General features: G+C 39.0%; 11 protein-coding genes, 1 long non-coding RNA gene, 1 other non-coding gene and 2 pseudogenes across 22 annotated transcripts; 8 read left to right on the top strand and 7 right to left on the bottom strand.

Annotated features, from left to right (window-relative positions):
* Positions 1 to 27,973: 27,973 nt before the first annotated feature.
* On the bottom strand, positions 27,974 to 28,981 carry LOC145771753 (uncharacterized). Its single transcript, XM_082583486.1, has one exon. It carries the CDS (start codon positions 28,979 to 28,981, stop codon positions 27,974 to 27,976), a length of 1,008 nt encoding a protein of 335 aa, XP_082439612.1.
* An 8,243-nt stretch (positions 28,982 to 37,224) lies between these two features.
* On the top strand, positions 37,225 to 40,918 carry LOC145772802 (uncharacterized). Of its 5 annotated transcripts, none has more exons than XR_014289330.1 (5): positions 37,225 to 37,361; positions 39,184 to 39,268; positions 39,418 to 39,533; positions 39,657 to 39,831; positions 40,384 to 40,918. It is a non-coding gene; the product is annotated as an uncharacterized LOC145772802 (long non-coding RNA). The 5 variants fall into 3 exon arrangements; XR_014289329.1 differs by having other exon boundaries at positions 37,225 to 37,553; XR_014289331.1 differs by having other exon boundaries at positions 37,225 to 37,553; positions 39,643 to 39,831.
* A 4,463-nt stretch (positions 40,919 to 45,381) lies between these two features.
* Positions 45,382 to 50,265, top strand: LOC145772807 (uncharacterized). Its single transcript, XM_082584688.1, has 10 exons — positions 45,382 to 45,737; positions 45,972 to 46,101; positions 46,394 to 46,640; positions 47,066 to 47,243; positions 47,413 to 47,947; positions 48,208 to 48,394; positions 48,626 to 48,868; positions 49,062 to 49,233; positions 49,376 to 49,524; positions 49,734 to 50,265. The coding sequence occupies exons 1-10, from the start codon at positions 45,511 to 45,513 to the stop codon at positions 49,928 to 49,930; spliced, it is 2,265 nt and encodes a 754-aa protein (XP_082440814.1). The 5' UTR covers positions 45,382 to 45,510; the 3' UTR covers positions 49,931 to 50,265.
* A 48-nt stretch (positions 50,266 to 50,313) lies between these two features.
* Positions 50,314 to 51,676, bottom strand: LOC145772808 (uncharacterized). Its single transcript, XM_082584689.1, has 2 exons — positions 51,185 to 51,676; positions 50,314 to 50,707 (listed from the first exon to the last, which is right to left on the bottom strand). The coding sequence occupies exons 1-2, from the start codon at positions 51,391 to 51,393 to the stop codon at positions 50,314 to 50,316; spliced, it is 603 nt and encodes a 200-aa protein (XP_082440815.1). The 5' UTR covers positions 51,394 to 51,676.
* An 11,187-nt stretch (positions 51,677 to 62,863) lies between these two features.
* LOC145771752 (uncharacterized) lies at positions 62,864 to 67,708 on the top strand. Its single transcript, XM_082583485.1, has 3 exons — positions 62,864 to 63,030; positions 65,409 to 65,524; positions 66,186 to 67,708. Exons 1-3 carry the CDS (start codon positions 62,864 to 62,866, stop codon positions 66,329 to 66,331), a joined length of 429 nt encoding a protein of 142 aa, XP_082439611.1. The 3' UTR covers positions 66,332 to 67,708.
* A 6,628-nt stretch (positions 67,709 to 74,336) lies between these two features.
* LOC145772086 (inter-alpha-trypsin inhibitor heavy chain H3-like) lies at positions 74,337 to 157,114 on the bottom strand. Of its 4 annotated transcripts, XM_082583908.1 has the most exons (26): positions 118,368 to 119,163; positions 113,252 to 113,397; positions 111,453 to 111,534; positions 111,027 to 111,171; positions 108,244 to 108,376; positions 107,681 to 107,855; positions 105,005 to 105,263; positions 102,958 to 103,094; positions 102,423 to 102,579; positions 100,597 to 100,708; positions 99,906 to 100,086; positions 97,806 to 97,940; positions 97,046 to 97,221; positions 96,783 to 96,920; positions 93,229 to 93,379; positions 90,455 to 90,665; positions 87,458 to 87,548; positions 86,764 to 86,938; positions 85,967 to 86,188; positions 85,625 to 85,717; positions 81,628 to 81,758; positions 78,496 to 78,862; positions 78,179 to 78,328; positions 76,559 to 76,723; positions 75,145 to 75,320; positions 74,337 to 74,787 (listed from the first exon to the last, which is right to left on the bottom strand). In XM_082583908.1, exons 2-26 carry the CDS (start codon positions 113,362 to 113,364, stop codon positions 74,628 to 74,630), a joined length of 4,035 nt encoding a protein of 1,344 aa, XP_082440034.1. In that variant the 5' UTR covers positions 113,365 to 113,397; positions 118,368 to 119,163; the 3' UTR covers positions 74,337 to 74,627. The 4 variants fall into 4 exon arrangements, with proteins under 4 accessions (XP_082440034.1, XP_082440036.1, XP_082440033.1 ...); XM_082583910.1 differs by lacking the exons at positions 75,145 to 75,320; positions 76,559 to 76,723; positions 78,179 to 78,328; ... (20 more) ...; positions 113,252 to 113,397; positions 118,368 to 119,163 and adding exons at positions 119,710 to 119,885; positions 121,361 to 121,525; positions 122,266 to 122,415; ... (19 more) ...; positions 156,536 to 156,617; positions 156,977 to 157,114; XM_082583907.1 differs by lacking the exons at positions 100,597 to 100,708; positions 102,423 to 102,579; positions 102,958 to 103,094; ... (5 more) ...; positions 113,252 to 113,397; positions 118,368 to 119,163 and adding exons at positions 145,783 to 145,894; positions 148,100 to 148,256; positions 148,612 to 148,748; ... (4 more) ...; positions 156,536 to 156,617; positions 156,977 to 157,114.
* A 6,126-nt stretch (positions 157,115 to 163,240) lies between these two features.
* LOC145771751 (inter-alpha-trypsin inhibitor heavy chain H3-like) lies at positions 163,241 to 185,560 on the bottom strand. Its single transcript, XM_082583483.1, has 24 exons — positions 185,450 to 185,560; positions 184,978 to 185,116; positions 184,753 to 184,885; positions 183,695 to 183,872; positions 180,287 to 180,545; positions 179,603 to 179,739; positions 179,001 to 179,157; positions 178,440 to 178,551; positions 177,441 to 177,621; positions 175,057 to 175,191; positions 174,333 to 174,508; positions 173,897 to 174,034; positions 172,839 to 172,989; positions 172,075 to 172,291; positions 171,645 to 171,822; positions 170,168 to 170,342; positions 169,165 to 169,404; positions 168,382 to 168,474; positions 167,822 to 167,952; positions 167,079 to 167,475; positions 166,739 to 166,888; positions 165,413 to 165,577; positions 164,809 to 164,981; positions 163,241 to 164,727 (listed from the first exon to the last, which is right to left on the bottom strand). Exons 1-24 carry the CDS (start codon positions 185,558 to 185,560, stop codon positions 164,562 to 164,564), a joined length of 4,092 nt encoding a protein of 1,363 aa, XP_082439609.1. The 3' UTR covers positions 163,241 to 164,561.
* On the bottom strand, positions 183,044 to 183,251 carry LOC145772923 (small nucleolar RNA U3). Its single transcript, XR_014289351.1, has one exon. It is a non-coding gene; the product is annotated as a small nucleolar RNA U3 (small nucleolar RNA).
* Positions 185,561 to 186,267: 707 nt separating the features above from the next.
* On the bottom strand, positions 186,268 to 210,773 carry LOC145772748 (inter-alpha-trypsin inhibitor heavy chain H3-like). Of its 2 annotated transcripts, XM_082584625.1 has the most exons (25): positions 210,635 to 210,773; positions 209,981 to 210,062; positions 209,524 to 209,665; positions 209,299 to 209,431; positions 207,909 to 208,086; positions 202,618 to 202,876; positions 201,807 to 201,943; positions 201,534 to 201,690; positions 200,794 to 200,905; positions 198,762 to 198,942; positions 197,981 to 198,115; positions 197,242 to 197,417; positions 196,813 to 196,950; positions 195,549 to 195,699; positions 194,809 to 195,025; positions 194,404 to 194,560; positions 193,147 to 193,321; positions 192,098 to 192,337; positions 191,295 to 191,387; positions 190,684 to 190,814; positions 189,968 to 190,364; positions 189,604 to 189,753; positions 188,303 to 188,467; positions 187,650 to 187,825; positions 186,268 to 187,568 (listed from the first exon to the last, which is right to left on the bottom strand). In XM_082584625.1, the coding sequence occupies exons 1-25, from the start codon at positions 210,745 to 210,747 to the stop codon at positions 187,403 to 187,405; spliced, it is 4,161 nt and encodes a 1,386-aa protein (XP_082440751.1). In that variant the 5' UTR covers positions 210,748 to 210,773; the 3' UTR covers positions 186,268 to 187,402. The 2 variants fall into 2 exon arrangements, with proteins under 2 accessions (XP_082440751.1, XP_082440752.1); XM_082584626.1 differs by lacking the exons at positions 186,268 to 187,568; positions 187,650 to 187,825 and having other exon boundaries at positions 188,326 to 188,480.
* On the bottom strand, positions 206,833 to 207,059 carry LOC145772925 (small nucleolar RNA U3; annotated as a pseudogene).
* A 21,038-nt stretch (positions 210,774 to 231,811) lies between the features above and the next one.
* LOC145772297 (uncharacterized) lies at positions 231,812 to 233,476 on the top strand. The gene is made up of 2 exons (XM_082584164.1): positions 231,812 to 232,053; positions 232,468 to 233,476. Exons 1-2 carry the CDS (start codon positions 231,899 to 231,901, stop codon positions 232,646 to 232,648), a joined length of 336 nt encoding a protein of 111 aa, XP_082440290.1. The 5' UTR covers positions 231,812 to 231,898; the 3' UTR covers positions 232,649 to 233,476.
* Positions 233,477 to 235,756: 2,280 nt separating this feature from the next.
* Positions 235,757 to 239,220, top strand: LOC145772278 (epithelial membrane protein 1-like). Its single transcript, XM_082584144.1, has 3 exons — positions 235,757 to 235,956; positions 236,902 to 237,048; positions 237,386 to 239,220. The coding sequence occupies exons 1-3, from the start codon at positions 235,770 to 235,772 to the stop codon at positions 237,574 to 237,576; spliced, it is 525 nt and encodes a 174-aa protein (XP_082440270.1). The 5' UTR covers positions 235,757 to 235,769; the 3' UTR covers positions 237,577 to 239,220.
* Positions 239,221 to 259,752: 20,532 nt separating this feature from the next.
* Positions 259,753 to 263,535, top strand: LOC145772727 (zinc transporter ZIP1-like). The gene is made up of 2 exons (XM_082584606.1): positions 259,753 to 260,096; positions 260,868 to 263,535. The coding sequence occupies exons 1-2, from the start codon at positions 259,854 to 259,856 to the stop codon at positions 261,987 to 261,989; spliced, it is 1,365 nt and encodes a 454-aa protein (XP_082440732.1). The 5' UTR covers positions 259,753 to 259,853; the 3' UTR covers positions 261,990 to 263,535.
* Positions 263,536 to 268,040: 4,505 nt separating this feature from the next.
* On the top strand, positions 268,041 to 269,723 carry LOC145771746 (solute carrier family 25 member 3 pseudogene; annotated as a pseudogene).
* Positions 269,724 to 272,892: 3,169 nt separating this feature from the next.
* LOC145771860 (uncharacterized) lies at positions 272,893 to 282,130 on the top strand. Of its 2 annotated transcripts, XM_082583603.1 has the most exons (11): positions 272,893 to 273,115; positions 273,508 to 273,675; positions 274,017 to 274,118; positions 274,505 to 274,767; positions 274,993 to 275,063; positions 276,076 to 276,157; positions 276,420 to 276,494; positions 276,828 to 276,915; positions 278,643 to 278,759; positions 279,711 to 279,842; positions 280,250 to 282,130. In XM_082583603.1, exons 1-11 carry the CDS (start codon positions 272,949 to 272,951, stop codon positions 280,380 to 280,382), a joined length of 1,398 nt encoding a protein of 465 aa, XP_082439729.1. In that variant the 5' UTR covers positions 272,893 to 272,948; the 3' UTR covers positions 280,383 to 282,130. The 2 variants fall into 2 exon arrangements, with proteins under 2 accessions (XP_082439729.1, XP_082439731.1); XM_082583605.1 differs by lacking the exons at positions 278,643 to 278,759; positions 279,711 to 279,842; positions 280,250 to 282,130 and adding an exon at positions 278,308 to 278,629 and having other exon boundaries at positions 276,828 to 276,945.
* The last annotated feature ends 6,228 nt before the right edge of the window (positions 282,131 to 288,358 follow it).

The raw sequence follows: 288,358 nt of genomic DNA, 5'->3' as shown, positions 1-288,358 counted from the left end.
TTCCTCTTCAATTTGTTTGACTTTTTTCCATTTTTTTAGTTCAGGTCTATCATGTCAAATGAAAATTTGTAATTGCAAACGAGCCAGCATTTCCTATTGAGTTTTTTGACTTATTTCCAGTTACTCAGTTCAGGCCTATCATCTCAAGCGAACGTTGTCATTGCAAACTAGCCAACATTTCGTTCTGAATTTTTTCCACTTCTTTCCATTTGTTAACAATCAACAACCCTTAACAGTCGTCATTGTATGTTTGTGTTTTCGTCTGTAACAAATTATGTTCTGTCGACACGAAATTGTCCACAGCACGAGCAAACGTTTTGCAGAGAAAGGAGCTGCTGACATTGGTAAGTGCAGAATCACTTGGTTTCGTTGGATCATTAAAAATAATCAGTTAGGACATATTTTCCTGATGTGAACGACCTTAATCAGGTCAGAGTTTCGCTTTTTGTGATGACTCATGACTACATCTAGTTCAAGATACCTTGGTTTGTTGTGGTGACAGAGAGAAAGTTGAAACTGCAAACAAGCCAATATTTCGTCTTGAATTTTTTCAACTTCTCTCCACTTGATCAGTTTAGTGCTATCATCTCAAGCGAAAGTTGTGATTGCAAGCAAGCCAACGTTTCATTTTCACTCTTTTGTAACTTGTTTCCAGTTGCTTAGTTCAGGTTTGTTATCTGAAGCGAATGTTGTGATTGCAAACAAGCCAACATTTCCTCTTGAGTTTTTTCTACTCCTTTCCTCTTGCTCAGTTCAGCCATATCATCTGAAGCGGAAGTTGTAATTGCAAACAAGCCAACACTTCCTCTTGATATTATTTTAACTCCTCTCCAGTTGCTAAGTTCAAGCTTATCATCTCAAGCTAAAGTTCTCATTACAAACAAGTCGACATTTCGTCTTGAATTTTTTTGGCTTCTTTCCATTTATTTACTTCTGGTTTATGGTCTCAAGCGAAAGTTGTGATTGCAAACAAGCCATCATTTCCTGTTGAATTTTTTTTTTACTCCTTTCCAGTTACTCAGTTCAGACCTGTCATCTCAAGCGATACTTGTCATTGCAAACTAGTCAACATTTTATCTTGAGTTGTTTCGGCTTGTTTTGCGTTTTTCAGTTTAGTCCTATCATCTCAATATGCATAGCCGAGTGGTAGAGCCCTGGAACGGCAATCGAAAGGGCGCTTGTTCGACACCGCTCAAGAGCATGCGGCTGTGTCTTTGACAGGACACTTAAAGGCATGCCTGAAGGTGGACATGAAGATTGGCTTCCTTGCCTTCCCGTCCACTTAATCTAAATCTTCAACCACCAGGTGTAAGCCTGGACACGACAAACAATCTCAAGCGAATGTTGTAATTGCAAACAAGCCAACATTTGCTATTGAAGTTTTTCGACTTCTTTCCATTTGTTTAGTTCAGGCATATATATTCAAATGAAAGTTTGTAATTTCAAACTAGCCAACATTTTTTTTTGAATTTTTTCGACTCATCTCCAGGCACTTAGTCATGCGTATCATTTCACGCGAATGTTGTCATTGCTACCAAGCCAACATTTCCTCTTGAATTTTTCGACTTATTTCCCGTTGCTCAGTTCAGGCCTGTCATCTCAAGCGAAAGTTGTGATTGTAAACAAGCTAACATTTCCTGTTGAGTTTATGTGACTTATTTCCAGTTGCTCAGTTCAAGCCTATCATGTCAAGCTAAAGTTCTCATTTCAAACTAGCCAACCTTTCGTCTTGATAGTTTTAGACTCCTCTCCGTTTGTTCAGTTCAAGCCTGTCATTTCAAGCAAAAGTTTTCATTGCTAACCAGCCAATATTTCCTCTTGAATTTGTTTGACTTTTTTCCATTTTTGTAGTTCAGGCCTATCATTTCAAATAAAAGTTTGTCATTGTAAACAAGCCAACATTTCCTTTTGACATTTTTCAACTCCTTTCCAGTTTGCCCTAAAGCTCAATTGAGTTGTGAACGACCCAAATCGAGTCAGAGTTTCGCCTTTTGTGATGACTGTGTGATGACTTATGACTACATCTAGTTCAAGATACCTTGGTTTGTGCGGTGACAGAGAGAAAGTTGAAACTGCAAACAAGCCAATATTTCCTATCGAATGTTTTCAACTCCACTCCACTTGATCAGTTCAGTCCTATCATCTCAAGCCAAAGTTCTTATTACAAACAAGCCAACATTTCCTGTTGAATTTTTTCGACTCCTCTCCAATTGCTCAGTTCAGGCCTGTTATCTCAAGCAAAAGTTTTCATTAAAAACTAGCCAACATTTCCTCTTGAAATTGTTCAACCCCTTTCCTCTTGCTCAGTTCAGGCCTATCATCTCAAGCGAAAGTTGTAATTGCAAACAAGCCAACATTTTGTTGTGATTCTTCTGATAGTTTGTTGTGATATGTCTTTTCAATTGCGTAGCTACTCTTTATACCACATTATTTTTAGGCGTACGCAATACATACAGAAAAATTAAAAGGATAGGGATCTACTTGCACTAATAGAACATGTTCAGCACAAAAATCACAAAATAACGTACCTGATATTCCAAGATATCACCTTCAACTTTGGCGTATTTCTGAGCCCATTTCAAAAGTTTTCGTCAAAAACAAAACTGTCTGAAGTCATTTGACTTCTATCTACCAATTCGTTTTCAACAAAAACTGTAGCTCAATAGCAACAACAGAACTTATATTTAAAAAAGCAAGTTTTGCAATATCCAAGGGAGCGCTGGAAGAGCCCGAACTTCATGTTGCATATATGATAGAATGGGCCTTATATAGGGTTAAGATTCTTTTAAGTGAACAGATTGTTGTGTCAGAATAGACTGTTTTACATTTTCTTTGTGCAACAATACAGCTTTCGAATTTCTCTTTGAAGAGTTGATGAAAAGTCGCCAGCCCACAACAATTTGTGTTTTGAAACATGTCATTAATGTTGTGACAGTAGCAATGAAACCGTCTACTGTAAATGCTGTTGTCAGGTCAAAGTTTCGCTTTTTGTGATGACTTATGACTACATCTAGTTCAAGATACCTTGGTTTGTTGTGGTGACAGAGAGAAAGTTGAAACTGCAAACAAGCCAATATTTCCTTTTGAATTTTTTCAACTCCTCTCCACTTGCTCAATTCAGGCCTATCATCTCAAGCGAAAGTTTTTGTTGCAAACAAGACAGCATTTCCTTTTGAACTTTTTCGACTTTTTTCCAGTTGGTCAGTTTAAGCTTATCATCTCAACCAAAAGTTGTAATTGCAAACAAGCTAACATTTCCTTTTGAGTTCTTCTACTCCTTTCCTCTTGCTCAGTTCAGGCATATCATCTCAACCAAAAGTTGTAATTGCAAACAAGCTAACATTTCCTCTTGAATTTTTTCTACTCCTTTCCTCTTGCTCAGTTCAGCCATATCATCTGAAGAGAAAGTTGTAATTGTAAACAAGCCAACACTTCCTCTTGATATTATTTCAACTTCTTTCCAGTTGCTAAGTTTAAGCTTATCATCTCAAGCGAAAGCTGTAATTGCAAACAAGCCAATATTTCCTCTTGAATTTGTTTGACTTTTTTCCATTTTTTTGTTCAGGCCTATTGTAGATTTTAAACCTTTGTCTGCAGGTTAAATCCAGGCCAACAAGAGTTGAGTTGCCAAAGTCACGAGTTGCCAACAAGTGGCCAAAGTTTTCGTCTACTGCCTGAAATGAATTGCAGATCACTTCTCAAAGTCTGGTCGCTTAAGTGTTAGTTGCTCTCTATACTCTACTTCAAATACCACTAGGTTAGCGAAAGTATATTGACCAACTAAAGACACAAACACAAACTATGAGAAACAATTACAATAAAAATGGCTGCTCTTACCTCCACAGTAGATAAAGTAAAAAGAAAGAGCGACCAACAAAATGCAAATATCGTGTGCTCAAAAATCAACCGAGCGTGAAACAATTTAAACCATTTAAGACTGATGACTACATCTAGTTCAAGATACTTTGGTTTGTGGTGGTGACAAAGAGTAAGTTGAAACTGCAAACAAGCCAACATTTCCTTTTGATTTTTTTCGACTCCTCTCCAGTTGCTCAGTTTAGGCCTATCGTCTCATGCGAAAGTTGTAATTGCAAACAAGCCAACATTTCCTTTTGAAATTTTTCAACTCCTTTACTCTTGCTCAGTTTAGGCCTGTCATCTCAAGCGAATGTTCTGATTTCAAACAAGCCAACATTTCCTCTTGAATTATTTCAAATCTTCTCCATTTGCTCACTTCAGGCCTATCATGTCAAGTGAATGTTGTGATTACAGACAAGCTAACATTTCCTCTTGGTATTTTTTCTCCTCTTTTCCCGTTGCTCTTGTTCCATTTGTTTAGTTCAGGCATATATCGTTGAGGTAAAACCAAATGGAGTTATGTCCAAAATCATCAAACTGAGATAACCGCAAAAAAATGGTTTGTATGTTTTTGATATCTCAAATGGATCAAACCAACCAGTGCCACAATACTCACAACCTTGTTTTGCAAACCTGGAGTGCTGGAAAGAACTACGCTCAAAAACCGAGACACTGCAATAAAAATAAAAGTGGACATAACCCAGTTTGGTTTTACCTCAACGATATATTCAAATGAAAGTTTGTAATTTCAAACTAGCCAACATTTTTTTTTTTGAATTTTTTCGGACTCATCTCCAGGCACTTAGTCATGCGTATCATCTCACGCGAATGTTGTCATTGCTACCAAGCCAACATTTCCTCTTGAATTTTTCGACTTATTTCCCGTTGCTCAGTTCAGGTCTTTCATCTCAAGCGAAAGTTGTGATTGTAAACAAGCTAACATTTCCTGTTGAGTTTATGTGACTTATTTCCAGTTGCTCAGTTCAAGCCTATCATGTCAAGCTAATGTTCTCATTTCAAACTAGCCAACCTTTCGTCTTGATAGTTTTAGACTCCTCTCCGTTTGTTCAGTTCAAGCCTGTCATTTCAAGCAAAAGTTTTCATTGCAAACCAGCCAACATTTCCTTTTGACATTTTTCAACTCCTTTCCAGTTTGCCCTAAAGCTCAATTGAGTTGTGAACGACCCAAATCGGGTCAGAGTTTCGCCTTTTGTGATAACTTATGACTACATCTAGTTCAAGATACCTTGGTTTGTTGTGGTGACAGAGAGAAAGTTGAAACTGTAAACTAGCCAATATTTCCTATCGAATGTTTTCAACTCCACTCCACTTGATCAGTTCAGTCCTATCATCTCAAGCCAAAGTTCTTATTACAAACAAGCCAACATTTCCTGTTGAATTTTTTCGACTCCTCTCCAATCGCTCAGTTCAGGCCTGTTATCTCAAGCAAAAGTTTTCATTAAAAACTAGCCAACATTTCCTCTTGAAATTGTTCAACCCTTTTCCTCTTGCTCAGTTCAGGCCTATCATCTCAAGCGAAAGTTGTAATTGCAAACAAGCCAACATTTTGTTGTGATTCTTCTGATAGTTTGTTGTGATATGTCTTTTCAATTGCGTAGCTACTCTTTATACCACATTATTTTTAGGCGTACGCAATACATACAGAAAAATTAAAAGGATAGGGATCTACAAAAAGTTTGAGAGCCCTTGCACTAATAGAACATGTTCAGCACAAAAATCACAAAATAACGTACCTGATATTCCAAGATATCACCTTCAACTTTGGCGTATTTCTGAGCCCATTTCAAAAGTTTTCGTCAAAAACAAAACTGTCTGAAGTCATTTGACTTCTATCTACCAATTCGTTTTCAACAAAAACTGTAGCTCAATAGCAACAACAGAACTTATATTTAAAAAAGCAAGTTTTGCAATATCCAAGGGAGCGCTGGAAGAGCCCGAACTTCATGTTGCATATATGATAGAATGGGCCTTATATAGGGTTAAGATTCTTTTAAGTGAACAGATTGTTGTGTCAGAATAGACTGTTTTACATTTTCTTTGTGCAACAATACAGCTTTCGAATTTCTCTTTGAAGAGTTGATGAAAAGTCGCCAGCCCACAACAATTTGTGTTTTGAAACATGTCATTAATGTTGTGACAGTAGCAATGAAACCGTCTACTGTAAATGCTGTTGTCAGGTCAAAGTTTCGCTTTTTGTGATGACTTATGACTACATCTAGTTCAAGATACCTTGGTTTGTTGTGGTGACAGAGAGAAAGTTGAAACTGCAAACAAGCCAATATTTCCTTTTGAATTTTTTCAACTCCTCTCCACTTGCTCAATTCAGGCCTATCATCTCAAGCGAAAGTTTTTGTTGCAAACAAGACAGCATTTCCTTTTGAACTTTTTCGACTTTTTTCCAGTTGGTCAGTTTAAGCTTATCATCTCAACCAAAAGTTGTAATTGCAAACAAGCTAACATTTCCTCTTGAGTTTTTTCTACTCCTTTCCTCTTGCTCAGTTCAGCCATATCATCTGAAGAGAAAGTTGTAATTGTAAACAAGCCAACACTTCCTCTTGATATTATTTCAACTCCTCTCCAGTTGCTAAGTTTAAGCTTATCATCTCAAGCGAAAGCTGTAATTGCAAACAAGCCAATATTTCCTCTTGAATTTGTTTGACTTTTTTCCATTTTTTTGTTCAGGCCTATTGTAGATTTTAAACCTTTGTCTGCAGGTTAAATCCAGGCCAACAAGAGTTGAGTTGCCAAAGTCACGAGTTGCCAACAAGTGGCCAAAGTTTTCGTCTACTGCCTGAAATGAATTGCAGATCACTTCTCAAAGTCTGGTCGCTTAAGTGTTAGTTGCTCTCTATACTCTACTTCAAATACCACTAGGTTAGCGAAAGTATATTGACCAACTAAAGACACAACAAGACACAAACACAAACTATGAGAAACAATTACAATAAAAATGGCTGCTCTTACCTCCACAGTAGACAAAGCAAAAAGAAAGAGCGACCAACAAAATGCAAATATCGTGTGCTCAAAAATCAACTGAGCGTGAAACAATTTAAACCATTTAAGACTGATGACTACATCTAGTTCAAGATACTTTGGTTTGTGGTGGTGACAAAGAGTAAGTTGAAACTGCAAACAAGCCAACATTTCCTTTTGATTTTTTTCGACTCCTCTCCAGTTGCTCAGTTTAGGCCTATCGTCTCATGCGAAAGTTGTAATTGCATACAAGCCAACATTTCCTCTTGAAATTTTTCAACTCCTTTACTCTTGCTCAGTTTAGGCCTGTCATCTCAAGCGAATGTTCTGATTTCAAACAAGCCAACATTTCCTCTTGAATTATTTCTAATCTTCTCCATTTGCTCACTTCAGGCCTATCATGTCAAGTGAATGTTGTGATTACAGACAAGCTAACATTTCCTCTTGGTATTTTTTCTCCTCTTTTCCCGTTGCTCAGTTCAGGCCTATCATCTCAAGGTAAAGTTGTAATTTCAAACAAGCCAACATTTCCTGTTAAGTTTTTTAGCCTTCTTACCATTTGTTTAGTTCAGGCCTATCATCCCAAGCAAAAGTTGTCATTGCAAACCAGCCAACATTTCGTTGTGAATTTTTTTAACTTCTTCCCACTTGCTCAGTTTAGGCCTATCTTCGCAAGTGAAAGTTGTAATTGCAAACAAGCCAACATTTCGTTGTGAATTTGTTTGACTATTTTCCATTTTTTTAGTTAAGGAACTATCATTTCAAATGAATGTTTGTGATTGCAAACAAGCCAATTTTTTTTCTTGAGTTTTTTCGACTCCTTTCCAGTTACTCAGTTCAGGCCTATCATCTCAAGCGAACGTTGTCATTGCAAACAAGTCAACATTTTATCTTGAGTTGTTTCTGCTTGTTCTGTGTTTTTCAGTTCAGTCCTATCATCTCAAGCGAATTTTGCAATTGCAAACAAGGCAACATTTTTTCTTGAGTTGTTTCTGCTTGTGTGGTGGTTTTCAGTTCAGGCCTGTCATGGCAAGCGAAATTTGTCATTTCAAACTAGCCAACATTTCTTTCTGAATTTTTCCACATCTTTCCATTTGTTAACAATCAACAACCCTTAACAGTCGCCATTGCATGTTTTTGTTTTCGTCTGTAAAAAATTATGTTCTGTCGACACGAAATTGTCCACAGCACGAGCGAAAGTTTTGCATTATTACAGAGAAAGGTGCGGCTGACATTGGTAAGAGTGCAGAATCACTTGGTTTCGTTGCATAATTAAAAATAATCAGTTAGGACCATATTTTCCTGATGTGAACGACCTTGATCAGGTCAAAGTTTCGCTTTTTGTGATGACTTATGACTACATCTAGTTCAAGATACCTTGGTTTGTTGTGGTGACAGAGAGAAAGTTGAAACTGCAAACAAGCCAATATTTCCTTTTAAATTATTTTTTCAACTTCTCTCTACTCAAGCTAAAGTTCTTATTACAAACAAACCAATATTTCCTCTTGAATTTTTTTAACTTCTCTCCAGTCGCTCAATTCAGGCCTATCATCTCATGCGAAAGTCGTAATTACAAACAAACAAACATTTCCTCTTCAATTTGTTTGACTTTTTTTCCATTTTTTTAGTTCAGGCCTATCATGTCAAATGAAAATTTGTAATTGCAAACAAGCCAGCATTTCCTATTTAGTTTTTTGACTTATTTCCAGTTACTCAGTTCAGGCGTATCATCTCAAGCGAACGTTGTCATTGCAAACTAGCCAACATTTCGTTCTGAATTTTTTCCACTTCTTTCCATTTGTTAACAATCAACAACCCTTAACACTCGTCATTGTATGTTTTTGTTTTCGTCTGTAAAAATTTTTGTTCTGTTGACACGAAATCGTCCACAGCACGAGCGAAAGTTTTGCATTTTTGCAGAGAAAGGAGCTGCTGACATTGGTAAGTGCAGAATCACTTGGTTTCGTTGGATCATTAAAAATAATCAGTTAGGACATATTTTCCTGATGTGAACGACCTTAATCAGGTCAGAGTTTCGCTTTTTGTGATGACTTATGACTACATCTAGTTCAAGATACCTTGGTTTGTTGTGGTGACAGAGAGAAAGTTGAAACTGCAAACAAGCCAATATTTCCTCTTGAATTTTTTCAACTTCTCTCCACTTTATCAGTTCAGTGCTATCATCTCAAGCGCAAGTTGTCATTGCAAGCAAGCCAACGTTTCATTTTCACTCTTTTGTAACTTGTTTCCAGTTGCTTAGTTCAGGTTTGTTATCTGAAACGAATGTTGTGATTGCAAACAAGCCAACATTTCCTTTTGAGTTTTTTCTACTCCTTTCCTCTTGCTCAGTTCAGCCATATCATCTGAAGCGGAAGTTGTAATTGCAAACAAGCCAACACTTCCTCTTGATATTATTTCAACTCCTCTCCAGTTGCTAAGTTCAAGCTTATCATCTCAAGCTAAAGTTCTCATTACAAACAAGTCGACATTTCGTCTTGAATTTTTTTGGCTTCTTTCCATTTATTTACTTCTGGTTTATGGTCTCAAGCGAAAGTTGTGATTGCAAACAAGCCATCATTTCCTGTTGAATTTTTTTTTTACTCCTTTCCAGTTACTCAGTTCAGACCTGTCATCTCAAGCGATACTTGTCATTGCAAACTAGTCAACATTTTATCTTGAGTTGTTTCGGCTTGTTTTGCGTTTTTCAGTTTAGTCCTATCATCTCAATATGCATAGCCGAGTGGTAGAGCCCTGGAACGGCAATCGAAAGGGCGCTTGTTCGACACCGCTCAAGAGCATGCGGCTGTGTCTTTGACAGGACACTTAAAGGCATGCCTGAAGGTGGACATGAAGATTGGCTTCCTTGCCTTCCCGTCCACTTAATCTAAATCTTCAACCACCAGGTGTAAGCCTGGACACGACAAACAATCTCAAGCGAATGTTGTAATTGCAAACAAGCCAACATTTGCTATTGAAGTTTTTCGACTTCTTTCCATTTGTTTAGTTCAGGCATATATATTCAAATGAAAGTTTGTAATTTCAAACTAGCCAACATTTTTTTCTTGAATTTTTTCGACTCATCTCCAGGCACTTAGTCATGCGTATCATTTTACGCGAATGTTGTCATTGCTACCAAGCCAACATTTCCTCTTGAATTTTTCGACTTATTTCCCGTTGCTCAGTTCAGGTCTTTCATCTCAAGCGAAAGTTGTGATTGTAAACAAGCTAACATTTCCTGTTGAGTTTATGTGACTTATTTCCAGTTGCTCAGTTCAAGCCTATCATGTCAAGCTAAAGTTCTCATTTCAAACTAGCCAACTTTTCGTCTTGATAGTTTTAGACTCCTCTCCGTTTGTTCAGTTCAAGCCTGTCATTTCAAGCAAAAGTATTCATTGCAAACCAGCCAATATTTCCTCTTGAATTTGTTTGACTTTTTTCCATTTTTGTAGTTCAGGCCTATCATTTCAAATAAAAGTTTGTCATTGTAAACAAGCCAACATTTCCTTTTGACATTTTTCAACTCCTTTCCAGTTTGCCCTAAAGCTCAATTGAGTTGTGAACGACCCAAATCGAGTCAGAGTTTCGCCTTTTGTGATGACTTATGACTACATCTAGTTCAAGATACCTTGGTTTGTTGTGGTGACAGAGAGAAAGTTGAAACTGTAAACTAGCCAATATTTCCTATCGAATGTTTTCAACTCCACTCCACTTGATCAGTTCAGTCCTATCATCTCAAGCCAAAGTTCTTATTACAAACAAGCCAACATTTCCTGTTGAATTTTTTCGACTCCTCTCCAATTGCTCAGTTCAGGCCTGTTATCTCAAGCAAAAGTTTTCATTAAAAACTAGCCAACATTTCCTCTTGAAATTGTTCAACCCCTTTCCTCTTGCTCAGTTCAGGCCTATCATCTCAAGCGAAAGTTGTAATTGCAAACAAGCCAACATTTTGTTGTGATTCTTCTGATAGTTTGTTGTGATATGTCTTTTCAATTGCGTAGCTACTCTTTATACCACATTATTTTTAGGCGTACGCAATACATACAGAAAAATTAAAAGGATAGGGATCTACTTGCACTAATAGAACATGTTCAGCACAAAAATCACAAAATAACGTACCTGATATTCCAAGATATCACCTTCAACTTTGGCGTATTTCTGAGCCCATTTCAAAAGTTTTCGTCAAAAACAAAACTGTCTGAAGTCATTTGACTTCTATCTACCAATTCGTTTTCAACAAAAACTGTAGCTCAATAGCAACAACAGAACTTATATTTAAAAAAGCAAGTTTTGCAATATCCAAGGGAGCGCTGGAAGAGCCCGAACTTCATGTTGCATATATGATAGAATGGGCCTTATATAGGGTTAAGATTCTTTTAAGTGAACAGATTGTTGTGTCAGAATAGACTGTTTTACATTTTCTTTGTGCAACAATACAGCTTTCGAATTTCTCTTTGAAGAGTTGATGAAAAGTCGCCAGCCCACAACAATTTGTGTTTTGAAACATGTCATTAATGTTGTGACAGTAGCAATGAAACCGTCTACTGTAAATGCTGTTGTCAGGTCAAAGTTTCGCTTTTTGTGATGACTTATGACTACATCTAGTTCAAGATACCTTGGTTTGTTGTGGTGACAGAGAGAAAGTTGAAACTGCAAACAAGCCAATATTTCCTTTTGAATTTTTTCAACTCCTCTCCACTTGCTCAATTCAGGCCTATCATCTCAAGCGAAAGTTTTTGTTGCAAACAAGACAGCATTTCCTTTTGAACTTTTTCGACTTTTTTCCAGTTGGTCAGTTTAAGCTTATCATCTCAACCAAAAGTTGTAATTGCAAACAAGCTAACATTTCCTTTTGAGTTTTTCTACTCCTTTCCTCTTGCTCAGTTCAGGCCTATCATCTCAACCAAAAGTTGTAATTGCAAACAAGCTAACATTTCCTCTTGAGTTTTTTCTACTCCTTTCCTCTTGCTCAGTTCAGCCATATCATCTGAAGAGAAAGTTGTAATTGTAAACAAGCCAACACTTCCTCTTGATATTATTTCAACTTCTCTCCAGTTGCTAAGTTCAAGCTTATCATCTCAAGCGAAAACTGTAATTGCAAACAAGCCAATATTTCCTCTTGAATTTGTTTGACTTTTTTCCATTTTTTTGTTCAGGCCTATTGTAGATTTTAAACCTTTGTCTGCAGGTTAAATCCAGGCCAACAAGAGTTGAGTTGCCAAAGTCACCAGTTGCCAACAAGTGGCCAAAGTTTTCGTCTACTGCCTGAAATGAATTGCAGATCACTTCTCAAAGTCTGGTCGCTTAAGTGTTAGTTGCTCTCTATACTCTACTTCAAATACCACTAGGTTAGCGAAAGTATATTGACCAACTAAAGACACAACAAGACACAAACACAAACTATGAGAAACAATTACAATAAAAATGGCTGCTCTTACCTCCACAGTAGATAAAGTAAAAAGAAAGAGCGACCAACAAAATGCAAATATCGTGTGCTCAAAAATCAACCGAGCGTGAAACAATTTAAACCATTTAAGACTGATGACTACATCTAGTTCAAGATACTTTGGTTTGTGGTGGTGACAAAGAGTAAGTTGAAACTGCAAACAAGCCAACATTTCCTTTTGATTTTTTTTGACTCCTTTCCAGTTGCTCAGTTCAGACCTGTCATCTCAAGCGATACTTGTCATTGCAAACTAGTCAACATTTTATCTTGAGTTGTTTCGGCTTGTTTTGCGTTTTTCAGTTTAGTCCTATCATCTCAATATGCATAGCCGAGTGGTAGAGCCCTGGAACGGCAATCGAAAGGGCGCTTGTTCGACACCGCTCAAGCGCATGCGGCTGTGTCTTTGACAGGACACTTAACCTCTTAAGTGCGTATAACGACAATTGTCGTCCGAGACAGTCGCTCTTGCTGTGCGTAAGACGACAATTGTCGTTTTCGTGATCGCAGCTATTCATGGCGCTTTTAATTTCGCTTTCCTCTATTCGCTTTGTCTGGAAGGCGCAATTATGACGTGTGAAGAAACATGGATGCATTGTTTACACTACAATAACGATTGCAGCCTGACGGAAATCATTAATCCCTAAATCACTCTATTACAATATTAGGTAGCTTCTGCACTCACCTACAATATAACCACAATTGCAAGAATAAAAAGATTTCATCCTAAATGTTTTTTTTTTCTGAAATGGCTTTCTGCCAGTGTATAAAATTCGAACCACATCATGCGCGTTCAGTCAGTGTGAAGTCATTTTGATGTTATGTTGCAAGCAGTTTCAGAAATATTTTGTTGTGTTCGAAAACATACTTTGTAACATATAGTCAACTAAACAACAGGGTTTTGTGTTGCTGCTAATGTTAGAACAAGTTTCAGAAAATGATACAGTTTGAATATTTCCAAACTAAACTTACGTGTAGCCTATTTTGTTTAGTGTCCTATAAATGTTTAAAAATTATTCTGTTCTGTGAACTGATGTATTTTTTTCTTCATAATAAACAACTAGTTGAATAATTTCACAATGGTGAAAGGTATAATCACTTGAGAGTAATGCGATTACACCAGAAAACAATAGTCCAGCCGGAGACTTCTCCGCAATAGTCGATGAAAATGTAAAGCAATAGACACAAAAGGAAATTGAACAAAAGCGTATTGTGCTGCGTCATGGGGGTTCCCCAACATCCTACCAAGCAATAATGCGACGAAAAATACTGCGAGAGCTCAAATTAAATACGCACAGTAAGGAGAGTTTCGAAAAATTAATTACGCACTTAACGGGTTAAAGGCATGCCTGATGGTGAACATGAAGATTGGCTTCCTTGCCTTCCCGTCCATTTAATCTAAATCTTCAACCACCAGGTGTAAGCCTGGACACGACAAACAATCTCAAGCGAATGTTGTAATTGCAAACAAGCCAACATTTGCTATTGAAGTTTTTCGACTTCTTTCCATTTGTTTAGTTCAGGCATATATATTCAAATGAAAGTTTGTAATTTCAAACTAGCCAAAAATTTTTTTTGAATTTTTTCGACTCATCTCCAGGCACTTAGTCATGCGTATCATTTTACGCGAATGTTGTCATTGCTACCAAGCCAACATTTCCTCTTGAATTTTTCGACTTATTTCCCGTTGCTCAGTTCAGGCCTGTCATCTCAAGCGAAAGTTGTGATTGTAAACAAGCTAACATTTCTTGTTGAGTTCATGTGACTTATTTCCAGTTGCTCAGTTCAAGCCTGTCATTTCAAGCAAAAGTTTTCATTGCAAACCAGCCAATATTTCCTCTTGAATTTGTTTGACTTTTTTCCATTTTTGTAGTTCAGGCCTATCATTTCAAATAAAAGTTTGTCATTGTAAACAAGCCAACATTTCCTTTTGACATTTTTCAACTCCTTTCCAGTTTGCCCTAAAGCTTAATTGAGTTGTGAACGACCCAAATCGGGTCAGAGTTTCGCCTTTTGTGATGACTTATGACTACATCTAGTTCAAGATGCCTTGGTTTGTTGTGGTGACAGAGAGAAAGTTGAAACTGTAAACTAGCCAATATTTCCTATCGAATGTTTTCAACTCCACTCCACTTGATCAGTTCAGTCCTATCATCTCAAGCCAAAGTTCTTATTACAAACAAGCCAACATTTCCTGTTGAATTTTTTCGACTCCTCTCCAATTGCTCAGTTCAGGCCTGTCATCTCAAGCAAAAGTTTTCATTGAAAACTAGCCAACATTTCCTCTTGAAATTGTTCAACTCCTTTCCTCTTGCTCAGTTCAGGCCTATCATCTCAAGCGAAAGTTGTAATTGCAAACAAGCCAACATTTTGTTGTGATTCTTCTGATAGTTTGTTGTGATATGTCTTTTCAATTGCGTAGCTACTCTTTATACCACATTATTTTTAGGCGTACGCAATACATACAGAAAAATTAAAAGGATAGGGATCTACTAAAAGTTTGAGAGCCCTTGCACTAATAGAACATGTTCAGCACAAAAATCACAAAATAACGTACCTGATATTCCAAGATATCATCTTCAACTTTGGCGTATTTCTGAGCCCATTTAAAAAGTTTTCGTCAAAAACAAAACTGTCTGAAGTCATTTGACTTCTATTTACCAATTCGTTTTCAACAAAAACTGTAGCTCAATAGCAACAACAGAACTTATATTTAAAAAAGCAAGTTTTGCAATATCCAAGGGAGCGCTGGAAGAGCCCGAACTTCATGTTGCATATATGATAGAATGGGCCTTATATAGGGTTAAGATTCTTTTAAGTGAACAGATTGTTGTGTCAGAATAGACTGTTTTACATTTTCTTTGTGCAACAATACAGCTTTCGAATTTCTCTTTGAAGAGTTGATGAAAAGTCGCCAGCCCACAACAATGTGTGTTTTGAAACATGTCATTAATGTTGTGACAGTAGCAATGAAACCGTCTACTGTAAATGCTGTTGTCAGGTCAAAGTTTCGCTTTTTGTGATGACTTATGACTACATCTAGTTCAACATACCTTGGTTTGTTGTGGTGACAGAGAGAAAGTTGAAACTGCAAACAAGCCAATATTTCCCTTTGAATTTTTTCAACTCCTCTCCACTTGCTCAATTCAGGCCTATCATCTCAAGCGAAAGTTTTTGTTGCAAACAAGACAGCATTTCCTTTTGAACTTTTTCGACTTTTTTCCAGTTGGTCAGTTTAAGCTTATCATCTCAACCAAAAGTTGTAATTGCAAACAAGCTAACATTTCCTTTTGAGTTTTTCTACTCCTTTCCTCTTGCTCAGTTCAGGCCTATCATCTCAACCAAAAGTTGTAATTGCAAACAAGCTAACATTTCCTCTTGAGTTTTTTCTACTCCTTTCCTCTTGCTCAGTTCAGCCATATCATCTGAAGAGAAAGTTGTAATTGTAAACAAGCCAACACTTCCTCTTGATATTATTTCAACTCCTCTCCAGTTGCTAAGTTTAAGCTTATCATCTCAAGCGAAAGCTGTAATTGCAAACAAGCCAATATTTCCTCTTGAATTTGTTTGACTTTTTTCCATTTTTTTGTTTAGGCCTATTGTAGATTTTAAACCTTTGTCTGCAGGTTAAATCCAGGCCAACAAGAGTTGAGTTGCCAAAGTCACGAGTTGCCAACAAGTGGCCAAAGTTTTCGTCTACTGCCTGAAATGAATTGCAGATCACTTCTCAAAGTCTGGTCGCTTAAGTGTTAGTTGCTCTCTATACTCTACTTCAAATACCACTAGGTTAGCGAAAGTATATTGACCAACTAAAGACACAACAAGACACAAACACAACCTATGAGAAACAATTACAATAAAAATGGCAGCTCTTACCTCCACAGTAGACAAAGCAAAAAGAAAGAGCGACCAACAAAATGCAAATATCGTGTGCTCAAACATCAACCGAGCGTGAAACAATTTAAACCATTTAAGAAAGGGAGTCGAGTTTCTAACATACCGGCCCCGAAAATGCGAATGACATTTTCTACTTTGGTGAAATAGACGAGACTAGACATAATTTCTACTGGGTTATCGTAACATGTTTACATAGCCTGACATCAGAAATTTAGCCTGACCAAAGTGGCTAGCTAACAGAAAAATGCGTATGAATAGAATGAAATGCACAAGGACCCATCTTACAATTCAATACACAATAAGGCTCTAAGGAGTAACGATATCGACGGATTGGAAAGCTGACGCTAGACTTCAATGTCACACTGCACAACTTCAAGGTAAAGTATGCTACATGTAACAAATTTAAGCCACTTGGGCTGACGACATAAAATTGAAAACACGCATAACTTGTCACCATTGTCAGCGGTATCAGAGCATGCGTTGACTTCCAGTACTGCTATTCCAAAGGCGGCACTTAAAGCAGGAATGAAGCACTCTTCGCACTGCTGCGCGTCCGCGCAGTATCCAGAACTGTTTACGAATCGAATTTAGGACATGAGACACTCCACTGTGGCCTTCCTTTTCATGATGGTCCTGAATTATCATGTCAGTTATTCGATGCTTGCTCGGAAGAATGATTGGATGTTTGGTTTGAAAAGGGAGAGCTGAATGTTGTAAACACCCATCCGAACGCATGACCCCATTGAGATCAAAGGGGCTTAGTTGACGCAACTTCTGGAAGTAGCTGGCGTTTCACATTTCTTGGTCGGAGTGTAGTCTTTCTGGTGACGTACAATCGGATACGTTTGGCAACGCACGCATGGCGTCATGAAAGGCGTCCCATTGAACCTGCTGTACGATTGCTATAGTAGCGTTTTTGGTTAAAAGACTTCCTTTCCTGCTGCTTGCGTCACCTGCGCATCCCAAGAATCTGGAGAAGAGCCCTAGTGGTTGCAGTCCCAAAGCCGAAGAAGCCCCCAGGGGATCCGAAGAGCTATCGTCCCATCTCTCTGCTCTGTATCCCCTTCAAGATACTCGAAAGACTTATCTACGCCCGTGTCGAACCGATAATAGATCCTCAGCTCCCTCGGGAACAAGCCGGCTTTCGCCACGGTAGATCAACTGTAGACCAGGTCACCCTGATGACCCAAGACATCGAGGACAGCTTCTCGGCAAAAAAGAAGGCTGGCGCCGTGTTTGTCGATCTCACGGCTGCCTACGACACTGTATGGCACAGCGGCCTTACCTGCAAACTACTTCGTCTCCTTCCTGACAGGCACATGGTCCATATGATTATGGAACTTGTGCAAAACCGCAGCTTTACTCTTTCCACCGGTAGCGGCCGACGAAGTAGACTACGTCGACTCAGGAACGGCGTCCCACAGGGCTCTGTCCTGGCTCCCCTCCTCTTTAACACTTACATCTATGACCTGCCTGACACCATCTCCAGGAAGTATGCTTACGCAGACGATCTGGCTCTCCTGCATCCAGCCGGAGACTGGCAGTCAATGGAGAGGAACCTAAGCCAGGACATGTCAACTATATCAACATATCTCCAGAAATGGAAGCTACAGCTCAGCAAGGCAAAGACAGTGTCGGCGGCCTTCCATCTAAACAACAAGGAAGCAAAACGTGAGATCAACATTACCACCGATGACGAACACCTCCCCTACTGCGCCGAACCCACCTACCTCGGCGTAACCCTGGACAGGTCACTCACGTACCGACGACACCTGGAGTCACTGCGCAAAAAACTATCGGCGCGCGTTGCACTTTTGAGGCGGCTGGCGGGTTCCGGCTGGGGAGCTGATGCGAAAACCCTTCGCACAGCTACCTTGGCCCTCGTCCATTCTACCGCTGAGTACTGCGCACCAGTGTGGTGCCGCAGCTCTCACACCCGCCACATTGACACCGCCATCAATGACGCACTACGCACTGTGACTGGATGCCTGCGTCCCACTCCAACGGACTGCCTTCCCATCCTTGCAGGCATCCAACCTGCTGAGCTTCGCCGTAAAGGAGCCATGATTTCCCTTGCTCGTCGCGCACTGGACCCCGACCACCTCCTCCACAGTGCACTCCAGCGCCTACCTGGAGGACAGCAGCGACTGAAATCAAGACGCCCATTTGTGCCCGCCGCACAACAGCTTCTGAACAACGTTGAAGATCTTGGAATAAGTGCGGCACACTGGACGAACTACACATGGAACATGGAGTGGCAAAACAACACCTCCCGACTCCATGATTTCCTACCCGACGTCGATCCCCACCCTCCGGGAATGTCCCTCGCAAGACTTGCGTGGGTCCGGCTTAACCGCCTGCGAACCGGCGTCGGTCGCTTTCGTTCAGACATGTGCAGATGGGGCCTGGCTCCCTCACCGGGATGCGAGTGTGGCGCCACAGACCAGACAGTAGATCATGTCGTCCATGACTGCCCAATCCATCGACCACCACATGGAACGCTTGGACTGAAGACCCTGGATGACGAGACTGTAGAGTGGCTGATGACATCATGCCCAAACATATAGTCCCGAAGAACAGCTCATACGACGAAGAAGATGAAAGGCGTCCCATTGAACCTGCTGTACGATTGCTATAGTAGCGTTTTTCAGTTCATCCACGGTGAGACGTCCTACAACCAGCGACGAGAAACCTGACAAATACTTCCATTTCATGAATTGCTTCCATTTCAACCACCAGGCGGTTATTCGTTGTGCGGTCTTGTACTTAGAGCAGCGAGCTAGCAGCTCATGCAGATAGCTCACGGGAGATGTGACGATGGCGCAGATGTTTGTCTTTTTCAACTCTGGATCATCCGAGGTAAGGTCCTTGATGCAATTCGGTTGTTGAGGCCAACTAGCCTTGGGTTTAAGTAAAAATGGCGGCCCCTTGAACCACAAGTCAGCAACATCAGCCTTGTCAGGCATTAACCCACGTGATGCAATATCAGCGGGGTTTTCTTCAGTAGGAACATGGCGCCACTGACGGGGTACAGGATGTGCGTGAATTTGTTGCGGGCGGTTGGCCACAAAAGTTTGAAAACGGGTAGAAACATTGTTAATGTACTGAAGCACAATCGTCACGTCTGTCCACAAAACTACGCTATCAAAATTGAAGTCCATTTTGCGACAAATGAACGAACACAACTTTACGACGATGGCGGCGGTCAATTCTAGGCGCGGGATGGTTACCGGCTTGAGAGGGACGACACGTGACTTTCCGATACAAAACATGTTGTCAATGTGACCGTTGGCATATACAACGCGAATGTAGCATGCAACACCGTAGCCAATGACGCTGGCATCACTAAATACGTGCACTCCAACATGGCTGATTACCTGCTCCTGACGTTTGAGGCTTCGATGGATGGAAATACCACCAAACTGAGGAAGTCCATTCAGCCAAGCCTCCCACGTCTGTCTTCGCGACTCATCGAGTGGATCATCCCATGCCGTTCCGCTCTGAGACGCTTCCTGCAAAAGCTTACGGGCTGGCAGGATAAAGGGCTGCACAAACCCGAGGACATCATATACCTGGCTAGCCATAGACAGCAGACCTCTTCTAGTAAATGGTTTTTGTTCAATGAAGGTCATCTACATAAAAATTACGGTTTACAGTTTGGACTACTTGCTCTGTGGCTCCAGTTGCATTATCGTCAGCAGTCTTTTTCAGCGCGAATGCAGCACAACTCCGAGAGCAGGTAGCTCCAAACACCAGCACATTCATCCTATAATCGATGGGTGTCCGACTCATGTCCTCTTGAGGCCACCACAGGAATCGAAGAGCGTTCCTGTCTTTCTCCGATACATGGACCTGGTGGAACATTGCCTTTATATCTGCTGCCACTGCAACTCTTTCTTGCCTGAATCTCAATAAAACACCTGTTGAATTGTTATCGAGGTCAGATCCTTGTAACAGTTTTCCGTTCAAGGAATTATTTTGTAACTTAGCTGCACAGTCAAACACAACACGAAACTTTTTACCAGTGCAGTGATGAGCTAGGTACCAAACGGTATCTGATGACTCTAATTCATCATTGGGGACACAGCTAGCATACCCATTTTCAAGATACTCGTTAATTTTTTCGCAGTATTTACTGTGCAGATCGGGATTTGCCTTTAACTTACCTTTTAGTCCCACAAGACGCTTCTCCGCCACAGATCGATTGTTGGGCAGTGTCGCACCCTTCTTCCATGGTAGCTCCATCTCGTAGTGACCTCCTCGTTTCTGGATGGTCTCATCCATTACCTTAATAGTCCGGCAGAAGTATGACTGAACCTGGAAATTTTATGCAAAGTTTTTTTTTTTATTGATTTTGGTAGCCTAGAGTCTACTCTTTCAGAATCTGCCGGGTGCACTCCGCGCACCCTTGAGCGTTTTGAGAAATTCAAGATGGCGTCCAAAATGGCTGCCGTTTCAGATAACTCCCTATAACTCAGTTAGTATTTGACCTAGGATGATAATTTTGGTCTAACCATATGTTTTGAGGGGCAAGGAATACATTGAAACTATTTATTTGACTGGTTGGGGATTGCATCATGTAGAAATGCAATAATGCCGCCAATAGGGCTGCCATATTACAAAATTCAAACAAAAACAAACAAATTCACTTGTATTTGGTCTAGAATGATAATTTTGGTGTCTATCCGTATGTTTCGTTGACAAGGAATCCATTTAAGGGATTAAAACAGCTGCATATGAATTACATCGCAGGAAAACACCCAGTAAGAGCATGGGCTGGCAGGAGTTCATTCACAAAAGACACATGCTTCTCTACAGCTTTTCCAATGTCAATGACTGTTCGTTCCTTAATTGGTGATTCCATGGTGATACGATTTTTCATGCTTCCAACGTAATAATAATGAAGCAAGAGAATGAAAACGTCAGTGTCATCGGATATCACAGTTATATCACTCTCTTCATTATTTCGAGCAGACAGCATCACCTGTTGGACAATGATATTGTCCACCTCCTCATGACTACTTGAAAGGTCTGTCCTTCTGATCACTACACAACCATGGCTGATCTCAAATGGGGCAACGTCCTCAACAATCACTATCAACTTGTGAGTTTGGGTGTATTCATGGAATGACTCGTCTTCAATCAGAAGTTTGACAATCAGGTTTATCAACTGCTTCTTGTTTTCGGTCACTGTCAATACAGTCTTTTGAGGTGGTAACTTGGTGTTCAACTGCAGCTCGTGGACTCGGCTAACTCCAGTGGCCCTAGCACTTCTGGTGACACTCTTAGTACTGTAATCGTAGTACCGATCGAATACTAGGTGAACGTCCCCAACTTTTAGTCTCTTGGCAATGGCGTGTTTCAAGTTGTTTGCGTAGTCTGTAGTGGTGCCCTCTGCAGGCCAAGAAATCACAAAGAGTAGGGCTGAACCATCAATCACAACTACTGAAGTGTCACTTGTTGTTGTCCGAGCAGATAACTCAACCTGAAGCTGTCGCTTTAAGGAAGACTTTAATCTTGTAGCTCTCATTTCTTCTGTGGGGTCAAACATAAACGTTGGTACTGGGGCCACTTCGTAGGATAGGACATCTTTTATGTCAACATAACGCCCACTAGCCTGTTGGCCTATGACCATGGAGTAGATGACATTCGTGTCGTACACTTTACTACCTCCCACATTCACATGTTTCTTTGTAGCCACCATGGTAGTCACGGTCTTACGAATTGTTTCATGTAAGCCATCAGGTAAATTCTCTCCAAATTCTCACATCTGTTTGAATCCTTTCTGCACAGCCTCCTGCACATTCACTGCCGGGGTTCCATGTTGACCAGTTGCAATGTTCACTAGATCCTCTGGATGTTTCTCGGGATCAAGTGGATCCATACATTTTTGAAGCTTTGTCCTTATGGCTTCTCGGTCCTTGTTGTCATTCTTTATCCGTGCCTTTTTTTCTTTCTTATGCCCACTTCCCTGGTCTCTAGAATCTCCAAGCATTTCGCCCAGAGCAGCCTCCACAGTACTACATGTATGAAGACTCAATGCCCAGATCTTGAGCGTATCCGGCTTCAAGGTTATTCCTATGATGCCATTCGGGGCATGGCCATATCTCATGAAAGTAGTTTCTATAAACATATCACTCCATAGGCCACTCCATAGTCCGCGCAGGTGCCTCATCACATGCTCCCCTTTCATGAACCGGACTAGTACCTCTTCTGGGAGGGCTTCCATTGCCCTTAGGTAGCACATCCTATACCTTGCATAATGCACATGACCAGCGGCAACGAAATAGGAAAACATTTGTTTGCATGCCTCAAGATCCAACAGCCGATCAGAGCCCCGATGCACGCGATGCAGTCTATGAAACTCATCAAAAAGTGCATACCACCCAAGCGCGGGATGACATCTGAAAACCTTTCTGGGTAAGCCCACTTCACATGTAATGCAACTTTATATAGTTGTAAGTCACAGGTAAATAACACAAACTTTTGGTCAGCATTATGTGTCACCTTTTGAGCTTCCACCATTGTTGGCATTATTGTATCTGGGTGGGATGGCACAGGATCAATCAAAGGCAGGTATGCCGTCTTAGGTTGTTCTGTTTGGCCTTGATTGCGTGTAAGAGCTGTGTTGTAGCCATTGTACTCGGGACAATTCTGTTTCTGAACATCCTGAAAGAAGGCGAAGTCAGTTTCGTCCGCTCTTTGTTTTAGAGTAGCCTGTTGCGCAAGTAACTTGAGTGAGAGAACTGTTCTAACAGCAACACTCTCTGACATTTTTGGTTTCTTGGAACCGTCGTAGCTCTGTATAGTGACATCACATTCTATTGCCTCCGACATCTCCTCCTTTGAAATTCGTGGGATTGTCTCTCTATGGTATCGATCGGCATCAGATGGTGATTCAGGATGTGTAACCAGAACAGCTAACGAGTGGGTGGAAAGTTTTCCATTTTGCGACGAGATTTCAGCATCAAAAGTATCGACAACTACTTGTACCAAACCGTCTGATGCATCAGATATGCCAAGACAGGATCGCTCTATTGTTGCAGCTTTCACAGCTGAACGCTTAAAGCGTAATACCTCGTTATAAGTAGGGGGGTGTATTAATTGTCGATTCATACCGTACGCTGCTAAAAATTTGTGGAGCAGTATGAAAATCTAGAATATTTATGAAAATTCGACATACGATCCCCCTAACCCCCATGTACATGCCCCCTGAACATAAGGTACCCTATTTTCAGAAAAATATGAGATGGTTGGCCTTTTCACCATTACACTTGCGTTTTGGTGGTATTTATTTTACTCATATGTGGCTTTTCAGGGTCTGTGTGTTTAAATATGACATTAGAAAATTCATAAGAATTTTCAATATGGCGGTATTTGAATATGGCGGCCAATATGGGGCTTGGAATGGGTACTTTTGCAAATTTTAACCAAACATAGTTGTGTGATATGTCGAATTATAAGTTTTCGAGGGCGTAGAATTCGAATTTGATCCCAAAAGTAGGCTTATTCTTTCCTGGCATGCGCAATGAATATACCTGAGTATTTATTTATGTTCATACTGATGAATTATGCTTGTTATTTTGCATTGTGTTTTGCAATATCCTCAGGATATGCAGAGTATCGACAAATCGCGCCAGACCTCTGTCTTAGAAAAATCATACTTGGAAGAGAAAGCAGAGATAAGTGGCTCCTCCGAACAATCAGCTGAAGAAAACCGAAGCGAGTATGAAGTAAGTGATTCCGAGAAAGTTTTAAGAGGACACAGAAAGAAACGAAAGCTCAATTTTGGTCTCAGTATATCTGATGAACATGATGACATCCCAGCACAGTATCGTCACATCCGTTTAGGTGAACAAAAAGTGCGTCCAGAGATTTACGAGGCAATGGACAAATTAAAAAGCGTCAACCACATGTCAGAAACACAGGCGGCAGCGGCCGTTGTGACCATCTGCAATAAGGTTTTTGGTCGAAAATGAAAACTTCATAATGAGTCTCCCGATGAAATAGACAGAGATACGTTGCCTGATAAGCGCAACGTGAAACAGGTGGGGCGAAGTTTAGAAGCTTTGGCGTTAGATAAAATCGTAAAACAGATGATGGACAGCGATGAAAAATCTGCAGTTACGTACGCAGATGACGGATCAAAAAAGCAAGGAGCTGGGTCCTTCTCAGTTCAGAGTGTAACGGTAAATGGCATGTTTCGACCACTACCAACATTGCCAATTGCATCCGAGACTCGTGAAAACCTAGCAGAACTGAAGATTGCCGTATTAAATGTGTTATCAGCTGCTAGTGGAGTCAGCACCAAACTTCTGTTTGAAAAACTTGACTTCATTCTTACTGATCAGACTTCGCACAATCTAGAGGTAGAGAAGCTTGTAGCTGAAAGACTTGAGACTGGGCACATCCCTGATCACCTCTTCTGTAATGCGCATCCAACATTGATGTTCAATAGAATAATCACGAGGTTATGGGCAGAGATAGAGAACGCTCTTGGAAAGGACAAAATCTATTCCAAATTCTTCGTTGAAGCAAGTAATACACATTCAAGTGTGACCGAGCAAGCACTCGATTGCATAACAAGGCTCGTAAACCACGACTTCAATCATAAGCCTTGGAACAGAGCAGTGGATTTTGATATCTTCATAGCGCCGAAAAAGAATCTTTCCGTATGTTTAAAAGATGAAAGATTTAATCGGTTGACACTCACTTGCGCTGTAGTTGTTCACCATCTTCAAGACGTGAATAGATTTCTACAAAAATTTGAGCAAGTGACAAACCAGCTCGCTTGTATTGTAAGATGTTTTCTAGAACTAGATTTCATGAGAGTAATGTACGTTGTAGGAGCACTGATTCAATTGCATCTGGTAGAACCTTTTTTATCCCTCATTAAGTATTCAAAGGGCAAAAACACTAGGGCAAAAACTACTAAGTATTCAAAGCTAACAGAAGCTTTCCAAACACTGAATAAAAACCTTCGTGAAACCGATGCTCAGGCTTTATTCAATCTCGAACAGCTTGCATTCGACTTCATTTCCCTGGAACGCTTCAACCAGAAGACACACGTCCTGAAGTGATTAAGGTTCTTACTATGTTATTACCAAAACTAGCGGATAATTTCCGACGCCAGAAATGGGACATATTTGGATTTGGACTTTCAGATGAGGTATCGGAGATTGCTCTGTCAAGAATGGATTCGGAAAAACTAGAAAGTGCCCCTATACACAATCTGGATTCAGAACGGGCGGTAGGATTCATAAATTATGAACTCAAACAACGAGGCGCCAAGAACTTAAAGTGTGCGTCGACTGTTCAAGTAAAGGCCAAATCACAGGATTTGATAGAATCCAAATCTTCTGGTTCATTCCGACAATATGGCAACATTGCAAAGTTTACGATTCCCGTCGTAATGAAAGCCTGGGATGAGCAACAGAAGCATTTGCAACAACAGGGCCTCTCCGACAAAGAAAATAGCTAATGTAGCACTTGATAAAAGACGAAATAATGAGTTAAACGAACTGAAAAAAAGGCGGTCTTTTTACGAAGGACTCTGATGTGGATGAGATTTTAAATAGTAATATAACAGAGATTGAGAAACAGAAGCGGTTATACCTCGAGATCAGATACGCCCGTGACACTGCACTCTCAGTTTTAAAACAAAGTGATATTTTTCGTTTATTGAAAGACCATAAAAAGTTGCCATCTTCTGTTTATGGAGCCAATCTGAGAGCTTACCTGAGTAATTTGAGTTGCAAAGCGGATGTTACGATGACTGATTTAAATTCTGTTCTTGACGGCATGAATCTAACAAAGAGCTGAATACTGTGTTTTATACTCAATTACATATTCGTCATAAGTTTGAAAATATGTTGTTATCAGCTTATTTTTCGTTTGAAATAATCATGAATTCGTATTCTACGCCCCCGAAAACCTATAATTCGACATATTACATGACTATCTTTGGTTATACTTTACGAAAGTACCCATTCTAAGCGCCATTTTGGCCGCCATATTGGATTACCATTATATTGGATTATTGGAGGTAATTTCTAATGCCATATTTGAACTCACAGACCCCGAAAACCCCTATAGGAGCACCATAAATACCGCCAAAATACACGTCGTTTGGTGAAAAAGCTTAAAAACTCATATTTTGGTGAATTTATGGATACCCCCTTTTCAGGGGGCATGTACATGGGGGTTAGGGTGGTCCAATATGATAATTGTTTTCATATTCCGGATTTGGATACTACTCCACATATTTTAAGCACCGTACCACGTTGCCATCGTGAAATTCGTCAAATAACACACCCCCCTATTATAAGAACACTTTCTTACTTCTCTACTTACTTTTCTTATACTTATTTCTTTATACTTATTTTACGATATTTCTTACAAGCCTGCTGAGACGCAAGTTCGCGATTATCAGTCAGAAAGCAAAGTGATTACGTAGCATAGTGGGAGTTCGACATTAAGAAATTTACAGTAAGTATTTGGCAAATATATCAGCAGCCATTTTGGATTTTGCTGTGATATAATTTATATGCAAATGTTTTAATCCCTTAAATGGATTCCTTGTCAACGAAACATATGGATAGGCACCAAAATTATCATTCTAGACCAAATACAAGTGAATTTGTTTGTTTTTGTTTGAAATTTGTAATATGGCAGCCCTATTGGCGGCATTATTGCATTTGTACATGATGCAATCCCCAACCAGTCAAATAAATAGTTTCAATGTATTCCTTGCCCCTCAAAACATATGGTTAGACCAAAATTATCATCCTAGGTCAAATACTAACTGAGTTATAGGGAGTTATCTGAAACGGCAGCCATTTTGGACGCCATCTTGAATTTCTCAAAACGCTCAAGGGTGCGCGGAGTGCACCCGGCAGATTCTGAAAGAGTAGACTCTAGGCTACCAAAATCAATAAAAAAAAAACTTTGCATAAAATTTCCAGGTTCAGCCAAAAAATTGGATTTGGCAACCGGACTATAAGAGCCATCTTATCATTAATAGAGGATGCGGCTATCTGTGGTTCATCCAAATCCTGAAAATCCTGATTTAGCACATTAATTAATTGTTTACATGTGTCCTCAGCAGGTGTAGATTTAACAAATAAGCAGGTTGAGCAAACCTCACTTACACTTGCATCCGACTCATAATCAAAACCAAAAATTGTCCAGCCACAATGGTTGCCCAAACTGGCCACACCTTTGCTCAGACATACGAAATACTTCATGGGCATTAGCCCCAAGCAACAACTCTACACGTTTAGATTTCAGCTGCAAAACATCTATATCCGCCAAATGAAGATAGTCCTTCAAAGAATTTGCATTGGGCATGTTTTCCTCCAAATGAGGTAATTCATCCAACACTCGACACAAAGGAATATTGAATGACTGCTTAGTGCTTTTCACTCACACCTTGGACACACAAATTCTCAACACTCACACCGCACCTACTCACACCATTTATACTCTGGATCTTAATCTCATCCCTTTTTGGTTGCAATTTTAATTTACAAACCAGGCTTGTGCTACACAGGCATGTTGTTGAGCCTGTGTCCAACATAGCATATGTGGTAACGAATGATTTTGAGCCATCTTCTCACACTTTTTACGGGGACAATATTAAGCATGGCAGCACCCTTGCGACCTGAGCTTTTATGCGTCATAGCTACAACTTCCCTTTTTGACAAGGCGCCTTGCTTATGTCTTAAATGGAGTAAGGAATTATGCCTTTTATCACAAATTTTGCATGACCTTTTGAATGTACAGTCAGCTACAGTAAAATGTATGACCAGGTTTTAAGCAATTGAAACAGAGTTTGTTTTCTTTTACAAATCTATGACGGCCCTCTACTTTTTCCTCCAGAAAGGAAGCACAAACCCACAGCTGATGTGATCTACTGCAAAATTTACACAATATGGACGGGTTGCTAACCTTAACATCTTCATTTACAGCTAAAGTCTTAAACCTGTAACGCCGATCTTTGCCATCTCTGGTTCGAACGTCTGAGTCATTCCTCTTTTCCTTGAGATCGAAGATTTGCTGTGCCCATTCTGTTTGGGCATATGAGGCTGCATCTTCCACAATATCGATTAGGTCAGAGAAACATAGTCTCATGTTAGCCTTTTCTCTAGCGTGAGACAGAATCGAAAATTGCTCTCGAACCTTTAATGGCAGTCGGGTTAGAATTTTATGGAATAATTCAGAACCATTGAGCTCAGTTAAAATGCCTTTGCTTTCAAATAAGCACCTAAAGTTATTCATTTTAATGGCAAGCTGTCTCAATTGTTCTGAATCACTCTCACGGATGGAAGGGCCCCAGGTAAGTTCATCCTTGGCCCTTTGCATCAAACGCATGTTACTACCATACTTACCATTTAGCAGGCTCCAAGCCTTGCGATAACCATCGCTCTTGTCCATATAAGATGAACAACCCTGTATTAGGTCAAATGCATCCCCTTCCAAATACATTTGAAGGTACATCAACCGATGATGGTCATTTGGACAGTATGGCTCTACAAATGTAAAAAACTCCTGCGTAAAAGAACTATAAAAGGAGACATCTCCATTAAATTTCTTTAACGTGAGTTTGGGTAAATGCATTGGTGGTGCATGCTGGTATGGAGGTGCTTGTTGCAAATGCATTGGATATGCATGCTGAGAGTGAGGTAGCGATGTTCGAGGTGAATGCAATGGTGGCGTAAGCCGAGATAGCGACGCTTGGGGTTGTTGGTAGGGACTGGGCTGAAACATTGACCCCATACGAGTACCTGCCATAGCATTATGCTGGCTAGGCAGACAAAAGATTGCCCTAGAATAAAGCCTGGAGGGGGCGAGGTGACATAGGTCCAAAAAACGGTTTATTGTCATCAACCTCAGACATCTCCTGTTTGGGAGTTTCATCCAAAATCAGATGGTCAGATTGGTGACGACTAAATCGAGTTTCAAACTCAGTTATGCCTATGGGTTTGGAATGAAATGGTTCACTGGGACCTAGGTCCACAACACCTTTCGATGGCAGTAATGAACTGTCTCCCTCCGCACTTCCTAATTTGCTCCTGAGCAGAGACATCAATTGTTCTTGCCTATGATTAGCCTCAGCCTCCCTCACGAGATAGTTTTAATTCTTTCTGCATCTTTACCAAAAGAGCAGCAAGGTCAGGGTTGGAAGCTTCATGATTGGGTTCAACAGCGTTAAAACCACTAGCCGCAGAACTCGTGTCTGTAAAATTACAACTAGTAAACACAATATAATCCACAAGTAGTTTAACCAGCAGCCTATAAACTGACAAGGCTATGGTACTTCAACAATTATCAAGATAACAAAACTACAAGAAATAATGAAAGCTACAAGAGGAATTAGCTTATACAAATGGTTACACTTAAACCAACTTACAAATCAACAAACAAACGACAATGGTATGGACTGACACACAATTGCTTAGTGCAATACAAATACTTAGCACATACAAAACTTACTTTTTACTAACAGACCAGGTGAATGTCATATACCAAGCTAAAATTACTAAAGAAAAGGCCTTGTAATTTTATATCAACGAAATCACTTTATGCAGTACACAAAACCATACAACACCAAAGGGAAAAGCTTCTAATTTTATTGTAATGATGTAGATTTTAAACCTTTGTCTGCAGGTTAAATCCACGAGTTGCCAACAAATGGCCAAAGATTTCGTCTACTGCCTGAAATGAATTGCAGATCACTTCTCAAAGTCTGGTCGCTTAAGTGTTAGTTGCTCTCTATACTCTACTTCAAATACCACTAGGTTAGCGAAAGTATATTGACCCAACCAAAGACACAATAAGACACAAACTATGAGAAACAATTACAATAAAAATGTCTGCTCTTACCTCCACAGTAGACGAACCAAAAAGAAAGAGCCACCAACAAAATGCAAATATCGTGTGCTCGAATATCAACCGAGCGTGAAACAATTTAAACCGTTTAAGAAAGGGAGTCGAGTTTCTAACACCTATCATGTCAAATGAAAATTTGTAATTGCAAACAAGCCAGTATTTCTTATTCAGTTTTTTGACTTATTTCCAGTTACTCAGTTCAGGCGTATCATCTCAAGCGAATGTTGTAATTGCAACAAGTCAACATTTTCTCTAGAGTTGTTACTGCTTGTGTTGTGGTTTTCAGTTCAGTCCTATCATCTCAAGTGAAAGTTGTCATTTCAAACTAGCCAACATTTCGTTCTGAATTGTTTCCACTTCTTTCCATTTGTTAACAATCAACAACCCTTAACAGTCGCCATTGCATGTTTTTGTTTTCGTCTGTAACAAATTATGTTCTGTCGACACGACATCGTCCACAGCACGAGCGAAAGTTTTGCATTATTGCAGAGAAAAGAACTGCTGACATTGGTTAGAGTGCAGAATCACTTGGTTTCGTGCATAATTAAAAATAATCAGTTAGGACATATTTTCCTGATGTGAACGACCTTAATCAGGTCAGAGTTTCGCTTTTTGTGCTGACTTATGACTACATCTAGTTCAAGTTACCTTGGTTTGTGGTGGTGACAGAGAGAAAGTTAAAACTGCAAACAAGCCAATATTTCCTCTTGAACTTTTTCAACTCCTCTCCACTTACTCAGTTCAGGCCTATCATCTCAAGCGAAAGTTGTCAATGCAAACAAGCCCCATTTCCTCTTGAGTTTTTCGACTTATTTCCAGTTGCTCAGTTTAGGCCTATCGTTTCAACCAAAAGTTGTAATTGCTAACTAGACAACGTTTCATTTTGACTATTTTTAAACTTGTTTCCAGTTGCTCAGTTCAGGCCTATCATCTGAACCAAAAGTTGTAATTGCAAACAAATTGACATTTACTTTTGAATGTTTTCGACTTCTTTCCATTTGTTTTTCCAAACGATAACGCGATTATATCATGTAGCATGACTGTTTGCTTTTCCAAAGCTACTTTTATTTTTTGCCAGCTCATCACATTTTATTTTGTGGACATGCCAAGGATAATTGCGACAATGCTTCTATCAGTGGCCCCATTATTCCTTCATTATAAAAATTTTGGCAACGCTTTTTTTTAGCTTGAATGGACTAGTGAAATTGATCATCTTGTTTGTCACCAACTGCATTTATGGAAAGAAATTCAAGTGAGAGTGCAGAAAACGCATTTTGAGAGACATGCGAAAACTGCTAATTCTGTAAGCATCAAGTAGATAGTTAACTCCTGTCTGAGAATAAGGAGATTTGAAATTTAATTAATGTATTACAGTGCATCCACTTGAATTCTTGCCGAGTACGTAATTCCAATTTTGAAAATGTTGATCTTTTAGCACTTTAAACCTTGTCAGAGAAATGCAAACCCATTAAAATTAGAACCCATTAGAATTGCACGTTCCCATTTTTTGAACAAATTCTTCATCTGCCTCAACTCAATATGAAGAGGTGGCAATAGAATTCCATGAGGATCTGTTAAGCAAGACAAGGAAGAACGCTTGGTCAATTATAGTAGACTTAATAGTAGCATGGCTGTTCCACAGGAACCAACAGTGTTTCGTGAATCCTCTTTGCATTCCCATCCAATTCCAAACACTTTGGCGTTTCTGCCAAAACATAATTGATTTAGATCTTCGCATTTAAAGTCGGAGTCTGCAAAATCACTTAGATGTGTTAAAAACCATACCAGTCAGATTTGCATGTTCACAAAAGAATTCACTCGTGTAAAAAGTCATACCAGTGTGATGTATACAACTAGCGATTTTCACACAAACGAAATTTGATAACTCACCAAAGGTTTCCATCACATAGAAAATCATACAAATGTGAAGAGTTGCAAATCAGGCTGAACCTTTAAGTCTGCCTTGGCACGTCAATTGTTTCATGTTCAGTGTTTAATTTGAATATAATTTTTCTGAAACCAAAAGCTTACCTGCAGAATAATTCGGTACATTTTCTCTTTTTTTCGGTTTGTTTTCTATTACACAAAACCTCATTATTATCATTTACTGTCATACTTTGTTGTGTATTTATATTTATACATGTATGCGCGGAACGTTTCAGTTGAAACGCATCCAAATTTGGAATACAGCATACTTCCTTTGATGCTGAAGGATTATCTTCAGTTTAATGCAGAATTTGCAGCGGCGCTTTTCAGTCTTTGTGTTATTGTAGATCCCCTTATTTACTTTCATGTTCGTCACAGAACCCCAACTGATAAAAATTTAGACTAAAACAATAGCGTTCTTGTTAATAGCATAACAAAGAAAAGGTGACACAATAAGTAACAAATTTATAATGACGCACCAATAAACTGAAGCAACAGTTCAATTCCTCTAAAACTGAAGAACCGTCGCGGAACCCTTTTTGAACAGCACTGGTTTAATGTGCTGATAACAAAGTCCAAAAGTCAAACCAACGTATGCTAACTCTTGCATAAATTCGACTTTCTTGAACCAGTGTTGTTCTTGTGTGTAACTTGAATTATAAATGATGATAGTATCTTCACATTTCATCTTTCAATGCATATTGCATACTTATGAATGGACGTGCTTTCATTTATCAAGTACATTATTTATGATTATTGTTATCGAAGTGCGTTTTGTTGTTGACGTGTTATTGCTTTAAGTTGCATTGTAATTTACGTTGTTGCTGATTGCTTCGTTGCTGATTGCTTTGTTACGTTGCCTTAAGTTCCTTTGTCGTTTTTACTGGTGTTTATTTTCAGTCTCAATTCAGTTTGCAGTTTATGTCGTCAGAACAACCTAGTTGCATTTTAGCGTAATAAACTTCTTAATAGAGGAATTGTAGATGGTTTCACTACATTTTATTAAGCTAATAAAGTATGGATCTAAAGACTTGCGCCCTAGACTCTTAGCTGCGGACCCGCAAAGTAAAGACGCTAAACGACAATGGGTGCATTGGTACAAGTCTTTTACAATTTATGTAGAAAAGCTTGGAGAAGTTTCAGCTGAAGACAAGTTGAATTTGCTTATAAATCATATAGACGCTTCAATATATGAACTGGTGTGTGAGACAACAAATTATGATGAAGCTATCGAACAACTGAAGCGCCTTTTTGAAAAGGTTTCTAACCCCATGTTTTCTCGATTTGTTTTAAAAACTAGGAAGCAGAAGCCAGATGAATCACTAGACGAGTACATGCAGACCTTAAAGCGATTGAGCCTCTCCTGTGACTTTCGGGCCGTATCGGCAGTTGCGCATAAAGAGGAAGCTATACGTGACTCGTTTATCGCTGGGATTTCGTCAAATCACATTAAACAACGCTTGCTAGAGGACAAAAATGCTTCGCTACAACAAACTTTTGATAAAGCTCGATCCTTAGATGATGCCCAAACGTTTTGCAATCGTGTCGAAATGACTGCGAGCCAGACTCCGTCTTCACTTGATTGTGGCGCAACAGCTTTTGAAACACGTCCTACCTTTAAAATTGAAGATTCTTCAGCTGAGGAAGAAAGCTCAGATGTTAGCGCCGCGTTGGTTGAAAAGTGTAACTATTGCGGAAATAGGCGACATAGTAGAAGATATTGCCCTGCTCGTGAAGTTATTTGTTTCAAATGTTCTAAAAAAGGTCATTTCTCAAAAGTTTGTCGTCTTTCCAGGGTAAATCGAAAACCTGTTTATTCATCTGCTTCTACTCCACGAGATGTCATTATGAATATGACAACCGAATCTTTCGACACCCACGCAAAGGTCAACGTCCCTGTTACAGTTAACGGAGTTCAAGCCAATGCTCTCATCGACACTGGCTCTACCCTTTGTCACATGAGCGACCGTTTAAGAAAGCGTCTAAAACTAAATCTTGAAGAAAGTGAATGCCGCATTGGTTTAGCCGTGAAAGGATGTTCATCGCAAAGTTTAGGAATCTGTAACGTAAAAGTCGCGCTTTTTGGACAAGAGTATGATAATGTAGGAGTCACTGTTTTGAAAAATTTGCTCACCGACCTAATTATCGGACAAACTTTTATGAAACAGCACAAAAGCGTGAACATTCAATTTGGAGGGCCTATGCCAACGTTACAGATCGGAGCATTAGAAGCTATTAAAACGTCTATTTCAATACAGCTTTTCAAACACTTAAGGAAGGAGTGCCATCCGATTGCTACAAAGCCTAGAAAGTATTCTCAAGCCGATAGAAGGTTTATCTCTTCAGAGGTGCAGCGACTTTATAAGGAAGGTTTAATTGAGCCGAGTCGTTCGCCATGGCGAGCACAACCTCTTGTGGTCACTCAAGAAAATCACAAAAAGCGTATGGTCATCGATTTTAGCCAAACCATAAACAAATTCACTTGTTTGGACGCGTATCCTTTACCTCTTATGTCAGACGTAGTGAACAATGTCGCTAGGAACAGCATCTATACAACGCTAGATTTAAAAAGTGCGTACCACCAGGTAGAAGTTCCTCTGCAAGATCGAAATTACACTGCTTTCGAAGCCGATGGAAGCTTGTGGCAATGGAAGAAAACGCCGTTTGGTCTAACGAATGCAGTACCTGGTTTTCAACGGATAATGGACAACATTATCAAAGACTACGAGTGCAAAGGTACGTACGCTTATCTTGACAATATTACCGTTTGCGGGAAAACCCAAGAAGAGCACGATCAAAATTTCTTGCAGTAGCTCGAGAATGCAATCTAACTTTCAATGAAGCAAAAAGTACTTATTCGGCAGATACAATGGACTTGCTTGGATATAGAATCTCTAAAGGTACTTTAAGTCCTAACCCCGAAAGAGTGGAATCTCTACTAAAAATCCCGCTTCCAGAAAGTAATAAACAACAGCAGAGGATTGTCGGTTTATTTGCTTATTATGCGCAATGGATTTCGCGTTATTCTGACAAGATTCAGCCTCTAATTCGAAACACTACCTTTCCTCTGAATGATGCAGCCCTAAACTCTTTCGCGACGTTGAAAGCTGAATTGGCTCAAGTTACGCTTGGGGTGATAGATGAAGAAATTTCATTTACAGTAGAAACTGATGCATCTGACATTGCCATTTCAGCCACTTTAAATCAGAACGGGCGACCCGTTGCTTTTTTTTCCAGGACACTCAACAAAAATGAAAAAGTTTACTCAAGCATAGAGAAAGAAGCGACGGCAATTATCGAAGCCATTCGAAAATGGAGTCATTTTCTAGCGGGACGCCGATTCAAACTTGTCACAGATCAAAAATCGGTGGCATTCATGTACAACAGCAACAACCATGGCAAGGTAAAAAACGCAAAAATTTTGAGATGGCGACTGGAACTATCACAGTACGATTATGAAATCGTTTATCGAGCAGGGAAGTATAATACTGCTCCCGACACTTTATCTAGAGTGTATTGTGCAACTATGATGGACAATTCGTTGTATGAAATTCATGCGGCCTTATGCCACCTTGGAGTAACTCGCATGCATCATTATGTTAAAACAAAGAATTTGCCTTATTCTATTGATGACATCCGTAAAATGACATCCGCTTGTAAAATTTGTGCTGAGTTGAAACCTAAGTTCTACAAGCCAATTGAAATTCCATTGATAAAAGCTACGCAACCTATGGAGCGCTTAAGCATCGATTTCAAAGGACCTTTACCTTCTGCTACGAATAACAAATACATTCTGACTGTAGTAGATGAGTACTCTCGATTTCCTTTCGCCTTTCCTTGTAGTAAAGTAGACACTGAAACTGTAATCTCGTGCATGTCTAGTCTTTTTGCAATGTTTGGTAAATGTGGTTATGTGCATTCGGATAGAGGTGCATCGTTTATGTCTAAGGATTTTGTGTCTTACATGTACAGTTTGCGTATTCCTACCAGCAGAACCTCTATATACAATCCACGGGCTAATGGCCAATGCGAAAGATACAACGACGTAATTTGGACTTCTGTAAAACTTGCTTTGAAAACTCGAGATCTTCCTATTTCTAAATGGGAGTGTGTTCTACCTGATGTTTTACATTCTATGCGCTCTTTATTATGTACTGCAACAAACGTGACGCCACACGAGCGATTTTTTAATTTTCAGCGTCATTCAAGTCTAGGTCTTTCCATACCTACTTGGGTTAAATGTCCTCAAAAGGTTTTATTGAGACGACACGTTCGTGCTAGCAAGTATGAACCGCTTGTCGAAGAAGTGGAAATGACTCATGCAACTCCGAACTACGCGCACGTTCGTTTCGCGAACGGACGCGAAATCACAGTGTCAATTCGTGACATCGCTCCAACTGCTCGTGGTGGCCTTGACGAGTCGACTCTTAGGTTGCCGGATTCCGGGAGTCCAAACGAAGGGATAAACAATCCATCTGTGGAATTTCCCGAACAAATAACAACTAATAATGAGTCTGTCAATGAAGATGCACCTGCCCCGTCATCGGAAACTCATATACCGACTGATTCCAGCGAGCGCCCCATGCCCCGGCGCTCATCTCGTTCAAGGCGACCGCCAAACAGATTTGTAAATTAATTAAATGTATTTAATGTATTAGCGCCTTTAATTTTTGTTGATCCCTATTGATAATCTATGGAAGGGGTGAATGACGTGTTATTGCTTTAAGTTGCATTGTAATTTACGTTGTTGCTGATTGCTTCGTTGCTGATTGCTTTGTTACGTTGCCTTAAGTTCCTTTGTCGTTTTTACTGGTGTTTATTTTCAGTCTCAATTCAGTTTGCAGTTTATGTCGTCAGAACAACCTAGTTGCATTTTAGCGTAATGAACTTCTTAATAGAGGAATTGTAGATGGTTTCACTACATTTGTAACATGTACATTTATTTGCAATACATGTTCAATACAACTATAAATTGTTGCTTTAGTCTTTGTTACAATGCCAGTACTGAAGTTGCACAGCGTCACGTTGTTATCTGATAGAAATTGGTTCGTTTGTTGTGAATATTGTGAGTGAACTTCCATCACATTATACAGTATTTGTTAATGCACCCTTCACAAAGTTTGATTTGTTGTTTCAGGTTGACATTGTAAATACTTTTTAAATATTTCAACCACATTTTGCTGCTTGAACCTTAGGCTGTTGCGTAGTCCTATGTAATTTTCTTGATATCAAAGTAATTTTCTTAACTTATGGAAAAACTTGAAGGAATTGTTGTGAAGCTTGAAGATGTTGAAGAATATGAAGACTACAGGAATATGAATGCCTGTTCAGTTGTTGCAGATGACATTGCGTTGAGGTTTGATCACAGAGTCAATACTTGCGAATAAGTATATCAGTGTGGAATGTGTGACAAGTAAATTACACAACGAACTGTTTGATAAGTCATCAAATAGTTCATTCAAATGGCAAACCATGCAAATGTGATATATGCAGATATGTGTTTTTGTGACAGATCCACTTTGAACTCTCATGAAAAGAATTCACTCAGGTGAAAAACCCTTACAAATGTGATGCATGCAACAATTGTTTTTCTTGTAAGTCCACGTTAAATGCCCACAAAAGGATTCATTGCGGTAAAAAACCATACCATTGTAATGTAAGTGCTTTTCGCAACAGTCAACGTTGCCTGGTCAGTGGTCACCAACGAATTCACTCTGGTGAAAAACCATACAAATGTGGTGTATGCAACAAGTGTTTTCCGTACAATGCACTCTTGTTCACTCACAAAAAGTTTCATTTAGGTGATAAACCTTACTGTGGCGATGTATTTAGCAAATGTCTTTCATTTAAAATAGTTCTGATAATTCACCAAAGAGCTCACAGGTGAAAAACCACACCAGTGTGATTTATGCAACAAGTGTTTTTTGCAAAAAACACATTTGATTACTAGCCAAATAGTTGATGCAGATGAAAAACCAAGTAAGATTGATGTCTCAGCCATGAATTTATTTTGAGTGCTAAACTTTGAAAATATGGCATGTCCATTTAGGCTTTTATGTAGAGATTTAGTTTTGTGTCGACATAAAAGAGCCTATTTTATCACAAAGTATTATAATTATTTCAAATAGGTTTTTCATGTCCTGCTTTTACTTTACGTCATAGAATTTACTGACAATTTGAAGTATAAATATTTGTTTGAAAGCTGCTTCAAATTTGATCATCAGTAGCCTGACAGGAATTTTATAGATCAAATTCTGAACAAACTTTTGAATACCATTGTACCATTGAAAAGATTTTGTTGAGAAGGAAGTTGCAGTGCTAAGCACTTCTGCCGTGTGAAAAAAGTTTGATTTGAATATGCTTTTTCTAAAATCTAAAGCTTATCTGCCATATAAGCCAATGTACTTTACTTTTGTAATCTGTTTATCGTTTAAAAAATACAAATTGTTAGAACACATTTGCCTTATTTATGGTTGAATTGAGCGATATCCGAACTTTAATTTGAAAATATTCCATTTACAACCAAAAGATTGCCCTCAAAATAATACAATCCGGTTTCTCCTTTGCAACTTCTTTGCTGAGGATAGTGGCTTGACTTAAGAATAAAAAAGGTGACTTGAAAGTTTGTCGGCCGAGAGACAGAGTGGCTTCTTTGCGACGAAGCTCGGCCGATTGGATGCCACTAAATCACGGAGATTGTCCTATTGTGTGAGACGCAGGTATCCGATCACTGCACAGTTTTGAACTGTTGGCAGTTCAAAACTGTGCAGTGATCTCTTTGCATTGCTTTCTACAGCTACAGCCTCGAACATTGCAGCATATCATTCTTTGAACACAGAACTATAGTGTGACTTGATTGTTTAATCACATAAGGTTGATAAATCCTAAGACATTGTCAACCATTGTCAGATAATCTTATATTCCCGTTGAATAAATAAAAAAACTTGACAAATTTATTATATGATTAACCACTGGTCCAAGACGTATTGAGAAAACATGACCCATGTGTTAACATTTAGCAAGACAATAATCTCATGCTTGGTGGTAGACGCAATCATGAGGTTGATTTTGGCTCTGGAGCGGTGTCGAACTGACGTCCTTTCAAATGTCGCGCAGACGTTCTCACCACTCGGCTACGCAGCCATTATTATTACTGATCTTTACTGGTTTATCTTCAGCACACCACCATCTTCATCTCTCTCTTCCACTCACCATGCTCCGCAGACAATCGAACCACATCTCAGCAATCCTACTCGGTACCAGGTGAGCAGTCTTATAGCATGCAGCAACTCATAATGTTGCGTTTTTATAAGACTTGCTTGATTACCAATGACGAGCGGCTATCGGCTGCATATCCAAGTGATGAGGGCACCGGTTCGACACTGCTCAAGAGCATGTGGTTGTGTTTTTAGCATGACACTTATAAAGGTGGACGCGAAGATTGGCTTCCTTGCCTTCCCGTCCACTTAATCAAAACCTTCAACTATTTGGCGTAAGCCTGGACACGACAACAGCGTAACTGAGAAAGGTTAGTGGCTTCAACACGCAACTTTTCTCATTTGTGGTTCATCTGAGCTGTGCGTCTGTAAACGATAACACTGCAGATGTTGGACCAGTATGTGATCGTGTTGTCATAGTGATTCTCTTCCAGCGGAACCGTGGTTGGAAACAACCACCCGTCATCAAAGGAAGATTCCAGCAGAAGCAACTAGAGATTATCCTGAGGAGATACATCAGTAAATGATGGAGGAACTGACCTTTGGCGCTGCTCAAATATCGTATGACCCGGGCACTACACCTTGGCGGTGTGGCTTCAATGATATTAAGTGGGTGTTTGATGGCACGTTTTACTAATGGACATGTAGCGATTTCACATAACAGATCAGTCTACTAACATTCTTGCTAATAACTGAGTATTAATATTTGATCATACATCGGCAACAACGTTAGCTCTGATGATGTGACGCGGTATTTGAACAACCACTACAGGAATGGGGTGAAGCACATACGCTCGTATAATCAAGCTTTTGTTGGAAATTGCTGGTACCACGATCTTGTTATTTTGGAACTTGCAATATGACCCGACCATTTAGGAGGCTACTGAATCATCAACGACTACATTTCTTATGAAATTGATACGAGACAGAATTAAGTTTCGATATCTTGTAGCGTTTCTCACCTTTTTTACCCGTAGACTCCTAAACGTGTAGGATTGAACCCGAGTGCAAAGTTAATCTGTTTTCTAGAAGTCATTGCTTCCAATTCCATACACCCTTGGTTGGAAACCATAAATTTCTTTAAACCGTTAATGTGTTTGAAAGTTGTTATTGCTTGAATTACGTTTGTCCAACAAGTAACTGACTCTTATTCTTCTGCAGGGGAATACGTGACGTGCGACTATATTTTCTTCGATGTCGGGCTTCCAGCCGTCAGCAACAAGAGCTAAGAGGGCGTGGATACGGGATAAGGCCATGGCCTAAACGTACAGTGGCCTCTTCTCTATTTATGCAACCTATGATATTTGTTAATGCTTTCGTGCCAAGCAGGTTGTCTGGTTTATCTTGCTTGGCATGACATCATCCGATGATGACATTATGCGTGGGTGACGTAAATCTCGGACGCAACCACTTTCTGTGGTTGGGGTGGGTTTGTCATAGCGATCTATACAGTGGGTTTGATAATTCTGGCATTACAGAGATGATACCATTTTGTTGCTTGGCTTGAATGTTCCGGCTTATACGTAATAAACATCTCTATGATGACCATGATGGTTCATGGTCAGCCTCGAACTCAATTGGTTAAGCGCCTGACTTTACAAACGAAGAAACCTTTGCGGCGGCGTTGCTAATAATCAACAATAGTGAAGTTGGACTACAAGGCAGACACGCGCTCCTGTGACACCGAGTCCCCAACAGCGGACAATATTCTTGTGTTTACCACTTAACATTGAATGCAGCTTTGCAGCGTATGCTACCATTGAAAAGTGGGACTTTCAATATACAACTTTCTTGCAAATGTGCCAAATTTTGGACCAAAAAATACAGAAGACTAAACTGCAATTGTTTACCTTTCTTGACCACTCGATATTTGGCTTGGAAGGTTAGTTGATGGCGTCTGATTTAGTGGTAGTGAGTTTGATTCCCTGCCAAAGTATACCAAAAACCTTTGGAAACGCAGAAACCCACCGAATCTTCTCATCGTCTGTCTATTAACCTTTGTAACAGAAAGTAACATCACACCGTGTTTCTCATCTTGATTCATCGCCCCAAGTTCTTTATCTTGATTCATCGCCCCGTGTTCCCCATCTTGATTCATTGCCCCATGTTCCTCATCTTGATTCATCACCCCGTGTTTCTCATCTTGATTCATTGCCCCGTGTTCCTCATCTTGATTCATCACCCCGTGTTTCTCATCTTGATTTATCGTCACATGTTCCTCATCTTGATTCATCACCCCGTGTTCCTCATCTTGATTCATCGCTCCGTGTTCCTCATCTTGATTCATCGCCACATGTTCCTCATGTTGATTCATCACCCCGTGTTCCTCATCTTTATTTATCGCCCCGTGTTCCTCATCTTGATTCATCGCCCCGTGTTCCTCATCTTGATTCATCACCTTGTGTTCCTCATCTTGATTCCTCACCCCGTGTTCTTCATCTTGATTCATCGCCCCGTGTTCCTCATCTTGATTCATTGCCCCGTGTTCCTCATCTTGATTCATCACCCCGTGTTCCTCATCTTGATTCATCGCCCCGTGTTTCTCATCTTGATTCATCGCCCCGTATTCCTCATCTTGATTCATCGCCCCGTGTTGACATCACCCGCATTTGCTTTTCACTCAGCACTGAAAATATTGGTTAGTTTCAAGATGGTTTTATCAGTTCAGGCAAACCAATTTTAAAACTGCTAAGTATAAACACTGGACTTTGGATCAGAACCGGTTGTGCAAGCCACTTATATTTAACGACTGAAAACAAACGGTTAAAAACATTTAAGATCTCACTACAAATTGAGAGAATGGATTCAAAAAAATCTTATGCTATATTTTGGCACTACTGCAGTAAACTAAATACATGACTGAAAGAAACCTTTGGTCAAATAATCTCTCCCCTATTGTCTCACCCTCAGTTGACCGATGATGAACTATAGAGGTGAAACCTTTCCACTAACCAAAGGTCAACCCAATGAATTGCCGCTTTGTGACTCACAAAAAGTCATTCATTTGTGACGTTGCGTCTTGTGCTACAGCTCGCCCCGGATTTGCAAACAACCCTAAGCATGTATCCAGCCACCAAATCCGTCTTTTTTACATCAATTTAAAAAAAGGCCTGGCTTGGTTGGTTGGGTAAGATACTGCTTGCAAATGTTTCACTTTCAACTGCAGAAAAATGCGAACAGCAATTATGTCGGCCTGCTCTGTGTAAAATAACTTCAATTTTGTGGAAAAGTTTAAATAACTCAGATTTGGTTAAAAGTTATGTGAAAAACATGATAATGTTACATCGTTTTTGCATTCTAATTTGTTGACCATAGGGCTTTGTTTTGACTTAAAAGCTGCAGTGTGATGATTTGTAGAAGCAGAAGAGACTTCTGAGCAATATGTTCTGCTTCGCTAGCGGAAAAATCCAGTTACGCTAAAAAAAGGTTGTCAGTTTGAAAGCCGCCGCAGTGCATGGTGACGGGATGTTGAAGGACAAAGCGCTTTGCATGGCGGCGCATTTTATGAGTGGACATTTGATCAAAGCAGTCGGGCTGTCTCCATCACCACTGAACAGCGAACAATTGATGCAGATGCATTAGCAACCGCTGCAGGTTGATAGCTTAATTGAAACCGTATTGTCACAGCTTGCGACCCAGTCAGCAAAACCGGTCCTTTTTACATTGATTGATTTGATCTTTATCCTCGGACTGGGAAAGCTTCTTTCAGAGCTTGATCCCAGCAGCTTCGCATGCTCAATTACTAGCGCGTCACTTCTGGAACGAAGAAGCTTCAACATCAAGCGACGCTGGTTCGACTCTCGGGGTGTGCGCTTGAGCAACGCACGTTAAGGACTGCTCTCCATTCAGCGGCATCTAATGAATGGAATAATCCCCTGGCAACAAGACTTCAACAATCGGAAACTTCACTCTGTCAATCTCACTGACCGGGCCTGCGTCAGTGATTCAAAGCCTCCACAAGTATGAGAAACTGCCAGGATTAAGCTCTCAAAGAAAGTTTCCCAGTCCGAGGATAAAGATTCAATCAATGCTTGTGTAGAGGCTTTGAATCACTGACGCAGGCCCTGTCACCGTGGTTGACAGAGTGTAGTTTCCGATTGTTGAAGTGTTGTTGCCAGGGAATAATTCGATCCCCTTGGTGACGCTGAATGGAGAGCAGTCCTTAGAATACGTTTCTCAAGCACACACTTCGAGAGTCGAACCAGCGGCGCTTGATCTTGAGTCTAAAATTGCTTTCGAACTACTGAGTCAGCGGAGCGGACGTTGATTGATTAAACGTCTGCAGACGTTGTCATGGCCAAGACAAGTTTTGCTGGCTGGAAAGTAGTAGGCTACTGTTCGAAATGAGACAATGCAAAATATCAAATATTTTCGGCTTAAACATCTATTCCAGGTTTTAAACATTGGGCGTTTTGGATACCATGTGACCCTCAAGGCCGCTTAACGTTGTCGGAGCATAAGTGCCAGTCATGTCTTCAACTTTAAGGTAACATTTCGGCTTTATTTACCTTGAAAAACTATTTGACGCACATCTTTGAGACGCACTGCTCTACGAAACTATCATGAACCTTTAGGGCAGTGTTGTACCCAAAGTGCGGGCCGCATGCAACCTACGGGAACAATATCTGTGCCCCGTCTGGGCTCAAAGCTCACAATCTTAATGCTTAAGCCAAATTTAAAGAAGCAAATGCGGCTCATGGCTGCAAGTCTCTAGGCATCACTGCTTTAGGCGTTTTATTCAGTTCAGTTTGTTTTTTATTTCTGACCATGACAAAGAAAAACCAATACATGACAAATATTGAAGAGGTTTAGAAAAGGGTAGAAGCGACAAAACGCGGACGTTATAAAGTGCATGATAGCAAAGCAGGACAATCAGTTTAAAAGTATGGCACGGTCGCAACACCTGGTCATCTCATCCATGATTTCCTATTAAACACGAATGAGATGGCGTATGTTGAAAGAATTCAACTGTTGTTTAGTCGACAAACCTTTACAACAGGAAGAGAGTTTGTAAGTTTTATATTCAATAAACTTATCAAGTCAGACAAATGATATTTTGGTTCAAATTAAATTTGATCAAACGACTTGCAAGTGCAAGCATTCCGTAAACGACGAAACAAATGATCAACTATTGCGTCACAGAGTAAACAAACAACCGAGGTCATGTTGGTTTTGTTTTGAACGAAATTTATAGACTTTTGGAATCAGTATAAAGTCAGACAAAAATCCACTTCCATTCATTTTTACGCTGAAATATACCAATCCAAGTAGCAAATTAAGTATTTTTTACGTTGATTCTACGTCTGCTGACGCTCAATCAATGTTAAAGAGATCGGATTTGCTGATTAAAGGATTCGAAGTCAAGCGACCTCTAAAATGCAACGTTTTAGGTTTGAAACGCTCAAGTTAACGCCTTAAAACTTCACTGCTTTAAAACTTACCTCAAACAAACCTACCCACCAATCAAGTGAAACAACGTCATTGAAATCCTCAGACGTGAAGGATTTTTGACTGTTGGTTGCATTTTGAATCAGTTTTAGAAACAAACATATTCCAAGACAAAATTTGTTTTATATGTGAAGAAGATCCTGAAAATTGTGTAAAAACAATAAATTGGTAATACCTGAAAAGACATTAAACTTATGAAAATATATTATTATTAATAATTTAATAATAATATTATTTTGTCATTATAAAAGATACTAGTTTGATATATTTTCAGGTATTGTCGATTTATTGTTTTTAAACATTTTTCTGGACCTTCTGATGATCCCCTTTTAAGGTGAAACAGGCTGTAGAGGTTTTAGAATGTAATAACTATATTTGATATAATTTGCTCTGCTTGGTATTGAGCACTTTTTTGTAATATTAAAGGGCTAGGGACATGATTTTTTTGATTGAGGTTTTTTGGATTATTCTTGTAGGGAATAGTATCATGAACAACTCCTATCAACAAAATTGGTTAAAACAAGCTGAAAGTGTGTGTTTTTATTTTTTGAAATCACGAATCCAACACATAAGGTTTTTGTAGCCCCTTTCCGAAAATGTCTTCGGGAAATTCCCTTTCTACGTCACACCGGTGAATTGATGAACGATTGTAGTTTTTCACTGTTCAGTTCAGTTCAGTTGTTTTTATTTCTAACCTTCACAGCAAAGACAATTACACGACAACATAAAGACATATACTGCATTAAGACAGCTGAAAGCGACGTTTCATTTGCTTAGTTGAGGTTTAGGCTACAAAGTAAACTGTTAATTCATTTGTAAAAGTTATTTGTTGGAGCAAAAATGCCTGGAAGATGTGTTGTTTGGGGATGCAGCAATAATCCGAAGCCTGGGATAAGTGTTCATCAGTTTCCCAAAGATCCAAACCTGTTTAAAAAATGGCAGAAATTTGTTCAACAAAACCGAAAGTATTGGAAGGCTAAAGCAAGCTCACAAATTTGTTCCGTACACTTTGACAGTAACCAATTTGAAGAATCGAGTCTACAAGTACAATTGGGGTTTTCAGGCAGGTAAGTTTCTACAGCCTAGCCTGGGTTAGACTGCATTTCCAATAGTGCTCATTGCTGCATTGCTATACTAAACTACCATAGTGTTATTAAGCTAGACTACCACTGTCACACATTAATTGGGTTAGTCTAATGTCGTTATTTCAAAGTTGATCTTTGATAAGGTTTACAGCAGGACAAGAAAGTTTTTTTTTTAAATAATCTTGAGAGTTAACTGTAAGATAATTAAACTTTCAGTAAAAGGATTCTCAAGAAACGTGCAGTTCCATCAATTCTTAGCCTGCGGCAAAACGTAGCTTGTACGTCTACGGCTGAACCACATGCAAAGACAGAGAGGAGTGCTGTCAGAAAGCGCCGAGTTCAACAAGTAAATTAGCTACCATAGCTAGCCTATAAATTGCAAACCTACTAGTTATATTCTCTCATACTATTCAGGTTTTGTGTTTATACTACGTGAAGGTTAGTAAATTATCTCGTAGCCTACATATAAAGGTGTTAATGATCAATTTTCTTTTCTGCTCATAAGACTGCCTTTAAGTACCGTACTTTTTCTTTAATTAACACATATGTTAAGTTCTATACTGGCATGTCAAGTGCACTGCTGTATTAGTCTACTTAGAGAGTATTTTATGTGGTACTGATGCCAAAAAATATTTCAGCTTTTGCAACATGAAGTAACTACAGTGCATTCGAAAGAAACCCAAAATATTGGTAGCAGCCTTGTAGATCAACAAGTGGTGTCTGTGGAAACAGAGTTAATTGCTGGTCAAAACTCTACTAGTATAACAAAAGAAGCAATTGATGAACAGGAACAGCCTTTGATGATTTATGAAGCCATGTTTATAAATCCACAATGCAAAGTTGCAATGACCCAAACCGTTAATGTTTCCAATACCAGAAGTATAGGTAATAAACTTGTTAAATAGGTTACTAGATGCTAGCCTATCGATGTTAGTCGATTTCATAATCATGCTACACTGCCCAAGGTTTAAAATAAATTATTTTTTCCTTCTTCATCAAGTTGTAAATAACTTATTGTACTGCAGTGAAATATATTGTATGTAGGCTACTGGTAAATTGTTACACAATCCACATGTGCTAAAAGTTTTCAATGATCCACTAAAGTTATTGTAGTGTCATCCAATAGTTAACATTGCATTAAAAGTATCAAAGATTAATGTTAGTGTTACAATGAAAAAAAGCAAATCCTTCATTGAGACAATACCACAGTCATAATACTACTGTAAACATTAGTTAACATAACATACATACTAGTTAACATAATTTATGACTAGCTGTATCAGCCACATTTAATTTCTGCAATGTTTTAGGCATCCAATGCAATGTACCGATAAGATGTAGTGATGCCGCAACTCAATGTGTAATACCGGTAATGGATTTTATTCAATCTTCTACTCCCATCCATAGTGAAAATGAAGAAGACATGCATGAATGTTTGGATGAAGATTACAATGAATCTTATGATTCCATTTCTTTCGAATGTAATGAGTAAGTGATGCATAATATTCTGGCTTGTGTTGACACTTGGAATGTCTAACTGGAGTTCATAGCTGCCTATTGAGCTGGAGTAGGTCAGGTCTTTATTGGCAGAATGCCTCAATTTGTCCAGCTACATCCACTTTGAAACATGTATTGATATTTTCTTTGTATTTTCCAGATCAGAAGCTAATCAAAAATCAATACCGGAAAATAAATATGTGATTTTCCATAGCATGCTCATGAGTTTGTTTTTAATCTGTCAATTATGTGGTAAGGCAGGAGCAACAACTTCCAGTACATGCAAGGGAACACTGTTGGCAGTTAAACAAATCTGCCATCACTGCCGTCAGTCTTACAAATGGTTTAGTCAGCCATTTGTGGGTGGAATACCAGAAGGAAATATTTCGTTAAGTTCCTCTATTTTGTTCAGTGGAGCACTACCTACAAAAACTTTACGTTTTTTGCGCTTTTGGGGTGTTCAGTGTTACGAAAAGCGTACCTTTTTTCGACATCAAAAAAAGTTTTTAATACCTGCTGTCAACCATGTCTGGAGTATGAAGCAACAGAATGTACTGCAAGAAGCAAAGAAGGATGTTAATCTTATTTGTGGTGGTGATGCAAGATGTGACTCTATGGGCCACTCTGCTAAATACGGAAGCTATACTCTGATGGATGTGAAGCAAAACCGTATTTTAAGCATGGAAATTGTCCAGGTAAGTTTACATGTTCTTACGATGCTACTTGCTACAAAATCGTGTCCTGAATTATGTTATGTTGTATTTTCATCTTTCAAAGGAATATATATAATATTGAATGGAGTTACCCACAATTCTGATGTCGTAATTTTGCTATTTCCGCAAATCACAAATGTAATGGAAAGCTCCCCAAAAGTTACATGAGTATTGTATACAACGAATACATGTTTTCCCTCAGTAGTTACTACTGTTCTACCTAATGTAAGACGTGTGTTTAGAGTAATGAGGTCAAGGGAAGTTACCACATGGAATTAGAGGGATTGAAAAGGTGTCTCCATACCCTTTCTAGTGCTGGAGTCAACATATGCACATTGATTACGGACAGACACCTGCAGATACAGAAGTGGATTAGGGAGGATCATGAAGAAATGACGCATTACTTTGATATATGGCATGTTGCAAAAGGTAAGCGCTAAACATTGAAGCAAAGAAAACCATAAAACGATTAACGATCTAAACAACAAGTTTAACTCTATTAGTCTACTCATTTTTCATGTAGTTTAGTTTGTGCCAAAAAAGATCTTGCTAAATGCATTAGTTATTGCAATGTGAATGGAGCATTTAGTGATCTAGTCATTCGTAAACCATTTTATACTGCAGGCAACTCGCTAATTCTGTAAATTTCCTTTGGTTAAGGTCTTTCGAAAAAACTTGTTGCTGTAGAAAAGAAGAAGGGATTTGAGCTTGTTTCGAAATGGCGACAAAGCATTATAAACCATCTGTATTGGTGTGGTTTGACAAGTGATGGAAATGGTGATTTAGCTTTAGCTAAATGGGACTCTCTGCCAAATCACATATGTGACATCCACACTGGACACAGTGAGTTATTTCCTTCGTGCTTACATCTGCCACTTGCGAAAAGGAAGTACTTCACAGCAGGTTTGTTCTGTACTTATTGTCTTTATTAACCTCAAGTGTGATTGCAGTAACATAAAAGAAGGCTGTTTCAAAAGCATGCTAACTGCTTATATTCGCTCAGTGTTGGATAAAGTACCTTGTGCAATTTTCGACTTGGCTTTTAAGTGTTTTAAGTTGACATGTGAAGTTTAGTAGCAAGACTCTTTATTTTCAGGATCTGAATGTTATGAAGCTTTGACAGGATTGTTGGGAAGCAAGAATCTACGAAAAGATGTCACGAAATTGTCCCCGGAAGGGCAGACGTTTTCCATAGAGGCCTACCACAGTCTTGTCAATCAATTTGCACCCAAAATGTTTCACTTTGGTTATGCTGCCATGAAATGCAGGTAAGCCATTCAGCAAATATTCTGCCTAACCATTGTTAAAGAGGCTTTTAAGAATGTAATAAGCCTACAGAGTTATAATGCAATGAGATTGCTAAAAAACAGCTTGTCATCGTCAGTAATCAACGCTTATGTTTAACTTTAGATTGTTACTTGCGGCCCTTCATTACAATGAAAATAGCAGAAAGGAGCAAGCTAAAACAAAAGACGGAAATTTGCAGTTTTCTCTTTCCTTTCCAAAAGGCAAAGGAGGTTCTCACACGCTAAAAAAGATAATGCAAGAATGTACCTTCAGTAAGAATACATGTCTTCTAAAATTGAAATATGTGCTAAAGTCTACTTAAACAACCTAATAGTGCGTTTATTCGTTTCTAAAACTCATAAGCATTTGCTAGTCCCTAAACACTCAGCCAGCTATTCTTCGACAGTTGCAGCTGCTTGCTTCGGTTAAATTACGCGATGAACATTGACTAGAAATATATTTTATAACCCTTGCTTTGCAGGTTACGTTGCTGAACTTATAGCTGAAGTGACTTCAAGAGTTGAAGATGCTAGTAATGACATTCCAGAGGAGTTGTCATGGGAAACCCCTCCTCCTTTATGTCACAATCTCAAGCGTCCAGATAAACAGAGTGTCGTCAACAATCATATATCGCGTTTTCTTACAAGCGCACCAGTTAATAACAGTGAAAGTTCATAACCTTATAGATGTACTTCTGTGTTTTTTGAATGTACGCCGTACAGCATATTATTTCATATTTCGCTTTCGTTTGGGATTGGTGGTCGTATTAGTTTATCTTTCATTGATTTCATTTTTCACCATTGCCATTTCTTTGACTTATTGCTTAATACCATCGCGGACATACTTAACCGCTATAAAGTAACTTACAATGCAACATAAGTTAGTAGCCTATTGCACCATATTTGTATCAAACTAGATAACACACATTGGTGAGTCTTGTAAAAGTACTTTATTAAGGGGGCGAAACATTACGTATTAAACAATAATATCGATATAACCTAAGACTTGATATGGCTTCTTCAGAAGAAGCCATATCAAGTCTTAGGTTGTTCTTCAGGTATTTACAGTTGAAATCCAACGAAATCGTCCTCATTGTTTTGGAGCGACAATTGGGTTCTTATACAAGTCACGGCGCATGCTGGAAGAACCACTCTAAGGTTTCGACCAAGGTACCCCCAACACCAACGGGCTAATTGCCTATATGCAATGTGCCTATGGCGCTTATGTTCAGGAGCCCCATGAACTCCATACTGCTGCTTGTACTGCAGCCAGGCAATTTCTAACACATCCACATTGAGACAGGCTGCCTGAAACCCAGGGTGCTCTGTTATGCACTTTATTTCGCAGCCATACGTCTCCCGTCCTTCTCTTACTTTTTGGGCAATGCACTCTATTTCGGTGCAACACCTGCATTCCGCTACTGTTGGAAGGATATCGCAGTTGTCGCACTTGCACCTGTAATTTTATGAAAAAAAAATCAAATTGCAATAGCCATACGGCATGCATATCACTTGTGTACTGTGGTGTTAAAATAAACACTGTTTTGATATCAGTGTAAGGAAGTTTTCTTAGAAAGGCACTAGATCTAAAGGTGGATGGGAAGAGGAAACGCGGTCGTCCAAGAAGTGAAACCTGGTGGGTAACGCAGTCTACTACCGGTAGGCCTACTTATAGAAATGCTTGGGATGATTACCGTAATGGTCGCATCGATGAAAAGGAATGTTTATAGAAGGCCACATGTTGTTATATAATAACTTCAAAGTAAATTGAGTAGCCTAATATTGCGCAATGCTACACAGCAAAAAAGTTATTGCCTTTCCCACAGTTTAAGCCATTTATAGGACGCAGACAAATGTTTGTTTACAATTGGTATCTATATTGTGTAATGCTAATTAAATTTAGTGTGTAAAAATACAAACGCTGACAACATACCAGTTTAAGCTGTTCGTTCGAAGCTCAATATCCGAATCCATTGCTTCACATACTTCAATCTCCTCTTCTGAGCTGCTTGCCAAAGGCTCGAACATGTACGGTTGAACATGGTCGTGATCAGATTGCATCGGAAGATGTTCATTTCCAAAGTCACAAAATACTTCAGCCTCTTCATCAGAACCGCTGCTAAAATCTTGTAATGTCTCCATACCACGTTATTGAAACAAAATAACTTCACTTGCTGCTTGTCCGAATTACTTATTTCTGCAGTGCGATCTGACATCGATGCGAGAGAATTCCCGGTGAAACGTCATCGCTCAACAGTCGCCTTTACGCAGTGACGCGTGTCGGATCGTCAACTATCAGAAAGTGAAAATAAAAGGCCCTCAAAGCACCCCAAATACAGCTCAAAAAAACTTTTTTTTTTCAGGCATTCTTATTGACCACGTATAAAATCAGAAAATCACTTTTGTAGAAAAAATTTTTTTTCATGTCCCTAGCCCTTTAAGTTGTTTTTTTTTTCTGCGTAAGACACATTTCATTGATTTCTTTTTGTATTTAAGTAACATTTTTATTTTAGTAGAAGCTAAAGTCTTGGGTTTAAAAGGTTGTGTAAACCTCTTATTTTGTAACAACCCTGGCTTGCAAAGTTGGTTCTTTTTACATTGCTTCAACGTCCACGCGTAGACTAAAACGACAAACTTTGCTGGCTTGGATGACCTAAAGTTTCCAATTGCTTCACAAAACGTTGAAACATTGCCAATCATCGGCAACTATTGGAGGTGCGTAGGTCCCTCTCCAACTCTTTTTGAGATCTGAAGATGAAGCTGGAAAATGATCCGAAATTAGATCTGAAGATCAAGGAAAAATGATCCCACGAGCAGCATGACTTTCTCATAGATAGGAGAATGCTCCAAAAGCACAGGGCGAGCGCCCATTGTGATGCTGAAATCTAAAACATTATTAGTTTACTTAAATACTTAGTTTAATTTTGATTGTAAATATTTTCATTCGCAGATTTTTTTATTTTTACAGCATTTTGCTGTCTCTTTAAACCTTTGTTCTGTTATTTTGTGTATTTGTTTAACTTTTTCTTAAAAGCTGTTTTGTGACGACTTACCCATGAGCAAACCTCTTTAAAATTTAATCTCTTCGTGTATTTGAAAAACCAACCACTTTAAACTGTGACTTGCTTCTGTGATGTTTTCATGACTTAATTTCTCGAATATAGTACCAAGAATAGATGCAAGTTAAAGTTATTGGTTACAACAACAATAATTTGTGACACGAAACCCATTTACTCCGGATGCGAAACTTGCATTGGACCCACTTAGTTTGCATTTACGCCTCTCATAATCAACTTATGTGATAATTTTACATTCAATCAACGTCTAGAGACATCAAGAAGCAAAGTTTATCGGTGAAGACAAGTCCTGAAAAAAGGAACAGAAACTAACTGAAAAGAGAAATTGTTAATGAGAGTAGATTCAGACCAAGTAATTTCACGTTTGAGATCTCAGAAGGTTTATCAAAATATCATTAAAAAGATCCCATCTCACTTGGTAACCAGCTGATCATTCATTTTTACTTTTTTAACTCCACTGCATGTTTGTCAACGCCTGTAGATGTTGAATCAATGCAAAGTAGACGGATTCTTCCACCTGATTAACAGGGAAACCAGCATAGAAAACGAGCTATCACGAAGCACTTGTTTTGCGATAATGGAAAACGAGCTAAAAATCAGTGGAAGAAATGATTTTGATATTAAATCTTGAATCAATGTAAAAAAGCGACTAGTTTGCTGTCTGGGAAAGGCAATTGCACGATGCACCAAAACTATCAACAAAATTTACGTCTGTGACAAAACAGATGATTCTATTTGCGGAGAATCAAGCATTTTGCAATCAGCTGAATAACACTGGTCATTTCTTGCATGGGCTTTGAGAACTGATTTAGGGTAACTTTGGGGTGCTGAATCCGAATCTGACCTCAGATTTATCCTATCACGTCAGGTTTGTGAGATATGATAACAGCAAATTGCTACTTTTGTCAAAAGTGGAAGATTTGGCGTAGCGTTTACCACCAACATATGCAGTGCTATAACGAAAGGTTAGTGTTAGACAGGCCAAAACAGCTTAAATAAGGTTACTGAACAAGCATTGCCATAGACCTGTTTAAATTTTTGTGGTTTCATGCAAAACATTGACGGGGTGGAGGTCAGGTATACTTTTAGCCTCCCTTTTAGCTTTTGCTATTACTGCGGTTAATAATATTGCTTAGAAAACAAATTAGTATCAAAATTATAGTTGATGGGTGTATTTCAGCTACTTATGTACTACATGGCCTGGATTTCTAAATATAGCACAATGTGTATGTGCAATAAACGCAACGTCAAATCTTCCACTTTTGACAAAAGTAACAATTTGCTGTTATCATATCTCACAAACCTGACGTGATAGGATAAATCTGAGGTCAGATTCGGATTCAGCACTCCAAAATTACCCTAAATCCATTGAAAGACTCCATGCAAGAAAAGTTGTGTTGACCAGTGTAATCGAACCTGCGTACCTGGCTGTCTGATGGCACATATGAGCAAATCTTTGTATGACCGGGTGGCTCCACTGGTTGCTGAAGTAAGCTGGGGTAGGCACCTGACAAAGCGGTTCATGTAAAATTAATCAATTATTGAGGGGTTCGAAAAAAAGCATAAAAACAAATCTGTTTTTTTAAGTCGTGCAAGCAATTTATTTTCTTTGTGAGCTAGAAAACGAAACATACAAGAGTCTCAGAACACATTAAGTGCTGTGTAGACTTTACTGTAGGCCAGCGCTCGCACCTTCGCGTCGTGTTCTTTGAAGATTTAGGAGCTCGCGTGTGTTACAAACAAAATATTTAACAATTTTATTTTGATAACAAATTCTTTTATCTCCGTTTCTAAATAAGTTTTGTAACGCAACCTTCGCTTCAACTAAACACAATTTATTGTAGCCTACATATTTTTAAGAATCAAGCCTGACATACATCGACTAGAGCATGGACTTCTAAATAGTAGCATCTGGACTGGAAACGCAGTGACCAGCAAAAGGCCAAACAGTTGGTACAACAGTTGGCCAACAGTGGGCCAACAGGGTTAGTTACTTGGCTGTTTGCCCACTGTTGGCCAACTGTTGTACCAACTGTTTGGCCTTTTGTTGGTCACTGCGTTTCCAGTCCAGATGCTACTATTTAGAAGTCCATGACTAGAGTGAGGAAACAAATGAATTTGAATTCTATACAGAAAAGTGCAATTAAAGATCACATTTTCTCGTGTGCAACATGCAAAAACAGCGTTTGTGCAATTTGAGATCATGTCCAGAGTCAGGTCTGAGTACCGTATCATATTTTTAGTAATTATCAAAGCATTGAAAAGCCAACATTACGTTTTTACAACATTGAACCAACGCCACAACATTGAACCAACCTAAGCCGCTTCTTGTCGGTTGAATAGTTTCGAGTTCATAAAGAACGTAAACATGCGACGTTTCTCATTGTTTGCAAACAATTGAAGAGCTAAGACCTTCGACAGGAAGTTTTGACGTGTCTGCAACTTCTAGATAACAAACAGTACGTCAACAACAAGCCGGTCACTCTCTCAAGCTCGGCGGCCGGACCTGCATCAGTGGTACAAACCGTGGAGCTGGAATCCTATGTACAAGAATACGCAACTATGATTTACTGTAGATTCCAACGCTGCTTTCTCAGTCCGAGGATTAAGATTGCCTCAACTTTTCATCGCTTTTCGTTTACCAGATAAAGAAGATGTTTTTTACATACTCAATTATGTTGGCTTCTTTTAAATTGAATCTCAAATAAAAAATTTAAGTTTCGTGTTTTTTTCATGTTTGATGTTGTCACGCTGAGACAAGATTGAAGGAACCTATGAGCTTGCTCTGCATCGAATCGGCTCCATTTCTACCTTCCAGGGTGGCAGTGAAATGGCAAAAATATTTGACTCAAAATTTAAAAAAGACAGATTGAAAAGAAACAATTTTTGAATTAATCAAAATAAAAGTAATTTTACCAAAAACCGTTCAAACGACTTGATAGTTTTGATTTGTAAACACGAATCCAAATAATCACAGAGCAATCTTTTTTCACGTAAACTTTAAAAATAATTAAACGTTGTAATCTCGCAATTCAAATCGAATAAACATCGACTGAGTTTGTAATTATAATATTCAGTTTCGGCGAGTTATTGTATATGCCCCCAATGCGAAGGCCAGAAAACATGGTAGGCCTACAAACGTGGTTGCTGACAGGGCCGTTGAGGCTAAAAACATTTTCGGCCGCAAAACCCAGACATCAATAAACAATGTAGGCCTACTGAGGTAAAAGTTAATACAATATTTTCTTTAACTTTTTGGGCTCTGGTAAGGCTTCGGACTAATAGTATCTCGGTCCCGGGTCAAAAAGTACCCCCTGGACCCCTGTAGCGTACGTCGCAAAAAGTAGGAAAAAATTCCGTCGTATCCAGGCTTAAGCTTAGCCTACATTGAGTAGTTGAAGACCTATATCATGTGCAGGAGCGGTGTCGAACTAGTGCCCTTCTGAACGCTGTGCAAAGACTCTCATCACTCGGGTACACAGGCGGATATCTGCGGTTAAATTTGTTTACAGAAAATTAAGATTCACATTGAGCCTCAAGCAGCGCGGAAAATTGAGCAACAGATAGAAATAGAGTTGTCAGAACGTTTGACGATAAATAGAAAAAATCGACGTTTTTTTGTTTTTTAAAAAACTTCAGACAGGTCGATGCACAGAAGCTGAAAGAAAACTGAAGGCGGAATGACTTGGTGACCACAGAGAGTCTCGCCGTTCATTGTATCTGTTCTTTGTCTAGCAACACTGAACTAATGTAAATTGACAAGTATTAGATTTAGCCTATTATAGGCAGTAATCAAAAATATGATTTAAAATAAGTGCAGCAGATTTATTGTTATACTTGTTACAATTTAACTGAGATTTTTATTCAAACCTAGCACTCAGTTCCATCAAAAGAGATGAGAAATATTTATCCCATGTAGCAAAAATGCAAAGATATAACATAAAATTCAGATCGAAACAAGCCCTTAAAGGTATCTGATGCAGAACAGAATGAAGTTAATATTTTACCAAACTAAACAACTTTGTCAGCAGCCTGCATCAAACGATATCATCAATTTGTTAAATTGAATGTTTTTCCTTCGTTTTGCAATAACTCGTCACGCTTGACATAGCACACCAATTAGTGTTACGTCATAAGTTTCAATACATTCCAAGTTAATTGAGGCTTCTAATGGCGAAGATAAATCTCAATCATAAAATGTAATTACTTAAAATGTGAAACGTTTATGTTTTCTGAAAATCACTTCCTCTGTTTCTAAACAAGATTTTAGAATCCTGGCCAAGCTGCGACCTTCCGACCCTGGAGCTATTTAACTCATTTGCCGACAAATCAACGCTTATTTTCCCGCAGTCCAGCCCTTAAAAAATCCATGTTGGTCTTTGAAAGAATAGAAAAGATAATAATTAGTTTAAAGGTGAATGAGGCTGTTCACCAGGCATCTAATTTAGTTCAAGTTTATTGATCAAAAGGTGATTTACTTGAAGAACATATATTTTCATGAGTACAGTTTTTTTTATTGAAGGGTGTTCTTGTGGATTTGTTGCTGGTTCTTAAGTTTTAGATGCGTTGTTGGTAGTATTGCGGGTGGTGATATTATGATACTGGTTTTGTTCTTAAGCCGTTGTTGAGTTCCTTCCAGTGGCGATATTGCTACGATTGTGTGATCGTTCCAACAATGAAGTAAATCAAGGCAAATGATATCAATGCGACACTGATCTATTTCTCTTGTTGATTTTCTGGCGCGTCCCCTTTTTATTAGATATCAGTTTTGGTCCAAATGAGATTTTTTTAAAGAATTGAAATCAAAGTTAGATCATGATGTAAATTGAAACAAACTTTGTCAACTTACTTAAAAATTCAAAATGAAATCGGAAGCGAGGAATTTTGTGTTGAAACAAAATTTTGTTCAAACAACTTTTCCAACACTTTTATTTTTAAACAGCGGATGTTCTGGGTCTTGTGTGTTAAAATTTAGATTAAATAGACAATAAGACAATAAACTTGATTAGTTCCGCTCAAAATCTCCGCTTCTTTGCCATCTGTAACATTTCCACTCTACGGTTACATATTGCCTGACCCCCAGGCCACATGGTGAACATCCCTGCTTTAAATCCCCAGTAGAAAGTATAAATGTGTCATCAATGTCAAAATAAGCACGTTTCACAAACAAATCATAGCCGACTCTACTCAAAATGCTGATTGGCTAACGCATCGCCGTAAGGCGAACGTAAAAATAAACGTGGTACAAATATCTTGACATGAAGGATATTTATGCATTGCAGCTTACACAGAGATGCATTGCAGCTTACACAGAGATGAATTGCAGCTTACACAGAGATGAATTGCAGCTTACACAGAGATGCATTGCAGCTTACACAGAGATGCATTGCAGCTTACACAGAGATGAATTGCAGCCTACACAGAGATGCATTGCAGCTTACACAGAGATGAATTGCAGCCTACACAGAGATGCATTGCAGCTTACACAGAGATGAATGATGTTGCAACTGATGAATGATGTTGCAACTGATGAAAGCAGCTTCAGAATTATTTTTGACCATCGCAGTGAAAGCAATAGCCTACTTGCCAAACATAACAAGAGGTCTAAAAAAGATAGCAGTGATGGCCACTATATAGTATGAGCTCGCTAGCTCGTGGCATTCATGTTCGTAGCGGCCAGGGTTCGATTCCACGAAGCTATTTCACTTTATAGAACGAAGCTATTTCACCACCGATGCTTAATCTAATACCACAGCTCAAAAGTGCCATTTCAAGCAACAGCATAGATGCCTAACACCGTATCAGCTCGACGTTTATTACGTAGATAGACGTACGAATTGAGATATTAAGAATAAAGCGAAAGCCGTGGAAGCAATTTCAAACAGTAGGCTTACTCCAAACCAGCCCTGCTCAAAGTGCGGCCCCCTCCTGATCTGTATGCCTTGGCTGTAGGTTTTTTAAAGAAGTGGGCCGAGGCAAAGTTTAATGGCTCTGTCCAAGGTGTTTAATCTTGCTTTTACGAAATTTGGATTGATATCTGTTTTAGGGTATTTTTACCAGCATAATGTTTTTGTTTATTTGCACCAACACATGCAATTTTTAAATTATTAGTAGGCCTATTTAGTATTTGTACCAGTTTGGCATTTGCGTTATTGCATTGCATGCCTTTGCAAATGAACCAGCATACGTTACTGCATTCTTGATTTTTATTGCATGAACTGATCCGTCAAAAGATAGCTATGCCAAGCTTCGCATGGGCGCACTTTTTTTCGCAATAGTCAAATTCAAAAGCGTACGATTTCTTGCTCAGAGTTGTAATACTCGCTTCATACCACTCCCGCAGTCGCATTTTGAGTATGTTTTTCGACTTTCTCGGCCATAAATAAAGTAAATAGTAATTAAAAAAATTTGAAACATTCACTTGAACGAAACGTTCGTTTTAGCTTAATCAATTTCATCATAAAGTATCAAAAGCTCCTCAAACTTTGCGATAAATGCAAAATCTAACTGAATTTATGAATTACCAGACCACCGGTAACCTAAAAATGAACCAATGTTGGTAGATTTCCTTCAAATCCAGAGGTCAAAAAAGTTTAGCTCTCTTTCAAGATGTACCAGCAGTGTGCCAAGTTAGTCTTTACATGTTTTACCAAGTGGCTTTTTACTTTTTACCAAACGACACTTGTTCATTCGATGAACTGGCCTCCCAGACAGCAAAATGTTTACATTGATTCAACGTCCGCAGACGTTGAATCAATAAAAAAAAAACGACAGATTTTTGCTGTCCGAGGTTGCCACGAATTGTCTTTTGGTGAATTGATGTGGCACTCTTCACCTCACCGAAAAAGGCACAAACACGCCCTCCCCAATACTTAGGCTTACCATACGTCCCGTTTTAGGCGGGACATTCCCGCTTTTTAACGTCTTGTCCCGGCGTCCCGACCGGTCAGCCAAACGTCCCGCTTGGGCGTTCAGCCAGCCAGCATAAATACAAGAACATTACCAATTAGCATGTTCTTGTTACTGCTGTGGCTGTGTAGCGTACCGGTAAAGAATACTTTGCAAAGAATAGGCTACTTGAAATGTTTGAGGAATTGAAAAGTTACTTCAACTCCCAAGAAGGTTGTCCTACTCTCATCAAAAAATGCTTCGAAGAAGCAATACAAGAGCTCTATTTGAAATTTGTTCATGGGCAGTTGCAATACTTCAAGGAGACTATTCTGGATTCGTATCTGGATCTTTATGATGGTTCTTATAAAGATGTGCTTCCTCATTTTTGAATCGACCTAAACAAAGAAATATCCTGGGTGCGAGTGTGTGAGTCTGCGGAAAAGATCAACATGATGTTTAGGAAGCAGGTGATCATCAGCGACTCTCTTTTCGAACAAGTACCAGTGAAACGGCACATGTCTGAACGTTGCAACGAAGATAGCTGGCAAAATGCGTCTTTGGAACAAAAGTGGGTCGAGATGTTCAAAGAATTTGAAAAAAAAATGTATAGCCTACGCGTTTCAAACTTTCAAAAGCTGGTAGAGTACATATTTTGTTTACCCGGAACATCCGCACCCGTTGAAAGAATTTTTTCCATCATGAAGAGCATGTGGTCTGAGAGCAGAAGCAGGATGCTGGAGCAGAACGTGAAAGCCGTTATCACATGTAAAATCAATACTGATTGGTCCTCCTCTGACTTTTACGAGAATGTAAAATTGAACAATGTCTTTTTGAAGAAGAAGTTATGTACAAAAAAGTATGATTAGGAGAATAAGTAAATTCGCAAATGCTTGTACGCAGTGCGGTGGCGTAGCTAGAAAACAAATTTGGGGGAGGGGGGGGCAAATATTTGATGAATTGAAGAGAACAAGTATTTGATTTAAGCCATCGCCACTTGATGTGCAGTGGCATATCCTGGTGGGTTGAGTAAGAGAAGCAATGAAAGTGGTGGGGGTTAGAGTGTGCCGAAGGCACGCGTATTCTAGGGGGTCCGGGGCATGCTCCCCCGGAAAATTTTTGAAAAATTGCACTCAAATAATGGATTATAGCGCTTTCTGGAAACACTTTTAGGGTAATATTTGCATGAAGTTTATAAGCAGATAAACAGCTATTAGCTTATTAAAGGTAGCTCTTACACACGAACGGGCAAAAACTGCGGCTAAAATTAGAGAACACCAAAAACTCAGCTACACAAAAACCAAGAGAGTAAGCCATTCTGGAATTGCTTCCACAAATTAGTTCAAAGAAACGTAAATTACAATTTGCAAAACTTATTGGTGCCTTTCTGTGTGTCTAAAACAAGTCCTGGGGTGGTGTTAATAGCCAGATGTCTTGGAAAACGTTATAAATTTCTGCAAATTTTATTACAGTTTCAACAAAGGGCTCAACTTCGGAATCCAAACTTGGAAATTTTGGGGGGGCATGCCCCCCCCCCTGGCTACGCCTATGACGCAGTGTTGGATAAATTCAGTGCAATTGGGAGTTACTTATCGACTTGAAAACCGCAGGCTATTTTATTATTCTTTCTTCCTTTTGCTTTACAGAAAAAATCTAAATTCGAATTATTTTGTATCGTTAACGTCAAAACCGATATTTAGACAAAGAATATGCGCACGAACTCTCGATGATAATACGGTCAATGAAGACAGCCGGGATGGCTTTAAATGTAAGCCTAGGCCTATGTAATATTAGAAAATGTAAAGTTAAAAAATCACAGCTAAGTGGTCTTGGGAGGCGTCCCGTTTTGAAGTCACAAAAATATGGTAAGCCTACCAATACTGCAACTGATTCAAAAGTCTGCACCTTGCAATCGCCGTGTTATTGGCAATTGATTAATTCCTCGTCTTTTTCAGGCCGATATATTTCACGCAGATGACAAAATGTAGATAGTGAAGCTATGAAACATAAATATTTAAAAACTGGTTTATTTGACCTAGTGTCTTACTCATAGCGTCTTTCTGTTTTACACAACGTCTGCAGACGATGAATCTATGTAAAATTGACAAATTTTGCTGTCTGGGATAACCTTAGTGGATAATGGTAGCTATGCTAGAGAGATATAGAAATGAATAAAGTAATAGCCACAAGTATGGCAAACAGCCAAGAAATAGGAATTTAAATAACTTGTTGACCATGATGAATACCGAGTATGCTGTTAGTCTAAGCCAGGGCTTCCCGATTGGGGGTGCTCACACCCCCAGGGGGTGCGAGTAGCTGTTTCTAGGGGTGTGAGAATCCACCCAGGAAAAACAGCTATACCGTATATAGAGATGGATTTTTTTAAACGAGGGAGGTGGTGCTTATCTCTTAGAGCATTCTATGTTGGCCTATACAGCACAATGCACAACAAGAAAATACCACCCGACAAGTAACAAAAAGGCTGTGGTCCGAACGTCACGTGATTGGTGGAGGGATAATGCGATAATAATATCGATAGTAATAATAATATTGCGATAATAATATCAGAAATTTCCTCATTGTTGGCAATTTCTTATCATACGCATTGGGAAAGAACGCATTTTAAGCGAGAACGAAGTTTTTCACGTTATAGACTGTGGATTGACTTACGAAAAGGAAAGTGTCAGCTACTGGTTGAACAGATAGATTCGTAAAGGCAGGAGAAAGGTCATAGATCTTGATTAACGTCATTGTGTTCTCAGTTTGTGTTATTTCATTATTTATTCGATTTTGTGCTGTGGCGTAGCCAAAGGGGGGTTGGGGGTTACAACCCCCCTTTTGGCACGCGTGTGACGTCACGATATTGAAAATGATGCTTTCAGTCTCTTTATGCTTGAGAATGATGCTTTGAGTCTAAAAAAAATTGCCTAATTTTAAACAAAACTGCATTAAAAGAGCGAGTTTTGGCAATACCAAACATTCAAACATCTCAGCCAGAAATTAGCAACATGAAAACATAGAGAATTAGCTTTATTTTCGAAAAATGCCGAAGAAAACATGATCTTATCCTTTTGCTATGCCACCTGATAGCACCATTTTACAGGAATATTCATACCCACATTTTTGTTTAAAATGCTCTCAAAATGCACCAAATTCAAAGTAACTTTTCAAAATTTGCTGGGGGGAGTCCCCCAGCCCCCCCGCCGCTGGGTGTCGTCTTACACGAACACGCTGTCGGATTTGCCCGCCGGTCTTCAAAAACCCCACTCTCAAAATTTCTGGCTACGCTGCTGATTTTATGTGATCGTGTTGTTGAAGGCTGCCCCTTTTCCTATTTATTAGCCATATAAAGGACGGTGAGCTGCTTTTCTGCGTGGTCTTCGTACATATTTTGAATTTTTTCTCAGAAACACTCTGCTTCAAAACAGGGGGTGCGAGATTGGCTTCATCAATCCCAAGGGGTGTGGGGTGATAAACGAATCGGGAAGCCCTGGTCTAAGCTAAACCATAGAGTCCTTCACATCGTTATATCAACTCGTCAACGCTACTCGTGCAAGATGTTATTCATTGTGAAGTTATTTCAGGTGAAATTATGTAAGAAAACAATTTCCCTTGAAGTAAAGTAATTAAGCTTGGAATTATAACCCATGGATGACAAAAGAAAAAGAGCCTTTTTAATTTTAATCATTGTTTTTGCGTTTCTTTGTCTTCAACTTGTTCAAGCCAAAAAGAACGAAAGATTCAGACGTCGTCGAATTAAACAACAAATTGCCGACCAAAGAAATAAACAAACATTTCAACCTCATCGAAACAGGTAAATGGTATTAACACTTTCAATTATAAGTATTACTTTAAATAACAACGACGTGGAATAGGATAAAATCTACGGTTGATTACCGAAGAAAACAAATTCATTTAGAAAATGTCATATACTACCATTAGTAACAGAAGAATGATTTTGGGTAACCAAATAGCAATAGTTTCCACAAAAGCTTCAAAGGTCTGAGGCGTTGTTTGGCAACAAAACAATGCTTCAAAGTGAACTAACAAACCCGTTTGTACTTGGCTGCAAAGTTCATTGAGATGAACAAGTTTGATAAATCGTTCCATCAAGTTAGTCATGATCTTCAAAATAACAAAATTTGCTTTTAATGTTGATTTGACGTACAATTGCGTACAATGAACATGATTTGGCTAAAAAAACGTTGTTTATTTCAGCTTTCCATTACCACCCACCTCTCTTTGAATCACCCAAAATCTGTCAGGGCAGTCACTTGCTTTGCTGAAACATATTTTGTTATACTTAACCACCTAATGAGTGTTGAATGTAATCTCTGCTCATCACCAAGTGTTACTTTTACACCAACAAACTTGCTGTGTTAATATTCATTAACTGTGGCCGGATACCTTTCCTGCAGTGTTTACCGAAGTAATTAGAAAGTACAAGAAAGTTTATATAAATTGTTTTCATTAATTCAGCTGTATTTCACCTGCTTTCACAACGGGCATACTTAGAGAAATTAACGCCAACGCACGGTACAAAATTTTCAAAAATACACATTGACATATTTTAATGACAAAGCAGAGTTGCCGTAACAAATCTTTAAAAATTATAGCTGAAAATAGATTTAAAAGCTCAAACCTAAAAGAGGCATAGCTCAGCAACAATAAGACATTGAACATTAATAATACAAAATAAACGCGAAAATCTTCGACTATACATATAGTCCTTCTCAAGCCGACAAAAGAAAAAATAATTATACATTGCGTAAGAAAACACTAGAGAAACACATTATAATACCAGAAATATTGTTTAATCTAAACATTCAATGACTGCCTGTCCTGCTAAAATACAAAACGAATACACAACACAACCGATCAAGTAGTAGTTGACAATTTAATCAAAAATGATTAAGAAATAAGAGACTCCGCCGGCAAACAATTGCTTGTTTAGCATTGGGTTGGGAGATTTTAATAATTAGTAAATATTTGTGTTAACTCGGACAAACAATTTCGAACAATCTTGAAAGACTCCAATGAGGATATTACTTGAACAGTGAACACGATTGGCAGTTTCGCATATGATCTTTAATTGAACTTTTACTAAAATTAGCCAAATTTAGATTCTTTCCCGCTCTCATCGCCAAACGTCGCGTGGTCATACCAATGTACATGGAACTCGCATCATGCGAGCAGGTAAACTTGTACATGATGTTCAAACATAAGCGGAAAGGAGTTTTAGACTTCAACTGAAAATAGTGACCAGCTTAAAATGTTTTATAGACGGAAAAATTTTGACGTTAAATTTTATTGAAATAAATCTGGACAAATTTGTGGCAAAGCGTTTGGATGCCTTTCCAATAAACGAAATTATTAGAAAGTTCTTGAATTCAGGCTCCTCAACCTAAACCTAAAAGTCCTACAACTCTCATTTATTTATACCGCCAAACTCATTCTTGTTGAACAAAACTTACAATGGTTTATTGTCGCTCTGTTGCAGCTGAAGTCTTTTATCATGTTCACAATGTCATCGCATAATTAGCCGACTTATCGTCAAGAAGTCACACAATCGATACTGATATTAAACTCTTTGGTATGACCTGACCTGGAATCGAACCCCAGACTAAACAGTCAACCTTCACAATGTCAAAAAAGCAAGTGGGCTAAGCAGTCAACATTACTACCAACCGCAGTTCACTCATTCAACAAGGTCACTCATGTGCAAAATATTTTCCTGGTTCCATGTCGATAGAAAATACTTGATACTTTAAATTGACCACTTCCAGTGAATTATCGCTGATTGTAAAGTGTTAGGTCATACGTCATCACCTCCTTGACTGCGCATGTGGTCATTCTCAGTGTATCTACTGCATTGATGAAGCTTTCAGGCCAAGACGGTGTGCCACTACCTATTCGTATACGTCATAGTCTCCCTAACTGTTCTCTTTTAATATTTTAGCAGGGAGATTTTCTGTGAAAAATAATTTACTTAATTATCAGTGTCTATAGTTGGATGGTCCGTAATTTTTGAAGTGTTTCCTTTATTTTAATATCTAGACCTGAAAAATATTATTTTCTGGACTGCTATGAAATTTTTATTATGACAAGCACCCTAATTTGAAAACGAATAAAAATTACTGCTTTAGAAGAATAATCTTTGATATTTCCAAATATATTTCCTTTTTACTGTAGACAAAAGGAGAAATCTTCGATTATTAAATGCATTGGTTCTATCGAAAGAAGATGTTACAAGCTACGATTAAAGTGCCACTTGGGAATTTTAACCAAACGAAGTTTGCCAGAAAAGAGTAAGAGTTGGATAGTTTTTATGTTTAACTGTAGCTGTTATCACTAGCTCTTATGACTCATCGCAAACGTTATCACATTACCGGTAATATGTCATCTTCATGGACAAGTGAACGCAACAAATTAAAAAATTGTTTATTTCTACGACGAAAAGATCTATCTCTAGTTACTCTAATACAGAGGCATTTTCTTGCACCATACAGTTTCACTTGTCAAGGCACCACGTTGGCCAACGAGCGCTTTCACTCATCTCAAAAACGTCACTCATTTAACGCAACAAATGTTAAGCTATTGCATGACAAACAACAATGGCATTGACAGTGTATCCTCATTGTTAGAAACGACAAAACATTGTTCGCTAATAAGCCGTCATGAACATGATTAAGTGATGATGATTATCTTGCTGTAGATTAAAATTGTCAAAGCGCTGTACAAGTGTTCGCAATACAACTTAATCCAATGCTAGTACAAGTTCTTAAAACAACTGCAGCCCTCAGGCGTTATAACACTTGATTACACTGTTCGATCACACATACTTCGATGTTCATTAATTTTTCGTCACAATGCGTTTTGCAGATGCAATAGAGTTTAATACGCATTAGTACTTTCACGACTATAGACATTCCTGAACGTGGCTTTAAAATTGCTTTAAACTATTTGTAGAAAAAATTAAGAAACGGAAACGAAGAAGGTTCAGAAAAGCTCGGAGATCACGGATAAAGGCGGAACATTCTAAGCGGAAAAAACGAAAAAGGATCAGAGTGAAAATGACTTGTGATAACTGCCGGAAGTGGTGTTGGAAAAAATGACTCAAAAAGAAGTACCATTGAAAACGAGTGTTTAGGAGTGTTTCAAACTCTCTTTTTCAAAATGTTTCCTGGGTCAACTCATCCCAAAACTCAGAGGCGCTGGTTGCAATTGCGACAAACTGAACAATCAATCGACACAAAAAGTTGCCAAAAGTTTCTCACAGAAGATTGAGCGATTGAAACTTTCGAAACTAAACCTAAAAACGTAACGAAAATAATATCGCAATGCATCAAATGATCTCAGTTTAATTTTTAAACAGTTTCGGATAATAGTTTTCCTTGGGCTTGCAATGAATACTTAGATCTACCATTTATTTTGAGTAGCCTACTGGTACAGTACTTTTATCGTTTGCACGATAAACGTGGCACAAAAGCCATCATTTGAAATATTTCTACCTCACAAGATTCAACTTTTTTTTAGAAATGTTTATGCGTGAAGACTGAAGAGTGTTACACACAATTGCCATAAGTTTTTGCATGAAGCGTTTTTGCATGCTTTAAGTGTTTTTTAACTTTTAAAATTATATTGACGCCTGAAATGTGCATTTCAAATAAACATCTTTAGCACAAAATTTAACAAACATATCTAGTTGCTTTGGAATAATTTACCACATATTCATTTTTTAATACTGAGCAGAAAAAGTAGTGGACTGCTTATAAAGTGTAAATACAAAAATAATTTTAAAAGTAATCACTGAATTAATAAAAAATGAGACCTTCTGGAGAGAGCAGTTAAAAGAAATTGCGTTTACGAAACTTCGCAGAGATTGCTGATCATTACGCTACTCATTTTAAGTGTAATTTTTGCTACAGTTACACAGGGCTGATGTAGAGTCGGGCAAAAAATATCCGACTCCTCGATATATGATTTGTCGGCTGACTCCAGCTTCCATGTTGCGAGATTGATTAGAGTTGCCAGACGTTTTTAAATTTTTGTTTTTTATCATTTTTTTAAACCTTATTTTGACTTAAGTTGTGATCGAAACTGAAACGACGACTTTCACAAAAGCTGACAAGAACAAACACTTCCATTTTTAATAAAAGTCAATACTTAAAAAAAGTTTGCAAACAAAATTTTATTGTTTGTTGTTTTGTATCAAGCCGGAGTCGAAGTCGGCCTTTTTTAACGACCCCTACTCCGGACAGGCCAAACTCCTTCCAGTCCGACTCCACGGTCCTCCTTTTAGAGTTAATCTTTGTTTTAACTGTTCATATGGCGCACTATTGTTGAAGTTGCAAATATTCACCACCAAGACACAGAATCATCTTTGTTTTGTTTATTTATTTTTCTAGATAGTTTTTGCTTTGCCAATATGATTTGTTGCGAGGCTTGTTTATAACCGATGTATTTGGAAGTGCCTAATCGTCCGCCGTATCCCGAATACAGTACATGCATCGATTGCAACTGTGACGTTGTACTCATTGTTTGGAAATTGAAGTTAACTTCAGTTTGAACTTGACACCAATCCACTTCAAACTTTTCAATATTATTTAGCTTTACAAGCGTTTAGCTCTAAAATAAATTAAATTTTGAAGCATTTTGTTTGAATACAAAAAAATTTCTTGTTTTGATTTCGTATAAATTCAAAAACATTTGAAAAACAAAAACTGTCTATTTAACAGCTTTTCACTTTGTAGAGGTTCCTAAGCAAGAAGCCCTGTTCTTTTAAACTGATAAAACCATTCTGCTTATGATACTGTTCTACTGCTATTGCATTTCTGAAATCATACAATAATGGTTGGCAAATATTAGAAAAGTCCATTCCTGAACATGCAGTTTTCGTGGCTTCACAAAGCAAGCTAAATGTCCAGAGAGAAGAATATGCCGTGAATGAACTAACATCTACTTTGTTTCTAAATACTGGTAATAATAATAATAATGTTATGGTTTTATTTATTGTCGCTCTACAACAGCTAAGGTCTTTTAGCGACAGGGCTCATTTTTTTAAATTTATATCAGGTTTACGATGTTATCACATTATTACCCGACTCATTCTCACTGCGCTATGCAGGATAGAACACAATCGGTACCGTTTTTAAAGTCTTCGGTTTGACCCGACCTGGAATCGACCTCAGATCTACCAGCACCAGAGCCGAAGGCGAAACCACTCGGCCACAGAGCTGGTTCTAAATACTGGTCTCGTGCTTGTCGCTGACAGAGCTGACAATGACCATTGTGAGGTTGTATCAAAGTCTGGGAAGTGCCAAAGGCAGACGCCTCAGTCGCGACGCGTTGATTGGGTGGGGTTCCAACATGGAACTTGAAAGTAGGAATGCAGCATTGCAGCAATCAAGGCAGGAAGTCTTTTTTATATAAATATCAATTCAACGTCTGCAGACGCTGATTTTTGTCTAGGAATGTAACTTACATAGTGAAATGACCAGCTTAGTGGCCGAGTGGTTTCGGCTGCTGGTACTGGTAAATCTGATATAGATCCTCGACTTTAAAAACGGCAGCGATTGTGCTCTTTCTTACATAACGCAGTGAGGATAAGTCGGGTAATAATGTGATGACATCGTAAACCTGATATAAAATTAAAAATGAGCCCTGTCTCTAAAAGACCTTAGTAGTTGTAGAGAGACAATAAATAAAACCGTAACATTATTGCATAGTGAAACGGTGTTTGTCTTCACCGGAGTTTTGACAGGCCCGAGTTCGGTTCCCGAGTGGGTTACGACAAACACTTTTAAAGGGAATGTTTTGATGCATAAACGAAACAAACTTTTTCACAAAGCATTTAACTACCATTGAACAAGTTACATTTCAAGTTAAAAAGTAACGTCTGCAAACGTTGAATGAACCGCAAAGAACGCATCACTTCTTGGCCTGTTTCAGCGGATCATTATAACAAATGCTGCGTATGTTTTGAAACATTTTAATTTCCATCAGCCGTAGACAATGAGTCGTTAGGTATCCTCTAAGTATTATTATGCATCAACAAACAGTAAGGTACATTGAGCCTGCAGGTCTTGGTCGCACTACAAACGCCATGAGACAATGAGCTTTATGACATCACACCAACAAAGTGATTGGGCAAGCTTAAAGATCTCTCTGTGCGCAGGTGCGCGCAAGGGAACACCCAACTCGCGCAGTGAGGCCTCTTTCTAGCAGATAACATTGGATTAAGTTCATGTTACGTTCACTTTGCTCTATCATAGCATAAACACGCGACAGCGTAGCAGACGTTAAGAAATGGGTAAAAGCGACAAAACGCGAGCTTTAAGATTTGCTCGTGATCAGAGTATAAAGATCCTGTGCAAAGCAAATGAACAATAAAAATCATTAAACACTTAAAAACCGCACAATATATTATCACCGTACTACCGGTTGAGCCGCATGCAGTGAGAGGTGAAAATAAAGCATGAAGAGAATGATTTCCGCTTCAGGATACCAATAACAACAAAGCAATTTATTTTGCCCCAACGCCAGTTGAACGTTCACTGTGGTTCACTACAAGGGTTGCACAAAATTTTTCAAACTTTTCTCTAAAACATTCTCTGCTTACGTCACTGATAAGACTAAAACACGTCACCAATTGGCGTAGACGAAAGCAAACTTTAAAACGTCTTTCCACTATTGAAACCACTAACTAACTGGAAGTAAAACAACTATCACACAGTAGTATGACGTAACAATTTCGCTGTTGAAGACGCAACCGAAGCATCGTTTGCGTGTTAATTCGTAGAAGTGTGGTGGAAACATCGCAAAAGCAATTCAAAAGCAATAAAAGGTTTTATTAGCAATCCATGCTCAGCTGCACACACCGGGAGTCGAACAATAGTTGCCTGATTTTGCCGTTTCTTTGCTTATAAAGTCGAGGTGTGTATTTATTGAGCTATCAGAGTGTATAAAAACTGCAGTGACATGGTAGCAACTAGTAGCATAATATTTTTTGTTTGGACATTATCATGCTCATCCTCATCGTTAAGTTTCTTCCTCTCGTCGAGGGTTGGAGGCAATGAGACGCCAAGTTTCTCTGTTGTGAGATTTTTTTTACTGTAGTTGTGTAATTAAGTCCTGACCAGTCTTCAATATCATTAGTCCAAATTCTTGGTGATCTGCCCCTATTTCGTTTGCCGTTCATTTTTCCTTTTAATAGTTGTCTTTGAATAGAATTATTGCGAATCATGTGGCCAAAATATTTCAATTTCGTGATTTAATTTTTTGTAGAATTCCATGTTGGTTTGTATTCTAGATGCACATCTTTGTTTGTGATTTTATCCTTCCATGAAATTTTAAGCATTCTTCTATAAATCCACATTTCAAATGTCTCAAGTCGTTTAACCATTTGTGATGGCAGTGTCCACGTTTCTGCATTGTAAAGTAACGTAGTTCATAGGCCTATATAGCATTTCATAATTCGTTTTCGAGTGTTGATGTTAAATTTGCGTGTTGTTAATTATCGTGCTAAAAACGATAATTTTCCTGAAGAACACCAAACCTTTCAGTACCCTGAAGCAACATTGCTAAGACGGAACTGGGGGTAACTGGATTAAAAAATTACAACAGGTATTCAAGTTGTTGCCAATGATATTCTTTTGCAAACAATTAAAGTTAGCAAGATTAATTGGCTTAGCAAGATTATATGTCGGCTACATAACCACTATAAAACTTCTCGTGCTGGTGAATAAATTGGCTCAAGACCAAAAGCGTTGGAGGCCGAAGTTACCACAGCGATTGAGTGAGCTTGTAGAGTGTAGATAAAGAGGAGGTTACTGAAATGAAGTTAACGTGAAGTTGTGCCACCTGCACATTTGCTCATTCTTTGTCGTGTTTTCTGAGCCCTCTCGTTATATTTGTTCTTCCGTTCACATCGCATTTACTTTGCTTCCCTGTCACCCAGATAACCCATGCCACCCATGACATTGAAGTGAGAACTCAATTTGTTTCGCTGCTAACCATACCTGATGACTGATGACATCGATTTGTTCTAGCAATTTCTTACTACGGTTTGCTTAATCTCATTCTGTTCGTCCAGTTTGTTTTCTTCATCACAGTTAGTAATCTTGAGATACAATCTTTTGCTTTGATCTAGTTAATCTTCTTTAAGCAACCAAGGTTGAACCATTAGTTCCGACAAATCACCTCGCCAAATCGCCCACAAATACCTAAAGAATTACACAAAACTACCATCGCAAAACGCTTCATCATTTTTACCCTATCATTTTTCTAAACTACAATTCGTTATTCTAGTAGAGATTGTGTTCTTTCTTGCATAGGTGAGAATTAGTCGGGTAATAATATAATAATGTGATAACATCGCAAACATGACACAAAAAATTAAAAATGAGCCCTCTCTCTAAAAGACCGTAGCAGTTGTAGAGCGACAATAAATAAAACCATAACATTACTAGTAACTGGCAAGCACTTCCGAGGTCACAATATTAACGCCTTTGATCAAGCAAACTATGTTAAATATATAAAATTTTAGTCTGAAATTCAGATCTGCCTCGAAAGATGATTTTAAATTGGTCGATTGAGACATTGACAGTTTGTGTCCTCTTGTGAAACGTGCACTGACAATGTCTCGATCGACCAAATTAAAATCATCTCTCGAGGCAGATGTGAATTTCAGACTAAGATCATGGTAGCCTTAAGAATCAAACGTAATAATCCGTCACTCAACCGGCAGTTATTCGCCTGTGGCTCATCGTTTTTTTGTGTGTGTTCTAATTGTCTTCAAATGCCTGTAGTTTACACCTCACGTGATCTGTTTCCCACCGCATAATTTACTCGTACTGTAATCATTCTTGTATCATTTGTTCAGTTTGTGCTTTTCAGTCCAGAGTGTCGTTACAGTTATAGTGCAAAGTCAAATTTATCTTACAACTTTCGTTTTATGTATATTGCAGATTTAAGTAATTCCTGATGAGGACACACGTAAGTATCGAAAACGTTCGAGTTGAATTTTTTTAATTACTTTATAATATGTTATATTTCTTTGTAATAAAAAATGTTAAACCCGCTAAAATAATTGTTTTTGTTTGTTTATGGTTCAATGAAGCAAACTCTCTAACAAAAATTTATTGAACAAGTGGTAAACAGAAATGTCGATAACAAATCTTAGGTACCTTGTGGCACGATTATTGACTCGAAATGTGACCTATTTTTTGACCTTATTTTTCAGCGCTTATTCTTGTGGTTGTCATTTAGACCATTGTTCGGTAACAATGGTTGTTTGTAACGTTTTTGTGTGAAAGTGGCTTTTCTGCACTTGCAAGTGTACAGTAAAGACACAAGCTTGGAACCTGTGATGTGTACTGTTTTCAACCAAGCCACCAACTGCTGACTACAAAAAAGTAGCCTAACTACATCTCCTTCTCATTAATGCGAGGAAAAGTGAACTGTGATCTAGGCCTACTTAATCTTTTGATATACCGTATTGTACAGTATGATGGAAAATCCCTGCTCTAGATTATGTGCAACTGTTGAAATAATCTTGGAAAGAAGCTTTTCGTCCGAGGATAACGTGTCCCATAAGCAAACAAAGCTGGAGTAAGTAGCACTATGTTTAATTATTTGAAGTCCTCAAATCTGATGGGCGGTTGAACATTTCCATGTTCTTCCTTCCTTGTGTGATCCTCTGGGGCCGCGAAATTACCCTTTTACCACCCCGGGTTTACGATTTTTCCGGATTTCCATCTGGGAAGTGGCAACAAACACAATATCGCGTAAATAAACGAAATATCCAAAAATAATTGTTCTGAAAAAACGTCGGGATAAATTAAAAATATTCTCCTTTCAAGACAGTTTATGTCAGGCTTACTGCACCAGAGGAATGTAGCATGTTTTTAATTAAATCCCTGTTGAATAGTCTCCTTTCGTTTTAGTTGGCCTGTTGGTGCGTTGAATTAAAACTAGCAGGCCTAATGGAAAGGATCAGTTGAACATACTTTCTTAGCAAAACAAAGCAATTTTCTATTGCCGAGTTAATCCCATAATCTTGCAAATATTTACAACTTTATTCCGTATGACGCAGCCCCTCAAGCTGAAGTCAGCAAGCCACGGAACGTCATCAGGAGTACTTGTGTACGCTCAAACATCGACAATGAAGGAAGAATGGAAACTTATTGACGAGGCAAAACTGCAAAAACTTAGTGATCGTTTTCTTTGTGCTTGCCCCTCGGAAGCTCTGGCCTATAGTATGCTGTGTGAGAAGTTGATTGAGTATTCTGAACAAACTTTCGTATAACCTTTCATCATTTTCATGTGCAAGAAACATTTTTTGCCAAAAAAGTTGAGTGAGTTAACCAATGATTGTTGCGTCACTGGTTAAGTATTCTAGATCATGGGATACGAAACTACATCCGCTTTTGGCTTGTCAGCCACACTAGAAGGGTACGCTTTTTCTGATTTACGAAGTTTGTGCTTTTCATGGGTTGCAATATGAGAGTAGGCGAGTGAAGTTGGTTTTTAAGTGGTTTGTGTTATTTGTAGAAAGTAGGCTTGTAGCAAGGCGTGAACGAATTGTCAAATTGGCAATTGATTCTTCCAATGTGGCCAGAAGAGCGGCGTAACTTGTAATGTAATGTCCTTAACCACTGATCCAGCTTAAAGAGAACTTGTTGTATTTTACAATGTCGCAAGTAAATAACTCTATAGGCTGTTTGCTTAAATTGTAAATTTGGTTTCTAATGTTCGATTTGTTTATTTTATGAATTTGTTGTTGTGATTTGCCTAATTGTTAACTGGAAGAGAAAGAACTGCTCTGACAATTCTGGATTGTGCTTCAATGCCTGAAACCTCTGTGTACTGCGTGCCGTAAGTTTGTGATTGGATTTATTTTTCGCTAAGGATAAATCTTATAACTGTGGGTCACAGACTTAATTTCAACTTGTTGGAACATTAAGGCTCCAGGACTGAATGAACAAACAACGGATCATTCGTTGTTGAAGCAAATCAGCGGATTAAGAGGTACTGAGGTATGAAAGATATTGAGAGATTGCCAAAAACTTATTCATTGAGTGTAAACTAATCTTTGGTTTATTGTTGAAAGCTGTTCCTGAATATGAAGCACAATCTATTATTCCAAAACCATGTTTTTTCTTGCGCACCAACCGTAGTCCGCTGATTGAAATCCTCGATTAATAATCCTCTAGACAAGACGATTTACTCAATCGATCGCTTTAATGATGTGATGATGATATTAGGTTAGCAAGTTCATTTTGTTGAACATTATATAGTTTGCTCAGTTACTGTGTTTTGCAGATCTACGCTTTTTCACTTTAATAAAACAAAATTCTTATCACAACAACAAAGTGTTATTTGTTGTTTTCTGTGGGACAGAGAGCAGTTTCAAATCCAGAGGTAGGTCGGGCTCATCAGGACGTCCTCCAGTAGATAGTGCTCGTGAGTACCTTCCATGACGTGAGTTGCATTGCAGGTCCAACACGTGATATTGTTTTGCAAGAAATAAGGTTTCCTTTGGACTAGTTTCACTGGACCGGAGCGGTTGCTATGACAAAAGCAACAGGTTTAAAATTTTTAATAAATGATTTCAGATATTTAACCAAGAAAGCAAACTTCGTGTATTAAGCCTACTTCTTGACTTTCGCGCTTAGTCGCTTTCAAGGTTTGTTACGTATGCGTTGTCATGGCAAGTATTGCGTTTAGTTTGATGGTTAGAATAACGATGGCTAGAATATCCTTTTCCACTCCAGATTAACGATGTTATCAGACTACGCTGAAAGGCTGCTAGAGAGCAGCCAGTCTTTGGTTGCATCATCCAAGACGCGCAGACTTTCTACTCTGTTACGTCAGTTGAAGACATAAAATAAATTGAAATAATTCAACTAAAGAAATGCAAACTTACTTAATCGTCATCATGGTACGATTTGACTTGGCGTTATGATCAACCCTAAAGGTACTGTTGAAAAACTGTCCGATAATTCCGTTTAGTGGCGCGTTCAAGTAATTTTTGTAGCTGTCCACAACGAAATCCACGTGGGATGCTCTGTAACGGTCGTGAGTGTTGCGGATGATGGAGATCTGCAAATGTAATCAAACAATTGAGGGATGGCAAACTAAGTTGGACATAAAAAAGAGCCTTGGGGTTGCTTTAACCACTAAGTTGATAAACAATTGACCTTGCAAACAAACAAAAAAGGTAGAAACATCCAAAGCTAACTAATATTACCGAACTTCACATATTTACTTTACACAGCAAAACCAACAGCAAAAATTTACTTTAATCATTTTTGACACACGAGAGTGTCTTCATCATGAACAAAAATGATAGAATTAGCTATATTTAAAAACATATAAAAGACAGTTCAAACAACAACAATCGCGGAGTGTACGTGTGGACAGCACCTTCCATGGGATGCATTGCAGACAGCCTTACACACTACCGCTGATGACCAATGACTTCAATTTTATTTCATTTCAGTGGTAGACTACATTGCATACGAACTAACAAAGCTTTTGACAAGATGCTAATTCTTGTCGTATCCAGGCTTTATGGCCGATGTTTTAAGGTTTAGAATTTAGATTAAGTGGACAGGAAGGCAAGGAAGCCAATCTTCGTGTTCACCTTCAGGTAAGCCTTTAAGTTTCTTGCCAAAGATGTATCCGCATGCTTTTATTGTTGAACTCAGGCTAACGCCGGGTGGTACAAGATTTAGGATTTAGATTAAGTGGACAGGAAGACAAGGAAGCCAATCTCTGCGTCTACCTTCAGAAATGCCTTTACGTATCTGACCAAAGACATAGTCGCATGCTCAGCGGTGTCCAACAGATACCCTAGAATCATACCTGACATTTTACAACTCGGTCACACAGCAGGCAGTACTGGCTGTTATGATCCAACAATGAGTACAAGAATTGTAACAAAAAAAAATAAGGGCCAACTAAGTGAGCTACCATCCCCGTACAACTAGTGAATGGGAGGATAAAAATTCCACCAGAGTAGATGAAAAAAATTGGAACTACTGTATTAACGATCCTGTGGATCACATGTAGTCCAGGAGTTGCGGTTTTCTCTTCTTTGAGTTAACGCAATTTGTGCGATAATTGCTTTCACTGAATTAAATTTACAAAGCATGTGCAATGTGCATGCAATAGATTGAGTTTCGCTTTTAGTAGCATGATTGTTAATTATTTCGCAAGTGTAGATTGAACGTTCTTTTGCAGCCTGATGCTGCGGGTTCGCTGTGGTAATAGCGGTACTAGTACGGAATGCACAATATATTTTGTATAGCTAAACTTATAAAGATTAAACCTCTCACCTTAAAGAACCAATCCTCGCCCAACAACTCAATCTTTGCGTTCCTGAACTTGACGTCATACATACGTAATCTAACTCCATGCTTAGTTATCGTCATATTAGACAACACGGGTAGGATGGTGTTTCTGGCTCCCTTAAAGATCAGGGTAACCGTTTCAGGACGAATCTAGCAAAATAAAATAAAAACTATGAAAAAAGCCTCAATTTCTTTGGTTTTTCTCTAAAGAGAAAGTTATAAATTGTGAAAAGATCATGACATTGAAGCAATCGTTTGTAACAGTATTTGAGAAGGGAGCAACTTTTCCAGAAAGACAAGTCGTCTGTTGTGTGTGAAAGTTTAATCATAAAATAAAGCATTTAGTTAACTGATTGCATTTACCATACAAACAAAATGTTTACGCGGCTTTGTGGGTAAAAAAATTGTTTACCAACGATTTGAAGCAACTTGCAATTACAAAGTTTTAATTAGATCTGCGATTTTTAGACTTGCACTTTGAAGTACAGTAATAGTAACAACTAGGACTGCGGGGTCGGGAGAAAAAGATACGACTCCGTATTGTCCGACTCCTCGTTTTATCACTGGCCGACTCCGACTCCAAAAGTGTCAAAATCCCTCCGACTCTGCAGCCCTGATTGGACTGTGGAATAAGGTGGCTCGTTTTTGAACTTTTTTTTAATTCTCTCGGGGTAGTGGGGAAATGGTGCCAATAAGTGAGAAAAAACTCATGACAAAATTTGAGATTCGTAACAAATTGTCTTCAGCCTCCTCATGGGGCTCAAAAATCGAAAAATAGAGTCAAAAACGCAATTTTTTCCAAAAATATTTTTAGTTTTGGTAGATACAATATTGTTTAGATATATCTAATTAACCTAAAAAAAATGAAGTCATTTGAATTATTCCTTCAGCTTCCTCACAGCTTCTGAAAATTTCCATTTTGCTGAAAATTTTGCATTTTTGTGGGTGGTTACATAATACATAATTGCGTTAGACATTTTGCCAACTATAAAACGTCATTGTATTTCTCTTTATAGACCTGCCCTGAGCTGTTGCGTCATTTTTTAATGAAATTGGGTTAATTTGGTAGGAAGAAGTGACGTCTTTTATTTGAATTTACGTCACTGACGAAGTTTGTGCAGTAGTTATGTAACCACAAACAAAAATGCGAAACTTTCAGCAAAACAGAAATTTTCAGAAGCTGTGAGGAAGCTGAAGGAATAGTTCAAATGACTTCAATTTTTCTTTTTAGTTTAATTAGGTATATCTAAACAATATTTTATCTACCCAAACTAAAAATATTTTTGGAAAAAATTGCGTTTTTGACGCCATTTTTCGATTTTTGAGCTCCATGAGGAGGCTGAAGACAATTTGTTACGAATCTCAAATTTTGTAATGAGTGTTTACTCACTCATTGGCACCATTTCCCCACTACCCCGAGAGAATTAAAAAAAAGTTAAAAAACGAGCCACCCTACTGTGGAATTGGGCAAAAACTATACGACTCCAACTCCACGACTCCGATTCTACGACTTCGATTCTAACTCTACAGCCCCGGAAACTCTCAATCAACTTCCCAATCACAAAATCGAAGCCATTTGCCATGTCTTAGCTTACGGATACTGACCAATATCTTGAGGTTGTGATTGGGCAGAACGAATCCCATCATTGCGAAGTACGTTTTGTGATCTTTGCCAGTTCCTTCTTGGGCTTTAATTCTGACCAGCTTGCCATTAACAGTCACTCCAGCTAACGGGTCGTAAAACAAGTTATAAACCTGAATGAAGTAGGAAAAGATGGAAGCTGTCGTGATTCGAATGTAATTAATGGCCTGAAATAAGACAAATATCTAGTACGAATTTAGGAGAAATACTTCAAAATAGTTTCAGTGAAAGCTTGTTAAAGACTCTGAGTTGACTAGTCTGTATGTTGACAATTAATTACCTCTCCGTCTTCTCCATCCCAATTAAAGCAGAGATTTATGTCCCGACGAAGTGGGATGATGAAGTGGGGATCTGCGAAAGCTACACCTCTTCCAATTCCTCCTCCACTTCCTCCAGCTCCTCCACTTCCTCCAGCTCCTCCACTTCCTCCAGATGCCAGACTTCCTCCAGCTCTTCCACTTCCTCCAGATCCAAGACTACCTCCAGCTCCTCCACCTCCTCCAGCTCCCCCACCTCCATCAGCTTCTCCGCTTTCGTCAACATCTATTCTTTCATTCCTTTCTTCATTTTTTAATTCTTCCTCAATGTCTTTGAGAGCTTCAGGAAGAACTACCACCATGGAAGTAAGAGGAGTCACGAAGTTATACCTGGAAGAAGATAAAAAAACTGAAATTTGTATTCTACATTAATTTACTTCAGTTTCACATAAACAAGTTTTTCAGTTTAAGCAGCCTAATTTGTGTTGTTGGTGAATCATAGCGATCTATATGGCCTGCACAGGCCTCGTCAACATACACAGGCCTCGTCAGCGTGCACAGACCTCGTCAACGTGCACAGACCTCGTCAGCGTGCACAGGCCTCGTCAGCGTGCACAGACCTCGTCAACGTGCGAACCTATAATAACCACTGGAGGCTGATGTCATTTTGATTTTGAGCTCTAGAATAAATGCTTCATATCTCTTTGAAATGATAGTTTTGAGAATCTAAATTGCCAAAGTGTGATCACTGAATCTCAAATCACTACAAAACTTCCACCACGCATAAAAAGAACAAATCCTTCCCTGTTACTTGTGTTGCCAGATGCTTTTAACATTTTCAAAATAGACAACAAAATGATTGTTTCATTTAGTCCTTCAATATTTGACAATTTTCCTGGCTTTTTTCAAAAATATAAAATTATTTTTGCTTTTATTTTTCCACTCTTTCACTATTGATAAACGTTTGCTAAAATTACACTGGACTAAAATTAGCTTTCAGTTGATTCATTAATTGCATGTTGCTGTACACTGTACAGGTGCACTCATGTACAAGCCACTGAACAATAGATTCGCTAGCATAGGCTATGTCCAACAAACGCAATGTCTTAATGTAAATGTTGGCAAAAATTCCAATATTTGTTACAATGTAGGTCTGATCTAATGAAAAAAATTGATCTATAATGCAGAATTAGCATCCAAAAATTACCATAAATCAATGTTTATGGCCCGTGCCAAAAAAATGTATTGATCATTACATTTGATCTGGAAGTTTTTGCAGAGAATACTCGTAAGAAAAAAATAGTCAAAAAGCATAGCCGCGAAAAGTTTTGCAAAAGTAACTTTCGTGATCAATAAACTTTGACTCCACTTTAAAATATGCAGATGTCAAAGTCTCAAAATGATCATTAACAAACATTTGGCCAACCAGTTTCAAACAACATTAAGTAAGGCTTGAGATGAATTGTGATTGCAAAATTTCATGCTTAAACTGTGTGTTTTGATTTTGGTGACGTAATCTATAGCAGGGGATTCATGAAAAGAAAAAATTACAGCACAAGAGTGCTGTAAACTGATTCTCGCATTATCAAGTTTTCGTTAGTAGGTTATTAGCAGAGCGATTTTTTTGTAACCTAAAGAACTCAAAAAGGTGACTTTAATTTTGCAAACAAGTAACCAAAAAGTAAGGCTTGAGATGAATTGTGATTGCAAAATTTCATGCTTAAACTGTGTGTTTTGATTTTGGTGACGTAATCTATAGCAGAGGATTCATGAAAAGAAAAAATTACAGCACAAGAGTGCTGTAAACTGATTCTCGCATTATCAAGTTTTCGTTAGTAGGTTATTAGCAGAGCGATTTTTTTGTAACCTAAAGAACTCAAAAAGGTGACTTTAATTTTGCAAACAAGTAACCAAAAAGTAACTTTATTCAACGAAAACAAGAAAGCGAAAGAAATGGAAGCAATTCAACATAAAAAAGCATCTAAATTAGTTTCAATTTGTACTCAAATCATAATTACACATTTAAATTACACATATAAAATGTTTTAAATTAAATATAGTTATTACTATATTTGATTTAATTCGCTCTGCTTTGCTATTTTGCTTAGCATAGAGCACTTTTTGTAGTATTAATAGTTTTCATTGTTATAAAATGTTTTACATTCTCTAGCAGGAAGTTTCTGTCAATCAAACACTTTAGCTGTTGCAGTGAAAATAAGTGTTTAAATATAGTTGACACAATTTGTTTCATCGAAAAAATTACTTTACGAGTTTTTGCGAATGCACGCGATACGAATAAGCATGGGCTCGTGCAAACCTAAAATCCTTACCATAGTAGAAGATATATTAAAAGTCTTAGCATTACATAGAATGTAAATTCATCTCTCCAGTAGCAATGAAAGATAAATAAATAGAAGAAATTAGGCAAAAATGTGTGCAAAATAAAGTGACCTGACAAATGAAAAGTAACCTAAAAACACAAAAAGTGACTTTTGGTAACTTTATAACTTCTTAAATATTGACCCCACAACCATGAAATTTTGGTTCTACATTGCTTCTGTTAATTGGTACAACCAAAAAAAAGTACCTTTAGTGACAAAAAATCGCCCTACAGTAGTTATTAGTATGTATTTTAAACACTAAAAATCCCACGGTTTAGCCTTTGCTTAAAAATATATCTACCACTTGTAAAAATAAAACCAAAGAAAGAGGACATTTGAACACTTTTGAACGTTCTCGGAAGAAAAAAGCTTTTTATCAAAACGGAAGGCGTTCCCTCCACATAGCGAACGTATGGCAATCCTGTGAGCTGAGATTAGACATGCATATTAATACAAACTTTCTCTTACTTCAACATCAAAGATCATTATTTTTATGAAAAAAAAATCAGGGTGTCCAAAACATAAAAACTCAATTCAGGGCTCAGCAAACGTTTCCAAAATGAAACTATTTTCATCCTCTGTGCTAAAGCTAATTTTCCATGTTTAATCGAGTTTGGATTAAGCATGGAATATCTGTTTGGGAGTTTGGCCAAGGATTGGAACATTTGACTTATAAAATCTAGGTATTATTAGGAACATAACATTGTAATTTATATACAGTAATCTGTACAGTACATAAACATGAGATTAGAAACATAAATACAAACTTCTTACTTCAACGACAAGTTGAGCGCCTTTTCTTCTATCAACGCCGAAGCGTTTGGGTTTCCTTTCGCAAGTACAAGTTCTTTCAAAAGTTCTTTGATTTGTAGGAAAGCCCATAGTCTCTCAGTAAAGTTGGCTATCTAAGAATGGAGAAAATGCTTGTTAGTGCACAAATCAGCATAAATATTAAGCTTGATTTGGTAAATATATTAAATAGTCCGGATTAAAGCATGAAAGATAATCACAGTGTGCACGTCAAAATGTCACTGGTAAGAGAAGCGCCGTTTCTAGTTATTTTGGGGTCGCTAATCACAAATGATCACAAATATGGCCATTAAAAGATGCTCCTGTATACCGACTGTTTATCGAAACGACAGTTTATCGAACGACGAAGAACATATGCAATGGAATACTCAGGGGTTAAGGGTTAGGGGTTTGTCACAATCAAGGTGCAAGGTCTCACGACGGGCTGCTTTGTATCTTGACCGAACGTGCTGTTTTAGTTGTGGAATTCTTATGTTATATGTTATTATCGGTTACTGACCTGTAGTGACCTTTGATTGCGAAATCTGTATTATGTGACGCAATTCCAGATCTTTCTACTGCTACGTGCAGATCTAGAAGTTTCTTTAACTTAGTTGTTTACGTGTAGTGCAACGTGACAGAACAATGAGTTCTCATGATGTAACATTACGTAACCTTCTCGAAGTTACTAGACCGAACAACCTTCTATAAATAGTGGTGTAAATTGCGTAATCTGTATTATTATTATTATGAGATTATTATGAGAGTTGTGTTATGAGTTGTAGGTTGTTGTTGTGATAGTGGGTAATAGATGCAGAGATTATTGTTGATGAGAGTTGAAGTGATTGAATACAAGTAAATGAAAATTGGTGCTGATATAAATTGTGTTCGAAATTAGAGTTATTTGAGAAGCCGTTCGTGGAAGTCCTTCAAGAATTTTCATTATCATTTCACTAGTAGAACTATTCGACATTTAATTGACTGCCTTTCCGTAATATCCCATTAAACTACGTCATTGAACGTTTCCAAGTCTCTTTCCTGGTAAGAGATAGAAAGAAATCGTGACAGGGTTAGGGGTTAAGGGTTAGGGGCTAGGGCTAGGGGTCAGGGTTAGGGTTAGGGGCCAGGGTTAAGGGTTAAGGGTTAGGGTTAGGGGTTTGGGTTAGGGGTTTGGGTTAGGGATTTGGGTTAGTGGTTAAGGGTTAGGGGTTAGGGGTTAGGGGTTAAGGGTTAAAGGTTAAGGGTTAGGGGTTAAGGTTAGGTTTTCGATTAACTGTCGTTCGATAAATTGTCGTTCGGTGAACAGTCGTTTCGATAAACAGTCGTTTCGATTAACTGTCGTTCGATTAATTGTCGTTCGATAAACTGTCGTTTCGATTAACTGTCGTTCGATCAATAGTCGTAGTACCATGTATGTCTACTTGGCCTACTTGGCAATCAAAAAATTGAAACAGTGAAGGAATTCATATTTCTAGGCTCAAAAATAAGCTGGGACTCTAATAACTCACCAGAGATAAGGAGAAGAATAGCGCTGGGAAGAAATGCAGTTGTTGGAATGAATAGCATTTGGAAGAGCAAGGATATAAAATTTGAAACAAAAAAAGAAGCTGATCAAAACTATTATATTCCCAATTGCAACTTGCGGATGCGAAACATGGACAATGAACAAAACAGACAGAAGAAAGATTGACACATTTGAATTGTGGTGCTGGAGAAGGTTACTGCGTGTTCCTTGGACAGCCAAAGTAACAAATGAGAAAATTCTTAAACAAATTAAACCGGACATATCCCTAGAAGCTAGAATCGTCAGACAGAAACTCTCATATTTTGGCCACATAATGAGAAGCAAATCAATGGAAAAGACATCATGTTTGGTTTGGTCAGCGGAGGAAAAGGAAGGGGGCGCCCAAAAACAAGATGGCTTGACACAATCGTAAATGACAGTGGTATGGGAGTGCATGAATTAAAGGAGGCTGCGTGGGATCGAGAGATGTGGAGAAAGATGACATATAGAGTGACTGAGAGTCGTAAACGACTGAACGGATGAAGAACTTGGCCTACATCAGTTGCACTGCAATTAGAATTTAGGGAAAATTCTCTACCTCCACTTGCCTTTAATACTTATATACTTTCATATTGTTTCAGATTCAGGTGTTTCTGTTTACGTACTGTGGCAATAGGTAAATTTAATGTTGCATTTGTAGTAGGCCTACATCTTCTGATTTGTGGATTTAGACATTTACCATGAAACCCTCTATATCTGACTCTCGATAGCGATCCTGTGTTAATCATCCAGATAAATTCTGTTACATATGCGGCTTATACATTGTAGTGGGCAACAGACGTCCAGTGACGCGACACATTTCCGAATTGTATGCGAAATATTTTGGAGTCAAAATTGGAGACCGAGACAGAATCTGGGCTCCTCACATCGTTTGTGAAAATTGTTCATCAAAGCTAGCCGCATGGAAAGCAGGACAGAAGAGAAGTTTTTTGCCGACCCCTATGGTGTGGCGTGAACCCTTTAATCTTGCACCTGACTGTTACTTTTGCCTCACGAAACTGTCCCAAGTATTGAATAAGGCAAATCGGGCTGCCATTGAGTATCCCCATGTCCCATTGCAATACGACCTGTGCAGCATTATGCTGATGACCCTGACTTATCCATTCCTCTATATCCAGTGACTGAACGGAGTGATAGTGACTCAAGCATTGCATCAGATTCTCATGCTTCCTTGTCTGACTGCTATGAACCCAGACCACGATGCGACCACCACGAAATCTCATTATCGGAGTTCAACAATTTGGTCAGAGCACTGTTGTCACTGAGACATACAGAGTTACTTGCTTCACGGTTGCAACAGTGGAAACTTACAAATAAAGCTGTCACTGTTCAGGGTGTTCGTAAACGAGAAAGGAGTCCATTGACTTTTTTCTAACAAGGTGATTAATGAAGGGGTCCAGCTGACATTTTGCAATGATGTTATGGGACTAATGGGTGATCTGAAAGGTCATCATGATCCAGAGGACTGGCGACTCTTTATCGACTCTTCTAAGGAAAGTCTCAAAGCAGTACTACTGCATAATAGGATTAGAAAGCCATCAGTCCCTGTTGCATATTCTACAACAGTGAAGGAGTCAACAAAAAGTATGAAAGCTATCTTGCAAGCCATCAAATATGATACATTCCAATGGTACCTGTGGGGAGACTTCAAAGTGTTGAACATGCTGATGGGAATGCAATTGGGGTACACAAAGTACTGTTGTTTCTTATGTCTATGGGACAGTCGGGCCCGACAATACTACTACATTCAACAGGAATGGCCGGCTAGAGCATCATACAACCAAAACACAATATGGTCAACATTCCACTTGTTGATCCAAGAGGAGTCCTTATGCCTCCCTTACATATCAAGCTATAGACCTTATAAAACAGTTTGTTGTTTCCCTGAAAACAGGCGCTATTATCTCTGACTTTACCACGTTTATTTAGAACAGCGCAGCCTAACTCTGGTTATAAGTTATACATTATACAGAATAATACAACCTTTTTAGTTTTTTAAAAACTCTTTTTCTCAAAAATGGTGAAATTCGCGTTTAGCATTGTCGACTTGACCTTAAAACATGTATCTATTGCCAGTGACAAATTTTTTGTCAAAATGTACACACTGTGTAATTTTTAAGACATTTTTTTTTAGATAGAACATCTTGATCACCTAATATATTCTCGTTTGTTGGTGTTATTGAAATCACAAAGAAAGCAAAACACAAAATAGGCACTTTGCCAAAACAAAGCCTGTACTGATATAAAACCAACAAACTGTTGGTCCGGAAGAGGCTTTTCAGTCCGAAGATAAATATTTTCTAAAGACACTCTCAGATTTAATACATTTTTAAAGCGCTTAGTTTGCCATGAAGAGCATTCTATCGAACAGTGTTCAACGTGATGCGATTATGTCAATGTTAAGGAAAATGACGTCACCTGATATTGTGACGTCAAGATACGTGACGTTGCTTGGTTAGGGTCAATCGGGATGTCAAATTCTAAAGCTTCGTTGAGGTAAAAACCAGAAAGCTGAAAAAAAGTAAACAAATTAATCCACCACTCACGAACCATTGTGACAATCCACCACCAATCTATTCAGAACAGAGACCACCACCCCGATCTGCCACTAATCAATGCACTACCACTACCACCACCACAAGCTACCCCAGGATGCATCACTAATCTATCCACTAACACCACCGCGATCCCCTACCAATCCCTACACTACTACGATCTACTACCAATCCCTCCATTACCACGATCCACTACCAAACTCACGTGAGCATTTATCATCACATCGTCTCCTCTATTGAAATTTTCATCCAATCCAACATCCAATAGTTCTTCCTCTTCCTTTATTCTTCCTGCCCAAACTATCTCAGACTTTGAACGTATCGCCTGGAACTTGCTTTGGGTGACGTCAGCGACACGGTTGACTGGGTATTCTATTGAGATGTTTCTTAAAGCAGGCGCAGCAATCTCTTGAAAGAAATCTTCGATCTAAATGTGATAATAAAAAAGATTTAATTAAATAAATATTAAAAATAAGTCGTTAGTGAATCTCCATCAACGCAATGTATGCAGCTGAGTGACAACAATCTTAATAAAAATGACGAGTCACTTATTACAATTAGATTCCACCCGATAGCTCAGTTGGATAAGCGCTCGCCTTTGCCAATGAAGAAACAGCAAAATCAAGTAGCGCTGGTTCGATTCTCGAGGTGTGCGCTTGAATAACGCATTTCCAGAGCAGCTCTTTATTTAGCGGCATCTAATGAGTTAAATAATTTACAAGTAACAATACTTCAGCAACAATGGAAAACTCCACTCTTCCAATTTGGTTGACTGGGATTCAGTGGTTCGAAGCCTCCACAAGTATGCGAGACTATCAGAAATAATCTCTCAAAGGCATTTTCTGCCCAAAAAATAGATTAAATTAATCCAAGCTAAATGTTTTTACCATAAATTTATAATTTTTTTTTGTTTTTTGTCCTTAGAAAAATTTGAATGAGATTATTATTCTATCAACAGAACCAATATGGAAAATTGACAAACTCTGATCTAACAATACGGACCTGTGAAGTGGCGGTCAAGCCATCAAACACCATCCTATAGGTCCCATCCTGGTGGGCAGCAATGGCTTGGAGGAGATCTCGAGCCGCGTCTAGTCCGAACGCAATTGTGTGGATCGCAATCTTGTGGATGTTGTTTCTTTTAATTTGTCTTAAAACTTCTGAAGGACTTTCCCCCCTGCCAGCCAAGAAAGCAAATGTCCAAAAGATATATTAACAAACATATTAAAAGTGAAAGGTAGTGATCTCATGTTTGATTTCTACTGTCGGATATGAGAAGATGAGGTTCTCATTATACTAAGCCTTCGGGACTAAGAAGAGTAGGGTGGCCAGTTCCTTTCTCTCGGTAGTCTTTCTTTTAGCAACTACCTCCACCCAATTTATTACACCTTAAGTAGAGCGGTGTTTTCAACAACTAGCTTAAGCCAGGAGTCGAACTAGGTTATGAGAAGTATGTTCTTATAATTTTGCCTTGACATTTTCTTGAGAGTGAGGCAACCAGTTTCTTTTTCTTGGCTATTTTGTTTTTCAGCAAGTACGTCCACCCAATTTATTACACCCACTCTGTTGAATTACCACTACCAGTTACAGCTTTGAAAAAATGATTGTCCAGCCGTGACTATCGTTTTTACAGCCTCCTGACGTTTTATCAAAAAAATTTGGTGGCCTCTAGTCTACTACAAGTTCAATCACTCACTGGCCATCAGTTAAGAAGACGATGAGGTTTACGTAATCATCTTCAGTTACGACCGTCCTGTCATCTTCGGCATCGCGATCTCGGGATATTTCTAAATAGAATGCAAAATAGCAGTAGTTTTAAAAATAATTTTTAATTTTACAGTTTTTTTGTTTGTCGTATCCAGGCTTACACCCGGTGGTGGAATTTTACAGTAAAATTTTGTATCCATTTAAACCGTTTTCAAGAATGACTTGAATATATAAAAAAGGAGAGAAAGATAAAAACTTTCACTTTGTCTGTTGTGAGAATAGTACGGTAAAAGTATAAACAGTACAAAAAACTAATACCAGAACAAACTGATCTCCACAGAAGACAGGAAGCAGAGAAGGACTAGATCAGTCATCGAATTAACTGCTTCCCGTGTCCTTATTGCGACAGATGCCAAACATGGGAAAATTACGCTTAAACAAAAAACGTTCAATAACAATACTAATCAATACTCAAATAAAATCTTGTGGTTTTACGTAAATATTAAAAAAAGATTACGCCCTATTACAAAGACTTCATTCTCTGATTGCTGGTTCTGACTATAGAGTGACTGCGCTGATGCTTCTGAATCTAACGCTTTTGAATCTGCGCTTCTGAATCTAACGATAGTTTTTTTCTGCAGGCTTCATATTTTTGGTAAATCAAGATTTTATTTTAATTTTACTATAGCCTATGGGTGATTCCATACCAACTCATACCTCTCATATTTTGCTGAAAAGTTGTCACAATACTCTTTATAGGCTACCAAACAAAGAAATTCCAAGTTTTAGATCAATATCTCAAGCGATTCGCCCATGGCGGCCATTTGAATATCCGGCGCTACCCTCGTTTCTGGCTTGTTGAAGTAGCGTATAGCTATTTTTTGCCATTTGTAGAGCCATATAACTTCTATTGTAATTGTGACGGAAAACTAAAAAATTTCTGTACGAGTTTATTACAAACTATGCTACATCTTTCAACAGTAAAAAACAACATCTCTTGATGCAAAAGTGTTAGGTGGGTCATCAATATCTTATGTTTTTGTCCCGTATAAGTGTTTTTTTTTTTAAGTGCATTTAACACCTAAACCAACCAAAATAAAATAAAATGTTTGACTACGAAACTATTTTAATGTAAAGTTTATGTTTTTACAATGTGACATTTTGGTCATTTTTGCCAAATAATTTCAAGTCCAAAACGCACGTAGAGAAAATTTAACAATCAAGAAAATAATGAAAATAAATTTGGTCATTTTGGTCATTTTCATTTTTAAAATAAGTAATTTGCTTGTTTTGTTTGTTTGTCGTATCCAGGCTTACATCCGGCAGTTGAAGATTTAGATTAAGTAGAGATATTGTGACATTGTGTGGAGATATTATTGTATGAAAATCATCAAACTACTTTTGCAAAAGAAATTGTTATCAGTTTGCACAAAAATTCTGCATTTATGTACAGTAAAGTGCTTAACTTGACGTGTAATTAGTGACACACTTGAGGCAACATTTTGGGTTATGAAGACTTGCACTTCTAGTCTGCCAAAGTTTATCAAATCAAAACTGGATATTCGTAGAAGTTTGAGTGACAAGTTTTGGTTTAAAATTGAAGTTACGTTTTAAAATTTTCTTCTTATGACCACAGAAAGATTCCAATATTTTATTTTTTCAAGGTTTATTTTGTGTTGTGTAGTTTTTCAGTGAAATTTTGTAACACATTTCACTTCACATTTTTATAAACAGTGACATAGCTCAATTTAATTGTTAATTAGTTGAATGAACACTGGGTTTATTTCGGAATAGCGAATTGCAATATTTTTTTTTGAGGAACTCAGAAATCATTTCTAACCTTAAATCAATTGCTGTTGAATCCCCGCGTGCCTAATGCTTCGATTTAGTTAATTAAATGGGCTTTAGCGAGCGATGCAAACGAGACATTTTAGAAAAACGGGATAAAAATTTTATATGTTATTTTTATCTGGAAGGAGGGGAGCACATGAACAAGTGCCCCCTGTATCCAGTACTAACCTCCACCACGTGTAAGTCAATCAGCCATGAGTAGCTATTGTTCACAAGAGTTAAATATAGCCTATATTGAATATAGCAGTAAATACGGTATTGTGTATAATACCACAAATAGAAAAAAAAAATTAAACTGTCGATTGCATAAAAATAAGAGCATGCAGAAGGAAACTGATTGCAGATTTAGAATCAACATTCCCAAATCATACAGAATGCGTTGAAAAATCTCATGCAACAAAAAATGAAAAAACAATTGTTGACCTGTTAACCTGTTGCTCAAGCGCACACGCTGAGAGTCGAACCAGCGCTGCTTGACCTTGGAATTTCTTCGTTTAATCAACGTTTTCAAAATAAAAGGTGAAATATTTACAGGAATGTTGGTTAAAAAAATGTTTAGGTCCAATAAATTAGAAGCAAAAATTTCTGTTGAAAAAATTGCTTGAACCATTAATTTCAAAGCAATGAAGCTGATAGTCATGAAAATCTGGTGGGCAATTAAATGCTGTGGTGCAGTTGGTCACTGAAATTGCTCTACTGGCATACATATTTACAGTGTATTATAGTTTCATGTCAAATTTGGAAAATATGTCTGAGGATTATAGTCAACCATTTCATCAATATACTCAGGAAATGGACAAGAAATACCAAGAAAGATGGGATGAGATTATAATAACAAATATTTTTGGACCTTGATTCGAAATGGCAGTCAGAACTCCAAAACACTTTTTTATTTAAATTTCCATTTTCATATGTTCTGTTATTGAGTGTGTGCTGCAAAATGAAATGTTTGCTTTCATGTGCAACCTTGCAATGCGGATCTGATAGTATTCTCTTAATTGAACTGTTATTTCAAGTTTCTCACATACGAACATCATAAATTTGAAATACCAAGGTTTTTCCCGCCCAGTGTTATTGAAAACCTCAATCAAGAAAGGAAAGCAGCAATTCAATATGACAATGTAATATATTTTACCTGTGAAATTCTTTGTGTTTGGGATTCCAACTTCAGCAAAATGACGATTAAATGCATCAAAACTAGCTGCAAAGGCAGGAATAATTCTCGTACCACCTCCAGAGCTGACTAATGACACGCTTTTTAAAGCTGTTTTAACGTTTTGTGGAGTGGCTCTCTTCAATGTTCCCCTGCTGGTTGCATGGTCAAAGAATATGACATCAAAAAAATCCTAAAACAATAAACAAAACTAAGCAGGGTAAACGGTGAAATGATAAAATTACATCGAATTGTCTCGTTATCACTTCATTTATCAATATCGTAATAATTGAAAGCAATACCGCGCACGTAATAATCATCATTGTTACTGCATTTTCAACACTCATTCCGATGGTTGATCGTTGATTGTTTCGATCTTAAAAAGAGAGGGTAGTTTGCACTCAAGATGTCAGTAAAGTATTGGCTGAGGCTGTAAAGTCAACTTTCAATGCTTTTATTTTCGTAGGCTACTTGTCTTTATCAAGTTCAAATGTCTCACACTTTTTTCATCTTTCTTTATCAAGTCGGTTACCGGTGGTTGGTTTCAACTGGAAACTTAATTCATATTCTAATCCAGACTTTTACATTGGACGGGCTGCTATCAATTATATAGGTTTCGCATGTTTGCCGCGGCAAAAGTCTTAAAGGTGACTTTACAACAAAAGTGTATGGGAAGGTTAGTTTTTAGGGCGCAAATGAATTCTTGCCCAAATACCATCATTTTTGCCTCAATAATTTTTGCGACAAATCATACACCACCCAAGCATTGAGCAAATCAGTCCATTACTTCAACAGGTCAAAAATTAATTTTGAAATTTTACAAACTAAACATCCAGTGAGACAACTTGACATGTTCGAACTTTGTATATATTTACTGCTTTTATTTTTATTATCCCACAATTTTGAACAACTAAGAAAGAAAACTAAACAGAAATTTAAAATTTTGTGCCCAAACATTTAGAAAATTTGCATTCATCTCAAAAGGTTAAAAAACATTTTTGAAATTTTGCAATCTAAAACACAAAGTTTCAGCTTAACGTTTAGCCTATAAACTTTGTACATATCTGATGCTCAACTTTATTCTTATTAAGCCACAATTTTGATCATTTAAGAAAGAAAGATATACAGAGGTAGTTTTGTCCTCAATTGTTCAGCATATCTCTCCAAAATCTCACGAAACTTAAAACTGTTTTTAAAATCATACAAATTAAAGCATTTAAAAAAAATTACATGAGGCTGTTAACCAGGCATTCAGTTAAATAGCATGATAGCCCCTGGTGCAAACATGGTCCTGTGTTTTGGTGTGCTAGACAGGTAATCATTACCTGATATAGTCCCCAAAAGAAGTCAGTCGTGTCTGACGTCGAAACAAACGCAGATTGTCACCTTATTGATTTTGTTCTCAGGTTAGTTTGCAACAGTAAAAGTAGGCAGACAATCATGCTATTGCACAGTTTTAATTGAATATGCTAGCTTTACAGCTATCTAATTTGATTGTAAGACATAATCGTGACCATGTAAGTGTTCTAAAATTTCTTGCTCAAATTTTTATTATACTTGCCGAAATCCTGAACAAATAGTAAGCCTATGCTTTGCAATAGATAACAGAGCAACAGATAGACCTAAAATATATCCAACTAAAAGTTTTTCAAATAATTTGTATTATGGCATTTTCTAACACAACATGGGAATATTATGACCGAAGACATCGGGGACACGTTTTAGTCAATACTTTAAGTGCTGCACTTACATCACTCCATCCCTGCTGTTGTCGTGAACATCGGTTTCTATATTGCAGCAGTTCACTTGAACAAAATAAACAAAAATACCTTAAGCCTAAAAAAAGCTTCATTCACTTCGTTTCAACTTGAACGCTTAACCGTATCTGTCACTGCTTTCTTTTGGCGGCAAGAGTTACTGGACAAGACCATCATGTCTAGGTCTCTCTTATTGCTAATTACTCCGTCGACTTATATCAAATAACAACGGGAAAAAGTATGCCGCTGGTCAAAAGCCTTATCTATCACTTCAATCAATTTATTTCGCAAAATATATTCGTGATTGTGTATTTTAGGTAGAAAAGGTGATAAAGACTCGGTTTTTGACCTATTTTCGCCATTTCTTGGTCAAATTTTTCAGTTGACATTTCATTTTGAAAGTCTTCTTGCATTAAACACAGAATTGCATCAATTTTGTTTTTCCGTTTCTGTGCAAACAGTATTACATGCACTTTTTGCACTACAAAGCAATTTGCGCCAATAACGAATTACCTTCCTAATTATTGTCTGCCAGCAAAGAATGACTCATATTGCGTCAGAGACTGACTCCCTACCCAGACAGCAAAATCGACGTTGAATCAATGTAAAAAGACGGATTTTGCTGCCTGGGATTTTAGCGCCGTCGCGTTAACACAGAATGAAACCGCACGCTAATAGTAAACTGTCAATCAAGCTATTGAATAAACCCGAAATTTTCCTGCATTTCATACCTGGCTGTGACAAAAGGTTTATTGTGAACTTCACAATTATCTGATACCAACATAATCGGGATTAAAATTTGGGGCAAGAAAAAAAAGTAAAAGTCAAGGAATCTCAGGTTTCTAGCGTCACTGCTTCTATGTGAAATTGCTGAATTAGCAGAGGGCGAGACCGGTCTACGCCAGTAACAAATACGGTTAAGAAGCCATTGTAATAAATGGATTAAGCTTATGTAATCCACCGAACGATTTTCCAAAATAGAAGATAATCGTATCTTACTACTCCATCCAAGCTTTTTAAAATTGTTTGCATGGCTTCCTTGACTTGATTCATCTTTATGTATCCCATTGATCCGGACTTGTCAATGATGAACATCACTTTCTTGGGAGCAGGAGCAAGGAAAAGAGGAGTGTAAAAGTGAGCAAAGTAGCTGAAAAAATAAAATATTAACAACCAAAGTCGAAGGCGAGATAAAACAAATAGGGAAAGCTAGGAAACAATGGAACAAATAGAAAACAATTTAACTTTCAAAATAAATCAAATACATCAATAAATGCACTAAAACATTAAAAGGGTGCCTTACAATAAATAAACCTCAACTATACTCTGGTAGATGTTGCACTGTCAAACCAAAAGAATTTTCCACGTGAACAAGATGGATTGGACTAGGCTTTGTCATACCTTTCTTTTATCAACTGGTTGGTTTTAGAAATTGTTAATTGATTGTTAATTTATTGATTGTGGGAATCTTTATCTTAAAACAAAGAAAGTCCGATTATAAGATTATTCCTGGCAGTTTCGCATACTTGTAGAGGCTTTAAACCATTGACGCAGGCCCGGTCACCGAGTTTAACAGATTGTTGTTGAATGTTATTGTTTATAATTATTCCATCCACCAGGTTTCTCTGAATGAAAAGCTGTGTTTGAATGCGTGCGATCAGGCAAACGGTGATCCATGGCTTACAACGTCAGCACTAGAGCAGATAAGATGATGTTCTAAGTACGATGATCTTTTTTGGTGTGATACGTGGGTGTTGCAGTCAATCGGGGAAAATTGTTTTCCACGGTACGCCTTGTCTATCCACGAATCTTACTGGAAACATTAATTTGTCCCAACTGGCTCCAACTTCCACCAAGAACGTGTGATTCCCTGGTTCCTTTATCTCTTGTGATTATGAGGGCATAGTCGAGGATGTGCCATTGTTTAGAGCGAGGGTGTTTCCAGGCAGTCTTACGACGGTGAGGTATTTGGGAAAGAGCTTGCAACAATTATTTGTTCTTTTTATCACAAAGACCCAGCAGAATTTCTCCGTTTGCATTGCATTTCCCAATACCATCATGGCCTATGACATCCTTCTACAAATGATGGTCCCTCCAAACTCTGGCACTGAAGTCACCAAACACAACAAGATCGTCTAGTTCTGGCACTCTCGTGATAGCATGTGTGAGCTGATTATGGAAAAAGATATTTATTTTTTGATGTAGACTGGAACGTATAGGTTGAAGTTGAAGTATGGCAGCGTTTCTTTGTGACTGCAATTTTAATCGTCATCATTTGGTTCTACTGTATCATGTTATATGGTATTTCGTACAACCAATTATGGAAGCCAAGAAGGCTGTTGGTGAATGCCATGGAACACTCAAATTCCAAGTAACTACACTTACCATGTCTGTGCAAGTTAAGGCACAGAGCTCAGTAAAAGTTAATGCAAAGAGTTTAGAAAGCCGCGCTATAGTGATTCTGTTGATTGTCGAGCAGCACCAAAGCAAAACTAAAGAACTCTGAATGCAAACTATATTTGCAATTGTGGTCATTAGTAGAGAGTTTTTTCTAAACTACTTCTACAATGAAAATTTTTTTATTGCAGTAATGAAAATATTTTTAGGTTGAGTGAGAAGAAACTGTAGCAAATCATGGCAGCTAGAGTTTGATAATCCCAATTAAAATGCTTGTAAATGATGGGAATCACGCAAGTTGAAGTTTTATTACAAGTCCAATATAATGGCCTACTTTGTTAACATTAGAAGCTTTATAGTAACTTTAACACAGAATCTCCCACATTAACAAATATTTATGCACTTGTAGCTCCCTCGAGCTTTGCACACGTTCGCTTTCACGTTTTCTGACGTCACTCATTCTTGCATCGCTTCAAGATTCTGGAATCCGAAACCACCGCGGGCTCACGGTTCATTTCTGCGGTTCTTGAGGCATTCTTGTCTCTCATCATAATATTTAGGATAAAATTCTACACAATGCTTGATTGTTTTCTCACATTGCGTTATATAGCCTACGCAGTTTTGCGGTTTCCTTACATTGTGCGTTTGTGATTAGTGATTACAACGCCCCAAGCGACACACCTCTTGATCAAGAACTAGGATTCTTTGCAGCAACAACCATGGTGTGTCAGTACTTTTTGACTTCTATTATTACTACTGTTAACTAGTTCTAGTGCGGGTTTCTGTTGATCTTAGCTGTTATTTGGTGCCCACTTTTGAGAACGGTTTATGTTAGATGTTAGGTTGGCCGACTCTTACTTTGCTTTTTGTTCTCTGGATTTCGTTCCATATGCTGATAGTGTGTCTGCTGGGTACCCGGACATTATTTTTGCCGAATAACATTTTGCCGAATGGACATTTTGCCGAAACTCATTTTGCCGAAAGGACTAATTGCCGAAAGGATTAAATGCCGATTGGACAAATTGCTGAAATTATACAAATGTATTATATGTATTATCATAACCGGCAATTAGTCCATTCGGCAATTAGTTCTTTCGACAAAATGTTTTTCGGCAAAATGGGGTTCGGCAAAATGTCTTTCAGTAAAATGTCCGCGCACGGTCTGCTGTACTGCTTCGCCTTCATGCCTACATTCAAAAATAAACCAGACGTGGAAGACCGTGTGTCCTGATCACCCCTCGCCACCATCGTAGTCAGGGGTGTCGTCGTCACTCTGACGCTATGCATGAGTGGGCGTTTCAATCTACGACACGTCTTCTATACACAACAACATTCTCACCTGATGGTTTTCAATGTTTATTCACATCATCCAAAGGTTGTCGCTGCATTTTAGTCTGAATATTTGTTGTCATATAAGTTATTTCAACAAAATTTTTAAAGCAAAAACGCGGTTTAACAATTCTGGTGATAGCACTCAACAATTTTGTATGTCGTGCAAGGCCTGGTGTGTTGCGCTTAAAATGGCTTCGCCCGTGGTAGGATTTCTTTGCCTGCGTTGCTCTTCTTTGCTATGAGCTAAACGCATTAAGATGTGTTCCCCTCACGACCATCAGCATTCTTGATAACGTACCATGGCCGATCTTCATAGCAAGTGTCTATTTATACAAATCTTGAAAATATCAGCTAAAGCAGCTAAATGGGATAATAAAGCTATTGCCTGAATAGGTTATTGTTTTTATTTTTGTTTTGAGCTTTTTTTTTTTATTTGAATTTTATCTTAAATTTTTCTTAAGGTGTTGCGACCGTACCAAGTTTCTTTCAACTTAATAACTTATTTCAGTCACAAGCACGTTTTAACGTTTGCGTTTTGGCGCTTCTACCTTTCTATAAACCTTTGCTATATTGACTTGCACTGTTTTCGCTGTGATGGACAGAAATAAATATAACTGAACTGAACTGATTGAAAGCTATATGAACATTTCATGTATTAACACATTTTGGGATAGATTTACTGATGTGATTACTGATTGTTCATGGTCGAGAACAATGGCGCATTGTATCCAACCCTCCAGACGAGGAAGGAACAAAATGATGATGATTACTGATGTGAAATGTAAGCTATATGCAATAGAGTGCTACAGTGTTTATGACCTCACCCATTTGCCACTGTGACGTCACCATACACCTTTGTCCTCAATACATCATAGAGTATTGAGAATGCGTTGGACGACCTAAAAGCGTTTTGTTGAGCCGGAACAGGATTGTATTGGACGTGAGCTGATCTTCTTCTGTTTCTAAAAAAGTAAACACTTGATAGGAATTGTCATGGAACTGGTACAAATTAAAGTTAAAACTTCAAAATGTATGATGTATTTTCTGCAATGTATTCATGGAACTGAATTAACTAGTTATTACATACTCGAAGGTAACAGTGGTGCCAGCTGGATGGCGTGATGTATCTGATGTAATTTTATCAAAGTAAGGAATGGTGATGTAATCTATCTCTTCCTGCTCTTCTATATGAACAGAAACCTTCAGTTTCTTCACCAGCTGGTTTGGATTCAAGGCGATGGTGTACTTGTAACTTCCTTTCGACTGCAACAACACAAGATGATGTTTTTCTACATCAAGCTGGTTTCCCGCGCATTTCTCGTTTCACAAGATTAACTTTAAAATCGAATCATAAATCACAATCAATCTTATGATAGGCTACTTAATGGTACAAACACTTTCAACCAACTTTACGCACAAAATAGTTGTTTGATTTCACAATGTAGATAGTAACGACCTGTTTTAGCCTGATGCTGCGAGTTCGCTGTGGTAATAGCGAATTGTACTAGCTTTCGGAACACAGTTTCCCAGTCAGGCTAAAACAGATCGTTAATATCTACATTGTGAAGTAAGCAACGATCATGCTGTTAAAGCGAAACTCCATCTATTGCATGGTTGTTTAATTTGGATAGAACAATTACCATAATTTGATAGCAAATCCAAAAATTTTAAATTTTGCATCCAATTGTATGAGCCTAAGTTAGTACTTCTAACTCTCTACAAGTGAGCAAAACTACCAGGAATAAAGTGTTTTAGAGTGAAAGTAGGCATGCACTTCACTAGACATAAAATCTTTCATAATACATCAGGTAGGCCTACAAGCAGAAATATTAAGTATATTGACAAACCCTTCCAAGCAGTTGTTGATAAGTGAGTTTGAAGGTAACTTCCTTTCCAGGTCCAACAAACAGGCTGGTTTTGAAAACACGTGTTGATGACTCACGAGCTGCCACGTGACCTGTAGTTTCCCCGCGCATTTTAGCCTGAAGAATGAAGAGGAACAGGATTTGAATTTCGTACGATTTATAAACCTAATAAACGCAATCACAAGTACATAAATCAAATTAGAATTCATGTACGTACATCAAAATTGAAAGAGTAGGATACTTAGCAACACCAGGGTATGCGTGGACGTCGCTATAATACATCTGGACTGGAAACCAAATGCCAAATTTAAGAAATTGGCATTAAAAGTGCTAGTGGCAAACCTTTCAGGCCTCATTTTGCATGCCAGCGTTTGGCTTCCAGTCCAGATGCTATTATAGCAAAGCCACGGCGTATGCATCTCAATGGAAAATAGCTTGAAGCTATTTTGGTATGTGATCTCAGCTTTAACACATTTAAAACCAGCTCAGTAGCCGAGTGGTTTCGCCTTCGGCTCTGGTACTGTTAGATCTGAGATCGATTCCAGGTCGGGTCATATCGAAAACTCTGAAAACGGCAGCGATTGTGTTCTTTCTTGCATAACGCAGTGAGAATAAGTCGGGGGTAATAATGTGACGACATTGTAAATCAGATGTAAAATTAAAAATGAGCCCTGTCGCTAAAAGACCACAGCAGTTGTAAAACGACAATAAATAAAGCCATAACATTATTATTATTATCACATTTGAAACAGTTACTGTACGATAGCAAAGCTTTACAGTGAGACGAGTGGTTGTAATGAAATTTTGCAGATAATAACTTGCTATTTGTAATTTTGTTAGCGAGGTGATTTTTTTAATCATAGACAAATAAAACCTAACAAGCAGACGGCATTAAGCGTAATGTGATTTTGCCTCTCCTCTGCCTTGCCGTTTAATTCTTATGTGTTTCTTTTTTTGATTTTTGTGTAGGCCTATGCAGATCAGTTCTGTAATTTCAATTTATGAAGAGCATCAATCAGTTGGTTAGCCTAGCCTACTTGAAAAGGGCTAACGAAAGTATGGCCGTAAACGTTTGTAATTTTTAGTTTATTTTCATGTTATTATGTTAAATGTCGTCTGGTTGTTAGTTTTATTTGTCCATTTGTAGTTTCACATTTACTTTTATAAACAAATATTTTTGGTGCAACTTTTTAAATTTTGCAGCATCATATGAAATGACCTGTAGGCTACAGGGCATCACTGCAACACCCTGGATTTATTGTGCAAAATTTTATCAAAAATGGAGAACTGTGACTACAACAGTAAAAAACGTCAAGATTCATTTCAGCTGAACTGCCACGATTCTGTGCCCAGTTGAAAATCAAAAAAAAATCTGTAATAGGCCAATAGGTGAAGAGTTTCAGAGCTACAGGCTCAGCGCTAAAGCAAAAGCAATCTTTATTTTAATCTCTGTTAAGATGTAGGCTAGTCCTTGACAGATTAAAATTAAGTTTTGAGTTCATAATAAACACATCATTTCATTATTTTCAAACTTTCATGTATACCTACCTTAAATATATAAATCATCCTGCATTTTTCATCAGCTTGAACGTAACGTAACTTTAACGTAACCTAAGTCCAAAAAATGTCAAGATTCTACAGTGACTCTACACGTCAGATCGTACAACGAATTAATTTTTACCCCAGTGAATTACATAACCACCGATACGCCAACCCAGCTGCACTTGCTGTAGACAGCATCCAATAGTTGTACTATTCATTTTCAGATAGTTTTCTACCATTATTATTACACAACAAGCTGATTTATTTTAGGTGATCTGCTGTTAACTTACTTTCCAGCACTGTTGAATACTTCCATCTAATTTCAATACTCTCTGGGTATTGAAGCAAACTTAAAGAACTCTTGATCGAACAAAAAAGCAATCGTGACTTTAATAATATTGATTAACTCAAGAAGATCCAACGTGAGCATTTGCTGTTTTATCTATGAAAGCGATGTCATACAATTGAAAGACCTGCTAGTCGTTTGAGCATGCCACTAAGATTCATTTAACATAAAATCAATTTGGCAATCTCTTTTACTTTTTCGAAGATTTTTTTTGCCTTCTCTTTCTCCTCTACTATTCCAACGACTGTGACGTCATCCAAAGTCATAGTAAGCTCTGTGATGAATGCATCAATTGGAAGCAAAACATCGAATTTGGCTTCTAGTCCTACGTCAGCGTAATTGGTCATCACTGACGTCACAACAGTCTCAGCAAATCTAAAACAAAACAAAAATATGCAGGCTATATCTTGTAAGACGACAAACATTCACGTACAGGAGAGGACAAGCATCTACATCCAGGAGAAGAGAATTGTCTACATCCGGGAGAGGACAAGTATCTACATCCGGGAGGGCAACACTTTAAAAACGCTATCGATTCAGTACTTTCAAGCCCAGTGAAAACAACTTAAAATGATATAATCTGGTTACAACATAAATATAATACGGCTTCCAAAAATATTATCGCTAAATCATCTTATCTGTAGTATGGCAGCATTGAATCAACCTTACCATTACTATTTTATCTGTCGTATGGCAGCATTGAATCAACCTTACCATTACTATTTTATCTGTCGTATGGCAGCATTGAATCAACCTTACCATTACTATTTTATCTGTAGTATGGCAGCATTGAATCAACCTTACCATTACTATTTTAACTACAACAATAATCTCTAAAAACGTTGTCAAGTTTATGTTGATATATGACGTGACTGATGACGCTACCTTGAATTTATTGTTCCATCGATTGTGAGGGAATCAATGCGAGGATTCGATGGCTTCTCGACAACAATATTGCAACTTGTTTGTTGTAACGATCCAGGTAGGGATCCGCGCACTATCAAATCATCAAAATTGTTTTCACGACAAAAATTACATCAGGGTATAAACAAAATGCATTGTTTTGGTGGGATAAATTGTGTCAATATGCGTAGTCCCGCGGTGGGCTACATTTTTGTTCTAGAATAGGTGACTTATTTTATTGCGTATTTCTGTCATGGTGTTTCGGCGATTACTAACCGATATAATCTTTTATTGTGAAATCTGCTTCTAGAAAGTTTCTGTGTACGTGACATTCTGGAAAGTTCGTTTACTTTTTGACCAGAAGAATGAATTTTTGTGATGTAATATTACCCTAGTCTCTGGAAGCTTCTAGTCCAAGCACACTAGTTATAAATAGTCGCGTAATTTGATTTTTATTATTAGAGTTGCTATTAAAGTTGTGTTCAGAGTTGTGTATTATTGGGATCAGAAATGTAATGAAAAGTATATTGACGACGATTGTAGAGTTCTAACCGATACTGAATAGACTGTAAAAGTGGAAATTATCGCCGATTGTAAAGTTGGTGTTGCAAGTAACAGCCTATATTTAGTTTGAAATCGACGAAGACGTTTGCTGTTCAGAATTTGATTACTTCATGTGCTGGAACTGGTGAACTATTTGTCAGTTTAAGAATTTTCATCTACCATCTCACAAGTAGAACTACAGTCAAACTTCGATACTATGCCACCCTTCGGGACCAAGAGAAAGTGGCATAGTAGCGAGGGTGGCATAGTAGCGAGAGTTTGTAAAAACAGCCTTGTGACGTGACCATGTAATGCCACGTTGTGTTGCACGATTATAATTGTACGAGGAAATCCAATCTGAGCCAGATGATGTTATTTTCTGCTCGAGATCTGGGAAGCGCTGCCTGCCGAGGAAAAGATGCACGAGAACAAAGAGATCGAGCTGTCTAACTTTCTTGAAGCTGATGAGCGCCTTGAGACTGGTGCGTCTTTAACACTGGATGTGATTGCGGAGGAGATGTTGCGCAGCGAAGAGCCGGTTGAAAGCGAAGATGATGAGATAACTGTTGAGGAGGAAATCGTTTCGGTCGAGGAAGCCTAGCGGGCATGGAGCACTGCCCAGAGGTTCATGCAGCAGAAAAGCGGGAAGCCAAGTGTGATGCAAGCATGCGATCGGCTAGACGACGAGGTGTACGAAATTCACCGAAAGAACATGCGCCAGCTGACGATTTCTCATAGTTTTGGGCTGAGCTACAGTAGATAACTTGAGAGAATACATTACATGCACATACATATACTTTTGCCGTTTTACAACCGTTTATTCGTTTCGTTCGTACCGTTAATTGTTTCGTTCATACAGTAATACTGTACTCTCATGTGGCATAGAAGCGAGGGTAAGGGGTGGCATAGTAAATATATTTTCTATTGAATTTAGCTGGTGACGATCAAAAGTGGTATAGTAACGAGGGTGGCATAATAGCAAGGTGACATAGTATCGAAGTTTGACTGTATTCGACCATTCATTTGACTTTTTAACGTTTGATATCCCTATAAACTATGTCATCAATCTTTTCAAAAGTCTTTTTGCGTGTAAGGACTAGAAAGAATTGTGACAAATTGTAACTGCTAAGAATCCTCACAATTAATCTGTCATCTTAGATATTTACTTCCAAACTGCTCAGTGTCAGTGTGACATACACCACAAGTGCCTGAGAATAACATGGTTTTACAGATCATTGAACTGTTTATTTGATGCAAATCCTCACCACCGAAGTAGAGAGAGCTGGTTATTCCTTCTGCGGAAATGATACCAGCTCTCGTTGACAATGGAAACACTCTTGTCTCATTGGAATGCACCTGGAATACTTCATGCGTAGGGTTGGTAAAAAAAGCAATGTCTGATGAGTCCACAGTAAAAGTATCCTGGAAGACATGGAGAATTTATAAACACAAATAGTTAATGATTAGGTTACCTATGGAGACGCTTATCAGACGACAATTAATCTGGGGCTTCACCTTAATTGCTACTTTATTTTTTTATGGTCTACTGAGATACCACGTCATTTACCCGTTTAAAAATTATAAACTTCATTTTCTTGCCGTGCTGGGATTGATTCGTAATCCATAAACGCATCCAGTGACGTGGTTTCAAGATAATGCAACTTAGCTTATTGACATCGGCCATTTTGTTGCATCCAGACTTACTTCTAGTTGTTGAAGAATCCCATAAAGTGGACGAATAAACAAGAAAGACATATTCTAGTTTACATTCAAAGACACGTAGTGTTTACATTAAATTACATTTTGTCCATGATTACGTATGATGACGCTGAATGTTGTTTGCACTTCCCTTTGAATGATGACGTCATGAGGCTCGCACGTAAGAGTGACGTGGGATGGTCTTATTGGCTGAGGAATTACACGAGTAAAGCGGTTACCTAGAAGTATATGCAAAGAATGGTCAAATTGTTTATATCAATTTATGGCAAAACATCTTGTGATCGTCACGTGCTATAAATCTTCGTGTTCTTGGAAATGCAGTAAAATTCCTGTCAACAACAAATTGTTGTCGAACTACTTTACTTCACAACAAACTACTTAATAACTCTTTGGTGAGTAAACTTCTAGTAGTATGAAACAGCCCAACATGTGAGTAGATAAGACAGAGTTGCTTTTAACCCTTTGAAGGTTGGGGGGGGGGGCTGTCAATTCAACTTTTTTGTATCAACAGTTGTATCTCTAAAACCACTGAGGCTGCGACTACGAGATTTCTTGACTATTCCTAACTTTTATTCTTGTTAGTCGTTTCCAGGCTTACACCTGGTGGTTGAAGATTTAGATTAAGTGGACGGGAAGGCAAGGAAGCCAATCTTCATGTCCACCTTCAGGCATGCCTTTTAGTGTCCTGCCAAAGACACAACCGCACGCTCTTGAGCGGTGTCGAACCGGCGCCCTTTCGATTGCCGTTCCAGGGCTCTCACCACTCGGCTATGCAGCCGACTTTTATTCACCTTTATTGAGCTGAAATTTTGAGCGCATAAAGGGTATAAATTGAGAGATATAAGGCATTTCTCAGCACATCCTCTGAAATATTTCACATTCTATAGTTCAAAATTTCCCCCCCAGCTGGATGAAAGCAATTAATTTGGCCTATTTGATTAATCCTAACTGTTTCACAGCGTGAAGGGAATTGGCTGTATGTAAAATTATGTAAAAAAAAAATTTAATCACAACATTGCAATGCATGTTCTTCATTACTCTACCAAAAAATAACGTGTAAACTCACGCTACAATTACAGTCATAAGTCATCTCAACATTTCAACGTATATGAGCAGTTCTAAAATTCACATAGTTTTAATTTTCGGATATGCTCAGCGTGAATAATTTTACAAAATGAATCCCAAATTTTGAAACCGTACCTTAAAAAATAACAGCGATATCACTCCTAAAACATAGGAAGAATCGACAGCATCCCCAAACTGAACAAGACTCCAGGAGCCCAACCTTCTAAGGGTTAAGTTCCTTGTAAAGCATTAGGCTAATTAGACCTTCTTCGTTTTAACTGCTTTGTATAAACCAAGCATTCAGCCCAAGTTGTTTTTCGTTTGTGTGATTGTTTCAGCTTTGTCATTGAGTTGTCCATCAATGCAGCTGCCTGGGAAAACCAATGAAGCTCTCAGTAGAAAAATAGCTCTTCAAGCCCCTAAAGCTTTATTTCCGACACCGGCCTCCAACCAGCCAGAAGGCTTTTGCTAAGAAAGGCCTGGGCGCTGCTCAACCGCTTGCGCACTGACGTCGAACTATTCTGCTCCAACACGCACAATGAGGGGATGGCTCCATCCTCGATCTATGAGTGCGGAAAGGAGGAGCATACCGAATACATTAACCGCAACTGCGCCATTTATTGTGCGTCAAATGGTGTACATGGTCTGCACAAACTAGAGGAAATCAATCCAATGGCTGGTCGAAACCTGCCCAAACATCTCGCCTGAGTCACCACTGCCGCTCAAAGGTGGTAAAAAACAGAGCCCCTCTACCCTTGAAGTGGCAACGAAGAAACATTCAAACGAGGTAGATAAGTTTACCTTTGTTTGCCAGGTGCCCACTTTCTATCAATATTACCAGTTAAACGAGAAATATTCCAGGTTTTGCTTTCTCACGTGATCTGGCCGTGAACCAAGCAAATCAAATCGGATTTCTATTAAAAATAAGAAAACCAGACAATATAAATTTCTCGGTCACATCAAATTAGCATCAGCATAGCCAATGAAATGAAAAATAAAACAGGAAAATGTTGGTTTGCTTTCTATGAGGATTGCGGCCCAAGCAACTTCACCCACGTCTTACCTTGGTGATCTCTCCCTTCAATTATGACGTATACATTCTGAGAAATCCTTAAGCCATCGTTGAGGTAAACTTCCACTTTGGAATTTAAACCGTTTGCGTCATCAGTGACGTGCACTGGATTGATGACATCATATCCGGGATGGTTGACAAAGCGCACAGTATCGACCATATCTTTAGCACCGGACTTCAAAGCTTCCATTCCAAACCCGTCCAGGATGACAGCCAAGGACTTGTTCTTGTTCGGGTATCCCTCTACGGCCTGAAGAGTTTAAAGTCAACATTATAGGGAGGTATGGTTTGTATGGAGTCAACTTCTAAAACAGCGATCGTATAATCCAACGACTCTCAGACACAAGGTGGTAAGGGCATTGAAAAATAGGCAGTCTGAGAGTGCAAGTTGGTTGAACGAACATTATCAACCGTCAAATAAGTTTTACAGAGAGCAAACTTGAGCAGATAACAATCCAAAACTGGTCCATCATTTGATGGTACTAATTCGGCAACACTCTGTTGCTGAGCTAGTCACTTTTCAGTAGATCACTTTTCAGATAAGAAGACCAGTGGCTATAGTCATGATGAATTGGACCATGCATTAAGAGACAGCAAATATTGCTGCAAGATTGTGAAGTTTTCATAACTTTATCGAAAAGGTTGTCCGAATGCAAGTCTACGTGATGTATCAATTGGTAAAGCTTACCTCATCTGAACGCCATAATTTACATGCAGTTTACCTTTATTTCATTTTTAATCACAGCCTACTTGTCATAACTTAGCAGAAGTTAAAAGCTTTACTGTGTGGTAAATGGTGCTTGTCATGAAAGCAACGCTAAATATTGAAAAGTTTGGGTGTTAATAAGGACAATTATCGTTTCTAGCACTAGTTGTAACGTTTATCTGATAAGAGTGAAAGTAAAAGCAACGACAAACAGGGTAATTTATTACTTTATAACGTTTGACTTCAGTCGTTGTGTGTGATAATTTGAAGGGGCTGACATGTTGGAGTGGGGAAATTAGTTGGGCCCCAGCGCCTACTCCCCATCAACCGGGCAACAGACTGACATCTTTGTGGCGAAGCATAGCGTGTTAGATATTTGCAGGGATGGAGAGGTTGTTTGGTGGTGTGAGCCGCAAGCTTTGGTCACAACGGACAGGGCACCGCTAATAACAGAGTTGATGTTGAGACAGACAACACTGGGGAACAAAACAGGTGTGCAGTGCTTTGCCACAATTACACAGTTTGAGATAGGGCAGCAAGTCAGCACTCTTTCCAGATGAATTCTTTCAGACACTTTAATAGTGCCGCTCCAGATGCAACTTTTTACACAGCAACACACGGTAACGTTGACACTAGTCCTCAGTAGGGTTAAGTGGAGTCCAGAGGGTACTTTTGAACCAGGGCAAGGATAGTTTTAGAGGCCCGTAAATATCCCAAGGGCCTCTAAAACGTGAAGAAATAACCGCATATGTTTTGGAGATAGTGCGCTTTTTGTAGAGGTGTCTTGTTTTGAGACCGATGATCTCACTGGTACCGGACATAAATCTTCCTCTCAACGGCACTGGTAACACATAATGGTGGCAGTGCTTGAGCGATCTGTTTGATATTACACCAAGTACACTTTGGCTCGGAGAAAGAGAGTTATGACTTTCCATTCGTCGTCGGCGTATGAGCAGGTCTTTCCAGGCTAGATTGGATGGTAGGAAATTATCAGCCACTCAGCAGTCTTGTCGTCCAGGACCCCCAGTCCATGTGCACCGTGTAGAGGCCGGTGAGTTAGGCAGTGATGAATGACATGCTCTACGGTCTGTGCTGTGGCGCCACACTCACTCACTCTGTGGTGTCACTTTCCATTGATATTAATTTTCAGATCACGGTCAGCTTCCCAGCTGTAGATAAAACGTTGTTGCCAAGGTTGCTGCCCAAGGTTTCGCATTTTCCAAAGTTTGTAAATCGCTATTTCTGCAGATGATTTGAAAATTTGTTTTCACTTTGGTTCCGGTGCCTCCAAAACTATCGCACGATGTTGCACGATAAAAAATTGCCCCAAATCATCAGCTTAGATGTTGAACAGAAGTAAATCTAGGACTGATCCTTGTGGAACACCATTTTTCAAGCATCTAGTTTTCTTCGTCGTGAGTTTCCGATGGTAAGGGTGAAGTTTCTGTTGCTGAGAACTCCGAGTAAAACAATTTAAAGCTTTGCAGAATGAATCTTCATGATTTGTGATATACAATAATTAAAAAAACACAAGAAATTACCTATTTTTGTCTTGAGCTTTTAAAGTTGTAAAAAAATAAAATTCTTTTGATTTTTGTGACTTGGTCAGACACTGTGCAACTGATGAACAAGAATCAAGTGGTGGGATACTGATAAGCCGTCTCGTGGGTGAAATACCGGTGGCTATCGCTGTGAATTCATGCAACAATCGGCTGTAGAAAAACACTTGTTTCTAAAGTTGAAATAACCTTTGTAGTTTTTTGTAAATTACACTACGACTGCCGTGCTTGCAAAAATTTAAAAGATTTTTATTTTAATATTTTTATGGCAAATTTGTTGCCAAAGAAGCCATAAAATAATGAAAATGGAAAACTGCATTTGTTAAAAAAAGAAGCCTACAAAAGCCTGTTATGTATATTACTGAATGTACAATATAAAGCTCAAACACCATATGGTTTTACTCGATATGCGGAGTCATTTTCGTAAGAGTGTTTCGTCATAAGCGACATTGTGAACCCAATTGTACATGACGCAGTCACTTTCACAGAGCAAGTGTTGTTGAAGTCGGTATTGGCGGTGATCATCCAGACGCCAAAGCTGTCAGCTCTTTCAACCACAGCGTTGATGCGTTCGTTTCTGGAAATATTTAGATCAAAATTTAAATGAAATCACGTAGACACATTCGACACAGAAATTTACTCATCTTAGTTTATTTCAGGACATTCTAAAGTGTCTACCTCTTGAAACGATGTCTTCACAATGAAGCGGAAGCAAGTTACTTTGGAATGCTCAAAATACAAGCATATCGTGATCTAAACTGAAACATTGATATTCTTTACTGAAGGCAACCTTCCTGTACAGGACATGCTGTTGACTTTTCACCAAGAGTTGTTGTAATAGGAAACAGATGATGCTAATAATGTCACGCTGTTTGGTGCAAATGGAAATTAGTATTTTAGGTTAAAATAACTACCTCCAGAAATAATTCACTTAAATTGATTTTTTACGTCTTTGCTTCTTTTACCTTCCAAGTGGGATGCGGGTATTGTTTCCAGCTGGTGATGTAATAATGAGATCTTCACAGTCTCCTTCCACGTTTATATTGATGAACTGTACCACGCTTCGGTCGATGACGAACTCAACGTCATCGTGCATCCCTGTAATGATCACGTCATCATGACATCAATGTCATCACGTTATCAGTGTGTATAAGCAACTATATCATTGCTTCAACTCTCACTATAACGTAACAATTTAATCGGGTGATGAATCAGCGAACGAGAGTTTTGAACAGGGCTGTGGAGTCGGAATCGTGGAGTGGCCGTCAAAAGGATTTTGGCATGTCCGAAGTCGAAGTCGGTCAGTTATAAATCTAAATCTGGAATGGTAAAGTGAGGCTACAACACGGGCCCAGTTACATGCATATCTGTGAAACTAAGCCGTAAACAGCGGACCTCTTGTGTGCCCCCAGCTTACCACTCAGTGCAGCAAGTGGGACCTTTCAATATACAACTCTGCCACACAAGAATGTGTCGATCTGTGGTATATCAACCAAGTTATAAACTGAAGATTCGTGAATACTTTTGCCCAACTACACAGCTCGAGTTTTGAATCGCTGTGATGCTGACGAGACTCAGTAACGGATCTGAACAAAAATGAAGGCGCCAAAATTTCGACGAAGAACAGATTTTAAAAGAAACTAGACAATGTTGAAATTGAAATCCAAAAAAACAAAAGATTTAAAAAAACGATCTGTGGAGTTTAACCCTCAAATACTTGATAAATTTTACTTTGTTTTGGTCGCTTTTTGTTTATTTTTACGTTCAATGTTTTTTTCTCAAAACGTACGTTTTGTATCTAACCACATCCATCAAATTAAACCTGGACATCCATGGAGACTGAGCTGCCAAGTTTAGTTTAAAATTGAAAATAGCTTCTTTTTAATATTTTTAATACAACCATAAAAAAATTTCAATAAACTATTTGTTGAAAAAATTTTGTGTAACTGTTCAGTAAAGTTTTGCATCTGTCTGAGGTCTTTCGACTTTCTTCTATAGCAGTCATCAGTCATTCTCAATGTGATCCAGGTGGACCAATGGTAGTCCACTTGGAATTTTTGATGGTTCTCAAAGGGTTTCATAAATTCTTTAAGAAATATTTGAAACTTGTAATTTTTACAAAAAATTATGCAACAACTGTGTATAAGAAAATTATTTAGCTTGCCCAGAGCTTCGCATTGTGAGTTTACAGACATCATAAACGCTTGAATGAGCAGATTTCAGGGCAGGTGATGAAAAGACAGGTTAATGTAGCTTTGTCCAGTTCTACAATGGATTGCATTCCATTTGGTGCCTTGTAAATGGGGCATTCAAGAACGACATGGTCAGCAGTTTGTTCCTCCGCGCCGCATTCGCAGGCTGATGAGGAAGCCAAACTCCGCTTATGCATATTGGAATGGAAGCAGCCGACTTAGAGTATAGCTCAAATTTGCAAAGATTAAAAGATTTTTATCCTTGTTAAAAGTATGTGCAGATGACAGTTAGCCTGCGGCACATGTAACATCGTCCCTCAGCAAACCGGTTGCGGTGCATTGAGTTGACCTAAGGTCGCAGTAGTGTTTTTGTTTTTGAATGTCTCATTAGCCATTTTGCTATATGGGTGATGACGTCTGGGTTTTTCAGCTGTTTTCAGTAAAAAATAAACAAATTGGAAGTCAATAGCAAAGATATTATCAGATAAAGACCGAAGAGATTTGCAAAGTCGGCTTCAACTCAATGTCAGAAACATCAAGCCAAAGCTTCACTAGTTTTGTGAGTTGTTGCATTGATTCCACAAAGTACCGTACACTGCACTATATGTGCATGTTCTTCTGTTGCAATAAAATTGAAAATTCAAACTATGCCTACCCACAGTAGCGTTGATAGGGAGGGTCTAGGGGGTACATTTGGCCCTGGACCCGAGATAATATTAGGGACCCGGACTTGCTCAATTTTTCAGGTTAGAATAGTGGAGCTGGTTTGAATAAGCAAAACAACGATGAAAAGTGTTGCTGCAAGTTAGCGGAATCACGTTTAAGCTATATGAAAACCCCGTCATGCAAATGCGGTACCGATGTCGGTTTGCACGTTGCCATTACGTGGATGTGTTACTTCCCAAGAAATGTGATATAGTAGTCCACGTTTATTACGCCCACTTCGGGACCGGACAATTTTGGGCTTATTAAGCGGGGAACGATTCTTTGCCACTCCTATACATTCAGTAGTTTTGGACCGCACCAAATTGAGCTTAATAAGTCTGACCCTATTAACCATGGACTTAATAAGCGAAAGCTATTGTAACCACTTCACTGCGTCACGTTTGAGTCAAAGTCATATGCATGTTACAAAGCAACGTAGCAAAACGTGGGTTTGAAATATATTGCGCACGTTGGATTGATTGAAACGTGATATGCACGTTTCAAAGACACGTATGTACGTATGGTACCGTAGTCCATTTCAACGTGATATTTGACATTCCCTTCAACGTTAGTTAGAAAGTAGCAGCCCACCACATTGAATTGAACGTCATCTTCACGTTGCTATACAACGCTGTTTTGACGCCACTGTCACGTGACACAATCATGTTGCCTCAACGTTGGTTGTAATGAAGAGAAAAATGTAGTACGTGAACACATATCATCTATCAGGTAAATTCCTGCTGAGAAATGATAAAAATCAAAAATATTGGTCAAAGGTTTTATTGTTTTGTGAGTTATTCCCTTTAATAGTTTTAAGCCGGTAAACACTTATACAAGTCACGTGCTCCCACCTCCAACAAAACCTCTCCGGAGGATTGTGAGGGTCACAGGATCAAAATCGGACTCCACCAACTTTTTCCACCCATCAGATCCGATGCCTGAGATAATGCTGTAATGAATCGTCCTTTGATAAGAATTCACAGAAGGAGGAGAGCCCTGAATAAAATTCAAATTTCATTTGCACTTTGTCAAACTATCGACGAGTTTGATCAACTGTGATTGGCCACAATACTAGACAGCATCAAACTATTCCTTCCACAAACTTTAATCTCATGATAATTTGGGAATTGTTATAGGTATTCCACATAAAATTACGTCATCAATACTCTTTCTTTAATGGTAGGAATACAGTAGTTACGACATAAAGCAAAAACGATTTTGTTTGTTTGGAAAAACCACAAAATAAAAACGTTTCTTCAAGACATTCCCATTCTTACCCTCTTCTGCCGTGACCTTCCAACCTCTTCTGTGACGTGTCGTTTGCTTAGCTGTAACGCTCTTAGGTCGTCACTTGAACCGCTAAAACACAAAGCATCGGTTGTAATGTCGCGATTGCAACGCGACGACAACTTCAACGTCTATTTGTCTAAAGCATGTTTTTTCAAGGAGTTTTCAGTCATTCGGTCGTACTTTTAATTTCACATGCATTCAAGCCAGTGGTGAATGTGGTTTACTGGTTTTCTACCACAAAGGGACGTAGGCTACCTTCTTACAATTTCTTTTGGCGTGCGGCACAAGCGATGATTAGAGTGGAAACTTCTGCCGTCCGCAGGCAGGCCACGCAGAGATGGAGGAACCACGTGGGCCTCGTGGGCCTGGGCCCACCTATTTTATTTTCTGCGTGAGCCTGGCCCACCCACTTTTGAAAGCCAAATTTCTTTGAAAAGGTAGTGAAAACGCTAATTTAGAGAAGGATTTCCAAAAAAAAGCTCTTCACTCATTTGATACACACTAGTTTGATTACACAGGCCAACAAAACAAATTTGACACAAAAGGTGAGAGTCCTTTCAGAGTAGGCCTATTTCAGGGCCCTGATTCCAAAAATGCACTTAGTTTCTTCGAATTTTTGAAACTACCAGGAATTGAATTTCGAACCAAGATTACATTCTTCCGTAACAAGGATAAAATTTTAAGCAGCTACTTTATTGATACGGTATAAATGGCCTTCGTACCTTGATGGGTGTTGCTCAGTAGGCCTATAGTAAGTCTACCATAATAAAGAATTGCGTTTGTTCATCGATGGCTTTGTTTTGCTTATTCGTCTAGTTTGTTAAGCAAAACAATGTATGTATTTTATTTGTACTTAGTAGCTTAGTAAGTCTGATATTGTTGAAGTCAACAAATATACAGTATTAAAGTGATTGATTTTAAATGGCGTTTATACAACTCAGAAATGTGCCTAGGATTACTTTCAGTTTTGTCTATGTAATAAACCACACGATGTTAAATCTATAGAGGCTCAAAATTGCAAAAAAAAATGTTTTTGCTGTAGGCAATCTTAAAAACTAGAGCCAATTTGAAAAAAAAGTGCATTTTCGGAATCAGGGCCTCGAAATACCCTAAAATGACTCTTACATGCCGTGCCTTTAAAAAACAAATTTTTGTTTGCCTGTGTTATCTTTGATAGCTCAATGATGAAATATAATTTTCAAACTTTTCTGTTGAGCCCACTGTTGATGGGAAGCACGTGTGGGTGTGGTTGCGTGTGGTAATCTATAAATCAATCTAATTGTTCTCCAAGGTTAAAACAATGATATCATTACATATTATGCAGTGCATGCACGTCGGCCTACTGTGTAATGCTGCAGATTATTTCTCCCAGGTTGGTATTATATCTGTGTGTGTATATTGCCTTTTTATTTGTGTGTACATCGCCATATTTTGTACAGCGCTATAGAGCAATTTAACAATTTTGTAATTTATTTGGCCAAATCGGAAAAAAATGGAAATTTTTCGCTGGTTGGCATAAAAGGCAATCATGAAAACACAATGTATAAGCAATTTGAAGTATTAGGAATGCAGCAATGTCATGGGGGGTCTGGGGGGCTTCGCCCCCCAGAAGTTTGATTAACTTTAACTGCTACGCCTTTGGGCCCACCTACTTTTAAAATGGTTCCTCCATCCCTGAGGCCACGTCATTGAAAACAAAGGCGAAATAACGTAAAAACAACGGTAAGACAATTAAAGTTCCAGAAAGGCAATTGAGCCACCGGAACAAAAATTATTGACAATTCACCTTTCAAATGCTTCATCAGATGACACCTTCTTCAGGCTGTCCAGCACATTACCTTCAGCAAAATAGCAAGAAACCAAGAACCCCAGGCAGCAAATTTCCAGAACTACCCGCATCTTTCAATTGACTTGACTAAGTTTATACACAAGCTGAAACAAAATGGCACACGTTTGCTGAAACCACATATCATCGCTTATAACCGTACCTTGCTTTTTTACTTCACTCCACTCCATCCTTTTAACAATTTGTTGATTGCTGAGTCATTGATTAGAGATTAAGTCCTTTTGCTAAAGTCATTTGCCACAAAAACATAACTCTCGTTGTCTGAGGGACTCAGCAAGGAAAGATGGCAAATGCTAGAAGATTACACATCGATTAGGCTCATTTCAGGGCTGTGTAGTCGGAGAGATTTTGGCCTGTCCAGAGTCGGAGAGTCCGCGCCCGACTCCACAACCCTACTCATTAGACATACATTATTTCCTCATAGATTAACTGAATGTTGATTGTGGCAATCATTATCCTCAGACTGAGAAAGTTTTTATGAAACTAAATCTTGACAGGTCGGCATACTGGGAGAGGTTTTGAACCAGAAATGTCTAAAACAGGGGGATGCGAAGGCTCACAGTGATTAGCTTTTTTCTCACAACACTAGAAGGGCGGTAGTTGATACCGCGTTAAACATGCTGCTATTTTTTTAAATACAGAAAGTTATGTGGTGCAGCTGGTACAGTCAGCTACAGCAGATAGTTAGCAAATGTTATGTAGAGTAGTTACGAGTCCGGCTCAAGATCAAGAAGCGCTGGTTCAACTCTCGAGGTGTGCGATTTTGCAAAGCATTTTAGGGGTGCCGCTGAATGAAGAGTGACCGGGCTATCTCGATGACCGGCCCTGCGTCAGTGGTTCATAGCCTTTACAAGTAGGCCAAACCGCCAGGATTAAGCTCAAAGAAACTTTCCCAGTCCGAGGATAAAATCAATCAAACCGTTGTTTCTTCATTATTCCATCCACCAGGTGCCGCTGAATGGAAAACTATTTTTGAAATGAGTTGCTCAAGCGCACACCCCGAGAGTCGAACCAGCGGCGCTTGATCTTACAGCTTCTTTATTCAAAAAGTTGACAACTCAACCAACCGAGATATTGGGTGGGTGCACAATCAAAAATCACTTGGCATATCTTTGTAAAATAGCGACATCAGGACAACCCTCAACAATCATGAGACTGTGTAGAACTAACCGCCATTTTGCAGTTTAAAATAAACGTTAGCATAAAGCCATCAAAAGTGTCAGTTTGCCAAATCAAAAAAAAATTGTTGATTGTTAAAATAGACTTATTCTATCAATTCTATCAAGCCGGTCTTAGCCTGTTTTGTTGTCACTTGTAAGATTTGCTTTTAAAAATTAACTGTTAACTGTAACTGCCATGCAATTTTGAAGCAAACCCAATTCAGCTCATCTCAAAAAGTTTTTCACAACTGCGCTAACTGGGCAGCAATTGACGCTCTCGTATGACAGTAATTCTATCATCTCTCCTTCAACAGTTTTTTTCAATTTGTCGTACGCATTACCAGTCACTTTTGATTTTGCACAGTACAGTAAAATGAAAAACTACTTTCAATTTTGTCAAGTTAAGGATTTATGAACAAGTTAACAAGTAACAAGTTAATTAAAATTTGCCGCGATTATGAACGATCGGCTCCTATCATAGTATAAGTCAGCACTTCTCAGGCGGTGCGCGGTGGCGCACTGATGCGTCATGGAAGATCGCCAGGTACGCGCAGGAAAATTGAAAAAATATTTAGAAAAATCTGTATTCTTTTTAGAATTAGGGATGAAAAGTATTTTCTCTGAATCTGCGGCAATGAAATTGGTAATTCAGTTTATTGAATGGTGTGATATCTTGTTAGTCTGATCCAAACGTTTTTATATTTGTTTGGCCAGAGCATTTATGTTTTTATAACTTAAAATTATTACAACATTAAAGGCTTTATTTGTTATAAACTGTTTTGATTTTTTTTTAGTTTAGCTCATCGAGTAGTTAAAGAAAATGAAACTATGAGCCCCATGTAATAAAGCTTGCAAGTCATTCAAGGAAAGCACTGGTACGGGTTACCCAAAACCTTTCGCGCTCGCTTCGGTCGTCTAGTGCGCCATCACATTCTCAAAAGTTTGCAGGTGCGCCCTGAGATAAAACAATTAAAAAAAAACACTACTTAGATATTCATTCGTTCATAGCTTGTGGTGCCAGTGTCAGAGCTAGACAAGAGCATTGTTTGTGATGATTTTTTAGATCATTGTCGTCATAGGAAGGACGAAGGGGGAAGAAGCTAACATTATTTTATTGCTTTTGTTCATATGTCTGGTAGTGCCTATGCTTTACTACGTCGGCTGCGTAGCCGAGTGGTGAGAATGTCTGCGCGGAGTTCGAAAGGACGTGGGTTCGACACCGCTACAGAGCACGCGGCTGTGTCTCCGCGAAGGCACTTAATGGTAAGCCAAAATAAGGAGAGCAGCTGACTCGAAGATTCTATGTCACTTCGCTGCTTATCGTCGTCTGTTGTATCGCAGTGTCCTGTATGTTATCACAATGGGCGCAAATAAAAACACGATTATTATTATTGGCAACAACCTAATCCTTGCAGAAATACAACCAGAGAAGCTTGCTTAAAGAGAATCCTGCTAGGAATCCTGTCTACTAAATTTTGTACTCTATTCAACCCTCTTCTCTAACGGAGAGTCTACATCCAGGAGGATTTCTAGTTCCGAATGATCCTGAAAACCTTTAGCATTGCTTGAAACCCCTCAAGGCTCTCTGCATTTCTATGAAAAGTCTTTTCAACAATATTCTGTTAAATTCAGAGTCCATTTGGTAGTTATATCGCCATGCACGTTCTTTTCATTTCAAATTTTCGTGTAACGAACACTCAGTAATTTAATAGCGATATTCTGACCATAAGCCACAAGCACTGGTTAACATCACAGACGGAAAAAAATTATCAGCTCTCAATTTTAAATATAATTGCAGCATATTGCTACAAAACTGACTTTTTCTTGAAGTTCTCTTGATTTGTCGCAATTTTCGCTCATTTCGCAAGGAAAGAGAAACTTAAACATTAAAATGAGGTAGCACAACGTCCTTATAACATTCAAGTATAATCAACTTTCCCTTAGCCTGCTGCTTAACTTGATGCAAACGAAACAAAGCTTAGAGTTGTAGTCTACTCTAGATCAAGCTACCTTCACTTCATCGTCAATTGCTTCTCCACCTAACTAGAATAATATGCGACAAAATGTGTCTACGTGACATTACAAATCCCACTTATATCTACAACCACTGGAAGTTTCTTTTCCGTTTATAGACATGTGAAACTGCTGCAGGCATCAAGCATTCTAAAAACCGGTTTCTTTCAACCACATGATAATAGCTAAAGCAAAACTCAAAGTTTGGTAAACATCTATCGGCGGTTTCATTGGAACGAAGTTTGCTCTACAAGCCCGCATGCGCTAATATGAAATTAACACTACAGAATGAAGCAGTGGCAGATCCAGAGGGGGGAGTCATCCTTTAAAATACAGAAAAGTAACTTTATTCACGGTGTATTTGAGGATTATTGCAGACGTAAACATCATTGTGTTTTGTCGAAATCGCCCTCTTGATCCTAAAGCTACTCGCTGGATCTGCCCCTATGAATAAAACCTCTATTTAATGCTTTACACAATATTACGAATTTGAGAGAATCTGCAAAAAACAGCAATAGGCTACATCAGGGGTCACCAACTGGCGGCCCGCCACGCTGTTAGGTGCGGCCCGCGGAAGGTATCAACGTACCAGTATAAAAAAATACTTTTCTTGAAGAGTTAAAAAGCATGAAGACAAAAAATACTTTCCGGGAAGCATATTTTCGCTTTGCATACGATTCCACAGACCGACCAATCAGATTGTCGAAATTGTCTGTGGGCATAAGGTTGCTTATTTTAAGTTTGTAAATGTCATGTAAACACTAGTGTGCGTTTCACCGTTATTGTGTTTCACGAGCAGTGTTCCCTTTATGCAAGTTTTTGTTAGCAAAGTAGGTCGGTGTGCCAACTCAATCTATAATAAGTGGGCAAAATATTATATATAAATATAAAGAGTTTTTCTGGTTGTGTTATGAAAATATTTAGCTTAGTATTGCAAAATGTTGTTAATCAACAATACTTGCCATGCTGATAAGCACGGCAAGTGACAGTATAATCAAAGAAAGACGGTTTTATAGACTCTCACAAAATGGATGAAGCACCAAATTGCTGTTTTATAGGGAACGCTGTTCATGAGTTACGATAGAAACGTTTTTTCGATGATTTCCACAAGCGTTTGTTTCATGGTGCCTGGTTTCTTTCTCCCTGTTATTGGAGCCTATTTTTCGCTGATATGTTTGCAGGTCACCATTGTTGCCTGTATTGCGATGTGTCAAACATTTCCTTGTTTACTGAAACTGTTAATGGCAAGATATCTTTTGTGAAGCGAAGTGACAACACCACTCTTGCTTGGCGATGAATATTCTGATGAAACCGCTCGCCTCGCTATAGGCCTATGTGCGCAAAACAAGTTTCTCGTTTATTAGGCATTGTTAAAGAAGTCAAAAGTGTTGTTAGAGGAGCTTGGCCTGGCAGTAGCGTTGTTCGACTAATTTCGTTGCTGCGGTATTCAAAGATAAATATTAACAACATGTAACGCTGGATACTGCGTACGAAATGCGTTCTTTTCTAGCATAAGAGCCAACCTACCTAAAATTTTATTAGTGCGGCCCGCCACAGCTCTCCTTAGCGCCAAAGTGGCCTGCATGCAAAAAAGGTTGGTAACCTCTGGGCTACATCATTGTTAATTCTGAAAAAACGTCGAAGTAAATTAAAAATATTCTCCTTTCAAGACAGTTTATGTCAGGCGCACTGCACCAGAGGAATGTAGCATGTTTTTAATTATATCCCTGTTGAACAGGCTCCCTTCGTTTTAGTTAGCCTGTTGGCGCGTTGAGTTAAAACCAGCAGGCATAATGGAACGGATCAGTTGAACATATTTTCTTAGCAAAACAAAGCAATTTCCTATTGCCCAGTTAATCACATAATCTTGCTAATATTTACACCTTTATTCGTAAGTTGATCCTTTCCTTCGTTTGAACCGTGAGAGCTAGGGGTGGCGCTTTGACGTCACGCTGATCGAACCAATGTAAAACAACGTGACGCAGCCCTTAACGTTGACGTCAGCAAGGCACGGAACGTCATCAGGAGTACTTGTGTACGCTCAAGCATCGACAATGAAGGAAGAATGGAAACTTATTGACGAGACCAAGCTGCAAAAAAATTAGTGGTGTTTTTCTTATTGCTTGCCCCTCGAAAGCTTTGGCCTATTGTATGCTGGGTGAGAAGTTGACTGAGTATATTTCTGAACAAAGTTTTGTATAACCTTTCATTGTGTTGATGAGCAAGAAACAGTTTTTTGCCAAAGGAGTTGAGTGAGTTAACCAATGATTGTTGCGTCACTGGTTAGGGATTCTAGATTATGGGATACGCAACTACATCCGCTTTTGACTTATCAGCCACACTAGAAGGGTTAGGCTACGCTTTTTCTGATTTACAAAGTTGGTACATTTGATGGGCTGTAATACGAGAGTAGGCTAGTGAAGTTGGTTTTTAAGTGGTTTGAGTTGTTTTGTAGAAAGTAGGCTTGTAGCAAGGCGTGAAAGAATTTTCAAATTGGCAATTGACCCTTCCAATGTGGCCAGAAAAGCGGGACTGCGTGACTTGTAATGTAGTGTCCCTAATCACTGGTCCAGCTTAAAGGGAACGTTGTATTTTACAATGTCGCAAGTAAATAACTCAATCATTCTTATCACAACAACAAAGTGTTATTTGTTGTTTCCTGTAGGACAGAGAGCAGTTTCAAATCCAGAGGTAGGTCGGGCTCGTCAGAACATCCTCCAGTAGATAGTGCTCGCGTGTATCTTCGATGACGTGAGTTGCATTGCAGGTCAAACACATGATCTTGTTTTGCAAATAATGAGGTTTCCTTTGGACTAGTTTCACTGCACAGGAACGGTTGCTATGACAAAAGAAACAGGTTTAAATTTTTAACAAATGATTTCAGATATTTAACCAAGAAAGCAAACTTCGCATATTTACTTTTAATTAACTTGACTTTGTCGCTTTTTAGTTTTGTTACGTCTGCGTTGCTATGGCAAGTATTGCGTTTGGTTTGATGGTTAGAAATAAAATCTTCGTTTGAGCATCTGAAGCCGAGAGTCTATAGCCTACTTTTCCACTCCAGATTAACGATGTTCTCAGACTACGCTGAAAGGCTGCTAGAAAGCAGCCAGTCTTTGATTGCATCATCCAAGACGCGCAGACTTTCTACTTCGTTACGTCAGTTGAAGACATAAAATAAATTGAAATGATTCAACCAAAGAAAATGCAAAAAAGGAAACTTACTTGATCGTCATCATGGTACGATTTGACTTGGCGTTATGATCAACCCTAAAGGTACTGTTGAAAAACTGTCCGATAATTCCGTTCAGTGGCGCTTTCAAGTAATTTTTGTAGCTATCCACAACGAAATCCAGGTGGGATGCTCTGTAACGGTCGTGAGTGTTGCGGATAATGGAGATCTGCGAATGTCATCAAGCAATTAAGGGATGGCAGACTAAGATGGACACAAAAAGGAACCTTGAGGTTGTTCTAACTATTAAGTTGATAAAAACCCGACTTTGCAAACAAACAAAAAAGGTAGAAACATCCAAAGCTAACTAATATTACCGGATTTCACACATTTATTTTACACAACAAAACCAACAGCAAACATTTACTTTAAACATTTTTGACACACGAGAGTGTCTTCATCAGAAACAAAAATGATAAAAATGCTCATAAAATCCTGCAATCCTCGCAACACGCAGTTGTTGCCGCAGGCGCTTCCTATCTCCTCAACGTTTTTTGTTAATATAATTCGTTGTATGATGCGCTTTTGCCTTTTCGCGTAATTAACCACCATGTGATGTGCCTTTCTCCTCTGCTTTGCCGTTTCATTCTTGTGCATTTCGTTTTTCAATTCATTGTGTAGATCGGTTATTTATTTTAAATGTAGACGTAAAATCAGTTATTTTCGTTACTTGAGAAGGGCTAACTTGAGTATGGCCGAAAACGTCCGTAGTTTATAGTTTATGTTCACTGTAATGTATGATGTTAACGTGTGGTTGCTTGGTTTTATCTGTCTATGGTTGAAGAAAGTCACCTCTCTGTCAAAATTGTAAAATGATAAAATTTAGCTATATTTAAAAAACATATAAAAAGCAGATCAAACAACAATGATCGCGGAGCGTACGTGTGGACAACACGTTCCATGGAATGTAGATAGCCTTGCACACTTCCGTTGATGACCAATGACTTCAAACTTTTTATTACAGAGGTAGGCTACATTGCATACGAACTAACAAAGCTTTTGACAAGATGCTAATTTTTTTGTCGTATCCAGGCTTTATGGCTGGTGTTTTAAGATGTAGAATTTAGAATAAGTAGACAGGAAGACAAGGAAGCCAATCTCTGTGTCCACCTTCAGGCGTGCCTTTAAGTTTCTTGCCAAAGATATAGCCACATGCTTTTATTGTTGTATCCAGGCTTACGCCAGTTTGTTGAAGATTTAGATTAATTGGACAGAAAGGCATAGAAGTCAATCTCTGTGTCCACTTTCAGAAATGCTTTTAACTATCTGGCCAAAGACACAGTCACATGCTCATGAGCGGTGTCCAACCGGCGCCCTTTAAAGAGTCATACCTGACATTTCACAACTCGGCCACGCAGCTGACAGTATTGGATATTATGATCCAACAATGTGTATAAGAATGGTAACAAACCAAATCTAAGGGCCAACTAAGTGAGCTACCATTCCCGTACAACAACTAGTGAATAGGAGGTTAAACATTCCTCCAGAATAGATGGAAAAACAGAAACTGTTAACTATCCTGAAATGTAGATTGAACATTCTTTTGCAGCCTAATGCTGCGGGTTGGCTGTGGGACTAGCGATACTAGTACGGAATGTACAGTATATTTTGCACAGCTAAACTTATAAAGATTAAACCTCTCACCTGAAAAATCCAATCCTCGCCCAACAACTCAATCTTCGCGCTCCTGAACTTGACGTCGTACATACGTAATCTGACCCCATGCCTAGTTATCGTCATATTAGACAACACGGGTAGGATGATGTTTCTGATCCCCTTAGAGATCAGGGTAACCGTTTCAGGACGAATCTAACAAAATAAATTAAAAACTATGAAAAAAAGCCTCAATTTCTTTGGCTTTTATCAAAAGAGAAAGTTATAAATTGTCGTGAAAAGATCATGGCATGAAGTAATCGTTTGTAACAGTATTTGAGAAGGGGGCAACTTTTCCAGAATGACAAGTCGTCTGTTGCGTGTGAAAGTTTAATCATAAAATAAAGCATTTAGTTAACTGATCGCATTTACTATACAAACAAAATGTATACGCGGGTTTGCGGCAAAAAATTGTTTACCAACGATTTGAAGCAACTTGCCTTGAAATTTTTAGACTAGCACTCTGAAGTACAGCAATAGTAAAAATCAGGACTGCGGGGTCGGGAGAAAAATATACGACTCCGATTCCTGTTTTATAATATAACATTCATTTTTATATTGCACCTTTTTTATTGCAGGAGCTTTAAATCCATATCCACACAGATCAGTTCAGTTGCTGATAGATTTCCAGGAGTATGCAAAAAAAATTCTATGATTGTCTCACGCTGGAAACGGTTTCCTCGTTTTATTGGCCGACTCCGACTCCAGATATGTCAAAATCCCTCCGACTCTGCAGCCCTGATTGGACTGTGGAATCGGGAAAAAACTATACGACTCCAACTCCACAATTCCGATTCCACGACTTCGATTCTAACTCTACAGCCCTGGAAACCTCAATCAACTTTCGGATCACAAAATCGAAGCCATTTGCCATGCCTTATCTTACGCATACTGACCAATATCTTGAGGTTGTGATTTGGCAGAACGAATCCCATCATTGCGAAGTACGTTTTGTGATCTTTGCCAGTTCCTTCTTGGGCTTCAATTCTGATCAGCTTGCCATTAACAGTCACTCCAGCTGACGGGTCGTAAAACAAGTTATAAACCTGAATGAGGTAGGAAAAGATGAAAACTGTCGTGATTAAAAAAATGGCCTGAAATAAGACAAATATCTTACAAGAATTTATGAGAAATACTTCAAAATAGTTTCAGTGAAAGCTCTTTAAAGACTCTGCCTTGGCTATAGTCTATATTATATTGACAGTTGATTACCTCTCCGTCTTCTCCATCCCAATTAAAGCAGAGGTTTATGTCCCAACGAAGTGGGATGATGAAGTGGGGATCTCCAAAAGCTCCACCTCTTCCAACTCCTCCTCTACTCCCTCCAGCTCCTCCACTCCCTCCAGATCCTCCACTCCCTCCAGCTCCTCCAGTTCCTCCACTTCCTCCAGATCCCACCCCTCTTCCAGATCCCCCTCCTCCAGCTTCTCCGCTTTCGTCAACATTTAATTTTTCATTTCTTTCTTCATTTTTTAATTCTTCCTCAATGTCTTTGAGAGCTTCAGGAAGAACAACCACCATGGAAGTAAGAGGAGTCACGAAGTTATACCTGGAGGAAGATACAAAAACTAAAATCAGTATACTACATTTACTTCAGCTTCACTATAAACAAGTTTTTCAGTTTAAGCAGCCTGATTTGTGTTGCTGGTGAATCATAGCGATCGATATAGCCTGCACAGGCCTTGTCAACGTGGGAACCTAACCTATCATAGCCTAACCACTGGAGGCTGATGTCATTTTGATTTTGAGCTCTAGAATAAATCTACTTTATACCCCTTTGAAATGATAGTTTTGAGAATCCAAATTGCCAAAATGTGATCACTGAGTCTCAAATCACTGTAAAACTTCCACTACGTTAAAAAAAGACAGACCCTTTCTTGTTACTATAGTGTTGCCAGATAATTTTAAGATTTTCAAAACAGACAACAAAATAATTGTTTCATTTAGCCCTAGAATATAGTGTCCTATATTTTTTTGGCTTTTTTTTTAAATATAAAATTATCTTTGCTTTTATCTTTCCACTTCTTCATTGTTGATAAATGTTTGCTAAAATTACACTAGCCTAAAAATAGCTTTCAGTTCATTCATTGTATATTGCTGTACGGGTGCAAGCAGATGCAAACCACTGGACAATAGATTGGCTAGCATAGGCTATGTCCGACAAACGCAATGTTTTCAGTTAAATGTTGGCCAAAATTCCAATCTTTGTTACAATGCATTAAAAATCTGATCTTATGAAAAAAAAGATCTATAGAAAGTGTATAACCTTTACATTTGATTCTGTTTCATCTTAAGTCTGGAAGTTTTTGCAGAGAATGCTCATAATACAAAAATAGTCAAAAAGCATAACCGCAAAAAGTTTTGCAAAAGTAACTTTCGTGATCAATAAACTTTGACTCCACTTTAAAATATGCAGAAGTCAAAGTCTCAAGATGATCATTAACAAACATTTGACCAACCAGTTTTAAACAACATTGTAAGGCTTGAGGTGAATTGTGATTGCAAAAGTTCATGCTTGAACTATGCGTTTTGATTTTGGTGACGTAATCTATAGCAGAGGATTCATGAAAAGAAAAAACTACAAGAGTGTTATAAACTGATTTACGCATTATCAAGTTTTCGGCGGTAGGGTATTTCGTTTTATTTTTACAAGGGGTAGGTATATTTTTAAGCGAAAGATAAAACGTGGCCTTAGTATTTTTATTGTTTAAAATACAAACAGAAGACATTCGAACACTCTTGAACCTTCTCGGGAGAACAAAATTTTTTTTATCAAAACGGAAAAACGTGCCCTCTACAAACCAAACAATACAAACTTGCTCTTACTTTAACATCAAAAATCATTGTTTTTATGAAAAGAAATATCATGGACCATGAAACATAAAAAACCCAATTCAAGGCTCAGCAAAGGTTTCCAAAATGAAACTATTTTCATCCTCTGTGCTAAAGCTAATTTTCCATGCTTAATCGAGTTTGGATTAAGGATGGAATATCTGTTTGGGGGTTTGGCCAAGGATTGGAACATTTGGCTCAAAAACATAACATTGTATTTCATATACAGTAATCTTTACTATACATAAACATGAAATTAGAAACATAAATACAAACTTCTTACTGCAACGACAAGTTGAGCGCCTTTTCTTCTATCAACGCCGAAGCGTTTGGATTTCCTTTCGCAAGTACAAGTTCTTTCAAAAGGTCTTTGATTTGTAGGAAAGCCCAAAGTCTCTCAGTAAAGTTGGCTATCTAAGAATGAAGAAAATGCTTTTTAGTGTACAAATCAGCAAAAATATTAAGCTTGATTTCGTAAATATATTAAATAGTCCGAATTAAAACATGAAAGATAATTTTTGAAGACAATTTTTCTTAGATAGAACATCTTGATCACCTAATATCTTATCTTTTGTTGGTCTTTTTGAACTCACAACAGAAAGCAATATACAAAATCGGTACTTTGCAAAAACAAAGCCAGTACTGATATAAAACCAACAAGTTGATGGCCCGGAAAAGGCTTTCTCACTCCGAAGATAAATATTTCCTATAGACACCCTCAAATTTAATACATTTTTAAAGCGCTTAGTTTCCCATGTAAAAAGCAATCTATCGAACAGTGTTCAACGTGATGCGATTATTTCAGTGTTAAGTGCAATGACGTCACCTGATATTGTGACGTCAAGATACGTGACGTTGCTTGGTTAGGGTCAATCGGGATATCAAATTCTAAAGCTTCGTCGAGGTAAAAACCAGAAAGCTGAAAAAAAGTAAACAAATTAATCTACCACTTATGAACCACCATGACAATACACCACCAATCTATTCAGAACAGAGACCACCACCACCACCCCAATCCACCACCAATCTATTCAGAATAGAGACCACCACCCCAATCTACAATCATTCAATGCGCTACCACTACCACCACGACAATATACTCCACGATGCATCACTAATCCTGCCATCACCCAATCCACCACCAATCTTTTCAGAACAGAGACCACCACCAGATCCACCATCAATCTATTCAGAACAGAGACCACCACCCGATCCACCATCAATCTATTCAAAACAGAGACCACCACCCGATCAACCATCAATCTATTCAGAACAGAGATCACCACCCCGATCCACCACCAATCTATTCAGAACAGAGACCACCACTCCGATCCACAACCAATCTATTTAGAACAGAGACCACCACTCCGATCCACCACCAATCTATTCAGAACAGAGACCGCCACCCCGATCTACCACCAATCTATTCAGAACAGAGACCGCCACTCCAATCCACAACCAATCTATTCAGAACAGAGACCACCACCCCGATCCACCACCAATCTATTCAGAACAGAGACCACCACTCCGAACCACCACCAATCTATTCAGAACAAAAATCACCACCCCGATCCACCACCAATCTATTCAGAACAGAGACCACCACTCCGATTTACCATCAATCAATGCACTACCACAACGACAGTCTACCCTACGATCCACCACCAATCCCTCCATTACCACGATCCACTACCAGAACTTCCATTACAATGATCCACTACCAATCCTTCTATTACCCGATTACACCAATCCCTGATGACACCACCGATTACACCAATCCCTGTATTACCACCACGACAATATACCTCACGATGCATCATCAATCCATCCACCACCGCGATCCACTGCCAATTCATCCATTACCACGATTCACTACCAAACTCACGTGAGCATTTATCATCACATCTTCTCCTCTGTTGAAATTTTCATCCAACCCAACAGCCAATAGTTCTTCCTCTTCCTTTATTCTTCCCGCCCAAACTATCTCAGACTTCGAACGTATCACCTGAAACTTGCTTTTGGTGACGTCAGCGACACGGTTGACTGGGTACTGTATTGAGATGTTTCTTAAAGCAGGTGCAGCAATCTCTTGAAAGAAATCTTCGATCTAAATGTGATAATTAAAGTTTTCTTATTAAATGTCGTTGATGAATCTCCATCAACGCAATGTATGCAACCGAATGAATGACGACTTTTCATTAGGCTGTCATTCATTACTACATGTGTGCTTCTCTCTGTTTTTGTTTTATTTTTTGCTATTTTTTTTTTTTTGGGTTTTGTGGCCGTGCTAACTACTGATATATAGCCTACTACATAATTTTTCATTCAGGCACGTTTTAAACCTTTCAAGGTTTTGCCACCTTTTCCCGTTCGTTAACGTGCTGGTAGGTTTATATCGATTTTTGTAGTTAGTATCTTTTTCGTCCCGAACGCGTTAATGACGAAAAATAAAATGATTGATTGATTGATCTTAATGAACATAACGAGTTACTTATTGGAATTAGATTCCACCCGATAGCTTAGTTGGACAGGCGCTCGGCCTTTGCCAACAAAGAATTGGCAAATCTGGTTCGATTCTCGCGGTGTGCGCTTGAACAAAACATTTCCAGAACAGCTCTTTATTTAGCAGCATCTAATGGGTTGTGACAAGGGCTTCGATCATCGCAAGCTCGCGCGAGATATTAAATTAGTCTCGCGCTTGTCTTCAGATGATCTCACATTTTGTGTAAGTCACACGATTCATTTTTTTTGACTACGTGAAGAAAAATGCAGCAGTTTTAGTTTGGTTTAGTTACAGAACGGTCGTTTCTTTTGCTTATCACCAGAGTTGAAAAAAATGGAGAAATAAAACGAAGACGTGCACAATTGTTTCTTGCTATTTGCATGGAGTTATAAACCTAGACCAAAGAAAGGAAAGAGAACAAGACCGTTTGCGCACATTAGTGACCCCGACGTGATTACCACTTTTAACGTTATAGAAACTATATTGAACAACTGTAAATGCTTCAACGAAGCAGAGGAAGATTGGCGAACAATTTCAAAGGAAAGTTCTAGAAAAGAGACGATTTTCAAGCCAATTCGTTTTAAGAAGAAAGAAGAAGGAAGCACTTACAAAGGAGAAGAGAACATATAAACTGAAATATTTATTGTACTGTAGTTGGTAAACGACAAATCTCAAACTAAAATTACGGATGCAAGCGGATATATATTTTTTATCTTGAGTGCAGTTTTGTTAATAAATTCGTTAGTATCGCTTCTACATATCATTCAGGGGGATGTTGTTAGCATACATAAGTAAATACTGTTAATTATACTTCATAGATATTTAAAACGCTTTCCTCTACCCCGCACAGGTTTCCTTTCTACACTTTATATACTGGCAGGATTGAATAGCAATCCTGGCGGCGTCACACCAGTCAGATTTATAATTCCAGATCGCTGTGGCACATCCAGAAAGAATGGATTTGTGGCCGATGAGATCTGCGCTGACAAATGAAAACATCCGAGGGACCCGTAGACACGTGCGAGAGCTGATACTATGAGCTAAGTTGGTAAATTCTGTAACGAAATGCTGTCCGATGAATTTCAGAGGCTTCTTAACAGAAATCTTACGGAGTCATGTTATACCTTGTACAACTCCAAGTTTGAACATCGGTGATCCTCAGTTATGTTAATGTCGCTTTCTTATTTGTTGCATTATTGTGTTCACCAGTTATCTTTTGTCGATTCACCATTTTTGTTTGGATACTCACATGGTTCATTTGGAGGGAGGGGGGGTGGGCTGGTGTGACGTTTGGCTTCGATCATCGCAAGCTCGCGCGAGAAACTAAATTAGTCTCGCGCTTGCCTTCAGATGATCTCACATTTTTTGTAAGTCACACGATTCATTATTTTGACTACGTGAAGAAAAATGCAGCAGTTTTAGTTTGGTTTAGTTATAGAACGGTCGTTTCTTTTGCTTATCACCAGAGTTGAGAAAAATGGAGAAATAAAACGAAGACGTGCACAATTGTTTCTTATTATTTGCATGGAGTTATAAACCTAGACCAAAGAAAGGAAAGAGAACAAGACCGTTTGCGCACAGGGTCACAGGTAACAATACAACAACAATGAAAAACTCCACTTTTCCGATTTGGTTGACTAGGCCTGTGTCAGTGGTTCAAAGTCTCCACAAGTATGTGAGACAGCGGGAAATAATCTCTCCAAGGCTTTTTTTGCCCAAAATTAGATTAAATGAATCCATGATTAATCCAAACTGAATGTTTTTCTTATAAATTTATATTTTTTTGTTTTGTTTTTTGTCTTTACAAAAATTTCAATGAGATTATTATTCCATCAACAGAACCAATATGGAAAATTGGCAAATTATGATCCAACAATACTGACCTGCGCAGTGGCGGTCAAGCCATCAAACACCATCCTATAGGTCCCATCGTGCTGGGCAGCGATGGCTTGGAGGAGATCTCGAGCCGCGTCTTGTCCGAACGCGATTGTGTGGATCGCGATCTTGTGGATGTTGTTTCTTTTAATTTGTCTTAAAACTTCTGAAGGACTCTCCCCCCTGCCAGCCAAGAAAGAAAATTTCCAAAAAATATATTAACAAACGTATTGGAAGTGAAAGGTAGTGATCTCATGTTTGATTTCAACTGTCGGATATAAAAAGATAAGGTTTTCATTGCACTAAGCCTTCGGCACTAAGGAGAGTAGGGTGGCCAGTTCCTTTCTCTCGGTCGCCTTTCCTTCAGCAACTACCTCCACCCAATTTATTACACCCTAAGACTAGGTAGAGGTGAGCGATGTTTTCAACAACCAGCTTAAGCCGGAGTCGAACCAGGTTATGAGTAGCATGCTCGTATAATTTTGCCTTAACATTGACTTCTTGAGAGTGAGGCAGCCAGTTTATTTTTCTTTGCCATTTTGTTTTTCAGCAAATACGTCCACCCAATTTATTACACCCACTCTGTTGAATTACCACCACTAGTTACAGCATTGAAAAAATTATTTTCCGGCCATGATCATCGTTTTTACAGCCTCCTGACGTTTTATCAAAACATTTTGGTGACCTCTGGTCTACAGTACTACACGTCCAATCACTTACTGGCCATCAGTTAAGAAGACAATGAGGTTTACGTAATCATCTTCAGTTACGACCGTCCTGTCATCTTCGGCATCACGATCTTGGTACATTTCTAGTTAGTTTTAAAAATAATGTTTAATTTTAAAATTTTGTATCCATTTGAACAGTTTTCAAGATTGATTTAAATACATAAAAAAAGAGAGAAAGATAAAAACTTTCACTTCGTCTGTTGTGAGAATAGTAGGCCTACGGTAGAAGTATAAACAAACAAAAAACTGGCACCATAACAAACTGATCTCCACAACAGACAGGAAGCAGCGAAAGATTATATCAGTCATCGAGTCAGCTGCCTCCGTGTCCTTATTGTTTCAGATGCCAAACATCGGAAAATTACGCTTTTAAACAAAAGGCGTTCAATAAAACTTTTTGCAATAGCAATACTCAAATAAAATCTTGTGTTTTTATGTAAATATAGAAAAAAGATTACGCCCCAGACAAAGACTTCATTCTGTGGTCAAGGGCTTACCCTTTTACCTGTTAAAGATACCCTGATCTGTCTCTTGTTGTCACTAGCCTGATTTTGTTCCGTTGCTGTAAGTCACTACTGGAAGGTTGAAAATGTAAGTCTTAGCTAAAGGTCCTATTGCTTCAAGCAAAACTCTACACCCTACCTCAAGAATCTCTTTACCGATGAAATCATGGCACTATTTTGTACCAGCTACCTTTGAACTTCTTCCATCATGTGAAACAAGATTGTTCAGATTTCAGGGCAGGTGATGGAAATCTAGGTTACTGTAACTTCGTCCAGTGCTGCTATGCCATGCATTTCATTATTTGTAAATGAGACATTCAAGAACAACATGGTCAGTAGTTTGTTCCTCCACACCGCATTCGCATGCTAATGAGGAAGCCAAATCCCATTTGCGCATATTGCAATGTAAGCGGCCCTTGAACTGATGCAACTATTCAGTGATCATATCACCATCCCAGCGCATTACATGGAAGACACTTGGCATGTATCATGGTGTGCCACCGACACTAAACTCTATGATCTTATACCTCACCCGATGCCGTGCTTCTCCGGTATTGGCCTGCCCCGGCCGACTTGGGTCAAGCTCAATAGAATCCGAGCAGGAATCGGCTGCTTCTATTCCAATATGTACACCTTATTGTACAGGTGGGGTCTGGTTTCCTCATTGGCCTGCGAATGCGGCGCGGAAGAACAAACTGCTGACCATGTCGTTCTTGACAGTTCCAATTTACAAAGCACCAAATGGAATGCATGCGTGGAGTGCCCTTTTACAATACTGCCTGCGTCTGAAGAGTGTTGGTCTCCTAAAGGCCGCCAAGGCTAGAACGTGGCTTGCGGAAGAATTTAAGCAGTACACTTTTGACAACGGCGACTCGGCGGCACGACGTAAAGGAAAACCACCCAATCAAAAGGCAGTCATCAAAGAAAGGAATGACATTCAGAACATTAATTCAAGGTTAAACCTCAAGATTGACTCGAAACATTGATTCTAATGTTATTATTATTATTGAGTTGGTCTACCCTAGTTTAAATTATATTAACTTATACAAAGTTTATGTTGTATGGTGTTAACAGGCAGTGCACTCTAGAAGACATAAGGTTAGAACTTCGCCCCTTCTGATCTAGGAGTCGTACATCGGTAGTGCTTGGCAAAAACTATCCGACCATAAGAAACCCATCCGCCAAACATAGCATAACAGCACTGGACTACACTCACCTGGATTTCCACGACTTGCCCTGAGCTTTGAAAACTGTCTCTCATACGAAAGGTGGCGATAATAAGTCTTCAGAATGGCGTTTATTTATGGACAGTTTAGTTGATATTTTAAAAGGCGCGTTATACCTTAAAATGTTTCGGAAATTAAATAAGTTTCTGTGGGATATTTAGCTTACACCAAGTGGTTCCAACCGGGAGGAGGGGGGAATTCCTCACTAGGGGGGATTTTGCAATTTTCAGAAAAGAATTTGGCTTTAGGATTGTAAACCCTTTTAAGCCTATTAAGATGGCTTAGACTAGGGCGTTAAAGAAGAAATTATTATGGGATTAAATTCTGATTATTTAAGCAACTGTACACTGACATGGATGCAGACGATCACGTAGGCCTACTTCGATTTCATGCAAATACTAGATGGCTTTCAAGAGAAAAGATAACCAGCGAGTGCTTGAGCTCAGGGACGAGCTTAAATTAATTTTTGACTTTTAAATAAAATTGGAATTTGTTGCATTGCTGAATGATCTTCGTCGTCGTGTGAGCCTCTGGGGCCGAAGGTCTATCCTTTTACCACCCCAGATTCACGATGTTCCCGGACTACACTGGAAGGCTACTAGAGAGCAGCCAGTTTTTGGTTTCATCATCCATGACACGCAGACCTTCCACTCCGTTAGGTAGCTTGAAGATGGAACAGTCATTGATGATGTGGTCTGTGGTCTGTTCCTCTTGGCACCACATTCACAAGAAGAGGAAGAGACCATTCCCCATTGGTGCATGCTGAATGATGACAGATGGATTAGATTCCTTGCTTATTTGGTTGATTTGTTTGGTCCATTGAATAAAATAAATCTGAAAATGCAAGGGAAAAACACCAATATATGGTCTATATCCAATCGCGCATCAACATGGGTCATCTGCATCTATGAGCCATTGACATATTGATACCATGTGAATTTACAAGCTGTACTGCTTCCATGCTGGCTCAAGGCAGGTTGGAGGAGAGTGATTGATTTATGTCATCGTCATTTAGAGATTGTCTTAAGGTACTAGAAGGCTCTGCTGTTCTGGTCGCGGGGGGACTACGTTTTGTCTGGCCTCTACCCTTCGACCAGCCTGGATTGGGTGGCCCTTCCAGGAGCAGATGTCAATACCGTTCAGCATTTAAAGATGCTTTGGAAGCTTTCACCAAAAAGCTTGATAATAATTGAAAGAGAAATGTTAGAATGAACAATTGAACATGTTCCGATGTTTAAAGAATTATCATCAGTGCTGTTTGTTGACGGCAAAGAACAAGTTCTTCCAGAATTGAAAAAATAATTGATTTTGCAACATCTCACAGCATTAGAACTAGAATTCATTTAATATTTTATTGTGTTTTCGTGAAGTTTATGACGATGAGCTTGATTTAATACGAAATTCATTCAAGTTGTTGATGGAAAAACTTCCCGATAAATTGCAGGATGAATTTTTACAACTCAAAACTAACTTAAAACTAACTCAAACTAACTTTCTAACCCTATCCCCAAGAGGTAGAAACAAAAGAAACAAAGGAATCACAAGCTTCGCACAGACTGTTAAATGCATTGACTCTTATCTTTTGAGTGTATTCTTTGAATAAAATACGTTCCAACAACGCTCTTCATTAATTAAATTATTTTAGTATGAAAAGGAATATTAGGCCTACAGGCTAAAAAGCTTATTACTAGCGAAAGTTTAGTTTATCTTCCAAAACTTAGATTAAAATATTAATGTATACGATATTTTAACAAACTAAATTTATAGGGGGGGGGGGAATTTAGATTTAAATATCGACTAAAAGTGTCCACCGGATAAAAAAGGTTGGGAACCACTGGCTTACATGATAAAATAATAAATATAATTTAAATCATAATTAACTTGACCCAACACAAATTAATAGTAGTCTAGAAATATCAAGATGTTAGCGACATCCCTTTGTTAGCAAGGAGATAATGATATATAAAATAACAGAGGCACAGAGCTGAGGTTCAGCATTTCGCAGAAATCTAAGGGAATACTTACATACAAATTAATTCTTAGTGCACACCGAGGGCTGACCCAGCAAATAACCTTAAGGGGAACAATTTTAAGAAAACACGATGTAGGTCTACATTAATCCAACCTTGCTAATACACCATAAAATCTATTACTATGAAACACTTTCAGCGTAAATTTTATGTCTTTTCAACGCGACATTTTGGTTATTTTTGCCAAATAATTTCAAGTCCAAAATGTAGGTCAGAGAAAATTCAACAATGACAACAAGAAAATAGTGAAAATAAGTTCTGTGCTTAGTGGTCATAAATACTTCAATGCTGACACTGTTGTCTGTTAATACATGTTCAAAATGATACACCTCTTCTCCCCCACGAAAAAGAACCCACTGCAATCAACAAGCTATTATGTGGAGACAATATTGGATGAAAATCATCAAACTGCTTTCGAAAAAGAAATTGTTATCAGTTTTCACAACATTTCTGCATTATGTAAAGTGCTTAGATTGACTAGTAATTATGTTGAGTGAGCTGCAAAATGAAATGTTTGCTTTTATGTGCAACTTTGCAATGCGGATCTGTTAATATTCTCTTAATTGAACTGTTATTTCAAGTTTCTCACATACGAACATCATAAATTTGAAATACCAAGGTTTTTCCCTCCCAGTGTTATTGAATGTTGAAAAGGAAATCAGCAATTCAATATGAGAATGTAATATATTTTACCTGTGAAGTTCTTTGTGTTTGGGATTCCAACTTCAGCAAAATGACGATTAAATGTTCCAAAACTAGCTAAGAAGGCAGGAATAATTAACGTACCACCCCCAGAGCGTACCGATGACACGTATTTTAAGGCTGTTTTGACGTTTTGTGCAGTGGCTCTCCTCAATGTTCCTCTGCTGGTTGCGTGGTCAAAGAATATGACATCAAAAAAATCCTAAAACAATAAACAAAACTAAGCAGGATAAACGGTGAAATGATAAAATTACATCGAAACTGTTCTCGTTATCATTTCATTTATCAATATCGTAATAATTAAAAGTGTAGAGTTTAGCTCTTTTTAATAACTCAGGTACTAGTAAGTAAAATGGCTGCTGATGGCGACAGCCGTATATATACGCGAACTGTAGGTCACGTGCTCTACGGATGAACACACAGGGAGGTAATACTACAAAAAGCATTATCGCGCACGTAATAATCATCATTGTTACTGCATTTTAAACACGAAACGTTCTAAATGAGTCCAATGGTTGATCGTTGATTGTTTCGATCTTAAAAAGAGACGGTAGTTTGCACTCAAGATGTCAGTAAAGTATTGGCTGAGGCTGTGAAGACAACTTACAATGCTTTTATTTTCGTACTTGTTTTTATCAAGTTCAAATGTCTCACACGCAACTTTTTTTCATTTTTCTTTGTTAAGTTTGGATCAACTTGAACGCTTAAGAAGCCATTGCAACAAATTGTAACAAATGGATTATGTAATCTACCGAACGGTTTTCCGAAATAGAAGCTAATCATGTCTTACTACTCCATCCAAGCTTTTTAAAATTGTTTGCATGGCTTCCTTGACTTGATTCATCTTTACGATTCCCATGGATCCGGACTTGTCAATGATGAACATCACTTTCTTGGGAGCAGGAGCAAGGAAAAGAGGAGTGTAAAAGTGAGCAAAGTAGCTGAAAAATGAAAATATTATCAAAGTCGAAGGCGAGATGAAACAAATAGGGAAAACTAGGAAACAATGGAACAAATAGAAAACAATTTAACTCTCAAAATAAATCAAATACAGTAGAACTCGGTTAATCCGGATTCGGTTAATCCGGATCTTCGCCTAATCCGGATGAAACTGGAAGTACAAATGAGTCAGGATTGATAGAACCGTCATCGGTTAATCCGGAGCTTCGCCTAATCCGGATGGAATCGCCGGTCAAATCGAATCCGGATTAACCGAGTTCTACTGTTACATCAATAAATTCACTAAACTATTAAAAGGGTAGGGGAAAGTGCTATAAGGTGGACCGGCTGATAATTTGGACCACTGCTGTTTTTTTAATGACTGAAGTAAATAATTTCATGGTTTGTGAACAGCTTGAATTAACATTTCTTACTGACCTAGTTTTTACTATTTTAGATTCAAAGGATTGAGCTGGTTCTTTGTTACTAGAGGTTTTGTGTTTTGGGGGTCTGCGATGTTATTTTGCTGGTCTAAACTATTGAGAATTTTTCAAAAATTGCTACAGTTACAAAAGATTATACAAAAATAATCTGCATGAGAGGCATTACTAATGACTATCTGCCAAAATCTTGAAGAAATGTCCACTGTTTAAATCTAAATGACACCAAGCAAAATAAGATTACTGTAATATATGAACCACCTAACTGTTTGGTAATATGGACCAGTGGTCCAAGTTATTGTCAATTGGTAGAAACTTGTTTCTAAGTAATGAAGACAGGCATAGAAATGAAGTTCCATGAGATTTATGCATTTTTTTTAAACTTTCTGGACTGCATCATAAAACATATTTGTAACTTGCTTTCTTATAGTGATAAAAGGTACTACCAGTAATTTGCATAATTACTTTGATATCATAAACGATTTGATTAAATTCTGACAACATGTCTAAGCATGGAAATTGGCAACAAGGTAGTATGGTTAGGGCCATCAAAGACAATCTGAAAGCTTCTAAAGTTCTCAATGTTCCAAAAACAACCAGACATTTACAAGACATTTACAAGGATTTACAAGACATTTACAAGGACAGACATTTACAAGGATCTAATTGACTTCTGTTGGCGGTGAAAAGCAGCTAGGTCGACATGCGGATCTTCCTCTTGATATTGAAGAACAGCTTTTTCAACATATCTTACAGATGGAATCTCGATTTTATGGATTAACCTGTGATTAACCTTATTAAATGTCAGAAGATTGGCTTTTCAAATTGCTGAGGCAAACAACATTAATACCAGGTTCAATAAGGAAAAGAAACTTGCTGGAAAACCATGGTTGCAGAGCTTTTTAAAGCGACATCTAAAAATCTCTATTAGATTAGGTTACCTGAAGCAACATCTCTAGAAAGAGCAGCTGGTTTCAACAAACCCCAAATTGATGCTTATTTCCAACTTCTTTGTTCAGTGGTAGAAGAAAATAATATTTCTGCAAGCAGAATATATAACATGGATGAGTCTGGAATCAGTGTGGTTCAGAAGATGTCGAGAGTTCTTTCTAAAAGAGGAAAACATCAAGTTGGTGCCATCACCAGTCAAGAACGTGGGGAAACATGCACCATACTTTGTTGTGCAAGTGCTACTGGAAATTTGTACCCCTGACATCATCTTTTCAAGAGTACGAAATGGGCCCATAAAAGTTGTGCTGGTATATCAAATGCTCATTTTTACTAATTGTGACAACTGTGCCAACGATCAATGATTTGAAACTTGTTTGAGATGACTATCATGAACGTTTCAGACTATTTTTATTTATTGAGTGTTTGTTTTATATTTCATGCCTTTGAAGTTTGACTTCCTTGATATATTTACCTTCACATGACAACGTTCCATATTACCGTATGGTGGTCCATATTATGAAACAGGGTGGTCCATTTTAGAAACTGGGTTGATAATATGGACCACCATATAAAAATAATAATAATGTAGTTTTTTTTGTTTGTGTTATGTTTTTTTTATTGGAATTGTTATTGCAAACCAACTAGCCTGTAACTAATCATCAAATAAAGTTATTTGCATCCTAACGTTGTGAATCTTTTTAAAAATATTAAGATTTTTCATTAGGTGGTCCAAATTATACTACTTTCCCTACCTAACAATAAATAAACTTCAACTACATCTCCGGTAAATGTTTTATTGTCAAAGAAAAGGGATGTCCCACATGAACAAGATGAATTGGACTAGGCATTGTCATACCTTTCTTTTATCAATTGGTTGGTTTTAGAAATTGTTAATTGATTGTTAATGTATTAATTGTAGGAATGTTTATCTTATGACAAAGAAAGTCCGTTGATAAGATTATTCCTGGCAGTTTCGCATACTTGTAGAGGCTTGAAACCATTGACGCAGGCATAGAGAGCTGTGTTTGAATGCGTGCGCTCAGGCCGAACGTTGACCCATGGCTTACAACGTCAGCACTAGAGCAGATAAGATGATATTCAAAGTACGATGATCTTTTTTGGTGTGATACGTGTTTGTTGTAGTCAATCGGGAAAAATTGTTTTTCAAGGTACACCTTGTCTATCGACGAATCTTACTGGAAGCAGTAATTAGTCCCAACTGGCCCCAACTACCAGCAAGAACGTTCCCTGGTTTCTTTGATCTCTTGTGGTTATGAGGGCATAGTCGAGAATGTGCCATTGTGTAAAGCGAGGATGTTTTCAGGTAGTCTTACGACGGTGAGGTTTTTTGGAAAGAGCTTACTACAATTAGGTTTTGTTCAGCACAAAGACCCAGCAGAAGTTCTCCGTTTGCATTGCATTTCCCGATACCATCATGGCCTATGACACCCTTCCACATATGATGGTCCCTCCAAACTCTGGCATTGAAGTCAACCAACACAACAAGGTTGTCTAGTTCTGGCACTCTCATGATAGCAAGTGTGAGCTGACCATGGAAGGAGATATTTATTTTTTGATGTAGATTGGAACGTAGGTTGAAAGTGATGTGAGGTAGCGTTTTTTGTGAGTGCAATTTTAATCGTCATCATTTGGTCCTACTGAATCATGTTAAAGGCATTTCTTACCACCAATGACAGGGATGGAGGAACCATTTTAAAAGTAGGTGGGCCCAGAGGTGCAGCAGTCAAAAGCAACCCAACTTTTGGGGGGCGAAGCTCCCCAGACCCCCCATAACATTGTTGCATTCCTGATATTTAAAATCGTTTACACCAGGTGTCGGCAAAAAACTACGGCCCGCCAATAAAAATCATCCGGCCCGCCGCTCCTTTACAAATTATAATAATATGTGGCCAGGCCCCAGTGGTTTATTACAACTAATCGAATGGAAGAATGGAAACTAATCGAATGGAACTTCAACAAGTACAATCGAATGGAAGAACAAGTACTTTTCATTAATCGTTTTAGTAGGCCCAAGTCTCTGATTTGCAGCGTTTCTGTTTGTATGAACAAAGAACTCAACATAAAGCGCCATTATGATACAAAACATGTGAAAAATAGCTTTAAAACAGCAAGTTTCTCTGTTGCTAAGGAAAGGAAAACCAATGAATCAGAAAATTCTTTTGCTATAGCTACAAGGTAGCACAATCAATAGAAAAAGACAAGAAATCGTATAGTGATGAAGAATTTCGGAAAAGGTGTAAGATGAATGCTATTGAAAACATATATCCAGAGAAAAAAAAACTGCTTTTCAGATATAGGCCTAAATCTTTCAACAAGAACCGTAACTCGACGAAAAGAAGAGATATCGGAGAACGTAACATCTAGCAAAAAGTGGTTGTATGTGCGTGCAGAAAACAAAGATTTTTATGTTTAAGACTTTGTTCAGCTGATTCCCGTCAAGGATATTACTAGCCGATATTCTGAAAGCATTAAGCTACGTCAACGCCTTGAAATCATGTCTCTGAATCTATCAAAGCTGGTATTAATAGGCTACTGCCCGCCAAGACCATGTAAAGTTTGGCTTTGGCCCGCTGTTAGAAAAAGGTTTCCGACCCCTGGTTTACACATTGCGTTTTCATAATTGCCTTTCGTGCCAGCAGGCAAAATTTTCCATTTTTGGGCCGGATGTGGTCAAAAAATTTACAAAACTGTTGAATTGCTCTATAGTGCTATACAAAATGTGGCGATGTACACACAAATAAAAAGGCAACAATACACACACAGTTATAATACCACCCTGGGAGTAATAATATGTAGCATTATACAGTGCTTGCATATGTAATGGTATCACTGTTCTAACCATAGAGAATAATTATATTGATTGATAGATTGCTCCAACCAGTCACACGCAACCACACCCACAGTCCCACACGTGCTGCACATCAATTAGTCAATAATGAACTCAACAGAAAAGTTTGAAGATTGGATTTCATCATTGAGCTATCAAAGATATAATCAAACTAGTGTGTATCAAATGAATGAAGACCTTTTTTTGGAACTCCCTCTCTGATTTGCCGTTTTCTCTACCTTTTTAAAGAAATTTGGCTTTCAAAAGTGGGTGGGCCAGGCCCACCCAGAAAATAAAGTAGGTGGGCCCAGGCCCACGAGGCCCACGTGGTTCCTCCATCCCTGACCAATGATAATAATGGAAACCAAGAAGGCTGTTGGTGATGCCAGTTTTATGCCATTGAACACTCAGGTTCCAATTGTAGATTCCACGCAACTAAACTTGCTGTGTCTGTGTGAGTTAATGCAAAGAGCTCAAAAAACGTCTGTTTAGAAAACCGCGCTATAGTGATTCTGTTGATTGTCGCGCAGCACCAAAGCAAAAGTAAAGAACTCCGAATGCAAACTATATTTGCAATTGTGATCACTCGTAGAGATTTTTTTCTGAACTAATTCTACAATGAAAAAGTTTTATTGCAGTAATGAAAATATTTCAAGATTGGGTGAGAACAAACTGAAGAAAATCATGGCAGCTAGACTGTTATAATCCCAATTAAAATGTTTGTAAATGACGAGAATCACGCAGGTTACAGTTTTATTGCAAGTCTAATAAAACACTTTGTTAACATTAGAAGCTTTTATAATAAATTTTACATGGAACCTCCCACATTTAACAATTGTAGCTCTCGCGAGCTTTGCACACGTTCGCTTACACGTTTTCTGACGTCACTCATTCTTGCTTGCTTCAAGATTCTGGCATCTGAAAACACCGGCAGCTCACAGTTCATTTTTGCGGTTCTTGCGGCATTCTTGTCTCCCATTATAATACAGTGCTTGATCGCCTTCTCACATTGCGTTATATTCGCAGTTTTGCGGTTTTCTTACATTGTGCAATTGTGTACAGTGATTACAATGCTCCAAGCGACACACCTCTTAATCAAGAACAAGGACTCTTTATTAAGCAGCAGCAACCATGGTGTGTCAGTACTTTTGGACTTCTACTATTACTACTGTTAACTAGTTCTGGTGCGGGTTTCTGTTGATCTTGTTAATGTTAGCTTGGCCTACTCTTACTTTATGCCTTTCGTTCCCTGTGCTGATAGTATGTCTGCCGTATTGCCTTGCCTTTATGCCTACTTTCAAAAATAAACCAGATGTGGAGGAACGTGTGTCCTGATCACACCTCGCCACCATCGTGCCCAGGGGTATCGTCGTCACTCTGACGATTATGTATCACTCTGACGATTACGTATAAGGTTATCCCTGCATCTTAGTCTGAATCTTTGTTGTCATTACTAATTTTTTATTTGTTGCATAAGTTATTTCAACAAACTTTTCAAAGCAGAAAACGCGGTCGAACGATTCTGGTGATAGTGTGGTTATATTTTTTATTTAGGTTATTTAAGTATAAGAATAATTTATATTAAGTATGAGAATGGTTTGTTTATAAGTTGAATTAAGATGAAGGCTGTCTAACTGCTTGGTGAAATTTCTATCTATCTAATTTATCTAGTTTGGCTATCTGACTCCATGAACTTTTTTCTATTTACTTCGGGAGCAGTTTACACGGAAAATTACAGAAACTTTAGTAAAAGGCAGGAAAACTTATATGTTGAAATAATGGATCGCTACAATAGCACTCAACAATTTTGTAAGTCGTACAAAGCTTCGCCCGTGGTATGATTTCTTTGTGGGGTTTTCTTTCCTCTGAAGGTGTTGCAACCGTGCCAAGTTTCTTTCAACTTAATAACTTATTTCGGTCTCAAGCACGTTTTAACGTTCGCGTTTTGTCGCTTCTACTTTTCTATAGACCTTTGCTATGTTGACTTGTAGCCTATTGTTTTCGCTGTGATGGTCAGAAATAAAAATAACTGAACTGATTGAAAGCTACATGAACATTTCATGTATTAACACATTTTGTGATAGTTTTACTGATGTGTAGTGCAGGCTATGTGCTATAAAATGCTACAGTGTTTATGACCTCACCCATTTGCCACTATGACGTCACCATACACCTTTGTCCTCAATACATCATAGAGTATTGAGAATGTGTTGGACGTCCTAAAAGCAGTTTGTTGAGCCGGAAGAGGATTGTACTGGATGTGAGCTGATCTTCTTCTGTTTCTGAAAAAGTAAACACTTGATATTAATTGTCATGGAACTGGTACAAATTAAAGTTAGAGAGTCAAAATGTATGATGTATTTTCTGCAATGTATTCATGGAACTGAATTAACTAGTTAGTACATACTCGAAGGTAACAGTGGTGCCAGCTGGATGGCGTGCTTTATCTGATGTGATTTTATCAAAGTAAGGAATGGTGATGTAATCTATCTCTTCCTGCTCTTCTATATGAACGGATATCTTGAGAGTATTTACCAGCTGGTTTGGATTCAAGGCGATCGTGTACTTGTAACTTCCTCCGGACTGCAACAACACAAGATAATGTTTTTCTATATCAAGCTGGTTGCCGCGCATTTCTCCTTTCACAATGCTAACTTTAAAATTGAATCATAACTCACAATCAGTCTTATGGTACAAATACTTTCGACCAACTTTTCGCACAGAATAGTTGTTTGATTTCACAATGTAGATATTAACGACCTGTTTTAGCCTGATAGTGCAAGTCGCTGTGGTAATAGCGAATTGTACTAGCTTTCGAAACACAGTTTCCCAGTCAGGCAAAAACAGGTCGTTAATATGTACATTGTGAAGTAAGCAACGATCATGCTGCCAAAACGAAACTCAATCTATTGCATAGTTGTTTAATTAGGCTAGAACAATTACTTTGATAACAAATCCAAAAAAAACTTTAAATTGTTTATCCAATTGTAGGAGAGAGAAATAACTTTATTTGGCCAAGTTACTACTTCTAACCAGGGAGTCGAACCGTTTGATTTTTCCGGTTCGGGTCCGGTTCTGGTTCAAAGATTGTATCAAAACTTGGTTCAGTTCCGGTTTAGGTTCGAAGAAACTTAAAACCGGTTTTATAAGTTCCGGTTCGGGTCTGATAAAATTAGGCCTAGGCCTACTATTGCCCAACTACTAACTAGCCCAATTGGGCGTGAAAACCGCAAGGTTGGCAACACTGACTCAACACTGCTTTGCTCAATTAACTTGCCTTTGTTGTTTGTTGCACAAGTTTCAATCAAACTATATTGTCTATGATGTCACAGAACAGAAGTTGCTTACCTCAAAAAATTCCTCTCCAAAGCATCGATGATAGTGGATCGTGTGTTACGGAATAGGCTATAATTCATCCGTACAATGTGGCCTCCAAGATAACAACATGCTACGTACAACTTCACTTACCACAATGCGAACAATGACGTAATGCTGGAGTGAACCGCTTTTTTCAACCGGTTCGGGTTCGGTTAGGGTTTAAGCTAACTCAAATTTTCGGTTCAGTTCCGGTTAAGGTTCAGACAAAATCGCACCAAAACCGGTTTACAAAAATCCGGTTCGGGTTCGGTTCGACTCCCTGCTTCTAACTCTCTACACTTAAGCAAAACTACCAGGAATAAATTGTTTCAGATTGAAAATAGGCATGCACTTCACTAGACAAAAAATATTACAGTAGCCTATATTAAGGTACAAGCAGAAATAGAAAAGTTACATTTAGAGTATATTAACAAACCCTTCCAAGCAGTTGTTGATAGGTGAGTTTGAAGGTAACTTCCTTTCCCGGTCCAACAAACAGGCTAGTTTTGAAAACACGTGTTGATGACTCACGAGCTGCCACGTGGCCTGTAGTTTCCCCGCGCATTTTAGCCTGAAGAGGAACATGCTTTGAATTTCGTACGATTCGTTAACCTAATAAACGCAATCACAAGTATGTAAACCAAAATTGAAAAAGTCGGATGCATAGCAACACCAGCGTATGAGTGGACGTCGCTATAATGGCATCTGGACTAGAAGCCAAAAGTCAAATTTAAGAAATTAGGCGTTTTAAACCTGTCAATATGGCAATCCTTTCAGGCCTCATCTTGCATGGCAGCGTTTGGCTTCCAGTCCAGATGCTATTATAACAAAGCCACGGCGTACGCATCTCAATAACAAATTGCTTGAAGCTATTTTGGTATGTGATCTCAGCTTCATAAAAATATGAATTTCAGCAGAAATACTTATCACATTTAAAACCAGCTCAACTTTCTTTTTCTTTCTGTTCAGTGACCGAGTGGTTTCGCCTTTGGCTCTGGTGCTGGTAGATCCGATATTGATTCCAGGTCGGGTCAAACCGAAAACTTTAAAAACGCAGCGATTGTGTTCTTTCTTTCATAACGCAGTGAGAATAAATCGGGTAATAATGTGATAACATCGGAAACCAGATATAAATTAAAAATGAGCCCTGTCGCTAAAAGACCATAGCAGTTGTAAAACAACAGTAAATAAAACCATAACATTGTTATTATCACCTTTAAAATATTTACTGTACGATAGCAAAGCTTTACAGTAAGACAGGTGGTTGATATGAAATTTTGCAGGTAGGCTAATAACTTGCTATTTGTAATTTTGGTAGAGAGGTGAATTTTTCAACTATAGACAAATAAAACCTAACAAGCAGACGACATTGAGCTTAATATGATTTTATCTCTCCCCTGCTTTGCCGTTTCATTCTTATACATTTCTTTTTCGATTTTTGTGTATGTAAATCAGTTGTGTAACTTCAATTTATAAAGAACATCAGTCAGTTGGTTACTTGCAAAGGACTAATGTGAGTGTGACCGAAAACGTTTAAATATTTTCGGTGCAACTGTTAAAATTTTGCAGCAGCATATGAAATGACCTGGACAGAGCATCACTGCAACACCCTGGATTTATTGTGTAAAATGTTATCAAAAATGGAGACCTGTGACTAGAAAAGTAAAAAACGTCAAGATTCATTTCAGATAAACTCCCACAATTCTGTGCCCAGTTGAAAATCGAAAAAAAAAAATAATAATAAATCTGTAATGGGCCAATGGGTGAAAAGTTTCAGAGCTACAGGCTCAGTGCTAAAGAAAAAGTGATCTTTATTTTGATCTTTGTTAAGATGTAGGCTAGTCCTTGTCAGATTAAAATTAAGTTTTGAGTTCATAATAAACACATCATTTCATTTATTTTAAACTTTTATGTATACTGATATAAATCATCCTGCATTTTCTATCAGCTTGAACGTTAGGTAACTTTAACGTAACGTAACTTTAACGTAACGTAACTTTAACGTAACGTAACTTTAACGTAACGTAACTTTAACGTAACGTAACTTTAACGTAACCTAAGTCTTAAAAAATGTCAAGATTGTACATGTCAGATCGTACAACGAATTAAATCTTTACTCCTGTGAATCACATAACCACCGATACGTTAACCAAGCTTCACTTGCTGTAGACAGCATCCAATAGTCCAATGCAATATTTATTTTCAGATAGTTTGCTATCATTATTATTACACAGCAAACTAATTTATTTTAAATGATCTGTTGTTAATTCACTCTCCAGCACTGTTGAATACTTCCATCTAATTTCAATACTCTCTGGGTATTGAAGCAAGCCCTGATTGAACAAAAAAGCAATCGTGATTTTAATAATATTGATTAACTCAAAAAGATCCAACGTGAGCATCTGCTGTTTTATCTATGAAAGCGATGTCATACAATTAAAAGACCTGCTAGTCGTTTGAGCATGCCAATAAGATTCATTCAACATAAAATCAATTTGGCAATTTCTTTTACTTTTTCGTAGATTTTCTTTGCCTTCTCTTTCTCCTCTACTATTCCAACGACTGTGACGTCATCCAAAGTCATAGTAAGCTTTGTGATGAATGCATCAACTGGAAGCAAAATATCGAATTTGGCTTCCAGACCTACGTCAGCGTAATTGGTCATCACTGACGTCACAACAGTCTCAGCAAATCTGAAACAAAACAAAAATGTGCAGACTATATTTTGTAGACGACAAATATTCACGTACGGAAAAGGACAAGCATCTGCATCCGGGAGAGGACAAGCATCTACATCCGGGAGAGGACAATTATCTACATCCGGGAGAGTAACACTTTAAAAACGCTATCGATTCACTACTTTCAAGCCCAGTGAATACAACTTGAAATGATATAATCTGGTCATAACATAAATATAATACGGATTCCAAAAATGTTGTTGCTAAATCATCTTACCTGTCGTATGGCAGCATTGAATAAACCATACCATTACTATTTTAACTGGTAGCCACTTTAACAAGTCGAAATTCTGCCACTGAAATTGATTAGCATGAAACCGCCAACCAATCATAAGCTACGGTTTACAGTAAGTGACGTAAAAATGGCGAAAAGAAGATGATAGAAAGCAAATTAAGTGATGGATTTTTTGTCAGCTGGTTGGCTTAGGGGTTAGGGTTAGGGCTAGAAAGTAGTCATTTCATTGACGCGGGTTCGATTCCCACTACTGCTATTGCTCTTCTTCTTCTGTAATTACCAAATAAAGTTCAAAACAAGCATTAACTCTCTGGATGAGTGCTAGAAGGGTCACAATTGGATGGTAGCCTCTTATAACATGTTCTGATTGGTTGGCGGTTGCAATGTAGTCATTCGCAGTGGCAGAATTTCGACTTGTTAAAGTGGCTACCATTTTAACTACAACAATAATCCCTAAAAACGTTGTTAAGTTTGTGTTGATATTATGACGTGATCGATGACGCTACCTTGAATTGATTGTTCCATCGATTGTGAGGGAATCAATGCGAGGATTCGATGGCTTCCCGACAACAATATTGCAACTTGTTTGTTGTGACGATCCAGGTAGGGATCCGCGCACTGTCAAATCATCAAAACTGTTTTCACCACAAAAATTACATCAGGGTATAAACAAAATGCATTGTTTTGGTGGGATAAATTGTGTCAATATGCGTAGTCCCGTGGTGGGCTACTTTTTTGTTCTAGAATAGGTGACCTATTTTATTGCGTAATTTTGTTGTGGTGTTTCAATGATTAATGACCGACAATCTGTTATTGCGAAATCTTCTTTTAGAAAGTTTCTGTGTACGTGACATTCTGGAAACTTTATTTAATTTTTGACCAGAAGAATGAATTTTTGTGATGTAATATTACTCTAGTCTCTGGAAGCTTCTAGTCCAAGCACACCTGTTATAAATAGCCGCGTGATTTAATTTTGATTATCAGAGTTGCTATTGAAGTTGTGTTGAGAGATGTGCTTCATGGTGGTTAGATGTTGTATTAAAAAGTATATTGAAGACGATTGTAGAGTTCCAACTGATATTGAATAGATTGATTGCAAAAGATTGCAAAATGAATGTTATTGCCAATTGCAAAGTAGCTGATGCAAGTAGAAGTGTACAGTGGCGTAGCAGCCACCTGGCGGTTCTGGCTCTGCGCCAGGGGCGGCAGGCTGCAAGGGGGCGGCAAAATGAGGCTGCACAGTGCACACAGCACGTGAAATGAAGTAATGCAAAAATAAATAAAAAGTAAAACAAAAAAATGATTTGCAAAGAGACAGCTAGCACACCTGAAAAAATTGGATAGCTGTAGCTTGTACTCCGTCTGTTGTTCAATTCTTAGTAACATTTATTACGTCATAAATATAGAGGAGTTTCTCAAAGCTCAAAATGATAAAGTCGTATTTACGTTTTACCATGAATGATGATCGGCTATCAGCTCTATCGATTCTTTCTATAGAAAGAGACTACGTTCAAAAACTTGATTTTAAAGATATTATCGCTGATTTTTTTCGGCGAAAGCTCGAAAAGTTCAATTTTGAGGCGGCTATTGATCTTTTATTTGCCTAATACATTTGTTGTCCATTTTTTGTCTTTTATTTTTGGCCTTAAAGCTGAGACAGTAAAGCATCTTTCTCAAGCCAGTGCCGGTCTTTGGGGTGTGCTAACCGTGCGATCGCACAGGGCCCGCAAATTAGGGGGCCTGCAATTTACTCAGGAAATGCGGTAATTTTTGTCATTTCCAATGGAAAAAATTCCATTCGATTCACAAGCAAGTACCGTTATCCTTGAAGTCAGTTGCGGCTTTAGGAATTAGCAACAAGAAAACATGGAGACTCAGCTTTATTTCCGAAAAATGCCAGAGAAAACATGATTTTATTCTTTTGCTATGCCACCGGACAACACCATTTTACTTTTACAGTTAATATTCATACCCAAATTTTTGTTGAACATGCGCTCAGAATGCACCAAATTCAAAGTAATTTTTCAAAATTTTCTGGGGGAGGCCCCCCAGACCTCACACCGCTGGGTGTCGCCTTCGGCGAACACGCCGTCAGGCTTTGCCCGCCGGCTGTCAAACCCCCCTCCCCTTTCAAAATACTTGGCTACGCTACTGAATTGGATCATTGTCATTGGGGCTCACAAAACACATTCCGCACCGGGCCCGAAATACCCTAAGACCGGCACTGCTCAAGCAATTTAGAACTTCTGAGACGCGGCACATTATTTGTAATTATTTTTATTGAAAAGATTGCTTGAACATGAAACTATTTAAAAATTTGCTGCAGTCTACTTAGGGCGGCATTTTCAACGAAAGCCAGGGGCGGCAGCATATGCTCCTACGCCACTGGAAGTGTATATTTAGTTTGGAATAGACGAAGACGTTTGCTGTTCAGAATTCGATTTCTTTATGTGCTGAAAGTAGTGATTGTGAAACACCTCCATTTCAAATTTTCAACCGTTTGTCAGTTTAAGAATTTTTATATCATCTCACAAGTAGAACTATTCGACGATTTATTTGACTGTTTAACGTTTGATATCCATTGATTTGACTAAAGTTTGATATCCCAATAAACTACGTCATCAATCTTTCTAAAGTCTCTTTGCGTGTAAGAACTAGAAAGAATTGTGACAAATTGTAGCGGTGAAAAATCATCACAATTAATCTTTCATCTTACATATTTAATTCCTAACTGCTCAGTGTCAGTGTGACATAAATCACAAGTGCCTGAGAATGACTTGGTTTTACAGATCATTAAAGTGTTTATTTGATGCAAATCCTCACCAACGAAGTTGAGAGAGCCTGCTGTTCCTTCTGTGGAACGGATACCAGCTCTCGCTGACAATGGAAACACTCTTGTCACATTGGAATCCATCTGGAATACTTCATGCCTGGGGTTGGTTAAAGAAGCAGTGTCTGATGAGTCCACAGTAAAAGTATCCTGGAAGACATGGAGAATTTATAAACACAAATAGTTGATGATTACGTTACTTATGGAGACGCTTCATTTCACCTTAATTGCTACTTTATTTTTTTTGCTTAACTGAGATACCAAGTCATCTAACTGTTCAAAAGTTATAAACACCATTTTCTTGCAGCGCTGGGATTGATTCGTGATCCATAAACGCATCCAGTGACGTGGTTTCAAGATGATGTAATCCAGCTTATTGACATCGGCCATTTTGTTGCATCAGACTTACTCCTGGTTGTTGCAGAATCTCATAACGTGGACGAGTAAACAAGAAAGACATATTCTAGTTTACATTCAAAGACACGTAGTGTTTACATCAAATTACGTTTTGTCCATGATTACGTATGATGACGTTGAATGTTGTTTCCACCCCCGTTTGAATGATGACGTCATGAGGCTCGCACGTAAGAGTGACGTGGGATGGTCTTATTGGCTGAGGTATTACACGAGTAAAGCGGTTACCTAGAAGTATATGCAAAGAATGATCAAATTGTTTATATCAATTTATGGCAAAATATCTTCTGATCGTCACGTGCTATGAATCTTCGTTTTCTTGGAAATGCATTAAACTCGCTGTCAACAAAAAATTGTTGTCAAACTACTTTGCTTCGCTACAAACTTCTTAATAACTCTTTGGTGAGTAAACTTCTAGTAGTATGAAACAGCCCAGATTGTAAGCAGAGGAGAGGGAGCTGCTTTTAAGTTCTTTGTAAAGCATTAGGTTAATTAGAACTTCTTCGTTTTACTTGCTTTGCCTTAACCAAGCATTTAGTCCAAGTTGTTTTTCGTTTGTGTGATTGATGATGATTTGATGCTCGAAACCTGCCCTAGCATTTCGCCCGACTCACCGCTACCGCTCAAGGGTGGTAAAAAACAGAGCCCCTCGACCCTTGAAGTGGTCACGAAGAACGATTCAAACGAAGAAGATAAGTTTGTCTTTGTTTGCCAGGTGCCCACTTTCTATCAATATTACCAGTTAAACGAGAAATATTCCAGGTTTCGCTTTCTCACGTGACCTGGCCGTGAACCAAGCAAATCAAATCGGATTTCTATTAAAAATAAGAAAACCAGACAATATAAATTTCTCGGTCACATCAAATTAGCATCAACATAGCCAATGAATTGAAAAATAAAACAGGAAAATGTTGGTTTGCTTTCTATGAGGATTGAGGCCCAAGCAACTTCACCCAAGTCTTACCTTGGTGATCTCTCCCTTCAATTATGACGTACACAATCTGAGAAATCCTTAAGCCATCGTTGAGGTAAACTTCTACTTTAGAATTTAAACCGTTTGCGTCATCAGTGACGTGCACTGGATTGATGACATCATATCCAGAATAGTTGACAAAGCGCACAGTATCGACCATATCTTTAGCACCGGACTTCAAAGCTTCCATTCCAAACCCGTCCAGGATGACAGCCAAGGACTTGTTCTTGTTCGGATTCCCCTCGATGGCCTGAAGAGTTTAAAGTCAACATTATAGGGAGGTAGTTTGTATGGAGTCAACTTCTACAACAGTGATCGTATATACCAACGGCTCTCAGGCACAAGGTGGCAAGGGCATTGAAAAATAGTCAGTCTGAGAGTGCAAGTTGGTCAAACAAACACGATCAACCGTCAAATAAACATTATCAACCGCCAAATAAACATTATCAACCGTCAAATAAACATTATCAACCGTCAAATAAACATTATCAACCGTCAAATAAACATTATCAATCGTCAAATAAACATTATCAACCGTCAAATAAACATTACCAACCGTCAAATAAACATTATCAACCGTCAAATAAGTTTTACAGAGAGCGAATTTGAGCAAATAACAATCAAAAACAGGTTTATCATTTAATAGTACAAATTTGGCAACACTCTGTTGCTGAGCTAGTCCCTTTTCATATAGGAAGGCAAGTGGCTGGTCATGATGAATTGAATCATGCATTAACGAAACAGCAAATATTGCTGCAAGATTGTGAAGTTTTCATAACTTTATCGAAAAAAGTTGTCTGAATGCAAGTCTACGTGCTGTACAAATTATAAGGAAAGTATTTGGTAAAGCTTACCTCATCTGAATGTCATTATTTACATTCAGTTTACCTTTATTTTATTTCTAATGATAGCCTACTTGTCATAACTTGGCAGACGTTAAAAGCTTAACTGTGTGGTAAATCGTGCTTGTAATGATAACAACGCTGAATTGAAAGTTTGGGTGTGCATCAGGACAATTATCATTTCTAACACTAGTTGCAAACGTTCATCTGATGAAAGTGAAAGTAACAGCAACGACAAACAGGTTGATTTATTTCTTTACTGACGTTTCGCGCACCACGACATTGCGCATCCTCAGAGCGAATAACATACAATTAATAACATACACATACAATTTGTACGTAATTAGCTCTGAGGATGCGCATTGTCATGGTGCGCGAAACGTCATTGAAGCATTATATCTACCTGTTATGAACGTTGCAACGAGTGCTAGAAACGATAACAACACTTTTGATTTCAATCTTTATGCATAAATGAGTGTTTAACTTCAGTCGATGTGTGTGGTAAATTGAAGGAGCTGACATTTTGGAGTGGGGAAATTAGTTGGACCTCAGTGCCTACTGCCCAACAACCGGGCAACAGACTGACATCATAGTGGCGAAGCTAGCGTGTTAGAAGTTTGCAGGGATGGAGAGGTTGTTTGGTGGTGGGAGATGCAAGCTTTGGTAACAACGGACAGGGTACCGCTAATAACAGTGTTGTTGTCACAGACAACCCTGGGGCATCAAACAGGTGTGCAGTGCTTTGCCACAATTACACAGTTTGAGATAGGACAGTGAGTCAGCACTCGCTTTCCAACTGAATTCTGTCAGACACTTTAATAGTGCAGCTCGAGAGGAAACTTCTTACACAGAAACATACTATAACGTTGAGAATAGTCCGCAGCAGGGTCAAGTGGAGTCCAGGGGGTACTTTTGAACCAGGGACAAGGATAGTTTTAGAGGCCCGTAACTATCCCAAGGGGTTCTAAAACTTGAAGAAACAACCGCATATGCTTTAGATATAGTGCACATTTCGTAGAGGTGTCTTGATTTGAGACCGATGATCTCACTGGTACCGGACACAAATTGTCCTCTCAACAGCACTGGTGACACATAATGGTGGAAGTGCTTGAGCAATCTGTTCGATATTAGCCTACACCAAATATATTTTGGCTGGGAGAAGGAGGATTATGACTTTTCATTCGTCGTCGGCATATGAGCAGGTCTTTCCAAGCTAGACTGAAGGGCAGGAATTCATCAGCCACTCAATAGTCTCGTCGTCCAGGACCCTCAGTCCATGCGCACCGTGTGGAGGTTGGTGGGTTAGGCTATGCAGTGTTGAATGACAGCGTGTTCTGTGGTCTGCGGTCTGTTCTGTAGCGCGACACTCACTTACTCTGTGGTTCCACTTTCCATTGACATTAATTTTAAGATTACGGTCAGCTTCCCAGCTGTAGATGAAACGTTTCTGCCAAGGTTGTTGCCAAGGTTGCTGCCAAAGGTTTCCACATTTTACAAGTTTTTAAATCGCTACTTCTAGAGATTAATTGAAAATTTGTTTTTATTTTCGTTCCGGTGCCTCTAAAACTATCGCACAATGTTGCACGATAAATAATTGCCCAGATCATCAGCTTAGATGTAGATCAGAAGTAAATGTAAAACTGATCTTTGTGAAACACCATTTTTCAAGCGTCTCAGTTTACTTCGTCGTGAGTTGCCGATGGTGAGGGTGAAGTTTCTGTTTGTTGCTGAGAGCTCCGCGTAAAACAATTTAAAGCTTTGCGGAATGGATCTTTATAATTTTTAACTTACAACACACTAGAAATTAGTTATTTGTTCTTGAGCTTTTGGAGTTGTAAAAGATATAATTCTTTTGATTTTTGTGACGTGGTTGTACACTGTGTAACTGATAAACAAGCAAGTGGTGCAATACTGGAGCCAGTCTCATGGGCAAAATACCGGTGTCTATCGCTGTGAATTCATATAACAATCGGTTGTGGAAAAACACTTGTTTCTAAAGTAGAAATAGCCTTTATAATTTTTTGTAAATTACACTACGAATGCCATGCTTGCAAAAATTTAAAATATTTTTATTTTAATACTTTTATGGCAAATTTGTTGCCAAAGATACCATAAAATTTTGATAATAAAAAACTGCATTTGTTAAAAAAAGAAGCCTACAGAAGCCTGTTATGTATATTACTGAATGCACAATATAAAGCTCAAACACCATATGGTTTTACTCGATATGCGGAGTCATTTTCGTAGGAGTATTTCGTCATAAGCGACATTGTGAACCCAGTCGTACATGACGCAGTCACTCTCACAGAGCAGGTGTTGTTGAAGTCGGTATTGGCGGTGATCATCCAGACGCCAAAGCTGTCAGCTCTTTCAACCACAGCGTTGATGCGTTTGTTTCTGGAAATAGTTCGATCAAAATGCAAATGAAAAGAACGTAGACACATTCGACACAGAAATTTACTCATCTTAGTTTATTTCAGGACATTCTAAAGTGTTTATCTCTTGAAACGATGTCTTCAGAATGAAGCGAAAGCAAGTTACTTTGGAATACTCAAAACACAAGTATATCGGAACCTAAATTGAAACATTGATATTCTTTACTGAAGACAACCTTCCTGTACAGGACATGCTGCTGACTTTTCACCAAGAGTTGTTGTAATAGGAAACGGATGATGCTAATCATGTCACGCTGTTGGGCGCTAATTGAAATTAGTGTTTTAAGCTAAGGTAACTACCTCCAGAAATAATTCACTGAAATTGATTTTGTACGTCTTTGCTTGTTTTACCTTCCAAGTGGGATACGGGTATTGTTTCCGTCTGGTGATGTAATAACGAGATCTTCACAGTCTCCTACCACGTTTATATTGATGAACTGTACCACGCTTCGGTCGATGACGAACTCAACATCATCGTGCATCCCTGTAATGATCACGTCATCATGACATCAATGTCATCACGCCATCAGTGTATACGCAATGGTAAAGTGGGGTTACAGCACGGGCCCAGTTACATAGATCTGTGCCCTCAAGCCCTAAACAGCGGACCTCTTGTGTGACTCCAGCTTACCACTCAGTGCAGCAAGTGGGACCTTTCAATATACAACTCTGCCACACAAGAATGTGTCGATCTGTGGTACATCAACCAAGTTATAAACCGAAAAATCGCGAATACTTTTCCCGACTACACAGCTCGAGTTTTGAATCGCTGTGATGCTGACGAGGCTCAGTAACGGATCTGAACAAAAATGAAGGTGCCAAAATTTTGACGAAGAACGAATTTGAAATGAAATTAGACAATGTTGGAATTGAAATCCAGCAAAAACAAAAGATTTCAAAAAAAGATTTGTGGAGCTTAACATTTAAAAAATTGACAAATTTTACTTTGTTTTGGTCGCTTTTGTTTATTTTTACGTTCAATAATTTTTTTTTTCTCAAAACGTATGTTTTGTATGTAACCACATCCATCAAATTAAACCCGGACGTCTGTAGAAGATTGAGTTGCAAAGTTTAATTAAAAATTGAAAATAGTTTGTTTTTAATATTTTTACTACAACCATAAAAATATTTCAATAAACTACTTGTTGAAAAACGTTTGTGTAACTTTTCAGTAAAGTTTTGCATCTGTCTGAAGTCTCTCGACTTTCTTCTATAGCAGTCATTCTCAATGTGATCCAGGTAGACCAATAGTAGTCCACTTGGAACTTTTGATGGTCCTCAAAGGGTTTCATAAATTCTTTAAGAAATATTTGAAACTTGTAATTTTTACAAAAAATTATGCAACAACTGTGTATAAGAAAATTATTTAGCTTGCCCAGAGCTTCGCATTGTGAATTTACAGACATCATAAACGCTGGAATAAGCAAATAGTTTGCAGTTAAAAACTTAGTTCTTCTTCTTTCATAGGATTGTTCAGATTTCAGGGCAGGTGATGAAAAGACAGGTTAATGCAGCTTTGTCCAGTTCTACAATGGATTGCATTCAACTTGGTGCCCTGTAAACGGGGCATTCAAGAACGACATAGTCAGCAGTTTGTTCCTCCGCGCCCCATTCGTAGGCTGATGAGGAAGCCAAACTGCTTATGCATATTGGAATGGAAGCAGCCGACTCAGAGTATATCTCAAATTTGCAAAGAGTAAAAGGTTTTTACGCTTGTTAAAAGTATGTGCAGATGACAATTAGCCTGCGGCACATGTACTCGTCCCTCAGCAAACCGGTTGCGGTGCATTTAGATGACCAAAGGTCTTAATAACGTTTTTGATTTTGAGTGTCTGATGAGCCATTTTTACTATCTGGGTGGTAGTCTGAGTTTTCAGGTCTTGAGGATGTTTTCAGTAAAAAATAAACAATTGGAAACAAAGACTGAAGAGGTTTGCAAAGTAGGCTTCGACTCAGTGTCAGAAACATTACACCAAAGGTTCATTAGACCCACAGTAGCGTTGTCAGGGAGGTCTAGGGGGTTTATTTGGTCCTGGATCCGAGATAATTTTAGGGACCCGGACTTGCTCAATCTTGTTGGATAGAAGAATGGAATTAGTTTGAATGATCAAAACAACGATGAAAAGTGTTGCTGCAAGTTAGCTGAATCACGTTTAAGCTATATGAAAACCCCGTCATGCAAATGCGGTATCGACGTCGGTTTGAACGTTGCCATTAGGTGGATGTGTTACTCCCCAAATAACGTGATGTAGTAGTCCCCGCTTCTTAGGAAACGGATGATTCTTAAGCCCATTTCGGGACCGGACAATTTTGGGCTTATTAAGCAGGGGACGATTCTCTGCCTCTCCTATAGGCTACATTCAGTAATCTTGGACCAAACCAAATTTGGCTAAGCGAGAGGACCAAATAACTGTAGGCTTAATAAGTGAGAGCTATTGTAACCCCTTTACTGCGTCACGTTTGAGTCAACGTCATATGCATGTTACAAAGCCACGTAGCAAAACGTGGGTTTGAAATACATCGCGCACGTGAGATTGACTGGAACGTGATATGCACGTTACAAAGACACGTATGTACGTATGGTACCGTAGTCCATTTCAACGTGATATTTGAAATTCTCTTCAACGTTAGTTAGAAAATAGTAGCCCACTACATTGAATTGAACGTTATCTTCACGTTGCTAAGCAACGATGTTGTGACGTCACCATCACGTGACACAATCATGTTGCCTCAATGTTGGTTGCAATGAAGGAAAAAGTGGAGTAAAACGCAGTTTGTGGCTCAATTACGGGCTTGTTAGTAGGACGTCCCTCCTTGATCAATCTTATCTCTGCTAATGGTAGGCTACTGCTATTTTGCATTCAAATGTTGGCATTTGTACAATAATCTAACCTCGTTGTATAATTTATTAAGAATCGGTTTTACAATGATAATAACATCTTCAGCTAGCACATTTAAAAAAGAAAATCTATAAAATACGTACAACAAACAAATAATAAATCAACGAATAAATAAAACAAACTTCGATATTATCAACACGCGTAAAAATTCTATTCTAAATATGTGGTTACATAAAATTAAAATCAAAAGCTGCAATCTTAAATGTTAAACTTATGTTTGCTACGATTTCGAACAATGTAGCCTACTGGTACAAAATTCAAGAAGTACATGAACACAGTACATGAAAATGTAGTACGTGAACATATATCATCTATCAAGTAAATTCCTGCTGAAAAATGATAAAAAACAAAAATATTGGTCAAAGGTTTTATTGTTTTGTGAGTTATTCCCTTTAAAGTTTCCAGCCGGTAAACACTTATACAAGTCACGTGCTCCCACCTCCAACAAAACCTCTCCGGAGGATTGTGAGGGTCACAGGATCAAAATCGGACTCCACCAACTTTTTCCACCCATAAGATCCGACACCGGAGACAATGCTGTAATGAATCGTCCTTCGATAAAAATTCACAGAAGGAGAAGAGCCCTGAATAAAATACGAATTTAATTTGCACTTTGTCAAACTATCGACGAGTTTGTCATTGGCCACAATACTAGACTGCATCCGACTATTCCTTCCACAAACTTTAATCTCATGATAATTTGGGAATTGTTTTAGGTATTCCATATAAAATTACAGTACGTCATCAATACTCTTTTTTTAATGATAGGCATACAATAGCTACAACATAAAGCAAAAAAAACAATTTTGTTTGTTTGGAAAAACCACAAAATAAAAATGTTTCTTCAAGACATTCCCATTCTTACCCTCTTCTGCCGTGACCTTCCGACCTCTTCTGTGACGTGCCGTTTGCTTAGCTGTAACGCTCTTAGGTCGTCACTTGAATCGCTATAACACAAAGCATCGGTTATAATGTCGCGATTGCAACGCGACGACAACTTCAACGTTTATTTGTTTCAAGCGTGTTTTTTGAAGCAGTTTTCAGTCATTCGCTCGTACTTTTAATTTCACATGCATTCAAGCCAGTGGTGAATGTGGTGTACTGGTTTTCTATCACAAAGGGACGTACCTTCTTACAATTTCTTTTGGCGTGCGACATAAGCGATGATTAGAGTGGAAACGTCTGCCATCCGCAGGCAGGCCACGTCATTGAAAACAAAGGTGAAATAATGTAAAAACAACGGTAACACAATTAAAGTTCCAGAAAGGCAATTGAGCCACCGGAACAAAAATTATTGACAATTCACCTTTCAAATGCTTCATCAGTTGACACTTTCTTCAGGCTGTCCAGCACATTACCTTCAGCAAAATAGCAAGAAACCAAGAACCCCAGGCAGCAAATTCTCAGAGCTACCCGCATCTTTCAATTGACTTGACTAAGCTTATACACAAGCTGAAACAAAATGGCACACATTTGCTGAAACCACATAGCATCGCTTATAACCGTACCTTGCTTCTGTGCTTCATTCCGCTTCATCATTTAAACAAAATTTTCAATGTTGAGTCATTGATTAAAAATTAAGTCTTTTAGCTGAAATCACTTGTCACGAAAAGATTACTCTCTTTGTTTGGGAGACTCAGCAATGAAAGGTGGTAAATACTACAAGATTACACATCGATTAGGCTCATTTCAGGGCTGTGGTGTCGGATGGATTTTGGCGTGTCCAGAGTTGGGGTCGAATATTGTTCGCCCAATTTCACATCTCTGGCAGAGTCGAAGTCGTGGAGTCGGAGGGATTTTGATTTGTCTGGAGTCGGAGAATCCGTGCCCGACTCCACAACCCTACTCATTAGTCAGACATTATTTGTTTGAGAGACTCAGCAAGGAAAGGTGGTAAATACTAGAATATTACACATCGATTAGGCTCATTTCAGGGCTGTGGAGTCGGAGGGATTTTGACGTGCCCAAAGTAGGAGAGTCCGTGCCCGACTCCACAACTCTACTCATTAGTCATTATTCACATTATTCCCTCATAGATTAACTGAATGTTGATTGTGGCAATCGCCAATCGCCATTGTGGCAACCGCCAGGATTAAGCTCAAACAAACTTTCCCAGTCCGAGGATAAAAGTCAATCAATCAAACTGTTGTTTCTACATTATTCCATCAAACAGGCGCCGCTGAATGGAAAACTATTCTTGAAATGAGTTGCTCAAGCGCACACCTCGAGAGCCGAACCAGCGTCGGTTGATCTTGAAGCTTCTTTATTCAAAAAGTTGACAACTCAACTAACCGAGATATTGGGTGGGTGCAAAATGAAGAATCACTTGTCCTATCTTTGTAAAATAGCAACATCAGGACAACTCTGAACCATCATGTGACTGTATAGAACTAACCGCCACTTTGCAGTTTAAAATAAACGTCAGTGTAAAGCCATGAAAAGTGTCAGTTTGCCTAATCAAAAATTGTTTGTTGATTGTTAAAATAGACTAACTTACTCTATCAATTCAATTATAGCCGATTGAAGGCTTTATTTCTTATAAACTGTTTTGATTTTTTTTCAGTTTAGCTCATCGAGCAGTTAAAAAAAGTGCTGCTACGTATGAGCCCCATGTAATAAAACTTGCAAGTCATTCAAGGGAAGCACTGGTACAAGTTACCCAAAACCTTTCGCGCTCGCTTCGGTCGCCTAGTGCGCCATCACATTTTCAGAGGTTTGCAGGTGCGTCCTGAGATAAACAAGTTAAAAAACACTATATTAGATATTCATTCATTCATAGCTTGTGATGGCAGTGTCGGAGCTAGATGAGACCATTGTTTGTAAAGATTTTTTAGATCAGTGTCGTCACAGGAAGGACGAAGGAGGTGGATGGTGATATAAGGAGTGGAGTTGATTGACAGCTAACATTATTTAATTGCTTAACTTCCATAGACAACAACCTAATCCTTGCAGAAACACAACCGGAGAAGCTTTGCTTAGAGAATCCTGCCAGGAATCCAGCCAACAAAATCTTGTGCTCTATTCAACCCACTTCTGTAACGAGAGCCTACGTCCAGAAGGATTTCCAGTTTAGAATGATCCTGAAAACCTTTAGCATTGCTTGAAACCCCTCAAGGCTTTCTGCATTTCCATAAAATTCTTTTCAACAATATTCTGTTAAATTCAGAGTCCATTTGGTAGTTATGTCGCCATGCAAGCTCTTTTCATTTTAATTTTTCGTGTAACAAACACTCAGGAATTTAAAAATGATATTTTGACTATAAGCTATAAGTAGCCTAAGCATTGGTTAACATCAGAGACTGAAAAAAAAGCCTTCAATTTCTATTATAATTGCAGCATATTGATGCAACAACTGACATTTTCTTGAAGTTCTTTTAATTTATCAAATTTCTCACTCATTTTGTAAGGAAAGAGAAATTTTAACATTAAAATGAGGTAGCACAACGTCCTTATTACATTTAAGTATAATAAACTTTCACTTAGCCTGCTGCTCAACTTGATGCAAATGAACAAAGCTTAGAGTTGTAGCCTCCTCCAGCTCAAGCTACCTTGACTTCATCGTCAATTGCAGACAAAATATGCCTACGTGACGTTAGGCTACCAATCCCACTTATATCTATACATCAACTGAACATTTTCGGTTCCGTTTATAGACATGTGAAATTGCTGCAGGCCTCAAGCATATTTGTAAAAACCAGTTCCTTTCACATGATAACAGCTAAAGCAAAATTCAAAGTTTGGTAAACATCTATCGGTGGTTTCTTTGGAACGAAGTTTGCTCTACAAGCCGCTTGCACTAACATGAAATTAACACTACAAAATGAAGCAGTGGCAGATCCAGAGGAGGGGGGTCATCTCCTAAAATACAGAACAGTAACTTTATTCACGGTATATTTGCAGATTAATGCAATTGCACATCATTGTTGGTTGGTTTGTTTTGTTAAAATCGCCTTCCTAAAGCTACTCCCTGGGTCTTCAAATGGAATAAAACAATGATGTAGCCTATTTAATGCTTTACACAATATTACAAAATTGAAAGGCCCTGCAAAAACCAGCAATAGGCCACATCATTGTTTTGTTTTCAGTAGAGGATGTAGGGGGCTATTTGTTCAGGCTATTTTCCCACTTCAAACAGAAACGATAACATCCAGTCTTCTCCGTACTTGCAAAATGTTCTTCTTTGCTTCACTTGCGCAACCACATTGCTCGCGTTTCAAATCATCAACTGGTTTGAGAGGAAAAAATATGGTTAGGCCTATCTGTCATTTCAAATTAAAAAGCTTCAACAGGGAAGTACTATTCAGGATTTAATTCAGACTTTGGAATTATTATTTTGGAGTAAAACGTTACTTAATCAATTAACTTATATTAACAATTAGATTAACCTTTTGCAGTTTCAATTAAAATATGAAGTGAAGGGTAACTTGTACATTATAGTTCTGCTAGCTCTCAGTGGTTAAGCGCCCCACTCAAGATCAAGCGGCGCTGGTTCGACTCTCGGGGTGTGCGCTTGAGCAACGCACTTTCAGAACTGCTCTTTATTCAGCGGCACCTAGTGGATGAAATAACTTCCCGGCAACAACACTTCAACAATCCAAAAACTTCACTCTTTCAATCTCGGTAACCGGCCCTGCGTGAAAAGCCTCTACAAGTACGGTATGCTAAACTACCAGAAATAACCTATCAAAGGCTTTGTCAGTCCGAAGATAAAGATTCAACATCAACTAACCCAGGTTAGAGGAATGTGGGCACTTCGGACGTATTTTAAAATTTAAAAAAAAATTCAAACAAACTTTGTGTCTCACCAAAAGTTTGTCAATGGCTAAATTCTTCTAAAGTATAGGAAGCAGAAGTAATTTCAGATTTCCAAAAAGATACTGAAATGACCATTAAAAAGGGTTTTTAAAAGTAGGGAATGCCAAACAAATAACTCTTATTCTCGAAGATAACTGAGTTTTTCTACGTCCATCCGGGTAGCTCAGTTGGTTGAGCACTTGACTAAGAAATGAAGAAACGGAACTATCAACCGGCGCAGGTTTGACTTTTTGTGTGTGCTCTTTTGCAAAGCACTTCAAACACAGCTCTCCATTTAGTAGCACTTGGTAGATAGAATAATTCACGGTCAATAACACTTTACTCTGCCAAACTCGGTGACTGCGCCTGGGTCAGTAGTTCAAATCTTTTACAAGTATGCAAAACTGCCAGGATTAAGCTTTTAAAAAAGCTTTCTCAGCCCGAAGATATAGACTCATCAATTAAACTTATGTGGGTTTCATCTGGTTTTACCGAAATAGGCTACTGTTGTTCTTAATTATCAACTTTATAAGGCACCTGCAGCTAATAAGGCCCGCTAATTTTCAAACCTCAATATTTTACTAAATACTGCATAATTTTGAACGAAACTTGGAATGAGGATACTTTGGGTCTATCTAAACAACATATCTATGAAACAAGTTTCTAAGTAAAAGGGGTTGTAAAATACTAAAAAAATAAAAAAAATCTCAAGCGGGCCTTATTAGATGCACGTGTTGTGAATAAGGCCCGGTTTGAATTAGCACCAAAAGTGATGGAAAAGGTGTATTTTTACTATAACCACACCACAAAACAAATTCTAATCGACAACACAGGCACATAACTAATAATTAAATACACAGAGACAACTATTCCCTCCCCCGCCCAATTTTTTAAAAGGCGACATGGTGTTTTTAGATATGGTAGGGATGATAAAGTATTTTGATTCTGAAATTATGATATTTCCATTGCAATAACAAATTGGATTAATGGTGTAACAAGAATTGTTTAGGTCACTCAAGTCTTTAACCCCCACTTTCTTAACCAGGGGTGCACAATAGGGTGGAGTGAAAAAACTTTTTATAAAATTTTTATTAGCTTGGGGTTGGAAAACTTGCCATTTACTACTAAAACTAGTTGAGCAAAATTAGAATGTAATCTGACAAGAGCTTGATCTGCCACCAGCCACTTGAAAATTTACTATTGGGCCATTCGGTGTGAATTCACACAGTCAAGAAATTCAACCTCTTCAATTTTTCTTAAATTTTACACACCTTTTCATTATCTTATATGATGAACACCTGCAAAATTTGAGTGAAATTTATTGAGAAACACGAGAGTTATAAAGCATTTAGTTTGGGGGGTCTGCCAAGGGGGCAAAATTTTTTTTAATTTTTGGCCTTGTTTGAGGTCCTATCACTGCTTAAGTAAATTAGGTAAGAACCTAATTTTTTTACAGGTGATAGTACTGCTGACAAGTATTGAAAACACAACACCGTTCACATTGTCACTCTAAAAGGTCAGACGTCAAAGACATCCAAATGTGGCCCTTTCCAGCTCTCGTCTAAAATTTTCTAAAATGTTAAAACCGTGCCAAGACCCTATTTTTGATTAGTTTTGGCTGACATTTAGTAGAAATGTTGTTTACAGGATTCTCTATGAACTGAGAAAATTTCAGTACAAAATATTAAAGGGGTTGGGAGGTATTTAATGTGAAACATTGGTCAAAATTACAAAAAGCAAAAAAGAGGTCCTTTTAATATCCCGATTACCCATAACCCCAGTAAAAATTTACTCTGAAATTTTATAGAGAATCTTGTAAACAACATTTCTACTAAATTTCAGCCAAAACCAATCAAAAATAGGGTCTTAGCAAGGTTTTGAAATTTTGGAAAATTTTAACCGAGAGCTGGAAACGGCCACATTTGGATGTCTATGACCTTTGACCTTTTAAAGTGGGAATGTGAACGGTGTTGTTTTTTCAATATTTGGCAGAATTATTATCACCTGTAAAAAAATTAGGTTCTTGCCTAATTTACTTAAGCAGTAATAGGACCTCAAACAAGGCCAAAAATAAAAAAATTGTGCCCCCTCGGCAGACCCCCCAAACTAAATGCTTTATAACTCTCGTGTTTCTCAATAAATTTCACTCAAATTTTGCAGGTGTTCATCATATAAGATAGTGAAAAGGTGTGTAAAATTTAAGAAAAATTGAAGAGGTTGAATTTCTTGACTGTGTGAATTGACACGGAATGGCCCAATAGTAAATTTTCAAGTGGCTGGTGGCAGATCAAACTCTCGTCAGATTACATTTTAATTTTGCACAATTAGTTTTAGTAGTAATTTGCAAGTTTTCCAACCCCGAGCTAATAAAAATTTTATAAAAAGTTTTTTTCACTCCACCCTAGTGCACAACGTTACCCCAGGGGCCCATGGGCCTCATTACCAAAATTAGCCTAGTTTGATCATCATTATCAGTCTTGCTTTAATTAGAAAAAAAGTTCAAATTTATTGGTTTTACTGCATCAGCATGCACATATCTTTCACATAAAATGCAAAAAAACGGAAGTCAAAGCGGTTTGTTAACTGCAGAGCAGTCTAAAATATGTGAAAATTAATAAAACCACTCATTTTCAGTCCCCCCAAACTTCAACTTTCCGTAACTCAAAAAGTTCTCAACTTTAGGCTGTGAAACTTTACCAGTTAGTCTCAATTCACCATAGCAGCAATCAGAGCTTCCAATTTTGTTTAAAAGATTTGTAACAACGGAGATCCAGGAGGTGGGCCTTATTACTGGCCGGGCCTTATTAGCTGCATATGCCTTACCAAATTTTTTTCGGTAAAACAGATGAGATGAAATGAGACGTATGACCATTGGCCATGGTTCTCCAACCAGAGTCACTTGCCTCACTTGAGAAGGATGTTATTATTTCTTGGAAGGACATTTTTTTAAGAATAATTCAGGGAGAATATGCTGTATAAAAATTAATCTTTTTTTACTGTTTGTTATTCAACAAATAAAACTGCAACAAAAACGAGACTGGTTTGAAAAGATGTGCGTAGTATGTATCGTATGTAGTATATTTATAATTTATACAGTCCGCCAACTAAATCCCAAATCCTGAAATCATACGACCGGCGACAATGTATTATAGTCGATTACAAATGCTTTGTTACAAACAATGTGTATTGTGAGCAAATTATGACCTGACGAAAACTAAACTGATCAAGTGAAGCATAGAAACAATCAAATATATACAACGTATCCAATCGTGACTACAACCGCTTTCCTGATAGAGCTTAGAAGTAGCGAGATGACATTGTGACATCACCACACATGAGCAATACCAGCATGGCACATGAAACAGCTGTCACCAAAACTTGGTGATATAGTGTATAGATATTTATTGCAGTTATGGTGAACCGATTGACGAGTCAGAATAATTAGAACGATTTACCGAAGTACACCTTTGCTTACAACAATGAGATGAGGTTTCTGTGGTGATGACTAAAGCTTCATGACGCAATACTGCAAGGAACGTACCAGCGTTCGACGTGAATACAACGTGTTGATGCGATAAGGACACAGAGGCTGCTGTGCTGCGAGTGGAGGCAAATATACGACAAACAAGCAAATCGAATTACTTCCATTTTAAAATGTACACGATCTATTTATTCATTAACAAAAACAAATCATTTGCTTGCGTGCTTGACGTCATCACGTCGAATGTTAAAACAATCTCAAGAGTTTTGTACTTGTTGAACCATAGAGCAATAAAACATAGTAACTTTAGCGGGTTTAGCATACTTTATTTCACACAAAATATAACATAATTAAAATAAAATAAACTCAAACGTTTTCGACACGTACGTGTGTCCTCATCAGGAATTAAATCTGCAATACATAAAATGAAAAATCGTAAGATAAATTTGACTATGCACTGTAACTGTAACGACACTCTGGACTGAAAGCACAAACTGAACAAATAATACAAGAATGATTGCGAGTAAATTATGCGGTGGGAAACAGATCACGTGCGGTGTAGACTGCAGGCATTGGACTGTAGTCTAGGTGAAGTTCTTTGTTGGAGAGGAAGATCTCAAATCCAATAGTAACCCGGATGTTTCAACACATCTTTCACTAGGTAGTGCTCGTGGGAACCCTGGATGATGCCACGTGCGTTGTTATGGGAACTCCAACATGTAACTTTCTCACGTGATAACGGTTGCTCTCTCTCAATTGTTGTCACTCGACCGGAACGGTTGCTATGAAGAAAAAGTAACAGTTTGAAAGACCAACATTAAACCTAAAATTGTTAGCAAGAAACAAATTCTCGTCAAACTTACTTAATCGTCATAATGGTTTGGTTCAACTTGTTCTGAGCAACACTGACGTCACTGTTGAGAAATTGTCCGATAACTCCACTCAGTGGCGACATCAAGTGATTTTTGTAGCTATTGACAAAGAAGTCTACGTGACAGGCTTGGTGGTGGTTGCGGATATTTCGGGTTACAATAATCTGAAAACACAAGCAAAAGATCATCGAATGGCAGCCTTCAGAGGACATAAAAAGGCGCCCTGAGGTTACCCTAATAATCCAATGAACAAACACCGAGATCTGCAAATAAAGAACAAGACCAAGCAATGATGGTTCGACTCTTGGTGTTCGCGCTTGATCCGCGGAATTGCAATACACGCCATTGGATTGTTTCGATTTTGCTGTAGAGTTAATACGTGGTACTAAACGTGAATGTGGCGAGAAGTTTTTCATTACTTGAAGCTGCGGTACTTTACGTCTGACTCTCTTTAGAAGCTTGTGGTCAGAATGAAGTCAAGTACCACAACTTCGAGCAATGAAAAACCTTCTCCTTGCTAACATTGCTGTTTTATTTCAAATGTTATTTAACGTTGTATTTACCATAGGCCTACATTGAAGCTTTAACCACTCACATCAAAGGACCAATCTTCGCCCGACAACTCAATCTTTGCAGTCTTGAACTTGACGTCATACATACGTAATTTGACCCCATGCCTTGTTATCATCATGGGAGATAACACAGGGAGGGTGATGTTTCTTATCCCCTTAGAAATCAGAGTAACCGTTTCAGGACGAACCTAAAAGAATAAGCTTTGACTTAGATTGCTTTGACTTCGATAAAATGAGAAAGTAATCAATTATCTATAAAAAGATCATGGCAGGAAGGTTGTCGGACAACTCATCATTTTTAATAATTTGATCACTGATTTGATTATGACATGACCCATAAGCTGCCCCCATTATAGCAATGGTTAGTGTAATTATTTTAACAACAAATATTGTAGAAAAAATAAACACTATCTCGGCTATCTTGAAAGTGCTGGAAGATAACGGAAGCTACCATGCGATCGTAACGCTTAATGAAAAGTCGCAAACTTGTCAACTAGCAGCAGCTGCTTGACATCGTTAACTATCTCGCATCAACAGAGAAATTGTTAATGAAATCAGTATTAGGTCCAGGGCTGTTCAGAGATGAATTTGGGCCCGGTACCAATGAGATCCTTGAACTCCAAGTCAAGACACTTCTTAACAAAATACACTATCTAAAGAATACGCTGTGGGGCCTCTTCAAATTCCCGTTGTCCTTAGAAAGGCTACCTGCCCCTGAAATCACGTCGGTCCAGGTCCAAAACAAGCCTCTGGCCACCCTTCCAACGCCACTGATCGGGTGATCATGGATTGGTTAAGGCCTGAGATGATGAGAGCAAATGCTGGGTGCCTTTCAGTGGCCCAGGTAACAAACAGACCCTCACTGGCTCATAAGTAGGCGTAGTATATTATTGTTTTGGGTTACAATAAGGACACGCTGACGGAAATTAGTCATTGCAAACGTCATTGCTTTCGTAGCGGGCATATTTTGTTCAAAATATGCTCTAATAACTAATATAAGCTAATTATACCAATGCATGGTAGAAGGATTCGGCACTGTTTCAGTTTACAGGGGCGGTGGAATGGCGCAATGGATGCGTTGGCTGTCCTGTCCAACTATGCAAACCTGGTTCGACTGCCGGCTTAAGTTGGTTGTTAATAAACATCGTTCATCTCTACCCAGGGTGTAAATAATTGGGTGGGCATAGTTGCTGAAGGAAAGGCAGCCGAAAGAAGGAAACTGGCTTCCCTACTTTCGTTAGTGCCGAAGGCTTAGTGTGATGAGAACCTTATCTTCTCATTACCCAAAGCTTAGAATTGAGCATGGGACTACCTTTTTACTTTTTTTTAGTTTACAGATAGGTACTAACCAATATCTTGAGGTTGTATTCAGGAAGAATCAGTCCCATGACGGACATATAAGTTCTGTGGCTCTTGCTAGTTTTTTCCGGGGCTTCAGTTCTGATCAGCTTGCCATTAACAGCCACTCCAGCTGAGGGGTCGTAGAACAAGTTATAAACCTAAACAAAATACAAAAAATGAAACCTCCCATAATGCGAACTGAATGTAAAACGAAGTCTTTGAGTAACACAAATATCTTCAATCGGTTATATTGAAAGACAAAGTTGATTGTTCAACCAGTTTGTTAAAAATTGTTAAAGACTCTGACTTGGTTAGAAGATGTTAGTTTATACGTCGACAGTTAATCACCTCTCCTTCTTCTCCATCCCAGTTGAAACAGAGATTGATGTCCGGACGAAGTGGAATGATGAAGTGGGGATCTCCATATCCTCCTCCTCTTCCACGACTTAGTTTGTGACCAGTTCTAAGATTGGCGATTTGACTAGACTGGTCGGCTGATGGCCCCTTCAACAGCTTTCTTTCTTCTTCCAGTCTTTGTCTTTCTTTTTCCATTCTTAGCCTTTCCTGTTCCATTTTTAGCCTTTCCGCTTCCAATCTTTGCTTTTCTTCTTCTCTTCTCCTCATTTTGTCTTCTTTTATTCTTTCCCTCCTTTCTTTTTCTTCACTTTTTAATTCTTCCTCTATGTCTTTGAAATCGTCAGGAAGAACGACCACCATGGAAGTAAGAGGAGTCACAAAGTTATACCTGGAGGAAGAAATAAAGACTGAGATTGTGTGATGGATGAAAACAAATTCAATCTACGTGTAATGTCTGCTTATGCACTTGTGCACATCAACATATGCAAAATTGCATCTGGGATGAGTAAATAGTAAGACTGGTAAGACCTAGAAAACGTTTTAAAAGTTTTTATCATCGCTGATGAAGTTGGATCTTTCAATTATTTGGTCTACACTCTTGACTTAGATTGGCCAAACCTTGCAAAAAATATTGCTTTTAAAAGAACGTATCTTTTCAAATGTAACATTGCGGTGGATACTGGATATACAGTATAAAATTGAAGTCAGAAATGCGAATACAAATTCTCTCTTACTGCAACGACATGTTGAGCGCCTTTTCTTTTATCAACGCCGACGCGTTTGGGTTTCCCTTTGCAAGTATAAGTTCTTTCAAAAGTTCTTGGATTTGTAGGAAAGCCCAAAGCCTCTCAGTGAAATTTGCGATCTAAGAATGGAGAAAATGTGGTTAAGCGCAGATCACAGTGTCAATAATATCATTCATTTGATAACTGTTGTAAAAGTTTTGATTGGAACGGACCGGATGATTAAATGGTCTTTCTCTAACCACGTGAACGACCAAAGAAGTGGTGGTACGATAACCTGCGGAGCGACCTCCGAAAAGGAACTTTGTGATCGAAATTGAGTGACGTTCAGCCCTCGCAATACGGGGAACACAGGACGTAAAACTGTGTGCTAACTAAGCTAACTAGCTAATCAGGTTGCATTATTCAACACTGAGCGTACTTATGCGTTCCTCTATGTTTATGAATTGTATGTTATTGTATTGTGTAGGCAACTATTGTATTGCAGAATCTGATTAGCAAATAAAGTTATTTTTCTTTCTCTTACAATATGAGTTAAGGTTAGGCGTCACCTGGTGCGGTGACGTCATGATCCGTGACTTTTCTTTCTTCGAATTGATAGGGATGTCAATCTCTAGATCTTCACCAAGGTAGTGGCCAGAGAGCTGAAACAAAGGAATATGAATGTCACACAACACATCGTCATTCCCACACATCTCGAATGATGAACAGACGACACCACTAAGAAATAACAGCTATATCGTCGTCGTCGTGTGAGCCTCAAGGACCGAGGTTCTATCCATGATTTTTCTACTTCCTGATTTTACTATTTCACGTACAAGAAAAGTGTTTTTGATTATCCGGTGTTGAATATAGAAGCGAAACATGAAGTCTCCCAACTAACCAAAAGTCTTGTTCATGCATCAGGCCATTTGTACATTGAGCTATTTGAAAGTGACTCATTTATTACTTTTAACTTGAACTGAGTTCAGTTCTTCCCACATCCTAGACAACAAAATCCGTCTGCAGACGTTGAATCCCTATCAAAATGACAGATTTTGTTGTCTGGAATGTCTGCTTATGCTACATAATTCAACTTGCTCAGAGATAACGTTGTTAAAACAAAAATAAAGTACTGCAGTGTAAGTCCACTTTTTAATGTACGTAAGTCCGTTTGCCAAATACTTGAAGACGGTTAGATGACATTTGCAGATTTTCCTTTTGTTACATGGTTAATATTAGATTACTGCTTGACTTAAGTTGCGTATTTTTACAATTATTACAGTTAGCCGATGAAATTCTTCCCTTGCCTCAAACCTTCCATGTGGGCGTTTATCGTTAGCTGATCAACTCACATGAGCATTTATGAACACTCCTCCTCCGCTGGAGACATCTAAGTCCTCCAACAGAGGTTCATGCAATCCAACATCTAACAGTTCCTCCTCTTCTTTTATTCTTCCTGCCCAAACTATTTCTGATTTTGATTGTATTGCCTGAAACTTGCTTTGGGTGACGTCAACGATACGGTTGACTGGGTACTCTATTGAGATGTTTCTTAGAGAGGGAGCAGTAATTTCTTGAAAAAAATCGTCGATCTAAATGTATACATAAACAAAGAATAAAACATTTGAATCCAACAAGCGAGAAAATAACATTAAGCACACGTTGCTAGCGACCTCCATGAACGCAGTTGAGTGACATTAAGTGAATGAATTGATTGAATCAGGAAAATCGTGCGTCAATGTCAAATGCGTCAAATCAAACTACTGGACTGGCTGTTAGTTGTTAAAAATAATGTGAAAATGCTGAGCTAGTGATAATTTATAGATAAATCATTAGCCTGAAATAAGCAAACAAAACAATTAAAGAAACAGATGATAAAAGGCCACAAAAGGTAATTGGTTAGCAGTCAGGATATAAAAAAGAAAAGGTGTAACGTTATAAATCCTGTGAACATTCGCCAACAAGCACCAATCCAGAAAGTCTAGCACTAAGATTGCACTTTGTCGGCTGCATCATCGATTGGTGAGAGCCCAGGAACGACGTTCGAAAGGGTGCCGGTTCGACACCGCTCAAAAGCATGCGGCTGTGTCTTTGTTAGACACTTAAAGGCAATTGCCTGAAGGTGGTCACGAATATTGACTTCCTTGCCTTCCTGTCCACTTAATCTAAATCTTCAACCACCGGCGTAAGCCTAGATACGACAAAAATAAATTGTACTTTAACCTTGAGGTTATCGATGTAAAATGTCCGTGAAATTGAGTTGAGAAGCTGGCAAATCAGAAATGAATCTAAAGTTTAATCGACCAATAGGAAGCAATGCACAACACAAACAAATTATTATCCAACAATACCGACCTGGGCAGAGGCAGTCAAGCCATCAAACACCATCCTATAGGTCCCATCGTGCTGGGCAGAGATCATTTGGAGGAGATCTCGAGCCGCGTATTGTCCGAACGCGATTGTGTGGATCGCGATCTTGTGGATGTTGTTTCTTTTAATTTGTTTCAAAACTTGTGAAGGATGTTCCCCCCTGCCAGCCAAGAACAATAGGAGTCGCTTATAATATGGCACCACGCATAGTTCTTGCAACATACCAACCCACTACCAACTATCTGCCACCATTTAAAGGCTTCTAATGTATGGTTTACACTGCATGAAACAATATTATAAAGTCTTTGAATATGCTTTCAATAAGTTGCTTTTGACTTTGAGAATTATTTTAGAATAACTCAAGAATTTGTACCAATCTTTGGTCAGTTGCGTGTGATAATCCTATTACGCCGCATAAAAGCAAGTTCTGAAAATTTCGTTTTAAGAAACCTATGGCTGGAAGTGGCAAAACTGAATATAAACCAAAGAGAAGGAAACGATACTTTGCCAAGCTGGCCTGGAGGTGACTGTCATGGATGTGATGACGTCACCGGACGAAGGTTGTTACTTGAAGGAAGAAGTCAGGACACATTGGATGGGCAAGAAAATTGACTCATGGTCCACTTAATCTAAAACCTCAACTACCGGGTTATTGTTTGTCGTATCCAGGCTTACACCCGGTGGTTGAAGATTTAGATTAAGTGGACGGGAAGGCAAGGAAGCCAATCTTCATATCCACCTTCAGGCATGCCTTTAAGTATCCTGCTAAAGACACAGCCGCATGCTTTTGAGCGGTGTCGAACCAGCGACCTTTCGATTGCCGTTCCAGGGCTCTCACCACTTGGCTATGCAGCCGACTACTGCAGCTATGCAGCCGACTTCCGGGTTATTGTAAGGTTATCATCGCAAACCTGGATACGATAAAAGTGGGTTCCAAAGTTGGGCTTTCTGATATAAAAAAAACATTCTTGAAACGTTTCAGGAGACTGGTTATGTTGCAAAAGATGATCCAGGTTGTTGGTAGCTTTGTAGCAAAATCGATGCTTCACTAACAAGGTCAACATCGTCACTGAAACACGGTTAAATTTATGCTAAACTTTCAGTTGGGCTGTTATTTCTATGCAACAGGCATGGAAGGCTGGAGGAGTGGAGGTGGCAACAAATGCATAGAACACCATTGTGATTAGACGTTAGTTTGCCTCTTGGAGTGTGCGCTTGAGCAACATATTTGAAGAACAGCTCTCCATTTATCGTTATCTAGTGATGAGAATAATTTATAGACAGCACTTCAACAACAACAACCGTAAACTTGACTCTGTCAATCTTAGTTCCCTACCGGGCCTGCGTCAGTGTTTCACAGTCTCTACAAGTATGCGAAACTGTCAGAATTAAGCTCTCAAAGAAGATTTTTTCATTTGGAAGATAAAGATTCCTGCAATCAATCAAAACGTTAATCACTTACTGTCCATCAGTCAAGAACACAATGAGATTCTCGTAGTCATCTTCAATAACTTTCCTCTTTTTATCTTCAACTTCAAGATCTCCGGATATTTCCAAATCATCTCCGGACATGTCCAAATCATCTCCGGACATGTCCAAATCATCTCCGGACATGTCCAACTCTTCTGAACCATGGTCAGCTGGTGAAATAAAAAGTTGAACAGAAAACATTACTTTCAACTTAAAAATTTTGTTGCCAGTTGGAGGGGAGGATTCGCACGCAAGTCACTTTATTTATCAAATGCCTGGTGAACAGTTTCACTCTGTGTTTATAGTAGTCATTATTAGTAGTGGTGATTGTGGACTCAACGTATACTTAAAAAAATAATTGGACAACTCAGACAGAATATTGAAGCAGACATATCCCCATGCAAATTGCTATATGTTTTTACCTGTAACGTCTCCTATATCGGGTGCTGCAAACTTATTGAAATGAAGATTGAATTCTTCAAAACCGGTTTTAAAGGCAGGAATCATTCGCGTACTACCCCCGGAATCAACCGAAGACAGATATGTCAAACTCTGTTTGACGTTTTGTGCAGTGGCCTTCCTCAGCTTAGCGCCTTTTTTATAGGTGCGATGGTCAAAGAATATGATACCAAAGAAATCCTGAGAAACAATTAATAAATAAACCAAAACAAACAATAAACAAATAAACACATCCAAGCAGGGTAAACAACAAAATGATCAAAATATATCGAAGTATTGCTACCATCACTTCCATTATCAGTATTGAAATTGTCAAAATCTTTGCTGCGCGCATCATCGTCATCATCGCCATTACTGTGTTTTCATCACTGAACGTAATAAGTGAGCGGCTGCGGACAGATCAACATGTGGGTATAGAATCAGAGAAGAGATCATTCAAGAACACGTGTTTTCAATTTACCAAACCAATATGAGGGTAACGAATAATGGGGCGATGTCAATTAGCTCTAGCAACAGTCGCCCCACTTTCCCAGTCTTGCCAGCAAGCTTCTAGTTTGTTATTGTGAAATCAGGGTCATTTTGTTGAGGTAGACATTTCATGCTTCCACACAATAGTGAATAAAACGTTCAACTATGTTTGCATTTATTCTCACAAATGAACACAAAACATAACAAAATGTAACAGCCAAGGAACGTATCAATGAGGTATTAACAAAGATGTTCTTACAACTTCATTCAAGCTTTTTAAAATAGTCCTCATGGCTTCCTTGACTTGGTGCATCTTTGTTGAGCCCATTGATCCTGACCTATCAATGATGAACATCACTTTCTTTGGAGGAGGAGCAAGATAAAGAGGAGTGTAAAAGTGAGCAAAGTAGCTGAAAGCAGAAGATATTTAACTCAATAACCAAAATTGGGATTATGAATTAATTAATTCAAACTCTAAGTACGATTTGTCATGAGTAATATCACCAACAGGAATTATTTTGAAATGCACTTCTAATATCTGCCCGTAATTGTGAACTGCTGTTCTTTGCTGAATAATTCTGTAAGCCACGGTCATTAAAAAAAGAAATATCAGAATCGCAACACAAGTTTCCCATTGTGAGAATTTTATCCTCGAACTGGGAAAGTCTTTTAGAGCTTAATCGTGGCAGTTTCAAATACTTGTAGAGGCTTTGTAGCTTCAAACATGGGAACTTGCTTATGATGCCTGTTCGCAACAAAAGACCAACGTTCACTCCGACATTCCTATTGCCTCCTACTCCAAAGAGCTTTGCGAGCTGCAAACTGTGCAGTCTTGCTCTGAGTATTTGTACAGTGCACAGCATTTTTTTATGTCAGTGGCTAAACCCTTCTTATTTACTGAGTTAGTGTACCTGCTTCTGCACACTTTGTTTATGAATGTGTTAGTTAAATTTATTGTTATGGGGGCGATGGCTGACTATATGACCGCTAATGGTCTTTCGGTCGTGCCATAATCTAACCAACAGCTGTAGCTTACAATGCATTGTTTCACTTTTCATTTACTCTGCTTGTTTGTTTATATGTGGCGCTATTGAAACAAAATAAATTGACTTGACTAGAGTAGCCTACTGTGTTGGTTCAGGACCATCGCAAGGCCAATAGGTTGGTGAGTGGGACTTTGAACTTTATTTACAACTCAGAGTGGTCAGATGAGAAACCTAATGATACCCAACAGTGTCTAAGAACCATTCACCGCGTAGTAACTACTTATTGTAATGTAAATGCGACAGAGGTGCGATACAGCATCTATGATCTCACCCATTTGCGACAGTGACGTCACCATACACTTTTGTCCTCACCACGTCATAGAATATTGAGAATGCATTCGACGACTTAAAAGCGGTTTGTTGTGCAGGGAGAGGATTGTACTTGATGTGAGCTGATCTTTTTTTATTTCTAAAGATTACAACATGCAAACTAAAAATGACATAAAAAATGTTAAGAATCTGAGTAGTTCAGAATTTTTTTTAAGTAAAGAATTTCTTAGTTGAGAAGGAGCAATCTTCCCAGCGTCAGCACTACCTGACTACTCACTATTGAACAGCGAGCATTGTGTTTCGCTAACCATACCGATGTATAGTCTCCACACTAGCCATCAAAGGTTTTCCTAAAAACACGTAACTTATTTCTCGACTGCAGAGAAACACATGAAGAATTTCTTTAATGTACTCATGGAACTGAATCAATTACCTACCCGAAGATCACACTGGTACCAGCTGGATGGCGTGATGTATCTGATGTGATTTTATCAAAGTAAGGAATGGAGATGTAATCTATCTCTTCCTGCTCTTCTATATGAACGGATATCTTCAGTTTCTTCACCAGCTGGTTTGGATTCAAGGCGACCGTGTACTTGTAACTTCCTCTCGACTGTAACAATACGAGGTATGGCTATTTTTTTCCCGCCGTTCGTTTCAAACTGTTACATAACACAAAGCTTTTCACTGATTTATGTCACTCAGAAGAGTGATCCTGATTTCACATCCAAGATGTTGATGGGTTCAGTTAAACAGAATCGGTGTCAAACTAGAGCTCTCACCGCTCAGCTATACAGCAGGCATGTATTGATGGATAATGATGCGAAATTAAATGCGTGCATGACATACGTTTGTTGGGTGAGTGAAACAGTTTGCTTGCTAAAACACATTTTAAACGTTTACAGAGACTTCAATTTGTCAACTTAGGTAACTGTTAGGACGAATAGCAGTTTAAACCCTCCACGTTAAGGTTTGTAAAACTACTAACATTTTAAATTGAACTTCAACAGATGCATAATCTGTTGCAGACCTTCACTATACGGTCCCTGATCTAACTCGACTTGATGAAGATCTACTCAGGATAACACGGTTGTATCGAAATGTGGTCTAATCATCCACTTTACCGTATGCAATTTTTCTACAACGTAATTATTGACAAACCCTTCCAAGCAATTGTTGATACGTCAGCCTGAAGATAACTTTCTTCCCAGGTCCAACAAACAAACTGGTTTTGAAAACACGTGTTGACGATTCTTGAGCTGCCACGTGGGCTGTAGTTTTCCCGCGCTTTTTAGCCTGTAAAAGCATATTTTTAATTTGAATTGCAAGGTTAATCGATACAAACAGAAGGCTGTGACGTCACAACCTTCATCTCAGACAGCTCGTTGATTACTTTGGATTGCGACAGGTAACATCATCTATTCTATTGCTATATTTACCTCTAACACATGTAAATCGTACCAGCTGAGTTGTGAGGTCAAGTCATGAACGGATCCAGGAAGAAGCTTCAGAGGAGACGATTTCAACAAAACACAATTTGCAAACACACTGTAAATAAAATTACTTTTCTGTGCTTTAGGGGAGGGGATCGCCCCAACCGGCTTCCCCCTAGATCAGTGGTTCCCAACCTGAGGTTCGCGGACCCCTTGGGGTTCCGTGAAAAAGCATTTGGGGGTCCGTGATTACCTTGATGGATTTTAGAAAAAAACGAAAAGCGATTTTTTTACTTTCATTTCTCCCTTTAAATGCAAATGTGTCAAGCTCAAGCCCGAGAGAATAAACTGTACCGGCATGCATTAAAATAAATCTATGCTGCTGCTCCTCGTGTGGTTGTACTTGTTACCCATTGCTTCTTGCACAGGTACGCCTTAGCAGCAAAAACTTTACCAGCAAGTCTCAAAGAAATTCTGACGAATTGCGTGAAAGTCGTTAATTTCATCAAAAGCAGAGCTGTAAACCACCGTACTTTTAAAGCGCTCTGTCAAGAAGTAGGATCAGATTGGCGATTGCGAAGTAAGTTACTTTTGTATCATTCTGAGGTACGTTGGTTATCTAGAGGAGTAGTTTTAAAACGACTGCAGCAGCTAAAAAATGAAGCATCAACTCTTTTGAAAGCAAAAGGTAGTCCCCTCTCAAAATTGTTTGAGAGTAAAAGTTTTCTATACGGCATGGCCTACTTAGCCGATATTTTCGGTCATACCGATATTAACAATGTCAATCGTGGCAATCAAGGACCAGGTGTGACAATAATTGATGCAGCTGAAAAACTGAAAGCGTTTTTAGCCAAGTTGCCGATTTGGAAACGCAGATTGGAAGCAGGTATTACGCTAACTTTCCAATGTTAGACGATCTTATCTTGATGGATGAAACTCAACGAGAATGTAGGCCTTTTGATCTCTATAAGAGAAAAATGTTGCGCACACTTGGAAACCCTTCAAATCTCATTTCAGCGTTGTTTTAATTTAGAACACCTGCCGAACGAAGTTGAAACATGGATTCGAAATCCTTTTCTTTTTGACTTGAACAACATTAGCGATGACGATCTCAGTAAAGATGACCTAATTGATTTGAGATCAAAAGAGTTATTCCGCATTGAATTTCATTCAAAAACTGTGGAAGAATTTTGGTGCTCACAACTGCAAACCTACCCATTCTTGGCAAAGCAAGTGATTATTGTTTTGTTACCATTCATAACCACTTACCTTTGCGAGGCAGGATTCTCAGCTCTTGTTACAATAAAAACTAAACATCGAAATCGCCTGGACGTTGAAGGTGACATGCGTGTTGCATTGTCAAAATCTCAACCACAGTTCAGTCGTTTGGTTCAGGAAAGGCAACAACAGCCCTCTCATTAAATTTTCTTACATTGAAAAAGTTTCGGCATGACACTTTGGGTCACCTTAATATTCAAATACTGCTGACATTTCTTGAACAATTCATTCATTTTTTTATTTGACCAACTGTTTAACCTGATATTTGTCGCAGGAGTCATAGCGGCAATGCAATATGACACAGTACAGTAGTTGAGTAGCATAATTATTACAATAGTCAGTAGTATGTTAATTGGGTTTCAAGCAAAAGTTAGGTATGGGTCCGCAGATTTGTCTAAAGGAGTCCGTGACAACAAAAAGGTTGGGAACCACTGCCCTGGATCAACCATTGGGTCAAGTGGAATTGAACGTCAGTTGATACTGATCCAACGGACCAACACTTAGCTCTCTAGCTTTCGTGCTAACTTGATCCGAGCTTTTACCCACCAAGCAGGTGCATGCCAACAAAATTGGTATTTTTCTTCTGAATTTACGTTTGCCCAAAAAATAACTGTATTGCTAACTGGGATAAACCTGAGACCAAAGAACGGTTGAAAATGTTGTGTTTTGTATGAATTTATAACACGTTAATAACAGAATTAATGGTCACAGTATCAATAATGATCATCCTCAAGTAAAGATTTAATCGACCTATTATCTATAAACGAGATATAAAATCAGAAAGCGGGCAAAGCACAATGATTACTTGTTGAACGCAAAAAAGAAAAGTTTTACTTTTTCGTAGATTTTCTTTGCCCTCTCCTTTTCATCTACTCTCCCAACTATTGTGACGTCATCCAAAGTCATGGTGAGATTTGTGATGAATGAGTCAACTGGAAGCAAAATATCGAATTTGGCTTCCAGTCCTACGTCAGCGTAATTTGTCATCACTGACGTCACAACAGTCTCAGCAAATCTAAAACAAACAAAATATTAAGTATATCTTGGAGACCACCTAGACAACAAATCAATCGCTTTTTACATTAATTCAACGTCTGCGGACGATTGAAGCGGTTGATTAGTTGTCTGGGATCTGCATCCGGGAGAAAACAATCGGATAGTGCTGCCTATGTAGCTTTTCTTGCATTTCTTGCATATGATCTTGTCGACACAGTTCTTGGTGGTACACATGTCGTCGTTCCGTAGTGGGCAGTCTTGTAGCCAGCAAGCTTCAAAAATTTTGTGGTTTTTGAAGGGCGTTTCGAAGGATTCTTGAGCGTCGAAAGAGGCGGACTGGCAAATCCAGGTCTTTAAAGACTTTCTTTACTTTTCTTGACTTTACGTTATTGTTAAAGACTTGGGAGTAATGAACAGGAAAGCCAATTTTTGTTTTCACTTTTACCATGTCATTGAGTGTTTTCTTCTTCTCAAGACACTGTCGTGTGTTGTAATTGAGTTTAATCGACGTTCTATTCAACGTCGTGTACTCGCTCACTCAACTCAGCTATGCAAGTAACATCTTCCTTTCCTGTTTGACGCCATTTTGATTAAAAAGATAAAATCAAATTTAAAACTTAAAAAAAAATCTTCAGATGATGGTGCTAGGCTATGTACCTCATCTTAAACAACAACGTGACAAGTTGAATTGGTACTGTAGATGATCATATTATCAGGCCAATTCTATAGTCAATCACTGAGCTTACAGGAGCCAAATGAATTGTTCAACCAGTTCAAAGTGTTTCCAAAAAGCGTTGTTAAGTTCATGTTGATATATGACGTGATCGATGACGCTACCTTGAATTGATTATTCCATCGATTGTGAGGGAATCAATGCGAGGATTCGATGGCTTCCCGACAACAATATTGCAACTTGTTTGTTGTGACGATCCAGGTAGGGATCCGCGCACTGTCAAATCATCAAAACTGTTTTCACCACAAAAATTACATCAGGTTATAAACAAAATCAATGTAGGCCTTTTGTTTTGGTAGGGAGTACCTATTGCCTGAAAAAAAGTCGCTACGGATGGTAATATTGCTGTCATATCAACGTCGGTTCTTTGTCCCTAAGAATCACAGGCACACTTGTATTGTTGTTGTGGTGATCATCAACAACAATTAGTTTATTTCGTATCCATGACAACATATACCCGCTTAGAGACTGTGAAATATGCTGGAATATCAAGTGTTGTAAGCACTAATCCACATTTATTCCAACGTTTCGTCAATCAGTAAATCAAAATAAGATTTTGATGACAAAATAAATTGAGATTGTTTTATAATTCAATTTTATTTCGCGTGTTGTGGATTATTGAAGAAGCAGACATGTTGCAAAAATAAGTTTTTGCCAAACCTTACCAGAAAATTTGAGAGAGCTGGTTGTTCCTTCCTCAGTATGAAAACTAGTTCGCGCTGACACTGGGAATCCTCTCGTCTCTTTGGAATCTATCTGGAATGCCTCATGCTTAGAACTGGTGAAAGAAGCAGTGTCCGATGAGTCCACAATAAAGGTGTCCTGAAAGTTATGGTCTATCATCAAAACTCATATGATTGATCAAATAGAAAAACATTCATACTGAAATAAAAAAAATTAATCCGGGAGCTGATATACGATGACTTTAATTTCTTTCTACTTTTTTACTAACCTCTTCCTTTCATATCTATTAATGAGATATCAATAAACGAATACACACACTGTAGCAGTGAGAAAGGTTTGTGATGTAACAAAGTCAACTCTTTCATAAAAGCTATTTAACTGCATCCAAGGTTGCGTCCGGTGGTTGAAGAGGTTGACAATTAATTGGGAGCCAGGCACGTGATTACATTGTTTGGCACGACACGGCCGCTGTTCTCAATGGGCGTCGAACCGACGACCCATCGATCTTCAGTGAGACAATTCTAACACTTGACTACAAAGCACTTGGTATAACTAAAGCTTCGCAACATTTACGTCTAATTACGTTTGTTTCATGATTGTGTACGATGACGTCAAACGTTGTTTCGACTTCAGTTTGCATGATGACGTCACGAGGCTCGCACTTAAGGGTGACGTGGGACGGCCTTATTGGCTCCGGAATAGCACGAGTGAAGCGGTGACCTACAATTACATTCGAACCATGGTAAAGTCATCTTAATTGTCAGCAAATGTAAAAGGTCTTTCTTTGTTGCATCGTTTTAACATTGGGCGACATTGCAGCGATATAACAAACAACATCTGGCGACACTACATCACCTTTCATTACCAGTTCTCTTTCAACAGATGCAGCATCTGGGATTGCAAGAGCAAACTTCTAACATCTGGCGACAGCAACATTGTAGCGATGTAACAAACAACTGCGTTTTCTGTTTGTGTTACCACAAACTTGTTGTCTCTATGGGAGTGCATTAACGTTGTACTATTCAACTGCAAGCTGTTTGCAACAAACTACCAAAAACACAACTAGTATCGCTTTGATCAGTTGGTTGCAGTAGTATTGCACAGGTCAGCATGCAGGGAGCATTGCAGGTAAATAGCAGGAAAACAAGATGGCTTCTGCAGTGCCTTGAAAATATCAAGCTTGCTATTAGCAACACCAAAAATTTTCGGAATTTGCAAATTTTCTGTTAGGTTGGTTGTGGGTCCAACAACGCCATCTCCATCTTACCTTGATAATCTTTCCCTTCGATTATGACGTAAACTGGCTGGGACGTCTTCAACCCATCGTTGAGGTAAACCTTCACTTTGGAATTCAACCCATCCACGTCATCAGTGACGCGTACCGGATCGATTACATCATAACCGGATTGGTTGACAAAGCGCACAGTCTCGACCATATCCTTGCCACCGGACTTCAAAGCTTCCATTCCGAACCCGTCCAGGATGACAGCCAAGGACTTGTTCTTGTTCGGGTTTCCCTCGATGGCCTGAAGAGTTTGAATCAACATTATAGGGAGGTATAGTTTGTATGGAGTCAATTTTTACAACAGCGATCGTGTGAATCAACTTTCCTTTATCAGGGGAAAACAAATGCACTGGAAAAATCGACGAATCCACAGAGTGTTTGGAATGAATAACTCAGTTTGTCGATTGCTTTTCCAAAAGCTTCGTATGTCTACTAATTATTTATCTTTCACAAATATAAAAATATTTATGGTGATGCTAATAGCTCAACTGCAAAAGGTCATCAGGCATTCAAACCACAACAACAAATTGAACAATCAATTGGCAGTCAACCTAAGTTTGTTTTGAGTGTTGCCAGACGTCGAGACCAATCGTGTTTCAAAATCGATCATAGACAAGAACAATTGCAACGCGCTGATTTAAATGGTAGGCTACCTGAGAAGCCTTTTGAAGACTATGTGCAGAACTACAGGGATGAGTTTAACGTTTGATGACAGCACAGAGAAACTCGAAATAGTGTATTATTTAAAATGCTTGAATATCACAAGGTATGAGCAGGCAATTCTGAGAAGAACGGAAAGGGCAATGGTGAGAGCAATGTCTGGGGTAAATTCGAGGAATGTGAAAAAGACTAAAGAGTTGATGGATATTTTAGAGATGAGGATGACTATTAAAAAACTTGCAAGGCAATGGCGTAAGATGGTATGGGCATGTACTAAGGAGGAAGGAAGGAAGTTTTCTTCGAAAAGCTTTGACTTTGAAAGTAGATGGGAAGAGGAAACGGGAATTTCCTAAATAAACAGGTGAAGAATGAGGCAAACAAAGTCGGACTAAAGGAAGAAGATGCGATAGACAGACCGAAATGGAGATTAGATGATGAATTAAGCAGATTAATAAAGTAGGTTATAAGGAGGGGGATGGAAAGAATCAGCTGGATGGAATGAAAAACAGATGAATTTGTTTCCCAACAAATAGACGATAAATGGAGTCTGATTAAAAACATCCACCTCAGAAAATTGAGATATTTCGGACACATAGCTAGAAGCAATATGTTGGAAAATTCAACGTTGACTGGGATGATGCAAGACAAACGCACAAAAGGACAACAAAAAATGAAATATTTTGACAATATCAAGCAAATTTCGGGAATAAAAAGCATGCCGGGAACACTAATAAAAACAAAATGAGGCCGTTCATATGGGTAGGCACTTTAACGTAGGACAGTTTTCCTCATGAATCAGCTGTTTGCAGTCATGTGACTCACGCCATTGTGATTGTAACCTTATAAACTCAATTGATTACAGTCATTAAGATCCATCTTGCACTCAGTTCAGTTGCAGAAGAAAATAGAACATTAGCAGAGGGTGGGAATCGAACCCACGCAATCGAAATGACTATTCCCTTGCCCTAACCTTAACCCATTAGGCCACGCTGCTTGTGGCAGTACATTCACTTAATTTTCTTTGTATCAAAAATCTTTGGAGAAGATCGGAATATCACGTGCTGAGTCACATGACTGAAATCAGCTGATTTGCACGGAAAACTGTCCTACGTTAAAGTACCTACCGTTCATATGCTAGAATTCAGTGGTCTCCAACCTTTTTAAGAAGCGACCCCAATTTAAATGAAAATGTTTTTCAACATTTACATGCGACCCCATTTTGTTTTTCCCAAAATTGTAAGATAAATTTGACTTTGCACTGTTTGTAACTGTAACGACACTCTGGACTGAAAAGATTGAATCCCTGATGAGGAGACACGTACGCGTCGAAAACGTTTGAGTTATTATGTTATATATTTTGTTTTGTGTTTAAAACATTATGTTAAACCCGCTAAACTTTATGACAGAACACACTTTGGTTTGCCATTAAATTCAGTGAAACCAAGTTTTAAAAAAGCCTCCTCATAAGATCTTTTTCTGGTATTTTTTGCTGCCATTTTTGTATAATATTTTGCTATACTTACTAGCTACAAATTACTATTAATAGCTGCAAACTGTAAACAGCCGATGAAATGTCTGCACACTACACCTGCATAAATACCTATTCGCTCGTTCTGGAGTCACCTTGAATAATAAAAAGTTAGTCTAAACTATAGCATCGCGAATGCTTTTGCTCTGTCCTACTTGTCGCAACTATTATGTTTTTGATTATTGCACCACAATGGTTTATTTGTGCCATGAGAAGGCAAGCTGTAGCCTACTCCAAAACACCGGCAAAGGATGCGAACTACAACAAAAAAGTATCGGTCTTTTTTTCGGTAATGAATTGAATCTGTAACAAATTGAATATGGTGAGTTGTGGCGACCCCATTTGGGGTCGCGACCCACAGGTTGGAGACCACTGTTCTAGATCACAGCTCTCCTGATTACAACACCAGCAAGGATTTTGCTTTTTTGCAAATAATCTTCTTTTCCATTAATTTTCCTCTTTCTTAAAATCGGTCTTTTTTTCCATCGAGGAAGGTGGGCAACAATTTTGCCACATAATAAGACTCATATCAAGGATAATTTTTAGAAGCAACTACTCAGAACGAGTTTCCCTCCTCCTGGCCAACCGAAGTCGGCTAAGAACACTCATCAAGGACTGAACCTTCCGGGAGGAAGATCCAGCCAAGCTTCGTGCTCAGAGGGAAACCCTTCGTCTCGTCACCGTAGCTGAGATTTTGTCAACTTAGAGTGACGTTGTCAAGATGCACACTATAGAAATGATCCCTAAAAGTATGATCTTGATTTGCATAGTCTTGAAAACGTTTCTATACTGGCAAATAATTCTAAGGTTTGTGGTAACATAACTTAGGGAATTTCATGCAAAATTTGTGTCAAAAAAAGTTGCCAGATCGGAGTTTATGCAACTTGAAAACATCTCATCTCAATGCAGTTTGGGCAAACATAGACCACTTGCAATAATCTGGGTGGATGCAATTTCCGCTCAAACGTGCACTAATAATTTGTGGCATCTTTCTCTTCCTGCAAGTGTGGTGCTGAGGAGCAGACCGTTTCATCAACGATTGTATCCTCTTCAAGCCACTGAACTCAGTAGAAAGTCGTGTCTTGGTGAGAACAAAGATACGTCACAAGAGCAAAGATACGTTGCAAACTCGTCAAAGAAAATATACTTAACAGATTTATAAAATGCCATAACTTGTTACTGCAAACACTATACGGTTTTACTCGATATGCGGAGTCATTTTCGTAGGAGTGTTTCGTCATAAGCGACATTGTGAAGCCAATCGCGCACGACGCAGTCACTTCCACAAAGCAGGTGTTGTTGATAGTTGTGTTGGCGGTGATCGTCCAGACGCCAAGGCTGTCAGCTCTTTCAACCTCAGCGTTGGTGCGTCCGTAGTCCCTGCGAATATTTCAACCAAAATTCAAATAAAACCAACGTAGACGATGATGAACTGTTTTATTTTGATCAACGACGCACGAGTACAAAATAATTGACATGGCGAGAAGAACACAATAAACATAGCCAGGTCAGAGACTTTAAAGAACCGGCCTGCCACGCCCCGTAGAGGCGGGGAGCGGCGTGATTATGGGGTGACGATGCACCCGGAAGGAAGTCCACCAGCTTAGGTCGCGGGGGCCAGGCTGGGGAGTCTATGTACCTGTGGAAGGAAAGTGTGGATCGAGAATTTTGTGCGACTCGTCCGCAAAAGTTAGAATGGCGGAACGGGCCAGGGAGACGGGCTTAGCTTTCTGCAAACGCAAAAAGGTCAGCTCACGACGGGCCGGGCGACAGAAGTTTTATAAGGCCAGGCAGCGCCCACGTCTCCATCACGTGACCGTAACACAGGTACGTTTGACTCCTATACCCGGTCTGCTCGTAGGCAGAGCGGATAAACTTTGGGGTCTCCCACGAGGAAGAGAAGCTTAGCTACAAGGACGATTTGAATACTCGTGGGAGACGAAAATTATATAAAATCTGGAGCAAAGGCTCAATTAATTGGTGTAAAAAAAAGAAGGTATGTGGGAATATATTGTATGCTTTACTTACTGGAAAAGCGTTGACGTTGAACCAACGAGCACGGATGTGCCATCTCTGTAGTTTTTCTTTATGATTGCAATTGAAAGAAGAATCGAGAAAAAACATTGAATGTCAAAACCAGCCGTTAAGAGGATAATTCAGTCCCAGTCTCAATGACATGAATGAGATGACTTTGGCGATGTTCCCTGAATGCTTCATGATATTTTAAGATTTTGCAAAAAACTTTCGAGTTTCTTCTAACCTTCCAAGTGGGACACGAGTGTTGTTTCCGTTTGGAAAGGAAACGATGAGATTCTCACAGTCCCCTTTTATTTGCATATTGATGAACTGTACCACGCTTCGATCGATGGCGAATTGAACGTCATCGTGCATCCCTGTAATGATCACGTCATCAATGAACGAACAATCATGATTTCAACTTTGTTGAATTTGTGACAATCAATTTTATAAATAAATCAAAACTCACCTCCAACACAACCCTCCCGAACGATTGTGAGGACCACAGGTTCAAAATCCGACTTTACCAACTTATTCCACTCAGAGCCTAAGCCGGAGGTAATGACGTAATGAACAGTCCTATGATGATCCACAAGAGGTGGAGAGTCCTGAACAAAATAAAAACTTGTATTTTCCTGTTTCTGGATTATTATCAACGGTCCTAGGTGAATTACCATCGTTCATAAGTCATAACACAAGAACGTATCCACCAACCTTACAAATTACAATTTAAACAGGATACAACTTCATATGACACTATAATGGTTTCATTTGGTGGTGAGTTGTAAGCAGTTCTTGTTTACTGGTAGATTAGACATACGTAATAAAGTATCATTATAAGAAATAAACAATAAAAACTATTCCAGAAAAGACAATGTTTTTGTTTTGAGAATTTACATAAAAATGTCCCCTCCCAAGTCCCAATACTCTCTCGTTCTCACCCTCTTCTGTCGTGACCTTCCCACTTCTTCTGTGGCATGGCGTTTGCTTCGTTGCAGCGCTCTTATGACGTCACTGGAATCGCTAAACACGAAGCGTCGGTTGTAAGTCATTCGCCACAACGTCAAAGCTAATCGCATGACGTGAAGATATAGCGACAGAACGGCCCATGCAGAATGGATGACAACTTTGGTACATCACGCCAAAAAAATAGTAGACAAAATTTAAATTATAAGGACCTGAATTTTTTCGATGTATAAGATAATAATAATAGACATGAATAACTAATGCTAATGTATTTTGTATAGCGTTTTATCCATCATAGATATGCGTTGCTCAGCGCTTTACAAAGCAGACAGAGTCAATGCAGCCGTTCAGAGACGTAGCTGAGTACCTTGGTTCCATCACTCAAAAACATGATAGTAATGAATAAATTAACGGTTTCAAGAATTAAAATAAAAAAGGGACTTCCACCGCACTAGCGACATATAGCGACAGGTTTTATAAAACAAAATAAAAAAACTTAATGATAAACAAATGACGTCAGTCAGACGTGAAGACAATTGTCAGTCAGACGTCATGTCAGTATGACGTCATGTCAGTCAGACGTCATGTCAGTCAGACGTCATGCAATGTTAAATCAACAAACATCAATAAATTTATTGACAATTTACCTTTCAAACGCTCCACCAGATGACACCTTCTTTATGTTATCCAACACATTGCCTTCCGCAAAATTGCAATAAAGCAAGAACCCCAGGCATGAAATTACCAGGGTTGCCCGCATCTTTCAATATATTTGACTAAGCTTATACACACGCTGAAACAAAATGATAACTTTGGTATTCTTGTTGGATTGCCCCTATATCCTTGTTTATGATGAAATAATGTCCTGCGGTATGGAAGCGTTTGGTTGTACCGAAATACTGTTGTTCTTAATTATCAACTTTATACCAAATTTTTTCCAGTAAAACAGATGAGATGGAATGAGACGTATGACCATTGGCCATGGTTCTCCAACCAGAGTCACTTGAGAAGGATGTAATTATTTCTTAGAAAGACATTTTTTTAAGAACAATTCAGGGAGAATATGCTGTGTAAAAATTAATCTTGTTTTACTGTTTGTTACTCAACAAATAAAACTGCAACAAAAACGAGACTGGTTTAAAAAGATGTGCGTAGTATGTATCGTATGTAGCATATTTATTATTTATACAGTTCGCCAACTAAATTCCAAATCCTGAAATCATACGACCGGCGACAATGCATTATAGTCGATTACAGATGCTTTGTTACAAACAATGTGTATTGTGAGAAAATTATGACTTGACAAAGACTAAACTGATTGAGGCAGAGAAACAAACAAAAATATATACAACGTATCCAATCATGACTACAACCGCTTTCCTGATAGAGCTTACAAATAGCGAGATGACATTGTGACATCACCACACATGAGCAATACCAGCATGGCACATGAAACAGCTGTCACCAAAACTTGGTGGTATAGTATATATAGTATATAAGATATAGTATAGATATTTATTGCAGTTATAATGAGTCGATTGATGAGTCAGAACAATTAGAACGATTTACCGAAGTACACCTTTGCTTACAACAATGAGATGAGGTTTCTGTGGTGATGACTAAAGCTTTATGACGCAATACTGCAAGGCACGTACCAGCGTTCGACGTGAACACAACGTGTTGAGCCGATGACACAAAGGCTGCTGTGCTGCCAGTAGGAGCAACTATACGACAAACAAGCAAATCGAATTATTTCCATTTTAAAATGTACATGATCTACTTATTCATTAATAAAAACAAATCATTTGCTTGCGTGCTGGACGTCATGACGTCAAATGTTAAAACAATCTCAAGAGTTTTGTATTTCAAGCTCAAAATCTGCAATATGCGATATTTCCCGCTGAAGTTCTTTGTTGGCGAAGAAGATCTCAAATCCAATAGTAGCTCGGATTTTTCAACACATCTTCCACTAGGTAGTGCTCGTGGGAGCCCTGGATGATGTCACGTGCGTTGCTATGGGAACTCCAACATGTAACTTTCTCACGTGACCATGGCTGCTCTCTCTCAATTGTTGTTACTCGACCGGAACGGTTGCTATGAAAAAAAAGTAATAGTTCGAAAGACCCACATCAAACCTAAAATTGTTACCAAGAAACAAATTTTCGTCAAACTTACTTAATCGTCATAATGGTTTGATGTAACTTGTTGTCATGAGCAACACTGACGTCACTGTTCAGAAATTGTCCGATAACTCCACTCAGTGGCGACATCAAGTGGTTCTTGTAGCTGTTGACAAAAAAGTCCACGTGACAGGCTTGGTGGTGGTTGCGGATATTTCGGGTTACAATAATCTGAAAACACAAGCAAGTGATCATCGAATGGCAGCCTTCAGACTCTTCAGAGGACATAAAAAGGCGCCTTGAGGTTACCCTAATAATCCAATAAACAAGCACCGAGATCTGCAAATAAATAAAGAACAAGATCAAACAATGATGGTTCGACTCTTGATGTTCGCGCTTGATCCGCGGAATTGCAATACACGCCATTTGATTGCTTCGATTTTGCTATAGAGTTAATCTGTGATGTTAGTGTAGTAAGAGTTAATTTGAGGTATTAAACGTGAATGTGGCGAGAAGTTTTCATTACTTGAAGTTGCGGTACTTTACGTCTGACTCTCTTCAGTGGCTTGTCGTCAGAATGAAGTCAAGTAGGCCTACCACAACTTCGAGCAATGAAAAACGTTCTCCTTGCTAACATTATTATCGTATTTTAAATGTTATTTAACGTTGTATTTACCATAGGCCTACATTGAAGCTTTAACCACTCACATCAAAGGACCAATCTTCGCCCGACAACTCAATCTTTGCAGTCTTGAACTTGACGTCATACATACGTAATTTCACCCCATGCCTAGTTATCATCATGGAGGATAACACAGGAAGGGTGATGTTTCTTATCCCCTTAGAGATTAGGGTAACCGTTTCAGGACGAACCTAAAAGAACAAGCTTTGACTTCAATAAAATAAAAAAGTAATTAATTATCTATAAAAAGATCATGGCAGGAAGGTTGTCGGACAACTCATCATTTTTTAATAATTTGATTACTGATTTGATCATGACATGAGCCAATAGCTTCGATAAGTGTCTTCATTGTAGCAATGGTTAGTGGAACTATTTCAACAACAAATATTGTAGAAAAAATAAACACTATCTCGACTATCTTGAAAGTGCTGGAAGATAACGAAAGCTACCATGCGATCGTAACGCTTAAGAAAATGTCGCAAACTAATCAACTAGCAACAGCTGCCTGACATCGTTAACTATCTCGCATCAACAGAAAAATTGTTAATGAAATCAGTATCGGGTCCAGGGCCCGGTACCAATGAAATCCTTGGGCCCCAAGTCAAGACACTTCTTAACAAAAATGCACTTTCTAAGAATACGCGGTGGCTTCTTCAAATTCCCGTCGTCCTTAGAAAGGCTCCCTGCCCCTAAATTACTTCGGACCTAGGTCCAAAACTAGCCTCTGGCCCCCCTGTCAACGCCCCTGATCGGGTGATCATGGATTGGTGAAGGTCTGAGATGATGAGAGTAAACGCCGGGTGCCTTTCAGTGGCCCAGGTAACAAACAGACCCTCACTGGCTCATACGAAGGCGTAGTATATTATTGTTTTGGATTACAATAAGGACAAACTGACGGAAATTAGTTGAGGTTACTAGTAATGGTACACAAGCAAACGTCATTGCTTTCGTAGCGGGCATGTTCTAATAACTAACACAAGCCAATTACCAATGCATGGTAGAAGCATTTGGCACTGTTTCAGTTTACAAGGGCGGGTGGGATGTCGGAACGGATAAGACGTTGGCTTTCCAATAATACAATCCTGGTTCGACTCCCGGCTTCAGCTGGTTGTTGATAAAACACTGCTCACCTATACCCAGGACCAGGGTGTAATAAATTCGGTGGGCATAGTTGCTGAAGAAAAGATGGCCGAGAGAAGGAAACTGGCCACCCTACTCTCAATAGTGCCAAAGACCTAGTGAGAACCTTATCTTCTCATTACCCAAAGCTTAGAATTGAGTATGGGACTACGTTTTTAGCTTTTTCAGTTTACGGATAGGTACTAACCACTATTTTGAGGTTGTATTCTGGAAGAATCAGTCCCATGACGGAAATATAAGTTCTGTGGCTCTTGCCAGTTTCTTCCGGGGCTTCAGTTCTGATCAGCTTGCCATTAACAGCCACTCCAGCTGAGGGGTCGTAGAACAAGTTATAAACCTAAACAAAATACGAAAAGATGAAACCTCCCATAATGCGAACTGAACGTAAACGAAGTTTTTAAGTAACACAAATATCTTTTACGAAATTGGGAGAATGACTCAATCGGTTATATTGAAAGACAAAGTTGATTGTTCAACCAATTTCAGTGAAAGCTTGTTAAAGACTCTGACTTGGTTAGGAAATGTTAGTTTATACGTCGACAGTTAATCACCTCTCCTTCTTCTCCATCCCAGTTGAAGCAGAGATTGATATCCGGACGAAGTGGAATGATGAAGTGAGGATCTCCGTATCCTCCTCCTCTTCCACGACTTAGTTTGTGACTAGTTCTAAGATTGGCGATTTGACTAGACTGGTCGGCTGATGGCCCCTTCAACAGCTTTCTTTCTTCTTCCAGTCTTTGTCTTTCTTTTTCCATTCTTAGCCTTTCCTGTTCCATTTTTAGCCTTTCCGCTTCCAATCTTTGCTTTTCTTCTTCTCTTCTCCTCATTTTGTCTTCTTTTATTCTTTCCCTCCTTTCTTTTTCTTCACTTTTTAATTCTTCCTCTATGTCTTTGAGATCGTCAGGAAGAACGACCACCATGGAAGTAAGAGGAGTCACGAAGTTATACCTGGAGGAAAAAAATAAAGACTGAGATTGTGTGATGGATGAAAACAAATTCAATCTACGTTTAATGTCTGCTTGTGCACTTGCGCACATCAACATATGCAAAATTGCATCTGGGATGAGTAAATAGTAAGACTGGTAAGACCCAGAAAACGTTTTAAAAGTTTTTATCATCGCTGATGAAGTTGGATCTTTCAATTATTTGGTCTATACTCTTGACTCAGATTGGCCAAACCTTGCAAAAAATATTGCTTTTAAAAAAACGTATCTTTTCAAATAGTATAAAATTGTAGTCAGAAATGCGAATTCAGACTCTCTCTTACTGCAACGACATGTTGAGCGCCTTTTCTTTTATCAACGCCGAAGCGTTTGGGTTTCCTTTCGCAAGTACAAGTTCTTTCAAAAGTTCTTTGATTTGTAGGAAAGCCCAGAGCCTCTCAGTAAAATTTGCGATCTAAGAATGGAAACAATGTGGTTAAGCGCAGATCACAGTGTCAATAATATCATTCATTTGATAACTGTTGTAAAAAGTTTTGATTGGAGCGGACTGGATGATTAAATGGTCTTTCTCTAACCACGTGAATGACCAAAGAAGTGGTGGTACGATAACGTGCGGAGCGACATCCGATAAGGGAACCTTGTGGAGGTCAATGTTCAAAATATGGGTTCGTGGAAAGCCGCCATCAAGCCGGATCGAAATTGAGTGACGTTCAGCCCTCGCAATACGAGGAACAAAACACGTTAATTCGTGAACTAACTAAACTAACTAGCTAATCAGGTTGCATTGTTCAACACTGAGCGTACTTATGCGTTCCTCTATGTTTATGAATTGTATGTTATTGTATTGTGTTGGCAACTATTGTATTGCAGAATCTGATTAGCAAATAAAGTTATTTTTCTTTCTCTTACAATATAAGTTATGGTTAGGCGTCACCTGGTGCTGTGACGTCATGATCCGTGACTTTGCTTTCTTAGAATTGATAGGGATGTCAATCTCTAGATCTTCATCAAGGTAGTGGCCAGAGAGCTAAAACAAAGGAATATGAACAGGTCACACAACACACAGTCATCCCCACACATCTCGAATGATGAACAGAGGACATCACTAAGAAATAACATCACTGAGAAATAACACCTATATCGTCGTCGTCGTGTGAGCCTCAGGGACTGAGGTTCTATCCTTCATGATTTTTCTGCTTCATGATTTAACTATTTCACATACAAGAAAAGAGTTTTTGAATATCCGGTGTTGAATACAGAAGCGAAGCATGAAGCCTCCCAACTAACCAAAATCTTGTTCATGCATCAGGCCATTTGTACATTGAGCTATTTGAAAGTGACTCATTTATTAGTTTTAACTTGAACTGAGTTCAGTTCATCCCATATCCTAGACAACAAAATCCGTCTGCAGACGTTGAATCCATATCAAAATGACAGATTTTGCTGTCTGGAATGTCTGCTTATGCTAAATAATTCAACTTGGTCAGAGATAACATTGTTAAAACAAAAATAAAATACTGCAGTGTCAGTCCACTTTTAAATGTACGTAAGTCCGTTTTCCAAATACTTGAAGATGGTTAGATGACATTTGCAGATTTTCCTTTTGTAACAAAATTAATATCAGATTGCTGCTTGGTTTAAATTGCGTATTTTTACAATTATCACAGTTAGCAGATGGAATTTAGCCCTTGCCTCAAACCTTCCATGTGGGCGTACATCGTTAGCTGATCAACTCACATGAGCGTTTATGAACACTCCTCCTCCGCTGGAGACATCGAAGTCCTCCAACAGAGGTTCATCCAGTCCAACATCTAACAGTTCCTCCTCTTCTTTTATTCTTCCTGCCCAAACTATTTCTGATTTTGATTGTATTGCCTGGAACTTGCTTTGGGTGACGTCAACGATACGGTTGACTGGGTACTCTATTGAGATGTTTCTTAGAGAGGGAGCAGTAATTTCTTGAAAAAAATCGTCGATCTAAATGTGTATATACATCAACAAAAAATAAAACATTTGAATCAAACAAATAACAAAATAACATTAAGCACACGTTGCTAGCGACCTCAATGAACGCAGTTGAGTGACATTAAGTGAACGGTTTGATTAATTGAGAAAAATCATGCGTCAGACCACCTGACTGGCTGTTAGTCGTTAAAAATAATGTGAAAATGCTGAGCTAGTGATAATTTATAGACAATCATTAGCCTGAAATAAGCAAACAAAACAATTGAAGAAACAGATGATAAAAAGCCACAGAACGTAATTGATTAGCAGTCAGCATAAAAAGAAAAGGTGTAACGTTATAAATCGTGTGAACCTTCGCCTACAAGCACCAATCCAGAAAGTCTAGTACTAAGATTGTACTTTGTCGGCTGCATCATCGATTGGTGAGATCCCTGGGACGACGTTCGAAAGGGTGCCGGTTCGACACCGCTCAAGAGCATGCGGCTGTGTCTTTGGTAAGACACTTAAAGGCATGCCTGAGGGCGGACAGGAAGATCGGCTTCCTTGCCTTCCCGTCCACTTAATCTAAATCTTCAATCATCGGTGTAAGCCTAGATACGACAAATATTAATTGTATTTTAACTTTGAGGTAATCAATGAAATTGATTACTATTCAAGAATTTTATTTATTCAAGAATTCAAGAATTTTAAGGTTATCAATCTAAAATGTCGGTGAAATTGAGTTGATTGAGAAGCTAGCAAATCAGAAATGAATCTAAAGTTTAATCGACCAATAGAAAGCAATGCACAACACAAACAAATTATGATCCAACAATACCGACCTGCGCAGAAGCGGTCAAGCCATCAAACACCATCCTATAGGTCCCATCGTGCTGGGCAGCGATGGACTGGAGGAGATCTCGAGCCGCGCCTTGTCCGAAAGCGATTGTGTGGATCGCGATCTTGTGGATGTTGTTTCTTTTAATTTGTTTTAAAACTTCTGAAGGACTTTCCCCCCTGCCAGCCAAGAACAATAAGTGTCGATTATAGCATGGCACCACGCATAGTTCTTGCAACATACCATCCCACTACCAAGTACTTGCCTTCATTTCAAGGCTTCTAATGTGTGGTTTCCACTGCATGAAACATTATAAAGTCTTTGAATATGCTTTCAATAAGTTTCTTTTGACTTTGAGAATTTTACACTACTTTTTTAGGATAATTCAAGAATTTGTATCAATCTTTTTGTCAGTTGCGTGTGGTAATCCCACTGCGCTGCATCGCCGCATAAAAACAAGATGCTGTTTGCAATTTCTGAACATTTCGTTTTAAGAAGCCTATGGCTGGAAGTGGCAAAACTGAATATATACCAAAGAGAAAGAAACGATACTTTGCCCAGCTGGCCTGGAGGTGACTGTCATGGCTGTGATGAAGTCACCGGACGAAGGTTGTTAACTGAACGAAGGAGTCAGGACACACTGGATGGGCAAGAAAATTATCTCATGGTCCACTTAATCTAAAACCTCAACCATCGGGTCTAAGCCTGGATACGTTAAAAAATGGGTTTCAATTCTGATATAAAACAACACTTTTAAAACTTTTCAGGAGAGCGGTAACTACTTATTTTTAACAGATGAATCCAGGTTGTTGGTAGTTTTGTGGCAAAATCGATGAGTCACTAACAAGGCCAACATCGTCACTGAAACAACGTTAATTTAAGCTAAACTTGCAGTTGGACCATTGTTTCTATGCAACAGGCATAGAAGGCTGGAGGCGGCAACAAATGCATAGAACACCATTGTGATTAGACGATGGTTTGTCTCTTGGAGTGTGCGCTTGAGCAACATATTTCAAGAACAGCTCTCCATTTAGCAGTATCTAGTGATGGGAATAATTAATAGACAACACTTCAACAACAACAACCGTAAACTTGACTCTGTCCATCGTAGTACCTTACCGGGCATTGTATTAATGTTTCACAGTGGTTCAGTGGTTCACAGTCTCTACAAGTTGCAAAGCTGCCAGAATTAAGCTCTCAAAGTAGATTTTTTCATTTGGAAGATAAATATTCCTACAATGAATTAACGTTAATCACTTACTGTCCATCAGTCAAAAACACAATGAGATTCTCGTAGTCATCTTCAATAACTTTCCTTTTTTTATCTTCAACTTCAAGATCTCCGGATATTTCCAAATCATCTCCAGACATGTCTAAATCATCTCCAGACATGTCCAACTCTTCTGAACCATGGTCAGCTGGTGAAATAAGAAGTTGAAGAGAAAACATAACTTTCAACTTAAAATTTTGTTGCCAGTTGGAGGGGAGGATTCGCCTGCAAGTCACTTTATTTATCAAATGCCTGGTGAACAGTTTCACTCTGTGTTTATAATAGTCATTAGTAGTGATGATTGTGGATTCAACGTATACTTAAAAGAATAATTGGACAACTCAGACAGAATATTGAAGCAGACATATCCCAATGCAAATTGCTCTATGTTTTTACCTGTAACGTCTCCTATATCGGGTGTTGCCAACTTATTGAAATGAAGATTGAATTCTTCAAAACCGGTTTTAAAGGCAGGAATGATTCGCGTCCCACCCCCGGAATCAACCGAAGACAGATCCGTCAAACTCTGTTTGACGTTTTGTGCAGTAGCCTTCCTCAGCTTAGCGCCTTTTTTATTGGGGCCATTGTCAAAGAATATGATACCAAAAAAATCCTGAGAAACAATTAATATATAAACCAAAACAAACAATAAACAAAGTCATAAACACACCCAAGCAGCGTAAACAAAGAAATGATCGAAATGCAGTATATCGAACCATTGCTACCACCACTTCCATTATCAGTATTGAAATTGTCAAAATCTTTGCTGCGCGCATCACCGCCATCATCTTCATTACTGTGTTTTCATCACTGAACGTGGGTATAAAATCAGAGAAGAGAGTTTTCAAGAACACATGTTTTCAATTTGCCAAACCAATATGAGGGTAACGAATGATTGGGCAATGTCAATTAGCTCTAGCAACAGTCGCCCCACTTTCCCGGTCTTGCCAGCAAGCTTCTACTTTGTTATTGTGAAATCAGGGTCATTTTATTGAGGTAGACATTTCATGCTTCTACACAATAGTAAATAAAACGTTCAACTATGTTTGCATTTATTTTCACAAATGAACACAAAACATAACAAAATGTAACAGCCAAATAAAGTATCGATGAGATATTAACAACGATGTTCTTACAACTTCATCCAAGCTTTTTAAAATAGTCCTCATGGCTTCTTTGACTTGGTGCATCTTTGTTGTGCCCATTGATCCTGACTTATCAATGATGAACATCACTTTCTTTGGAGGAGGAGCAAGATAAAGAGGGGTGTAAAAGTGAGCAAAGTAGCTGAAAGCAGAAGATATTTAACTCAACAACCGAAATTGGGATTATGAATTAATTAATTCAAACTCTAAGTACGACTTGTTATGAGTAATATCACCCAACAGGAATTATTTTGCAATGCACTTCTAATATCTGCGCTTAATTGTGAACTGCTGTTCTTTGCTGAATAATTGTTTCAGCCACGGTCATTAAAAAAAGAAATATCAACATCTCAACACAAGTTTCCGATTGTGAGAATTTCATGCTCGAACTGGCAAAGTCTTTGAGAGCTTAATCGTGGCAGTTTCAAACACTTGTAGAGGCTTTGAACCATTGACGCGCAAGGCCGGTCACCGAGATTGGCAGAGTGAAGTTTTTTGATTGTTGAAGAGTTGTTGCCGGAAAATATTCTATCCACTAGGTGCCGCTAAATAGTTCGTTGCTCAAACGTACACCCGGGAAGTTGAAGGAAAGATGCCAGTGAACGAAAGATTGCGTTTCTTAGACCAATTGGTTAATATCGGGTTTTAAAGGTGATAGCTTCAAACATGGGCACTTGCTTATGATGCCTGTTTGAAACAAAAAACTAACGTTCATTCCGGCATGCCTATTGCCTCCTACTCCAAAGAGGTTTGCGAGCTGCAAACTGTGTAGTCTTACTCTGAGTATTTGTACACTGTAGAGCAAATTTTTTAATGTCAGTGGCAAAACCTTCTTTATTTATCGAAGTAGTGTGCCTGCCTCTGCACACTGTGTGCATGAATGTGTAGTTAGATTTATTGTTATGGGGGCGATGGCTGACTATATGACCGCTTATGGTCTTTCGGTTGCGCCATAATCTAAGCAACAGCTGTAGCTTACAATGCATTGTTTTACTTTTCATTTATTCTGCTTGTTTGTTTATATGTGGCGCTATTGAAACAAAATAAATTAACTTGACTTGAGTACTCTGTTGATTCAGGTCCATCGCAAGGTCAAACGGTGGGTGAGTGCGACTTTGAACTTTATTTACAACTCAGAGAGGTCAGATGAGAAACCTAATGATACCCAACAGTGTCTAAAAACCATTCACCGCGAAGTAATTACTCATTGTAATGTAAATGCGACAGAGGTGCGATACAGTATTCATGATCTCACCCATTCGCGACAGTGACGTCGCCATACACTTTTGTCCTCACCACGTCATAGAGTATGGAAAATGCATTCGACGACCTAAAAGCGATTTGTTGTGCCGGGAGAGGATTGTACTTGATGTGAGCTGATCTTTTTGTATTTCTGAAAAGTACATGCGAAAAAATGATACAGGAAATGTTCGGACTCAGAGGAGTTGACAATTTTTTTCTAAGTGAAGAATTTCTTAGTTGGGAAGGAGCAATCTTCCCAGCGTCAGCATTACCTGACTACTCATCATTGAACAACGAGCATTGTGTTTCGCTAACCATACCGGTGTAGCCTCCACACTAACCATCGAGAGTTTTTCCAAAAACACGTGACTTATTTCTCGACTGCAGAGAAACACATGAAGAATTTCTTTAATGTACTCATAGAACTGAATCAATTACCTACCCGAAGATCACAGTAGTGCCAGCTGGATGGCGTGATGTATCTGATGTGATTTTATCAAAGTAAGGAATGGAGATGTAATCTATCTCTTCCTGCTCTTCGATGTGAACGGAAACCTTCAGTTTCTTCACTAGCTGGTTTGGGTTCAAGGCGACCGTGTACTTGTAACTTCCTCTCGACTGTAACAATACGAGGTAAGGCTAGTTCTGCTTCCCGCCTTGTTCGTTTCAAATTGTTGCAAAACACATAGCTTCTCATTGATTTATGTCACTTAGAAGAGTGGTCGTGATTTCACAGCCAAGATGTTGATGGGTTCAGTTAAACAGAATAGGTGTCAAACTAGGGCTCTCACCGCTCAGCTATAGGCTACAGCAGACATGTATTGATAGATAATGATGCGAAATTAAATACATGCATGACATAAGTTTGTCTGAGGTGAGTGAAACAGCTTTTTTGCCAAAACACATTTTAAACGTTTACAGAGACTTCATTTGTCAACCTAGGTAACTGCTAGGACCAAAAGCAGTTCAAACCCTCCATATTAAAGGCTTGTAAAACTACTAACAGACATTTTAAATGGTACTTCAACAGATGCATAATCTGCTGCAGACCTTCACAATGCGGTCACTGATCTAATTCGACTTGTTGAAGATCTACTCAGGATAACACGGTTGTCTCGAAATGTAGCCAAATCATCCACTTTCCCGCATGCGATTTTTATGCAACGTGATTATTGACAAACCCTTCCAAGCAGTTGTTGATAGGTCAGCCTGAAGATAACTTTCTTCCCAGGTCCAACAAACAAACTGGTTTTGAAAACACGTGTTGACGATTCTTGAGCTGCCACGTGGGCTGTAGTTTTCCCGCGCTTTTTAGCCTGTAAAAGCATATTTTTAATTTGATTTGAATTGCAAGGCCAGTGGATACAATCAGAAGTCTGTGACATCACAACCTTCATCGCAGACAACTCGTTGATTAGTTTTGGACTGCGGCAGGTAACATCATTTATTCTATTGCTATATTTACCAAACACACATAAATCGCACCGGCTGAGTTGTGAGGTCAAGTCATGAGCGGATCCAGGAAGAAGCTTTAAGGGAGATGATTTCAACAAAACACAAATTGCAAACACACCATAAATGAAGCTACTTTTCTGTGTTTTATGGGGAGGGGATCGCCCCAATAGGCTCTACCCTGGATCAACCATTGGAAATGGAACGTCAGTTGATACTGACCCAACACTTAGCTCTCTAGCTTTCGTGATAACTTGGTTCGAGCTTTTACTCACCAAATAGGTGTATGCCAACAAAATTGGTATTTTTCTTCTGAATTTTCGTTTGCCCAAAAAAATAACTGTATTGCTAACTGGAATAATCCTGAGAGAATTAATGGTCACAGTGTCAATAATGATCATCCTCAAGTAAAGATTTAATCGATCTTTTATCTATAAACGAGATTTAATACAATCAAAAAGCGGGCAAAGCACAATGATTACTTGTTGAACGCAAAAAGAAAAGTTTTACTTTTTCGTAGATTTTCTTTGCCCTCTCCTTTTCATCTACTCTCCCAACTATTGTGACGTCATCCAAAGTCATGGTGAGATTTGTGATGAATGAGTCAACTGGAAGCAAAATATCGAATTTGGCTTCCAGTCCTACGTCAGCGTAGTTGGTCATCACTGACATCACAACAGTCTCAGCAAATCTAAAACAAACAAAATATTAAGTATATCTTGGAGACCACCCAGACAACAAATTAACCGCTTTTTACATTGATTCAACGTCTGCGGACGGTTGAGGCCGTTGATTAGTTGTCTGGGATCTGCATCCGGGAGAGGACAACCATTTACATCCGGGAGAGAACAATCATCTACTTTGTGTTTTGTTATAGCCACGATGTGAGTCTTTAAACTTTATTGTTAAATCACAATATAGATATTAACGACCTGTTTTAGCCTGATGTCGCGAGTTCGCTGTGGTAATAGTGAATTGCACGAGCTTTCGGAACACAGTTCCCTAGTCATGTGCTATGACGAATGGTGTTGAAGTCAGTGAGTCGTTGTTTTATGCGTCTCTTATGGTTGGCTTGAGACTGCGGTCTTCAATGCTGTGTGTTGAATTTCTGTGTTGTTAGGCGTTAGTGCTGGGAAATTTTGTTGAATCAGTTGATTAAGTTCAGTTCAGTTTATTGTTTTGGTGGCGATAAACAAACAAAAAGTACATACAAATTGAGTGTCCATCAGCACAACAGGATGGCAACGAAAGACCTGTAAGGTCATCTATGTCAGCTGCCACCTAGCCTGTTGCAGGTAACACAGTAATAAAAAAAAACAAAAAAAACAAAAAAACAAACAAACAAAAAACAAACAATCACACTAAAAAAACAAAGCGGACATAATGAACACCAATACAGAAAAAAAGAAAAAAAATATCAACATTAAAGCAAATATGAATTAATTTTTATACTGACCAAGAATAAGACACTTGTACTTAGCTATGAAGACATTATATGTATTTTTATTCAGTTCATTAGAAATGTCACTTCATAACTTCACACCAGTAAAACATAACATTTTTTCCCCACTATTTGATTTAACAGGCGGTAAAACCAACGTACATTTTTTGTGATGCCGAGTGTTGTAACTATGGACATTATCTAAATTGATTTGATAGATTAGATGACGTAGTTCTTCCCTTTCGGCACGGTTGCTGATCTTTGGACTCTGTCTACTTATGAACATGGCCTCTTTGAAGCGCAATTGTACCGTGTCGTTTTCTCTGGCAATGATTACAAATTCAAAGTCGGCGAGGCACTGTTTGTGATGATCAAAGACCGAACTTTTATCAAAGTTAAGCTGTTTTCAGGCGGGAGTGGAGTGGGCGGAGCGTACTGCCAATGTAGCTTTTCCTGCATTTCTTGCATATGATCTTGTAAACACAGTTTTTGGTGGTACAAATGTCGTCGTTCCGTAGTGGGCAGTCTTGTAGCCGGCAAGGTTCGGATTTTTGTGGTTTTTGAAGGGCGTTTGGAAGGGCTCGTGAGCGTCGTCAGAGGCGGACTGGCAAAGCCAGGTCTTTGAAGACTTTCTTTGCTTTTCTTGTCTTTACGTTATTGTTAAAGACTTGGGAGTAATGAACAGGAAAGCCAATTTTTATTTTCACTTTCACCCATGTCATTGAGTGTTTTCTTCTTCTCAAGACACTGTCGTGTGTTGTAATTGAGTTTACTCGACGTTCTATTCAACGTCGTGTACTCGCTCACTCAACTATGCAAGTAACATCTTCCTTTCTTATTTGCAGCCATTTTGATTAAAAATATAAAATCAAATTTAAAACTTCAAAAAAAAATCTTCAGATGATGGTGCTAGGCTATGTACCTCATCTTGAAGAACAACATGACAAGTTGAATTGGTATTGTAGATGATCATATTATCAGGCCAATTCTATAGTCAATCACTGAGCTTACATGAGCCAAATAAACTTTCAACCAGTTCAAAGTGTTTCCAAAAAACGTTGTCAAGTTTATGTTGGTATATGACGTGATCGATGACGTTACCTTGAATTGATTGTTCCATCGATTGTGAGGGAATCAATGCGAGGATTCGATGGCTTCCCGACAACAATATTGCAACTTGTTTGTTGTGACGATCCAGGTAGGGATCCGCGCACTGTCGAATCATCAAAACAGTTTTCACCACAAAAATTACATCAGGGTATAAACAAAATCAGTGTAGGCCTATTGTTTTGGTAGAGAATATTGGCTGAAAAGTTGCAATGGATGGTAATGGCTGCTATATCAACGTCGGTTCTTTATCCCTGAGAATCACAGGCACACTTGTATTGTCGGCTGCATAGCCGAGTGGTGAAAGCCTTGGAACGGCAATCGAAAGGGAGCCGGTTTGACACCGCTCAAGAGCATGCGGCTGTGTCTTTGGCAGGACACTTAGAGGCATGCCTGAAGGTGGAGACGAAGATTGGCTTCCTGCCTTTCCGTCCACTTAATATAAATCTTTAACCACCAGGTGTAAGCCTAGATACGACAAACAAACTTGTATTGTTGTTGTGGTGATCATCAACAACAATTAGTTTATTTCGTATTCATGACAATATGCACCTACTGGCTCAAGTGTTGCAATCACTGATCCACATTTATTCCAACGCTTTGTCAATCAGCAAAACAAAATTAAATTAGGAAATAAATTGAGATTGGTTTATTATAATGCAATTTTATTTCGCGTGTTGTAGATCATTGAAGAAGCAGATATGTTGTAAAAATAAGTTTTGACAATTCCTCACCAGCAAATTTGAGAGAGCTGGTTGTTCCTTCTGCAGTATGGAAACTAGTTCGCGCTGAAACTGGGAATCCTCTCGTCTCTTTGGAATTTATCTGGAATGCCTCAATCTTGGAACTGGTGAAAGAAGCACTGTCCGATGAGTCCACAATAAAGGTGTCCTGAAAGTTATGGTGTATTATTAAAACTCATATGATTGATGAAATAGGGAAATGTTCATACTTAAATAAAAAAGTCATAAAAGTAAAAATCCAGGCAAGTGATTACGCCAAATTACATTTCTTTCATGATTGTGTACGATGACGTCAAACGTTGTTTCGACTTCAGTTTGCATGATGACGTCACGAGGCTCGCATTTGAGGGTGACGTGGGACGGCCGTATTGGCTCCGGAATGGCACGAGTGAAGCGGTGACCTACAATTACATTCGAATCTTGGTAAAGTTATATTTATTGTAGGCAAATGTGCAAATTGTGCATTGCCTTTTTTTGTTGCATCGTTTTAATATTGGGCGACATTGTAGCGATGTAACAAACAACATCTGGCGACACTACATCACCTCTCATTGCATAGCTGAGTAGTGAGAGCCTTGGAACGGCAATCGAAAGGGCACCGGTTCGACACCGCTCAAGAGCATGCGGCTGTGTTTTTGGCAGGACACTTAAGTGCCTGAAGGTGGACACGAAGATTGGCTTCCTTGCCTTCCCATTCACTTAATGTAAATCTTCAACCACCCGGTGTAAGCCTGGATACGACAAACAACAAAAACCTCTCATTACCAGCTCTTTTTCAACAGATGCAACATCTGGGATTGCAAGAGCAAACTTCTAACATCTGGCTACAGCGGCATGGCAGCGATGTAACAAACAACTGCGTTTTTGTGTGGTTGCTTACCACACGTTTTGTCTCAAAGGGAGCGCATTAAAGTTATACTATTCAACTGCAAGCTGTTTGCAATAAGCTACCAAAACCACCTTCTGCACTACCTTGAAAATGTTAAGCTTGCTATTAGCAACATCAAAAATTTTCGTAAGCTACAAGATTTCTGTTAGGTTGGTTGTGGATCCAACATCACGATCTCCATCTTACCTTGATAATCTTTCCCTTCGATTATGACGTAAACTGGCTGGGAAGTCTTCAACCCATCGTTGAGGTAAACCTTCACTTTGGAATTCAGGCCGTTCACGTCATCAGTAACATGCACCGGATCGATGACATCATAACCGGATTGGTTGACGAAACGTACAGTATCGACCATGTCCTTGCCACCGGACTTCAAAGCTTCCATTCCAAACCCGTCCAGGATGACACCCAAGGACTTGTTCTTGTTTGGATTCCCCTCGATGGCCTGAAGAGTTTAAAGTCAACATTATAGATGGTATAGTTTGGAGAAGTCAATTTTTACAACAGCGATCGGATGAATCAACTTTCCTTTATTAGGGGAAAACAAATGCGCTGGAAAAAATCGATGAATCCACAGAGTGTTTGAGATAACTCAGTTTGTCGATTTCTTTTAGAAAAGCTTCGCATGTCTACTGATTATTTAGCTTTCACAGACATAAAAATATTTTTGATGGTGCTAACAGCTCAACTGGAAGAGGTCATCACGCATTCAAACCACAACAACAAATTGAACAATCAATTGGCAGTCAACTTAAGTTTGTTTTGAGTGTTGCCAGACGTCGAGACCAATTGTGTTTCAAAATCCATCATTGACCAGAAAAATTGCAACGCGCTGATTTAAATGGTAGGCTACCTGAGGAGCCTTTTGAAGACTATGTGCAGAACCACAGGGATGAGTTTAACGCTTGATGACAGCACAGAGAAACTCGAAACAGTGTATTATTTATAATGCTTGAATGTCACAAGGTATGAACTGGCAATTCTTAGACGAACGGAAAGGCAATGGTGAGAGCAATGTGTGGGATAAATTCGAGGAGAGACAAAAAGACTGAAGAGCTGATGGATATTTTAGAGATGAGGATGACTATTGAACAACTTGCCAAGGCAAATGACGTAAAATAGTATGGGCATGTACTAAGGAGGGAGGAAGGAAGTTTTCTTCCAAAGGCTTTGACTTGGAGAGTAGATGGGAAGAGGAAACGGGAATGTCCTAAAATAACAGGTGATGAATGAGGCAGACAAAGTCAAATTGAAGGAAGAAGATGCGATGGATAGAACGCGATTGGATGATGACTTAAGTAGTAATAAATTTGGTTATAAGGAGGGAGGATAGAAAGAATCAGCTGGATGGAATGAAAAACAAATGAATTTGTTTCCCAACAAATAGACGATAAATGGAGTCTGGTTAACAACATTTACCACAAAAAATAAAGATATTTCGGACACATAGCTAGAAGCAACTCGTTGGAAAATTCAATGTTGACTGGGATGGTGCAAGGCAAACGAACAAAAGGACGACAAAAAATGAAATATGTTGACAATATCAAGCAAATTATGGGAATAATAAGCATGCCGGAAGCACTAATATAAACAAAAGACAGAAAAAAATGGTGGCAGTTCATGTGGGAGATCACAGCCGATCAAACAATATCAATCTGTTGAAGAAGAAGTAGGTTATCAAAATGCTGTTTCTGATTACAATACCAGCAAGGATTTTTTTTGCACATAATCTCGTTTTCTCTTCCATTAATCTTGAAATCGGATTTTTCTTCCTACCCTTGTTCCATCTAACGAAGAAGGTGAACAACAATCATACCACATAAAGGAAAATTATTTGTATAAATAGAAAAAACTACTCAGAACGAGTTTCCTCCTCCTGGCCAACTATAGTCGGCTAAGAACACTCACACCCATGATCACAAACCTGATTTGTCCGAATCAGAAATGTGGACTGCCAAACCGCAGAATAGAGCATGTTACAATGAATATACAAGCTGCCCTGGAAGCTTCCCAAACACAACACAGGGACTTGTACGTCATGATAACTGACTTTGAAAAAGCTTTCGATAGAGTTAGTCACTCCTTCCTCTATGGAATCTTGAAGAAACTCGGAGTAAAACCAATAATGATGAATTACCTGTCATTAGTTTACCACAAAACAAAAAGCAAAATAGAAATCAATGGAGCTCTAACAAAACGAATAAACGTTAAAAGGGGCATACGACAGGGTTGTCCCCTCAGCATGCTCTATTTCATAATCTGTGCTGACGTTCTCACCCGACGCATAGAGAAAAACCATCTGATCAACGGTTTTCGCTTTTCCAAGCTGACAATCAAAATCCAGCAATATGCGGACGACACCACATTCATCACAAGAGACATTCCATCTCTCATCCTGGCGTCCAAACCTGACCTGGCCCAAAGAGCTCAGCAGCTCTTTCCAGAAGCTGCGATCTTGAACAACGTCAAGATCCTGGGCATCTGGCTAGGCACAAACAAAACACAACTTGACAAGATGAACTGGCAGACCGCCATCAAGAAAACTCAAACGATCGCCAACATCCACAAACCACGAAGACTCTCCCTCTATGGAAAGATCTCGATCATCAACACTCTCTTGGTACCCGTCACTTTGCATCTCAGTAGAGTGCTGATGCCAACGAAACAACACATCAAAGAACTAAACAAAATCCTAATCGACTTCCTCTGGTATCCTTCACCATTCGAACAGCTCCAGAGAAGCAAGACGTTTCCTCCTGTCAAAGATGGAGGCATCAACATGGTGGACATCCAATCAAAATTTCAAACAAGCCGCATCGACAGAATTCGCCACCTCTTCTCACTAGAAGACGCCACCGAAATCTGGCACGAATGGGCCATGTTCAATTTGAGTTACAGAATGAGACACATCAATCCTCATCTGTTCTCCAACAGCATTCCGCATGCCCCAATTCCAAACGAAATGTATGCGGACATCTTCAAGTCCTTTTGCAAACTCAAAGGCTTGAAACACGACTGGGAAAATACTTCCTACAAAAATATCTACATCAATCTGAAAACGCAAAATGAAAAGAAAATTGACAAGATTGATGAAAACGGAAAGAAGATTCCTTGGAATGAGATCCTCTTGAAAAACAAGGGAATCAAACTCTTCCTTCCACCTCACCTATCCTCCATGTCCTTTCGGATTGCACATGGAGGATACAAATGGGGAGATTTTAATAGATCATTACATTCCGACAGAAAAACAAACTGCAAATTCTGCAGAAAACCAGAAGACAATGTGGCCCACGTCCTCACCAAGTGCTCCTTTGCACAAGGAATATGGGAGCGCCTGAAACAACAATATCTTGACCTAACCAAGGAAGACATGGAAATAACAAAGGACATGATCCTTTACAACCAACTCCCTGGAGGACAAAAGAACAACCTGATCCTTCTGACCATGATGAATGTCGCCAAGCACACCATCATCCAAAAGAAGACATCTCTGGACATAGGCGACACATACATACAGGACACAAAACGGTCCACCATTCAAGCCCTGTGGGTCATCATGACAAAAACGAAAGACATAACACAAAAGCATAACATTCCTTTGTCATCTGACATTTCTACTCCTTCCAAACCTCCTCCTACGGTCAGAAGAAAGAAGAACCAGTCGAGATCCACTCTTCAACCGCCCTCTCAGTCGTCCTCGGTGGTAGGGATGACTGATTGCAGCGGTGGGTCTCACTAGCACAGTACGGTCGTAGATCATCTTTGAAGAAGTTTAGACAGCCAAGGGCGTAACAACCCACCTTTAACCCGTCCCTCTCACTCATCTGCAACGGCCTGATGCCGGAAGAGTGATTGCAGCGGGAGATCTTTAACCGTCCCTCTCCGTTGTCCCACTCGCTCTGGGATGACAGGATTGCAGCGGCCCATTCCAAGACGACTCTGGGGTCAGCGAAAGCTACCCTCCCTCTGGCCGCTCCTCTCTGGCATCTCCGCCAAATGAGGTGTCAGACTGCAGTGGCCCGTTTCCTCCAAACAGGTGCCCTTCTTGAAGCGGGCAACAAGAAGATACACACACACAAACAAACTCAAATAAAATTTAAAAATTAATTATCTACCAAAACGCGCTAGTTCTTGAGCTTGACCCGCCATCTCCTAGACTGCTCCAAGATCAGCAAGAGAAAAGTTGAGACAGGCAGCCACTAACCAAACATTTACATCCACAGATTACCATCTACCGCGGTGGGTCCCTTCGGTCGCAGTGAGTCCCTCGCCTCCCTGGTAGGTATCTTCCATGTAAGTATGGTGTGCCTGCTGAGTGTTTGGGTGTGTGGACGGCTCCCGGAGCGGACGCACTAATGATGAGACAGGAAACAAATCCATTCCATATGGACAATTTGTAAACCTGCAAGATGTAGTGGTATCCATCTTGAACTCTGAGCGTTGCGCGAAATAAAAAAAAAAAAAGAACACTCATCAAGGGCTGAATCTTCCCAGAGGAAGATCTAGCCAAGCTTCATGCTCAGAGGGAAAACCCTTCGTCTCGTCATCGTAGCTGAGATTTTGTCAACTTTGAGTGACGTTGTCAAGATGCACACTATAGAAATGATCCGATGGAGACGTGGGCGCTGCCTGGTTTTATAAAACTTCTGTCGCCCGGCCCGTCGTGAGCTGACCTTTTTGCGTTTGCAGAAAGCAAATCCCGTCTCCCTGGCCCGTTCCGCCATTCTAACTTTTGCGGACGAGTCGCACAAAAATCTCGATCCACACTTTCCTTCCACAGGTACCTAGACTCCCCAGCCTGGCCCCCGCGACCTAAGCTGGTGGACTTCCCTTCCGGGTGCATCGCCACCCCATATTTGTGTCAGAGTTGCCAGATCGAAGTTTATGCAACGCCAAAACATCTCAGCATCTCAACGCAGTTTGGGCAAACGTCGACCACTTGCAATAATCTGTGTGGAAAACAATTTCAGCAAACGTGCACCAATCAGGAGTAGCATCTTTCTCTTCCTGCAAGTATGGTGCTGAGATGCAGACAGTCTCATCAACGATTGTATCCTCATCAAGCCACCTCAATGGAAAGTCTTCGTGTCGTGGTGAGAACAAAGATAAATTAAAAGAGCAAAGATACGTTGCAAAAATATGCACTACGGAAGGAGGAAGGAAATTTTTTTTCAAAAAGTCTTGATTTTAAAGGTTTGACGGAAAGAGAAAACGGGGAAGTCCAAAAAGAACATGGAAAGAACAAGTGAAAAGTCGGACTGAAGGAAGAAGATGTGATGGACAGAAAGTGATAGAGAATAGGAGTGAAAGCAATCGCTGCAATGAAAGAATCGGCCACCTCCACTAGTGGGAGCCAACCGAGTTTGGATGATGCTAGTGGTGTTTTGTGTTTATCGAAAATAAATTGTCAAAGGAAATATACTTAACAGGTTTATAAAATTTCACAACTTGTTAGCTCAAACACCATGTGGTTTTACTCGATATGCGGAGTCATTTTCGTAGGAGTGTTTCGTCATAAGCGACATTGTGAAGCCAATCGCGCACGGCGCAGTCACTTTCACAGAGCAGGTGTTGTTGATAGTTGTGTTGGCGGTGATTGTCCAGATGCCAAGGCTGTCAGCTCTTTCAACTTCAGCATTGGTGCGTCCGTAGTGCCTGCGAATGTTTGAACGAAAATTCAAATAAAATCAACGTTGACAAAAATTAAATAGTTTAATCATCTCTGTAGTTTTTCTTAGTCGCTCAAATATCGCTCAAAGATCAATTGAAATGAAGAAAGATCTGTACATCGCTTTCATTGATTATAAGAAAGCTTTCGACCGAATAAAACATCCTAGCAAACATTGTACCTCGGCCCAACGTAGTGTGACAGTTGGTAAAATAGTGCTCCTCTTTTGACCCAACGTATCTTGCAAAATTCGTCACAGTTGGGTCAACTTATTTTAAAATCTTTCGGCCAACGTAAAAAAATAGAGGGGTTACCGTAGTTCGCCCGCAAATAATGACGTTGGTCCAACGTTCTGTACAACTGCACACCACATTGGCAAGAACGACTTCCTAATTCTAAGTTTTTTTGCATTGTCGTTGTCCCATTACAATTGTAAAAGGAATACCATGAAGCAAACTTGAACAATCCTTCGAAGGTATCTTCAATTAAAATATTTCAAAAGTTGGCAAACTTGGCAAAACTACACTACCCTCAGCCAACCGGAACAACCGTCAGCCAACGTTGGGCCAAGGAAAATTGTTTACTGGGATACCAAATTACTGGAGATGCTAGATAACATTGGAATTCACGATAAGGATCTAAGCATTATCCAAAACCCATTTATTCTTTTATTAATTGGTTTGGTAATTGTCCAGGTTTGAAATGTAGGCATTCCCAAAAATGCAGAGAATTTCCTGGGCTGACAGAAAAAGCAACCAAACTGTTTTTAATCAATTCAAACAAACAAAGAGTCTACTAAAAAATATCAAAGAAAATCAAGTTCAATTTTTAGGACACCTGCTGCAAAAAGGAAAGTTAGAACACCTATCTCTCACAGGCAAAATAGAAGGGAAGGGTGCCCAAGGCAGACAAAGATTAACCTACACCAACCAACAAACCTAATTCAGAAAGTAAACAACAGAGAATCTTGGAAACTTTTCATGCAAAAAGCAGTCAATGCTTAGAATCAAGTGTGACAATGAAAGAAAAAGAAGTTTTTCTTCACGATTGCAATTGAAAGAAGAATGTCAAAACCAGGGCTGTTGAAAGGATAATTTAGACCGGGTACTAATGACATGAATGAGATAACTTTGGTAATTTTCCCTGAACGCTTCAGGATATTTTAAGATTTTGCAAAAAACTTTCGAGCTTCGACTAACCTTCCAAATGGGACACGAGTGTTGCTTCCGTTTGGAGATGTGACGATGAGATTTTCACAGTCCCCTTTTACTTCCATATAGATGTACCGTACCACGCTTCGATCGATGGCGAACTCAACGTCATCGTGCATCCCTGTAATGATCACGTCATCAATGAACGAACAATCATGATTCCAACTTTGTTGAGTTTGTAATAATCAATTTTATAAATAAATGAAACCTCACCTCCAATAAAACCTTCCCTAACAATTGTGAGGACGACAGGTACAAAATCCGACTTTACCAACTTATTCCACCCATCAGAACCTAACCCGTTGGTAATGGCGTAACGAACAGTCCTGTGATGATCCACAAGAGGTGGAGAGTCCTGAACAAAATAGAAACTTCTATTTTCCTGTTTCTGGATTATCGATGGTCCTAGGTGGGTTACCATCGTTCACAATACAAAAAAGTATCCACCAACCTTACAAATTACAATTTAAACAGGATACAACTTCATATGACACTATAATGGTTTCATTTGATGGTGAGTTGTAAGCAGTTCTTGTTTACTGGTAGATTAGACATACGTAATAAAGCATCATAATTAGAAATAAACAATAAAAACTATTCCAGAAAAGACAATGTTTTTGTTCTGAGAATTTACAAAAAATGCCCCCTCCCAATACACGCTCGTTCTCACCCTCTTCTGCCGTGACCTTTCAACTTCTTCTGTGGCATGGCGTCTCTTTCGTTGCAGCGCTCTTATGACGTCACTGGAATCGCTAAACACAAAGCGTCGGTTGTAACTCACCGCGATGCATTCGCCACAACGTCAAAGCTAATTGCATGACGTGAAGATATAGCGACAGAAGGGCCCATGCAGAATGGATGTGACAACTTTGACACATCGCGCCAACTGGCGGCACATCGCGCCAAAGAAAAAGTAGATAAAAGAAAAATTATAAGGACCTGAATTTTTTCAATGTTTAAGATAATAATAGTAATAATAATAGACATGAATAACTAATGCTAATGTATTTTGTTTTGCGTTTTATCCATCATAGATATGCGTTGCTCAGCGCTTTACAAAGCAGATAGAGTCCATGCAGCCGTTCAGAGACGTAGCTGAGTACCTTGTCTCCATCACCCAAAAACATGATAGCAATAAATAAATTAACGCTTTCAAGAATTAAAATAAAAAAGGGACTTCCACCGCACTAGCGACATATAGCGACAGGTTTTATAAAACAAAAAACTATTAATGATAAACAAATGACGTCAGTCAGACGTCATGTCAGTCAGACGTCATGCAAAGTTAAATCAACAAACATCAATAAATTTGTTGACAATTTACCTTTCAAATGTTCCACCAGATGACACCTTCTTCATGTTATCCAGCACATTGCCTTCTGCAAAATTGCAATAAAGCAAGAACCCCAGGCATGAAATTCCCAGGGCTGCCCGCATCTTTCAATATACTTGACTAAGCTTATAGCCTACATACGCTGAAACACAATGATAACTTTGGTATTCTTGCTGGGTTGCACAGTACAAAACATAGGAACGTCCCCTATATCCTTGTTTATGATGAAATAATGTCCTGCGGTATGGAAGCGTTTGCTTCTCTCCGCTCGATGATTTCGGTTCTTGTGGCAATGTTTATGGAAGATTAAACCCGTGGTTCCCAACCGGGATGCCGCAGCACTCAAGGGTGCCATTTACATTTCACAAGGGTGCCGCAAGCTCACATTGAACGGATTTGCACTAAACCTCAAGCGCAAATTTCGCACTGACTTTGTTTGACACGAACTTCAATAAATTGTGCATGATATGATACAAAGCTGTAGTTAGTTTTGTTTTTGCGAAAACTCTTTTCAAAATTGTTTTTATTTAATGCAGAAACTTTTTGGTTTGACAGTGGGTGCCGCTAAATTATTTGGTTGTTTGGATGGTGCCGTAGCCTAAGCCGAAAAAGGTTGACAGCCACTGGACTAAACCAACAAATAAATCGTTTAGCTCTGCAGGTGGCTTCCAGAGACAGCCAGAACAAAACTGCTGCTGAACACCCAAATGGTAGTTTCTGTCTACCCCAGATTAATATCGCTTCACAACTGCTGCATTCTTCTTCAGATCACTTTTTTACAACTGTATCCTATCTTATTCGCGATGCAGACGCATCATTATCACAACCTACTTATCCTTAACATGGTTAGCGCGAAACCATCCCATTGTCTTCGCTTTTAAAGATTTTTGTTTGACCTTTTTTCGGCTTTTCCTCACTCCTTCACCGCAGTGGTTGATCGAACGACAATTGTTGATGTTGAACTACATTTACTTTCTGTTGATAACTCCTAAGCACCTGCTAAGCTTGGTCTGTTTATATTTTGCAATTTTCTCAATAAAAGAAAAGCACTAATGCCGCGATAAATCGCCTCTGCGTCTTTAAAATCGCTAGTTTTGCCCGAAGGCCATTGCTATTTCCTGTCAATGCCGAAATCGGAGGGAGATTTAGCACAAATGCAATGTAGAAACCTTTAGGCCTATCTCGCAAACTAGCTCTTATTGAACACATTATGATGACAACAGTGGATAGCTTTCCGCCTACGAACGACACTTGTTCCGTAACAATGGTTCAATTGAAGCCCACGCGCGCGACAACATCTCAAGTTACAGATTGAGCCGTTGATAAACTTACAGTAAATGCACGAAACCAATTTCGATGGAAGTTCATTCGAATCTCACTATGCGAACTTTCATGTATGTTTTACAAAATTTCATCGAAACCATTCTCTCAAAAGCGAAAGCATCAAAGCAAGTGTACTTGCTTTCTGTGATTAATTATCAATAATTAATCTTCGACTGTGACGCAACACACAACCGGTTCTACACTACCCTTGTGCGAGGACGTCACTATAATAGCATCTGGAATCTGGACTGGAAGCCAAACGCTCGGCCTCATCTTGCATGGCAAACAGGGTTGCTATATTGGCGGTTTTAACGCCAAAGTTTAGAAGCTTGACGCTTTTTAATACATTTTCAGATTAAAATATGGCACGGTTGGTCGGTTGCAACACCTTAGGCTACAGTGTCATGCTGTTTACAAAATCAGCCCAAAATACAATACTGTATTATGAAAAGCATCATCAAGATTGGGGAAAAGTTGCCTTTTCCAAACCGATGTTTTGTAAATAGGTTACTGCGCATTGATAAAACAGAGTTATTTAAACTATTTACAATGCTGACAAAAATCAAAACAACGTCAAAAATATATCAAAATGCCAAAGTCAAAGTAGCCTCCCAAACGCATCAAAAAACGCTCAAATTTCTGAAATTTGGCGTTAAAACCTCCAACATGGCAACCCTGTTTGCCGTACAAGATGAGGCCTAGCGTTTGGTTACCAGTCCAGATGCTCTTATAGCGACGTCTACGGCTTGTGCCACGCGAAAAACCTTCACCGTAGGCATAAAAGTCGCAGGAAATGCGCGAAACTATCATTCAATAACTAGCCTACCTCTTTTGCTGTTCAGTGATGCGTTTTGTTGTTTGATCTTCTGAGGCTGTTTTGTTTAGTTATTTAAAAATTTCTTGAGAAATTAATAAAACCAAAGGTTCTTGTGTTCAGCAACGCAAATATTTATTTAGCAACGCGTCTTGCTGAACGCACAACCATAAGCAGTCTATGGCACAACTGATGGGCAAGGATGCCAGAGCTTGGCTTTTTCACCAACTTTTTGGCAAGGCTTGCTCAGTTTTTGGCGAAGAAATCCGAATGCCCGGAGAGCACCTAGACAACAACATCGATCTAACATTCCAGCTGAAACTGCGGAGATCTATTTCAAACGAACAGTTTTTCTTCCTTTTCTTGACAATTGCATGGCACAAATTTACGAGAGATTCAATGAGCACTGCTTGCTATAGCTTTTAAAGTCAGCACATTTCTGCCTTCATTGATTCATGAAGATGAGGACTGCCCGATCGACGAAATTTTCGACTTCTGCCACGAAATACTGGATGTTGAACCAAGCAATTGCTTTGCAGATACTATTGAATTGCGAATTGACTTGCAGTTTCTGTGGAAAAATGCGACTCTGGTGGATGCGTGTCAAGCTGCTAAACAACTCGGTACTTATCCGATTATTCATAAATTACCGGTACTTCGAATCTTTGCTACGCTTCCAGTTACAACCTCCAATGAGCTATGTTTCAGTTCACTAAACTACCTGAAAAATTATTACCGCACCATCATGGCCGAGCCACGTTTGGATGTTCTATAGCTCAGATGTGTTTAATTAAGGATATTGTACTCGAGTATGATGCAGTCATTGATATATTTGCCAAGCGCAGCCATCGCATTAAACTGTAAATTGTCATTGCGAATCGCCGAGAATGTTTAAAAGGTATTCGAGGTCGGAAGGACTAACTTATTGTTTATGTTCTGAAGTGTTTGATATCTTTTGTTGGTTCATTGATTGGAACAGTAACTTACTTCTGCGGATTCGCTCTTGATTTTGGACCCCCTTCCCCCTATCTGACGGTTTCATCTAACCCCCTCCCTCGTTTTGACGTTTAACCCAAGTACAAAAAAATTGCAACCAATTAACAGCCATTTTCACTAAATTTGAGCTTTCTGTGTACTACCGTTGAGAGTTTGAGACTACCCCGTGTGTAGGCTACTACTCCCAGACCTCCAGCCGCCGAGTCAGCCGCTACGCGGTTGACTGACACAATGTCTTGGCCTCCTTCTAACAAACTTTCTATATACGCCACTGGTACCAACTTTCTATACGCCTTTTCTAGGTACCTAGGTGCCAGTGACGTTCGGTGGCTTAAACCGTTGGGAAAGCAACTTGTAAATATGCTGCAGCAAGGTAGTAGGCCTAGGCACAAAGGGCGTAACCGTCGGGCGAAGCCCGAAGGCTTGTTGCCGAAGGAAACACTTCCAGCGGGGGGTCTGGGTGGCCTCCCCCAGAAATTTTTGAAAAACACTTCCAATTTGGTGCGCTCTGAGAGCATTTTCAAAACAAATCAAACATAAAAATCTGTCAAATTGTGCTTCGCCTATGTCGTGATCATACATCCATTTAATGTTTAGAAGTCATGAACAATCTTAATTTTAACGTTGCAGGACCAAAATCCAGTGTTAGACATGGAATAATAGTTGTCTAAATATTTAATTCGTCATGAATTTTCATTCTGAGATATTCAGTTAGGCCTACACTACAAAAACTAACACTTAGGCCTAAACATTGCAACCGCAAGCAATTTGTACAAAAAGCTGGATAAGTTTGCCTCCTGCGTATAGAAGCTTAACAAACTAAATATTGCAGCCGCACCTGAACGTTCATTGGCGAAGTAACGTTACATCAACGCTGTAAAAAGGGCAAAGGCATGACTATGAAAGCTAGTAGGCTAAAGTACAGCACATGGCGAGGAGACATCAAAAAACAGCAACAATTATTTCGGCATTATGATGCTTGTGCTGTGTACCGTGACGAGCACCATTATGACGAGTTAGTCTAGCCGCTCTAGCGAATGTATGCATTGACGTCACTGGGAAAGCAAGACTCACCTGGTCTCACCATAACACATCTGATTGGTTAAGCAGCTGGTGACGTTTTGCAAAACGAGTGATGATTGGATAAAACGAAGGCGTTTTTTGACATTTTTGAATCTGGGTAAGCAACTTTGATAGTTGCTTACCTAGAGCCTCAGTGATTGTTTCTGACAGAAGCGTTTGCGTTAATTGGCATTTATAGGCAAGACATGCGGTTTGGTGAGGATTTAGACTACTCACAAGCGTTACAAGTAATTCTAGTCACGAATACAGTAATTTTCAAGTTAAAATAGACATGATAAAAATAATAAGAAGTTAAACCTAGAATTCAGTCATTATAGCCTACTTTGCATAGTTTTCGCTCAGGTAAGCACTGCTTTCCTTGCTTTCCCTCACCGATCGTCACTGCTAGGTGCCTATACGCCTTTTCTAGGTACGCCACTGGTACCAACTTTCTATATACACCCAGTGTCCTCGAGTCCTACACCACCCGTCTGCAGCACTTACACAAAATGCACCTTTCTAGCTTTTATTGCGGCAAATTCTTTAATAAGAGAAGCATTGTCCAATAGTCTTAGTAACAAACACAAGTTTGGGTACGGTACACAACATTCAGTTTGTTTTGATACAGATATTGTAGAACAGAGAGAAGTGTGGTTTCTTTTGTTTTCAATGGTGATATTCTTGTGAAGCTCTACACTGTGGAAAGTTCTTCACTGTCCAGGTCTCCAGCAAATTCTGGGGATGCTTCAGAGCATTTTTTAACAAATTTTCTTTTGTGATGGAGTCTGGAGATGTGATGCACAAATATCACACAACACAAAAAAAGATAGGAATGCAAACTATAAACTATGACTGAAATGTATCAGTTAGCCTACTGCTCTCTGCTAGTGCTTAATGTAAATTTTATTTGTGCATATTTTGGATAAGCGCGGGCCCCAAAAATTTGCGGGCCCTGGGCCAGTTTGCCCACCCCAAAGGCCACCACTGGACTGAAGTGTTTGGCTTCACAGGCTTACAATTTCTCTTCGTGATGTCATAATTAGTTTTTTCCTCTCCTTCAAAACGTGTAGCAACAACCACAAATTGGCCGAAATTGCTTTAGAAAGACTGTAACTAATGAAATTAGAGCATCTAGTGTAAGTTCTAACTTTCGCTTTTGGATACAAAACTAAACACTTTCCACAATCAACACTTTTCACATGTAATCTTTTCCTTTGCTTCCTATATTAGGAAAAGCAAATATTTGCTCCAGACAAATAGGTGCAGCCTCGGCACGGCTTACATTTGAAGCAGCTCTTCAAGAGTTTACGATTTCTACAACTTGTGAAATAGAAGCTTAATTGCAGCAGCGAAGTTACAGTTTCCAATATACTTGTTACAGACTAGCCTGCCGTCACCATGGCAAGGACTTGTGTGAAGCCCAGTCAGCAACTCGGCGGATTTTGACGTTGATTAACCGTCTGCATGCGTTAAAACAATGCAAAAAGGACTGCGTAGCTGGATGAGAATCTTTCGATAACTAAGCTTGCCATGCTTTCCTGACATCCTCGCTAAGCACTGCTCAGCAATATGACAATGTTTCTGACGCTGAATCCCAGGTGACTAACACAAGCGTAACCCAATAATGTCGCTTTGCGTTGAAACACGTTGCTTTAACGTTGTAGTGACGAGGAGTGCACGGTCGATTGAATCCGCGCGTTTCGAGTGCACTGATACGGAACGAGCAAGATGGCGGTTTGTCAACAACGAAAAATCCCGACAACTTGAAAGAATATTTGCACAAGCAATACAATCCAGTGTTGCCAATTGATACTCTGGAGTACCAAAAAGTCCTCTATGAAAAAGTCCCATTCATTAAGTGTGGTTGGCAACACTGGTACATTCCAACGTTTGACTTTGGAGATGAACCGAAAGCGACGCTGGTTTCCTGTTTGAGTTCTGCGAAAACTGAAATAAAACTTTGTTGATTCGATGAATTGTGGATTGGTTGGTTTAGTTTTGAATCTTTATTCTTGAACTAACAAAGCCTTGATAGGATATTCCTGGTAGTTTCGCTTACTTGTAGAGGCTCTTGACGCAGGGTCGGTTACTGAGATTGAAAGAGTGAAGTTTGGTTACCGGGGAACTATTCCATTCTTTAGATGCCGCTCAATGGAGAGCAGTCCTGAAATGGGTCGCTCAATGCTCAAGCGCACACTCAGAGAGTCGAACCAGCGCCACTTGATCTTAAAGCTTCTTCATTCTCGAAGCCAAGTGCTACCTAACTGAGCTATCGGGGTGGATGGATATTTGAGGATAGGATTTGAAGGATAGTCGGACCACGCGGCATGCGACAACTCAGCAAGTGCTTCAACTCAGCAAGTATATTTCAGCTACTGCCAAGTTCAGCAAATGAGATTGTCATCTAGCATCAGACTTGCTTGATCATCGCTTACTAAACTTGCTACGTGTCAAGTATCGGCTTGGTCAAATTTTACTTGCTTATGTTCAGCATTAACCAATTTCAACCACTTGCTGATATGTTGCTAGCACAGTAGTCACTTGCTCAAATGCAATGTGTTGTTCACAACAAGTTTCACAACTGGGTAGGAGACTCATGGCTCATCACTGGAGGTTATCAACTTGAGTGAGATGAAACGCTGCAATTCTCAAAAAATTCAACTTTTCACAACTGGCTCATGCATTTTAAAAGTAAGCTTATTTTTTTCTAAAACGCTCAACAACAATTGAAAAATTCTCGGTTTATTAAGTTAAGAACACCACACCAACAAAGTGATCTCTCTATCATAGGTCCAATGACGTGAGTTCTATTTGAATAAGGTAAGTCTCAGAGCCTTATTCAAAGTGCGAACGATTAATTGCGACCTGGTGGCTTTGGAAACATTGCTGCCAAAAAGCGTTTAACAAGCAAGCCTTGCTTTCCTCGCTAGAGCGAGCGAGTGAAAGCGACACCGGCCCAGGGTTGCCAGATCAAAATTGCAAAAAAAAGCCAAACTTGACTGAAAGTCCAGCCAAAATGAAAATAAAAAAGCCAAATATCTTTTGAGAAAAGCCAAAAAAAAGCCAACAAAGCACGACTATCAAGTACTAAAAACAAGTGATCATCACATACTTGGTGTTATTAAATGGACAAATTAACAGCACAAAACACGTTTTACCTCGTAGGATGCAGAGAGCATAGCCAGAACAAAAATATGTTTGCCTAAGAAAAGGATCTTCAAAATATTCTTGAACTAAGAAGTATAGCACTATTAAAAAGAGTGTGAAATATTGGTTGAGGACCTAACAAGCAAAAAACTGCTACACATTCAAAATAACCTTACAATTTAGGAGAAGGGCAATTACACTCTTCCCCTTGCAAGGTGCACCCAACATGTAAGCGGAAACATTTGGTGCTGGCATGAAATCATGAATCATATTTTTTTAAAAATTACAAAAACGATTCAAAGTCATCAGTAGAGTTTTGCATGATTTCACTTTGCGTGTACAACTGTACATTAGGGTGGCTCTTAAAATTGAATTTTTGAATTTTACTTGGGACACCCTTTCAAATGGTGAGATTGTCAGAAAAAATTACTCCAAACTTTTTTTAAGTTTGAAGTTGATTTAGGGGTGGCCTTCCCCCCTCATGTAGGCTACTGTACCCTCCCTCAAAATACCAAATCTGCGTATCTCAAAAACCACTTGAGCTAGAGATACTGTACGGTTTTGTGTCAAAAGATGCAGAAAACATAGTTTCCTATCTGCTTTGTGAACATTAAATGCAGCTAAGTAGAAAAGCCGTTATTTAGAAAAAACACATTTTAGCACAAAAGGTACGATAGCCTACGATAGCATTAGCTCTATAAAAATATGTGACGATCAGTGTTCCTTCCAAGAAATTAGGACTTGTGAAATCTTACCATATCTTGATTTCACAATCTTTTTTGTGACCACGAAACCATCTATATACAGAATTTCATTTATTTTCTCAATTTTTGAACCTTAGAAGGAACACTGGTGACGATATTCATTTCAAAATGCAATTCTGGTGAGTACTGCATGAAGCGATATTATCAACAATATTGTTCTTGTCGCAATTTGGAAAACAGTTTCCTATATTCAGTAACAACTTACACAAGAAACTGAAGTTGGACCTCATCTTTAGTTAACAGTTTGTTAAAATCCTGGATTACAGCAACTCTTCTCTCTGCTCTGTCATTGACTGCTGAAAAGCCCTTTGCTATGTGTAAAGCTTAAATAAATGCACCATATTCAGTCCAATGAGCAGGGTCCTTCGAAAGTATTGCTTCATCTACACCCAACAGCTGAAGAAGCTATTTTGAATTAGAGGTGCAAAACTGTTCTAGACCTTTATTGCCAAAAAACGCATCTACTTTGACGCTTCGTCTCCTTGTGGACGTTCTGCTGTTTCATCTAACATGGTTGCCACCATTAGCTTTTTACTTTCCAGACAATCGAGAGTCAAACAAGGCTGGTCAGTAGTCATCCTAGGGTACATATGTTCACATTTAGTTAGGATTTTACGGAATTAGCAACAATTAGCAAGGGGAAAAATTGCAGATTTATGATATATGTTCACTTTGTTCAGTGGCCTACCTAAAAAGTAAAAAAAATATAGGCTATTACTGGTTAAAAAACCAAACTTAAAAAAAAGCCAAAAAGAAGCCAAATTACAAAAAAAAGCCAAACCGTAAATCTTCCAGCCAAAGGCCTTAAAAAAGAGCCAGATTTGAGAAATTTGGCTTGAAAAAAGCCAACCTGGTAACCCTGCACCGGCCTAACTTTTACCAGCCTTTTTAGATTTTTTTTAAAGTCAGCTAGATAAATAAATAACTAGAAAGTTTAGAAAATAGCCTACGACAGCTAGATCAGTGGCCCCCTTGCTGGGAACCACTGATCTAGGCGAGTAGTTAGCTTTTTTTCCCTCCCTAGATTTTTTTTGGAGTCAGCCTTTTCCCCTTAAGGGAATTAGCTGATTGCCACGTAGAAAGTAGGTCAGGTGAGAATAGCCAGTTAGCTACAGCGAGTCTAGACAGTACGTGACCAGCTTTTAGGGTGTGGTCAAGACAGAATTTAGCTAAATTTTCCTTCAGAAGGAAAATTTAAAACTTGAAAAGCTTGGACTTTGGTAAGTCTTTGTTAATTCTTATATTTAAAATAACATAAACTAAACACCAGCTATACTCATGGGCGACTCTAAGGCCAACGAGTTTAAATATCAAAGAACCTTGGTTGTGCAAGCATCCAGCCAGTCCTGGCTTGATGTAAGCACTTTCATCAGTTTCTTTATGCAAGATGGCTTCCTTGCAAAGTATGGAAAGGAGATAAAAGCTGTGCGTGCCAAAAGCCTGCGGCAGCACATTTTCACCGTTACATTCTCAGCTTCTGAGAATGAAACCAAATCCGTGCTGATGGAACAGCTGGCGCTAGACCATCAGTCACCCGTGACCTACAAGCACAAGGAAGTAGGTTACGTGATCAAAGTATGGCGACCGATGCCACCATGCGACGTGATCACATTATATCCAGTGCCGGACGAGTGGCATCTGGATTTAATTAATGAGTTTGCTTGCCAAGCAAACTGGGGAAATGTTTACCAGATGGTTAAAGGTAAACACAAGCAGCACCCCACCATCTGCAACGAGTTTCTGCATGTGTACCTGCAGAACACTAAACTCGCCAACATCCCAGAGAAGGTGCAGATGTTTGGTGAATGGATCTCCATCACCAAGCCTGGAGAAGGACATTTGCCACTCTGCCAGATTTGCAAAGTCCGGGGACACCTAACATCAAAGTGCCCCACGAAACCGAAAAAGACCCAGGCCAATCCACATCGAGACGGGGCGTCCAAAACTGATCCACCCCGTGACCGGGCGTTCAAGCCGACCAGAAACCGGACGCCTAAAAGAAGAACAAAACACTCCCGGGACAGGAGCGACAAAGTATACTCAAAACGCTCCCGGGATTCGTCACCGGCCAGGTACCGTCTACCCTGCCATGTTTGCGGATCAACAGACTTTCACAAGCTTGGATGTGACGCAAGAGAAAAGTTCCGGGAAATGTGTAGTGGAAGAGGAAGGGGAAGAGGAAGAGGCAGAACCCCCCCCCGCCCCAAACAACAGGAAGAGGAAGACCCCCCCCACGAGCGACGATGGCTTTATCACCGTGGGCAAAGGAGGGAAACACAAACCCAAAACCCACGTGCGCAGCATCTTCTCGCCAGATGCTGAATTGGATAAGCCCATGTCCAACACAGAGTCCAAGACATCGACTCCAAAAGAACTCGCACACACGCGGAGATCGTTTACTCAACCTGAATCTCCGAAGACGAAGAATCCCAGAGATCATGACGCATCCCACGCCAGCTCCAAGGATGCGTCGGTCTCAGTTGACAATGAGAACTCGTCAACTGACCTGGAGTCCGTTTCTTCGAGAGAGTCTCTGCGGGCTGGACTGCCCGGGACCTCTCCTCCCCATCGAAATGTCTTCAGTTCGATGGGTGAGCTCACGGACTCAGACGGCGACGACCCAGCCATCTACACGGTCTAGTCCGACTTCTTAAACTTTAACCTGCTGCTTTCTCTATCTATAAACATGTTCGCAGATACGGAGAGTGACGATTCGGACGCCGGACTGGGCAACCTCAAGGTTGGCTCAATGAACATCAACGGAATATCCAAGAAATTGCGAGATGTCAAACACTTCTTTACATCTCACAGACTCTCTGTACTGGCAATTCAGGAAACACACAGAATCCCCACCGATCAACTCGAGACGTGGGCTCAACATAACAATTACATAACATACAACAACATAGAACCTGATAGAACCCCCTTCTATGCAGGGACAATGTTCATCGTAAAGAAGGACATACACGATAGGTCCGAAATCACACATCACACCATAGTACAAAATCGAATACATCACCTCAACATCAAATGTGGTAAAAATAACATAAACATATTCAATGCATACCTTCCGCAGAGCAGCGGAGAGAGAAAGTCATGTTTTGAACTGCTCTCCGAGGCTATGCTGGAATATGAACATCAACATGTGGTCTTACTTGGTGATTTTAACGTGATCCTTGATCCGTTGGACACTGCTAAGCCGCAATTTTTCTTCACTACACCGGATAAAACAGCACTTAGAACATTAATACATCATAACCAATTGACAGACATATTCAGACAAGAATATCCTTACAAAAGACTGTTCACGCGCCAAAACCACAACAGTAAGACCAGGATAGATAGAATATACATAAATGAACATGCACTTGAAAATTATCATAACATCAAACATGAATACTTCACATCATCAGACCACTGCACATTACCAATAATTCATCTCCAATATCAACAACACACCAAATGGGGTGAATATTCATACAAAATCAATAACAGCATATTAGAATATGCTCACGTCATAACAGAGCTCGAAACGGCTTGGGAAAACTGGACTATAAACGTACCACAAATAGAACCACCAGACATGCTTATAAGCTGGGATCATGGCAAGAAAATGTTGAAAAATCGACTGATTGAACTCTCGCAAGATGTCGCACTCAAGCGTAGAGAAGATTACAATCAAGCGAAAAATATGCTCCACACTCTGGACGCTCATCCAGACCACGTCCTGGAAGATCGTCGCCCGGAATTCTTGGAGAAAATCAACAACTTCTACGATTATAAAGCAGTCGGATCGCAAATCAGATCCAGAACTATCCCAACTAGCGATGAAGAGCCATCTAAAAGCTTCTTCAAAGCAGAGGAACAAAATTGTAAAAGTACCTCTATCACTGAGATACACGACGCCAACAACACAACACTCACCAAGAAAGAAGACATTCTCAAAGAAGTACACAGCTTCTACCACTCCCTATGGGGTGTAAAAGACAACATAAACTCTCAAGAACAAAACAACTACTTAAACATTCTTGGAGAGGCCAAAATTGAGGAAGACGCAGCTGAACAAGCGGAACAGCTGATCAGTCTCAAAGAAGTAAAAACCGCCATCGATTCTCTTAACAAGGATTCTGCACCTGGATCAGATGGTCTCGGCTCATTATTCTACCAAAAATGCTGGCATTTCCTGAAACACGACATTCTAGAGATGCTTACAAATTGCTACTTGAGAAAAACAATGACTCCCTCAATGAGAGAAGCAAAAGTGAAGTTAATCTTTAAAAAAGGTGAAAAAGAAAAGCTCAAAAATTGGAGACCGATCTCTCTGCTCAACACAGACTACAAGATCTTGAGCAAAATCCTCTCCAACAGACTCACACCCATGATCACAAACCTGATTTGTCCGAATCAGAAATGTGGACTGCCAAACCGCAGAATAGAGCATGTTACAATGAATATACAAGCTGCCCTGGAAGCTTCTCAAACACAACACAGGGACTTGTACGTCATGATAACTGACTTTGAAAAAGCTTTCGATAGAGTTAGTCACTCCTTCCTCTATGGAATCTTGAAGAAACTCGGAGTAAAACCAATAATGATGAATTACCTGTCATTAGTTTACCACAAAACAAAAAGCAAGATAGAAATCAATGGAGCTTTAACAAAACGAATAAACGTTAAAAGGGGCATACGACAGGGTTGTCCCCTCAGCATGCTCTATTTCATAATCTGTGCTGACGTTCTCACCCGACGCATAGAGAAAAACCATCTGATCAACGGTTTTCGCTTTTCCAAGCTGACAATCAAAATCCAGCAATATGCGGACGACACCACATTCATCACAAGAGACATTCCATCTCTCAAGGAAATCAACAAAGAACTAGCCATCTACCAGACGATGTCCGGCCAGAAAGTGAACCAGGGAAAGACCCAGATCCTGGCGTCCAAACCTGACCTGGCCCAAAGAGCTCAGCAACTCTTTCCAGAAGCTGCGATCTTGAACAACGTCAAGATCCTGGGCATCTGGCTAGGCACAAACAAAACACAACTTGACAAGATGAACTGGCAGACCGCCATCAAGAAAACTCAAACGATCGCCAACATCCACAAACCACGAAGACTCTCCCTCTATGGAAAGATCTCGATCATCAACACTCTCTTGGTACCCGTCACTCTGCATCTCAGTAGAGTGCTGATGCCAACGAAACAACACATCAAAGAACTAAACAAAATCCTCTTCGACTTCCTCTGGTATCCTTCACCATTCGAACAGCTCCAGAGAAGCAAGACGTTTCCTCCTGTCAAAGATGGAGGCATCAACATGGTGGACATCCAATCAAAATTTCAAACAAGCCGCATCGACAGAATTCGCCACCTCTTCTCACTAGAAGACGCCACCGAAATCTGGCACGAATGGGCCATGTTCAATTTGAGTTACAGAATGAGACACATCAATCCTCATCTGTTCTCCAACAGCATTCCGCATGCCCCAATTCCAAACGAAATGTATGCGGACATCTTCAAGTCCTTTTGCAAACTCAAAGGCTTGAAACACGACTGGGAAAATACTTCCTACAAAAATATCTACATCAATCTGAAAACGCAAAATGAAAAGAAAATTGACAAGATTGATGAAAACGGAAAGAAGATTCCTTGGAATGAGATCCTCTTGAAAACAAGGGAATCAAACTCTTCCTTCCACCTCACCTATCCTCCATGTCCTTTCGGATTGCACATGGAGGATACAAATGGGGAGATTTTAATAGATCAATACATTCCGACAGAAAAACAAACTGCAAATTCTGCAGAAAACCAGAAGACAATGTGGCCCACGTCCTCACCAAGTGCTCCTTTGCACAAGGAATATGGGAGCGCCTGAAACAACAATATCTTGACCTAACCAAGGAAGACATAGAAATAACAAAGGACATGATCCTTTACAACCAACTCCCTGGAGGACAAAAGAACAACCCGATTCTTTTGACCATGATGAATGTCGCCAAGCACACCATCATCCAAAAGAAGAAATCTCTGGACATAGGCGACACATATATACAGGACACAAAACGGTCCACCATTCAAGCCCTGTGGGTGATCATGACAAAAACGAAAAACATAACACAAAAACATAACATTCCTTTGTCATCTGACATTTCTACTCCTTCCAAACCTCCTCCTACGGTCAGAAGAAAGAAGAACCAGTCGAGATCCACTCTTCAACCGCCCTCTCAGTCGTCCTCGGTGGTAGGGATGACTGATTGCAGCGGTGGATCTCACTAGCACAGTACGGTCGTAGATCATCTTTGAAGAAGTTTAGACAGCCAAGGGCGTAACAACCCACCTTTAACCCGTCCCTCTCACTCATCTACAACGGCCTGATGCCGGAAGAGTGATTGCAGCGGGAGATCTTTAACCGTCCCTCTCCGTTGTCCCACTCGCTCTGGGATGACAGGATTGCAGCGGCCAATTCCATGATGACACTGGGGTCAGCGAAAGCTACCCTCTCTCTGGCCGCTCCTCTCTGGCATCTCCGCCAAATGAGATGTCAGACTGCAGTGGCCCGTTTCCTCCAAACAGGTGCCCTTCTTGAAGCGGGCAACAAGAAGATACACACACACAAACAAACTCAAATAAAATTTAAAAATTAATTATCTACCAAAACGCGCTAGTTCTCATGCTTGACCCGCCATCTCCTAGTCTGCTCCAAGATCAGCAAGAGGAAAGTCGAAACAGGCAGATCAGCTTGAGGCAGCCACTAACCAAATATTTACATCCACAGATTACCATCTACCGCGGTGGGTCCCTTCGGTCGTAGTGAGTCCCTCGCCTCCCTGGTAGGTATCTTCCATGTAAGTATGGTGTGCCTGCTGAGTGTTTGGGTGTGTGGACGGCTCCCGGAGCGGACGCACTAATGATGAGACAGGAAACAAATCCATTCCATATGGACAATTTGTAAACCTGCAAGATGTAGTGGTATCCATCTTGAACTCTGAGCGTTGCGCGAAAAAAAAAAAAAAAAAAAAAAAAAAGACGTGAAAACAGCAAACTTAAGATTCCACAAACATTCATTGGAAAAAATATTTAAGGAAGAAACATCTCCTAGCAATTTCAAACCCACAACAATGCTTGTAAAAATAAAATAAAAAAGTTGCACAATAAGAAAAAAAACAGCTACACTTGAAGAGTTAATAGAAACTGAAAGAAAATGAAGTCAAAACGGTGAAAGAGGTTGAAATATTGTTCTAGTGATTCTAGTCTAATGTAATCGTGCACTTGAACGACACAGTCAAAAACAGCTCTCCAGCCCCATTCAGCGGCACGTAGCGGGCGAATTAATTCACAGACCAAACGAATTAATTCAGCAACAAACGGAAACTTCATTTTGTCAGGTTCATTGACAGCTTTCAAAAGAAGGTTATCACGTAGATTCATCTGGTTGGCTGTCTAGCTGAGTGGTGGGAGCCCTGGTAAGACACTCGAAAGGGCACCGGTTCGACACTGCTTCAGAGCATGCGGATGTGCTTTTGTTAGAACACCTAGCGGCAGGCCTAAAACGTGGATACAAAGGTTTGCTTCTTTGCCTTTCCGCCAACTCAACTGAAGTCTTCAACTGCCGGGCGGAAGCCTGGATGCGGTAAAAAATTGGTTTTTGCCGCCGTTTTATAAACAAAGAATAAAGTGTTATTTTTCTAAGTTGGTGTAAATATCAAAACAAAACAGAAGTTTTTCTTCAAACAAAGCAAAATTGTGTTCAAATAAACATGTTAATATATCATGTGGGCCACTATCAGGGCTAAAAACTTCAGTCAGAGGGTATGGAAGTTGAAGAAAGCTTTTTGGTCATAATCTTGATAAAACTTCCGTATTTTAACGTAAAAATATGAACAAAAAGATAAGAGGTCAAAGTTATGCGTTTAGTTTGTTGAGTTTTGCTTCTCCATCCGTCTTCTTGTGAATGCCAACCAACTTCAAACTAGTAGTGGATCTAACAAAAAACAATGGGAAAGAGGAACCAAAGTTCTAAAAAAATGAATAAAAACGTGAAAATGCAAAGATTGATTTTCAAAAAAAATAATAATTAGGTTATGTGTGTTTAACAAATGGGAATGAGGGAGTGGTTACCTATGGCAACTATTCACGCATCTACAAGTACAGCAGCTTATAGTTAATTGAAAACCACGTCAACATGTCCAAGTGCTTGTTCTTGCCGCAAAACATGCGATGTACTCAAACCACAGCATAATTGTTTGTCAAGTACGAGGCCAAGTCAGATATCAAGTGAACGACGTAAAGCAAGAGGAGAAATAAACTTCTCGCGTTGTTTACTACAACAACTTTTAACAATTTATTTGCTCGTACAAAGTTACTTTCTTACCAGGCTGTTCAAATATTCAAGTGACAATATTTTTGAAACCTAGGTTCGCAAAGTACACACAAGCCACAATTGCACGAAACGGGTTAAATCTGAACTGCAACTTACAAGAAATTCACTACATACCTATGATCGTACTTGCATGTGATCTAATGTAAATTTTAAGGCAGGCAACGAAAAAAATTGAAGAGAAATCATCGTTGAGTTACTTATCCTGAGGTGGAGTTTTTCACCAAGATCTCAACGATCAGATAGATCTTTCAATAGATCTTTCATAAACAAGGTTCCGTATACGAAGAGAAAAAAATAGAAAATTTCGAAATTATTTTTTTTTTCGTACTTAAAATCTTCACCGTTCATTTGATTAATTATTATCATTATGTTCATCATCGTCATCATAATCATCATCATGCTTATTATCATTTTTCTCCAATAAAAATACCATCCACCAACTGTACAGCAATCATTGGTGCCATTTATTTCGACCTACAGAAAGCGATTTTGTTTTTGGAGGAAAGTTTTTTTGTTTGAAGATTGAGAATTCCCTAACTGGCCACTTCTTCCTTGTATTTTATTATGGAACAATGACTGTTGATGCATTTTTCGAAGTTTGAAAATTATTTAGTTGCATGATTCGTTGCCTCTTCACGTTACGCTTTTCAACAACTTGGCAAATTTAAAACCACATCGTCATAATGGGGTATAGGCGATCAGACCGCAAATAAACCGCTGCAGCCGACACACTTTGTTGTTGTTACTTTTTGGTGTTATTGCTTTTACTTTTTATTCATTGTCATTCTTTGCTCCGCAGTGGAAGGCACGCAACAAGCATATTTCTCGTAAAATGAAATAACGCGTCGAGAGTCGCTACGCGGTTTCGAATAGAAAACATTTAATGAGTTTTTGTCAATTCAAAAAGAAATTATAAATAGCTCGCCTGTTGGTCAACAATCGCATCTGTGACATAAAAACCGTGCTTGTCCAAGCTTTTGCGGCAGAAGGAGAATGTTTCTGAAGATACAGACTTTCCCAGGAGAAGGGAAGAGATGACAGACTTGCTCAGGGGAAGGGGAGAGCTGACAGTTGCGCCAAAACTTTTGATACTTTTGTATTGAGAAGTTTTCTTGATAATGCAGCCAAGTTGATTCGTTGATTATTAGGTCTAGCTATAAATCAAAATTAAAAAGTGCAAGCTTTTTAATTGCTTTCAAAATATACAATACATCGATGATACATAATATAATTGTACATCACGTATATTCTATTTGTTCCAATTTATTACAAAGTATTGATGTATGTGTATTGTAGAGCTTATATTATTTCATGTCTTGTTGATTAAGTGGACAAGACAGCGAAGGACAAATGTTTATGTTGTAGGCTGCTGAATTCTTAGCTCGGGGGTTCTCATGAAGTCCATAGTAGCATAATCAATCATTTTCTACATTGATTCAACTAGGGATGGTAGAAGTAGGGGATTGCTCACTCAAAAGTAAGGTGGACAACTGGAGGGTCACAATGTTATGACAAAATCTGATGCAACTATAGCTTGAGGTCTACTGCCATAATGTCGCATACTCAGGTGCAGTTTAATAGACCTGCCCCCATGTGTACAAAGTGTGTATCGCCAAAATAAATGTAGGAAATATGTGATATCATGTTTATTTAATAGTATTCAAGTCGTGATAATTCAGCGGTAGACTTCATGTAACACCGGTAACGGTAAATAACTTCACACTGCTGCAGTAAGGTTTTGAAGATTTTCTAGCACCCAAAATTTTAACCAAATATAGCAATTCATTTGATGAGAATGAATTTATCTATAAGCAAAGAAAACGTTGTGCAGTTCTTCTAATTTTTGAACTTCTTAGTGACCCTCCAGCTGTCCATTTCTCAAGAAAAATCAATAAAGTGAGTCGTCCCGGTATTCCACTGTCCCTAGATTCAACGTTTGCAGACGACGAGTCGATGTAATAAAACGGTTGATTTGCTGTACCCTTTTAGATTGTGTGCATAAATAAAAAAAAAATAAGAATTCAATTTGACAAGATTGTTCCATAGTTTAGTGAGTTAAAAGTTTCTACCAACGTCTCAGTTTATTTCAAATGTCTATTTCATATAGTATATATGAATAGGCAGGGCTCTTGAGAAAACAGTTTGGGCCCGGTACGGTTAAAAAGCCCGCCCTCCACCCAACAAAAGGCCTTTAAAGAAGCAATAGAACTCTGAGAAATACGCGGCGTTTTCTTCTTTCTTAAGTTCCTTGAAAACGTTTCGGAGCCTTAAAATTATCCCGGGTCGGAGTCAAAAGATACCTTTGGATCTTTGTCAATTCTACTGTGAACAAGTAAAAAATTTTAAAGTTCAGTTCAGTTGTTTTTATTTCTGACCATCACAGCAAAAACAATACACGTCAACACAGCAGAGGTCTAGAAAAAGGTAGAAGCGACAAAATGCGAACGTTAAAACGTGCTTGTGACCGAAGTTAGTTATTAAGTTGTAAGAAATTTGGCACGGTCACAACACCTTCAGAAAAATTCAAGAAAGAAAGGGAAATAATAAAGTAATTTCAACGTCAACAGCTTGGAAACTACAGCTGCCATATTTTGTTTTGCATATATCGTTTGTACAGAAGTGATGACTTTGTTTAGGCTTGATATTGACGTCATCATACATCGACAAAACATGATAACTTGGCTATAAAATGTTCAAAGCTTTTTCCAGAGATTTACTGCAACTCTGCAATGATTGTACAAAATTTTAGTTTGTCCGCTTGATAAATTAATTTTTAACGGATGCGCGATGCGAGGCTTGTAGCCAGCGAAATTAATTAGGAATTCACACGATCACGATTTTTGCGTCATTTAATTCCAATTGTATTTCTCTTAGTCTTCAAGATCTAGAATCTTTTGAAGTCTAGACAATCAAGCTGAGAACAAAACCGCAGAATGTTTACGACCAATTTGGGGGGAAGTTGGCACAGAGAAGGAAATGACGCAGAGAAATGAAGAATGTAATAATTTAAAATTAAGGTTTAACGTTGTTAGCCAAACCCTTTCCAAATTAGAAGTGCCTTTGACGCAAAGATTAGCAGCTTAATATTAGCTGGATCAGTGTAGTCTACATACAGTTGCTACAATGTAACGATTATTATTATTACCTTACCACGCGCCTCCTGTCACGGTCTTGTTAAGAAACATGCTTTTTAGGTAACTTTAAAAATGCGTTTATTTTGAGATACTTCAGCTATTTTGAGATACTTTTCTTTTGTTATGATTTTAAAATAAAACGTTATTCACACACCTTTAAATGCGCTGATTAATCGAATCGTTGAGTATTTGAACGATCTGGCTGATGACCGAAGGGCAGTCAGTTCGTCTGCCATCGAGTACACAAGAGTATTATGTTGGTAAAAACTTGCATCACCAAATATGGACACGAAGTTTGTGAGAGCACAAGACTTGCAAATAATGCGATAAGTTTATCTTTTCCTCTAATTTTCAAGCGTTGAGACTTCAAAATTGCAAACGCTCTCCGCTTCTGAGGCCGACATGTTGAAAAGTGTTACGCTCAGGGTTGGCGTAGAATCCTCGGTTAATTTGAATAGAAAATGTCAAATAATGTCAAAGTCCAGCTCAGTTTAACTTGAATGTTTCTTGGCACTGGCGCCGAATTTTAATTGCTATCGTGTAAAGGTAAGTGAACCAAGCAAGGAAAACAACAACCAGAAACCAGTAAACAACTGCCTCATTTCGTGACTATTTCACTATTGTACAGTTCATGCAGAAAGGTAGCTGCTGTTTGGAACGCTTCTCTATATGCCCCAGGGGGCTTCTGCTCAGAAAAGCGCACAAGAATCAAAAAGATTGTTTAAGTGGAACAAGAACAATGAGAATTCTTTGTTTCCTTTTTGTTAAAATTTGGCTTTAAATAAATCTGTTAGTTTAGTTTTGTGGTGAACTTTAAAGACCAGGTCTCTGCCCCAATCCATTGCCAGACGCGAAGTAATTGCTTACATCGCCGAGGAATTGAGTGTTGTTGTAATTGAGGTTGTAAGTTGGAAGAGTTCACTTGTTTGCAAATATGGCTGAGTAGCGCCACGTTGCATGCAGACAGAGGGACTTTTGGAGAAGCACATAGATTACTTAGAGATCGGTCAATTAATTCTAACAAAAAAACAATTTCCTAACTAACCTTCATAGCCTTCATAGCTCAAAGTTGTAAATGTGCAACTTTACTTACTGCCAATTATTCCTGTATTTTTCAAATTACTAAACTCTAAAGTTGGTTTTTCATGGTTGAGCATTAAGGATTGAAGCCAACGCAGAAAAAAATATCTACCCAAGAATGCAGCAGCAGGAACGAACTGCGAGTAAATATAAAGGTTGTCTACTACTTTTTCTCGTGGTAACAGATAGAATAAGGCTACTGAGAAACATGGTTTGACTTGTCACATTTTGCGGACATTAGAAGGTTTTTTTAGACTTTTGTTAAAGTTCTGAGTTTTCTAAAACTTACCTTGGCTGATTACCCACAAAACATTAACCAATGACTAGAAATTGTCGAGAGCTTTAAGTTTGGAGCAGTGTCAGAGAGGCTGAGTGTGATTTGGGGTAGGTTGTGACGTCACTGAGCCTTGACTTCGCATTCCGTTAGTTTAAATATACAGTAGATCTCAATGAATCTAACTTTTGTTTTGTACGTTGCAGTGAAAACAAGATAACACATTTTTGCCTTCTGTGGTTATTTATAACAATTTCGTCATTGTCTTGGTTTGTGACGTCATGCCTGTCATTTCCACTACCGCTAACTTATTGCTTCAACCGCATGCGGCGCCCACAAGCATCCTTCCAACATCAACCTTGGAAGCCAGCACAAGCGCCATGGAAAACTGCACGTCATGCCAGGATAATCCACAGGAAGAAAGTGATCTCATCATGTGAGTATTGGATCTTCGCTGATGACGCGTGGGTGACCATGCGATTACGTCACATCTGCGTCATGAAAGGTTAAAAGTAATTATGGTAAACTTTCATTATGAATTTAAATTCTGCCAAAATTGTTTTTGTTTTTTTTTTATGTCGCTGCTTTCCTGTGTAACTTATGAACCATAGATTGCTCACCGGCCTGATTCGGAAACAGAGAACGTGCGTTCGGTGCTCTGTCTGGGCGTAGTTCGCACGAGACAACATTGTGTCATTTTTAACCTTGTTTCTTGCAATTGTGATCGACATAATGAATATTAGGCGGCAGTGCAATCGACTGCACCAGAGTTGTCTGCAACATTGTACGTCGTTGACAGCGACGTAATTATTGCTAGAGTTATGACATCATAATTTATTGTTCGTTTCAGTCCCTTGGCAATCGGTTGCGTCATTCTGTTTCTGGTCCTTGTGTTCTGTGGAGGATATTTTTGCATTGTGTGCAGCTGCAAGAAGCAAGACAGAAAAGTGAAAAGAAAACGAAAAGGGAAAAGGTCCCCTCAGAAATTTCATTCTTTCAGGGCGCAAAGACCAACTTCGGTGCCAGTTTGATTCAAGAAGGGGAGTTGCTGATAAAAGAAAGTTTTGCGAAGTTGAAGATTCGCTTCCGATACCCACCGAATTGTTCCGATTGGAGTTGGAGATCATCGGAGAATATCGGAGATCATGACACATATTCCTTTCAATGTGTCTTTCCTAATGTGTTTACAGGCAGTTTATGAAACTATTTTTAGATGTGATTCCTGTCGTCAACAAAATTAAAATAGATTTATGTGTCAAGCGACCATGGTTGCCATAGTTACGCAATGCCATGCTTCCGCTGCACAAACACGTCACAATTTCTGTGTTTCGCCGCTTCTGCAAATTTAGTATGTTGTTGTGAATCGCTTTATAGTTTATGCAAATTTGTTTCACTAAAACTTGTTCAACATTTGTAATGGAAACTACATCGTCTCTCACTTCGTGGTTATACGGTTCAAAACGAATTTTCATTCTCAAGTGAGCAGTTAAAAGGGGGCTTTCTACAGTTGGAAAAGTTTCTTCAAACAAAATTTCAAAAGCGAACAAAGTTTACTCAAATGTTGTCTTTGCAGATATACAGTGCATTTGAAAACGCAACAATTTACAATGTACTCATGTAACTGGATATTTTTGCTCAAATTTGCAATGATTTTTGCAACAGGGGCGACTGCCTCCCCTGCAACCCCATCTCCTAGGACTATGTTAGTGCTTGCATGATGATGTTTACATGAAGGTAAATTAATTGAAAAAGCACCCATGTGGAACCAAACAATTGTTAGTGAGTTGTATTTTCACCACTGTTGTTTCATCGCAATAAATCGTGAAATTGTTTCGCCTAGATTGCCAGAGAGAAAGTGACACTTGAGCGTTTATTTTTCCAACAGTTTCATATTCTAGCATTGTTCGCTAATATTTGTTCTTCTATTGCAACACTATTGACAGCATTGTTACCTGCGTTGCATGTTTGTTTCAGTTTTTATCACCCTTTCTATTGTTGTCATATTCACAGACATGGAGATTTGGAAAAATTAGCTCTATTGGGGATGATACAGGGAAAAAGATGCAGAGGTCGACAAAGATTAACTTATTTAAACAGCTTGAATCAATGGGCCATAAACACAACAGTTAAAACGAACGATTTTATACGAATGGCAAATGACAGAGAAGTTTGGAAGGCCATGATCGCCAACGTCTGTATCAGATCAGGCACATAATCATCATCTATTGTTGTTGCTTGCAAACTCGTCTGTTTAGAATTTTAAGAGAATCGCAAAGCAGATTGCAAAGTGGTATTTCCTCCGAGCTAGCGCAAGTACAAATACAAAAGTGTTTTATCCAGCTATGGCCAATTGGCCATGACCACGATTGAGGCCTGTGTGAGCACCTCTTGCCCTTACTCCCTAAAAACGCTAGTGGGCTGCTATGTTTAGCGATGGCTCTTAAAAATAGGACCTCTTTGTAAAATGCACTTTGTATGTAACCATAGGTCGCTTTGTACGTAACCGAATTTATCAAATTAAAATTAAAATTGGATATACTGTAGGTTGAAGGTTTGGTTTAAAATTTAAGTTAGTTAGATTATCATTTCAATAAAATTTCGTTCACGATCACAGAAAGATTTCAATAATTTATATCTTGAAAATTTGTATACCTAGCCTTGCACGGCGTAGCTTTTCAACAGACTAGAACTTCGAAAATCTATCTGAGGTGGTCTCACCTTCGCTTCACCTGCGTGGTATCTGCTTTATAGCCCATCTCCATCAACACTGAAATTTATCAGTTTAATTGTAAAATAACTTCGCTATTTGAGTGATCAGTCTGTACTTCGGAATATTACATTATTTTATTAGTTTCTGTGGAATACACAAAAAATTTTTCTCCTTTAATTTACTTTCTGAAACTATGCATGGCCATTGCCCAACATCCCTGGTTAGATGGATAAAATGTGGTTAAGCGAGCACAGTGAACGAGAAATTTTTCCAAAAATGAAAACAAATACATATTATTAAATGTGACATGTAAAATTAGGTTGGTTGGAAAGCAGTAAATACGGCCTTGTAGGGTTTAAGGCTTAAACTTTAAGCTATTGATTGATTGTGTTTTTGTAGCAATTTTTTTTAACAGTTAAAAAGCATTTTACGGACTAAAAATAAGTGGGCCCCTAAATAACGGTTAACACGGCCCTGCCATGATTGCCCGAGCCAGCTAATCAACCCTTTTTTAACATTGACTCAACGTAACCAAATGTTGTGCTAATATAAAAAGAGGTTTATTTTTGGATGAAGCAGCATGATGCTGTTTAGAAGCCTACTGACAATTGCCACCCTACTAAATGCTGATGCATTATATAAATCACGGTGTTGCAACCGTCCTGCTCAGTAAGCAATTCTCTTTTGCGCAACTAAACTTTTCGAATGCAACGTTACAGGACGTCGTTTAAGCGCTCTTCGTATTCAATGGCGCAGTAATTCAATCAATCCTTTTTCACTTACTTTTACTACGCCACTTGTGACGTAACACAAGGACCAGCGGCTACGAGCAGTTGTGACAACTAGACTGACTAAGCAGTGTTGCAACATGACAAGAGATGATGGCGAAATGGTTTTGTTTGTAACAAGGTTTTGGTTTATCTGTTGAATTGAAAGCGTTGAGGAGTCTTATAATGACTTGGTGTCTGTAGATTTAAAGGTTTTTTAAAACATCAGTTTGATAGTCGCTATGTTTGTAGCTCATGAATGGAAAGAACTGAACTGATATGCTCGTGCAGTTAGGCTTACATGCAACTGCAAATAGCTAGACAAGATTTGTTTACCCTCAAAGGTTTGTTTCTTTCACAACATGAAGTGTTTATATCAATGCTTCATGCTGTTGTGGGGAAATTTAAGTTTTAAAAAAAGTTATCAAAATAGCAGATGGTATGGGTCGTTTGCAGCTTTACCGGTACGGTATATCATTTTACCAAAAGCTTTAAACAACTACAGTAGGCCTAATTCAGTTTTGTTTAACTTAGAGAAACATTTGAGTAGGCTACTTGTTTTTGTTAACTGCGATTAAATTGAAAGAAGTATCAGCTCTGTACAGAAGTAATAAGAAAAGCAACTAGTAACTACAAATTTTTGTTTCTTTGTTGCAGTTTAACCACGAATACAACATGAGGCCTGTGCGTGGATTAGTTTTTGGTTTAGTTGCTGTAATTTCTTTTATTCTCACCATTGTATCTGTGGTGACTGTAGCCTGGGTGCATAGAACTCCACCAGAAGTTGACAATGTTAATAACATAACTGTGTTGTCAATTGGTCTATGGAGAGTATGCACAGAAGACAGCTGCCATTCAGATGGTAAGTTTGTTTCTGGAAACATTGCATTCAATTGATGATGTATAAAGTTGAAAAAATGTTACGTAATTGCTAACATTTCCGCAGGCCACGCCTTGATTGCCTGGTGCTGCGTGGTTGAATTTTGTCACGACCTGAAATGCTGTATTAGTGTTGCCAAATAAAAATTAGAATTAAGTACCACCGTGAAAGCTAACTAATCGCGGTTGAACAATGAAAATAGCTGTTTACATGGCTACCTAGGTGGCTATGCTGTTTACAAACTCGGTAGTTGAAGGGCATAAATTCTTTTAATTTAAAGCATTATAATACAGTGTTTTCGTTTTTTATTTTAATTATTACAAAATTGAAATACTTTTTCCTAATACTGTAACCTTTTGCTGCTTCTTACAGAATATTAAAAGTGTTACCACTGTGTTTATTTTCTTGCTTACGTTGTCGCATTTAGTTACGTCATAACAGTCGTTGCCATTGGGAAATTTCGAGTGGTTCTTCAATATTATGATCTTTGAAGAACTGGTGTTTGTTTTGTTTGTTTGTTTTATTATCTTTATCCTGCATTGCGGGAAAGCGGACTTGAGCGCTATGCATCGGTGTACGCCTTCCGACGTACACCTGACCCACGCTGCAGCCGACTGCAATGTCTGTTTCCGGTTGTCTACTCTACTTATGACTGAAATTTGGTACTACCCATCACTCGAAATCGATCACTGAGTAGAGGCAATCATCGTAAAGTTTCTTGCCCAGAGAAACAACAGCAAGTGTGGGTGGCTGGAGTCGAACATGCAGGCTCTCGACTGCGAGCCCAACGCGCTCGCCCAACTACTAATTAAATTACTTAAACTTTGTGTTGTTCACTTACTTAAAGCTTTATGTGCTAACGTTTGTAAGCTAGTCTACTGTGATAAAACGCTGCATATAAAAATTTTTGAATTGTCTTTTCTGCAGATACATTTACGCACACCGCGACGCAGATTCTATCAGTTATATCAACAGTGGCACACGCTATAGCCGCCCTCTTGCATATGATCAAACAATGGAAGAAGTCTAAACATCCGGCGCACTACGTCATAGCCATTGCTTTCGGAATTGCAGGTGAGGTAGCGGTTTCCCCTCCTTGGGCCAAGAATGAGTAAAATAGCTCTGTGCACACGTAGTTTGGAGACTTGTCTTATTGTATTTATCTCCAGGCAGCAAATCAACCGTTTTGAATAGAAAATTGTTGATTTGCTTTGTGGGTATCTTACGACGTTACCAATAAAACCGAAAAGCAGATTTTAAAATTGCTTTTTATTTCTGTTCACTTGCCACCAACTATGGTTGGACTGACATCATAAAGTTCCATTGGAATCAGCTATTCAGCTCTACACAGGATTTGTCTGTCTATTAAAACGAGCTGAACTTGAACATTTTATATTTTATGCATTTCCAGCATTCACGCTTCTGGCAGCCCTGGCAACATACACAAGTACGTACCACCCTCTGGCGGCGGGCCATTCATTCGGGGCCTCCTACATAATCGGTTGGATATCGTTCTGTGCCAGCATCGTCCTCACAGCGTCCGCCATCTTCGATGCAGTCGATGAAGCTGAGAAAGATTGCAAAGGCTGTTGCAAGTGTTGAAGCGTAGGCTACTTGGTGTCTGGTCATAATTGGCTACAGTACTCTTCCTGCAAATGCCCCCTACGCAGGGCCATTATTGGCAGTACTTTCCCTGCAGGTGCCCCCCACGGAGGGCCATTGGGTTATCGCGGTTTTTATAGAAAACGTTTTTGTGCCGTTTAGGATAATGTAAGTAATTTAAGATTAAAGTAGTTCCTGATGAGGACACACGTACGTGTCGAAAACGCTTGAGTTGATTTTTTAATATCTCTTTGTCATAAAACATGTTAAACCCGCTAAAGTTACTTTGTTGCGTCTGTTTAGGATAATTGTTTTTCAATTTTCGTTTTTACATTTTTCAATGAATTTTTAAAAAAGAAGCACGTTCTTCAGTCGTTTGTTTATGGTGATGTTTGTTGCATTGTGACATGTTCGGTTTGAAGCCACACTTCAGGCGACATTTTGTATTAGCTGAACTCTTCAGCATCAAGACGATATCGTGGAATCAGAAGTAGATCGCTGATCATACAAACAATGTTACATTTGAAGTTCAATCTAAACATAGAAACTCTTCATGTCTTGAGTAATTTCTTTATGTGCTGCAGTGCCGATTCAAATCATATTTCTTTCGCGTTATTGTTCCCCATGTGTTACTGAGTGGGAAGAGCAAGCCACGTTGAAGTGATCGGGTTGCATGTCCAATTGTACCTGCATCAATGATCATCAAAGACTACATCAATGTTGTGGCCGTCACTAATCATGGCGTAGATGCTACAGCTCCAGTTGTTTGTTGATATTTGTATTTTAGCGAAGTGCAAGCCTGATTTTAATGTTTTCAAGTCAATTGTACAATTCATTGGCCATCTTGCTTTCAAAGTTCGTGAACTTGCCCAACTATTGTGGATACCAAGTGTGACGTTGTTGCCACAAAATGACAAGTTCGAGACCTAGGCCTAATTTTTGATGAACCCAAGTTTCGTATTTCCGTAAACTGATGTAACTAATGTAGCTGTTAGTACATGCTCTACGGAAGCCATTCACCTTTCAAAGTTGTCTGTGACGCAATAGACGAGGTGTCTATAATTATGGTGATTACGCAATAGAGCAAGTCAAGCTGCCATTCACCAAACGGAGCAGAAGATCTTCGTATCTCGGATGATGAAATTAAACCGGCAACTCCAATGGGCTCCTAATTTAGTCTAGGGAGGATATGGTGGTGGTGAAGGAATAAACTCTCGGCCACCGAAGCTCATATGTCGCCGGCCAACAAACAACCCTCTGTCCATGGCAATCAACAACGCCTTTAAGTCACGCGATTCTGTGAAGCAATCCACCAAACTCAATATTTTACTTGTTTTTTCATTTTATTATTTTCTCACATTGTATTTTTACCATCATGTCGCATCTTCATATGAAAGCCAAAAAAGCGGATTTTCGTTTATTAACACAGTTTCGTGATTTAAACTTTGTTTCTTGATATCACTGTCTTTTATTCTTCATCGTAAGTGCTTGCAGGATTGTGGTGATGTGAGAACATACAACACGATCAGTGGGTTGCGCTCGAAAGGCTTGCAGCTACACCAGTGCTGCCAGCTACACTGGCAACACTGGTGTCATGAAACTAAAGCTGAATGTATTAGTGAAGTTTTACCAAATTTAAAATGCGACCACTCCAACTTGAACTATACTAAAAATGAAGGCAGGTCTAGCAACACAAAATAGCCCGAGGATTTTTGTTGTTGTTGTATGATTGTATGCATCCGGTTGAGGTTGTATGCCCAGTGGTTCAAGATTTGGATTAAGTGAACGGGAAGGCAAGAAAGCCAATCTTCGCGTCAACTTTCAGGCACACATGTAAGTTAGGGTGTTGCAGGCGCCCCAACCCTCTCGGATTTTGCTTATCTTTTTTGTGGTACTGTGTTTAGATCAGTAGACCACAAATATGAAGTTTCATAAATTTTCATCGACGTTTACCTCCACCGCCGAGGCCATTTTGAGGCCCACTTTTTGAATTTTTTCATGTTTTTTGCCACTAGAGGGCAGTGTATAAGTTTGGCAATATTGGGGGTATATGTAAAAGATGCTCTATGATGTTCTGAATAATGCTAAAAAAAAATTGGAGAAATGGGATGAGTATATCCAAAAATATTCAAGTTTTGTCAATCATTTTTTGCACAATACTGCCCCTAGTGGTGAAAAGAAAAGATAAAATATCTTAAAAACTACTGGTCATATTGTTATGGAACTTGCATGCACCCCCCATTTTCATGGATAAGGAATTTGATTTTCCTTAGAAATGCAACAGTATCGCCTTTTTACAGAAATATAGTTCAAAATTAGAATTACCGCCCTCTAGTGGTAATATTTTGAAAAAATATTGCTAAAATCAAATTCCTTATCCATGAAAATGGGGGGTGCATGCAAGTTCCATAACAATATGACCAGTAGTTTTTAAGATATTTTAACTTTTCTTTTCGCCACTAGGGGCAGTATTGTGCAAAAAAATGAGTGACAAAACTTGAATGTTTTGGGATATACTTATCCCATTTCTCCAATTTTTTTTAACATTATTCAGAACATCATAGAGCATCTTTTACATATACCCCCAATATTGCAAAACTTATACACTGCCCTCTAGTGACAAAAAACATGAAAAAATTCAAAAAGTGGGCCTCAAAATGGCCTCGGCGGTGGAGGTAAACGTCGATGAAAATTTATGAAACTTCATATTTGTGGTCTACTGATCTAAACACAGTGCCAGAAAAAAGGTAAGCATGGTGAAACCACGATTTAAATTTCATGGGGCGCCTGCAACACCCTAATATAAGTGTTCTGCCTGAGACCCAGCCGCATGCTCTTGAGCAGTGTCGAACCGGCGCCCTATCGGACGGCGAACCAGGGTTCTCCCCACTCGGCTATGCAGCCCGAGGATGAAACGCACCAACGAAGTAATCATTGAACCAAGAAACTACGTAGAACAAACGTTTATAACAACCAGGGCCGGATTTAGCTAATGGGCGGCCCGGGACACTTTTGATCGGGGGGCCCCCGTGCAAAAAATGTTTTCTCGCCATCGGCGCGAAAAACCACCTCAACGTCTACAGTAGCATTAATCTAGCACAGCACAGCGTTTTGCAGAAACTTCAAAGGCTGAAAGAAAAAAAATAATAACACAAAATCACATTTTTTCCACGTCGGGGGGCCCGGGGAACCTGCACCCCCCTAAATCCAGGCCTGACAACAACTGGTATGGTCGATGGTACAAAAAGGCCTTTTTATTTTAGGTTCATTTTTCTTCTAAATATCAAGCGGACAATGATAGAACATAGAACACGTTACAATATAACAGGGATCCAGAAAAGCAGTCGAGCGAGAAAACGCGAACATTGGGCCTACCTACAGCCGTGATCGGGTGTGCTGAGCAAAATGGATTTGACGCGCTCGCAACATCTTCAAGTTTAAAAGTAAACAAAACGTCTAAAAAATACGTTCGAGAAGGTCACTTCCGGGTCCGAGATGTTTTAGGTGGCTCGATAACAAAAACATCAAACAATTTTTGGAGTTTGGGGGTCATATTTAATGGGGCTACATATTGGTAGTGGCCCCAAATTATCTCAACTGCCTTGCTTACCATAACGTGGCAGGGGTCAAGAAAAAGGAAGCTTTGCGACTACTGAGATGAATTAATGCTTTCTGCTTCGCAGACAAGATCTCCTACGTGGATAACGTCAGAATCACAGCATCTCAATCAAACGTTGCATTTGTGCAATTTTACGTCAAAATAATTTCACTGATGAGTTAGTGGTGTGGGATTGAAATGATTTTCAGTTCTTTTTCAACAATTTTTCACTTGCAATTTCCAGTCTTTGTATTTCCCTCATATGGTTTTTAACGTTTTATGACGATTATCGTTGGTTGAAGTTAATTTAGTATCTTGGTGTAATTAAACCAAAACAACACCAACCACGTTCAAAAACAACCTAAATTTGTAAATCCATAAAACAGCGTATCACTTCTATCTTGATAATTTGGAACCCCACCAGGCTGTAGGTAAACGTTTGTAAGTCATTACACTACATTACGCTAGAGAGCAAACTGCGAGTATTTCAAACAAAAGTTCTCGATACCACTATACAGTATTTGTCTTTTAATGTCAAATACACACAGGTTTGGTTTTGATTTGAATCTTTATCTTCGGACTGACAAAGTCTTGATTTCGTAGAGTCACGTGCATCTGCCCTCCTTCCCAAAAAATCAAAAACAATGCGTTATTTTTAGCATTTTTCAAAAGTTTCTCTCACTTAATCCTATTTCATTCAGCTAGCCGACAGAACTGATTGAAAGAAAGGACAGGAAAGATTGGAGGGACGTTGTAACTTTGTCTTTCAAAAGACAGAGAAGATGTTATAACAAATAAATAGAAACAGCCAGGTTCGGATTTTACGAAATTTGAAATTGTTGTTTTTGGAGATGATTAAGTTTTTATAGCAAAAAAATGACGTCATCCATGTGTACCTACTTCTCAAAACGTTGTTAATTATAGTTTTGAAAGATCGCTCACTGCAAACACTTAATAGGTTGAAAGTTTGTTAAATATCACAAGACGCCCGACAGGACTGTTAGCCGAACAAGACGCCCGAAAGGAGGTTAACCGAACAGGCAATATGTTAGGCCGATGTAGGGGCATTGCGTCACTGTAGTAGGCTATAGGATGGTTGAGAGCAAAGCTCGATGGATCAACCGCTTGTTTGAACAACTCCATTTAGATTTTGGACGTTTTATAAGCCAAAGTTTCTGCCAGGTCTTAGACTTTGGACTGGTAAGCAAAAAAATGTGTCACTAAGTGATGAAAAGCTTCGATTAACCTATTCTGATTAAAAATTAAGTACTCAGATATTAAATTAATGCGGAGTTGACACCATTGCGCAAGTTCGCCCTCCAGCAGAATTGTCCGCCCCGATAGCTCAGTTGGTTAGAGCGTGACTTCGTGAACGAAGAAGCTTCAAGATCAAGCGGCGCTGGTTCGACTTTCGGGGTGTGCGCTTGAGCAACGCATTCTAAGGACTGCTCTCCATTCAGCGGCATCTAATGGATGGAATAATTTCCCAGCAACAACACTTCAACAATCGAAAAACTTACTCTGCCAATCTAGGTAACCAGTCCTGCGTCAAGAGCCTCTACAAGTATGCAAAACTACCATGAATAACTTATCAAGGCTTTGTCAGTCCCAGGATAAAGATTCAAAAACCTCTCAAAATAAAATAAAAACTAAACCCTTTTAAAATTGAAATGTTTGCTGGAAACCTCTCAGCCAGTAACGAATCTAGGAAATTACTTTTGGATAGTACCCACGTGACCAGGTGCTTCCCCCTTGACTGATACAAAATAGTTTGTTCTCACCTAGATTTTGTTCAGTTTTTTAATCTTTTTCTTCTTCTTTATTCCCACTTCAAGTGGGATTGCGGTGCAGATTGCAGTAGGCTAGTCCACATTACTCTGTCAGCAGCATCTTCCTCCTTCACTTCCATTATTTCCATATCTTTTGCCACACAGTCCAGCTCCATCTTCTTTTCGATCTTCTTCGCTTTCTTTTACCAACTAATCCTTGGTTCTTTACCAAATACTGTATGATTGCGCATAAAAACAAGTTGCTTGCAAGGCAATTATAAAATTCGTCTGTTGATCTTCAATTATGACTAAGCGGACGATTACGTCACAAAGGAATTGAGTGGAATCTGTGGTTCACAAAGCCAAGTTTGTGCCTGCGGGTTTGGCATTGTGACGTCACCAGGCCGTGTGTTGCAGTCACAGACAAACAGCTCGACGCCAGTGACACGTGAGGCAGGTCAGGTCAGTGGTAACAGATTGGTGGCAACTGTGTATGGTGGTTTCCACTACCTTCAGTGGAGCTGGGTTTGACTCCCGGCAAGGTTAGGCAGGGGGACGGACGGGATCGCCACCTCTTACACAGAAAAGTAGCATTATTCACGTGTAATTGCAAGGTCGGGTTAATGAAATCGCTTCTAGTGAGGCTACCTGCTGGATCCTTCCCTGAGGTCAGGTGAAGAGTAAGTGACGTATTTCAACTGTGTTACTTGATATTAACAGGAATGTTGTGGTTTTATTCATTGTCGCTCCACAACTGCTATGGCCTTTTACAGTGACGATCGGTGAGGGAAAGCAAGGAAAGCAGTGCTTACCTGAGCGAAAACTATGCAAAATATAATGACTGAATTCTAGGTTTAACTTCTTATTATTTTTATCAAGTCTATTTTAACTTGAAAATTACTGTGTTCGTGACTAGAATTACTCGTAACGCTTGTGAGTAGTCTAAGTCCTCACCAAACCGCATGTCTTGCCTATAAATGCCAATTAACGCAAACGCTTTTGTCAGAAACCATCACTGAAGCTTCAGGGAAATCAACTTTCAAAGTTGCTTACCCTACATTGAAAAACGCCTTCGTTTTATCCAATCCTCAATCGTTTTGCAAAACGACACCAGCTGCTTAGCCAATCAGATGTGTTATCTGGTCTTATGGTTAAAGTTGCTTTCCCAGTGACGTCAATGCGTATCTCATAGCGGCTGCTTTTGGTTTCAGGCGAAAGGAATACAGCCTCTACGCATGAGTGATTTTCGGGCTTGTAACTATAGGCTACTGAGTACGCTGAAAATAAAGCTGGTTCTCTTACCAAAAAAAAACATAGATTCTACAATAAAACATGCAATTCCAAAGGGTACATTAACCAACCAGTACTGAAACAGCACAAGTGTTTTTTAAATTCTTTGGGTCAATAGACTGACATCACAAGTTCAGAGCAAACATACTTGTGTTCTTCAAGAATGGACTAGCTTAATTTATAGGCTAATTATTTGCTCTTTACTAGTGCACCAGTCCAATGCATGTCGTAAATGCTTACAGATGACATTGACAATAAGTTTTTGTGCTCAGTCTAAAAAAGCAGCCAACATTCTAGACTAGTCCCAGTTTGATTGATTGATTGAATCTTTATCCTCGGACTGGGAAAGTCCGAAGATTTTGTTTTGGAAATGCTCTCAGAGCGCACCAAATTGGAAGTGTTTTTCAAAATTTTCTGGGGGAGGCCCCCCAGACCCCCCGCTGGAAGTGTTGCCTTCGGCAACACGCCTTCGGGCTTCGCCCGACGATTACGCCCCCTCGTGCCTACTACCTTGCTGCAGCATATTTCCAAGTTGCTTTCCCAATGGTTTAAGCCACCGAACGTCACTGGCCTTTTAGCGACAGAGCTTATTTTTAATTTTATATCTGATTTGCGATGTTATCACATTATTAGTCAACGTATCCTCACTGCGTTTTGTAAGAAAGAAGACAATCGGTACCGTTTTTAAAGTTTTGGTTTGACTCGACCTGGAATCGATCTCAGATCTACCAGCACCAGAGCCGAAGGCGAAACCCCTGGGTCACCGAGCTGGTGAGTTACTTGATAAATAGGCTACATTGTTTTGGAACTCGGAAATCAAATAAGTTCCAAAATAAAATTTTGTTACAAAACGTTTCATTAAATCGTTTCATGACTTTACCAATGATCCAAAAGGATCCAAGAGAAAGTGGGCAGTAGGCTGCTACTAAATCAACAAATTCAATTTTATTAAAACGTTTTTGCCACACAAGTGTGGCTTTGTCAGTAAATAATCTTATTCAAATTGAATGATGTAACTTTTAGGAACAATTTATTTTTTTCACTTCCAAACACAACCTGCTGACTACATGCAAACGTCATACGGCATTTGCGCAGGGGAATCCACCAAGCCGAAAGCAGAGAAACAAACCGATCACGCGTCTCGCTGTTTGTGTCAATAAAGCGGCCACATGTTGCGACGTGACTTCGCTCTCTTCTTGTTTTCAACAATGCAACAACGACGTCATAGCGGCGCAGCGATGCGGCCACAGCAGACAGACTGGTAGGATACAGCTACTTTGAAAACAAAGGAACAGTTTCAGAAGAAAGCTTATTAAAATAGCGTGACATCTTTTGCGCGTGAGCATTGTTGTGTCATAGTCTGCCCTACTGTAGTCAAACTTCAAGCTCAGCAAAAATGTAGCCTATTGTGTTGTGTCAAGTGAATGTGTTTCTGTGTCAAGAAAACTACGAATGGAAATGCATATGAAAGACTAGAGGAGTCAGCAGACTACACAATGAGCTTTGTATGTGGAAGATAATAAAGTTAAGCTGTACAAAAAAAGAGAAGACAAACTTAAAGAGAATAATAACGATTTCATTCACGCTCAATGTACTTGATTAGCGCAGCAAAAAACAAGTTTCTGTGATGTAGGCTAATGTTGAACTACAGGGGAGTTCAGATTACCACAACGGCAAATCTATATAGAAACTAGGCTGCAGGTCAAAGCGGAAACACCTGAATGTGTGACAGCCTTCAGTGATGGGTCTGAGGATTTGTAATCACCCATTACAAAATCAATCATTTTATTTTTCGTCATTAACGCGTCCAGGACGAAAAAAATACTACCTACAAAAATCGATATAAACCCACCAGCACGTTAATGAACGGGAAAAGGTGGCAAAACCTATTTTAGCCACTTCTAAAAATCAGCCATTTCTGCATTGATTCAATGTGTGCAGAAGATGAATCAACGTAAAAATGGTTGATTCTGCTGTCTGAGACTGACTGCGTCAGCAAAACAACATGTGAAACATGATAATCTTTGTTGGCACGTGGCAGGAACGCTTTGCTTCTACCGCTTTACAAGGCAGGCAGATTCAGCACTGAACATCACGTAAAGGCAACAAGCAACACAGAGATTAAGCGAAAATGTTGCATCAGTCTTTTTGTTCCTTGTGAAATTGAAGTTCCAATCTAAAATAAATCTCCCTATCAATTTGCTGTCTTGGTCAGGACTGCTACGATGTCAGCTTCACCGTACGTTGGCATCAACAAACGTTGAATCGATGTCAAAAATGAGTGGTTTGGTGGCTAGGATGGTGACACCAACACCTAGATGAAACCTTGCAAAGACACTTGGTGAGGGCAGCACTGCTTGGTTTTTAAGCTGTTAAAGCAGTGTTTCCCAACCTTTTCAATTCACGGACTATTTTTGCAATAGCCCAAACTTTTGCGGACTCATGTTACAGCAATCACAAAAGAACTTGTTTTAGCGAAGTTTGTTTATTGCTCACATTCTCAAATTTCAATGGGAACCTTGTCTTTGAACTTGCTTCACCAGTTCATGGAAATTGGGGTTGATGGTCGTTAAGGCACATTTGATGTCGTCTAGTTGGTTGCGGTACATGGTTTTAATCATAGCTAGTGCTGAAAATCCAGCTTCACAAAGATATGTTGTCGGAAAGGGCAAAAGAGCTCTTGTTGTCTGCAAAACAGAGTTCGGATAGATTGGGTTCCATTACTTGGACGTTGGCCCAAAATTGAGTCAGAGAAACATTTTTGCATTTCTCTTGCCACAGCTGTCGGCTTTGCAGCACAACCATTGTTCACCAATGCAATCTATTTCCGGATGAACCAGTAGTGGTGAAACCTCGATGGGATTTCGCACCCACTTAAACTCTTTGTTGAAATTGAGGGAAGGAATATATCTGTCCAGCTCGAACATAAATGAAGTAAGATGCTCAAGAAAGATTCCACCGATGCTCTTCAAATCAAATTCTTCTTCTTTCAAAAATGCTTTTAAAGCAGGAAAAGCAGCTATCTTCCCACTTTCCATTCAATGCATCCACAGTTTCATTTTACCTTTAAATGCATGTCTTCCGATGCATGACAATGTCTTCCGATACATCCAAAAAGATTTTATTTCTTCCCTGCATAATAGTGTTCAGCTGGTGTAAATGGCTGAAAAAAATCAAGACAAGAACAGCAATTTGGCAATCCACTCGTTGTCGCTGAATCGCTTGGCAAGTTTATAATTCTGCTCTTTTAAAAAAATCACCGATTTCATTGCATAAGCTAGCCACTCTCTCTAACCTTTTCCTCGTGACAGCCAACGGATGTTCGAATGAAATAAAAGCCCAGTGTGCTCCGCACCCATCTCGTCACACAACACTCGAAATATACGAGAACATAAAGGGCGGGATTTGATATAATTAACCACAGATACAACCTCATTGAAGACTATGGCTAGGTTTTCTTGAATCTTTTTTGCTGCCAGGTTTTCTCAATGAAGAAGACAATAAATAATTAAAATATCTTTGTTTTCCATTTTCACGAAACTCATAAAACTTTTTTTTGTTCCCATCATAGACGGAGCACCATCGTCACAAACAGAAACACAGTCAGTCCATGACAGTTGATGTTCTTTAAAAAAAGAATCTACTTTCTTAAGTATTTCTTCTTCTGTAGTGTGTTTTTTAAGTTGCTTGTTGCTTACATATATGATCTTAGTTGATGTGCTTGCGGACTCACCCAGAGCCTTCCGCGGACTCGGGTTGGGAAACACCGTGTTAAAGAAAGGACTGAGACAAAAGTCAGAACAACAGGGTCAAAGTTTGGGATGTACGTTTAATAAAAACTGTTTGTGTCAGCAAGATACAAACTTAAAAAAAAAGTGTTTACTGAACGAGTTGTGTTTATCTGTTTGAGCCCACTTGTTTTGTTTGATTGTGTCCGCCCACTTGATAAAGTCAGTCGCGCTGACTGACGAAACGTCAGTAATAAAAGCTAAGTATCATACTTAACATCAGGAGGCATTGCGAGGTAACCTAGTAGCCTATAGTCACCAGAAGAACGCAAGTCGCTCTATTTATCAAATGCCTGGTAAACAGTTTCACTCTGTCTTTAAAAAGAAGTACAGTAGAATTCGCCTATAACGGCTTCGTTTATAACGTCAATTCGCCTATTACGTCACATTTCGCTCGGTCCCGGCAGAATTCCTATCTTTTACGTACATTGTAGTTCGGCTACAACAGCATCGCCTATAACGTCAATTCGCATGTAACAGCACCCTTTATTGGTCCCAAGACGTCTTTTGTTCGTTTATAACGTCACTTTGTCAATTTTAGCAAACACAACATATGTGACACTGTGACAGCATAGGTTCACAGTTAAGAGGTTTAGTTGCGTTTACAACTTTAACAATTGCATCGAGATCTGCTCGGTGGCAGAGTATCCGATAACTTTCCACCACTTTTATGTTGCATTCTGTGTAAGAAATTCATTCCGTTCAGAGTAGATTTGTTTCAAAAGCACCAAATTATTACAATCAGTACCTCTGACTTATGTATATTCATGGTGACATGCATATATACAGTAGTAGGGTATTCTTCTGTGTCAAAAGCATTGTGTAACAACTTGAAACTTTCACCTACAAAACCCCCTCTCGGTTGTGCAATCCCATTATCACATTGTTTGCTGCTTTAATTTGCGGTAGTCATGTTTTATTCGAGAAAAATTCACTACTTTCATGCAAGTATCACGGGAGCTGCCATTATGACGTCACGCGAGCGTGTTGACAAAAATTATTATTAGCTCGGCCGATGATCATGAAGCGATTATTATGACGCAATAGCGAAGAATCTTCGAGGCGCTTCGATAAGTCATATATAAGGTAAATAGTTTTTAGTATCTCACCACAAGGCCATTGGAGGTCTGAAATGCTGGCGTGCTGCTGAGGGTTGCCATCGGCTATACAACTTGTGGCGCAACAATTGAAGATGATCAGTCTGTTGCGTCAAGTTGCTCATCATGGTTGCGCTTTGTTCGCTCCATGTTCTCGAGGTTCACGCGGGTTTCGCATAAATTTTTAATAAGTTGAACTTGAAGTTTTATGCGAACTGTAATGGATTGGGCTATTTAAAAAGAACCTTTTTGGTCGAAGCGAAATGAAACATATAAAATTACGAAATAAAACTAGTTTTTGTACTTCAAAAATATTTCAAATTTTCACGTTTTTTAAAAACTATAGGTTATGAGAACATGTAAAAAACTTGATCGGTTGGGCTCAACGCCGTGGGAACAGGCAGGGTTGGCAGGTGCATTTAAATAGTAGTAACGTCTAAGAATTTTGGGCTAACGATTCCCTCTATGGACCATTTATGACGTCACAATAATTGGACTTAGCGTACAAAACTACTAAATTAAGAGCAAATATTGCAACATGTTTACAAGACTCGTGCATGTGTGAGCAATTCTTTCAGTTTGTTTCAGTGTTTAAAACGTAACTGGAACCAGCCGTGTGTCAGTTGTTCCGAATAATGTGAGAAAGCTCAATCCTAGCTTCGTTTGAGCCATTGAGGCCAAACGCAAACTTTTCACCACCCAGGGTAATTATCATCTCATTGGGGTTGATCATCATCATCACGTTTCTTGCTCATAATGAGTATTGAGTAGTCCGCTTGATTTAACTCCCTCAGTTGTTTGAAAGCGACATGTGGACGCGTTCAACGCGATTGTTTGATTGTTAGAAGATGACTCATCATTGAATTAGCTCTGGAGCGATATGGCGACATTGCATCTGAATGGGAATCGCTACGACAACGGTGTCATTCAAAGACATTAGAGCTTGCTTTGTTGCCCAACAAACGGGCATACATACGTGACAATCGTGACATCACCGCGTTGAGCATTGTTTTAATTGAGCGCAAAAATCAACAGAAACACATCGATTTTTTGAACCCTGACCGAAAATTTAAATATAGGGTCACAATAATTCAAAAGTGCGATGCTAATTTTGAAAGACTGTTTAGTGTTTATCTAAAACTTTTAAGTCTATAAAGATATTCAAATAAATTTGCATAATATAGTTTCGGGAGAGAGTTTGCTTTTTTATACCAAAGACAGGCAAGACACAACAATACCACAGGGTTCCGTCCGTCTGTTTGTTTTCCACACTATTGCTTTTAACCGCTGCGTATTTCTTGATGCTTACAATTAGTTAGCTAGTTACCTTCAAGAAGTTGAAATTTATTGCATTTTATTAATATTTTCAGATTCCTGATGAGGGCTTAGGTTAAGCCGAAAACGTTTGAATGTTAAACTATTTTGTAAATATGTAAAATATATACTGTTGTAATGCTCAACCCTGTGGTATTGTTGTGTCTTGCCTGTATTTGCATAATCATATTCGAATTGTTTGCAAACTAATATCTCAAAAAGGATAGTGCATAACTAAGTTTCAGTTCAGAGAGTGTGTCAATGAAGCAATTCACATCTTTTTACATTGACCTAACGTATGCAGAAGAAAGCTTCTTCATAGATTGCCGCTGGCCCAGTAACCTGCAACCAACACGAGAGTATCAGGTGAGGACTGGTTTTGTGACGTCATGGCATTCTAGGAAGGTTAGCTCCGTTGATGCGACGTTTTATGATGTAAATATTAGACAGCAGAAGCTATATCGGGCTCAGTGAGAGAGATGCAGCCAGTCGAATGAACGAGTTCTGCTTCTTTCAGTTATGACGTTTCATTATCTTCCTCAGAACAATTTTTGAAGCACAAAATATTGCTTCACTGATTTAATTGTTAGTTTTTTGGCAACTGCATCTCTTTCGTGCCATGCGGGTACCGACCGCGTGATCACGAGCGAGACATTTAGTGCTGCATTGTAAAAGTGTTGTATGACGTCATATAACAATGGATCAAAGCCTTGTCAGTGACAACCGTCATAAAGACCGCGTGCTGCATTTGTTCCAGGTTGTATAATTTATGAGCTGCCAGTAACAATAGCACGACCGGCTTGCTTTGAACCCCTTTGAAAGGCTGATCTAGTTGTTATTTTCTAGAAAATTTGCAATAGATTGGTCATGTCCTTTGGTTGAAAATAGTTTGTATGAAGATACTACAGCAAATTTACCTGTGGATAGAAAGGCGACTGGTTTGCTGGTTGGAAGTGAGTGTGGTTCGGTTTTGTGGTTGAACAAAGCTGCTCAATAACTTATTTGTTATTATGAATTAGTTTGCTGCAGTTTTGACTGTTATGTAAGTCAGAAGTGTGGTCGCATGCTCAGCAAGTGGTACCAATGAACCACCCAACTTCAAGTGCTATCAATGATGAGGATGGGGTCTGTTCGGTCCCAGTGGTGACTATGTCAACAATCAACCTCCTTTGTTACTTGTCTTAATTTCTTGTATTAGTTTATTTGTTTCATTCCTGTCATTTCTTTCATTGCACCGTTCACATTGTATTGAATGTGGAGTATTATGATGTTCTTTAAAGTCTTATTGGTGAATCTACAGTCTAATCAAAGGATACAGATTAACTTATCGATAAATAAAGTGGACAGTACCACACTAAATTGACGAATTCATGTTCTTTCAATTTAAATGTAATAAACTTAAATTTGCCTATTTTAGTGTAAAACGCTCTACTTTTTTGATTCTTTTATCACAGTACGCATCCTTTTGAATCATTGGTGAAGTCAAAAGAAGATTTTGGTAAAAAGAGAAAAAGTTTGTTGACAAAGTTGTATTTTGATAACTTATTGATGTCTTGATCTGTGTTTTTTTTTTTTTTAAATGAGCACAGAAAAACGACTCACATCTCTAGTTACGCTTGTTCCGATTCGTCGACATTGCTGCTTTTACCCAAACAAACTTTCTGATTCCTGAAGTCGTGATGTTGTTACATAATTATGAAGCATTCTAACTTTCAGGGCTGCCAGTTTGTCTCTTTTACTTGAGCGTCAAAAACCTGTTTGATATCGTGTACTTTGTGTTAGGACAATGAGAGATGCACCTGGCCCAGATAGGCATAAAACGTTGTAGTATTATTTGCAGTTAGATTACTTTGGCAACTGGTGATGAATCAAGCCCAGTAATGATTCAAACTCTATAATTCTTTTATAAGTAAGGCACTGAAAAAGTCGCATTTTTGATGATGATGATGATTTTATAGCTACAGTTGTAGAAAGTTTAGCTTCCAAAGTTGGTATTTGCATGCACGACCACGTGAAGAGACTTGCTTTCGTCGCCTTTATGATGGTAAAAGTTTTATAGTGTAATAGTTTGATTAAATTGCATCTCAAGTCACAGATTTTTTTTTGATTACGTCATTCGCCGTGATACTGAAAAGCCTAAACAGGGGTCGACAGGTGTCGACTACTTTAATTGTTCCATTCATTTCATCACTGGTCGTGCAATTAGTAACTTTGAATTTGCATCCGGTAGCTTGCGATCTTATACCGGTGCATGCAATATGCAGATTTTGTTTACGGATATAAGGAATAAGGATTTTATTTCAATAAATTGGAGATGTAGATTTGGAAAAATTAGTACTATTGGGGATGATGCAGGGGAAAAGAAGCAGAAGTCGACAAAGATTAACTTATTTAAACAGCTTGAATCAATGGGCCACAAACACAACAGTCAAAACGAACGATTTTATACGAATGGCAAATGACAGAGAAGTTTGGAAGGCCATGATCGCCAACGTCTGCATCAGATCAGGCACATAATCATCATCCAGTGCCGGTCTTAGGGTATTTCGGGACCTGTGCGGAATATTCTTTGCGGGCCCCAATGACAATGATCCAATTCAGTAGCGTAGCTAGGTATTTTGAAAAGGGAGGGAGGTGGTTTGACGGTCAGCGGGCGAAGCCTGACGGCGTGATCGCCGAAGGCGACACCCAACGGCGGGGGGTTTGGGGGCCTCCCCCAGAAATTTTTGAAAAATTACTTTGAATTTGGGGCATTTTGAGAGCATGTTCAGCAAAAATTTGGGTAAGAATATTCCTGTAAAATGGTGCTGTCCAGTGCCAAAGCAAAAGGATAAGATCATGTTTTCATTGGCATTTTTTGGAAATAAAGCTATGTCTCTATGTTGAGTCTGGATGCAACCTATTTCGTACCCTGAAATTGGTGCAACAAAATAAAATTTCGACCTATTTCGTCCCCTAAAACGATCGAGAGAAATTTTGAAATGTTTGCGGCAACTCCGATCTGCGACGTCGGCTCTGTATTTTTTTTTTATTGATCTTTTCAGGGTACGAAATGTTCAGGGGACGAAATAGGTTGCACCCATTGAGTTTCTTTGTTTTCTTGTTGCTAATTCCTTTGTTGCATTCACTTGTTGAGTTTTTCCATTGGACATGACATTTTTGGAAATGACTTTTTTGCACTGGTCCCCCATCAGCTAAACCCGGCCCTGCTTCCGTGTCATTGCCTGCCTACTGTCGTGGAACAATTGATTAGTGTTACACGTTGAATTGCCCTCAGTTGGTTAGCGCGTGACTTCGTGAACGAAGAAGCTTCAAGATCAAGCGGCGCTGGTTCGACTCTCGGGGTGTGCGCTTGAGCAACGCATTTCAAGACTGCTCTCCATAATTCCCAGGCAACAATAGTTGGAAACTTCACTCTGTCAATCTCGGTAACCGGCCCTGCGTCAAAAGCCTCTACAAGTATGCAGGGCCGGATTTAGCTGATGGGGGGCCCGGGGCACTTTTAGATCGGGGGCCCCCCGTGCAAAAAAAATGTTCGCGCCGTAGGCGCGAAAACCCATTTCTACGTCTACAGTAGCATCAGTCCAGTACTGCACAGCATTTTGCAGAAACTTTAAAGGCCAAAAGGAAAAAAATAACACAAAATCACATTTTTTTCCACATAGGGGGCCCTTCAAAAGTCGGGGGGCCCGGGGCAACTGCCCCCTCTGCCCCCCCCTAAATCCGGGCCTGCAAGTATGCGAATCTACCAGGAATAACCTATCAAGGCTTTGTCAGTCCGAGGACAAAGATTCAAATATCTAAAAAAGTATATATTTGCAAAACAATTAGAAAGTGTAGTTTTGCCAGTCCCTGTAGTGTACACTTGCTGCAGTCCGTATATTGTTGGTGTGTTTTTGCACTTGGCAACTAAAATTCATTGCAAAACGTATACAGCCTGTTGGTATGTTTAAGCAATAACAAACTAAAAAACGCTCATTTTTTAATTATGTTAGTATCCCCAACCGCTGCTCTACAGTCAGCAGGTTAGTCATGTCTACAGACGTCTGCAGACGTCATTTCAATGTAAAAAAGACAGATTTAATAGTGGTTGTTGAAAGCGGAAGGAAACATTTTTTTAGTTTCTAATGAGGCAACTCTTAATCTCCAGTTACGTTAAAAAGACGTAATCTGCTTGGTTTCGTGGTTATTACTCTTTGCTCAGACAGCAAAATCCGTCATTTTTACATTGATTCAACGCCTGCAGACGTGGAATCAATGTAACAATGACGAATTTTGCTGTCTGGGTGGCCATTTGTGCTTAACTAATACAAATATTGTCAACGTGGACGACGTTGATGTAACGTTAATTAGCACAAAACTCGTAATTTTGTCAGCTCAGCAGTTTTGTGTGAACAACTGAACACATGCCAGCAACATGTTTCAATGGCGTGTTGAGCATCAAGGACTGTCAGCGTTAATCTACCATCGCGGTGGCAGCTTTTTTACCAATTGAAAGATTGTTTCTGAATAATGGTCATTTGTTTTTAGAGAAAGAAAGCGTTTTCTGAGGCTAACTTGTGACAGCAAGAACAAAGGTGAAGTTATAAGAGTTTTTGGAAAAGTAGTGACCAGCACTGCTGCTCACAACATTAGTTGAATATCGTGTTAGTTTGTTTTATGTTTTTCCTTAAAGAATTTTCTTGCACCACTTCCAACTAGAAGTGTTGATAATTGTTGCATTTACAACGTCATTGTTGTCGTGTGCTGGGTGCAGGCGTGCTCGTAGAGAGGAAATCGATCTATTCATGTATTTGCACAAACTTCTGCAGGATATACAACAGCACGCCTTGAAGTAGCTTCGAAACATGTGCATTGAATTATTTGATCATTTTTAACTCATAGGAAGGTCTAAGCCCTATTGCAGAATGCCGACGGCACGAATCGGCGCAATTAGTGAACTTCCAGCTTTTTTTTTATAGAATTATTGATTGATTGTACTATCATCTTGGTTTGCATCAGTGTTACCGTACTATTAATAACGTTGAACGATCATCATGCAATCAAATTTAATTTTGAAGTTGGTGATGCTTTTGTGACAGCTTTGAGTTCTTAAGCAGCAGTTCTGGCGGTGGAGCCAGAAAATGAGTGAAAAAAAAACTTGTAAGTTGGGTTCAATGTGCTTTGCCACCACAGCAATTCGTTCAATTGGCGCTAACACTGAAAAGTTTGGAACTGAAACGGAAAAGAAATTTTTGAAACAGATTGAAACTAGATTTTGTGTGATCAATCTTAGCCAGCAAATGTATTTTTACGTCATTTTAACGTCTAAGGAATGGTTAAAGTAATGGGAAAAAGGCAAGGTCTCCTAGCCGAGAGTAGGTGAAAGGTTGCAGCGCAATACCGGTTTACAACTTTGACTAGCGTCTAAAAGATTTCTTTGCAGACAATCCAGTTACCTACCCAACCTAAAAAATCATTCGTCTACTGACGTTGAATCAAGGTATAAAATTACTGCTTTGCTGTCTGGATAGTTGCGAAAGTGTTTTGAGAGATTGGTTGATTCAGATTGCGAAATAACTATTTGCCAATGAAATTCTGCAATGATAATAAAATATAAGCTTTCCCTAACTCTACTTTTTTGAAAAGCTCTTGTGCACCGCAAAAATTATTTTAAAGAAAAAAAAAGTTTGACTTCGACGGGCGTCGAACCCTCGTTCTCACGATCACTAGGCAAGGATGAAACCACTGAACCAACCGTGCCAACGAAAAAACGCTGAATTCACACGGTTTTAATACAAACTTTTACCAAAATATGCAAATGAGACAAAAATCTCGTGGGAAAAAATATTTCGCGTCCCGGGCGCGAAATTTTATTTCCCACGAGATTTCTGTCTCATTTGCATATTTTGGTAAAAGTTTGTATTAAAACCGTGTGAATTCAGATTTTGCCGCCCCTTCAAGAAAAAGCATGTGAAAATGAAATTTTTTTAATTGATTTAAAGTGGAATTATTGTATGTTTTGAACCAGTAGCGTAGCAAGTAATTTTGAAAGGGGGATTTTAAGGGCCGGCGAGCGAAGCCCTACGGCGTCCTAGCTAAAAACGACACCCAGCGGCAGGGGGTCTGGGGGGGCTCTCCCAGAAAATTTTGAAAAATTATTTTGGATTTGGTGCATTCTGAGAGCATTTTCAACAAAAATGTGGGTATAAATCCCCTAGTATAAATATTCCTATAAAATGGTGCTGTCCGGTGGCATAGCAAAAGGATAAGATCATGTTTTCTTGGGAATTTTTCAGTAACTTAATAAGCTAAGTCTCTATGTTTTCTTGTTGCTAATTCCTGGCTGAGATATTTGAATGTTTGGTATTGGCAAAACTCGCTCTTTTAATGGAGCTTCGTTTAAAATTAGGCAAACTTTGTTTTAGAGACATAGAGACTGAAAGCATCATTCTCAATATCGTGACGTCACATGCGTGCCAAAGGGGGTTGTAACCCCCAAACCCCTTCTCCCCCTTGGCTACGCCACTGTTTTGTCCGTTGCCATTCTGTTTGCTTTTATTTTCCGTGTACTTTTGCATTATCAACAAAAAAACAAAACGTCCTGTCTGAAAGTGCCGCCCCCCAGACGTGCCGCCCGGGGCGGTCCCCCCCCCCCCCTTAGCTACGCCACTGGGCAGTTGAGCAAGTGACAACTGAGCTAGTAACAGTTCAGAAAGTGACTGAAAGTTGGCAAATGGTGAAACTGAGCAAGCCATAACTTGACATGTCACAAGTCAGCAAAATTCAGTTTTGGAAGCGATGACCGAGCATGTCCGAACTGAGCAAGTGAATCCCATTTGCTGACTTGGCAGTAGCTGAAATGTACTTGCTGAGTTGTGCTATACCGAGTGGTCTGACGACCCTTTCGCAAGGTTATGGCATGGCGTTTCATCTAACGAAGTTTTCCAGCTGCTTGAAGACTAAAATTAGCAAGACTGTTAGAGCATACATGCACCGTCTGCTGACGATGAATCAATGTAAAAATGAAGGACTTTGCTGTCTGGGGTGTAGCAGTCGCATGTGGTTGTGAGGTGTAACTGGCAACAGTCAGGTTCAACTGAGCAATATTCGAGCATTACGTTGTTTTCACGTTTAATCACTTGCGAACACCGGAAGACATCTAAGGACAAATTCAATGTGTAAAAATGTCAAGCTAACACAAACAACAGACTTGCCACCAACTGAACTGAAAGGCGATTATTATCGCCTGCAGCCTATGTGGCGTCATGGTATCCACTGATTTGTGGCTGGAAACGTCTGCACGCGCGAGGTTGCTGCGCAAGATGTGCTCAAAATGAGTGAAAAGGGTGCCAGTCTTGTGAATAATTGGTTGGTGTCTTGCCTCTGGTTCTCTTACTCCTGGGTTCGATTCTAACTCGGTTTGTCTGAAAGACTTAACCATAAAGAAATGAGTTTTTTTTTGTAAAGCAGCAAGTAAAATATAAATGATATATTGAGTAAAATGAGCATAATACAAATTGAAAGAAGACCATTCGACAAAGAACCTTGGGCGGATGTGAATACTGTCAGGCGCGGATCTAGGAGTTTTTTTTTCGGGGGGGGGGGCAGAAAATTTGAAAATCAATTATAAAGAAAGAAAAAGATAAAACAGATATGAACAATGATACTACGACATACACGATACGCTAGAAAATAGAGTCCAGTGGTTCTCAACCTTTTTGTTTTGGCGGACCCCTTTGGTCCCTTCGAAGCAGTCGCAGACCGTTAAAAAAATTTTATCTGAAATTTTGATATATCGCTTCTCCTATGATAAAATCAAATGTTTCATAAGTTTCGAAGCGACACACTTGAAAAATTTGCTGAACTCACAACGCACATATGACGACTGATGACATTGACGAAGTTATGTTATGAGCTTTATGTTGGCATACAGCATCAAAAATCAGTAATCTATATGTTGATTTGTTGTTTTTCAATAAATTTTTATCAAAAATCAATAGAATTTTGCGACCGTTTCAAACCATTTCTTTCTTTTTTCATTTCTAGTCAATATTAATTCGTTATAATCTTTGTCATTGCAAAACTTTGAGTGGTGGTAGACTGCTGACTAAAGTTTGCATTTCTAAGTTAAGCATTGATCAATAGACTGCTGTCTCAAAAGAATTAAGTTGAACAAAGCCTTAATAAAAAATTAATGCATTTATATGATATTTTTTTAGTTAAAAAAAAAACAAACCTTCGTGCAAACCTTTGAACTTTCAAAGGACATCGCACCAGTTCTTACCAATTTTTAAATTTCGTAATTTATCAATCATGCTGCAAACTCAGAAACTTTCACGGACCCCTTGAAATCGCTTCGCGGACCCCGGTTGAGAACCACTGAAATAGACATTAAAACAGTCATTTTCATCTATTGTGAATGTTTAAAAAATAAATTTTGCTTGAATAAAAATTGCTAAGCATGCAAAGTAAACTTGAAATCTGGTACAAAACCCTGTATGCAGTGTCCATGACCAATTGGCTATTTGTATGTTTGCAGGCATATACGGTAATTGATTGAAATTATAATGAAGACTAAAAACTATAAAGCAGCCATTCAAGGTTTCAGATTGTTTCAACTGATGTCATTTGGTTCAGCGGTGGCTTCAGCTGAGTCAGCTCCAACAAATGATGCTATTGAAATGTATTTGAAGTTGTATGAAATAAAATAACGGAGTCTGATCGATGGATAATTTCAACCATAATAATAGCAAAAAGCTATATCCCCCCCGGGATAAGTCCGCCGTGGGACTATTATCAGTTGTTTAGAAGAATATAAAACCATTTGATGCGCGGAAACATACAACTTCAACAATTATTTACAAATTTCGGTGGTGGGCCGGGCTCCCTGGGCCCCTCCATAAATCCGCGCCTGACTACAGTAGAACTACCTTTATGAATGCAAGCGTTTTCTAAGCATAGAGCATTTCACAATGCAGTTAAGAATAAAGTGAATCTAATTTGTGAGCAGGTCAGCCACCTACTTCACCCACAACCAGGGCTGTGGAGAAGTCGTTACAAAAAGACCGACTCTAGCTTGATACAAACGATAAACAATAAAATGTTTGTTTATAAACTTTTTTCAGAATATTTTTCTCTTTATTGCGCTCTTAAACGTCACCAGAAAATAGAGGTGTTTGTTCTTGTCGGTTGTTGGAGAAGTCGAAGTTTCAATTTCGATCGTTTACATGAAGGTAGTTTACATGTTTACACGATGATGAAGCTATAGGTAGTTTAAAAAAAATAAACACTTTCTAATCGTTACCAAACTCTTAACAATTCTGTATCACACAGGTCTTAGTGTATGTCTTGTGTAGAAACAATGTTACATTTCGATTTTAATTGTTTATAACATTTGTATTTTTGGTTTCAATTTTTAAGTGAATTTTTAAGTTTAAAGATGGATTTGTTGATGACAAAGTTGCTCAGTGGTCTCGTGTTGTGGATCACTAGTTTGATCTTTGGGATCGCGACCCCATTCTTCATGAGGAGGAAGAGCAAGAAAACCAATTCCGATGGACACGAAAGTTTAGAAAATGAGGATCTCCTCCCAAACGAAGAAGAGAGAATCGAGGAAAATGAAAACCAAGCTCTTCCTTCTCATCACCAGTATTCCTCCTCGTGTTCCTGGACTTCCATCAAGGTGAGAAGAAGACATTCTTGATTTTTTTGTTGATGTTTTCTTCTGCAATACAAGTTTGCGTCATTTGAAACGTCATAGAAGTCTATATCAATCGAGACGTCATAGACGTGCCCTTTAATGTGTCGTCTTGTCATTTCCAATACGAAAGATAGTAAAGGCGAATTTTTTTATTTAATTAACGATTAAATTAATTTTAAACCAATTTAATTTCAAACCCAGATTCTTGAATTTATTTTTGTCCATGTTTTTTTTTTTTGTAGATTCAAACTCTGTAAAATCCGAAAAAGTAGCCAATCTTTTATGTAAAGTTAACAATATCACACCAAATCAGAAGAATCAGTTTATACGCTATACGCTTTTAAACGAATCAGTTTATAAATAAACCGATTCTTCTGATTTGGTGTGATATCATTTACTTTATTTAAAATGTTTTGTCACACCGCGCATCCCAGTGGATCATCAGTTGAATTATAGGAAAATTTGATGAAAAGTTTAGGAACGAAGTTTTGTTTTGGAATCTTTTATGTGTTGGGTTTTTGTAACTGCGTTTTCGTTTCTAAAATAACTGAACCGCGGAATCGAACCCGTGGCATGTATTTGAGTAGGCCATGCCGTACCTCGTACCACTCAGTTCCCAGACAGCAAGTCAGTCGTTTTTACATGTTACATTTATTTTCACTTTTTACATAATGTAAAGAGCGACTGATTTGTTGTCAGGGAGCCTTCCAAATAACTTTAACGCTTCTCTAAACTCGCTTTATTTTTTGCAAGGACGCCATCTGCCGGTACGATTTGACGAGCTTAATCAACTGTTTGTGCGGAGGGTTGTTCCTTGGAATTTGCTTCTTGGAATTGCTTCCTGAATGCAGAACCGATTTTGATAAAATCTTTGCTTTGGCTGAGATCACAACTAGTCTTCCCGTGACCGAATTTGTCATCTGCATCGGACTTCTCGTCGTCATGCTTATAGAACAATTGGTGAACAATGCATGCGTGCGAAAGCGCAGGCCAACGAACCAAGATTTTGACGTCATAGACGAGCCGACCGGGCCGCATGCGGCTCCTAACATGATGGCCAGTTCCACCACATCTCCTTTGCCGGAACGAAGAGGAATCGAAGAAAGACCGGTTCCCGCTACTTTTCTTTCCAATGACGAGTCGTTCCAGAATGGAAGTGCTGGGAATTTCAACGCCGGAATACTGACAGTGCCAAGTACTTCCGCCGATTCAAGCGATGTGATAATTGCACATCCTTCATGCTCCAGTAACGAGACAACGGTGCAGCACACCGCGGACGCGACACGTGCCATCGTGCTGGTCGCGATGCTTTCCTTGCATTCCATATTCGAAGGCCTCGCTCTTGGCTTGGAATCGACGTTGAACAATCTGGTTCAGCTTTTCGTCGCCATTGTCGTTCATAAATGTGTGCTCGCGTTTAGCCTCGGCTTGAAAATCTTCGACACTTTCAGCACCGGAAGGGTTGTACTGGCGGTCGTCTGCATGGGAATATTCAGCACCGGCTCGCCCTTGGGATGCGCGATTGGCACTGTGATGTCACTACCGAGCAGCAACACGACTTCTTCCGGCACCACAACTCTCCCCACCACCACCCACATCGCCATTTTCTTTTCCGAACAATCACTGACCAATGTTCCCGCGACGCTGATCGCTTCCGCCATCCTCGAGTGCTTAGCAACGGGGACTTTTCTATACGTCACTTTTGTTGAGGTCATTCCGCTTGAGTTTAAACACGAGCCCGATAATAACTTCATTGTCGAAGGGCCACACTCCCCTTCTCGACTGCAGACAGGAAAAATTGAGATTAAACCGTTTGTGAAACTTTTAGTTTTATTTTGCGGCTTTGCAGCTGTCACCGGCTTGCAGTTCGTTTGAAGTGTCACCGCGATTTGTCAAAATTTGTCAAATTTAAATTGGTTTATAGTGTCATTGACCTATCGTTGCAATTGGTTTAGTGTTATTGACCTATCGTTGCAATTTGTGTTGTCAGTGAACAAATTGAGGTGCGGTAATAGCTTGGAGAAGGCTTTGGAGGCTCGGAATGTTTGTAGAAGTTAAGAGCCACTGAAGTCAATCATGAAGTCAAGCCATGGGCCGCTTCAGCTCGGCCCCAATAGGCTCGATGAATCTGCAAACGCAATAAGCACAGTTTTGGTGAAGCTGAAATGAACCCACTGGGGACCTAATGTTAAATCAAGTCTCACCCTAACCCTGACGACTTTCAAGCAGTGTCTACGTCATATAGCGTATACCTCACACGATGACATCATGAGGCGTCATGTGACGTATGCAATGCCTTCGTCGCTACGTCCCCCTCCAATGGTGCTGTCCAGTATCTGTAGTTTTACAAAATTTTTAATCTTCTAGTAGTTTTATTTTTAGATAAAGCATTGATGAAGCTTTATGAAATTTTTCATCTATAGTAGTTTAAATACTTTTTAAACTATAAACTGCAACTCAGTGAAGTATTGCAATCTTAGAAATGAGCTGCTGAGGGAGCACCAATGTGGCTACCTGGCTGAGGTTAGACGAAAAGGTTTCCTACTTCTATGCAATGTTGTTATGAATACATTATTAGCTCAATTGTTTCCATTTAACTTCCTGATGAAATATTCTTTTTCAATTTCAAGATAATTGTTATTTTATTGGACTCGGTGTTTTTATTCGGGTTGTCTGACGATACACTCACCTTTTTTGTTGCGTTGTAAGCGAAAAGATTCTAGTGTCATTTGCTAAGGTTAGTTGCAACATGTCAGAGATCATTGAAAATCTGTGCTTTGTTAACATTTTCTTTTAAAACAACACTGTAAAGCTGATTGCATGTATTTTATATTTAGCGTCAAGTTTTACCACATGAAATCATTCAACTCAAACTTGTGCTCATCAGTGGGATTGTGTTGTTATTTTATGATGAAGTCTATTAAATAGCGTCCTGTGATATGCAAATGCGCATTGATAAATTGATTACGTACCGTACTTTATTGCTGGAACATAATCCAGAGTCAACAAAATGGTCGTTTCAGTTGAACAACCAGCAGGGAATGCACATTAAGGGCTGAAGAAAACTCACTACATGGCCCCTGCTCATTGTACTCGTAAAAGTATTAAACGTTATTTGACGTAATAATTCTTCTGTTTCTTTTGGGGGTATTGTAGTTAATTATGTGATGTGACAAATCGTTTTTAATTGCGCCAATCACTTGGTTGAATTACGCTTGGCAACACTTTTGTAGTTTGCACAAGAAGAGCGTAACATTTTACTGAAGACAAAGTCTGTTCCTAGGGAGCCCTCACGTTGTTGCTTTGTGCATTGTCGTTACTTCTTTGGCTTACAATACTTTGTCGTTCCTTTTTTACTGACGTGCAATTAATAAAATGATTTTGAGATATTTGCGGCTGAAATAAACCAAAGATTCGTCAACTCCGTCTAGTGGAACGAGAAATAAAATTGCGCCGATTCGAACTAAGATTTCGAGTTGTGGAGGCTTAAACCAAGTGCAACACCGCGATTAAGTTTAACTCAAAAGCTCCTGATCAGAAACGTGAAGAAAAAATGCCCACTACTGTACCATCGATATTGCAATGACAGAAACCCCATCAATTAGAACGATCAAAGCAGTCTGAAGATGCGGCCTGACTTGTCACATTTTCAGGTTTACTGAACTTGGCCTACTATCAATTTACGGTAGGCCTACCTATAATTGAATTTGTGATGATAATTTTGCGTATCATTGTGGTATCTGATTGGTAAGTAAAGTTACATCTTTCTCTTTTTTATTATTCACTGAAATGGGATTTTAGAAATTTCACATTCAACTTTTACTGATTCAGAAAAAAATTCAAACAAAACCCATATTCTGAAACTAAGATAGACTATAAACAAATGAAAGCAAGCAACCACACGGCATTTAACATACTGAACATAAACTATCTACGAACGTTTTCGGCCATACACATGTTAGCCCTTTCCAAGTAACAAAAAAATAACTGATTTTACATCATACATTGAAATAAATACTTGATCTTCACACTAAATTGACGAAATGCATAAGAATGAAACGACAAAGCAGAGGAGAAAGGCACATCACATGGCGGTTAATTCTGCGAGGCAAACACGCATCACATGATGAGTTAAGAAAAGACGTTAAGCAAGTAAGAAGCACCTGCGGCAAACAACTGCGAATTGAGGCTAGGATTGCATGATTTTATTAGCAAAGCCTCGTGGATTTTAGTGTCAAACTCGGTGAAACATTTACGCAAAACTCTAAAAAGATTTCAAGGATGGTTTGTTGTTTAAACATGATTGCCAATCGAATGTGTGATTTATTCGATTATATGATATATTAAAGTTTAAAGTTTGAAATTGGTTGGCTGAAAATGAAGGTTGACTATAGGCCTACGGTTGAGTGAAATATTAAAAAAGCAAAAACATTTCTTGTGACTTCTCTTTACTTTGCTTCCAAAGTTAAATAATACAAATGGCTACTGGCTATCTATGAGCGTTAATTGTAGCGGACGTCGAGTAGTCCAAAGCATCCGCTCATACCTACAGGTACAGCTGTAAATTATTGTAGCAACATCCCGAGCACATCGGTGGTGGGGATAATCCGAGAATCATGTCTGGATAGGATGTCTACACGCAGTGTTTGTGCAAACCGTGCGATCGCACAGGGCCCGCAAATTAGGGGGCCCACAATTTACTTAGAAAATGCAGTAATTTTTGTCATTTCCAATGGAAAAAATTCAATTCCGATTCACAAGCAAGTACCGGTATCCTTGAAGTCAGTTGCGGCGTTAGGGATTAGCAACCAGAAAACATGGAGACTCAGCTTTATTTTCGAAAAATGCCAGAGAAAACATAATTTTATTCTTTTGCAATGCCACCGGACAGCACCATTTTACAATTAATATTCATACCCAAATTTTTGTTGAACATGCTCTCAGAATGCACCAAACGCTCAGAATCCACTCAAAGTAATGTTTCAAAAGTTTCTGGGGGAGGCCCCCCAGACCCCACTTCGCTGGGTGTCGCCGACCACGCCGTCAGGCTTCGCCCGCCGGCCGTCAAACTCCCCCTCCCCTTTCAAAATACTTAGCTACGCTACTGAATTGGATCATTGTAATTGGGGCCCGCAAAGCACATTCCGCACAGGGCCCGAAATACCCTAAGACCGGCACTGCCTACACGTATGAGTTTATTGCAGAAAACAAATCTTCAAACCATCCGGACGCATTAACCTCAAAAGGTTACAACCGAAAAATGCCTAACTAACAGAACGTGGTGAACTGAACCAAATCATGACTCGTAACATAAATTAAACTGACACCTCAACTGAACTGGTACCATAACTGCAAACAAAGCGTGGTGAACTGACTGAAAGATGCCACGATTCAATGACTGAAAAAAAATCATAGTAAGACCAAATGATAAATAATAATAATGGTATGGTTTTATTTATTGTGTCTCTACAACAGCTAAGGCCTTTTAGCGACAGGGCTCATGTTTAATTTTATATCAGGTTTTACGATGTTATCACATTATTACCCGATTTATTCTCACTGCGTTATGCAAGAAAGAACACAATCGGTATCGTTTTTAAAGTCTTTGGTTTGACCCGACCTGGAATCGATCTCAGATCTACCAGCACCAGAGCCGAAGACGAAACCACCCGGCCACTGAGCTGGCGAGGCCAAATAATAATAATGTTATGGTTTTATTTATTGTGGCTCTACAACAGCTAAGGTCTTTTAGCGACAGGGCTCATTTTTAATTTGTATCAGGTTTACGATGTTATCACATAATTACCCGACTCATTCTCACTGCGCTATGCAGGATAGAACACAATCGGTACCGTTTTTAAAGTCTTTGGTTTGACCCGACCTGGAATCGATCTCCGATCCACCAGCACCAGAGCCGAAGACGAAACCACTCGGCCACTGAGCTGGTTAAATGGGTAGGCACTTTTACATCACCGACTCGTCGAAGAGTGCCTGCTTTTCAATGTGAAATTGCTTTGTGTTTTAGTCACAATTTCGACTTGTTAAAGAGCGGGGAAACCCAAATTAACTTTTTGCGAGTTTTTTGTTTCAGCGTGATGTCATTGTGTACAACATGCGTTTTAGCAAACAAAAAATCCAAATTTTGTTGCCCTCGTCTCGCTAAAGCCGCTTTTGTTTGATACCCGTTTGCGAGGTCTCGCGCGCATGAAGCTGTGATGCTGTTCGCTATGACGTCACAAGGTACATATAGTTGTGGCCAAAAGTTTAAGACCAGACTTGACTTATGACCATTTTTGCATTACTTCAAAATGCTGCATCAGATATTGTTTCATTTGCATCATCTTTATGCATCATCTTATATCTGATGCAGTACTTTGAAGCAATGCAAAATCGTCATAAATCAAGTCTGATCTTAAACTTTTGGCCACAACTATATGTACCTTGTGACGTCACAGCAAACAGAATCACAGCTTGATGCGCAACGAGACCTCGCAAACGGGTATCAAACAAAAGCGGCCTTAGCGAGACGAGGGCAACAAAATTTGGATTTTTTTTTTGCTAAAACGCATGTTGTACACAATGACATCACGCTGAAACAAAAAACTCGCAAAGTTAAGTTGGGTTTCCCCGCCCTTTAAAGTGGCTACTATTAAGATCCTTCTTGCACTCAGTTCAGTTGCAGAAGAAAAAATAGTATTAGTAGAGGGTGGGAATCGAACCCACAAAATCGAAATTACTACTCCTCTGCCTTAACCATTAGGCAACGGTGGTTGTGGTGACTGGTGAAGCATTCAGTTAAATTTCTTTGTATCAAAATTTTTCGATCAGAATATCACGTGTCGAGTCACATGACTGAAATCAGCTGAATCGCGAATGAACATGTCACGCATGATTGCGTACCTTTTCGACGAGTGGGTAATGTTAAACTGCCTACCGGTTAAATGAGGCCAAATGAAATTCGATGCCAGACGCACTGGTTTAAGACAAGACCCAGTGTGGTGGAATGCTCCAAGCGATGCACTTAATCACAAAACACAAACGCACTGTTGCATGCAGCAGATGCACAACGCTAAAAAGACGTAAAAGTACGTGTATGTGTATCAAACTACCGATTGCAAGAATACGCTCAAATTATTAGATAGCGTTCCAAATTCCTAAAAGGCAAACAAATACTTAGCAAATTTCTAATCATGACACACTCGACTTATAGCGAAACTACCGGGACATCAATAAGACACAAGGGAACACAATAATGCCGCAAAGAAACAGCCGCAGGAGCTACAAGCGATCCAACTCAGAAAATGCAAATAACAAAATAGCTGCCGAATTCAATATGGTAGTTACCAGCTACCCTAAATCAAGGTTTCTTTGAATTGTCCTTTCTCTGCGAGTTCTTTATCGATTTCGAAAATTTTGCGACTGAAATGACCACTATTCTTTTGTTAATTTGTCTAAAATCTAAATCTAGCTATTCCCCAGGACTAAATTTTTCTTGATTCCAAAAGTGCAGTCAATGAATGATGTAGCCAAGTTTCCATATGAATAAAAGTAATATGCTATATTTTTTTCTATTTGTACATTGAAATGGTAGCGGCGCAGCGAGTAGCAACCCGCTCATACATAGCTGATTAGCTGCAATCATGACAGCCACATCCTGAGCATGGTAGTGGTGAAATAAACTTGATTAATTAAAACTTTGATAAAAATCTGGCAACTCTCAACTTCAGCCTGACTTTGACGACGAGAGCTCATAATTAAGCTAGCCTATTCAATTCAATATTCATACGTGATTGCGGTGATTACAGTTGGGTAATTGACTTCGCTTTCGTCATGTTGGTAATCGCTATAAGTAGGTGAGTCTCAGCGAACATAACAAAACTGCGGAAAAACTTTTCGTATCCGTCAAGTAAATCATAAAAATACGAGATGGTGTTTCCAAAGCCATTAAAAAATCCTTTTTGTACTCCTTCTTTTATTGTTCAATGCAAAGAAGAATCTACAAGTACAGGTGACATAGTGAAAAGAAGTATGGGTTTACTTTCTGTAGCTGAAAAAGATAGCTGTGAATTTGGCTCCATGAAATATTATGTCCTCTGTGGATTTGGAGGAATTTTAAGCTGTGGACTCACTCACACAGCAATGGTGCCTCTAGATTTGGTAAAATGTCGCATTCAAGTTGATCCTGAGAAATACAGGGGAATGTTTTCAGGTTTTGCTGTCACAGTGAAGGAGGAAGGGTTGAGAGGACTTGCCAAAGGCTGGGCACCTACTTTCATTGGTTATTCTATGCAAGGCTTAGGAAAATTTGGGTTGTATGAAGTGTTTAAAGTTTTGTATAGTGATCTACTTGGACCAGAAAATAGCTATGTATGGAGAACATCAATGTATTTAGCAGCCAGTGCTTCTGCTGAATTCTTTGCTGACATCGCTCTTTGTCCAATGGAGGCATGCAAAGTTCGAATCCAGACACAGCCAGGTTTTGCAAACACTTTAAGGGAAGTATTTCCAAAAATGCGAGCCCAGGAAGGAATGGCAGCTTTTTACAAAGGACTTGTTCCATTATGGGGAAGGCAAATTCCTTATACAATGATGAAGTTTGCTTGCTTCGAAAGAACAGTTGAAGCTATTTACAAACATGTGATCCCTAAACCTCGGTCTGAGTGCAACAAAGGGGAACAGTTAGTGATAACATTTGTTGCCGGCTACATTGCCGGGATTTTCTGTGCCGTTGTTTCTCATCCAAATGACTCTATTGTCTCTGTTTTAAATAATGATGAAGGCAGCACTGCTATGGAAGCTCTAAAAAAGCTTGGACCTAAGGGCATTTGGAAAGGTTTGTCTGCTCGTATACTGATGATTGGGGCTATTACGGCTATGCAGTGGTTTATATATGATTCTGTGAAAGTATATTTTCATTTACCAAGGCCCCCACCACCAGAAATGCCTGAGAGCTTGAAAGCAAAACTGGTACAAAAAGAAAAGCTCACTAAATAAACTTTTAGAAAATATTGGACTTCATAATATTTTGGGGTTTCGTATTTAAGCTTGAACAGTGTTTCTTAACCACTGTGCCAAGCATGTGACTTGGTACATGCATGTGCATTTATTGGTTGCCTTGTTTCAGGATCTGTCCTTTTTATTTCACGCTCAAGTAAAGACACAGAAGCTCGCATAATTACAAAAAGATGCTCTGCTATGCAATTAGTGTAAAAAATAATGTAATTCATGAAAAAAGAAAAAAGCATGAAAAAAATTGTGTTAAGTGATAAATTATGAAACCGTTATTCATGGTACCAGTAGCCTAGTACTTACGATACTTTAGGCTTTTAAATAATTGAGCATTCAACCCTCTTGATCCTCGATTAAAAGTTCAGAATATTGTTTATTTTATGTTCACTGCGCTTATACATTTTCATGTTATCATGATTCTGCGATGATCAGTTTTTATTAAACCTAGCCAATTATTGCCAATGTTTTTTATTCAAGTACATGTAAACTTTAGCTTAAAAGACACTAGCCTACTCAATGTTGTATGGGCTGCTTTATCGATTTATAAATATATTGTCTTTCAGGTTTTACTTATCCTTCTTGGTATTTCATGTCTGCTATTTGAACAATATTTCATTGCAGTAAATAATGCCACACTTACCCAGGACTTTTAGTATAGCTGTTTGAAACTAATATATTTGTTGGAATAGAATTTTATTTCATAAAAAGTAACTGAGGATTGTAAGTTAAATCAGTATTTATAGTTTTCAGCTATTTTTATGTGTTGACTCATGATCCTCCTTGAGTAGCCTAAACCATGGCCATAGTGAGTTGGTACAAGGTCATATATATAACAGGCCTTAAAACTGGTGATTTTTTCCGGCAGTCTTTGTGGCCTATCGAGAGCTCTTTCTCGGCGGCCAAATCTGTGTGCTTGGAGGCCAAAATACAAATAACGATCGCACAAGTAAATAGAATTAAACTTGCAACAAGGCCAAAATGATCACTTAGTGTTGAGTCGGGGTGACGACCTGCTATAGAATCGTTGTACCACGCATTAAATGCTTCATCGTGATTGTAATCCGGTATTGTGGGACCATCTAACGACCCTAAATTGTTTTAACTGCTCGCAGCTCAGTAAATTGTTTCAACTGCATACCGCCTTTCATAAAACCTGACCATTCATACCGTTATGATGTTACCATTGAGGGTGTGAAGTCACTAACCCACAGCGGAAACATTCCTCAACTATGAAGACACGTGTTTTCCCTTCGGATATCAACTAACCTGCCCAGATAACATAATCCGTCATTCGTTAAATCAGGGTAAAAATGACGAATTTTTTTGTCTGGGTAGTTCTCCTTTTTAACAATGATTCAATGTCCGACAACATTGAATCGACATAAAAATGACAATATTGCCAGCCGATGTAAATTAGCACTTCGGGAATTACAAACATGACTTATAGTTGATGATCTCAGCTGGATGTTTTCCATACAATAGCAAATGTTTCCGCACAATGCAACAGTGGTGATTAATGATTATGACGCGCTGACCTAATTCTGCATCACTCTTTGATACTAGATATTTTCGACAGTTAATCCACGATCATTCTATTGTGAAATTAAATAACTAGCTAGAAGAATCCGGCGGCCAAATTGGTCGACTGAGAAGGTAGCACCGGCGGTCATTCAAGTACTACTTAGCGGCCATGGCCGCCGGTTGCTTTAAAGCTTGTATAATATGTATTGTATAAGCATAGTAAATGGGATATATACGTTAAATTATTGAATGATGGATTATGAAGTTCAGTGATTATGGATGTTGCTGGCAAACTAGTTTTATTTTTCAATGACAAGAACTAAAATCATTGTGTTGAATGTGTTGTGACTTAGTGACTTATATTTCAGTAACTCGTTTATAATGTAAAGATAAAGTCATATTAGATGTTTTTGTCATAAAGGTTATATATATCTATGTTTTATTGTTTATTTTTGTGTCTGTTATGATTTTTCTTCTATTGTGAAATTTTGTTTGCCTTTAATCAAATATTTAAAGTAATATATGAAATGAGCTGATTGATAAAACTCATCACCTAACAATGCATAATAACATGTACCGGAGGCAACATTTTGGCCGGAGGCAGGATGTTCCGGCCTTTGGTCATATCTACTTTATGTACATAATCAATGTTTCCATCAGTACATGTTATTGAGGGGTTGTATACAACTCTTACCTAAAAGGTGCCTCATGGCACTGTTTAGGGTCCTCTGAAAGGATACCATACATTTAGGAGTAAACTTTTAGGTAGTTTTCAAATAATGCAATATTTTCTATCCACCCGATATACCATAGTATTGTTATTAAGATTGACAATTTTTGATTAATATTCTTGATCCCATTAATTATCAATGTAACGTTCATCGTAGCGCTCTATGTTGCAACAAAGGTTTCTATGTTTCTGGGAAGTACATAACTTTGGGAGAGTAAAATGAATATTTGTTAAGTATAAATGAAACAAAAAAAAAATACTTTCATTTGACCCTCTGGCCTGTATTGCTCAATAATGCAAATTTGCAACATGTAATATTCTGTGTTAGTTGTACTTGGTTTCACCTTTTTGAAGAAACAAATCTGAATATTTGATTTGTTTTACTTGGGCGCTACGGGTTAACCAATGTTACAGGCAACATGTGTATTGTGTAGCCTATTCTTGCATTACTGCAGTACAACAGCAATACAAGATTTATCGAAGGTTGTGAACCTGACCATAGGCACACGCACAGCTTGCACATACACCTCTGGGTAGGGATGAGCAAAATAGAATACCGAATATAGAATAACCGGTTGTGAAGCCTAACCGGTTTCAAAATGCATATGAAATCGGATAATTGAAACCGCTTTAACGATCGACTTCGTTCCACTCCCTCTGGCCACAACGAATTCGCTACAGCGAAAGTAGAATTGTTTATCGATTTGGTGCAATCCGGCGTAGGAAAAACGCACAAGTTTTGTTGTTCGCATTAAAGAGATCTTTCTTGTCAAGCGCTTTGTAGTCCTCACAGTATTGCGGAAGTATGTACGGGTAGATGGCTTTGTCTTAGCTTTTACTATGCCAGTACAGTGACATGGACGACTTGTTGAGCTGTGGGATTAAAGAATAAAGATGCTACATGCAGTATTGAAGATGAATTAGCAAATTTAGCTTCCCCATCTTCAGAAATAACTACCTATCTCACGTTGTTGAAAACATCCACTTTATCTGTTGAAAATGCCCTTGTTTGGTGGAAAGCAAATGAAAACCAATTTTCTTGTTTATATTAGTTAGTTTCAAAATATTTTTGTGTACCTTCCACATCTGCTTCTTTAGAGAGATGTTTTTCAAGTGCAGGTTTACCTGCCACCAAGTTGAGATCCCGTTTGACTGGTGAACATTTAGAAAGCCTAAATTTGTTACACTGCAATAAGCATTAAGCAATTTTGTGATGTTCATTGTTTTTGTAAACTCATAAAAATTCGAGAAATAAAACAAAGTAACTTCAGCGGGTTTAACATGATGTATTACATACACAAATATAACATAATTAAAAATAAACTCTAACGTTTTAAATAAACTCAAGCAATTTGTTTTGAGTTTTGCCACTATTTGCAGCAGCAACCTGATGACAAAGTGAAATCTGGCTATGATTAAAATGTGTGCATTGCTTTGACTATATTTCGCTTTTTGAAGCACTATATAATACGCTTTGTGTGTAATGTATATATATTATATATGTTATGATACAGAGAATAGACTAATTAATATTATAAAGTTATTTTGTTTGTCACTAAGCATCTGTATTAACTATGTCTGGACGAAGAAAATCTTTAAGAAGCAAAAGATCTCTGAATCACCTCTTCGATGAAGCAAAGGACTCTTCCACTCCGAGAACGTTGCTCCTCAATGCTTTAAAGGAGCCAGAAGTGCAACAGACTGTCAAGAGGCCGTTGACAAAACGACGTTCCACTGCAAAGTATGTGACAAATATTTGCTTCTTGTATTCTTTTCTTAATTAGTTTGTTATTTCTGACCTTTTTTCACGACAATTTGCTTCTTACTTCTTAGAACATTAACTTGCTTTGTTCTTTCGCATGATAGTTTTATAGCGATAGTTGTAGCAAGTTTAGCTTCCAAAGTTGGTATTTGCAGGGATGACCTTGTGAAAGTGCTTGGTTTTATTGAAACTGAAGCTTATCTATTTATGTTAGAAGTGTGGAGTTGGTCACAGCATTGCATGGTTATTGCTGACTCTTATTTCTTGTGGTAACTAATTGTGAAAGAACTAATAGTTGAACTGATTTGAAAGTGAATTTTAAACTTTTAAAATATTCAAGTTTTTAATTATTTTGTCTTGGTTTCTGGAAGAAATACAGTTTCAACAAAGAAATCTCAGGATTCCAGTGTACTGTTGGAGACATCGATCACCCCCAGAACTGCCATCCAGAATGTCATGGCAGCCAATGACGTCATGGCTACTGCAGCCCGCCCAACGAGGCTCAGAAGGTCGCCCAAAAGCAACCTCAAAGTGAAAAAGTAGGTTTCCGAAGGGGTAAACTGTATTTCCAAATTCATGACTGTTTTTCTCCATCTTGCTTCCAAGAAGCCTGGTCTTCATTCTGGAATATCAGGGTCTTCCGTTTCTTATCGTTGGTGTGTTTAATTTTCAAGTTTTATTTTTGTCAGGCCATCCTTCACTCTACCTTCCTACATTTTCCTTGGTTTAAAAATGGTTTGTTCAAAATAATTTTTTACTTTATTTTGTATGTTTAAACATGAAACTTGAGTTTTATTAGTTTCTAGGGGCAAACACCTCATCTATAGACGAAAGTACAAACGGATTATGAGTTTCTGGCTAATCCATTGGTGTGTTTCAGAAATATTGAGATCGATAAGATCTACCAGCCGGTTGTGACGCAACAAGAGCTGTCCAAACGACTGCAAGCGAAACTAGCCGGACTGAAAGAAGCTACTATCAGGTACAAGATGGGTTCCAATGAGTTGCTGGCGACATTTGGACCGACACAATTGTTATTGGCAAACTCGTTCGGAATACTTGCCACGAAATGTTTGTGGCTCTACATTTTGTAATGTATTGCTGTTTACACCAAGCGCACCATGTCGTAAAGTTTAAAACGCAATTTTACAATTTTGTTTTCTAATTGGCGTTTATTAAAGTTAATGTTTAAATTTTTTACATATTTTCGGTGAACAATGAACATACATTCCATGTATCGCCCCCTGAAAGAAACCCCAGACGCGTTTTGCTTTCAATCCAATTGCGTCTTCGTAGAAACACGAAGAAGGTTGCTTTCATTTTCACTCATTATGCATCGAGTTATTGAACCTTTAGTTTACTTAACAGATCTGAACCTCCTGGATCACCAGATGAGCACACCTTTCCTCCAGACGACATTGCAGAGAAAGAAGATCGATCAAGACAGTCACCTGTCAAAGATGCCTCACCACGAGAGGAGGCTGAACGATTGGAGGAGGTCAGCAAGGAGCACAGTGATCTGATCATGGAAGATTCTTTACAGAGCAATGATCCTGTGCAACTCGATGAAGAATTGAAAGAACCTTCTCCTCCAAAGAGCACACCTGCAACTCCATCTTCCATCATGCCAGGTATGATCCGTATTTTTAAGTTAAACTACCGCCACATTTCTTTCTCATTGCTTGCATCTAGATCTAACTTGCTTCAGTGAAAGGTTTTACTGAGGTTGAACGTCGTTCTTCCACAGAATTATTCGGCAACCGCGTCATGCACTGTCTTGCTGATAATATTACGTCATAACTAAGCATGGTTACGTCACAATCCCACATTCTCATTCTCCCATCGATGTCTTGTAGGTGATCGCTCCATCCAGTCGTCCTCCTTTAATCAACCAAACAATTCATCTCCTGTCGCATCTGTGCTCCAAGTAAGTCGTCATCGGTTTGGTTGGTATAAACGGTCCCACAGTATGTTCATTGCTAATGGTTAAATGGCAGTGATTGTGGGAACCCTTTGTCGGTAATATGGAGAATAATGAGATCACTGTGGTCGTGGTGAGAGCAACACAATTGCTCTCGCCACGGCTACAGTGGCAAGTTGATTACATAAAATTCAAGAAAAGATGTTAACCACAAATTTCCAACTTACGGTTACACGTCCTCACTTGACGACGTCGGCTGCATTGCCGAGTGGTGAGAGCCCTGGAACGACGTTCGAAAGGGCGCCGGTTCGACACCGCTCAAGAGCATGCTGCTGTGTCTTTGGTAAGACACTTAAAGGCATGCCTGACGGTGGACACGAAGATTGGCTTCCTTGCCTGCCCGTCCACTTAATCTAAATCTTCAACCACCGGGTGAAAACGTCAACAAGCACCAATCCAGTTAGTCTAGTACTAAGATTGTACTTTGTCGGCTGCATAGCCGAGTGGTGAGAGCCCTGGAACGGCAAGTCGAAAGGACGCCGGTTCGACATCGCTCAAGAGCATGCTGCTGTGTCTTTGGTAAGACACTTAATGGCATGCTTGAAGGTGGACACGAAGATTGGCTTCCTTGCCTTCCTGTCCACTTAATCTAAATTTTCAACCACCGGGTGTAAGCCTGGTCCTGTCTGGATACAATAAACAAACATAAAAACGATGGCCGACACACGAAAAGCGATTAGAAATTGGAGTATATAATACAAACAAACTTCACACGCATTCAAGAAAGGAAAAAGGTTTAGCGCGATAGCAGTGTTTCACTAAAGAAAAATTAGATTTGTTCACTGCTGTGATGGTTTGGTCGCTTGGAGAAGTTCAAAACAATCTTCAACCATCTCCATCGCTGTTATTGTTACGTCACCATGTTGTGTGCCAGCAACATTCATCGTTCAGACGTCATCAAGTTCATCTGGTTAAAGTTTAAAAAATCCATTTTTTGAGAAACGGTTTATTTTCTCAGAACGAGACCATTCCAGCCTCCGAGAGCGAATTGACAGCACCAGGCGACCCTTTAAGACTGAATTCGCTACATCAAGACCAAGGTAGGATCCGTGCCGCCCAGCTTGGTGTGTGCTGCTTGTATTGTGTGTTTGTGAAGCAGCATAAGCCATTCGTTGCTGACACTGCGGTGAGGTATCTGCTTCACTAATATTCTATTTGTGAAGGAAATAGAAAGTCGAGTTCACTAATATTCTATTTGTGAAGGAAGTAGAAAGTCTTTTAATAAATTTTAATTTGAGTTCAATTGTCTGCTTCGTTTGGTTTTAACAAAGACGCAATTAAATCGGAGTATTTTATTGATAGAGGCTGGAGAAGTGGTTGAAAGTGATAAGGACCTTGAAGAAGAGGAAGAAGAAACAGCAGCATCTTATGAAGATGGTGAGTAACGTGTGGCTGGTTTAAACGACATCTGTTTTACGTTTGCTTGCGTTAAAACAAATAAATATAATGGATTCTTCCGTCCATAAGAGGACCCTGTACTTCGGACGATCTTTACTTGGGGGATTCCATTTATTCAGGATTCAGCGGTAAATTTACGAAAGCGAGATGATTATCTTCATGGTAAATGGCCAACTTTTGATTCGAAAATAATTGGTAGGGAAACTTATCTTTGGGTAGAGAAAGTTTGTTTCACTAACACTTGGAGTTGCACTCCCACTGAGAACTGGTTGGTTGTCCACTAATTCATGATCTACCAACCCATTACTTCAGCACACCGCGTTAACCCCACCTCGTCATTCAATCGAACGCAACCTCTGGAACCTTCGACTCAAAGAATCGCGGCTCCTTCGCTGCGGAGGTATGACGTAACAATCTTCACGTTATTAAAGTGCCTCTGACAGGTAAATAAATTCGCTAAATTTACCTAAGATACCAAAAAGATGACACTAACAAACTTCCCTGACCAGCAAATCGTAAAAAATATCAACAGGTTACTAAGTTACACGCTTGCAAACTTTCGTTGACATCGGCGAATCTGGCACTCATTCAATTGCGAAAATAAAAACGGCAACACCGCTGTGACGTCACAGTAAGCGGGAAGGATGCATTCTTTCTCTGTGATGACTTGGTAAAGTATGGTACGGCTACTGCAAAACGTGAATGTGTGGTGCTCTGTTGGTCTAAAGCATGTGCAAATTAAGAATTATCGAAATGAAAAAGTGAACTTATGATTACTATCAGGTTTCGATCAAATAGGTTGAGTTTACTTTTATCAAACAGCATCTCAATTCAATTGAAATTGCAGTTTCATAGGGCTACCATTTTCATACTTTTTATTTGTCCTAATCTGGCAATAGCCATTTGCAGTGTAACAACAGTATTTCACAAACAGTACCTTTAATTTATGGTTGAGGCAATGCCTACAAATTGCTGTTTATGTTCCATTGTCAGTGACAAAGACCGTGTGCTTTCTTTTCCCACTTTCCCACAAAACAAGGTACTAAGAAGAAAATGGTCAAAGTTTTCTTCAAGTGTTCGAAAGTGGGATGGGCCATACAAAACTAGTCGTATATGTTCACTTCACTGAAGATGATTTTGTTAATACCACTCAAGTAAAAATGCTTACAGGCATGTGTTGGAGTGTATACTACAAGGTGGTGCTCTCGGAAGCAACAATCGGATTGTGATGCCGTCATGCATTGTTTGGCGAATCCGAAACAATTTTCCAGATCCAGATGGCAGTTACACAGGATTTCAATGGCCATCTGAAGGCACATTATGAGAGAGAGAGAGAACTTTTATTTATTTTTGAATAGTGATGATGAATTAAATATGAATGATGATTCGTACGATTTCTTCATTTTTCACTTCAAGTATATTTTAGGTTTTGTAGGAACGTATCCAGTACAGTTTTATTAAACTGCAAAAAACAATAAATCTTCGAAAAAGCAACCTCTTGTACCAACTCCGACCAAACTGTGATCCACCAATTACATCTAGGAAGCGTTTGTTTCATCCGTTGCTAACGACGTCCACTTAGGATGACGTAATACCACCAAAGTCGTCCCAGAGCAGTGAAATATGGAGTTTCGCTTGTGGTGGCGCTGCGGAGCAGTCGTTTGCTTAAATTACGCCCTAACCAGTCGAGCTACGAGGTTAAGATTAAAAAGTTCGCTAAGTGTAATTCTGCGCTAGGAAATGCTTTAAAAAGTTACTATACTTGGATCCAACCTGTCAGGGGCACTTTAAGTCACCCAGATGTCATTGTTGTGCAAGCCGCGCGGGTTATTGGCTGCAGATTCGCGTGTTTGATGCAACTAAATTTTGCCTTGTACTCTATATTGTGCACATTCTAATGATGGGTAAATTTATTTTTTATTAAATCCAAAATTGGACCGAAGTGAATTGTGTCGTAATTTCGAGCACATGATACTTTCATGACCCAATAAACGAATTCTTCCCACTGCTTCTGTGTCCAATAGGTGTTTGATTCTATAAAAATAATTGGATGGACAGTTTTGTTTTGGACGAATGTTTCTAGAACCATGTCATGGGAAAAGAGGAATGATTTTCCTGTATTTCTAGACTAAACTCCTCCAAAGTCCCACGGAAGCGATCCTCCAAGACCTCCCAATCCTCCTTTATCTCCACATCCCAGTTGAAAGGGATACTTGAGCATCACTCCTCTTTAAAAGTCACCAAGTGAGTGAATCTCTTAACCTCTGTCTGTGGGTAGTCATCCTCATCCTTGAGGGATTAATTTCCCAGGCAACAAAATCAGCTATTTTTACATTGATTCAACTTCTGCAGACGTTGAATCAATGTAAAAATGATAGATTTTGCTGGCTGGGTTGGATCATAATTTTTGGTTATGTTTCACTGAAATATTTTTCTATTTGTAGATTGGAATATAGACCAGGTGCGTGCTGAGTGTAATTGTTGGTCTTGATTTTCCTACTTCAACCGATGTATTGTTGTTTGTCAGCTGCTTCAATGCCATGGTTACCATGAGTGGAAAGTAGTCTGCTGAAATTGACTGAAGGCTAACAATTGCCTAAACTCTGCAAAAATTTATGGACTGCTTGAAATAAACATCTCAAACCATTCAGGCAAAAAATATTGAAACTTATACGTTGGCTTTCAACATGAAGCATTGAGTTTATTTCAGTTTTCTTATTGCTGTGAAGTAGGTTTTCAACAATGACATTTAAAAAAGGAAACATCGAAACAAGCTTTTGTAATACGTGAATTCATAAATGGCCCGACTCCATTTTTTTTCCAAATTTAACTGTTTGTGCTTTTCCGATTTCTTTCAGTGTCCTCTTTCAACTTCTTCCCAGTATATCTAAGAATATAATCATCATTGGAGTTCCATCATAAAAGTAAATGAACAAAATATTTAAAACGCATTTATCTCAAAACAACTTTCTGGAAATTGGGTCCTTGAATTCACGTATTCAATTGTAAATTCAAGTGCACCTTGCAATCCCATGGTGTGAATGCTTTGCAACCCAGCAAAGCTGTTATCAGCAAGCCTGTTGCGATTTCATGGCCATTGCTTTCCGCATAATAATTACAGACTCCATTGTTGCGTGGTTTCAATCTAACACTTCGATCGATGTCGCTGACGTAACAACACCTCATTGTTCACAGGGAGGCAATGGAGGCGGCCGAGGGAATATTCGCGTCATTCTTCAAGCGTTTGTGCCAGGACATGGAAGCGGTGACCCAGTTCGCGGGAAGGGCCATTGTCAACAAGGACGACCTCGAGCTCATCATGAAGAGGTGTGGGGAGTGATTGTGATGTCACTTTGTGCGCGGAAATGTTTATCCTCGAATAATTGTGAAAACCTTTTTTGGAATCTTAGCAGTCCATCATAGGCTACTTGTAAAGATTCCCAACCAACGATGCAGCCCAGTGATGGGATGTCTTACATTCGTTGCTATTTGCAACAGGGTGTTACGATTTGCAATGTTTTGTCTTTACCCACGCATGGGAATGGCACGGCACCAAGAACGAAATATAGTTTTGTTTCATATGACGCTGGCTAATTGATACTCTTGATATTAGCGATGTATTTACTGTAGACGCAAATCCCATGTATCTTTCTATTGGTTCAGGTCCTAATTTGTAGAACGCAAAGCTTCAGTCTTAATTGCTTGGTGATTACGCTAATATTTTTCACATTCAGGCAAAGATTCATCACCAAAGACAAGTCCCTGAACATGTTGATCAGGGAGAATCTTCCCTTGGAGTATCAACAACTCCTCATAGAGGAAGCAACTTCCGTGCTGGTGCCTCCCAAGAAGAAGAAGAAGAAATGATGTTTTCCAAGTTGGAATCGATCCATCCAACTTTTATTTGCTCCCACTATTGAGGGCGCCAATTCTTTTTCCTTGCAGCAATTGTCTTCCTTCATTTGACCCATCGCATTTTTCTCATCCAGTCGGAATCCTCGTCAAAAGCCGCTGTAGGTTGATTGTACGCTGTGGATGAGAGCAGTGCCGCAGCTAGGGCTTGTACCGCTGGGAGACTATTATGGTGCTCTTGATGACAATAGTTTCGGAGATGAAAATGACCTCTCCCCACGGAGAAAAGCGCTGAGGCATAGTACTTCATCGGGAATTTTGATTTTTTTAAACTTTATTATTCAGAACACTCGCGCTAACACAAACGGCTTCAGATCGACAAAATGTGGCGATGTTGTTTGTGACGTAATACTTATTTTTCTAAAATATGAAGCTTTATTCGTTTGTTCTTTGCGTTTTTGATGGTACTACGACAGTTTATCGAACGACACTTCATCGAACGACAGTTTATCGAACGACAGTTTATCGAAACGACAGTTTATCGAACGACAATTCATCGAACGACAGTTTATCGAAACGACAGTTTATCGAACGTCAGTTTATCGAACGACAGTTTATCGAACGACACAGGGCCGTAGCCAGACCGCAGAGCAAGGGGGGGCCAACTTTTTTTAAGGAGGGCCGAAAAAATTTAAATGGGCAAAATCATTATAAATGTAGCTGTTGCTCTTGAATGTTTGGATTTTGCCAGGGGGGGCGAGGCCTCCCTGGCTCCCTGCTGGCTAGGGGCCTGGAACAACAGTTAATCGAAAACCTAACCCCTAACCTAAAACCTAACCCCCAACCACTAACACCTAATCCGTAACCCTACCCCTAACCCCCAACCACTAACTCCTAACCACTAACCCCTAACCCTACCCTTAACCCCTAACCCTTAAACTCCAACTCCCAACCACTAACCCCTACTTCTAACCTTAACTCTTAACCTCTAGCCCCTAACTCCTAGCCTCTAGCCCCTAGCCCCTTCGATGAATTGTCGTTCGATAAACTGTCGTTTCGATGAATTGTCGTTCGATAAACTGTCTTTCGATAAACTGTCGTTCGATAAATTGTCTTTCGATAAACTGTCGGGTCACGGTTTTTGATACAAGCTTATTGGGTGCTCGCCAAAATATAAGAGTATCGTTAATTGTGATTTACTTGTTTTTAGAACGGTCTAAGTTTAACCAGTCATGGCGGAAAGGCAGAAACGTGGAATGTAATATTGGAACTTATGTGAATGTCTGCTTCTAAACTGGAAGTGCTTTAAATATTTCTAGACAAACCAGATTCAGGCAATCTTATTCTTACATTCTTATGTTTCATTACATTTATAGCACTGAGGATGAAGACATTAGTCCATTGTTTCGAAACGTTTGCTGAACATGGTTTTAGTGCAATTTAATCTCTTTGCTTTTTGTTCATTCAGTTCATGAATACGAAGGGTAAGAATTGTGCCCCACATGTTGCATATCATGTGTGTCAAAGCTACGTATGTGGTGCCAGAAAAAAAGTAAAAATGTCGCTTTTATTGGCATCTCTATAGTATTGAAAAGGCAAGCTAACAATCAGAATGACTGCTCTTTTTGTGTGGTAAGCTTTGCGGGGTTTAACAGAAATAAAAATTTATAATCAAATATTCAAATTCAGCAATGAGACTTGCATTGTGGTGAAGATGCAACTTCTCATAATCTGCAAGGTACAAGTGATACAGAACCAGTGGCGCCTGGTGTTGTTTGTGAGCAGTGGGGCTGCAATAAATAGTGGGGGGGGGGTGAAGCCCGTCGCTGAGTCCGCTAAAGGCGAACGACTTTGCCGGGGGGTCTCCCCCAGAAAATTGCATTAAATTTGGTGCATTCTGGTCATGTTTTTACCCCAAACTTTGAAAAGTGCATTCAGACTTTGTTGAAAAGTTTATGTATTCCTAAGCCGCATTTAAAAAGAAACTAACAGTATTGCTTTGGAGACATACTTTACTAGTATTGAGCTTAGTCTTAGCATACAAGGTTAGCCGTTGCATACAAGGTTCAAGTGATTTTGAGATGCGCTTATAGGCTGGACTAGCTCTTCCTATAACCTGTTGAATACCCTAATTCCACACTCTCTAACAGCTAACACTTCTACAGTCATGGCGCATCGCTACTCCACGAAATAAAAACTACCTTTAAAAAGTCTGTAAAGTTATTCGGTTAGGCGGGGCTGTTTTCCATGCAGCCCCAACAGATTCAAAAATTGCTGTAAAATACCAAAAGATGTGGAGCTTCAAGGATAATTTTTAGCCAATCAGAGCGCTTGAAATCCAGAATCTCGAGCTGCATAGAAGTTTGCCCAAAATTGGTGTTGCCAAACGAAACTGTCAATATTTTAATTTTCAATCTGCGATTCTTAGATGAAAAAAGTAACCGGGTCGGACAAACCCAGAGGAAAACATATATTCCTTCTCTTTCTTTCAGGTGTGGCTGCAGCCCCATGGCACGAGCCGCCATTGTGCAAAACACTATCCCAAAAAAAAAACAATGATTCTCCCAAGCTGTTTTCACAAATTTAGTTCAATGACTTTGTCAGAGAATTAGGCCTAAATATTTTAAAAGAAGCTGCACAACTTTAACGTCAAGGCCGCAGTTTTTTTGTAAAGAAAATAGGCCTACTTTGATTTATTTGGTTGGTTTTGAATGTTTATCCTCGGACTGACAAAGCCTTGTTTGGTTATTCCTGGTAGTTTCGCATACTTGTAGAGCAGGGGTTCTTACACTTTTTTTTAACGCGGACCCCTTAAAAACAATTTTGGTTTGTGTGGATCCCCTTTGTGGCCTAGTCCGAGAAACTTTTTTTGATCAGCATGAATTGGACATAACGCAATAAAATTAAAATGAATTGGTGACAAAATTTATCTTATGTTTTATTAAATTTAAGAAATAGCGAGTGCAGATTGTTTTTCAATATCTTTGATCAAATTTTATTGATGTGAAGAATGCTGCTGTTTGTCTTCAACAAGAACATGAATTGTGGCTTCGAGTTTGATAGGGCTGATAGGATAGTTGAAAGCTGGTATAGGCCTACAAGTCCCGCCCTGGTAACTCATGACAAAGACAGGACTCGACCAAATAAAAAGGGTGAAACTACTTTACCTTTGCTTTACTGTTCACACACTTCAATCTACATGTTTTGGTCAATTTCTCTTTGTCATCTACCAAGGGGAGGAGGACTTGTAATTTGTATACCAGCTCCGATAGTTGTTTGAACTTAATCTTTTTTATTTTGAAACATTTATTCCATTTTTGAAATTACAGCCTACACTAAGATTTCCATTGGGCCTTCATGGACCCCCTAAATCTAGTCCGCGTACCCCTTGGGGGTCCATGGACCCCAGTTTAAGAACCCCTGTTGTAGAGGCTCTTGACGCAAGGCCGGTTACCGAGATTGGCAGAGTGAAGTTTCCCGTTTGTTGAAATGTTGTTGCCGGGAAATTATTCCATCCATTAGATGCCGCTGAATGGAGAGCAGTCCTGAAATGCGATGCTCAAGCGCACACCCCGAGAGTCGAACTTGTGCCGCGTGATCTTGAGCTGGGAGCGTAACCACTGAGCTGCTCACTGCAAGGATGTTCGGAGAAACAAGTGAAGACAAAAAGATGAGCCACCTCAAGAACATGCAGCTCCACACGAAGTAAAAGTTACACGACTTTAAGACTCTTGTTTCATGGGCCAATCTGACAGACGTTTGTTAGCGCAATCTCCTTTTTGTTTTCTCAAAACTTGATTGCAGCGTTGACGATATCTCATTCAGCATAAAATTGAAATTGTTTGAAAATGTAGGCTAACTTATTGTGTCACAATGTTTGTGAGTTATGGCATCCTTTCCTCAAGCGTCGGCCAGATGCTTTTTTACGTTGATTAGACGTCATTACGATTTTGCTTAAATGATATGATTCAGAATAGCAAATTGTACATAAAACGTAACAATCCACCTTTAAACAGACAATTGTATGCTTGCGGCTCATCTTTCTTGCTCTCTGTATTTTAAAATTATTTTTTTCGCACCTTGCCTTTCTACCACATCATGTGATCTGTTCAACACCTTTTGATGCAGTTACCTTTGATTCTCGTGGAGCCTATACCGTTGAGTTTGAGCTAGTCAGAAGTACTGTGCAGTTTTTGTTTTTTCCTGTTTATGGTTATAATAACCATTGTATTTTATTCAGATGTAGTTAAATTGTATATATTATATGTTATTCCTGAAGAGGACATCTTGTGATGTCGAAAACGTTCGATATTTAACTTGTTGCGTAGTTTTGTGTTTCTGTAAATAAACTTGAATATGTTAAACTTGATAAGGTTGCTCGGCTTCGTATGCCTATGACTCAGAATACATCCCCAATCTGTTTCTTAAGTCTTCGAAATTTCATTTACAAACTTTTACTTTCCATGCATTACTCGCTTTAAAGATGTACACTGATTTTGTTTATGATCGCCTTTACGCGCGTCTGCATGACCGCCAGCATTAAAATTTTTGTTGATAGAACATTATCTACTATACACAAACAATTCATGAAATAAATGAGTAAACAAAATCATCAATGGATAATATCGCACTGTAAAAACACATGAAATAAATGAACAACAAAGAGCCTTTCAATCATTATCGATTCTTGTACATGAGAGGTAATCACCCATCCAGATCTTCAACTTCTGGAAGACAAAGCGAATAATTAAATTAAAGAAGTTTCTGCACTTGGAATACTTTGCATTCTTTCAATTGTTTATTTAACGTTATTTATTAATGTCAGATTACAACTAAATTGTTAAATCAATTATAGCAGCCAAGTCTCTAAAAACAGTTATATAATGTTGACATAAAAAAGGATGTTGATTTAATGTTTAAAAGGGCATAGCCTAAACATTTTCACGATGACATGAACAAAACTTACCAAAACCAAGCAGAGATTACTCAAATTTTCGTTTAAACTTTTATAACTGCATGTTAAGCTGACAAGTAGATTTCCATCACATATAATTTATACGATTCTCCATAGCTTTGTAAAATTAAGGTTTTCATTTCCTTTTTAAAACAATGAAATGATAATTTCTTCCAAGTTGCTTAGAACCTTTTGCTAAATCACTGGTCCCAGTACCTACATGGATTTTGTGCCAAATTTTGTGTTGTGTATATTTATAAAATAGTTGCTGCTTGTTTGATATCTTGTGCTATGTTGATAAATGAATGAAGTATTTGCAGTGTTGTACGCGTCATTGAAATAAATTGACGGCGTCGGCGTCAGCGTCAGCGCGAATTGCCTAAAAACTTTACGGCGTAAAGTACTGCGTAAGCTCTTAAAGAAATTGACGGCGTCAGCGTCAGCGCTAATTTCTAGCGCTATTTTTTGCCAGCGTCTCATAAAACGGAAATATTTCAACCAAGTTTAGGCTAACAATAGCTAAAAATAAAGAGCAGATATTATGTTTTGAGACTGTATTGTAATTTGCTGCTTAGCCTATTAGTTATTTCCTTACAGAAAAAGCAAGCATTTCAAAACGTTTGTCTGACAATTTGCTGCGTTTGGGACGCATAGCCTAAGCTATTGTCCTTTCCAAGTGAAAACATGCGTTCCACAGCAGCGCTGGTTGGTATTGGTGTGTTGTATTTCAAAAATAAATTGAAAACGTTTACTCGGAAAGGTATCACTGTTCCTAACGTGCTGTGATAGTTTAGCATGTATAAATCTTTTAACCAGGTTCACTGCACCAACATCGCTCTTTTCAGAGGCATAAAGCTCTTGAAATAAAGTATCTTCAACGTTCCGCGAAGCCGATCATAGATTTTTCGCTTTCTGTCTCTGATCTCTCGTTCTCAATACATGGGTGATCACTAGGGCCCTCAAAAGTCAATAAAATCAAACATTTTTAAGGACCTCGTCTATCCACGAATCCAAGAATAAAGTTATTTTTAGCACCTAGGGGACTGTTTCTAAGAAGTTTATAGGTCAAAATAAAGTCAAAATTGACAATAAAGTCAAAATTTTCAATAAAGTCAAAATTTGTCAAATTATGGCTTTTGACAAACGTTTTGTGTTTCTTGAAAGTAATTTTTGTCAAAATCCTCGTGGAAGCATTGTAAATCAGTGTCACGATTTCCTTCTATCTCTTACCAGGAAAAAGACTTGGAAAGATTCAATGACGTAGTTTAATGGGTCAAACCGAAAAGCAGTCAATTAAATTCACGGATAGTTCTACTGGTGAAATGATATATAAAAACGCTTGAAGGACTCCAACGAATGGTTCACCACTTCCAACAATTAATCAAAGTAATAGTAAACAGCAATAGATTCCAATGCCTGCGACTATTGATCGAGTTTAACGTGATCCACTCACAGCTTCTCATACGATTCTAATTTCAATCAGAAATTATATTAGCATCAACTTTGCTTTACAGTACTCGTATTCAATACTTCCACTCTCGATCAACAATAATCTTTGCGTCTATTAACAACTGCTACTACTACAATAATGAACTCTCATCACCAACTCATCATAATACAACTCCCATAATAATAATCTCAGAATCTCAGAATAAACATTACACAAACTACACCACTATTTATAGTTGGCTGTTCAGTCCAATAACTTCGAGAAGGTTACATCATAAAGAACCATCGTTCGGTCACGTAGCATTTAAATGTAAACAACCGAAGTCTATAGAAGGTCACGTTCGCAAGAAGATTCTTACATAATAACGATTTCGCAATCGGACATTTACTGATAAACAACCTTATGACGTCATGACAAACGACGCTCAGAAATCATGGAAAACAACAGAACCTTCTAGATTTGCATGCTTACAGATGATTCAAGAAATACGTTACATAATACAAATTTCTCAATCAGAGGTTACTTCAGGTCATAACCGATAATAACACAACGCACCAGAATTCCATAATGAAAATAGCACATTCGTTGAAGATACAAAGCAAGCCATCGCGAGGCATTTGCACCTTGATTGTGACAATCAGGAACTGCGACAAAAGCAGGAAATTTGTCACAATGCTGACGGATCAGCAGTACCTTTTATCGCAAATTGCCCACTGTTTATTCATTGTTACGTATTTAAATATTTTTTATAAAAAGGTCCATCTTCACAAACGTAGTCTTTTCGAAAATCAACAGTTTGGATTTTAGGAATAGCCAAGCTAAATCGTCTTCCGCAAAAGTTAGACAGATTTGTGGAGATTTTCCTATCAGCGAAAAACACGACGCACTTTTTATAATCCATAAAAACCTTGACTTTTCGACAAAATATTACGTTTGGGTCTGAAATCGACAAAATATTATGTTTGGATAACTAGTATCAATTCAAGGAAGAAATGTGACCTTTACAAATAAGCAATTTCGTTAGGTCAAAATAAAGTCAAAATTTGATAAAAATAAAGTCAAAAAATTTTTTTTTTAGTTCAAAATAAAAATGGCCCTAGACTGATCATCATTTGGCGAACTTCTTCCGCGTGTATTCCAGGGAGCCATTCCAACCAACGCAAAAGCCGGTAATTCGGATGAGTCGCGCTGGCCAGAATACATTGTGAAACCATAGGTGAAACTCTAATTGTGAAACGAGATTTTTCATTTTTTTTCCATGAAAATAAAAAATGACGCATAGCGCTTGACGCTTAAAATCGGCAAAATAGTTGACGGCGCTATCACTTCCGTCAACTGAAAAATAAATTGACGGCGCTAGCCTCAGCGTCAACAAAAAGTTGACGCCGTCAAATGACGCCGTCAAATTGACGGCGTTAACGTACAACACTGAGTATTTGCAAATAAATCACAATACGTGGAGGGTTACTGATTCGTAAAAACTTTGTATATATGCTTTTTTATTTGAAATGCTCTTTACAGTATAGTTGCAAGATGTTCGTTTGAAAAATAAAGAAATAGTGTGAGCATAATAACTTCTTTTTTGTA

This window comes from Aplidium turbinatum, chromosome 6 (assembly GCF_918807975.1).
Source record: "Aplidium turbinatum chromosome 6, kaAplTurb1.1, whole genome shotgun sequence".
NCBI classification, from domain to species: Eukaryota; Metazoa; Chordata; class Ascidiacea; order Aplousobranchia; family Polyclinidae; genus Aplidium; species Aplidium turbinatum.
The sequence above is the reverse complement of the archived record's forward strand: the minus strand, read 5'-3'. Positions and strand labels throughout refer to the sequence as shown.

Excerpts from the sequence above, each read along its gene's own strand:
- LOC145772808 (XM_082584689.1), bottom strand. The coding sequence starts at position 51,393 with ATGGAGACATTACAAGATTTTAGCAGCGGTTCTGATGAAGAGGCTGAA. Across the intron at positions 50,708-51,184 it reads CGAACGAACAGCTTAAACTG|GTGCAAGTGCGACAACTGCG; the intron begins GTATGTTGTCAG and ends ATAAAATTACAG.
- LOC145772297 (XM_082584164.1), top strand. The coding sequence starts at position 231,899 with ATGCCTGTCATTTCCACTACCGCTAACTTATTGCTTCAACCGCATGCG. Across the intron at positions 232,054-232,467 it reads GAAGAAAGTGATCTCATCAT|TCCCTTGGCAATCGGTTGCG; the intron begins GTGAGTATTGGA and ends TGTTCGTTTCAG.
- LOC145771752 (XM_082583485.1), top strand. The coding sequence starts at position 62,864 with ATGGATGACAAAAGAAAAAGAGCCTTTTTAATTTTAATCATTGTTTTT. Across the intron at positions 63,031-65,408 it reads TTTCAACCTCATCGAAACAG|ACAAAAGGAGAAATCTTCGA; the intron begins GTAAATGGTATT and ends TTTTTACTGTAG. Across the intron at positions 65,525-66,185 it reads ACGAAGTTTGCCAGAAAAGA|AAAAAATTAAGAAACGGAAA; the intron begins GTAAGAGTTGGA and ends AACTATTTGTAG.
- LOC145772086 (XM_082583907.1), bottom strand. The coding sequence starts at position 157,089 with ATGCGGGTAGCTCTGAGAATTTGCTGCCTGGGGTTCTTGGTTTCTTGC. Across the intron at positions 145,895-148,099 it reads AGGCTCTCTCAACTTCGTTG|TGCGCGGATCCCTACCTGGA; the intron begins GTGAGGATTTGC and ends ATGATTTGACAG. Across the intron at positions 97,941-99,905 it reads CAAAAAAAATCTTCGAAAAA|GCTAAAATGCGCGGGGAAAC; the intron begins GTAAAAGAGATT and ends TTCATTCTTCAG.
- LOC145772278 (XM_082584144.1), top strand. The coding sequence starts at position 235,770 with ATGAGGCCTGTGCGTGGATTAGTTTTTGGTTTAGTTGCTGTAATTTCT. Across the intron at positions 235,957-236,901 it reads AGACAGCTGCCATTCAGATG|ATACATTTACGCACACCGCG; the intron begins GTAAGTTTGTTT and ends TCTTTTCTGCAG. Across the intron at positions 237,049-237,385 it reads CATTGCTTTCGGAATTGCAG|CATTCACGCTTCTGGCAGCC; the intron begins GTGAGGTAGCGG and ends ATGCATTTCCAG.
- LOC145772807 (XM_082584688.1), top strand. The coding sequence starts at position 45,511 with ATGCCTGGAAGATGTGTTGTTTGGGGATGCAGCAATAATCCGAAGCCT. Across the intron at positions 45,738-45,971 it reads CAATTGGGGTTTTCAGGCAG|TAAAAGGATTCTCAAGAAAC; the intron begins GTAAGTTTCTAC and ends TTAAACTTTCAG. Across the intron at positions 46,641-47,065 it reads TTCCAATACCAGAAGTATAG|GCATCCAATGCAATGTACCG; the intron begins GTAATAAACTTG and ends GCAATGTTTTAG.
- LOC145771751 (XM_082583483.1), bottom strand. The coding sequence starts at position 185,560 with ATGACTTACAACCGACGCTTCGTGTTTAGCGATTCCAGTGACGTCATA. Across the intron at positions 179,158-179,602 it reads TACACAATCATGAAACAAAC|GACACCTTTATTGTGGACTC; the intron begins GTAATTAGACGT and ends CATAACTTTCAG. Across the intron at positions 164,982-165,412 it reads GCGAAGATTGGTCCTTTGAT|ATTATTGTAACCCGAAATAT; the intron begins GTGAGTGGTTAA and ends TTGTGTTTTCAG.
- LOC145771860 (XM_082583603.1), top strand. The coding sequence starts at position 272,949 with ATGTCTGGACGAAGAAAATCTTTAAGAAGCAAAAGATCTCTGAATCAC. Across the intron at positions 274,768-274,992 it reads TCCATCTTCCATCATGCCAG|GTGATCGCTCCATCCAGTCG; the intron begins GTATGATCCGTA and ends GATGTCTTGTAG. Across the intron at positions 278,760-279,710 it reads TCCTCTTTAAAAGTCACCAA|GGAGGCAATGGAGGCGGCCG; the intron begins GTGAGTGAATCT and ends CATTGTTCACAG.
- LOC145771753 (XM_082583486.1), bottom strand. The coding sequence starts at position 28,981 with ATGGCAGGTACTCGTATGGGGTCAATGTTTCAGCCCAGTCCCTACCAA.
- LOC145772727 (XM_082584606.1), top strand. The coding sequence starts at position 259,854 with ATGGATTTGTTGATGACAAAGTTGCTCAGTGGTCTCGTGTTGTGGATC. Across the intron at positions 260,097-260,867 it reads GTTCCTGGACTTCCATCAAG|GACGCCATCTGCCGGTACGA; the intron begins GTGAGAAGAAGA and ends ATTTTTTGCAAG.
- LOC145772748 (XM_082584625.1), bottom strand. The coding sequence starts at position 210,747 with ATGCGGGCAGCCCTGGGAATTTCATGCCTGGGGTTCTTGCTTTATTGC. Across the intron at positions 201,944-202,617 it reads CGAAGGGAAAGATTATCAAG|GTCACCGCTTCACTCGTGCC; the intron begins GTAAGATGGAGA and ends ATGTAATTGTAG. Across the intron at positions 197,418-197,980 it reads ATCAACAACTGCTTGGAAGG|TCGAGAGGAAGTTACAAGTA; the intron begins GTTTGTCAATAA and ends GTATTGTTACAG.